A 288,358-nucleotide genomic window follows, 5' to 3' on the forward strand; every position below is an offset into this window, starting at 1 on the left:
AACCATCTCCTTTTTCAGTTAATCATTTTACATCTCAGATTGAAAATTTTTCACAAACTGATAAGTCTAGATGTTTTAATGATGCTGAGGAAAATGTAAATATTTTTGTTAATACTCCTTTATTTTGGTCTTTATATTTTGATGGCTCTAAGTCCAGCGAGGTCTCAGGAGTAGGTTGCATTTTGGTTAGTCCACAAGGAGAAAAGACAATGATGTCTTGTAGGTTAGAATTTGACTACACTAACAACACAGCCGAATATGAAGCTTTAGTCCAGGGATTATATAAAGCAATCGGCCTTAAAGTGCAATATCTAAAAGTATTCGGCGATTCGGAAATTATTGTTAAACAGGTGAGGAATGCAATTCATTGTCTTTCAAATCACCTCAAGCATTATCAATCGCTAGTACAGGATCTTACCTCACACTTTTTAGCATTTAACATTTCCTCCATTCCTAGGTCGCAAAACTCGGCAGCCGACCTACTAGCCAATGTAGCTTCCAAGCTTCTACCTTCTGAAGACTACAGCCTTGATAGATTTTCCGTAGAATTGCTTTTTAGGCCTTCAATTCCCGACAATGTCACTAATTGGAGAGTATTTAACCATGATGAAGATATCTTGCAATTTCTGACTTCTGAAAAGTCCTATGACAATCAAATTATTGAGGAAAATGACCATGATCTACAGATGAAAGAAACACCTCAGGAAAATTCAATTCCTAAACCAGTGGTAAAGCTCGAAGATCTTTATGATATCAAAGACAGGTTTAAACCTGTAATTAATGCAAAGCTTCAAAGTTCTACCCTTAGGTTTGAATTAATAAATCTAGGTACTGACCATACTCCTCAAAACATCAATTTAGGATTAGGACTTTCCTTAGAAGAGAAGGAGGCATTCATCAAACTGTTAAGAAAAAACAAACAGGTCTTTGCTTGGAAGTATGATGATTTGAAGACATATGATACATCTATTATCCAGCATACCATTCCTATGCTTCCTGATCAGAAACCGATTCAGCAGAAGTTAAGAAAGATACATCCAAATGTAGAGAGCCAGATAAAGTCGGAACTTAACAAGCTCTTGAAAGCCAAGATCATTTTTCCTGTCCGACACTCAAACTGGGTCTCTAATATGGTGCCAGTCAGAAAGAAAAATGGCGACATTCGAATTTGTATTGATTTCAGGAACCTGAACAAAGCGAGCTTGAAGGATAACTTCCCATTACCTACTATGGAGCAAATACTCCAATCAGTAGCAGGCTCTGAATTGATGTCCTTTCTTGATGGATTCTCAGGATATAACCAAGTTCTGGTTCATCCTGATGACCAACTTAAAACCACATTCAGAACAAAATGGGGAACATATGCATATCAGAAAATTCCTTTCGGACTTATAAATGCAGGAGCGACATTCCAGAGAGCTATGGATACAGCCTTTAGAGGGTTGATTAATCGAACAGTAGTCGTCTACCTAGACGATATTACTATATTTTCTAAGAAGAGGTATAATCATTTGCATGATTTAAATCAAATATTTCAGCGATGCAAAATATATGGTATTTCTCTGAACCCAAAAAAGTCTTTCTTTGCTCTTGATCAAGGAAAACTCTTAGGTTTTATTGTGTCCAAAGATGGCATTTATATCGATCCTGATCGGATCAAGGAAATTTCTGAAATCCCTTTCCCGCACAATAAAAAGTCGATGCAGTCATTTTTAGGCCAGATCAATTTTGTTAAACGATTTGTTCCAGATTTTTCTCAAATTATATTACCACTTCAGACAATGATCAAGAAGAATTCAGTCTTCAAGTGGGGATCAGCAGAAAAGCAAGCTTTTGATGTAATCAAGCAATCAATAATCAATGCCCCAGCCTTGAATACTCCAAATTTTTCTAATCATTTTACATTGTAAACCATTGCATCCGATGTGTCTTATGCTGCAGTTCTCACGCAGCCAAATGCTCACAATTTGGAAGCACCCATATCATTCTTCAGCTCAAATCTTCAGGGTGCCGAATTAAATTACTCCGATGTAGAAAAACAAGCCTTTGTTGTATTTAAAGCGGTCAAACATTATAGACCCTTCCTTTTGAAAACCCATACAAAAGTAATAGTTCCTTTCCCGGCAGTTAGGCAACTATTAATCCAAAAAGAGCTGGGTGAAAAAAGGGCAAATTGGGTCACAGCGCTTCAAGAATATGACTTAGAAATTAGGCCAACAAAGATTGTTAGGGGCCAAGGTTTTTGCAGGATATTGGCAGGAGCATCCAACATTCCAGAATCAAGCGATACAGATCAAACTCAAGAAATTAATCAGATAAGTGTTACTGATTCTGGATCTCAATATGCAGATTTAATCTTTTATTTAAAGAATGGTTATGCACCTCTGAATTTGTCTTACAAAAACAAAAGGGCCATTAGGTTAAAAGTGAAGAATTTTACAATCATTGATGACGTGCTTTTTAGGCAGAATTATGATTCTATCTTGTTAAGATGCCTTGAGAAACCTGAAGCCCAAAAGGTTTTGCAGGAGTTACATGATGGACCAGCAGGAGGACATTTCGGAGCTGACACAACAGCTCACAAAATTATTCATGCTGGTTACTATTGGCCTACTCTGTTCAAAGATTCCCATGAGCATGTAAGGAAATGTCTCAATTGTCAAACTGCTAGTGGAAGACAACGTAAACCAGCTTTCCCTCTGCAACCAGTCAACATTGAACAACCATTTGAGCAATGGGGATTGGATATCATTGGGGAGATTACTCCAGCATCTTCCAAACAGCATAAGTATATCCTTACTGCTACCGATTACTTTACTAAGTGGGTTGAGGCAATCCCTTTAAAGACAGCAAATTCTGAAGCAATCATTGAATTCATAGACCAATTCATTGTTACCAGGTTTGGTGTCCCAAATGCTCTTGTTTTTGATAATGCATCTTACTTTTCAGGCAATGCTATGTTTGATTTCGCTATTAAAAGAGGATTTAAGTTAAAATATTCTGCTAATTACTATCCCCAAGGAAATGGTTTAGCGGAATCTACTAATAAGAATCTGATTAAAATCATTAAGCGAACTATCGAACAAAATCAGAGAAATTGGCACAAATCCTTAGTGTTTGCATTATGGGCTGATAGGATAACACAGAAAGCTTCTATTGGAACTTCTCCATTTAATCTTGTATATGGAAAAGAAGCAATCTTACCCACAAATCTTGTTCTTCCTTCTTTAGCCCTAGTGCAGTTTATTGAGGAAACTCCTTCCTCTTCTATTCAGTTTAGACATGACCAGATTCTAAAATTAGAGGAGGAAAGAGAAGAAGCCAAGGTTACCCATGCCAAACATCAGCAAGTCATCAAAGCAGCTTTTGATTCAGTCTCATCCGGTTCAAAACAATTCCAAGTCGGTGATTTAGTTCTGAAGTGGGACAAAGCCCATGAGGACAAGGGTAAACACTCCAAGTTCCAGAAGTTGTGGCTTGGACCATTTCAGATCTGTGAGAAGATAGGCCATTCAACCTTTATATTGCAAGATTTATCAGGTTTTAGAGACTCTCTCCCTGTTAATGGCCTTGTCTTGAAGAAATTCTTTAACTGAGGAGGTAACCCCTTCTCTTTTCATTTCAGTAGGATTTTATAGTTTGTAGGATTTTTAGAAAATAAGGTTGTGAGATATCTTCCATTGACCTTTTGCTGTGTTTGAAAAGTTGTCCCACAGAACTAGTATGAACATTTGCTTTTAAAATGATAGAACTTCTAACCAAAAAGGATAATTTCTAGGAAATTAGATATCTTTGTATTCTAAAATCACAATTCAAGTTTTGTCAACTCCTCTCAAAGCATAGAAATATTGTAAATCATTTTCTATTTTTGAATTGGTCTCTAAAGGTTATCCATACTAAGATAGAAGCTAATCCAATTTCAGCACCTTCAACTCTTGACCTGTCATCCATTCACTCTTAAGGAGAAATTGGTTCACCCCATTCACTAAAGTTTATGATTATTCAGAGTGTAATTCTAAAATATAAGATATTAAAGATAAGAGGTCTTATTACAAGCCTGCTTACCATGTTCATAGGGAAATAGTTTATCTGACATTACCAATACTGCAAACCAAAACAGGGTAATGGCTTGAAATTACAAGACAAGGGGTCTCATCACGAGCTAGCTTGTTCAGTTAGACTACTATCAGTGAGTGGCATTGTCAACAGCTGGCCACCAAACCAGGACAATGGCTTTTTATCTTATCAATAACAAAGAAGAAAAAGGAAATGAAGTACAAAATATGAAAAAATATTTTGAATTCATTCTGTTAATCACACTCTTAATTGGATGGGACAATGGACAATCACATGGTTAATAGGTATCCCTGTCGAAACTATAGATGTTTGCTGGCAGCAGAGGCTCTACCTATGACAGATGAGTTTACTATAAAGGCTGATTTGGAAAGGTATTCTATTTTATCATTATAAACCAATAAAGGCCTATTTTAAAAGCTTAGAATGTTTTTATTTTCTTAAAAAAGAGGAAGTCAACAAAATAGTTTCATTTTTCTTAGAATATATAGAAATCTAGTTATATTAGAAATTTCCCCATTGATTGAAACTCTATTTTTGAAAAAGCTTAAATGTTTCTATTTTTTTTTTAAAGAGATAACTGGTTCTTCCAGCGAATCGCCAATTGTTGTGCTCTACAACAACCCCCCATTTCATATCATCTTTACTTATAAATATTAACGTATGAAATGAGTCCCTTCAAAGTTTAATTGGTATCAATACTTTTATTGTTCAAAAGAGGACCGATAATCAAATGAATTCATTTCATAAAACCCTTTTTGAAAAAACCCTTTAAAGAAATAAGGCAAATCTTTGTCATTGCGATAAAGCGATCGCAAGATCGCATATCGCAATGACATAAGAAATATAAATAAGCGGCACATTGATTACCCCCGATGCGATATCGCAATCGGCGATCGGCAACACTTCATACACATCTTAAAAATGCACATAACATAAGCTCCGACGCGACGCGATATCGGCGATCGGCTATCGGCGATACTCCATATGCGGTCAAAGCATCTTAAGTCATTTACTCCGATCCGATGCAATTGCGCAATCGGCAGTCGGCAACATCCCATGCACATTAATAAGGCGCCCAGGTCTTACCCCCGATGCGATGCGATATCGGCGATCGGGGAATCGGCAATTCACTCTAAATGCACCTTGTCATATTTCTTCGCACTAATCCGATGCGACGTCGCAATCGGCGTTCGGGAGGATCCTATGCTTATGATTATACAATACCTATTCTCCTAAAGCGATGCGATATCGCTATCGGCGATCGGAATTTCAAAAGGCATAGCTTGAAGATCTAAAGTATTATTGATATCTGATCGATAGAACGCGGATTTCGAAAAAAGCCGTTAAATGGAGGGATAAGGTGATGTATTCATATTTAAAGTTTTGCCCCTTCGATTAACGATCACCTGCGCTCAACCGCCAAAATATCCATTGCACGCTTAAGGGAGTCATTCAACCGGATAATGGTGTAATAAGCATTTAAGGAGTAGCAGGCCTTAAACGGCCATTTAATATATCTGTAATATCTTCTCATTGATTGGATCCGCAACCATTTTTGAGAGTTAATCTCTCAGCACGCTTCGATTGATATATCTCTCCCACCATAAGTCCTCATTATTATATTTCTATGTTACGGTTTTTCTTGCCTTTGTGCAGGATTCATCTTCCAACAGAAGCCTGAGCATGATGGGAAAGAAATCTAAGAAGACCGCGGGTTCCGCTACTACATCAGTTGCAGGACAAGCTTCCACAGATAAAAAGAAGGGCTTAATATCAGATACTACATGCACAGGTCTTACTAGAGCTACATGGCAAGGCATGTATAATTTGATTGAAGCCGAACAACCAGAAAAGGCAGTGACAGAAGCTACTGCGGATCCTACTCACAAGTCTGATTGCACTCTCAAAGACTTAGCCGACTCTTTCCTTCACAGGATAGCGGCCAGAGAAAAGATTCTCCCCTACACAGACGTTGTGCGATGGGCAATTGACGAAATTCCAATCCTCGACAGAACTTTTAGCACCAGAGATGGGAGGATTTTTGGATCGTTCAAGCCAGAGCATCTAAGGAAAATGTATCATTTGCCTGAGCCAGAGAAAGTGTATAACAAGACGTTCCTGGAGAAATTTGCAAGTGATAATTAAGTGGAATCCGAACCCATCCGGGATTGGAGGCAGAATCCAGCCAAACACAAGCACGAGTCTTCCGGTAAGTACTCAGTCGATTCTTTGGCTTCTCCCTATTGTTATGCGGGGATAATGATGTGTAGGCTATGGGGATTACATGACTCTGCTAATTTTACCATAGAGATGGTTCCTCTAATGGAAGCAGCAGTAAACAGCATAATTATGGATTGGGCTACTATTCTCTCTGATAAGCTAGCCGTAGCTGTTCGTGATTTTAGAAAAAAAATTGTTGTTACTGAAAGGAAAATTCCACCGTTTCATTACAGTGCATATATTTTAGATACATTATGTTTCAATTCTGAGTTTCCCGTCCTCGGTTGGAGGTGGACTGCCCAAGACCCCTCACCCATTCATATATACCACCAGAAATTGTGGAAATCCTCTTACAAACACCATTTGTACCAAATCTGCAATGGCTTTATGGTTCCCATTCATTATTCTATTTTTGATAAGCCCATTCCCAGAATCTCCTATCTAGCTTCCTTTGATTTACCGGCGGTAGCGAGTTGGTTTGGAGAAGAAAGATTTACCTACATTAGGGTTTTCGGCAGCCAAGCCAATCCGCATGTTCTCCCTCTGTATATTCCAGATAAACTGCTAGCAAGAGAAATCTCCTATCAAATTATGGCAGAGAGTACTACACAGACTCTCAAGAAAGAAAAGAAGAGGGGCTGGCCCTCTTTTCCCTTGAGAATTGGTGTCTATACTCTGCATGATCTCAAACATGCAGAAAAGGAAGCCACAAAGATTCAGTCCTTAACCCTGGCCACTATCCCAAATAGGCTATATGATCCAAAGCAAACTGCCTATGCTACATTGGAACAGGCCAAATTAACAAAATTTGACCATCAAGAGGATTGGTTTGACGACCTATTCGTTTCAATCGAAACAATAGGTCAAGCTAAAGAACTTGCTCGATTGAAATATAATGATGAAGAGTTAACTGAGTTCAATAAACTTAGGGAGCAGAGGTTGCAAACTCTGCCTCTAGATTTACTGGCAACAACCCCAGCGACGTCTTCAAGCGAGCCTGGTCGGCAACAGTCAAGCCAGCCTCCTGTTATAACAGAAAATCAGAAGAAGCAACAGGAGGAAAATCAGAAGAAGCAACAGGCAGAAAGGCAGAGAAAAGAACAAGTGGAAAGGCAAAGGAAAGAACAAGCAGAGGAACAGCAGAAGAGGGAACAAGAGGAGAAACAGAGAAAAGAACTGGCAGATAGGCAGAAAAGGGAACAAGAAGAAAAACAGAGGAGAGAGCAAGAGGAGCAGCAGAGGAAAGAGCAGGAAAAAGAGCGGAGCGAATCCCAAACCGAGAAGCAGAAACAAACCACCGATGTCAATATCGATACTACCATAGACCCCAAACTATTTCAAGAATGGCAGCAATTTCATTCCATCATCAGTGGATTGGAATGTTCAAAAGATGGGGACACTTCCAAGACAAATGATACACAGGACATCACTTCTCCTCAGGTTCTAAGTGGAACCAGCGGCCCACCCATTTCCAAGGACGTTGAGGTAATTCCTAAAGACCCTTCCGATCAAATCGTTCTCCAAGTGGAAGATATTCCTCCCTTGGATGTTTTCTACAGCCCAAGGCATAAAGCAGTTGTAAAGCGATCAAGGAAAAGACGAAGGATTGATCAACCTTCTATCTTTCCAGAGCAAACAGTCACGGGTAATGTAGTATGGAAGGAGGAATTGGACCCCTCTGATGACCTAACAAAGCTGTCACAGTATGCAGGTGCCTATTCTGCAGCGACTATCGACAAGGCATCGGAGGTAAGTCTTCTATTGAAGACTAAAGATCAAGAAATTTTTGCACTACAGGCAGAATTGACCGAGACAAAGCAGAAGGCAGCGCAAGCAGAGGAGCAGTTGCTGGTACAACAACAAATGAATGATCAATTAACCCAGCAATTGCAGGAAGAAAGGCAGAGGATCGACCAGAGCGCGATCCAGAAACAAAAAGAATTATCGGAGGCATTGGCACAGTTGAGAACAGCAAATGAGCTGATGATGAAAACGAAGGACGAGCAAATAGCTCAATTATCATCACGGCTCGAAGTCATAAAAGGCACCCAAAAAGTGGAGGATTTCAGAGCAGAGGCATCGCAAATAAAAAGTGCTTTAATATCACAGATTAGACTCCTGTGTAATCAACTCACTGAGGCAGAACCATTGTGCGAGCTAACTACATCAGTATGTCAGCAGGTAGATAAGGCCAGGTATGAGTTAGACCAAGCTGAAGAAACCATAATCGGATATCTTGATTGGCAAGATTCTGATGTGGGAAAAGCAGCGAATTTGCCTAGAATCCAAGAAACATACAAGGACATACTCTTTACAGAATGGCACACTCAAGTGATGAAAGCAGAAACGGCGGCTTCAAGATGTAAATTAACTGCCAGCAATATGATTGATCTTATCAACAACACCCTCTACTTGGAAAACATGATCTCCCAGTGTACACCTGGAAGAATAACAACAACAAATGTGATTGAGCCGACCAGTTATCCTGACTTAGAGGAGAAGGGGAGATTAATCGCTGGGGTTAACACTTTGACTTTCGATGCATATTGGCTCTTTCTGATCAAGCCACACACACAAAGGTCTGCCCTCAAGTGTTTAACTGATGCACTCAGGTGTATAATTCCCGATATTCAAGATGCCACATACGCTGCTCATCTTAGTTCGCGCCTCAACAAACCGCCTGAAGTAAAGCCAATGCTAGCGATAAGTCAGCTCAGGTTTAAAGGCAAAGAGCCTACCTGATGAATCATTGCTGCCCATTGCCAGATCACTCCAGGAAATAGGATCAATATTTATTGATGCCAATTATGTAGGATTTCTGTTTATTAGATATTTAGATTAGCTTAGCATTTATAGACCCTTTCATTGTTTTGGAAAGGGTCGTAAAATTTTGTAATAGACTTAAAGACTGAAGTTTGCACTACTGTGCTTCAGCCTATATTCTTTTATGAAACTCGACCAATCGTTCTTAATTTGACAAGGAAGTTTCTTTATGCAATTGCGCACTACTGTCTTTTGTTGAGAATGTTTTCTGAGTTGAAGGAAGAACTGCGACATAGCGATTGATATATGGGATTGCTAAGCAGCTTATATGGTACTTTTATCTGCATCTGTATTCATTCCTTTTATATGAATTGTTGTGTAATTATTCTTGCTATTGTTGAATACATGTATGTGCTGTAACAGCAAATCTCTATCTCATTCCACTATTGGATGTTTTGCGATATGCCTTTTCCTTTAATCATGCATGTAACAATGATATAAATGATAAAGTGTGGTAATTTCGCTGTTATCGCTTTGCGTAACTATTTATGCATAGCAGTCTTGAATGATTTAATATCTATGTTTTAGAGATGGAGTCATCTATATGCCTGTCTTAAAGCACAGATCATCAAATGCTACGCTTTAGAAATCAATAAGTCCCCGGGGTAGATCATAGTTATTATATTTTGTTGATAGTTTTAGTTATTCGCTTATCGCCAGCATATTCTATAAGTCATTCATCCATCCCGTTTACCTATAATTTCTGGGAAACTGGTCCCATTACCCCCAGTCGGAGCCACTATTCCAAACGGAAAAGGAGCTGTATCAAGGTCCGGACCGAGTGGTTTCCCCAATGTTGTTGCAGCGATTTTCGAGGCATCAACACGATGGCAAGGTACGTATATGGAAAAATAATGTTAAAGATGCCTTTACCCTTGGGTTTCGTGTTGATTCATTATATGAGGTCGATGGAAGTCCACTAAGTGTCATATCTTATGACACATCTCTTCAGTCCGAACTTTGGCATCGGAGGTTTGCCCACCTTCATTATAAAGCTCTACTCGGTGTAAGACAAATGGTGACAGGGATGCCCGAATTCCGAGTAGAGAAAGAAGGTGTATGTCCAAGATGTGCCAAAGGAAAGCTCAAAAAGGGGACCATTCCCCTCAAGCCAGCAAGACCTCCAATATATTACTGTTGGTTCACTCAGGCATATCTGAGGCTGGCATTAAGAGGGAGACTACTACACCACATACTCCTTAGCAAAATGGTGTGGCGGAAAGGAAGAACCGTACGATTGTGGAAGATGTCTATGGGTAGATGATGTAACAATGCCTGATGTGGAGGAACCCATGGATATTATTTATCCACCTAAGTCTCCCTCTTCTAGGATGAGGCCTTCATGGCTTAGGGGGATACTTGATGATGCTGAAGGACATGCTGCACCTCGAGGAACCTTCCGTGAAAGTAAGAAACCTAACAGGTATCAGGGATACCTAACCATCATGAGCACGATCATACAAAATGAGCCTTCATCATTCTCAGATGCTGTCAAGCCTCAAGTATGGAAGGATGCTATGACCATTATGGAGAATGATGTCTGGGAAGTAGTTGCCAGACCCAGGACAAGACAATTGTTACTTCAAAATGGATTCACAAGATAAATTTGTAGCAGATGGAAGTACGGAATAGTATAAGGCTCATTTTGTTGCTCGTGGTTTCTCCTAGAAGGAAGGTATAGACCATGATGTGATATTTGCACCTCTTGCCAGATATACGATCATCCACTTAATCATAGCCCTTGTGGCTTCACAAGGATGGAACCTACATCAGATGGATGTCAAGACTGTGTTCTTGCATGGTTCGATCAAAGAAGAGGTCTATGTGGAGCAACCCAATGGATTTGAGATTTAGGATTGAAAATCTCATGTATGTAGGTTGAAGAAGGCTCTCTATGGGCTGAAGCAAGCACCTCGAGCATGGTATGAGAGGATCAATAGCTACTTGATGAATCTAAGATTCACTAGGAGTAAAGCCGATCCCAACCTTTACTTTAAGGTTGAAGATGATAATCCTCTCATACTGGTGTTGTATGTGGATGACCTCTTTCTAACAAGTGCATACCCTCTCATTCACAAATGTAAGAGGGAGTTGGCTTCTGAATTTGAAATGAATGACCAAGGACTTGAAGTGTGGCAGAAGCTAAGGGAAATTTTCCTATCTCAAGGAATTCTGAAAATATTTGGTATGATGGACTGCAAGCCTGTGACTACCTCAAGGATCTTAACTTTCAGAAGTTATATGGTAGTGATGTCGGACCAGATTTAGGAAAGGCCTATGAGTTTCAAAAACTCATTCGCGTTGATGTTCATGGTGAACCTCCGTCCGAACATATGTTTTGCAGTTAGCATTGTGAGCTCATATTTGGTTGAGCCTCACTAGATTGGTGCCAAGAATCTATTGAGATGTCTTCGTGGCACTATCGCTTATGGGTTAAGATACACTGCCAGAGATGTGAGACTATTTGGATACATAGATGCTGATTGGGCAAGAAATGTGGAGGACCGTAAGAACACTTCCAGGTGTTGTTTCTCTTTGGATTCTGCTTCGATATAATGGATGAGCAAGAAGCAGAAGTTGGTTTCCATAAGCACCGCCGAGACCAGATACATATCTATGAGTATGATCTCGTTTGAAGCTGCCTAGTTGGGGAAGCTCTTCAGTGAGCTGTTTGAACACATACCACTATGATTCTCTGTAACAACCAGAGGTGGGATTCGATTATTGAGGAATCCCGTATTCGTCGATTGCTCCAGCAGATAGACATCATCTGGGATATGGTAAGTCAATGAGAAAGGAGGCTCCATCACATTAAGATGATGTACAGGTCAATACACCTTGTCAAAGCCCCGAGGAAAGATCTAATCTATGATTTTCCCAAACAACTTGGAGTCGTTAAGAAACCCTTGTACAAGGGTCCTGCATGTTGCATACATTAAGCTCTAGGAGCTCTTAGGGCTTGCAATTCTTACTGGAGCAACATACAACCACAAGGTGACTCACCCTCCCCTAGTGGTGTGCACTGGAACAAGATGATTTGCTCTCTTGTGGGACAAGACGATTCGCTCTCTTGTGGAACAAGATGATTCGCTTTCCTGTGTAGCAGGACGATTAGTTCTCCTGATGATTCGCTCTCCTATGTAGCAGGATGATTAGTTCTCTTGTGAGGCCTGGATTGATGTGTTCTCCATGGCGATTGTAGCTGGATTGATGTGTTCTCCATGGCGATTGTAGCAGGATTGATGTGTTCTCCTGTGAGGCCTAGATTGGTGTGTTCTCCATGGCAGCCTGGATTGATGTGTTCTCCATGGCGATTGTAGCAGGATTGATGTGTTCTCCTATGAGGATAGGATTGATTAGTTCCCTTGTCGAGGCATCCTGCCCATGCAGTCTAGGACTCATGGGAAGTACCTCTCATCTGATCAATGAGCAGGGAAATGAAGTTAGGGACCATAGTAGTACCGATGGACACATCGTTGTATCTACCATACTCCCTACGCTAGGATGACCTCCATTGATCTCGAATCAATGATACTGGTCTGGGACCAGTGGTAGGAGTTGTACCATACTATGACACTGACTTCGGGTCAATTGAGACTGGTCTGGGACCAGTGGTACATACTCTGAGACTGACTTCATGTTAGTGCAATACTGGTCTAGGACCAGTGAGAGTGACACATACTATGATGCTAACTTTGGGTCGGTTGAGACTAGTCTGGGACCAGTGGTACACTCTCTGAGACTGTGATACTAGTCTAGGACTAGTAGTAGGAGTGGTACTTACTATGAAGCTGACTTCGGGTCAGTTGAGACTGGTCTGGGACTAGTGGTACGCACTCTGAGACTGACTTTGAGTCAGTGGAGGATGATACTGGTCTAGGACCAGTGGAGTTGTACTCACTATGACGCTAACTTTGGGTTGGTTGAGACTGGTTTAGGACCAGTGGTACATACTCTGAGACTGACTTTAAGTCAGTATGATACATCCTCGATCATTTCTTCTTCTTCATAATTCGGACAAAAGCAGAGCAGAACATAACAAAGCAGAGCAACGCATAACAGAGCAGAGCCGTACACATCAGTACAGGGCAGAACAAGACAAAGCAGAACAAGTAGAATAGAGCAGAGCAAGGCAAGGGTTAGGCTATACAGGGCAGTACATTTGATGGATGAATAGTAGTGACCGACAGACAGATTGAAAATGAAGTTCTCCCTAGTTGAGAGGGAGTGTTAAAATTGGCAACTAGGGAAAAACTTCATGTGGGTCATCTTATTCATGGCTGATAATATTTTTATTAGATTCCTATTGTCGAGAGATGTAGGATTGATATAAAGATCATCTGATTCCGATAAGTATTCATGGAGATATGAATTTATTTTGATTATGGAATTATTATCAAGACGACCTAAAACTCATGTAGGCTCAGAAGCCCAACAGTCGCATCTATTCAAACACCAACGTTGTGTATAAATACAGGAGGACTTTTTCTCATTTGGACTCACTCATCTCATCACATCTCTCTCTCTCTCTCTACTGCGCAAAAAAGGGTCTCTCCCTCACACATGTGAAGCCCAAAGCTGCTGACACTGAAGCTGCAACTGCAGAAGTAAAGATTGACCTACATGGACTAGAAGATATCCTCATCTGAAATATGCTATAAGTTCATCTGAACCTCCTCTGAAAGCTGCAACTTTTGGTGGTGGAATCAAGTCAATCCGACGGACGGTTTGCAAGATATCGACTGCCCTAGTTTGAAGCTGGAAGCTGCCAAAATTGAAACTGCAACTGTAGAAGTAAATATTGACATGCGTGGACTAGAAGATCTCCTCATCTGAACTATGTTGTAGGTTCATCTGAACCTCCTCTGAAAGCCGCAACTTTTGGTGGTGGAATCAAGTCAATCCAACGGACAGTTTGCAAGATATCGACTGCCCTAGTTTGAAGTCGGAAGCTGCCAAAACTGAAACTGCAACTGCAGAAGTAAAGTTTGACCTACGTGGACTAGTAGATCTCCTCATCTAAATAGAGCTGTAGGTTCATCTGAACCTCCTCTAGAAGCCGCAACTTTTGGTGGTGGAATCAAGTCGATCCGACGGTCGGTTTGTGAGATATCGTCTACCCTAGTTTGATGATGAAGCTGCTAATGCTGATGTTGTTGATCTAGGGTTTTCTACTGCTGATATGAATCAGATTTATTGTACTCTTTCTCTATGTTGAATTATTGAAGATCAAAGAAGATTTGATCAAAGGGTTTCCCCACACATTGTGGGGTTTTTCCCTGGTTAGCCGCCACATCTTGTGTCTCTTGTCTTGGCTTGTTTTATGTCGATCATTTAATGTTTTATCTACACTTTAATTTATGTACATGTGATTTCTAATCTGTGGAATATAATAAGGAAAAGAAGTAAATTGTTATAAGCATAGAACATACCGTAACTTAACAGGAATTTGCACATATTACAAATGATGTTATCAACATTTTACTATAGCACTTGGAGGCCACTTGGGAGGAAAATCTCAAGGGCATTTTAGTCTTACCTCTTTGGGCTAAGTGTCATGCCCTTGCGTGTGAATTTGGCCTGCGAATATCCCCCTAGGACGTGTTATTGTTAGTGGTAACCATAGTGGCCAATATTTTTAGGGCTCATACATAGGTGCAAGGTCAAGTTCGTCTTCTTTGTACTTGGGAAGGATATTAGTCATACTCTCTCAGTCCTCTTAGAGGGTGCCCAGTGGCTAATAAGGGCACTTGTACCGAGTTCACAGTTAAAAGGACTAGGAAGCAAGTCGCTAGTATAATTGTTCCACTACCATCTTCTATGTATTTTCTTTGCTTATGTGACTACCTATTAGGACTTTTTTAGTGTGATATTTTTGGTCTGAGTCAGTATTTTTGGCCTTAAGGTGTTTTCACTAACATAATTGTGTTAAATTATAAATTTTCACCTTATCTGAATATAGTCGCCATCAGTCACGTCGTCTTCACGGTTTACCTTGTGAACTAGGTGGACTTGTCACTCCTGCAGGGAGAGTTCTTGTTAGTGCTCAGGGCTTAGACCAACACATATTTTCGAATCTATACATGGTCCTTCTTGTAGTGATCTAATTTCCATCGAAACTTTGGCAAACGATTTTGTTGCTTCTACCAATCCACCTTTGACGGGTCCACTAGGACCTGAGTTGTTGCCGCTAAATCCTAACAGTTACACACCTGCTTATACCCTTTTACCATTGTCTTTTGTTTAACATGTGGCAGATTTTGAGACATATTTACCTTCTCCATTGATAGTGCCACTTGCCATGTCCTCCTTGCCAACTCTTAGTGTGGTCATTTCTACTCCTCCTCCATCTACGCCTCTCACATATTCTTGGGTAATTCCACCAATTTCCTCTATTGCTCCTACAAATTTTGTGTTTTTTTCCATGCCTACTCTGGTATCTACACCGACCATGGTTATTAACCCTAATCAGCTGATAGGGTGAGGAATATTTTCACCTAGTTTTTCTCAACCAACAATTCTTGTTCCTCAATTAGTTTTGGTTACTTCTGAAAATGTGTGTGGGAGGTCATCAGTTGTTCCCATTTGTCCTTGGGGAAACATTGCTTCTAGCTTCTCACAAGCCTGGTATAGTTCTTTGTTTGGAAGGACGCCACTTACCAGTACTTTTCCTAGAGGGGCTAGTTTACCTGTGGGAAACCCTGGTTTTAGTGTCATCGCCAATATAGGATATTCTCCTTATGTTGGTGTTACTACGCAGGTTATTCCATCTTATCCTCATGGGTACAACTTCGTGCGAATTCATTCTCTTGGGGGTATTGTTCTCTCTAGGGGTACATTCCCTTGGGGGCAGAATCTTTTCACCAATCATCATGGCCCGCAGTAGTGATATGTTTAGGTGAACCCATACCTGAACCAAAAAACCATGCATCATTATCCTTCTCTGAGGGGACCTCAAGGTTGGTCGAGTAGTTCTCCTACCTATGACCCATTCAGTCAACTTCATAATCCATTTCTATATTCTCTTGATTTACCATATTTGTCTAAGTTGACCAACGTTCCCATTAGACATGATCCCTAGTGGCCACCTATGCCCGCAAAATTGCCTTCCAACATACCCAAATTTGAAAGAAAGACAGGGTAGAATCTGTCTACTCACATTACCACTTATCACATATGCTATTCATCCAACTCTTTAGTAGACAATTCAATTAAACTTCGCTTGTTCCAACATACTTTGACTCGGGATGTTGCCAAATAGTACATAGAATTGGATACAACATCCTACAATGACTTTTCCTCTTTAGCTCAAACATTCTTGACACACTTCCAGCTACCCACAAGGTATGATATCCATTCTGACCTCTTGTCAAAATTTAAGCAAGACAATGTCACCCTAATTTCTAATCATATTCACGAGTGGCTTCGTCGCAAGAGGTTGGTGAGAACCAAGATTCTTGATGAAATTTTGTGTAAATGGTTCAATATGACCTCATATGTCCAAATATGTGTCCATGCTTAGGGGTTTCGCTAAGGAGCAATCTATCCTAGATGCATAACAACTAGATTTGATTTATTCACGGTCGGGCATGCTTTATGAAGTACTGCCTAATTCTCCTAAGCCTTCCATTGACCTACAAAAATATACTCCTAACCCACATGTTGATGGTCTGATTAGGTTTGTTTCTGATTCTGTAAGCCAACTTGTTGCTCAACTTGGGCACTTGATTGTTACATCGCAAGCCTTGGAAAGTGCATCTGACTCTACTAAAGCACTTTCTTCTAAGCAATCCACCAATGTTCTCATGGTGAAGTCCACACAACCTAAGAACAACCAACAAACTAGTGGTAAAAATAATAATAATAAGAATAAATAGAAAAAAAAATTGTTCAGGATTCTCAATCAAATCCCCAGAATCAAGGAGGGGGCACTAGTGAGCGACATCAAAAAATTAATTTCCCTTGTAAAATTTGTCAAGGTGAACATCTTACTCATAAATTCCCTTGGATGGATAAAGTTCATAGGTTCCTTGCACCAGCGCAATCTACCCACCAGCCTATTGCTTTAACTCATCCATTTCCTACACAACCGTAATAACAAATGGTTGCCCAGCCTCCTCCACCTCTACAAGGGGGAAACGAGGGGTCATTTTTCAACCCCACCAATAGTTCATCCATCTTTATGTGCAAATAAGACATTAATGTGACCATGTATCCAAGTCGTATGATGTTCCTGAGTCAAGTTCTTCTCCAAAGGACTCACCTGCTCCACCTACTTCCACCAAACCTCTCATGTTAGATAAGCCTTTTGAACCTATTTATCGCCCCCAAAAGGGTGTCACTTGTAAGACAACATACAATTGCTCTACCCAAGATGCTTAGCATTATAGTATTGTTGAATACCTTGCCCAGGGTCCCTATTCCATGTCTTCCCTAAAGGTTTTGCAAAGTTGTCCCCAACAACGTAAGGCCTTGTTTTATGCAATTGGTCAAGTTTATCCTTCTGACTTAAACCTCATCATGTTCAATGTTGACTAGGCTTCCTTTCAACTTTCCCACCATATCACCTTTCATATCACTGTGTGTATTTTCCATAAAAATATTCATTGCTCTTTGGTGGATGAAGGTTCTTCCACTTGTTTCATGTCAGCATCATGTTGGAAGGCTCTCATCTTTCCTAGGCTTGCCACATCGAATACTACTCTTCAATCCTTTGATGGAAACAACTTTGTGCTGAAGGGGGTTCTTCCCAAGTTTTCCATTGATCTAGGAGGTAAAACCGTTTATGTTGGTGTTGAAGTTGTTGACGCTACTTTAGATTATAACTTGCTCCTTAGCCATAGTTGGTTTTATGCCATGATCGTAGTTTCCTCGTCTATATTATGTGTACTTTGCTTTCCTCATGAAGGCAAGATTATTACCATCAACCAACTTGACTATTATGTGCCATCGGCCCAAATTTCCACTATGGGGAACTTAGTTCCACTTATTGGAAATGACCATGGTCAATATGAGAGTGTTGGCATGGGATTTTTTAAAATCTCATCTCTTATTGGTGTTTTTCCTCAATTACCCTTGCTTAGCACTCCATCCTTTTCTAAATATCCTATGCATATGATCTCTTCTAGAACCTGTGGACCCCATAAAGCTCATAATCCTTGGGTGGTGTCACCGTTTATTATGGAATTTGATCAAACTAGTGAGACTCCTTCGCCACCTTTAGTGGAATAGATTTCCTCCTTGGCAGTCCCATCAATACCTTCTGACGTTGGTCAAAAACTCCTTCCCAATATGGAATATGACCATGTTCCTTTGCCCACACGGACCACCACTCCACATGTTCCACCTAACTCTCTCATTGACAAACCCCTTCGTCCAGTCAACTTGGAGGTCATGGATCTTCCTATTGATAATCCTAGGGAGATTATGCCTCTTGATGCCCCTAGTCTCCCCGAATTGGAAAAGGTAGAGGTTGGCAACCAAAATATTGAATCGACCCTAGAGGCATCTCCTCAGCCTTCCTTGGATGTGCCACCCATGGACTAAGTCAAGTCTTGGGCTTCTACTACCTAACTTGCTAATGAATTATCACCTGTTGATGAGCATATTGTACCCCCTTTATGTCTTGATCCTCCCTTATGTCCTCAGGTTAATTTTAAGAGCACGACTATGTTAGAATGTCCCTGGCATGGTCAACCTTTCAGGATTGGAAAGTTTTACTTCCTTTGGCATGGCCCCGCATTGGTGAGCCATATGGTTCCCTTACCCTCCATGAGTTCACGTATAGAAACCCTTGGCTTGTTCTCAATTGTGGGCCCACCTTAGCGTGACCTACTGGATTGTGTTTTGCTTATATATGTTGTACATAAGAGTGTGTCATTTCTACCCTTTTTTGGTTTGATGTGTGATGTGAGTATTTGTCATACCTTATTTATTCCAAATCCAAAAAATTTATAAAATTCAAAGAACCAAAAAATATGTGGTCTTGTTTTTACCTCCTCCATGTTTACCTCATTCATTATGTTATTTAGCCATGGGTCTGGTATTTCTCAATTGTTTTTACAGGATTAGGTGGTGTTTTTATTGTGACATCTAATGGGTCTGAGGTATGCTTCCTCTTACTTTCATATAGGGGTAGGTCATTTTTGTCATCCTCATTGAATTATTGACTCCCAGTGCCTTATTTATGCCTCAAGTCTGACCCCATCAAGTTGCGACTTTAGCCACTTTCCTTTATGCATGTCGACACTTGGAGGTAGAGCTTACCTAATCATGGATACCATAGTATAGCACCTCTTTGTCATAGTGGTTTCCATGAAGAAAATTTTATTCCCTTTTCGAAATCCCTACATCTGACCTGCCATGACTTAGAATCTAAGCCTCATATCCTCTTCTTCATCTCTTTTATGGCTATACCCCAGGAGGATTCCACCTTTTTTGTCCCTTGTGATTATCACTCTTTATCAATCTACTTTCTGTAGATTGACCCTTATTTTCTCTCTTCCATCGTCATCATATACTTGCGTTACTATCCGCTTTCACTTGGTTTTCTTCCCTTTCTTGGAGGAACCACTGCGATGAGTGGTCCTATTAGCTAGCCTCTTGTCTTCATTATGTCATGAGCAGTTCCATCATTACTAGAACTAGTTGTTATCCTCTATACCACTCGTTCCTCCAAGAGGAGTTTCCTTTAAGCTCTTTTCGGACTCCTTAATTTAGAAAAGATTGTCAATGAACCTTCACACTCATAAAAGTACTTAAAGGGTCGTCTACTCAATATAAGTTTAACCCTTTTCTAGACTGGGATAGACTAGTAACGAAAAAGGAATAACCTAGTCTACTTTGGCTAAGAGGATCTCCCTTGTATACTTTTATCTTTTTTCATACTTGGAGGACAAATTTAAAAAAAAGAAACTTATAAAAGAGAAGGGAGGGAACATTTATTTCCATTAGTCATCAAACAGAAGCATCCTTTGCATTGCCCTTGAACATGGCACCTATCTATTTCATTATCTCATGGTTGGGTTTTAGCTTGCCTTGGAGTCGTACCTTACATATGAGTCCATCTACTCCTTCGGTTGGTTACTCTTTCAGTCATATAGAGCATGCCTCAATGCCTCCTACGTCCTTGCATGATATCACATGGTGCTCATTAGTCATGTTGCTAAGTCACTCTTGTGTCATGTCATTATGTGCTCAAGGGAAGTCCCAGCCTATGTCGGTCATCTACAGTAGCCTATTGACCCTTTTGAGTTGTCCATCCCTATGTCAATTGTACTTCATGACTTCATCCATACATCACATTATCCTAGTATGTTCCTTGTCGATTGATGGGGGATACATCAAGGCCCTTCTTCAATGAATCTTCTCATGTTGACTTTAGCTCATTATCTAGGAGTTTGATCTAAGAACTAGTAGTACCTTGGATCTTTCAAACCTCAGTGGAAAGCTACCTCGTGATTGGCAGTGGGTTTACATCATTAGCTCCTGATTGGTTGATTTCACTGGTGTTCGACGTCAACTCATTTATTCACACTTCGTGGATTTTACGAGGTAGCTTGGGATCCATTTTTCTCATTGGTGGATTGCCTCGTGTATGTTACTGGTTCACCTCGTTGGATGGTAATCAGGTGATTTCTACCATGTTTGACCCTAGGTTAGGGACATCTCACTCAGTATCCCTCCTAGACTGCAATGGAGTTATGTATCATTTATGTACTTTGAGGACTATCCTGAGACACTTCTTTATCTGTCATGTTTCGATAGTCCTACTGATGTACACTATGACATAGATCTACATTTTATTTACTAGTGGCTATGCTCTATCTATTGAGTCACATGGATCCATTGTGTAGGTCTTCATGGCCATGTTCTAGCATTTCATGCCATAGATTTGTAGTGTATGTTTGGCGGCCATGTTCAGTATCTTCTTATGACCGAGCATGGGTATGCCAGCCTCAAGGATGTAATCAACAGAGTCAACACTTCATCATTGAGTTCCTTTGATCAATATTTATAGTCTTATCTTCGTCCTCCCATTTTGAGATTTGAGTATTATTGTAATGCATTTTAGCCATCAGTTTCTCTTCTGGCCTCATGCATTAGGGAGCCTCTGTTATAACCCTATTTGTCAGTTCATTATAGTAAGAGAGACCCAAGGCCAACTTACCACAGTTGCTGGCTAGAATGCATCCCCTTTTACCTTTTCTTTTACTTATGTGAGATTTATCCCATGATCAAAGGGCAGAATTACAAGATTAAGTTATTTCTCATCATTATTTTTCCAAAATATTATAATTGTACGATAATTGAGAAAAAGATCATAATTGTGAAAAAGGTTTCTAGAGTTTCTTATTCCCAAGGAGATCAACTTGACCCACTTGTGTAAAAGTTAGCTAGGGGTCCATTATTATAGAATTTTCCTAACTTCTCAAGCCCCTAGGTGTCTAGATACATTCTCCCAAAGGATAGAATGAGCCTATATAATCTCACCAAGAGGAAAGGGGGTTAGATCAAGTATCCAAACTATAGCGCGAGAGCTCTACTATATTGGGAGAGGAGACCATACTACAAGCTTGAGGAGAGGATCTCCTTTGTTGGAAGGTATACATTTGTTGTACTTTCATTTTGGATTAATAGATACATGTTCCTTCCCTATATTTACATGTTTGCAACAGTTACATATATTGATTCTATGATGTTTTGAGTTGACAATCTTTTGAGGAAGATCACTTGTCGTCCTTGAGTGTTTGTGGTTATGTGTAGGTGTTGAGATCAAGTGCAGATGAAGCAAATCACTTGAGTGGAGCATGAGGATTCTACTACGAATTCAAAACCCTTCACCGACCTGCGAGGAGGCTAGGTGCACACTCTTTCCTTTATAGCATCTAGAACCGTTTGCTTGCTACATGTTTGAGCATTGGGTTGGGATTTGATTGTCTATCTATTGGCCATTTTTTCTCTTGTTGTCTGGTGATCTTATTCGGGCACAAGATCACAGAGCAATAGCTCCTTGCATGTAAATTTCATTGCAATGCCAAAGCATATTCAAAATATTAGAAATCATCAATTGCGTAATTAGTTTCTATGAGGGTCTAATATTTGTAGATATGGAGCTTGTTTCACTCACGATAGACATAAAAAATTTAATATAGTAGACTTTTTCCATAGGTACTTCTAATATAGTAGACTTTTTCTATAGGCTTTTGGATAGACATCACACTCAAAACATTTTTCTACTAACCCTAAGCTATCAATTTTTTACTTTTACTCTTACTATATTGTTGTGACCCAAAGATATATAAAATATTTCTCTCTTTTCACATAATAAGGAAAAAATTGTTAGATATTTCCATAGTTTTACCAATTTTTTTTTAAATTAAAAAAAATTTAAAAAAAAAAAAAAATATATCCACTTTGACCGTAAAGAGTGGCTCAAGAGATTGGGACTCACAATGATAAAGCTCCTAATTCTATTCAAATCTTATATAATCTTGCTTGATATGATTTGTGGATTATCATATTTAATTGGGGGATTCATTATGATATCTTGTTAAGTGAAACAGGGACTGCTCCTATTGAAGCAATTGGTATGATGCGAGGCATAAGGTATTTAAAAAAAATTGAGCAAATGGAAAAGGGTAGATGGCCTAAGGTTGTCTTTAATGATAGATTGTGCAAGAGCAAAAAACTTGGATGCAGCAAAATAACAAATGGTTTAGTAAATGGGGTATTTGCTTAAATGCGTATCCCATAAACAGCAAAGAGATAAAAGCTTTTGTTATGGAAAAGTTCCACAAACGTACTTGGGATAAGGAGCTAGGAAGAAAGAAAAATTATTATATTGAAGTGTTTAATCCCACTCATAATCATCAACCAAAAGCATACATAGAGGCCAATATCTCTTGGAGAGCCAAAATTCTTATTGCTCAGTTAAGGACTAATTCTCATCAACTCTGTTGTGAAACAGGGCACTGGAAAAGGCCAAAGGAAGTGTGGGAGGAAAGGGTATGCATTTTTTGTTCTTCTGGAAAAGTGGAAACAGAAAAACATTTCATTTTAGAATGTGAGGCCTTCAATGACATCAGAGAAAGTTATGCAGATATGCTGGCAGCTAACTCTTGGGATAATCTATTTAGCGAGGGGTTTGTCGAGAAGCTGGGAACACTTCACAGAAAAATGGCCGAATACATTAAGCAGATGAAGAAGCAATCTGTCCCATAAGCTATCGTTAGTCTAATGGACATTAAAATAATTTCTTTCTTTCTAAAGACAATAATAATTTTATGTTTCTTTAAATAATGTTTCATTATATTCCAAAAAACAAAAATACACAAAAACAAAAACAAATAAAAATAATAAAATTTAAAATTACAATTTCATAAGTAAAACTCAAAATAATTAACCATTTATCTACTAAATTAACGATGAAATTTAAATGTTTATGTTTTGATAATATGCTTACGATGGGAAACGAACTTTTACATATTTTTATTGTAAACCATATTGAGGAAGTGGCTTAAAGGAAAGACACCGTACCGTTGTTCTTTGACAACTTCTGTGATTCTTTTCGAAGGAATTCGTAATATTTTCGGGGATTCAGGAAAATGCGCGATATGGAAGCATGCTGCAGGGCAAAGTTCTGGATTTATATTGCCATAATTTTCCTGCTGGTTCTCTTCTATGGTCTCATGTCTGGGTTGACCCTTGGCCTCATGTCGCTCAGCTCCATGGATTGGGAGGTTTTATCCATATCCGGAACGCCGCTGGATCGCAAGCACGCAGGTGTGAAATTTTGGCCATCCTTGTGCGAACGTAGATTTTGGAATATTTCATAAATATAGAAAAGTTTCTGGAGTTGTGAATATTTCATATATATGGAATTGATGTCAAATGAATTTTTTTTTAAGAAATGGTGTATCTTGATGGAAAGGATCAATATTTTGGATGGATATTCTGTTTATTTATACATAAATTATTTTTGAACATATGCCATTAATATAATTTCAAAAATATAATTTAGTTTTTATACCAATCGGCTGTGATGTTGACTCATCATTGTTATTTAAGAAAAACCACATTATCTATTATTGCTTTTTAATGTTCTATAAAAAGATTGACTTTTACATATTTTCATTCAAAAAAGACAAACTCTTAATCAAACAAAAACATTTTTGGGACATCTATAACTTTACTTAGTTATTATTAGAATGATCTCAAATTATTATTTTCCTTAGTAATTTTTTAAATAAGATTATTTCAATTTTTTTTCTTAAATTTTTTAATAACCAGCATAGATCCATTTTAAATATGGATCTAATATAAGTTGGGAGAGATCCATTTTTTTCAACTTTGATGATTCACTGACAAAATTACACATCAAACTAGGTTGTAGAATGAACTTTTAGACTCAATAATTTTTATATTTTTCACAAAACTACTTACAAACAAAATCATTACACATCAAACTAGGCTGTCGAATGAACTTTTGGACTCAATAATTTTTACATTTTTCACAAAACTACTTACAAACAAAATCTTTGAATCTCAAATTGTTATTTTGTAATAAGTTTTTTGAATGAAATTATTTCAAATTTTCCCCATTTTTTTTAAAATTCCTACACTTCTTGAGAACGTTGGTCACAAACACATCTTTGAACAGGCTTTTACATTGATACTATTTTGATTTTGTCGTTGTTAAGAGGGACGTGAACCTCATTTGTTTTCAAAGTAATACTCTATTTTTTAAGCTTAAGAAATTATAAACGATTAACAGATATATAAACGAGGATCCAACCAATATAATAGTCGATGCCATGACAATATAACCGTTTTCCGGTGTTATTAATAACCCAGACCTCATGCACACCTCTACGAAAGGCACACCCAAATCCGAACTCGTATGCCATTAATCAAATGACACTTCCTGATTTGGAACACTTAATATCGGTTTTACAGTTTGTATTTGTTCTTCCTTTGTTTTTTTATTTTTGTTTTTCCCATACTTCCTCCTCCCGTCCTATCTTTTTCCCATACTTTCTCCTCCTCTCCCAGAGGAATACTAGTCTATCTTTTTCCCATACTTTCTCCTCCTCTCCCATAGGAATACTTCCTCCTCCAGTCCTATCTTTTTCCCATAATTTCTCCTCCTCTCCCAGAGGAATACTAGTCTATCTTTTTCCCATACTTTCTCCTCCTCTCCCATAGGAATACTAGTCTATGGATCTACATGGATCATAATCCTTTAAATTCACATCTTCTCCATCTTCAATATCCATAAAAATTAATTTTAGATGGTTTTATCTAGGTATTTTCCTTGTCGGCTTGTTTTAAAGCTTCAAGGGCCTCTATTTATTATTGTTCATGTTCATAGATGGTGGAGATATTTTTGAAATTTTTTTCATGGCTACAGTTCCTTGAAGTTTGGGAAATCTAGTACCTTAGCTTGTTGTTTCTTATATTTACTAGTCATTGTGTTAAATTGAACTTGGGCTTATTGGGAGGATCATTACATGATTGGCAAGATAGTTGGTTTTTTTTGTTGGAAACTTTTAGCAAAAGTCTTTATACTCATGGAAACATTTGCACTTAAAAGGGATATATATATTGATTTGTAACATCTCTAATAGGTCCTTTTCCAAGTCCATTTCCGCACATACTCTAGCATAGATGATCAACAGGAAAAAAATGTTTCAGCCCAACTTATCCCCAATATTTCTAAAGGTTTTTAGATCTAAAAATATGAGAGAAAGGTGGGGCAACCCTAGCCAAATATGGGATGAATATGCCTCTTCTTCTATGTTGAAGTGTGTGGGCTATGTGACAAAAACATGTCACAAGGTTTCATGAAATAAAGGCCTCGTTGAAATATCAAGTTTTGATCTTCTTTTCCTATAAAAACAAGACCCTTGACCACAAACAAACGAAGTTATCTATCCTTCTGTTTTTTACATTCAATACCTTTCTATTCATGCTTTTGTACTCTTTGGGCTAGGAGAGTGGAACGTGAACTTCCCAATCAATGCTTATTTTGATAGAATGAGGACATTCTTCCTTCAATTTGGACATTAGAACTCTTGTTGGGGAATGTGTTAGTGTCAATGTGACTGCTAACATATCCTCAATGACATGGCATGCCTACATAAAATGTTGACTTATAAAGCTAGAATCAGATGACATGGTGTGCTAACATAGCATGCTAATATGGCATGTTGATGTGGCATCAGGGCATGATCATGTTGATATGGCAACCAAGGTGTTGTCCCTTATGATTGATGATGTGGCCTTTAGGAATCTAAAAGTCTATCTTTTATTAAAAACGAGCGTTAAAGGATTCGTAGATCCAAATGATATAATTTTATTGATATCTTTATCAATATTTGATACTCACTGCCTATAGTGGTGACTATTATTAACAGGCATATTCCCCATTGTACTTTTTCATTAAGAGGAGGCTAATAATATCTCTCACTTACACTCAAGTTATGATTAAAGGGGGGATGTTAATGTTAAAAAAGAAACTTGACTTGGTGTTCAAGCCATTAATAAATTATCATTAATATTCTTATTAATAATTGATAGGAACTACCAATAATTGTAACTATTATTAAGAGGTATATAAATTTTATTGATATGCCTAGTGATCTACATGTATTTTACCACATTGAACACTTATTGAACATGTTTTGTATATTTATGTGGAATGTTACTAAATAGCTTTTTTGATGCACTTCGATGAAGAACACACTTATTTGGAGGAGCACAAGAAATGTTGACATGGTCAATATTCACTTCACTCACAAGATTAATTGAACAAAATTCATGATAACACTTCTATAAATTGATCGTTCATATTTGAAGAAGGTAAAACCCTCCATTGATGGTCATATCCAATGATGGAAGGAGAAGCTCTAATTGCAAAAATGGGCAAATAATTAATACACTTAAGTTTAGTGATATTCGCCCTAGCCTATTTTTTAAAATTAATGATAAGCTCACACTCAATGAAGTATGTTGGCTGCAGTATATGTTGATTATTGAGCCAACACTATCTTTTCAATCTAGTGTATGAATTATTGGAGGTGCAACATTGTATATGTCTGTAGAAGACTCTAGGATCATGCAAAACAAATCCTTATTTTAACCTATCTATTAGCACACCTCAAGTTCCTGCAAAACATTGATCAAACTCCTTGTCATATTTCTACAATCAATTGGAAATTATTGATGAACAAACCCTATCTACCAATCAATTGGAAATATGAGCATTGACTTTTAACTAAACTGAGAAACTTCAATATAAAGACTATCTCAATAAGATAAGGAGAAAAAGAGTTAAAATCCTAGACAATCCACACACTTCTCATGCGTTACAAAACACCCAAATCCAACAAAAACAATAAAACTTCTATTGTGAATCTACACTTGGTTCTATTCACAAATACTTTTGAGTAAAATCAAAGCAATAAGAGAAGGGTTTAAAAATTGTTCATGGCACTACCAATCCAACCAAATGTACTAGTTGTGCAAACAAACACTATATGCATAAATGAAAATATATCCACTCAGATATAATACTCTCACTCTCTCTTCAAACTTATATGCACACTTCAATCATTCATAAACAAATACCTCACTTTCTTAATTAAATAGGAATTCTGGAAATGTTGTCTTGATACTACTCATATGAAAGGACACCAGAAAAAGTTATCAAAAGGAGTGCTTTGTAACACTTAAAGCGTAAACCAATAATATGTTGACAATTTTTTTTTTTTGTAAGCTCAGGTATTACTCATTCTATTACTGAAAATTTTTCAAAAAGATACATCGTCCAAACCATAGAAGCCCGCCCTCAAGGGGAAACCGGGTCAAAACCATCTGTAATTTTTCAGTCCAGCCCAGAAGTAATAGGCTCTCAGTCTAACCAAAGTAGCTAACACAGCATAGCAGTTTTGAAACTTACAGCAAACCCTATTCATGACTATATTTCTGTTCCTACTATTCATCTATAAAGACACGAAACAAAATCAGAACAAAACAGAGAAACAGTATTCAACATATCTCCCGTCATGCATTTTCCTTTTCCACTGGCCGGCTGGCTCCTTGCGCAGGATTCGGCTGGGTGTCTCCTTGAACAGGATCCTGACGTTCACTCTTCAGAAGGTGAAGAATCTCATCCATTTTATCTCCCTGTCTTGACAAGGCTGTACGAATATAGCCTAGCTCCTTGCTCATATCCGGTTTCTTCTAAAGTAAATCAGCCATTTCTTTGGCAACCTGTTCCAAGGCCTTCGCCATCAAGCCTTTCATTACCCAATACATGTGAAGGGACTGCTTGAACAGAGTCCTGCGACCACGAGTGTGGCCCGGGTCGTGGAGGATTGTTGCCCATTCTTCCATCTCGTCTGACGATTGCTCCTGAATGGCCTCCTCTTCAAGATATTGCATTATCCTACGAATATCAGGGTCAGCATTGTTTTGAAAGGCCTTTTCCGCCTCTCGAATTTGGTGCATCACTGTTCTTTTAGGCTTCGCAGATTGCTGCTGTCGCTTTCTAGAATTTTCCCCTTCCTCGTGCTCTGTCGTGCTCTGGTTCCTATCCCCCTTCTGCGTTTTGCTTTGACCACTGCTCAGTGGACGACCCCTCTTGCGAAGCCCCGAACGTCTATCATCAGAGGCATTCAGCATAGGCGAATTTGTCTCCGGCTGGGGCGTGCTACCTTTCGAGCTCCTCTTTTGCATTTCCTTAAATCTTTTCCCAGAGACTCCAACGTCTTCCTCTTCTGAATCATCATCTATATCCCAAATTATGAATGGGGAGTCTCGTTCTATGGGGCTTTTTCCCTTCCCTTGCTCCCGATCTTCATCAATTGCATTCCGCTCCCCTACACCACGGCCTCTCTGTCGAGTTTCCATACCACCTGCAGTCCTGTCGCTCTTCCTTCTCTGATTATTTCCCCCCTTTGAATGCCTCTGCTGGAGACTATGGAAATGTTTCTGAATTATCCCGCAAGGGTAGTTGTTTCTCGGTCTCTGTTTCTCTTGACTTCGGAGATTTATAATATGGTGAACATAGGATGAGGCCCGAATTTTAATTCCCGGCTGCTTCCCATCCGGATCCGGTACCCCACTACCGTCGGCCGTTCCATCCGTAATCACGTCCACTGCAATGTATCCTGACGCCTCGTTAATCTCCCCTCTCAGCTGATGCCTATTAATTATCGCATCAAATGTGTAATCTTTGGTACTCATCCCCTCTGCCGCCATAATACCTCCTTTTAATTCCTGCTTCATCATTGTGTGGATTTGCATGCCACTTAGCACCTTATTCAATCGAACCTTGGCCATGGTTCGATCGTGCCTCTGCCAATTAATAATCCCTTTCATTGATCGAAGTGTGATCCCCGATAACACCATCATGATCAACCTTAATGAGCGTAATCAGATCTTTCCACTCTCTATTTGCCTCCGCATTCCTCCACTGACTATCTATCCTGCTTTGTTGGCCTCGGCTGCCCCAGTTGGCAAGCCAGTCCGTAGTTTTATTTCCATTTCTTCTAACATGATTAAAGATACAGTAGTCTATTCTTTTAATCATATCCGCTATCTCCTGTACGATACCTGCTGTGCGCCAGCTCTTAGTCACCTTTTCCCACCCCTTGCCATTCCTGAGTTTCTTTACCATTTCAATGGCAATTTGGGAGTCGCCCGTAATTTCCAAGTTGGAGTACCCATTTCTGATAGCAATTCTCAATCCAGTATGGAGAGCCCAGAACTCGGCCTCATTGTTGGTCATCTTCCCTCCCCAGTCGGCATATATCCATCTTACTTGTCTGTTGCTGTCACGGAATATACCCCCGAACCCTGCATCCCCAGGGTTGCCCTTAGAGGCCCCATCGAAATTTAGTTTTATAAATTGTCCCCTAGGATAGGTAAACTTGTCTGGGCTTTTAATCCTCATGTCCTGCTCTCTCCTTAATTGATAATGCACCATCTCAAATTTAAGGTTGAGTCTGTTCAAAATTTCTTGCTCCCTTGGATCTGCTTTCCAATCCTCGTCCTGCCATCTCTCTACCAGAATGGTTTCTCTCATCGCCTCTACCACCCGCTCCCAGATTACCTCAGGCTCCTTATTGACACTTTTGAAAATTCTAGCATTGCGTTCCTTCCATGCCATCCATATTACAAAACCTGATACAAGATTCCAGGCTCGCTGTATGACTTTGCAGTGGAAAGTTTCTTCCCTCCAATGGAAAACCATTTCGAGAAAATCTCTAACCTCCACCCCAGGTTTATTAAAGGTGCGCTTGGTATTAGACCAGAGTTGATTAATGAACGGGCAGTGGATCATGATATGATCTCTGTTTTCTTCGTGTTTTCTACACAGATAGCAGCTCGAAGGTCCCGAGAAACCCCGTTTCTGGATGCGGTCCCAAGTTAAGATTTTGTTTTTCGAAGCTAACCAAGTGAAAGTGGTCACTTTGGGCCACCAATTTAGATCCCAAATTTTCCTCCAATCCTGCTGGCCATCATTGTTATTGTGAGAATTTACCAAATAATAAGCTTCCTTAGCTGAGAAAAGGCCTCTCATGGTATTTCCCCAGCGTAGGATATCTTTTCCGTCTCTTACTCTGATTTTCCTTGAGTTCATTTCCTTTTTGAAAGCCGTCTGCATGTCAGGACTAAGATTCTGATCCCACTCTAACGGGTCCTTCCAGGATCTCCAACAGTCATCCATGCTGGCAGGTTTCCAATAATCCTTGACACTTGTTCTATTCCCCTCAATTCTTCTTCTGATTTGATGAAGATTCTGCATATTGTTCAGTCTTTCTCTTTGCTGCCATTTGTCGTCCCAGAAGTGAGCCTCATTCCCTCCTCTGATTTCCCAGAACGCATGCTGCTCGACAATGTTTCTATTTTGGCTGGCCAATTCCCATACAGCGGATCCGCGAGGCGTTTCTTCTTGTCTTAGAATGTCTACCTGTGAGTCTGGCATTCGATATTTTGTTCTCCATATTGATTTCCAGAGGTCATTTCCCCCTTGCAACCACCTCCACCAAAGTTTAGCTCCCATTGTTTGATTGAGCAGTTCTGGGTCTCTTAATCCTAACCCACCTCTCTCTTTCCTCTCTGTAAGCTGATTCCAGGCCACTAAGGCCCATTTCTTCTTTTCCTCCGACCCTCTCCAAATGAAATTTCTGATAATTTCTCTAATCTTCCCATAAACTCCTCTCGGGGCCGCCATAATTGAAAGGGGATAAATAGGTATAGCCTGAAGAACCGATTTGGCTAAAACAATTCTGCCAGCAATATTCAGGACCCTAAAGGCCCAGCTCGAGACTTTTTTCCTCATTCTATCTAAGATTCCCTGCCAATTCTTTAATCTTTTTGACGTGAAGTCCAGCATGTTACCCAGATACTTGGTAGGTAGTTCACCCGTTTTGAAGCCCAGAATTCTAATAAGGTGAGTCTTCACTTGATCCGCCGTGTTGAAGATAAAAACACACGATTTATCCCGGTTAATTTCAAGTCCCGATGCCTCAGCAAACAGGTCTAGAATTTTCTTAAGATGTTTGACTTCCTTAACAGTTGGCTCTCCAAAGAGCATTATATCATCAACAAATTGTTGATGCGTTAGAGGAAGTCTGTCTCCCCATAAGCGAAGTCCTTTTAATCTGTGAGCTGCTCTTTCCTGAGTAATATACCTTCCTAGACCCTCTGCTGCTAAGATAAACAAGAAAGGGGACAACGGATCACCCTGACGGATACCTCTGGAGGCATTAAACGTGTTCGAAGGGTTTCCATTGACTAAGATTGAAAAGTTAGGGGAAGAAATGAGATTGTGGATCCATGTAATCCATCTCTTGTGAAAACCGAAACATTCCAGAACTCTTTCCAGGTACCTCCAGTTAAGCCTATCGTAAGCCTTGGATAAATCAAGCTTGATCATCATTCCCTTTCGTTTTTTATCTTTGAGTGAGTGAATAACTTCTTGAGAGACAACTAAGCCATCCAAGATCTGCCTCCCCTCCACAAAACCAGTTTGCTCCGCCGATATTAAACTTTCCAGCAAGGGTTTTAATCTTCTAGCAATTAGAGAGGTTATGATCTTATACACTACATTACAGAGAGCTATCGGCCTAAAGCCATTAGCATCCTCCATATTTTCTCCTTTAGGAATTAGAGTAAAGAAGGTTGAGTTAAGAGCCGGCCATACCTTCTGCTGCACCCTTGACTCTTCTACCAAATCCAGTATGTCTTTTCCAAGAAAATGACAGCCAGCCTGGTAGAAATCTACTGTAAAGCCGTCCGGGCCCGGTGCTGTGCCCTTCCTCATTGCTTTCACTGTATCTTCCAGCTCTTCCAAAGTAACCGCCCTCATTAAGGCTTTGTTCTGGTCCTCCGTAACTAGTCTAGGTATAGCAGTACAGATCTCCTGGATAGCTCTCACTCGATCTACTTGAGGTTCAGAAAGGATTCCTCTATGATGATCCACTAGTGTTTGCTCAATTTCCTTTTGCTCCACCAACCTTATACCATTATTCCCTTTAATGGAAAGAGTTCTGTTTCCCTGTCTATGCTTAACCATTGCCTGATGAAAAAATTTTGTATTTCTTTCCCCTTCCCGAAGCCATTTAATTCTAGATTTTTGTCGCCATAGAATTTCCTCTTGCTTTCGTCTTTCTTCCATTCTTCCCAGCAGAATCCCTTCTTTGGTGATGCTTTCCTCAGCCCTGCCTTCCAAAATTATTTTCTGTTGGAGATCCTCCATTTCCTTTTCTAGTTTTTGCTTATCTTCCAAGATGTTGCCAAATTCCTCTTTGTTCCACTTCTTAATCTTCATCTTCAATTCTTTCAATTTTAAATGAAACGTGTGCATCTTTCCTCTACCCTGCACTCTACTTTGATTCCACCATTCTTCTACCTTTTTTATGAAATTCGGATCCCGTAACCAGAATGCTTCAAAACGAAATGGCTTCTTACCCTGGATTTTTTTAATGTCGATTTCCAATCGGATTGGCCAATGGTCCGAGCCCAAGGAGGGGATAATCTTGGCCTCGACAAAGATATCCTTGTTCAAGATGTCTTCAGATATTAAAAATCTGTCCAGTTTTGAGGCAATTTGGTTCTTGCCTCCTCTTCGATTATTCCATGTATAGACTCCATTGATGGTTTTAAGATCTACTACTCTTAGGTCCTCTATCATCTCATTAAATTTATCCATGAACTGATCCAGCCTTCTAACCCCACCTTTTTTCTCTTCCAGGGATCTGATTAAGTTGAAGTCTCCTCCAATGATCCAAGGTTGCCCAGAAAAAAGTTGTCGGATAGTTCTTAAACTTCTGATGAAGTTTTCTTTTTCTCCAGGGTTTGTGGGTCCATAAACACCTGTAATGACCACCTTTTCCTTGGTCCCCACTATCCTGCCCAGCCCGGTCAAGATTCCATGCATGCTAGTCCAATTATCTAGAAGGATTTCATTCGGGTTCCACAATATTGCTATTCCCCCAGCAACTCCTATGGCATCCTGTCCCATAACTTTATAATTCAATCTATTTTTTTCAATGATTTCTTCTAACTGGTGTACCCCAATTTTAGTCTCCTGCAGTATCAAAATGCTAGGTTTTTCTTTTTTGAGTTTATCTCTCAAATATCTTTGCTTTCCCTTACTATGCAAGCCCCTAATATTCCAGCTGACAATAATCATTTAAAACTTTTGGAAGGAAGGAAAAAATACCTCTGACAGAGGTATCACTTTACCAGAGTTGATCAATGTTTCGCCCACCGATTGGATAGTTTCATTTAACGTTCTCCGACCTCTTTTTCTGCTACTTTTGCCAGCATTGCCCATTTCCAGCATTTCTTTCTGCTGCTCACCAACCTCCGTTAGTTGTTTTTCCAGGTTTTCCCCTTTCCGTTCCTTGTATTTCTGGAAAGCTTCCTTGAATAACTGTTTTTGTTTTTCTGGTATAAATCTATTATCCAGATACTTCCACTCCTGGAGTAGTCTCTTCATTAACTTTTCCTCTTCGGCCTCATTTTCCATTTGGTTTTCAATTTCCATATGCGATTCCACTGTTTCTTCCGCCTCTTTTTCCTCTGTTTGTTCCTTGTTTGGTTTGTTTGGGCTTTTTGCTTTCTCTTTCTCTTCTCGGGAAATCTCCATGGGCGAGTTCTCTGGATCTTCATCATCATTCAAATTTATTTCATACCCTTCCGCGTCATCTTGCAGCGCCTGGAACTTATTTTGACTTTTTATTGTATTGGATGTTTCTTGCGATTTGGGTTTCAGGTTTTCCTTATTTTGCCGTTTCTTTCTATAGACTTGCTGGAAGCCTTCCTCTTTGTCTGTTGCCCTATCTTTATCTGACTTCCCCCCTTCCTCCTTATTCAATGGGCATTGCCTATATAGGTGGCCGTACTCATGACATTTCCGGCATCGAAAGGGGATGTGTTCATAATCAATCGGCTGCGTCCAGACTTCATCATGGTATTCCAATTCGATATTTTCCGGGAGTGGTTCAGCCAAGTTCATGAAAACACAAATTCTGGCAAAGGCATTATACTTTCCTCTTCTAGTGGCCTCTGCAGTCTTGACAAAGCTACCTATTGAGTTTCCTATTCCTTCCAAGATTTCCGGATCCCAAAACTCATCGGGTAACCAAAACAGCCTAACCCACACCGGGGCATCCATTAGTTTTTCTTTGTCAGGGTTATACCGCTCTTCCCAATGCTTCATAAACAGACCTGCATTGTTCAGGAAGTACGGCCCTTCCTCAAAAATTCTGTTCTTGTCTTCCAGGTTCGTAAAGATAGCAGTGAAGAAACCCTGCGCTCCCAGTTTAAGATCTATATGACCCCGGGGTTTCCATCGCTGTTCTATCCATCTATTTAACTCCTTTTCTGAAGGCCAATAGCCGATAAATTTGCAGATTAATGCATGATCCTTCATATAGCTATTGTATTCCTCCAGTTTATTGAAGGGAATGACATACCTGGGTTTTTTCTGAGCTCGAGGAAGGCATTTTCCTTTCATTCGCTTCTGCCATAAGTTGCCCATTACCGGGGCCAGGTTTTCCTTGTTTCCGTTTGGAATCCCTTCTGAACTGGTTTCTCCCATCACTATATTTTTGAAGGAGGGGTTTGCACCCCCCCCCCTTGTCTCGTCCATCCCGTTCAGTACTGTCGGCTAGGTTTTAACCCTAGTTCTCGTATTAAAAAACAACGAAGCTGCAAAAAAATCGTTTCAGCCGAAAGAACCGCAGACCCTGTCTGAGGATTCCGTCCCCCGACTGAGGAACCGTCCCCTGGCTGCGGATTCCTCTGTCAATCCTGCGCACCTGCGTAAACCCTAACCAGAGGCGCCCGCCTCATGCTCCATCTCCAAAATTTTTGCTATAATTACTAATAACATGTTCTCAAAATTTCAATAATATGTTGACAATTACTCGAAAAATATATAGGACAATATCTTAATGATTAAATTATTTTAATAATATAATCCCTTAACTCGAATCCTTGTGCAATCAATACCTATCAAAAGATACAAGGCAACTCATTACACATATGGAAAAATATTATGCCATGAAACCTTGAACCTCATAAGTCAAACAATATTATATTCATATGTTTTGTTTTAATGTGCATAATGGATCAAGGGACAACATTATAGGGCTTGCAATGTATGGTTTAGTTTGACCAATAACTCTAGATTACATTAGACTCACTACACCTTGTATTATCATTCAATAGCAACTTCAGATTCCAATGGATTTGATACAACTCGAGAAATAACTTAACAAAGAACTCCATATTTCAATAGACTTGTTGCACTTGTATTGTGACTCAACAAAGGAATTCAAATCTCGATGGATCTATGGTCTTGTGTCAAAACTTGGAAAGGAACTCTAGACCTCATTGGATCTAGTGTGCCTTTGTATTAGCACTCAACATAATACTACAAATTATAACCCACGAGTAAAACCCTAGGAACTAGACCTTGTGAAATAGAGTATTGATTGGTTTAATCATCACGGTATGCTATAATATATAATGTTGTAACTTATGAATAGAATTCACATAGTGATCGATTATGATAGTGATTTATGTATATAGTGTTCACCATAAAAATGCATCTCGCTTACAGTTATAATATTTTCAGATCTATGAATGTAAAACAAGTATAGAATGGAGATATGTATCAAAGAGATACAGAGTATATAACTTCTACACAAGAAACTTTCAAATCTGAGAGAATACACATGAGTTAGCACACCAAATTGTAAGATATCGCACACCAATTAGAAGATAATAACCTATTCAAGTAAATGAACAAACAAGATGGGTGATGAGCTGGATTAACAGGCCCAACCAACTAGCTCATACCTTTTGTAAACAATTTAAATCAAAGAGTACCCTTCAACATAAACTGCACAAAAAATAGGAAATAGAACCTAGAATTGAAGCTTTATATTAAATTTTTCTAATTATTTTACATCATATGTCAAAAGCTCAATATCTAATCGTCTAAAGGGAGAGACACATAAAATTTTAAAGCAATAGCATGGAGCTATAACAGTATCACTAACTAGGCGCAAGGCTCGTGGCTTGCCTTTTATAATTTTTACAATATATTATCAGGCTTCAGACCAGCCAAATCGAGTACAAAGAAAAATGAGTAAAGATCACAAAAACTTGTAATCAAAAGGGAATCTAGTGTAACCACGAACTAATCAATACGATTACATATCTGATGTAATAAGAACTTGGAGAGTAGTTCCTTCTTTCTATGCCATGAACTAATTGTAATATTTTTTAGCATGATTAACCTAACCTGTTGTTGAAGATTTTGATAGAATCATGTCCAAGTCATCCACTCAAACAGGTCCACATGGTGATCTTTATATCCATCAATCACACATATGACTTCCTCCTTTGGTTGTAGGACCTAGTAAGAGGGTACAAGACCTGCACACCATCGTAAGCAACCTTTATAATGAAAATGAAGGCTTAAATATGCATTTGAATTAAGGAGTTTGTGTTTTGTTTAGATATTTACCTTTCAACTTTTAAAAATGTTTGTTAGCACACTTTCCTAGGATTACATCAAAAGAGGGGTGATGATTGAGAGTAGATGGCTCGAAAAAGGGAAAATGGGGGAGCAAAATAAAGCATTATAATAAAAAAAGCATGAAAATTATTGGACCTAACATATCCCCCAACACGATATGTTTGTGTGTCCTCAAACAAACCAAAAATTCACAAAAAAAAGACTAACCACAATGGTCAATCCACAAAATACTTAACAAAATTGAGTCTCTCCTCTGATCATTTCTTGAATTAAATATTAATTTATGAGACAGAGCCTATCATCTCTTTTAGTTTCCTCTTCAATTTTTAGGTTTTAACCCCGTACAAAAATTACCTACATACGAATTCTAACAACAGGAAATAAACAATGCAAGAGCATAACACATAAAATACATATACACAGAGATTTTCCCCTGGATCCCAAAACTGGGACTACCAACTTGATTTTTCATTATATTCCTTTTAGTGTTACAATACATATTTATACATGTCAGAGCATCCAATACCATGGACCGAAAACCATCACGTCCAAAACCATGTGTGAAAACCATGCACAAAACCATAGGTAGGTCCGCCCAACCTAATATAGGGTCCAAAAAAAATTTCCCACGTTCTCCCAACCCAACATTCTCCCACTTGTTGTTTTCTTTCCATAGGGGGCCACAAGAGAGCTTAGTCATTTATCCAGCCCTGTAATGCCTATTGTTTCTCTACACCGAGAGAACTTCTCAGAGCTCACAGATTTTGTCAATGCATCTGCAGTATTCTTCAAAGTGTCCACCTTTACCAACAACACCTTTTTGTCTTCTATCATATCCCTCACAAAGTGATACTGAACATCAATGTGCTTTGTCTTTGAATGGTAAGAAGGGTTTTTTGCCAAGAAAATTTCACTTTGGCTTGCACGGTCTATCCTTATAACTCCCTATACTAACCCCATACTTGAACACAATCTATGCAACCAAATTTCTTCCTTGCTTGCATGAGTGGCTGCCATGTATTCTGCTTTTATAGTTGATAATGCCACTGTAGATTATTTCTTACTCATCCAACTGATTGCACCTCCAAATAGGTTAAACACATACCCACTTGTAGATCTTCTCTGATCCAGATCTCCAGCCCAGTCTGCATCAACAAAGCCACGGATATCCAAAATTTTGTCCAATCCTGGTCTTCCTTGATAGCACAAACCATAATCGCTAGTGCCACGGAAATACTTGAAAACCCGCTTCATTGTTGTCTAGTGCTCCTTCCTTAGTTTTGACATAAACCTACTCAATACTCCCACTTCATGTGTAATGTCTAGTCTAGTACAGACCATTGCATACATCAGGCTACCGACTGCACTTTCATATGGAACATAGGACATTTCCTCTTCCTCTTCTTATGTCTTGGGACACTATTCAGCAGATAACTTTACACCTACAAGAATAGGAACCTTCACCGGTTTACTATCCTGCATATTAAACCTCTGCAGTATTGTCTTGACATACTTCCTCTGGTTTAACCAGAGCTTCCTCTTTGCCTGATCTCTTTTAATTTCCATGTCCAAAATATAGTTTACAGCACCGAAATATTTCATGTCGAAATTGGAGGACAATTGGGTCTTCAAATCCTGGATAATTTCTTTGTCATTCCCAATTAGCAACATATCATCCACATACAAGACCAGATAAATAACATGGTCACCAATTAATTTAAAATACACACAGTGATCTGCTTTGCTTCTGGTGAAGCTAAGTCCCCGTATAAATGTATCAAATTTTTGATACCACATCCTTGGTGACTTTTTTAACCCATACAGAGACTTCTTTAACTTGAATATCGGTTCTTTCTTACCATTCACCACAAAACCTTCAGGTTGCTTCATGCAAATCTCCTCTTCCATATCCCTGTGAATAAATGTTGTCTTCACATCCATCTGTTCTACCTCAAAATCAAAAGCAGCAGCAACAGATAAAAGTAATCTAATAGAAGCTACCTTGGCAACAGGAGAAAAAATATCACCAAAATCAATTTCTGACACCTGGGAATAGCCTTTTGCTACCAACCAAGCTTTGTATTTCTCCACCTTTCCTTCTACATTTGTCTTCTTCTTGAACACCCATTTTCTGCCAATGGGTTTCCTTCCAGCCGGCAACTCCACCAAATCCCAAGCCTCATTTTTGTGCAAAGATGCCATTTCATCAACCATGGCCTCTTTCCAGAGTTTTCCATCCTCTGAATCTACTGCTTCCTTCACAGTTCTAGGATCATCATCAGTAACAGATAAAGCAAAATTTGAACAGAAAGCAAATGGACTATACCTTTATGGTTGCCTTCTTTCTCAAACTAATCTTCCCACACCCAGAGTTTGTGGCTCTTCATCTTCTAATTCCTCCTCTAATGTAGAGTCTGATTCTTCCTCCTTAAGCTCAAACTCTATCTTCTCAGCTTCCTTTGGTTGGACTTCATCTTTAATAACATCTTTTACCTATTTGAACATCACATCTCGGCTGTACACAACCTTCCTTGTTACTCGGTTCCAAAGCTTATAACCCTTTAAACCATCCTTATACCCAATAAAGATGCACTCTTCAGATTTACTACCCAACTTGGTTCTTTTCTCCTTTGGAACATGTACATATGCATCACATCCAAATACCCTCAGATGTGAAAGAGAGTGTTTCTTACCAGTCGATACCTCTTGTGGAGTCTTATCCTCCAACGTTGATGTAGGTGATCTATTGACCAAGTAAGATGCTGTCTCCACCGCCTCTGCTTAGAATTCCTGTCCTAACTCGACATCACTGAGCATGTTTTTTTCCCTTGCCATCAACATCTTGTTCATTCTTTCTGCAACTCCATTTTTCTCAGGTGTGTATGGAGTAGTCTTCTGCCATGCTATACCACACTTCTTACAGAATTATTCAAATTCCTCACTGCAAAACTCTCCACCGTTATCTGACCTCAACACCTTTATCTTCTTCTCTGTCTGGTTTTCCACCAGAGCCTTAAATTATTTAAACCAGTTAAAGACTTTAGATTTTTTCTTAAGGAAATATATCCATGTATTCCTTGATAAGTCATATATAAATGATACATAGTACACAAACTTTCCCAGTGATGGAACCTTCACAGGTCCAAACACATCACTGTTCACAAGCTCTAATATCTGTTTCGCCCTCTTACCACCAGAGGGGAAACTCACCCAATTTTGCTTCCCATATACACAATTTTCATAGAAATAAAAATATAGAGAGCTATTACTCATACCTTCTACCATACCTTTACCATGAAGTATTTGAAGGCCCTTCTCTCCAATATGTCCAAGTCTTTGATGCCACAACATGGTCTTCTCTCCAGAGACCACTAGATTTTCTGCTCCAATTTCAGGAACCACAGAATTGTTGCACCCATCAACAAAAGTGCTACCTTGTAGCTTGTACAGGGTTCCAACCCAAACTCCCCGCATCAATACCAATGCTCCCTGAACCATCTTGCATGTATCCTTCTCGAACACTGTTTTTACACCTGCATCATCCAGCTTGCTTACAGAAATCAGATTTCTGTCCAATGCAGGAATATGTAGAACACTCGGAAGTGTTCTAACCCTTCCACCTTGCAACTTCAACTTTACTTTTTCACGACCAACGGTTCTAGCCTTCCTATCATCCCCTAAAAAGACATCACCACCATTGTATTTCTCATACTCACATAACCACTCTCTATGGGGAGTGAAGTGAAAGGATGCACCTGAGTCAATCAACCATGCCTCATGATCTACATGTGTACTTGAAGAAGCCAAGTACACATCCCTACCTTCATCTGAGGTGGTTTTTTCCTCTGCAGAAGGAGCATCATCAAATCCCTTTCCTTTGTCAGGAGCTTTAGATTCACAGTCCCTTTTGTAGTGCCCTTCCTTTCAGCATTTCCAGAAAACCGCCTTTACAAGTTTTCTTGAAGATTTAGATTTCCCTCTAGATTTAGATCTCCCACTCGACGACTTATTTTTGTTTCTGTTTTGGGACCTTCCTTGTACAGACAAGGCATCACAATTCTGTCTCTCCATATTTTCCCATCTCATCTCCTCCATCAGCAAGGATGAGACTATTTCATCAAACTGCAAGGCAATTGCATTGCTACCTATTGCAATAACCAGACTATCCCATGAATTTGGTAGAGAACACAACAAACTAATGCACTTATCTTCATTTGAAATTTTGATATCAACAGATAATAATTGACTTACCACAATATTAAATGCGTACAGATGCTCTATCACCAAGTCTCCATCTTTCATCCTCATTTTATACAGCTTTTTCTGTAGGAACAGTTTATTCACTAGAGACTTAGATTGGTACAAAGTCCCTAACTTGTCCCACAAATCCTTAGGTGTAGCTTCCCCTAATACATTCAGCAATACTGAATCTAAGACACACAATCATATTGTGTTCTTTGCCTTCCAATCCAAATTCTTCCATTCTTCATTGGACACTCCCGTTGGTTTAGTACTTGGATCTACCATGATCCACTGATCTTTATCCACCAAGAGATCCTCCATCTTGAGTTTCCACAACTCAAAACTCTGACCATTAAATTTCTCAATCTTTATCTTTCCACTGCTCACCATCTTCTTTCACCACCAGAATCGATCTCGCAGATCTCCCATTAAACAGGGTCTACCACAGGCCCGAGCGAAACCCCTCAGCAACAAAGGCATCCCCTTGAAGCCAAAACAACTCTCATACCAAATGTAGGTTTTAACCCCGTACAGAAATTACCTACATACAAATTCTAACAACATAAAATAAACAATGCGAGAGCATAACACATAAAACACATATACACAGAGATTTTCCCCTGGATCCAAAAACCGGGACTACCAGCTTGATTTTTCATTATATTCCTTTCAATGTTACAATACATATTTATACATGCCCGAAGCATCCAATACCATGGACCAAAAACCATCACGTCGAAAACCATGCACAAAACCATAGGTAGGTCCGCCCAACCTAATATAGGGTCCAAAAAAAAATTCCCCGAGGCGTTGCCTCAGACCTTATAGAGGGGGACTAACTGCCCCCCTATGACCCCCCCTGCTGTGGAGTCGGCACAACAAAGGGGGGTCTCTGCCACCTTGTAAACTACGTCGGCTATTCGTGGAAAGAATATAACACAACCCAACATAATTTCCTGTTATGATCTTGAAAATAAAAGGTGTGTATGCATCATTTTCGAAACAACCTGGTGATGTTCTTGTTCTCAGCCTTCAGTTTCTCCATCTCTTCCATAAGTTCTTCTTATTTGGTTGTTAATAGCAAATTTTGAGACTTAATATGCCTGTCAAGGATTTGAAATTCTATAATTTTTTCTTTCAACTTCCCAATTTTCTTACTACCCTTGATTTTCTACTATGAAGACTCAGCTTACGTGAGCTTCAAACCATGTCCGTTTTTATTCTCAGGGATAACAATCTCAGACGAGGACCTATCATTGTTTACATTCTTCAATGGGGTCTTAGCATGTTCAAATATTTCTAGCCCATCACCCACATTGTCTACAAAATTATGTTCTTGAAAATGAAGGTCTTCTGAGACCAGGGGTCCTTTTTCACAATCTAAATCATCGACATGAAGTGCTTCAATTTGAATTAGAACCTTTGGTTGAAGAATTGTTTAATTCATTTTATGTATGCTTCTAGTTACCCTTCTAGTGGTTACAAGAACCAATATTACCACTGTTGCATTCTCTTTTTCTTTATTTAAATTCAAATGTTACCCTCTTTCATCCTTAGAACCCAATTTCTTATTTGGTGCGGGCTTCATTTCAGAGCCTTTTTGTTTACCTGCAGAGGTTTTAGCCAGATTTCCACTAGATTTCTCTTTACGTTTAGGGCTTTGTAATCCCAGGGTTCTAAAATTTCCCTGTTGGTCACTTGTGAGGGAACTATCCCAACTAAAGTATTGCCTATGCAACTCTTCACAAATCAACATCTTAACCATCCCATGAAAATAAAACTGATATGAAATGTGTGTCAAGGGGTTCCATTGGACCCCCTATGCCATTCAAACCAAGCTTTTTAAAAGGAAATAAGGGTTAACTAACCTGATTTTAAATGAAGCAACATCTAGATATGGTATAGAAATGTCATTGAATATCGACCCTCACAGGTGAGGAAATTTTGTAACACATACAAGAGGTATCTCCATTTAAACATGATGCAGTAAGTCAAGACACCCTTCTTCCAATTAGGGTCATACCTTGGTTCTTCAATAAACCTCTGCCACACGCAAGTTTTTAAACTACTTCTTGCCTTTTCATGACATGCTTGTTGCTTGGGAGATAAACTCCTCCAAAGTTTTGATCACTAAATTCCCTGCGGTGGAAACCTTTCCATTGAAGCTTTCAGCGAATGCCCGCATGACGTTTGTTTCAAAACCCTAAAATTTTTGCAAGAAGGGAATCCATCCTACAATTGTAAGATAGGAAGACTTGCATTAAACTCGGTAAATCTCTCTATTTCTTATAAATATCATGGCTCCACCCTAACTGGGCCTAATTTTCCCATTTTATTAATGGCCAAAACTTAGAGTGTCTCAATGATCAGGAAAGGGAGATGGTTTGAAACATTGTGAATGTAATTCCCACACTCTATTGGGGGTTCAATGGATACCACCAGAGAGACTTCAACACAAAGAGGAGAATAAGGAAATAAGGACGAAAGGATTTGAGAAACAGTTAGGGAAAAATGGAATGCATAAATAATAGGAATGGGGATTAGAGTGAATGATTATAGTTGTGAAATGGTTGGGGTCAATTAAATGATGTCCCAAATTTTGGTATGATTGTGGGAATAAAGGTAAAGAGAGCCACTATTTTGCACCCTGATCCCTAAAATGATAGAAAAAATGGGTGTCTAGGACATGATAATAATAAATTGAGTTAAAAAGTTATAAATATACAAAGAATACTCCATTAAATTCGCACACACAATAAGAATTATTAAAAACAAGGTTGCCTCAGGTACCAAAATTAGAAGACCATGCATGTTGTCATGATAACTTGCCTTACAATTCTTAAAACTTTAGAGCATAATAAGATAGAATTGTCAATACATTGGTTAGACTGGTCAAAAAAATTAAACCATCAAACATGTGCACTTCACATATTTTCGAAGCCAAACAAATATAAAATCAAGAGAATATCCAATTGCAGATGGTAACAAATTGGTTTTTCATCTACAATTGATACTGCACCTGCAAGACAAATCCTACAACTCTACTATACCACATAGAAAAATAATAAAATATTTTTGTTTAGCCCAATTGTTTCAAAGCTAATAGAAGGAATGCATGTTGGTTTCGCTCTTGTGCTGGATTTAACACTATCAAGACTGGTTTTCATTATTTTCCAGAAGAAGAATTGATTCCAAGGCTGTCATAAGAGTGTTTTCATTAATTTTTACAAGAGCACTGATGTTCAAAAATTGCTGAAACTTTGAAAACATGGGGGAAACGATAGAGGGAATAAGGATATAATGAATAAAGAATAGGAGGGGTATAAATTAGGGATATATAGGGGCGAAGACAAAGTTAAGGAAAGGGGTATAATAAAATGAAGAATGGGAAAAACATAATAGGGATATATGTGTGTGTGTGTGTGTGTGTGTGTGTGTGTGTATATATATATATATATATATATATATATATATATATATATATATATATATATAAGCGAATATAGAATTAGGGACAGGGACAAAACAATGAGAATGAGGAGGATATTAACAAGGAAAATAGAGAGGGGAAGATAGAAAAAGGATAGGGGCAGAGTAATGCGAAAAAGAAGAATATTGAAAAAGGAAATAAGAGAAGTAATGTGAAAATAAGAATATTGAAAAAGGAAATAAGAGAAGGGAAGATAGAAAGAGGGACAAAATATGTTGATAAGAATGGGAAGGATATAGAGAATTGATAGTGAGAGGGGAAGAAAGAAACAGGGAATTGAACCAAATAAAGATGCTCAAGTTTGAAGAAATAATCCCTCTAAAAGGAAATAATGCTAGTGACATGTGTAGAAAAAAATAATTGCAGCTAGAGTGTGGTTCCGATTGTATGTAGATAAGGAAAATTGACTTCCCTGAACTTGGTAAGGAGACGAATTCCTAGTAAGCTTTGTATGTTTCCACCAGAACTATGTCTAGAAACCAACTTCTTCTAAGTGACAAGTCAAAATGCATAAAATCTAGTTATCTTTTCCATTATATTGAATTACTAAAGAGAAATATGCCAGCTAGTTCCCTGGTTTTCATGAAGACCTCTATCTAATCAATCCAACAAGATGGTTTTCATGACCAAGCATTATTTTTGTCTTTACTTTTTTCTATTTTATTATTTCTTTTTCTTTTTCCTTTTTCAAAATAAAAGAACATGTTAAGAAGTGCTTGCAACAGGCTAGAAGTCCTTCTTGCCTACCATCTCCAAATTTGAATGCTAATTTATCTATTGGATAAACTCCTCTTTGGTGATGGGTTGTTGATATAGTCTAAGTTTGTGCCCATTCACTAAGAAGATTGTCCCCTACTCATCAATATTTATGACTTTTACTTGTCAAAGGTTTGAACTACCTCATGTGGGCCCAACCAACGCAAATGGAATTTCCCTTTGAAGTTTTTGAACTTTGAAACATAAAGGAGGACCCAATCACCCGATTGGAACTGCTTCCTCTTTATCAATCGGTAATGATTTTTACTTCATTGTTGTAGAACTAATATGGTATTCTAAACAACAACTCTTCTCATTTCATCAAGCTCATTTAACTGTGAAATACGTATTTGTTGTGATTGTTAGAGATCATGTCCTAGCTAGACTACAATTCAAAATGTTTTAATATGGATTTCTATAGGTAACAAGACATGTTTGTCATATGTTATCTCATAAAGTGTATGCCAGATAATGTTTCTCCATGTTGTTCTATAATGCCACAAGGGTTCAAGAAGCCTCGCTTCCCAATCCTGTTGATGCATATATATAACTTTTGTAAGGATGGCTTCAATCACCTCGTTGGTGGACTCCACTTGGCCATTAGCTTGTATTAGAGAAATTTTGAGGTCTAAAATGGGCCTCCTAAGGAATATTATAAAATAGTTGTGGAAATAATAAAATAAGATTGGATTACCTCATCAAATTTTGGAGGGAAGAAAGAAAAAACTATTTTTCAACTCGTATTTTCAACTTATCTCCTTACATTTTTACTAAAATTTCAAGAAGGATCACTGATTGGATGCATAATTTAATTCCTCATTCCAATGAGTACCCATGCTGCATACTTTACAATCATGTTTCTTCATGTATTCCTCATTTTTCATGTAGCGGGGTCCATCAAAAGTATGCAAAATGGGTACTCCTTGGATGAGGAATTAAATTATGAATCTAATGAGTGCTCCCTCTTGGAATTTGAGTAAAATTGTGGGGAGATAAGTTCAAAATATAAGTTGAAAAAGTTGTTTTTTTTTTTTATTATTTTTATATTTTTACCTTTTTTACTCCAAAAATGGTGAATCATCCCCCATGGTTGACATCATCACCTTGAATCCTATTGGTTGTTATAAATTTGAATTTGGTTGTACATTTTTGTTTTGAGACCCATTTTTTACCTCAAAATTTCTCTAATGTGGATGATATGGTGAAGATTTATGGTTCCTAATCTTGTATTTTTCTATGATGCCTTTCACTAGATCTGAAGTCAGTTGTAATCCATGGTCAGTAACAAGCTCTCTAAGAACACCAAATATAGTAAAAATATCTTTAAATAGAAAATTCACAACAACCTTTTAGTGGCACAAGGAATAGCTTTAGCTTCAGCCCACTATGTTACAAAATAGTGCAAACTAAGATATACCTCTTATTAAGTGATGTCAATGCAATAGGTCCTAAAAATCAATATCCCATTTCTAAAAGGGATCTATCATTACATGTGGACACAAGGGAATTGCATCAGCTTGCACAAGTTTCCCCATTATGTTGGGCGCAACCCAACTTGGGTAGATTTTAAGCAAGAAACCAAAGTTTTGTGGAGCACGCAGTAGAAAATATGCCACGGAGTACGAAGTGGACTACACAGCAAAGAAGCAAAGCACAAGGAAGACCGCACATCAAATTCACCCCGCAACATGGGTTCTTCACTGTGAAGCCCCTCCCTTTTTGTAAAAATAATATAATATTATAAAAGTTGATGATTTTCGACCATAGTCCCTTGTATTTCAGAAACCATGGTATCAGTTCCATGGTAATGTAGCGATGTAATCCCTCATGTAATAATATATATAGGGATGAATAATAAAGCAGGGAGACATCTATTGATCCAGATCTATGTTTATGTGATATTTTTGTGATCTCTACTTCGGGGAAAGGGCAAGGCTCCGCAGCTATGTGAGCGGAGGCCTGGGTGTGCATCTTAGTGCGCATATCGTCTGCAGCTTAGTGTGCAGCGAAGCACTGTTTGTTGTACAAATTCTATATTATAAGCAACAATTCTTGCGGACGTATTCCCACATTGGGATGAACCATGGTAAAAGTTGCATCTTATATGTTTATTTTCTTAATATCTGCACTTTATTTCAGTACTATGAATTTTATGGATGATTATGTTATGTTTTAGTGATGAATGTAATTCTTTGAAGAAATTTATAGGTATTAAAACATAAAAGAAAATACAAAAGTGCCACATTGCAGCATCCCTCAAGCTACAAAAACCTGGTTTTGCAACCTCCCATAATCACTTTGGGTGAGACTGTGATCTACTTGCAAGTCATTGCCAAGAGGGCCAGTGGTTGAGGATTTTGTTGGTGTGCAGTAAACTTCGAACCTAGGTCAACCCAACCTAAGCCAACAAATGGTTCTATTGTTGGGACCAGGATATGTTTAAGGGATGTTTATGTGGCATATGTCGAGTAAATAAATCCAAGATTGGGTAGAACATATGGAACGAGAATTTGCATAAAAGAATATAGAAACCTTTTTCTGTCAACTAGGAGGTCGTTGGAGAAGTATATTTTTGAAGATCAACACGAAATCTTCTTCGGTTCATTTCATGTCGAGCTATACGAATGGCTATCAAGGTTGATTGAGAGAAAAGACTACTTTAAAGGAGACAAACCTAAGAAGTGGAATATTGAATTAATACAGAAACTCAAGAACACCGACAATAGGATCTCAAGAGTTGTTGATTTCTGTATTGATAGCATCCAAAGAGGATTCATTACTGAGTTTGTGTAGATTCGATTGTGTCCTATAGCGAAGTAGAACAAAAAAAATTCAAAATACCGCAAGGTGAGTTCTTAAAATCCCTAAACCTTTGGATTAAGATGCTTTTGTGTGAAAAGGGGATTTTACGAATGTAGTCAAACTATTAGTTACTTATGTTTGGGAGAAGATCCAAGGAAGAAACTGGAACAATGCGAAGTGGAAAAATATATAGAATAGACACTAGAAAGAGATCTTGTGGCCAAGATTCAAAGAATTTTATAGAAGATGACTATAGCCCTCTGTTAAGTGAATCTGAAAGTGAAGAAAATCATCTTGAGAACCCTAAAGTAACCCTGTAGTACTCACCCTTCCAACCTAAAAGTTTGTCGAAGCCAAAATCAAGTAATAATCAGGGTATTTCTAGTTTTCCCCATCCCCCCACCCCCCCTACCCCTCATCCCCCTCCCATTACGAATCCCCCTCCCCCTCTCCCTCCCCCACCCCCCACCGCGAAGAAATATGGTTGATGATATTAAGTTGCATTTTTTTAAAGGGAATGGATCAAAGGATCCTAAGCAATTCTAGTTCTTATGCGAAGTAGGTCCATGGTGAAAATATGAAGAAAGCTCAACTTATTACAACATTTTGGGATAGAGCGCTAACATGCTACATGAAGTATTCGAGAAATTGGAACATATCATTTTCAGACATTAAAACAGCACTGATAAAAGAATTCAAGAAGCCAAAGTTTGAGTCACAATGCATAACAGAGCTAAAAAAAATCAAAAAAATCCTACTAAGTTTGTTTGGGAATTTGATCAAAGATTCAAGATACTATTGGATCAGGTGAGCTTCAAAATAGCTCCACAGCAACATATAGTTGTGCTTCTTCGACATATAAGATTTCCTTTGTCACAACAGAAGATAGAAACTCAAGTCGAAGCCTTAGAATTTGTGAGGAAGTTAGAAGCCTCACCAATAGGGGATATCAATGCAGGTATACAAAGAATTTAGGGTCAGCTAGAAAATTTGACTCTACAAATACAAGATATGAAGAAAAGTAAAGAGTTCAAGAAGAAATATGGTGTACAAAGTGTAAAGGAGAACGCCATTCTCATGGAACAATGTCCTCTCTTCATAAACTATATGGCTAGTGGAGCACTGAATCCTTTGAATCCTGGATCTAGTTTATGGTGTGAGATATGTAAAACTAGGGGTGAACATCGCACTGAAGACTGTTACCTATTGAAAAAGTATTACAAGTTATGTAAGTGAGTGGGACATGATGAAAACAATTGACAAGCTTATGAACTAATGATGGATTAAAGCGCTGATGCATATAGGATGCAAGTCGAAGAACATGGACATGAGGAACATGGAAAACACAGTGGTCGAAGGTGGTTATCAAGGTCGAAGCTGAGCTACTGGTTGAGGTGGTGGAGCTAATCGAGGATGAGGAAAGATTATTTTCTATAACTATATTCGGGCAGGACACTTCACAAGAGACTGTCAAAATCCTACCACGACATGTAAGTATTGAAAATATTTTGATCATGTAATTGTAGAGTGTTTGGTACTTATGGGTAAAATGTAAGAAAAAAGGAACCAACAACTGACACAAAACATCCAAATGATGATTGTGAAACCAAGGACGATGAACCTCGCATAAATATTGTAACAAGAAGTTGAGTTGTGACTGGGAACGATAAAGAAGATGGGAAGAAAGAATTCGAAGCTACATGGGTAAGAAAGACGACCGAAAAAAGTCCTTATGTTTGATATTCAAAAGGAAAAATAAGTCTTTATGGAAGCGAAGCAAAGATTTGTAGATGCAGGAGCTTCGACATCCAGCGCGAAGTAGAATCAGAAGAATAGTTGTGATCTATCATCTTCGACACAAGGCCAAGCTCTGACAATACAGGAACAAGATGCAGCATATCAGGTAGATACTCTAAAATATTTTCTTCAAACTTGTATGAAATTGTTGTGAGATCAAAGAGATGTAGAAGGACTGCAAGAATTAATAACTTCTTGCACATCTAAATAAAGACCATGGAGTGAGATGAGCGAAGTTAATAATTTACATAGACAAAAGAGAACTAGAAAAGAAATGAGAATTAGTTCAGAAACAGGAGAATATGACATGGACCAAGTTATTTTAGGTTTGGGATCTGAAGCTAATGTCCTGACAAATCAAACATGGGAATTAATGGGTAAACTGAAGCTGCAATGGTCACCTATTCAGCTAAGAATAGTGAACCAACAAAAGATTGTTCCTCTAGGAAGGTTATCAAGCATTACAATAGACATTGAAGGGGTGCACACTACTATTAGCTTTGAAGTGATGCAAATTGTGGATGAAAGTAACCCCTATCCTACACTACTTGGACTGGATTAGGAATTTGCTAACATGGCTATAATCAACTTAAAGAAGAGAAAAATAATATTTGAAAGAAAAAATATGAGATTCATTGTTCCATTAGATCCATCAGAAGGAGCAAGGTATATTGAACCAGTAAGTACATCGTAGCAGACATAGAAAACATTTATTAGATAATAGTCAAAGAGGAAGAATGGATTAATCCCACTAGATATGGAAAATTGGGTTGGGAACAAGATAGTTCTTGTGCTTCAGATTCAGAAGAAGAATTGGAAAATTGGCAAAACAAGTTACATGAAGTGTCTACAAGGCGATGTGAAAAAATTACTAAAACAATTCGTTGTATGACAACTGAGGTATGTGACTTGCCTTTTTATGATGGTTTGAGTAATATAAATAATTTTCTTGAAGAATATGAAGAACAGGTACTAGAGTGTCAAAGATTGTTAGCTCTAGATCTAACATTAAGATCTACTCTTGCTAGATGGTGGGGTACACATAAGAAGAATATAGGAACTTGGCAGGAATGTCAAAGGTTGATATGGATAAGGTTTGGTTAGGTAGAAACCAAATTGGTAGATAAATATGATGGTCAAACTGACCCTAGAGAGCACATCCATCTTTGTATGACAACATGGAAGGAGATTCCACAAGAAGAATGGGTGCATGGGTTTGTATGACATTTAGCTTCGAAGATGATTGTCCATATATAGATTCATCCCTCCAGATAGTTAAAAATGAGATTTTTAAGAACGAAATTCCACTCACTTGGTAGCCTGATTGGGATTCGCAGTTACATAATGTACTAGAATGCTACAATATCACTGCAGAAGAAGATGGAGACCCTCGCAATATTAACATAGCATAATCTGAAGGCTACCACGAAGTGAATGGACCTGAAGTAGAAATGCATGATATAACAAAGCCATTAAAGACAAGGAAGGTGAATATAGGGTCAGAAGATGAGTCAAAGTTCATAACGATAGGATATTATTAGGATGAAGAAATAGTCAGCAAAGTGACATATCTTTTTCATGAATACTAGGAGTTATTCTCCACTAAGTTCTCATATATGAAGGGCATATTAGGAGACTTGGGAGTTATGAAGATTCCTTTAAAGCATGATGCGAAGCCTGTCAAGAAAAGACCCTATAGATTGAATCCAAAATATAAGGAGAAAGTAAAAGAAGAGTTAGATAAAATGATAGTGACAGGGATCATTGAATCTGTGGAGGAGTCAGAGTGGGTAAGTCCCATGGTAGTCCAGGAAAAGAAGGCTAAAGGAGAAATCATGATTTTTGTGGATCTAAGGATATTAAATGATGCATGTGTGCATGATCCATTCCCTACACCCTTTACAAATGAAGTGTTGGATAATGTAGGTGGACAAAATTCCTACTCATTCACAGATGGATTTTCAGGATACAATCAGATCATAATTGCACCAGAAGATCGACACATGACTACCTTCACTGTAGAAAGGGGATCATTTCAATACACAGTGATGCCTTTTGGACTGAAGAATGCCCTTGCCATATTTTCAAGAGTGGTAGTTGCAGCTTTCAAAGAATATATTCACAAGTGATTAGAAGTATACTTCGATGATTAGACAGTGTTTGGGTTATTGAAGAAACATGATGTGAGCTTAAGGTTGATGCTTGACACATGCAGACAATATCAGATTTCTTTGAATATTAAGAAGTGCATATTCTATGTAACTTTTGGTATATTGTTGGGACGTATTGTTTGCAAGAAAGGATTGATGGTGGACCCTACAAGGATTGACATTATTGTGAATTTACCTCCACCAAAAATAGTGAGACAACTTCGCACCACTTTGGGACATACAGGATATTATAGAAAGTTTATCAAAGGATATGCAAAGATTACTGGGCCTATGGAAAAATTGTTGAAGAAAGATGTTACTTTCCTATGGAACTAAGAATGTCAAAAGAGCCTCGACACACTAAAATAAAAGATGGTAACTGCTCCTATACTGGTATTTCTAGATTGGAATAAGGAATTTCATGTTCATGTGGATGCTTCATACATAGTTTTAGGAGCGGTGTTGGCACAGCCTGGTGCAGAGAAATCGATCACCCTATAGCTTTTGCAAGTAGGAAATTATCTAAAGTAGAAAATAACTATACAACTATAGGAAGAGAAGGACTAGCTATGGTATATGCTTTGCATAAATTTAGATATAATTTGCTGGGATCACATTTTAAGATGTTCACAGACCACTTTTCACTAAAGTAACTCGTCAATAAACATGTTTTAGGAGGACAAATTTGCAGATGGCTATTATTATTTCAGGAATATGATTTTGAAGTTGTTGTTAAGCCAGGAAGACCAAATGTTGGACCTGATCAATTGTCAAGGTTAGAAACAGGAGAAGAACCAACAAATATAGAGGATAATCTTCCCGATGCGCAGCTATTTGTAATCAGGATAGCAAATGATCACATCATTGATATTATTCATTTCTTAACCACAAGGATGGCTCCTTCAGAATACTCTAAATAGTAAAAGAAACAATTGGTTGTTAAGGCAACAGATTTTTCATTGATAGCAGGACATTTATATAAAATGGAACCAGATGAAATATTACGCAAGTATGTTCCTGAGCACGAAAGAAAGATAATTTTAACAGAAGCTCATAGTGGCGCAGTTGGTGGACATTATGTAGGGAAAGCTACTACGCAGAAAATTTTAAGAGCAAGACTATGGTGGCCTACACTACAAAAAGATGCAAAGTAGTACTATCGAGCTTGTGATATATGCCAAAGAACAGGAAAACTTTCAAGGAGAGATGAGATGCCACTAGTGCCACAAGTAACTTTGCAGGATTTTTACAAATGGGCTATTTATTTTTTCAGACCTATGAATCCACCAGGGAAAAGGACTGGTGAGGTATATAATCACTGCAATTGATTATTTGACAAGGTGGGTCGAAGCACAACCAGTGAAGGATTGCAGCGTGGAAACTGCTGTGAATTTCATCTTTGAATACATACTACAGGAAGATCCAAATGTTCATAAATTGCAGGAGGAGATGTAGCAAAAGAAACAACAGTTAGGGGAAATTCGAGCAGCTGCGAAGACACTACCTATATCACAGGAGCTCGCAAAGATCAATGAAACAAATCTGTTGCAGAAGAGGATCGAAGAGTTGAAGAGGGTAGAGCATACATTGATAGAAAGAACTCAGCCTTGGACAATCGAGGCCCTTCAGCTCTCACAAACAGTAGATGAGAAGCTTCAGGAGCTTCGACAAAAGGAGGTAGCATTGCTACAAAAGGCTGCAAAGCATGTAATAGAAGCATTGTTCGAGGAAGCACGCCGCAAGGATAAACAGATGACAGAATTTCTCCAACAGTTCAACTAGGCCTATAACAACATTGTAGGAAAAATTAGAGGCATAAAAACTAAGTGACTCAGGACGAGTCATAGGTGAGTGTTGGGGGCCTGTTGGGCGTAGCCTAACTTGACCAGATTTTGGGCAAATTTTTCGCAGGAAACCCGAGTTTTGTGGAGCGCGTAGTAGAGAATATGTCATGGAGTATGAAGGGGACCGCGTAGTAGAGAAACAGAACACAACGAAGATCACACAGTAGAGCAACAGAGCACAACGAAGACCGTGCAGTAGAGAAACGAAGCACAACGAAGACTGCACAGCAGGGGGGCTTTGTGGTGAAGCCCCTCCCTTTTTATAAAAATAATATAATATTGTAAAAGTTGATGGTTTTCGACCATAGTCCCTTGTATTTTGGAAACCATGGCATCGGGTCCATGGTAATGTAGCACTGTAATCCCTCATTTAATAGTATACATAAGGATGAATAATAAAGGAGGAAGGCATCTATTGATCCATACCTATGTTTATGTGATATTTTTGTGATTTGTACTTTAGGGAAAGGGCGAGGCTCCGCAACTGTGTGCACGGAGGCCTGGGTTTGCAGCTCAATGCACAGATCGTCTGCAGCTTAGTGCACAAACACCCTACAGATGTGTGCGTAGGGAAGAACTATTCGTTGTACAAATTATATATTATATGCAACAGTTCTTGTGGATGTAGTCCCACATTGGGATGAACCACAGTAAAATATGTGTCTCATGTGTTTATTTTCTTAATATCTACAATTTATTTCAATACTTTGAAGTTTATGGATGATTATGTTATGTTTAAGTGATGAATGTAATTCTGTGAAGCAATTTATAAGTATTAAAACATAAAATAGAATACAAAAGTGCCACATCGCAACATCCCTTAGGTTGCAGAAACCTAGTTCTGCAACCTCCCATAATGATTTCGGGTAAGACTACGATCTGCTTGCAGGTCATTGACAATAGGGCCGGTGGTTGAGGCTTTTGTTGGTGCGCAGTAAAATTTGAACCTAGGTCAGCCCAACCTATGGTAGTTGACATATGCAAAGAAATTTATAAGTATTAAAACATAAAAGAAAATACGAAAGTGCCACATCGCAACATCCCTCAGGCTATAGAAACTTGGTTCTACAACCTCCCATAATCACTTCGGATGAGACTGTGATATACTTACAGGTCGATGGCGAGAGGGCCAGTGCTTGAGGGTTTTGTTGGTGCGTAGTAAACTTCAAACCTGGGTCAGCCCAACCTAAGCCAACACATTCATTGACAGCTATCGCATTGAATGACATATTGCTTGGCATCCTTGAAAAGAGAAGGCCAAAAATAGCCCACACAAACGACTTTATATGTTGTTCTCTTATCTATGAAGTTGCCCGTATAAGGTTCATTGTGGGTTTCCTATAATATTTCAAACACGTCCTCATGCACATACCTATGGATAATCAAATTTGGCCCTTTATAGAAGATTTATCCTTGGATTCAGGAATATGAGGCATTTTTTTTAATAATTCTTTGTTTTTCACTAGCAGACAAGTGTGTTGGTGTCTTCCTTGTAACTAGATAGCTTGCTATATCTGCAAACCATCATGAGTTAGTCAAAAAAATAAGTGCTTATCAGGAAAGGATTCATCAACAAGAATCACTTAACCAGGATTATAGCTTCTAGAAAGGAAGTTAGCTACAACATTAGCCCTACAAGGTCTATCAATAATAGTAATATTAAATTCTTATAATAATAATAACCATCGAGTAACCCGACCGCTAGTTAAAGGTTTATTCATTAGATACTTTATAACAGAATGGTCAGTGTGAAAAATACCTCGTATCCCATTATGTAGTTTATGAATTTATTAATGGAAAAAACTACAACTAAGAATTCCTTTTATGTTACTGTGTAATTTAGCTCAGTCGGTGAAACATTTTTACTAGAAAAATATATGGAATAAGACAACTTATTTTCTTCCTATCCTAGTGTTGTGGCAATAGTAGTTTCTGAGGCATCAGTGGAGATGTGGAATGGAAGGGACCAATTAGGTCCCCATATGATAGGTGCCTTAACTAATTTCTCCTTTAATTCCTCGAAAGTGCATTGGAAAGAATCAGTCCAAGATAAGTCAGTGTCTTTAGATAACAAATGGAAAACAGGAGCATTTATTCTATAAAAATGTTCAATGAACCACCAGTAGTATCTCGCATGGGTCCACCTGTATACCTTCGTTGGGCATGAGGCGACTGAGGACTATTCCCGCATTAAAAATTAATCTAAGTTTTTTATTATGTAAGGTGAAGTGGGCCTCTTGGCACCTAATCAATACTTTTCCAAATTATGAAGGGCATCCTAAAAAGAATCACCATATATGAAAAAATCATCCATATATACCTCAACACACTGAATTTCAACAAAGATATATAAGACTTCCCATTGAAAGGTAAAAGGGGCAATAGACAGTCCGAAGAGGAGCACCTAATAAGGGAATGTTCCCCACATACAAGTAAAAGTGGTCTTATCATGATATTTAGGTGAGGTCTGTAATTGGTTGTAACCACTAAATTTGTCCAAAAAGGAAGAGTACTTATTACCTGCTAAGGAATCTAGTACTTGTTCGATAAAAGGAAGTGGGAATTAATCCTTAAGGGTAGATTTATTCAATTCTTGAAATTCCACACAAATATGCAACCTCCCATCTTCCTTTGGGAGTACTACCAATGGGGAGACCCATTGGTTATCGGAAATAAGGTAGATAAGGCCAACAGCTAGGAAATTTTGAAGTCATTCCTTTACAATGTCCCAGAGTGTCGGGTTCATTCATTGTTGAGGTTGTGAGACACGTCCAAACCCTTCTTGAAAATAGATATGGTGAGTACAAGTTTCAAGAGGGATTCCCTTCATGTCTTCATAGCTCTAGACAAATGCATCAAGGTGATTCTGTAACATTTTTATTAGTTGTTCTCATTGGGTTGGTTGAGTTGTGGATTAATGTATAGGGGTTTTCTTGGACTTGCCTAAACAAGTGCAGCATCAGACTCGTGAGTATCCATGGTGGTCACTAAGTTCTATAATGGTGACAAGGTTTGCAGATCATAACTTTCTTGGAAACTTGTACTAAAAATATGATGTAATAGTCTTGAATTATGCATAGTGTCCAAGTTAACGAGAAAGTTGCAAATATGAATTTCCTCAGTACATTCCATAAACTAAAGGACCTATTCTATAATAGAAATGGATTAATTCTCCTCATCACTACTACTATCATCTAACCATAATGTGTCACAAAGCTCCTAAATAGATCTAACAGGAGGATAAAGGGTGACCTTCTTCCTTGAATCCCCATGTGTGATAAACATGTCGTTGGAGTGGAAACCAATATAAGTGTCATCCATGGAAAACATGACCATCCCAAGATCAAAGGATGCCCCTTGATAGGATTTATAAGTTGTTGGACTATAAAGTCCGCAGTATACTCCCATGAGTCAATGGAGATGACCACATTATCCAGAACACCATCTAACTTGATTTTCAACCTGTCTACAAGCTCTAAGTAGGTGTAGGAAGAAGGTGAGTTATCCCAAGTTGCTTCATGGTTTGTCGGGTCATCTCATTGATGGTTGCTCCTAGGTAAATTAGAACAATGGGAACAAGGATGCCACTGATCTGGACAAAGACAACTAGGTTTCTAGGGTCTATATATTTTTCAACAAAATTACTCCATGTCATCAACTTGGCTACCTTTCCAACAAATTGGATAGTGTGAGGCTCTATTATCTTCCTTCCTGACTTCTTGATGTAGATTTCCCAAATGGTTTTAGCATAGATGGGAATCTCTTTAAGAGCTTGCAGCAGAGGAGCTTTGATGCAAATTTTCCTCAGCCTAGAATCCAGGATAAACTCAAGGGTCATGTTAGAGTCGGTCTGGTCAGTCCTTCGTCAGAGATCAAAACTATTTATGCATATCATTTTTAGGTGTCCCGCTCCATTCACTCAGCTGCATTCCGCTAGGGTCATGCCATAATCTGATGGAAAAGGTCATGCTAGTCATTTCGCCTCATGTCTGGCTCCTGCTGGCTTTGGTCTTTTGTCAATGATCACCAAAGTCCATGACAGTCAAGTTCTGGTCCTTTAATGGACAAAAGTCATTTTTGATCATTAGGTCTAGGGATTAATAAATTTGGTCTTTAAATATGTCCAGTAAAGCCATGCAGGCCAGAATGATGCCCTTACAAAGTAATGATTCAGAGAGTTTCATCGTCATACTGATAAACTGTGATTGTTCTTCAAAACTCTGTTTTGAGGAAAATTAAAATAGTGTCATTGGTGATAAAATTTCCAAAAAAGTCTTCAGTTGATTTCTTCAGGTGCAATCATGGTTTACGTGGCCAAATACCCTGTCATGCAATCCCTGCAAAGAGTGCCAAAAATTTCATCATTTGAGCTAAAATTTCAAAGGGAAAGTTAAAATCAGTGTTGCTTTAGATCAGGGAAAAAGTGTCAAAACATAACATTAGAAAAATGGGTTTTTGAAAAGCAAAGATTTAACCCATGACTTTCAAGTCTTTAAATATAATTTTCCACCAAAATTGAAGTCATTGTGCAAACCAAGTGCTTGGGGAAACATTTCAAACTGTTTGAGTGTGCATCGTGCATTTTAGAGCAAGATTGGAGGCGATTTCAGGGTGCGGTGCATATAGACAGGGGCGCGGCGCACATAGAGCCGGCCCACAGTGTATTTTTCTAATTGGCGCGGCGCACACCCAGGGCGTGGCGCACTGGGTTTTCCGCGCGGTGCACACAAACAAAGCGCTCAGAACCTTGCCAAACTTCCTCAAATATTTTGTGAAGCCCACCAAATTGCAAGGTAGGCTCTATAACATCACTTGTTTATCAAAGTTCATAAATGATATGGTGGTTTTATGCCTATGATTGGATGCAACAAAAACTCATAAAACCAACCACAAGAAAATACCAAAAATTCATTGTTGCTAGTGTTAGCTACCTATACCAATAGGTTTCATATTTCATGATTGACAAAGAAAGGTCCAAATATGCTCTGATTTGGTGATGCAAAGATCCCATATTTCCAAGAGAAGACAATGTGTGTATATAGCTTGATGTTCACAAAATCTTGGTGGATGGTCCAACAGCCTAATCTGGATCATGCCATGTTTCAATTTTCTGTTGTAGAATAGAGAAAGAAGTCTGTCCAAACTGTTTAATCTTGGCAGACCAGTAGCTTAGGTAGAGAAGTATGGTTCCCAACTGTTTAATCTGGGACCTTGGGAGCAATAAGGGTAGTTCTAGATAGGAAGTCGAAAGAAAAAAGCCAAACAAAAGAAAAGGCACAGAAGGGTCTGCTACTCTAAGTGCACCCTCCATGAAGAAACAAAAAATGCTAGGCAAATAGATGGGTAGGCAGTTGGGGTTGCAGAAATCTCATTCCTTACAATTAAATGTTTGGTAACCTGTTTGCAAAGGAATATCAGTGAATAGAGAAGCTCCTCTTCTCCATCATGTTACAGCAAAGCAAAGGAGCATGACTAACTTCCTTTTCCCCCCTTTCACATTTATTACTAGCATCCCTTCATCAGTTGTAATTCATGAAAGAATTTAAGGTGTTATGATGGTCTTTACTCCTGAAAAGAAGCCACATTTCCTGTGTAAAATTCTTTTCATTTTGATCTACTTCCTAACTAAGTTTAAGTCCCAAAAAACTTAGTAAACACCATTTCCCATTCTTATTTCCCCCCAGTACTAACTACTTGTTGTATCTACACTAAATCCCTTATGTTCCCCTTCCCCCTACTATTATAACACCATGGTGTATAAATCCCAAGCATTGTATAAATATCCTCCCTTTTTAGCACTATAGCTAAATAAGCTTGACTAAGGGAGACATTAGTCCACCAGGGACTATGGTCAACCCTGTCATGGGATTGCTCTAACCTCTGGTTGGAGTGATAACCTCCCCCTAAGCCCTCACCTCACCTCTGCTCAAGAATTCCACAAAAACCCCTTCCCTCTACTTAAAACCCACTTTTTAACCCTTCTTCCCCCCTCAGATTAACCCTTGCCTTGAAAAACCCACAAAAAGCCCTTAAACCTAAAGTTCTCCGCCCAAAATATTAATTCGAATATTTTAATATGCCGGTGGGACCCCCCCAACATGCACGATCCATTGGGAGGCCCGCCAGCCATCCATCGTCTGCCACCCCCGATCCAACCGTGGGCGAGTATTTCCAGATTTGGATCTGACGTCCTTTAACGTCCGGGGAACGGTGGTTTTCCGCCCCGTACATGGGACGCGTGGCAGGCAGCGGGGTTGTTCGGAGCCCCCTCCCCGATATCGCCTTTTCCCAAAGGTGGTGCGGGGAAACCGCTTACCACCCTCCCCGTTACCACCTTCCCTCCTACGTCACCATGACGTCGGACCATCTCCCGCCCCGCGCCGCGTGGCCCTCCACGTAGCCCTGCCACCTTATCCGCCCGCCACCGTGTCCGGCCACACTGGCCTCCACCTCAGCGCCCACGTCACCCTCCGTACCCAGGCGTACCATGACATCATGCTGACGTCATCGGCGGAAAAGCGCCAATAACCCGTTTTTGCCAAAATTGTCGTTATAAACGCCCGAAATAGCCGTTTTGTGTCATTTTCGAGCGAAATACACAGAACTCTTGTCGCTGCTTCGGTGCCAGATTGTTCCCGAACCTCCAAATTCGAATTTGCGACCGCCCGAGCTTATCAACTCAGCTACATTGAGCCTTCACAGTTCGGCCCACAGGCTTTTCAAGCGATTTTATCCAGGTATTCACCATAATTCTCCCATTTCGCCCATACATACCATTTCTCTACAAATTCACCATTAAAGCACTTGTCAAATTCCAAATTAAACTCTGTCTGCTACCTAAAAGTGAGCTAAGGTAACCTGCATTGCCCCAGCACCATAATTTAACATTAAAACAGTCAATTCGCGGACCAAAATTGTAAATTTGTCCTCGAGGTGCCCGGCATTGTTCCCTTTTGCCGGGTGTAGACCAGCTGCAGCTTTTTACCAAAGTAAATCTCACATACCCTCTGCAATTTACCCCTAGCAATTCACAATCCCTGTGAATTTACTAAAAACTGCAGAAACAAGCCTGCCAAGCCTGCCTTTTCCACTGTGAAGAAGATTTCAAACATTGTCTACAGTGAGCCTATCACTTAAGCTCTGAGGAACCTTGCAAACCATTGCACTCACCTTGTTCAAAATCAGATTATACAATGGCTGCCCCTGCACCCTCAGCCCTCAGTGTTGCTCCATTAAATCCACCAAATAAAGACCTGGAGTCCTTGCCTCTTGCTGACAAGGACTACCTCATTGAAGACTTTGTGGGTAACAGGGACTTCTTGCAGACCTTCAGGCAGTTAAGAGATGACTATCTGAATGGCAAGGACACATATGGGATATGGGAATCAAATCTGCCATACTACTGTCTCCCCTCTGTCAATGTTTTTCCTGAGATTATTCGCCTATGTGCTGAAAACTATGATGTGCAGCAAAGAGCCATTAAGTCTCCATCTGGGAGCATCCTCTTTCACATCAACCCTGAAACTATCAATAAGATGCTCCACTTTGATCAAACTGAGCTGCTGTTCCCCTTTTCCATGAATTATCTGCTGGACACTGGTGCCAAAATGACCAGTGAAGATATTCAGAAGGTCACCAGGACATTTGTGAAACCTGAATGTCAGCCTGCAGGGCCTCCTCCCTACTTGGATGTCTATTTTACTGAGGTAGGCAGAATGTTGCTAGACATGATTGCTTATGTGTTGGGATACAGAACCAGTGAGCATGTGGATGAAACAATGCTGGTATTGCTAGCTGCTTACAGCCCAGGCCAACCCCCTGCCCGCAAATATAACTTTGCCAAGTTCATAGCTAACAAGATTCATGATCAGCTGTGCAAGGTAGACAGACAGGGTGTCTTCAAGTACTCATCCTATATCTACCACCTTTTTATGTACTATCAGTCTGAGGCTTTTCCATGCTACATCAAGAAGCTGGACTATAAAGGGGAAAGAAGATCTGTTATCTTCTGGACATCTGTCTATCACCAAGTCCAAACTTCACCCTATTCCTATTGTGAGTTTGTTGACCAATTTGTATACCCTGTCTCTTGCCTATTGATGAGGTCCCCTCCTCCCAGAATATCAACTGAGATACAGAAAGCTCTGCAGCTTTCCAAAAAGTACAAAATAGGTGATTGGTACCTATATGAGAATCATACAGTCATCAGAGTCTATGGCTGTGAGCTTTGTCCATACAGGCTCCCAAAATATGTGCCTATGAGGATATTTGCCTTGGAGTATTACAGGCAGTTGATTCAGTCTGACCTCACTCACTTCCACAGCTCCAAAAAGAAAGCCCACCTCAAGTTCAAACACCAGGTGGGCCCCTTCATCATGAATAAGAAAGAAGGATGGGAAGATGCCGACCTAATCCTCAAAGATAAATACAAGCTGTCATATAGTTTTCGGTGGGTCCCTTATGACCCTGAAGGCTTCATCACTGCTAGAAGGATCAAGTACAGGCTTCTAGGTTATAGGCATTGTAAATACCCACATATTGAAAGATATGCCAACCAGCAAGAATGGCAGCAGGATACTCTAATTGAAAAACTAACTGAAGAAGAGACAATGTTAAAGAATGTCAAGGAACTAGAAAAAACTCTTGACCTAGACTCTGTGCAGCAGGTACCCTTCAAACGGCCTTATTCAGCAGGAGAAGGGACCTCGGCCTCAAGGACCGCACCAGCCACACAGGCACCTTCCACAGCAGCACCAGCTACAGACAAAGGGAAAGGCATAATGGGTGCTGAAGATGAAACCGTGAAAGAAAAGTCTGCCCCTCCAAGTGAACAGCAACAAGGGCAGCAACCAGAGTAGCCACAAGGGCAGCAACCGGAGCAGCAGCAAGAGCAGACTCCCCCTCCACAAACTGAGCCACCAACAGCTCCAATTTTGCAGACCCCAGCACAAGAGGACAGGGGTACGAAAAGAGCCAGAGAAGAGTCCACTCCTGCTAGTGGATCCTCCCAGCAACCCCAGACCAAGAGGCCAAGAGCTGATTCCCCGGAGGTAGAAGACATCACTGAAGAATTCCTTGACAGTTCAAGGAAAAACAGGGAGGGCAGCCAGCACACAGGTACAAGCTCCTTTCAGCAGGAGCAAGGATTACAACTTGGTTTGGAGGTGTCCTCCCCCTCCCAGCAGAGCAAGAAGCCCAAAGGCACTAAGGACTTCTTCAAGCAAATAAAGGCACAGAATGACCTGCTGAGGGTGGAGGTTTATAAACAATTTCTCAATGCCACACCAGCCCAAAAGGAAAGGCTAATGTCTGTATATGACATCCAAGAGGAGAAAATGATCCTCAGCCATTTCAAGCCTACAGTGCCCCATCCAAAATCAGCAGCAGACTATGTGAAGACAAGGGTGGAGGTCCTAGCCAAAGACATCCATCCCATGGACCAGATTGAACTCCACAAACAGACTGGAGAAATGGTCTATGCAACCTTGGTGGAGAGGGCAACCTTGGCCCATGAACTAAAAGAGTCACTCAAAAATACCAACACTCAGTTGGATTTTGAGAGAATGTCCTCCCTGGCCAAGGATAACAGAATAAAGTCACTGGAGGACATTATTATCGACCTGGGACATGATCCTAAGGATCCAAAGGGTGTAAAGGCCCTTATGAAGAAAAAAGAAGATGACCTCAATGCATTGAAGAAGAGGTTAAAGCTGCAGCCCACAGAGCACCCTCAAACAGCAGAGCTACAAAAGGAAAAACAGGCTGATGAGCAACTGGACCTCATAATGCAGCTAAATCAAAAGGTCCTCGATTTGGAGAAGGAGCTTGAAGGAGCATTGCAAGATAAACAGGGAGAATCTACATCCCAAGCTCCTCCAACTACTTCAACCACTGCAACAACTACAGAGCCAGCAGTGGCCCCTACAACAGAAGCAGCAGCAACAACAGCAGCTCCAGATTCCAGCGCAAGTGTGGAAGAATTAACCAAGGCCATTAAGGAAATGGAGCTCCAGGCAAATGAAATAAAGAAGGCCAAGGAAAAATTGGCAGAACTAGATGCCAAGTATGACAAATCAAAAGTGACCGTAGCAGAGCAAGGCAGAGAAATAAAGGCTCTAAAAGAAAAAATAAAAGCCTTGGAGAAAGAGCTAAATCTGGAGAGTGCCATGGCTGAGATAAAAAGAATTCTATGGGCCAAAATTGGCCAATCCATCACTCAACAATGGAGGTCAATCAAGACTATACATGAGCAGATGGATTTAATTGGCCAAGCACAAACAGAAATTCAGAGGGCCAAAGCAACACTGGGAGACAAGCCTGAACAAGCAAACAGAATGATAGATTTCCTGAACAGGCAAGAAAAGGAGGAGCTGGCAGCCATTGGCATTGTCAACAGGACAGAGGCTGTCCTCACAGCCAAGAAAGTACTCACTCTCAGGAATTATGTACAGACTGTGGAGAGAAAGTGCTTTGAAATACAGGCTGAGGTGCATGAGTACCAACACAAGATGGCAGCACTGCAAGCAAAAGGACTGCCCAGCCTACTAAGCGGTACAGGAAAGCTGATCTCCCGAGATCAATTTGCTAACAGGATGGCAGCTTATATTGAAAACCAAATCACTGCATCTGGCAGTACCTCTCAGGAAACAGGGCCTCCAACAGGACAGAGCTTATATAATAAACTTGAAGGCCTGTTTTTTATTGAGAGTGAGGTGAAGCACCTTTTTGAAATTCCTCCTAATTTTTACAGGTATACAGAGGCCGATGAAACTTTAATTAAGATTCGAAGACATCAAATGCCTAAGGAAGATTGGTGGCAGGCAATGCTTCAAATTTTGCCACGGTAGCCTCAGTTGCTCGGTCACTGCCATCTCCAGCTCACTAGAAGACAAACAGCAGGAAAAGGTTAGCATTTAAGGCAGCTGAAAAGTGACTCAGCACATGTACAACGACAGCTAGCCCAAAGGATAAGAAAAAACGCATATCTTTGACAGCTTATCCTCAGCCGACTCCAACAGCCACCAAGTCAACAGTCTCTGACCATTTTGACAGCTAAAGCACTGAAGAGTTATTACAGCATTAACTTTTTTCAGCTACAACGCTCCAGGAGTTGGCATAACATCAATGAGCCATTAACTCATTTCCTTGATATTTTTCATGTAAATTTTGTATATATACCCCCCTTAGTAATGTATAAAGGGTTGGTAATTTTCACTCTGAGGCAAATGTATTGTACACTTTCAGAATTGTCTAATACAAAGGGCTGGATCAGCTCAGTGATTTCCTAAAATTTTGATGTCTTGCTGATGACCTGCGTGCGGTTGCAGAATTCTTGTGTTGTTTGATGAAATAATAAGTTTCCCTTAATCTCTGTTTGTTTTCCTATGTTCATTAAATCATACTCATGTTTCACTGACTAGCAGTAAAGAAAAAGAATAGTGCATGAATTGTCTGGTTACACCTTGTGCTCAATTTTTACTGCTGTAAATGTTTTTCTTCAGGATTAACTATGGACATGAATTCTTAAATGCTCATGTTTTTATTAATTCTATAATGTGAATGTTGTCTAGAAATTCTTCACTGCTTCTAAATAACACTCTCACTTCTTTAGCATACCAGTTTATTGGAAGATCCTTAACTGCCTTTCATGAACTGGACACATCACACTTGATCACAATTTCAAAGTATTATTTCTCAGACAGTTATCCAGCTCTGCAGCTTCACTACTGTATCAATATAGCACACCAAACAACTAAAGGACCACTGACTCCATTGCCCAATGACCTGAAACATTCTAGTAAGAACATACATATCTTGACTGAAACATTCTCCAACCAAATACAAAAACAAATCGTGAACATCATAACTAGCCTGAAACTTCTACACAAACAGAGCTAAACCTTAAAGAGAGAGCCCTCTCTGATTACAGCCTGGCTAGAAGCTGCAATCCAAAGATTGGTTAGTGGTTACCCCGGCCGTATTCCCTTGGGAGTCAAAGGGAACAACCTGGGTGATAACATAATTGGCGACTCCACTGGGGACATCTTATTTTTCAACTGTTGTCTGTCTATAGACAGTGGTTCTAAAAGTTTAAGCAGTCCCTTGAAACAGCTCTAAAAATATCCTAAAATATCAAAAGCAAGTTCAGAAGCTGGCTCCTAAGAGGGAAACTAGACATACTAGGTCAAACCCTTACCCCAATCCACCAGCTATTTTTGAAAATCCTAATACAATCCCCAAGATCATTAGGAAGCAGCGGGAACAGGAGACCCTTGCTGACTCAAGTCCTGAGACAGCTCATCCAAACCCTGTTCCAACTCCAATCAAGGTTCTATTTCGGTCTAGCCTTGATTCCCCCAGTTCACCATCCACATCTCATAGTCCTCCTTTTACACCTTCATCCACTGCACATATTTCCTTGACCAACACTCTAGTTTCGACCTTTCCCACCACCCCTGTTGCACCAGTCATTCATGCTATCCCAGTTATCCCTTTCAACCCAATAAATCCTGCAAATATGGCTAATAGATATGCACCCCTGCAGTTACCTGCCAATGCTCCAGCTCTACCTCAGTACTATCAATCCAAGATCTCATACTTTGACTCCACTGGCCCTTTCACAGCAATTCAGCATGCCAGAAGGATGCAAGACCACTTTGAGAACTATGAGATAGATGATGACAGTGTGAGAATGAGAATCTTTGTTCAGAGCCTCACAGGGGATGTAAGAACTTGGTTTAGATCACTAGCTGCAAATACCATCACAACTCCTGATGACCTTTATCAAGCCTTTACTAATAGATGGGAGAAGAAGAAAGATCCCCTGCACATACTTGGTGAATATGACACAATCAAACGAGGTCCTCAAGAGACCGTTTTGGAGTATTGTGCAAGATTCAATAATGTATATAACGCAATACCACAGAATTTAAGACCTCCCCCTGATTTAGCCTTGTACAAATTTCCTGATGGTTTTGACCCTGATATGGCATATCAATTGAAAGAAAGGGCGCCTGAAACCCTTGAAGAAGCCCAAAAGGTTGCTGTCACAGTGGAGGCTAACCTGATTGCCAAAAGAAACAGGGCAAGATTAGAAAAGAGAACCACCTTCAAAGAAGAACCCTCAGCCTTTGATCAAAAACTGGATGCAATACTCACTGGTATGAAGAGATTGGGGGACAGAGTAGAATCAGTTGAGAGAAAGTCATCATGGGATGCACCACAAAATAACCCTAACAGGAATCCAAACTTTAGGAGAAATCAAAACCCAAATGTTGGCAAGATCGATTCTGACCCAGACATAAGGCCTCCTTTCCAAGAAAACTATACTGAGGCATCCACTTAAAATGAGCAAACAGATGACACCCACATTAACCTAATGGGCCTGAATGATGAGCAGCAAGTTTTCTTGAGTCAAGAGGATCAGAAAGATGATGACATTCAGCAATTCCAAACCAGGTCAGGTGAGTCATTTGACTTTAAACAAGGATATGACACAGCTGTTTATGAAGTTCATAAACAATATAAGCTAAGAAGCAGAACTATAAATGTGACACAGCCTGACAAGACAAAGGACACTCCGTAGCCTAAGAAAGCCATTGTCACAGAACCAAGTGACAAAACTGGCCCAATCACAGATGAGGTAATAGTTGAGGAAGTAACTGAACAACAGCCTATGGCTACATCACCCTTGCAGCCCAATCCAAGTAACACTTCTCAAGAGGTCAGTAACAAGGACAAGCTTCAAGATCAAGATAAGAATCAAGAAGAAAACCTAGTGAACAAGGAAAAGGCTGCCACCCACAACACCAAGATCCAATCTGAAAGACCCTTTGACTTAGAAGCTGAAATTGGCAAATTGAAGGTAGTTGTTCCTCTTTCAGAACTAGCCAAGCATGACATTTATAGACAACAAATCAAGAAGTCCCTTCAGCTAACTCGTAATAAAGATAATGTAAATGTGTTAGATGACACCCCAGAATTGCTTTTCGGTCCAGAAGTTGATGGAAAAACAGCCGTTGCAGGTATCTTACCTTTTTATGTCAGTTTACATGTTCATGATAAGATACTACACAATGCAATGTTTGATTCAGGTGCCTCTCACAACTTGATGCCCAAATTAGTCATGGAAAGATTGAATCTAGATATTACAAGACCATATAAGGACCTATTCTCATTTGACTCCAGCCAAGTCAAGTGTCTAGGCTTGATAAAAGACTTATGTGTGTCCCTTGTTCAGTACCCAAATAAAACAATTCTCATGGATGTTGTGGTTGCTGATATCCCACCCAAATATGGGATGCTGTTATCAAGGTCATGGGGGGCTAAACTCCAAGGTTCCCTACAACTAGACATGTCATATGCAACCATCTCAGTCTTTGGTCAACCCAAGAGGTTATATAGAGAGTCACTTATGAAATACATGGTCAGCAGTGAAGAAAAACCTCAAAATTTTCCCATATATGCTGTTCATTCTGATATAGACTCATATATTCTTTTCAATGACAATACAGGTCTTACAAATAATGATGTTGAAACTAAAACACTTGAGCAAGACCATGATATTAATGAACAAGTTGCTGCTCTAGAAATCAAGCTAATTCAATCAAGTGATCAGACTGTCCTAGAAGACAAACCAGGTGAAAAACCAGAACTTCAACTTATGATCCCAGATCACAGACAAGTTATTAAATCTCCCCTAGAAAAAGAGAACCTATGGTTTCTAGAATTTGATGGGTCAGTCAACAAGTTAGGGGCAGGAGTAGGGGTTTGGATACATAATAAACAAAATAGTCATGCAGAGGGCCGAGCCTATAGGTTAAACTTCAGATGCACCAATAACATGGCAGAATATGAAGCCCTCTTGCTAGGCCTTAAGCTAGTAAGATCCTTACAAGCCATAAAAGTTTCCATTATGGGAGACTCAGACTTGATTATCCAACAAGTAAAGGGAAATTTTGTTACTAATGATAAGAGACCGAGATCTTATAGATCTGCTGCTGCTGAACTACTACAGTCCTTCACTGAATTTCAAATTACCAAGATTCCCAGGACCCATAACCTGCATGCTTATAGTTTGGCCACATTTGCAAGCACCTACAAGTTACCTTTTGAGCCCCATCATTGCTTTACAGCTGAGGTAAAACACAGACCTTCTGTCCCAAACAATGTCAAACACTGGCAAGTATTTGAAGATGATGCACAAATAAATAATTTCTTGACCTTGAAACAAGAATTTGCAGGACTAAATATTGACACTGAGGGACCAAGTCAATCACAAATACTTAAAAGAGCAAGTCAATCACAAATACAGAGTAAACAGAATAACAAGTCAATATCACCTAAGACAGCTCACCAAATCCTACGTCCAACAATTTTCAACAAAGACAACATACAAGAAATTCAACAAATCAGTTGTGAAGAAGTGGTTGATGCTGAAGCTGAAGTGATACAATTGAAAGATAATTTTCTTCCAACAGGCCTAACTCCACTAGAGGATATTTTTGATTCAAATGATGTCCCTAGAAAACCAAAAATGCAGCCCCTTAACTCTGCCATTGAAGAATGCAACATTGGAACCATGGAAAATCCCAAGATAATAAAATTGTCTGCATCCCTACCTCCTGATCAGAAGCCCAAATACATTGACCTTTTCAAAGAGTTCCAGGATGTCTTTGCATGGAGTTATGAGGACTTAAAATCCTATGACACCTCTGTTATCCAACACACAATCCCTCTCAAGCCAAATCAAAAGCCATTTAAGCAAAAATTGAGAAGAATAAACCCTATGCTCCTCCCTGCAATTGAGAAAGAGGTACAAAAAATGTTTAAGGCTGGTATCATAGCACCAATCAGGTTTTCTGATTGGATCTCAAATTTGGTACCTACAAGAAAGAAAACTGGTGAAATAAGACTTTGTGTTGATCTTAGAAACCTAAATCAAGTGTCCCTCAAAGACAACTATCCCTTACCTAAGATGGATCACATTCTCCAAAGAGTGGTAGGAGCATCAAGGATCTCACTACTTGATGGATTCTCAGGTTTTAATCAAATCCTAGTGCACCCTGATGATCAAGACAAAACCGCATTCACAACCCCATGGGGAACTTTTAAATACGTAAAAATGCCTTTTGGATTGAAGAATGCAGGGGCAACATTTCAAAGAGCAATGGATATTGCTTTTGCCAAAGAGATTCATGACTTCCTTGTCATTTATTTGGATGACCTCACACCTTTCTCAAAATCAGACCAAGAACATTTGAAACATTTGAGACAGATCTTCCTAACATGTAGGAAATATGGAATTTCCTTGAACCCAAAGAAGTCTCTGTTTGGTTTGGAAGAAGGAAAGCTCTTAGGACATATCATTTCAAAGGACGGCATCAGAATTGACCCAGACAGGATACAAGCTATCTTGCAAATGCCCCACCCAAGAAACATCAAAGAATTGCAAGCCTTCTTAGGGAAGATTAATTTCTTAAGAAGGTTTATCCCAAACTTAGCAGAACTGATCAGATTATTGAACAACATGCTAAAAAAGGATTCAAAAGTAAAATGGACAGTAGAGGCAAATCAAGCCTTTGAAGGCATAAAATTGGCCCTTACCCAAACTCCAGTCTTAACAAATCCTCAATTTGACAGGGAATTTATCATTTTCTCTTTTGCCTCCCAGCATACTATTGCTGCTGTTTTATTACAGAAAGATGACCAAGGAAATGAGAAACCCATTGCTTTCTTTAGTAGAGCCCTTAGAGATGCACCTCTGAAATATCAGATCATGGAGAAACAAGCTTATGCTTTGGTCAAGGCCATTAAAGACTTTAGGATTTACATCCTTTATTCCCATGTTATAGCTTATGTGCCAAGTCCTATTGTAAAAGACATACTCACTCAAGAAAACTTAGAGGGCAGAAGAGGAAAATGGATTGCCAACATCTTAGAATTTGACATTGAAATAAAACCTACAAAACTAATAAAAGGGCAAGGTTTGGCCAAACTAATGACAGAAGCAAACTTCCAAGCCTTAGACATAAACCAGCTGGACAATGAACCGGAGCTGGCGACTCCAAAGATCAATGTAGCCTTTGAACAATCCCCTTGGTATTCTGATATATGTTATGTGTTACAAAACCTGTGTGCTCCACCAGGATTGTCCAGAACTAAGTGTAGGTTCCTAAAAATGAAAGCTTCAAAATTTTGTGTAATAGATGGCAATTTGCTTTGGAAAAACCATGAGGGTATACTGTTAAACTGCTTGATTGAGAATGAGACTAACAATGTCACCAAAGAATTTCATGCAGGTGACTGTGGTGGACACTTGTATTGGAAGTCCACTATGGATAAAATACTGAGGGCTGGTTACTATTGGCCCACTGTTTTCTCTGATGTCAAGAAATTCACCACCTCATGTCATAAATGTCAAGTGTTTGAGGGAAATAGAAAGTTACTACCACTTCCTTTGAGGCCTATTGCAACAGAGAGAGCTTTTCAACAATGGGGCTTGGATTTCATTGGGGAAATTCATCCCTCATCTTCAGGCCAACATAGATGGATTCTAACAGCTACAGACTACTTTAGTAAATGGATTGAAGTTGTTCCATGCAGACAAGCAAATGATTCCACTATCATTCAGTTCCTTGAGACCAATATTCTTTCTAGATTTGGCTATCCTGATAAAATAATAACAGACAATGCTGTTGCCTTCAGATCAAAGAAGATGGTCAATTTCTGCCACAAATTTCACATTACCTTGGGCCATTCTACTGCATATTATCCCCAAGGAAATGGCCTTGCTGAGTCATCAAACAAAAGCCTTGTAAACATCATAAAGAAGGTATTGGAAGAAAATAAGAAGAATTGGCATAAGAAGCTTGTGAATGCCTTGTGGGCAGATAGACTAACAACCAAGAGATCAATTGGGATCAGCCCATATGAGTTAGTTTATGGAATAGAAGCCAAATTCCCTTCATCATTAGGGGTTCCTGTTATGAAACTACTTCAAGAAAGTCAAGCTGAGCCAAATGATATGCAAAGAAGAATCAATCAAATAATATGTTTGCAGCAAACTAGAGACCAAGTTTACAGCAGAGTGCAAGTTTTACAAGAAAAGTTAAAGAAAGCTTTTGATAGAAGGACCAAGGCAGAAGATTTCAAAGTTGGTGACAAAGTCCTCAAGTGGGATTCAAGAAGGGAAGATAAAGGAAAACATGGAAAGTTTGATTCCCTTTGGAAAGGACCATTTGTTGTTCAAGCAGTACAAGGAAACAATACTTACTTCCTTAAAAGTCTTGATGAAGCTGATTTAGATGAAGGTCCTGTAAATGGCAGGATGTTGAAGCACTATTTTGACTACTATCCATAAGTGCAACCCGAGTTTCCCTTGTACATATTCAGGTGTATATATATTACTTCCTGTTAAAATGTAAAAATGCAGTTTCTCAAGTTTTATAAGTTATCAGCAAAGGGCAAATAAGTTCAGAGATTTACTAAGATGGGAAGAGCATAACTTTGGCATTTCAAAGAGGAATACTCCAAGTTTGATACAAGAAATCAAGGGCCAAGGCATTCTGACCTGCTGTTCTTGGTCTTTCAGATGGAAAAACCATCCCCATGTGGAGCCACTGTTAGCTACCTATACCAATAGGTTTCATATTTCATGATTGACAAAGAAAGGTCCAAATATGCTCTGCTTTGGTGATGCAAAGATCCCATATTTCCAAGAGAAGACAATGTGTGTATATAGCTTGATGTTCACAAAATCTTGGTGGATGGTCCAACAGCCTAATCTGGATCATGCCATGTTTCAATTTTCTGTTGTAGAATAGAGAAAGAAGTCTGTCCAAACTGTTTAATCTTGGCAGACCAGTAGCTTAGGTAGAGAAGTATGGTTCCCAACTGTTTAATCTGGGACCTTGGAAGCAATAAGGGTAGTTCTAGATAGGAAGTCGAAAGAAAAAAGCCAAACAAAAGAAAAGGCACAGAAGGGTCTGCTAGTCTAAGTGCACCCTCCATGAAGAAACAAAAAATGCTAGGCAAATAGATGGGTAGGCAGTTGGGGTTGCAGAAATCTCATTCCTTACAATTAAATGTTTGGTAACCTGTTTGCAAAGGAATATCAGTGAATAGAGAAGCTCCTCTTCTCCATCATGTTACAGCAAAGCAAAGGAGCATGACTAACTTCCTTTTCCCCCCTTTCACATTTATTACTAACATCCCTTCATCAGTTGTAATTCATGAAAGAATTTAAGGTGTTATGATGGTCTTTATTCCTGAAAAGAAGCCACATTTCCTGTGTAAAATTCTTTTCATTTTGATCTACTTCCTAACTAAGTTTAAGTCCCAAAAAACTTAGTAAACACCATTTCCCATTCTTATTTCCCCCCAGTACTAACTACTTACTGTATCTACACTAAATCCCTTATGTTCCCCTTCCCCCTACTATTATAACACCATGGTGTATAAATCCCAAGCATTGTATAAATATCCTCCCTTTTTAGCACTATAGCTAAATAAGTTTGTCTAAGGGAGACATTAGTCCACCAGGGACTATGGTCAACCCTGTCATGGGATTGCTCTAACCTCTGGTTGGAGTGATAACCTCCCCCTAAGCCCTCACCTCACCTCTGCTCAAGAATTCCACAAAAACCCCTTCCCTCTGCTTAAAACCCACTTTTTAACCCTTCTTCCCCCCTCAGATTAACCCTTGCCCCGAAAAACCCACAAAAAGCCCTTAAACCTAAAGTTCTCCGCCCAAAATATTAATTCGAATATTTTAATATGCCGGCGGGACCCCCCCAACATGCACGATCCGTCGGGAGGCCCGCCAGCCGTCCATCGTCTGCCACCCCCGATCCAACGGTGGGCGGGTATTTCCAGATTTGGATCTGTCGTCCTTTAGCGTCCGGGGAACGGTGGTTTTCCGCCCCGTACATGGGACGCGTGGCAGGCGGCGGGGTTGTTCGGAGCCCCCCTCCCCGATACCGCCTTTGCCCAAAGGTGGTGTGGGGAAACCGCTTACCACCCTCCCCGTTACCACCTTCCCTCCTACGTCACCTACACGTCACCATGACGTCGGACCATCTCCCGCCCCGCGCCGCGTGGCCCTCCACGTAGCCCTGCCACCTTATCCGCCCGCCACCGTGTCCGGCCACGCTGGCCTCCACCTCAGCGCCCACGTCACCCTCCGTACCCGGGCCCGCCATGACGTCATGCTGACGTCATCGGCGGAAAAGCGCCAATAACCCGTTTTTGCCAAAATTGTCATTATAAACGCCCGAAATAGCCGTTTTGTGTCATTTTCGAGCGAAATACACAGAACTCTTGTCGCTGCTTCGGCGCCAGATTGTTCCCGAACCTCCAAATTCGAATTTGCGACCGCCCGAGCTTATCAACTCAGCTACATTGAGCCTTCACAGTTCGGCCCGCAGGCTTTTCAAGCGATTTTATCCAGGTATTCACCATAATTCTCCCATTTCGCCCATACATACCATTTCTCTGCAAATTCACCATTAAAGCACTTGTCAAATTCCAAATTAAACTCTGTCTGCTACCTAAAAGTGAGCTAAGGTAACCTGCATTGCCCCAGCACCATAATTTAACATTAAAACAGTCAATTCGCGGACCAAAATTGTAAATTTGTCCTCGAGGTGCCCGGCATTGTTCCCTTTTGCCAGGTGTAGACCAGCTGCAGCTTTTTACCAAAGTAAATCTCACATACCCTCTGCAATTTACCCCTAGCAATTCACAATCCCTGTGAATTTACTAAAAACTGCAGAAACAAGCCTGCCAACCCTGCCTTTTCCATTGTGAAGAAGATTTCAAACATTGTCTACAATGAGCCTATCACTTAAGCTCTGAGGAACCTTGCAAACCATTGCACTCACCTTGTTCAAAAATCAGATTATACAATGGCTGCCCCTGCACCCTCAGCCCTCAGTGTTGCTCCATTAAATCCACCAAATAAAGACTTGGAGTCCTTGCCTCTTGCTGACAAGGACTACCTCATTGAAGACTTTGTGGGTAACAGGGACTTCTTGCAGACCTTCAGGCAGTTAAGAGATGACTATCTGAATGGCAAGGACACATATGGGATATGGGAATCAAATCTGCCATACTACTGTCTCCCCTCTGTCAATGTTTTTCCTGAGATTATTCGCCTATGTGCTGAAAACTATGATGTGCAGCAAAGAGCCATTAAGTCTCCATCTGGGAGCATCCTCTTTCACATCAACCTTGAAACTATCAATAAGATGCTCCACTTTGATCAAACTGAGTTGTTGTTCCCCTTTTCCATGAATTATCTGCTGGACACTGGTGCCAAAATGACCAGTGAAGATATTCAGAAGGTCACCAGGACATTTGTGAAACCTGAATGTCAGCCTGCAAGGCCTCCTCCCTACTTGGATGTCTATTTTACTGAGGTAGGCAGAATGTTGCTAGACATGATTGCTTATGTGTTGGGATACAGAACCAGTGAGCATGTGGATGAAACAATGTTGTATTGCTAGCTGCTTACAGCCCAGGCCAACCCCCTGCCCGCAAATATAACTTTGCCAAGTTCATAGCTAACAAGATTCATGATCAGCTGTGCAAGGTAGACAGACAGGGTGTCTTCAAGTACTCATCCTATATCTACCACCTTTTTATGTACTATCAGTCTGAGGCTTTTCCATGCTACATCAAGAAGCTGGACTATAAAGGGGAAAGAAGATCTGTTATCTTCTTGACATCTGTCTATCACCAAGTCCAAACTTCACCCTATTCCTATTGTGAGTTTGTTGACCAATTTGTATACCCTGTCTCTTGCCTATTGATGAGGTCCCCTCCTCCCAGAATATCAACTGAGATACAGAAAGCTCTGAAGCTTTCCAAAAAGTACAAAATAGGTGATTGGTACCTATATGAGAATCATACAGTCATCAGAGTCTATGGCTGTGAGCTCTGTCCATACAGGCTCCCAAAATATGTGCCTATGAGGATATTTGCCTTGGAGTATTACAGGCAGTTGATTCAGTCTGATCTCACTCACTTCCACAGCTCCAAAAAGAAAGCCCACCTCAAGTTCAAACACCAGGTGGGCCCCTTCATCATGAATAAGAAAGAAGGATGGGAAGATGCCGACCTAATCCTCAAAGATAAATACAAGTTTTCATATAGTTTTCGGTGGGTCCCTTATGACCCTGAAGGCTTCATCACTGCTAGAAGGATCAAGTACAGGCTTCTAGGTTATAGGCATTGTAAATACCCACATATTGAAAGATATGCCAACTAGCAAGAATGGCAACAGGATACTCTAATTGAAAAACAAACTGAAGAAGAGACAATGTTAAAGAATGTCAAGGAACTAGAAAAAACTCTTGACCTAGACTCTGTGCAGCAGGTACCCTTCAAACGGCCTTATTCAACAGGAGAAGGGACCTCGGCCTCAAGGACCGCACCAGCCACACAGGCACCTTCCACAGCAGCACCAGCTACAGACAAAGGGAAAGGCATAATGGGTGTTGAAGATGAAACCGTGAAAGAAAAGTCTGCCCCTCCAAGTGAACAGCAACAAAGGCAGCAACCAGAGCAGCCACAAGGGCAGCAACCGGAGCAGCAGCAAGAGCAGACTCCCCCTCCACAAACTGAGCCACCGACAGCTCCAATTTTGCAGACCCCAGCACAAGAGGACAGGGGTACGAAAAGAGCCAGAGAAGAGTCCACTCCTGCTAGTGGATCCTCCCAGCAACCCCAGACTAAGAGGCCAAGAGCTGATTCCCCGAAGGTAGAAGACATCACTGAAGAATTCCTTGACAGTTCAAGGAAAAACAGGGAGGGTAGCCAGCACACAAGTACAAGCTCCTTTCATCAGGAGCAAGTATTACAACTTGGTTTGGAGGTATCCTCCCCCTCCCAGCAGAGCAAGAGGCCCAAAGGCACTGAGGACTTCTTCAACAAAATAAAGGCACAGAATGACCTGCTGAGGGTTGTCACACGGAATCTGTCAAGGGTGCGGACATGACTGACCTTCCTAGAAGTCTAAGACATTCTAATGACAAACAAGACAAAATGGAGTGATCTTTCTCTAAATACACCTTTTACAACATGAAAACTACAAGTGTTTAGGCTTACCTTATTCCAAAACGCTGTTGTTGAAGTCCGTTCTTGACGATCCGGATGAGCTCCTCCTTCAAGTCAATTCCTGCAACCACAAACAATCAAACAATTACCAAGCACTTGCATTTCATATAATAAAACATATATTCAACATGCAGACCAAGGAACACATGAAATAACTCATTAACACAAGCTATTGAGAAAAATAAACCAGTTTGTATTAATAACGAAACAAAGAAACTCTTACAACCTGGCCTTGGTGTTGTGCAAATTCCTCCCAGGGTCCATCAAGGGTTTTCCTCTACTTTGACAAAGCTCACCCTCTCCCAAGTAGAATCAAGTGAAGACAATCTCTCCTCACAAAGGCTCTAATGGAAGACCTAAATCCTGCAGCATTTACCCAAAGAAAATGTATAGCTCCAACCTCCTCTCCTTCTGGCTCAATGCCTTCATTTATAGTGCTGTAAAGAGGTTATTCAGGTCCACTATCAATGGGATCATCCCCCTCTATGGGTGGGATAGCTCCCTTATTGATGGGATAAGTTCCCCCTTAATAGAGATACATGAACCAACTGGAGGCGCATCCATTTCATCAAACCGACCTCTAGAATGTTCTAGAAGTAACCACAAGTAACTTTTTCAAGATAAAACTCGCGCATTTTGCCTTTTACAGAGGGACGCACCTGTCCCTTAACATACAGAGCGTCTATGGACGCGGATTTTGTGAACATGGTCAGCGTCCCCGCAGGTAAGGCTAGAGAGAACCTGCGACCCCAGAGATAAACATGATTTTTACAAGACTTTCTCTCTTCTTTGAGTTTGAGATGGATAACAGAGGCATGAGACTTGCCTAAGAGGGTAGCATGACTTGTTGATTGGAGCCATACTAACTGTAAGTAGTCAAGGTGACATTTTTTAGTGTAACAGATTGCCCCCTAAAGTGCGAAGCCTGGAATAGAATAGGGTTTTGTAATTCTAGGAAGGGTGAAGCGCTTTATCATTTCAAGGATTGCCTTGTGGATGGCCTGGTTGGAACCTGCAATTTTCAACACAAAATACATGGATAAGATTATATCATCACTGAGGTAGGCATTCCCATACTCAGATTCAAAACTTTAACTAATGGACTAACTATTCTGATACAGGAATGATCTTGCAGTACATCATTTTTATAGACTTTTGTAGACACAGTATGGACGCAGCCATCTGTTTATGATTAGTCTACATAGATAATGAATACAAAACTCCTCGCAGCCTGGATGGTAGAAACTAGATCCAGGGTCTTCACTTCTACTTCCCGAATTGGTACGATTCTAGCCATGTGATTAAATGATTCGATGTCGAACATGGTAGAAACCACTTGATTACCAGTCAATGATGTAAACTGTTAACAAGCGTGAGAGAAACCACCAGTAATGTCAATGGTTCTCAAAGTACCAAGCACAACCCGTGAAATGTGAATAGATGTTTTGATGTCGAACACTTCACGGAATCCTCTGATCGAAAGTCAATGATGTAAACTGACGTCAAAGGCGAGAAACCTGCCATTGATGCATGCAGACTTCAAGGTACTGTCGATTCCTAAGTCATCTTTCTAGATAATGTGTCGATGTCGATAGAAAGCGACCCGTTGCAGGCAAGCCTGCAACACGAAATCATTGTTCAAGTTGAAGAAATGTTGCTGTAAGGACTGACTCAGGGATGGTCAATGGATGACAAGTATTTTGCAGATGAAAGTTTTGCTTGCAGACCTCTTGAACACATAACGACACAACAGATGGTTTGGTGACGAATAACTCAAAGTTGATCCCTGAACCCGGTTAAAGATTTTCAAAGTGATTTAGTCAACTGTGAGGTAAAAGATTTCCCAACCCAGGTGAATGAAAAGTGTCGTGTTCAAGAGCGGTAATAAAGTTTCTTCTGAGGCAAAAGGTGACAAATAGGTTCATTCTTCTCTTTTTTCCCCCACCATTTCTGGCAAGTACCTCTTTATTTTTAACAAGCTTGAGGAGGATAACATATGCTTGATTATAAGCTCATCCTTCGGACGAGTCCAACCTAGTTTAAATGCGAACCCTAGGAAGGAGTGGTTCGTTCCTGTTTGTAATTGAACAGGTCCTTTACTGTAAAAGTTTAACGAGCCCAGTATAGGAGAAACTCGGCGTTTTTCAATTTTAGAGAGTCTGAAAAACTTAAGGAAACTCCACGTTGAACTTTTTCGTATATTTGTGTCCCTCAAGCCCGAAAAAGTATAAAATAATACCTGGGGGAACCGCTTGATCTTGCGACCAAGGAGTACTTTCATAATAGTATCGTTGACCTGAAAAGTAAAAAGCGATCAAAGACACGTCGTTTTATTTCCTTATCGAGTTTGAAACGACAAAAACCCGGCAATCTTTTCCTGATTTTACGGTCAGAAAAGAGCTAAAAGGGGACCGTCTTTTAATTCCGTTTTAACGAGTGAAAAAGAAACACTCGGCGATCTTTTCATGTTTTAGGAGTCAGAAAAGGGCTTAAAAGATGACTCTGAAATTTTGTTTGTGAAAAATTACAATTTCCCTTGAAATCCCTTCGTCCTGCACAAAAGCGACACATTACTCATACCTGTTTAAAATAGGCAAAAATACATTTGAAAACATCTTTTCATGGTAAAAAATGAACTAATTCATCCAAAAAACCTATAAAAAGACCTTTTACCATGTCATTTTTACCGTTTCACTGTTGAGGTTGAAAAAGGAGCTTTTGACAAGAAACTTCCCGTGGTTGCTGCGGAAAATCTGACCGTCGGAATCGAACGCCGCTTCACCGAGGTATTTTACACATCCCACTCTTCATTTTTATCCGTTTAGTTTTTTGTTTTTGGTCTCTGTTTCATTTTTTGGGGGGGTTTTGGGTTCAAAATGCGCCCCTCGGCGGACGCAGGTGCCCTTCGGGTGAGCCGCGTCCCCCGACTTTTTCTCACACGGGAAAAAGGTCGGGGACGCAGTCCGCCTTCAGGCGAGCTGCGTCCGGACGCCCTGTGCTAAAAAGCCGGGGTGCGTCTTCCGCAAAGGGCGCATTTCAAAACCCTAACTCTCTCAAAAAACCACCAAATTTTCTCAAATTAATTTCTAATTGACTCTTTTGATGTGCAGGGCCCAAAACATGTTAGACTGGAGAGAGAGAGAGCACGTAGAAGACGATGAAGCTGCGATTAACCACCAACCCTCTCTGGATGCCTTAAGAACATGTGGATTGTACAAATATTGGACCATACCGGGCATGAGGGGCCAGGTAAGATTTTTGGAATGGCTAGTTGAGCGATGGAACGTTCAAGATCAATGCTTTTACATTGGAGGGCACCAGCTCGAGATAGAGCCCTCGGATGTATACTTTCTCACTGGCTTGCCAAACAGAGGTGAGCAACTCAACCTTGCGGGGACCAGGCCGGGTGGCCAATCCCTTGATGATCTCCGCGAGGAGTGGTGCAGACCAGGGACTCGCCATAAAAAGGGCGTGGAGATAAAGCACATCGCTCTGGCGGAACTTAGAGTTATTGCATTTACGGTCACTAGGATTTGTGGCGCGGCCGCCTTGCACATTGCTTCCGGATCCCAAATGCGGATGGCAGTTGACTGTTACCAAGGCACCATCTTCAACTGGTGCGAAGCTGTGTCGGCTCATATGAAGAGCCAACTAACCAAGGCAAAGAACGGACGACTAAAGACTTTTGGATATGGGCCTCTAGTCGTGAGCTTTGCCTTGGAGAGAGTTCCTATGCTGATCCCTCAGCAACTCACTGTTGATGACTTGGGTCCTCGGGAGCCAAAGCTTGTTCGATGGGTTGCGGTGATGGCCCGGCATCCTGACGAGGGTGCTGCAGTGGTTCGATTCTCAGACAGTTACTTTGACTGGCTAGAGGGCCAGCTTTTTGTGATACAAGACTTTCCATATGCCGGAATGGATTTCAGAGGTGATCCGGACATGGTTCTTCCACAGGGAGAACAATGGGATGACAGAGGTACTTTCATTTTCACAAGTTTTCTAATTATGTATTTTTTATTTTTCATATATATCGTCTCAAAGTAACAGTAAAATTTTAAAAATGCAGATGTTGGACCACAGCGTCCAGCCAATCTCCGGCCTTACGACAGACGACATCCAGCTGCACCGGCACCGGCCTTACAGGATGCGACAGCAGAAGTACTAGCCGATTTGGAGCATGATCTAGAGCGTCTCACGGCAGATATACCTGAGACTACTATGGATGACATTCCAATGAGGCTTCAGCGCTTCGTGGTTGCAGTCCCTGGACCGTTTAGGAGATTTCTGCGCAAGATAGCCCGCGCAGTGGTGTCGTACAGAGAGCACCACCAGTGATTGACTAGTCACTTTTGTAGTCACATGTGACATTTTTGACTTTTTGCACTATCATTTTGCCGATCATAAGGTGTGTTAAACCTATGATCGAAGACGATGTATATATTTTTGGACACACTTCTATCTATATCTATATATCACTATTATCGGCTTATCTTGTTTAACATGTATGATGAAATGTCTTTAAATTTACTTGCATGATTATTATAAATGTCTGTCCAACACTTGAGAAGCAATTGCATCTGCTAATGTATTCAAAGACCTTGGAATATGTTGATATTCAATGTAATCAAATTCACGTTCCAAGAGACGCACTCTCAAAAACAACCTTAATAACACAGGATTTCTAATGGCATAAACTCTATTAAGCTGTAATACAACAAGTTCAGAATCTAACCTCACTATCAAACGTCGAATTCCAAATGAAATAGATTCGGATAATAATTCAACCACTGCACTGTATTCTGCAATGTTATTCGTTGTTTGACCGAGGCTTACCCCATGCATAGAAACTAACTCGTCAGAGGGCGAATAGATAACCCAAGCTGCGGAAGAGATATTCCGTGTACTACGACAAGCACCATCAGCAAATCCAATGTATGTTTGGAGAGGCGTCGACATCTACAATATCAAGAGTAAAACCAAGATGAGCCAAAATAATGACGAAAAACCACACTTGCTAAGCTAAGCACACTGACTAAACTAACACACTTGCTAGCTAGAAAGGAAATCTAACCTATCTAAAAATTTCTCCATCCATCATTTTAAGCATAATACCTCTTTAGGTAAAGTCCATTTCTGGGTTTGCCCAAAGAGTCCCCATCAAAATCAACTAACTCATAAGCCCCTTTTGCTAGCTTTCGCTTTACAATGTAGGGCCCATGCCACATGGGAACGAATTTTCCAGCACCTAGCTTATCGTTAGCTTGATCATATAATAGTACTAGGTCTCCTTCCGAAAAACTTCGAGGGGTTACATTTTTATCGTACTGAGCTTTCATTCGTTTCGCGTGAGTCTCGATAGCTAAAGTAGCGTCACGTCGAGTCTCATCTAATTTAGCTAAGTATAACAACCGTTTCTCCTCTTCGGAAGTAGCTGGAAGTAATTCGACAGCCATTTGAAGTGATGGGATTTCGCACTCAATAGGTAACACAGCTTCTAAGCCATAAACTAGCTGAAAAGGGGTGAAACCTGTTGAATTTTTCACTGAAGTTCGATATGCCCATAGCGCCGAAAATAACATGTTATGCCAATTCGTTCGATGGATACCAATGATCCGTCGAATCATGACGACTAGAACTTTGTTGATTGACTCAACCAAACCGTTGGCTTGCGGATAATAAGGTGTAGAGCTATCGTGGCGCAAACCAAGCTGGCTTGTAAGTTCAGTCATCATGACATTTCGAAAATGGCTTCCATGGTCCGTAATGATTGCTTGTGGGACACCAAACCTAGTTATGATATGATTGAATACGAAAAGTGCAGCTGTCTTGCCGCTTGCGTCGAATGTAGGCATCGCCTCGGCCCACTTAGTAAAATAATCAACCGCAAGGATGATATACGCATGCCCCCCGGCCGAGTGAGGGTTACAAGTAATAAAGTCAATGCCCCATTTGGCGAATGGACCAGCGGCAATTATAGGGTGGAGAGGAGCAGGTGGAGCGCGCATCTTGCGATCAAACACTTGACAGTTGTGGCATTTTCTGACGGCAAGGATACAATCTTTAAACATAGACGGCCAGAAATAGCCAGCGCGCAACACCTTCTGAGCTGTGGCATACCCAGACATATGACCGCCACATGCTCCAGAGTGACAATCATTCAAAACTCTCTCAGCCTCATCGTGAGTTAAACAACGTCGAAAAACTAAGTCTGCCCCCAGGCGATAAAGTGTATCTCCAATAATTCTGTATTGCTGGGATTGAAACCGAATTTTTCGACGGTTTTCCTTGGAAGCTTCAGGCCGAAAGGTTTGGGTTTGGAGATAGATGATTATATCCCCATACCACGGATCTACAGTGCTAATAAGAAACAAAGATTCGTCCGCAATGGACTCCTCTGCCACAGTCTCTGTGTCAGCACTCGGGAAATCACACATCAATTCCGCGAAGACTAAAGATTTCTTAGACTTGGACTTCTCAAACTCCAAGTCGAACTCTTGCAGGATGACGATCCATTTAGAGTACTTGCCCCCTAGCAGTTGTTTTGTCAAGATATAAATCATAGGGTTGCAATCCGAAATAACAGTAGTTTTGCGGAGAAGAATGTAGTGACGAAAACGCTGGACAGCTTGAACGGCTGCCAGGGCCAATTTCTCCACATGCGAATATTTTAACTCAGTTGGATTTAAGGTTCTGCTAAGGTAATATATCACATGCTCTGCTTGAATTCATCTTCTTGAACTAACACCATTCCAATGGTGGAATGCGAAGCTGCGAGGTATAAGAAGTAGTCCTGGTTGTAGTTGGGAGGATGCAATAACGGTGCATGGGTCAACGCGTGTTTCAGTGCATCAAAAGATTGTTGAGCAATCTCGTCCCAAAAGAATTGTACGTTCTGTTTCAACAACCGTGTAAAACCTTTAGTGACCTCGGCGTAGTTAGGGATGAATCGGCGTAAAAAGTTTGCTTTCCCTTGCAAACTTTGGAGTTGGCGCAAACTCGAAGGAGGAGGCAATTGGATGATAGCCTCGACTTTCGAGGGATCGACGCGAATGCCGGTTTTGGAAACAACAAATCCCAGCAATCGACCTGTTTCTATACAGAAAACACACTTGTGGGGATTCAACCGAATTCGATAATGCCTACACCTCATAAAGATTGCTCGTAAATGGACAAGGTGATCAGCTCGGTGTAAAGAATGAGCAGGCAAATCATCGAGATAGGGTTGCACAATGTGCTTGATGTCATGAAATGCATAAGACATGGCCCGTTGAAAAGTAGCACCGGCATTCTTAAGGCCAAAAGGTAATTTGCAATAAGCAAATGTCCCCCATGGACAAATGAATGCCGTTTTTGGTTGATCGGCAGGTAGAATATTGATTTGATTATACCCTGAGAAACCATCCATGAAGGAAAACATCTCACTTCCGGCACAATCATCAATAATTTGATCGATATAAGGCGTAGGATAGTTGTCTTTTGGACAAGCTCGATTGATATCCCTATAATCGATACAGATTCTTATTGTTCCTTGTTTTTTATTGACGGGAACAATATTCGATACCCAATCCGTTAACGGGATCGGATAAATGAAACCTGCTTTCAACAGCTTTTCGACTTCGGCTTTGATTGCAGCTGCTTTTCGAGGGTGAATCTGACGCAACCGTTGCCGAATGGGTTTAGCATCCGGGTAGGTTTTGATTTCATGAACAACAATGGCAGGATCGATTCCTGGCATTTCTTCGTAGGACCAGGCAAACACGTCGCGGAATTCTTGGAATAGGGCCTTGTAAGTTTCAATTTCTTCGTCAGTACATGCGGCACCTATATGAATGTTCTCCTTGATTCCGGGCTTCACTGAAATATCAATGGGAATAGTACGAGAAATATTCCCTAAATTCAGCTCTGAATCAGAATGTTTCGTTGGATCCTGAGCGTCTTTGACATATTCAGCGGTAAAGATAGATGAAAAATCATTTTCAAAGCATCATCCTTAGGTAAAAACGAAGATCTGTGATGGAGATCTTCCCATGGTAGATCATCTACACTTAGGATTTCGCGAAGTTGTTCGTCAGATGACACTTCTTCGGGAAACGTTATCCGTTCTAAGGGTGAGGTGAAAAGTGACTCTTCACTGACCACATTCATTTGGTCGGTTGAATGAAAGTCGGTAAAAGACATAAGAGCTTCATAAGCAATCTCATACGGACTCAACGGCATAACATCACCGAGTGAGTCTAGCTCAGAGTCAGAGGGAACATACCAAGGATCATCATAAATAATGTTTTCTGACGTGATCATATGAATTGTTGCGAACGAAGGGTCTGCATTGAGTGGAGGGAGAGGAAAAGTTCCCAGTAAACCGGAATCCTTAACTAAACCTACACCAATGTCCCTATAAGGGATTGTCGTTTTACCAACATGCTGGATAGTTTCTAAAGAGGTTGGGTCGGATGAAAAGTATGTCAGCTGATCAATAGTCACGATCTTACCGTTATGTGGAAACTTAATGACTCTGAAGACCGATGAAACGACCGCTGTCATAGCATATGACCAACTTCGACCCAAAAGAAGGTTGTAGTCTAGAGGGGCATCAACCACTTCCACATCCAGACTAACGGTTTTACCTTCGACCCCTATAGGCAATTCTTGTAGAATACCAAACGGACGGAACCCACGGCCATCAAAGGCCTTAAGGATGGTGGGGGATTGGTTCAACGAAGGAGAACCAAGCGATCTCCAACATTGAATCGACATAATACACGTAGAAGCTCCCTCATCAATCACAGTCCGATGAATAGGCCTGTTTTTGACTATCACTGGAATTTGGAAAGCCATTTGATGGGGGAGACGCGGTGTACTACTTTCTAGATCAAAGATCATTAGGTTCGGGTCCTGAACATCGACAGCTCCAATAGCCGACAAAAGCAATTTTCGTTGCGCTGGACATGATTGCAGCACTTCGAGTGCCGACATTGCTGAAGGTGAAACAGCTAAGTCTTCAACAATGTTGTAATTCTGGGCTGCTCTCGCATGTGGATTGAAAGCAGACCTTCGAAGTACACCCTTGGCGGGCGGCTTAATCACTAAGTCTGGGTTAGGTTTTTCGATCTGTAGTGGATCGGAACCAGGAGCTGAGGTTGATGGGTTAGAGTGAGAAGATTCTGCTTCTTTACCATCAACAGGAGCCTTACTACCATAATCTTGCGATCGAGTCGCAATCCTGACATGAGACATCATCAAAATGGGTTCTTCACTGGCATTCGAAGAAGAACCTATCATCTTATTTTCCTGCTCGGGGAATGGATTCTTTAACACAGCAGGAGTCGGAGAACCTTTAACTATTTTCACTACCTCGGCCCGATGAGGGCAGTCTCTCGTAAAATGATCTTCTTCACAAATGAGACAAGGATAACGAGGTTTGCGCTTTTCGTCATTGGTTTCCGACTTTTCCGTTTTCTCCTTTGGAGCCTTGTCTGCTTTAGCCTTCTTCTTTCCTTTCTTCTTTCCACCGTTTTTGGATTTGGCCGTAGATGACTCTACAGCGTGAATGTCGGCGGTAAGTTCAGGAGGAGAAGACTCTCCTGTCGGAGAATCAGGCAAAGTGATAATTGGAGTATTGGAGGTCTTGGAAGACTTCTTCTTACTCTTCGTAGTCACGATACCGATCATACCATCAGCGGCATGAGATCCCGAAGGAGCAGCAGCGATTTGGTTTGACTTTGGAAGATCCGGAATTTTCTCGTGTAACGTACCCGACTGAGTGTAAACTAAGTCAAGGTATTGTGCCTGAGCAATGACTTGCTCCTCAGTAACTACGCCGGCCTTAGCTACATCTTCAGTAATTCTTGGTAATAATGATTTTACAAACCATTCAGCTAAAATTTGGTCCGGGATAAAAACTTTCACTAATCTCCTTCGACGTCTCCACTCATGGATGTGATCAGAAATGTACGTGGATGTCGATTGTTTTAGCGAAGTTAATAATTCCGTACCATTATCGTATCTGACTGGTAACTGAAAATGAGTTAAGAATGAAGTAGCTAACTGGCTAAAGTTGTAAAAAGAAGCCCGTGGCAACTCAATGTACCACTTGGCTGCGAGACCAATGAGTGTACGCTGGAAAAGACGTAAGCGGATAGAATCATCTGAGATGGAATTTGATGCACACCAGAGGTGGTAAGTCATCACGTGATTAGACGGATCCTCTCCAGACTTACCTTCGAACTTGGGTATATCGCTGGGCAACTTATTTGGCATTGGCGGCCAGAACGGAAGATATTGAATTGGATCGTTCGTTAGGCGCGTCAAGTCGGGTAAATCTAAAGTCGCAATAAATGGTAACTGCCGGTTAGGATCTCTAAAACTCTGAGTCACAATACCAGCCCCAGGAGGAGGATATCCAGGATAACTAGGAACAGGATTCGCATTGGGGATATTATATCCTCCTGGAAAACCAGGATTAACCGGACCGTACTGGGGTTGTTGAGGTGGTTGATAATTGTACCCAGGATACGGTTGATACTGGTAAACCGGTTGTTGGGCAGCTTGCCCAGGTTGATACTGTCCCTGGTACGGAGGTTGAACAAATTGAGGTTGAGTAGTAACAACCGTACTTGTACCAGGTTGACCTGCAGGCATCTGGACTGTGGTTTGAACCGTGGGTCCAGACAACGGTACAGATGTCTGAGGAGCGGTTACAGGGACAGTAGAAACCGGAGCTGCCGATACTCCAGATGTAAGCATGGTAGATGAAGCGGTAGTTGCTGCAGCCGTGTGAGGTGGAGTACTCGGTGCAATTGGCGGCTGAGTAACTACAGAAGTTACAGGGGTCTGAACACTTGACTGGACAGGTTGCGGTTGCTGGGGTGGACCAGGAACTGCAGGTTGTCCTGCTTGAGGTACCGACTGTATACTTGGTTGCGACATCTGTTGACCCTGTGACGGATCCCATGTTAACATTCCAGGGTATTGACTCGTAACAGGTTGAGGATACTGAGATCCATAGCCGTATTGAGGATAGGGTTGATAACTGTAAGGTGTAGTCCCATATGATTGCCCTTGAGGTGGTTGATAACCTTGACCAGGGTATTGACCCGTAGGTTGATAACCTTGAGGTAAATACGAATACTGGGGTTGACCTTGACCTTGAGGTTGGTATCCTTGAGGTTGATACCCTTGGGGTTGATACCCTTGGGGTTGCCATCCTTGAGGTTGCCATCCTTGAGGTTGATACTGATACTGAGGTTGACTTTGGGGTACATATTGAGGCTGGGGTTGATACCCTTGGGGTTGATACCCTTGAGGTTGCCCCCCAGTCACAAATGAAGTACCTTGAGGTTGCCCCCCAGGCATTAACGAAGGTTGCCCCCCAGGCGGTAATTGGCCACCTTGAGGTTGGTTAATGGGAGTTGAACCTGACATCATATAAACTTCACCTATACTCAATGGTACATTACCACTGTTTCCAACTAATAACCCATGATCAACAGGTTGAGGAGATGCTCCCGCAAAGGTACCAGAAAGTGACTGATACCCAGTAGGAACAGAAGGACCGCCATGTAAAAATGATTCAGGACTTTGTGAAAACACAGATGACTGACCAGACATATTTACAGGAGAATGAATTCCTCTAGGTGGAACCGGAGTACGAGGTGTAGAAAAACCTACTGAGTTGTCTAAAAAATTGGTTAATGCAAGGTACCAAGATTCACTTCTAGGAGGACTGTAAAAGATGGATTCACGCTCCCTTAGATCAAGGGTAATTAGATCTTCAGAATCAGAAACGCCTATTTCTTCCTCTGGAACAAGTTCTTCTATAGCAATTAATCCAACAGGAAGATTTTCGGTGATAATTCTTTCTATTCTTGGTGAATCAGGAACACTAGGAGTTGGAGTAACAGGTTCTGAAATTTCAGGTTCTTCGCCTGTTTCACTGGCAGATGAAAAACTACCAGCAAGCTCGGAAACTGTAACAGCTTCGGGATTGTAACCTGTTTCTAATCTTTGGTAATCTGGATGGACTACCAAAGAAGATTCTCCTTCTTCAGGTGAACCTACTCTACTGCCACTAGGAGGAGTTACAAGGACCTTTAACCCTTCTAAATGACCCGGAATGTCTTCAGGAGATTCACCCCGCGATTTACGGAGTTTTCTTAACAAATCTATCCCGGTAACAATCTCAGGAGACTTGCCCCGAAGTCTACGGGACTGTCTCGGTAATTCCGCCACAATTAAAGATTTTAACTACAACACACGAAATCAAAGTAAAAAATTTCAAATCAAACCACCTAAAGTCTTCTAAAGAACCAATCAAATTTGAAGCACACGCCTAAATAATCTAGAGCGTCAAACCACACACAAACAGTAGTCTTCCGGACCAAAAGCGCTAGTTGGTGATTAGGCCCAACCTCGCAGGATTCAGTACAGAAATAGTGGGTGGAACAGTTACCCCGGCAACCTGCTTAATGAATAGACTGGACCAAGTTCCTCCACTTTAACCGTCTCGAAGTGAAGCGAACCCCCCAGAAAATCCAAGTGAGTATAACCGACGTCTGCTCCAGGTACAGTGGGACCTTCCCTCCACCGTCACCTTGGGTAGAATCCTAGATATTATGGCCACTAAGGTTACCAATCACAACAATTACACCTGGGGGAACAGTCTAAACTCCGACAGCACGCAAGGGCAGAGTAGCAAGCTCCAATCCCCTTACCGGCTCCTTGACAACAATCCAAGGTTTACCGATAAGTGACCCCTGGCTCCTCGACAATGGTTAATCCGAGGTTTACCGTTTGTAATACGTACTGCCTGGCGTCGTTCCCAACGAGGGAGGAATGATCCCCTCACTGGTTCGGACACGAGCTCGTGTTTCTCCTTTAAGAGGAGCTTTCCCAGAATGTAACTGAAACAATTGGATTTGTTCTACTCAAGATAGACTATCTGTTTGGTTTTGTAGTCTTGGAGAGTTAAGTACTCACCTACTCCAAGACCCTAGCCTAAGCTATGTTGGTGCTTCAGAGCCCTAGAAAAATAAAGATTACTAGATTGATTTTAATTTAAGCGTTACTTTTAAGGTTGTTTCTTAAGTCAAAAGGTGATGGAAGTGAAACTAGTGGTGTGTTGACTCGACTCGAAACCACTACAAAATGCACCTAAAATGATTTATCCACTACTTTACTTTTTCGATGAATTGCTTAACTAAAAAGTTGAGAGAATGCAATCCTTATAAAAGCAACTTCTTAATTGAAGACAATCAAAGAAACAATTCGTTTTTCTTTTCCAAGCATAAAAACATAACTTCTCTTTACATGCACGAAAAACTCTTTTCTTCTTTTGAAAACAAAAAGCTACTTGAAACAAGACTTTTAAGAAGATGTTTTTGTATTTTTCTTTTAATAAAGCAAATAAATCTAATATAACCAAAAATCAATCTTAAAAACTCTTAAAATCTATGAAAATGCACTCATAAGCAAACTAAAGGCAAATTTACTCTAAGCAATCTTAACGAGGCCAAAACTAACAATGATTATTTCTAAGGTGTTTTACTTGATCACAATCAAATCAAGGACTAGCTTATTGCAGAACCAAAAACTAGTCAAAACAAAATTCTAATCTTTTTGTCCTTTTTGAAAATGGAAATCAATACTTTAAAAACAAGCAATTCGAAATTTGACCCAAAACAACTCAAATGACAAGTTGCTCAAACAAGGAGACTTTACGGCAGGCTCAACTTCTAAGAAGGTTGACTAACCAGAGATATCTAAGGCTGGACAACTTTCTAAGCTCAAAGTCACTACAAAGCCTTTCCAAAAATCAAACCCTAGGTCTAAACTTCGTTGAAAACCACTAAAACACTCAAAGCTCACAAAACGAGTTCAGGTGAGAATTCTTGACAGGGTACTAAAGGATCTGGGCAGAAAACACTAAGAAAAACAAAATCTAAAAGTAATTTAAGGCAAAAATGGAATTTTCTTAACTTTTACAGGAAGACGCAGGCCAGCCGTTGTCACAGGTGCGGCCCCGCACTGTGCAGTCGACAACAGCGCGTCCAAGGACGCACTGTGCAGCACACAGAGACTGCGTCTTTCTGGAAAAAGGAAGAAAAACTAAAGCCAACTAAAGCTACAGCTAAGCCACCCAAATACTAATTCTCACAGTCAAAAACCAGAAAATAAAAATGATTTTCTCAAAGCAAAGTTCATATAAAGGAAAAGACTCTCTCATTAATGGATTCCCCAGTGGAGTCGCCAATTTGTCACACGGAATCTGTCAAGGGTGCGGACACGACTGACCTTCCTAGAAGTCTAAGACATTCTAATGACAAACAAGACAAAATGGAGTGATCTTTCTCTAAATACACCTTTTACAACATGAAAACTACAAGTGTTTAGGCTTACCTTATTCCAAAACGCTGTTGTTGAAGTCCGTTCTTGACGATCCGGATGAGCTCCTCCTTCAAGTCAATTCCTGCAACCACAAACAATCAAACAATTACCAAGCACTTGCATTTCATATAATAAAACATATATTCAACATGCAGACCAAGGAACACATGAAATAACTCATTAACACAAGCTATTGAGAAAAATAAACCAGTTTGTATTAATAACGAAACAAAGAAACTCTTACAACCTGGCCTTGGTGTTGTGCAAGTTCCTCCCAGGGTCCATCAAGGGTTTTCCTCTACTTTGACAAAGCTCACCCTCTCCCAAGTAGAATCAAGTGAAGACAATCTCTCCTCACAAAGGCTCTAATGGAAGACCTAAATCCTGCAGCATTTACCCAAAGAAAATGTATAGCTCCAACCTCCTCTCCTTCTGGCTCAATGCCTTCATTTATAGTGCTGTAAAGAGGTTATTCAGGTCCACTATCAATGGGATCATCCCCCTCTATGGGTGGGATAGCTCCCTTATTGATGGGATAAGTTCCCCCTTAATAGAGATACATGAACCAACTGGAGGCGCATCCATTTCATCAAACCGACCTCTAGAATGTTCTAGAAGTAACCACAAGTAACTTTTTCAAGATAAAACTCGCGCATTTTGCCTTTTACAGAGGGACGCACCTGTCCCTTAACATACAGAGCGTCTATGGACGCGGATTTTGTGAACATGGTCAGCGTCCCCGCAGGTAAGGCTAGAGAGAACCTGCGACCCCAGAGATAAACATGATTTTTACAAGACTTTCTCTCTTCTTTGAGTTTGAGATGGATAACAGAGGCATGAGACTTGCCTAAGAGGGTAGCATGACTTGTTGATTGGAGCCATACTAACTGTAAGTAGTCAAGGTGACATTTTTTAGTGTAACAAGGGTGGAGGTTTATAAACAATTTCTCAATGCCACACCAGCCCAAAAGGAAAGGCTAATGTCTGTATATGACATCCAAGAGGAGAAAATGATCCTCAGCCATTTCAAGCCTACAGTGCCCCATCCAAAATCAGCAGCAGACTATGTGAAGACAAGGGTGGAGGTCCTAGCCAAAGACATCCATCCCATGGACCAGATTGAACTCCACAAACAGACTGGAGAAATGGTCTATGCAACCTTGGTGGAGAGGGCAACCTTGGCCCATGAACTAAAAGAGTCACTCAAAAATACCAACACTCAGTTGGATTTTGAGAGAATGTCCTCCCTAGCCAAGGATAACAGAATAAAGTCACTGGAGGACATTATTATCGACCTGGGACATGATCCTAAGGATCCAAAGGGTGTAAAGGCCCTTATGAAGAAAAAAGAAGATGACCTCAATGCATTGAAGAAGAGGTTAAAGCTGCAGCCCACAGAGCACCCTCAAACAGCAGAGCTACAAAAGGAAAAACAGGCTGATGAGCAACTGGACCTCATAATGCAGCTAAATCAAAAGCTCCTCGATTTGGAGAAGGAGCTTGAAGGAGAATTGCAAGATAAACAGGGAGAATCTACATCCCAAGCTCCTCCAACTACTTCAACCACTGCAACAACTACAGAGCTAGCAGTTGCCCCTACAACAGAAGCAGCAGCAACAACAGCAGCTCCAGATTCCAGCGCAAGTGTGGAAGAATTAACCAAGGCCATTAAGGAAATGGAGCTCCAGGCAAATGAAATAAAGAAGGCCAAGGAAAAATTGGCAGAACTAGATGCCAAGTATGACAAATCAAAAGTGACCGTAGCAGAGCAAGGCAGAGAAATAAAGGCTCTAAAAGAAAAAATAAAAGCCTTGGAGAAAGAGCTAAATCTGGAGAGTGCCATGGCTGAGATAAAAAGAATTCTATGGGCCAAAATTGGCCAATCCATCACTCAACAATGGAGGTCAATCAAGACTATACATGAGCAGATGGATTTAATTGGCCAAGCACAAACAGAAATTCAGAGGGCCAAAGCAACACTGGGAGACAAGCCTGAACAAGCAAACAGAATGATAGATTTCCTGAACAGGCAAGAAAAGGAGGAGCTGGCAGCCATTGGCATTGTCAACAGGACAGAGGCTGTCCTCACAGCCAAGAAAGTACTCACTCTCAGGAATTATGTACAGACTGTGGAGAGAAAGTGCTTTGAAATACAGGCTGAGGTGCATGAGTACCAACACAAGATGGCAGCACTGCAAGAAAAAGGACTGCCCAGCCTACTAAGCGGTATAGGAAAGCTGATCTCCCGAGATCAATTTGCTAACAGGATGGCAGCTTATATTGAAAACCAAATCACTGCATCTGGCAGTACCTCTCAGGAAACAGGGCCTCCAACAGGACAGAGCTTATATAATAAACTTGAAGGCCTATTTTTTATTGAGAGTGAGGTGAAGCACCTTTTTGAAATTCCTCCCAATTTTTACAGGTATACAGAGGCCAATGAAACTTTAATTAAAATTTGAAGACATCAAATGCCTAAGGAAGATTGGTGGCAGGCAATGCTTCAAATTTTGCCACGGCAGCCTCAGTTGCTCGGTCACTGCCATCTCCAGCTCACTAGAAGACAAACAGCAGGAAAATGTTAGCATTTAAGGCAGCTGAAAAGTGACTCATCACATGTACAACGACAGCTAGCCCAAAGGATAAGAAAAAACGCATATCTTTGACAGCTTATCCTCAGCTGACTCCAACAGCCACCAAGTCAACAGTCTCTGACCATTTTGACAGCTAAAGCACTGAAGAGTTATTACAGCATTAACTTTTTTCAGCTACAACGCTCCAGGAGTTGGCATAACATCAATGAGCCATTAACTCATTTCCTTGATATTTTTCATGTAAATTTTGTATATATACCCCCCTTAGTAATGTATAAAGGGTTGGTAATTTTCACTCTGAGGCAAATGTATTGTACACTTTCAGAATTGTCTAATACAAAGGGCTGGATCAGCTCAGTGATTTCCTGAAATTTTGATGTCTTGCTGATGACCTGCGTGCGGTTGCAGAATTCTTGTGTTGTCTGATGAAATAATAAGTTTTCCTTAATCTCTGTTTGTTTTCCTATGTTCATTAAATCATACTCATGTTTCCCTGACTAGCAGTAAAGAAAAAGAATAGTGCATGAATTGTCTGGTTACACCTTGTGCTCAATTTTTACTGCTGTAAATGTTTTTCTTCGGGATTAACTATGGACATGAATTCTTAAATGCTCATGTTTTCATTAATTCTATAATGTGAATGTTGTCTAGAAATTCTTCATTGCTTCTAAATAACACTCTCACTTCTTTAGCATACCAGTTTATTGGAAGATCCTTAACTGCCTTTCATGAACTGGACACATCACACTTGATCACAATTTCAAAGTATTATTTCTCAGACAGTTATCCATCTCTGCAGCTTCACTACTGTATCAATATAGCACACCAAACAACTAAAGGACCACTGACTCCATTGCCCAATGACCTGAAACATTCTAGTAAGAACATACATATCTTGACTGAAACATTCTCCAACCAAATACAAAAACAAATCGTGAACATCATAACTAGCCTGAAACTTCTACACAAATAGAGCTAAACCTTAAAGAGAGATCCCTCTCTGATTACAGCCTGGCTAGAAGCTGCAATCCAAAGATTGGTTAGTGGTTACCCCAGCCGTATTCCCTTGGGAGTCAAAGGGAACAACTTGGGTGATAACAGCTAGGGTTGTATAAGTGTGGTGTTGATGCCAAGGTTTCATTTTCCCTCCTTACCATTTTTCCCTATCCCCCTATGCTATTGTTTCCTATTCCCACTACCCTAAAATACTACCAAACTCATATTTCTTATCCCTCCACTATTTGGTCAATACAAACACCAAACCCTACCTCATTAAAACCCCAAAAAACCTACCCTATCAAATACCAAAACCCCCTACATATCCCTAAACAAATTTCTCCCCATAACCCCTATTCCCATCACATTACTCCCCTCCTAATACTCCCTCTGTTTCATTGTTCCCCTTGGTGGAAGATATCACAAAAACAACACCCAGCTTCACCATCATCAAAGGGCAGCCTAAGTACAGTACATAAACAACAGTCATGGCATCTGAGGGTTCATCAGAGTATGAGGTGGAAACTCACAGTGATACAGCTTCAAGAGAACAGGCTCCCAGGAGACATCACAAGAGTGGAAAACATGTTAGGGATGAGCCAAACACCCTCACTGAATTGCAGGCATGCCCTCTTGCTATGTCATGTTTCCAGCACCTAGCATGTTTTGAATTTTGTCAAAGGGTGGCTAATGTTAGAGTTCATCATGAGTTGGTCCGTCTTTTTGTGCTTCACCTACATGGAGGACAATCTATCTTGGTCGGGGTCACCTTCACATTGACACCCGAAACTATCTCAGTGGCAATAGGCATACCAAATGTTGGAGAACAGTGGCATAAGAAGAAGAAGGTGGATAGGCAATACTATGAGCCTTACATTAAGGCTAGTTGTTTGAGGCAGCTCACAAGAGTCTTCCCATTCAGATATTTGAAAGATGAGTATGCTCCGCTCATGAAATTGATCATGAAGTACTTCAGTTGTGAGGGGAGGTTCTCTCGCCTATATGCCTATCACATCAGGTTGCTCATGCACTTTACCAGGGTGCGGATGATGAACCTCCCATTTTTCATTTGCAGGAACATAGAGAGATCATCCAGGAGCAGCAATCAGATATTGAGGCCTTATCCCTTGACTTGGAGAGGGCTAAGTGGAACATGAAATACCTGGAGCAGAGGAACAAACAGCTGGAGGATCAGCAGGCGATTATGGAGCTACAAAACATTCGTGAGCATCGCCAAGCTGCACAAAGGAGAAGAGTTGAGCTCACATCATTGGAGCAAGAGATCAATGAGGATCGGGAGGCCAATCTCGAGAGAGTTAACATGCACTTGGAGAGGCTGCTGGACAAGGCCGACAAGGACCATGCCTTACTGAGACACATGGCCTTCCATTACAGGGCACGAAATATGAGTGCAAAGGCCCGGATAAAGAGCTTGAAGGCAAAATTGAGCAAAGCAACAAAAGAGGCAAAAGAGGCAAAAGAGAAAGATCGGCTTCGAATCTTGGTTGAAGCTTCTTTGGCATAGCATAGCACTTCATAGAGAACCTCCAACCCAAATTTCAAGAAATTTGGGGCAATTTTGGTCACATGGTAATTTTTTGGTCAAAACACAGGTTTTTTCTCCCTGTGGCGTGGCGCGTAGGATTGGGAGCTCCAAATGAAGAATGGTTTGCATTTTTGGATTCAGCATGAAAAATCACGACTACTGGTGCTTGGAAAGGAAATTTGGGCATGATTTGGGTCTCCAGGAGGTCAAAAACACCCAAAAAATTACCTCTCTGCCCCTATTTTGACACACCAGAAGCAATCTTGGGAGAATGAAGATTTGGAGGGGCAAATGAGCACCAAATTCAGAAATTCCACCTGGGTTAGTGTCGAGCCTCAAACCTGCACTTCTTCACACATCCTCTCAGCCTCCTTTTCCTATTCATTTCCTTCTTTTGCCACTCATTCCCTCCATCAAACTGCTCAAATCATTGTATTTTAGGACTTTTTACATGGTTTGCTAATTATGCTAATGACTGTTGTTGGTTTAGAATTTTGGTTCAAAGTACTGCGTTTCCGCAGCTCACACAGGGTTTCCGCAGCTGATCCCGGTTTCCGCAGCCAACACCGGATTCCGCAGCTGTTTTATTAAATGATATGTTCCAGGTGTCCTCCAGGAAAAAGAGCCACATGGGCAAGTTCGTGGAACCAAGGACATGGTGTGTGTCCTTCCAGCTCACCCAAACCGGTCATAAAAACCCGTGGTCAACGAGGAGGCAAATACGGTCAACAGAAGTCATTGGCGGTGGCACGGCTCTGCGTGTTCTGTTTTGGAGCACGTGAAGAACAGGTGGCATCTTCCTTAGCCACGAAGACAGTGGGAAACATGAATCCAACAGCAGATTGAATGCCCACAACGACCGTTGCCTAAATCCGAGGATGCAGCAAGATTACGTGTTTTTACACAGCTGCTTGAATAGCTTAGTTTTCGTTAAGTTAGTTTGCTTTCCTCTGTTATAAATAAAGCGTCTTTGAACGCTGGATAGTTAGTCACGGTTGTAATCATTTTGTTTGAACTCCCCACTATACTTGACATTTTGATTTTTAATACATGAGAAGACTGTTTTACATCTAAGCGTATATTTGCTCATTGAATCGGCTGAAGTAGGCAGAGGGCCCCTGTTTGCTAAAGTCCTGTATAGTAATCTTTAATTTCTTGCATTTCTTTTTCTGATTTCATGTATAATAGTTGTACAGATGTCTTTTAAATTGCTGCGTTTTCAAAATGTATAATAGCTGTACATAAACTTTGAATTCTGCTGATTTACATTTCTGCACTTTTGTTCATGACTGATCAGTGTGTTATGCAGGTTTCTTAGGCAAGCCCGGGACAGTTTTCTTTCTTTTCTTTGTACAACTAGTGGCATGTGTGATCATCTTGTCTAGGCTACTGACCTTTATTTTTCTGCAGTTTGATTTTCATTAGTATCATTTCTTTAACTTGCACTTTACTTTCTGCTCAGTAGTTATCAAGTTGTTCATTTATTGATGGTTCTTTTTCTATAATCAACTAACTTTACTGGAGCCAAAATATCACTTAGTGCAGCTTGGTTTATTTTGCTTTAAGACTCACATTACTGACCTGTTCATAATTGTTCTCACATGATTAAGAAAGGTTAAAATAGTGTGATTTGTCTCACTTAAATTTCACATTGATTAGATTTAAATGAAGAGTTAAAATAGTGTAAAGTAGTTGTTCTTGCTTTTAATTGAGTTAATATAGATTTCATTTTCATTTTCATCAGCAGCAGAGATACTGGGCCGATGCCATTAGTCCTTTATTTGATTTTAAGCTTTGATTTTATTTCAGTTATTGTTCAAGTTTTCTTTTAGAATACTCTTTAAGTTTCAAGAAATCACTTAGAAATCATCACAATCACCCACATTCACTCGCTTTATTACATCTCCATCACATCACATTAGGAAAGATACAATCAAAAACAAACTAAAAAGATAAAAACGACAAAAGACTTAGAAAAGGTTATCTAAGTACATATAGTACACCTCACTTCATCAGCTTACGAGCCCCGGGTTGACATTTAAAAGTTGCAATTTAGACATCACTAAATTGACCAAACAGTTAGAAAGTAGACAGGACAGGCTTTCTAACAAGCACACTTGGGTACATCTTAGACTCCTACAAGTGCCTCAAAATAGGCTCCAAAGTGGCGCGGCGCACACAGAAAATGGCGCGACGCATACAGGAAAAAAGCCCAATTTTACCTCCGTTTCACGAAATTTCGATTCGCGACTTCTCCAAGTGGGCCCGCTCATCTACATTTCAGTTTTTTGGCACCTAAGGCAGCATTTAAAGTATTTTCACTCCAGATTGGCTTCTATCCAAGTGGCAAAGGAAGGCAAAAAGTCACCCAAGCCATTTTTCATGTTTGTAACGCTGCACCTGTAGCTAATGGTTGGCTTTCCACCTCCATTTTGTAATGATTCGAGTAACTCCCCAACCCCTAGGCGTTCTATCTCTTCATGGCACATTCTATATATTGTATGCAAACTATTTGCAAAGGGTTGGTTGGCTGGTAACTTCTGGGAGATTGTGGGAAAGAAACTATGTTTCTTCATTGTATATTTTGACAGAGGATTAATGAAAGGCAGCGGCTCTGTTTCATGAGATTCATGTGGTTGTGAGTGTAGAAAATGCGTCTCTTATGTTTCATATGTATTTCGTTGTGTTTCACATTTCATTTCCAGTGAAATTTTCTAAGTTAGATAAGGTAGAATTCATTTATATTGCTCTGCCTGTGGGAAAATTTCATGTTCAGTGTTCTTCTTCCATTGAAAAGGATTCATGTACTTATGCCCTTTTCACTCTCCTAATCAATCTCTCCACTCCACGTTATTTCGAACTAAATTGCTATACTTTCCGCCTATCTTGCCTCACGAAGTAATCTGTGCCTTTGTATTAAATTCTCTGCTCATTGTTGTCTGTTGGTCCCATACCATCCCAGAAACTCAGTCATTCATAAAAAATTGCTTCGTGTATCCATATTCACTTACTAGCCTAAGATCAATATTTCACTGTAAGTCATCTCAGACCGTTTCGTTTATCTATTCACTGAGCGTGACTCGGAGAGAGCCCTCCCCTGTTCTGGTAGGGCTAGCTACCAGACTGAGCATGGTTTGTGGTTACCCTGAATTTTGCCTTCCTTCAGCCTGGGGAAGATTTAGGTACTAACAGGTCAGAATAAATTTCTCCAAAGCTAACCTCTCTAGGTAGGGATGTAAGTTTTAACAAGAAGGTAAGGGCTTTGAGTGTGAAAGGGCAGGGTATGGTACAGTATCATTGTTTGAATGGTTAGGAGTCTCCTCCTCGTTTTTTTCCTCAATGATCACTAACGGTTGTTTTTCTTTTATATGACTCTTCCTTATCTCAGTTGAAGGTCATGGACCTCAACTGGCATGATATAATAAGTAAGGAAAGAGGTTGTTTCAACAAGAAGAATACACTTCATTACTTTATTATTGAGGTTGAGAACTGGTTGCATGGGTAACTGTGGTGGCCTAAAGGGTGGAGGCAATAGTAGCTGGGGTGGCATGGGTTACACTTGTTGTGGTAGAGTGGTTGGTTGTGAAGGTTGAGCTTGTGGGTATGATGCATATGGTGTAGGGTAAGACTGATATGGTGGCATCATGTCCAAAAAAGGAGGATATGAAGGCCCTCTCCACCCCTATTGCCAAGGGGGTTTTGACGAAACTGTTGGTGATACCCTTGCCATTGTGTAGAACAAGTCCAATTCTAAAATGAGTGTTGTTGTTGTCCATGAAAACTAGGAAAATGTTGTGCTGGCTTAGGATGCATACCCTAACTTACTTGCTTCCATGGCATTCTTGCTACCATCGTATGCAACAGTTCATGTAATTGGTTCCCCTCTTGAAATATTTCCTTCAAGCTAGGTATGGAGGGAAATTCATCCTTAAAGTGTTCACCTACACAAATAAAACACCTTTTAGTGACATCTATAGGGAAATCACGCAATGGGTGTTTTTTTTCTACATTTTGGGGAAAAATAGTAAATGTGGCTTGCTCTTCTTCTTGTTGCTTTTTAAATTTTAAAATATCTAACTGCAAATTTAAGTTTTCCAGCAAGTCAATTTTAAGATCTTCTATTAAATGCCCAATTTTAGTTCTAATAGCACCATTTGTTCCAGATTTGATATTTTTAAAAGAATTGCCCCTCAAATCCCTACCAAATCTAGATTTATTGCATGAAAATTTCCTGAAAATTTGATTGAAAGTTAGTTAAGATTTATTTACTTATACTAATAAATGAAAAACATTAATTGACTTATCCAAAAGTCCACATAATAATATAGTCCTGACAGTGCCAGGATCCAATATGTGTTTGGAACTTTGGAGGCTATACAAGAACCTTTCAAGGTAATCCTCAAAACTTTCATCTTCATGTTTTGTCATCCTAAATATTTCATCCTACAAGTCATGGGATTTACAATATTCTTGATATTTTCCAAGGAATTTTCTCTTCATTCCATCCCAGGTATGTATAGTATTTCCCCCAGCCCCATGAACCAACACAAGGTTGAGTTCTAAGGGTAGCGGGGAAAGTTTTAATTTTTTATGCATCTGAAGAATAATCATAACTCCTACATAGTACATCAAATTCAAAAAGGAAATCACTGGGATATTCATGAACCTTAACGTGAAAAAGAGGGAGAACATAAGGGGGGATGTTTTTCATTTGAACAATAAAATCGGGATCCACAATTAGAAAGCCAAAAGTGATCTCTCCCTGTGGATTTTACTCACTAGCTCCTTCACCATTGCCATCTTCATGATATACCATGTTATTACCTCCAAATGAATTGTTCTTTGAAGACTTAGTCATAGAGGTAGAATTAAATACAAAAGTCACCTTCTTTTCCCCTACTGGATGAGAGACACCTGAACTGTTGTTTCTAGAATCCAAATGCAGAGTACCATCCTTGTTGATCTGAGTATACCTGGATCGTTTACCTGTAGTAGGCCCAACTTGAGAAAAAGGACTCTCCAAATTATCATATTGTCCTTTACCCTTCCTAGGCTTAGAACCTTTATTCCTATTTATTCATATTGAAAAGAAAAATTCACAAAAATCCAAGTAAAGATTGTAAAAATTTGTTGCTAGCCTATAGTAGTTCTAACTCAATCAAAACGTTGCAGCTATTACAAAAAAATCATACCTACAGCAATCCCTTACAATGAAGAGATTTAAACCTCCTAATGAGCAACAAACAAAGGCACACCTGCTAAAAAAACAACCATATCCTTACCTCTAGTGCTAAAATAATTCACTTACATAATTTACCAATCTCTTATCATGAGCGCCTCCACGGCAATGGTGCCAAAATGTTGGTTTCATTATATGTTGATTAATGAGCCAACATTATCTTGTCAATCTAGTGTACGAATTCTTTGAAGCACAACATCATACATGCCCAAAGAATATTATGGGGACATGCAAAACAAATCCTTATTCTAACCTATCTATTAGCACACCTCAAATTATTTCAAAACATTGATCAGACTTCTTGTCCTATTTCTACAATCAAATGGAAATTATTAATGAACAAACCCTATCTACCAATCAATTGGAAATCTGAGCATTTACTTTTAACTAAACTTAGAAACTTCAATGTAAAGACTGTCTGAATAAGCTAAGGAGAAGAAGAGTTAAAATCATAGAAAATGCACACACTTCTCATGCAATGTCGAACACCCAAATCCAAAATAAACAATAAAACCTCTATTATGAACCTGCACTTGGTTCTATGCCCAACTATTTTTGTGTAAAATCAAAGCAATATGATAAGGCTTTCAAATATGTTCATGGCACTACCAATCCAACCAAATGTACTAAATGTGCAAACAAATTATATGCATAAATGAAAATATCTCCACTTAGATCTAATACTCACACTCTCTCTTCAAATTTATATGCACACTTCAATCCTTCATAAACAAATAAATCACTTTCTTAATTAAATAGAAATTCTGGAAATGTTGTGTTGATATTGTTCATATGAAAGGACACCAAAAAAATGTATCAAAAAGAGTGCTATGTAACCCTTAAAAGCATAAACCATTACTCTATTTACAATTTCTTGAAAAAACTATAGGACTATAGCTTAACGATTAAATTATTTTTATAAGACAATCCCTTAACTTGAATCACCATGCAATCAATACTTATCAAAAGATAAAAGGAAACTCATTACATATATGGAAACATATTCTATCAAGAAACCTTGAACCTCATAAGCCAAACAACTATATATCATATGATTTGTTTTAATGTGCAGAATGAATCAAGGGACAATATTACAGGGCTTGCGATGTATGGTTTAGTTTGACCAATAAATCAAGATTACATTAGACTCATTACATCTCATGTTATCATTCAACGGCAACTTTAGATTCCAATGGATTTGATACAACTCGAGTTATAACTTAACAAATAACTCTAGATTTCAGTAGCCTTGTTTCACTTGCATTGTGACTCAACAAATGACTTCAAATCTCGATGGATCTATTGTTCTTGTGTCAAAACTTGACAAGGAACTTTGGATATCATTATATATAGTGTGCCTTTGTATTACCACTCAACAAAATACTACAAATCATAACCAAGGATTGAAACCCTAGGAACTAGACCTTGTGAAATAGAGTATTGGTTTTTTTAATCACATAATATGCAATAAGAAATATTGTTTTAATTTATGAATAGAATTCACACAGTGATTAGTTATGATAGTGATTTATGTATATTGTGTTCACCATTAAAATGCACCATGCTTAAAATTATAATATTTCCAAATCTATGAATGTAAAACGAGTATAGAATGAAGAGATATATATTAGAGAGAGACGGACTATATAACTTCTACACAAGAAACTTTCATATCTGAGAGAAAACACACGAGTTAGAACACCAAATTGTAAGATATTACACACCAATTAGCATATCAATAGCCAATTCAAGTAAATGAACAAACATAATGGGTGCCAAGTTAGATTGGCGAGCCCAACCAACCAGCTCGTACCCTTTGTAAACAATTTAAATCACAAAGTAGCCTTCAACATCAAATGCAAAAAATAGGAAATAGAACCTAGCATATAAGCTTTATATTAAATCATGATCATTCTTTTACATCATATGCCAAAATCTCAAGATCCAATTGACCAAATGGAGAGACACATAAAAGTTTAAACCAACAACATGGAGCTATAACAGTATCTCTAACCGGGCACAAGGCCATGAATTTCATCTTATAAGATTTACAATACATTATCAAGCTTTGAACTATTCAATCCAAGTATATAGCAAGATGAGTAAACATCATAACAGCATGTAATCGAAAGGGAGTTAGGTGCAACCATGAAGTAATCAAGAATATTATAGATCTGGTGCAACAAGAACTAGTAGAGTAGTTCCTTCTTTCTTAGCCATGAACTAACTGCAATCTTGTTGAGCGTGCTTAATCTAACTTCTTGTTAAACAATTTGATAGATTCGTGTCCAATTCATCCACTCAAATAGGTCCACATGATGATCTTTGTATCCATCAATCACGCATATGCTTCCTCCTTTGGTTGCAAGACCTAGTAAGAGAGTATAGGACCTGTGCACCATTGTTAACAACCTTTATAATGAATATTAATCCTTAAATATGCATTTGAATGAAGGAGTTTGTGGTGTGGATAGATATTTACCTTTCAACTTTTAAAAATTTGTATACTAGCACATTTTTCCATTGTTACATCAAAAGAGGGGTGAGGATTGAGAGTAGAAGGCTCGAAAAAGGGGAAATAGGGGAGAAAAATAGGGCATTATAATGGAAAAAGCATGACAATTCTTGGGCGTGACAAAAGAATATGTAATTTTTCAAATGTTTTAATGGAATACAATGTGTTTACTACAAATGAAATAGAAGGAAAAGGAGGCTTGCTCTAGCCTAAGGAGCAATCTACTAAATACTTGTGAAACAATAAAGAGAGATTTATGTGGAAGCACCCTAGTAAGTTTTGTTCTAGTTTCAATGCATATAGATAGTAGTGCAATATTCCCAACTCCCTTTTGGGCCATGTTACCACCAAATATGACTCTAATACCAATTATAATGCACAAATGTGTATAACATGACATACATGCACTTATGTAACTAACATATTTTTTTAAATGTGAAAGAAATTGATTTAAACATGCATAGATCTATAAATGTATGGAAACAAACCTCTCAAGGAGAGCTCACCCTTCTCCAAAAATAGGAAAAATATTATACCAATAATCCTGAAGAAAGGGTGTCCAACTAAAATAGTCTTGATAACCAAGTCAACATTAAAATTTCCATGAGAAATCATACTCCAAGGATGGATGGATGGAAAACATAATAAAATAATGTTTAACTTAGGTGGATGTACTCAAGTTTCTCCTAGAAAACCTCAAAGTTTCCCTCCAAGGTGCATGAGAGACAAAATAATAAAATATTCCCCCTAGTAGAATGCTCTAGAACCAGCCTCCAAAAGTAGCAAGCATTCCACAAAATGCATGTAATAAATCCACATGTTTAAATCCCAAGGAAACCAACTCCATGGATGGAAGTGGAAGGTTCCAAATAGATGGAGCACTCCACAAGAGATAGTGTAGTCAAACCCCAAAATAGCGATTAGAAAATCTTCAATAAGACAAATCCAAGTACATAAGGATGAGTTAGGGTTTTAACCATGCCTAAAATCCATGGAATAATGAAATATATACCTCCATATACAACAAGTATCTCCAAAAGTGCACCCTGCAAGTATATGCTTCAATAATAGTAAGAATACCAAGTAAATGCATTTAATGGTACCACATGTGGCCCTCCAAATATACCATGTACCTAAAACTAAACTCCTCCATAACCACCTCTAATAAAATATTATATATATACCAAGTCATAGAAGTAAGGGCACTCTCTAATCAAGATCACAATATGGAAAGTGTAACTGAAATTTCATTATGATAAAGTTGAGAGGGCTCCTACGATAGGTGTGCCTTAAAGAACTATGTCAAGTAACTACCTCAATGACATCAATGACAATAATATTTCCAGCAAACTTGTCCATCTAGAGTGGCTAGCCTAAACATACCCTTCAACTCTCGTTAAGATACCCCGTCCCTAATATCGGCATAAAAAATCTCTAATTGTGTTCAATCCTCTTAGCTACTTGTATGTCATAGCAGAAAAATGGTCACACACAGTAACACAGATGAAAATTGGGGTCTATCCATTTTTACGTACGAATGGCTCGAATCCAGTGATCGTGTTGCCGTGTGGGTTATGAGCCCACAGTCTTGCTCCTTCCATATTATTTTCCAGTAACGAACTTAGGGTCATGATTTCCCTTCCAAACCCAAACTCCAACCATGATTATGTGTAGGCCACCATGCTCCCTGAGGCCTTGTCATCCTCAACTATTTGATCCTCCTTCAACGCCAAGTTGAGGACTAAAAAAAAACTTCGCAGTGCTCTCCTTCCTTATGGCTGACCTCATGGATCCCACACCGAGGTCAAGGTTTGTCAATTAGCTCCTCCTTTCATTTTCTGACTCCGTGATGCCGAAGTTCATCAAGTCTCAACTATTTTGAGATTTCACCAGGTCGATTAAAGGTGTCAACCCGAGTTGTAGGTTGGGTTGGCCACTCTGCTCTGTGGTTCTTTCGTTAATTGATAGGGCCACTCATCCACTCCTTAGCATACTCTAATCTCATATGACACTCTTGGGTTTCGATCATTGATCCCTACGGTGATCAATGATCGCATCATTCCTCTTGTCAACACTCAACAATGGTGGCTCTCGCATAAACACAAACACAATATTCAACACAATCTCAAAATAAAGATAATAAATTAAAACAGTGAGAGGTTTCACACACGCACTATATATATAGATATATAGATATATAGATAGATAGATATATATATATAATATATATATATATCTATATATATATATATATATATATATATATATATATATATATATTTGAAACCAAAAATATTGCATACAGCCTCTCACGCCTGAGGCCTAATGTAAACCTGGCTTGATATTGCAGTTCTAATGGTTTCCCTCTCTCACACTCGCGGGCATCCCATATAAAGAAAAGAATGCCTAATAATATCTTAATTAAAAAAAAAAAAACTTGTTTACCTACCTGCTCATGCCTTCTAGAGGCTTACAAATTTTCATTTAAAATTACAAAATTATGAGGAGTATTGTGTCCTCTTGCTTGATTTCCACATTGAGCCTTTTAAGGGCATCTAGGAATCAAAATTTGATTTGGGGTGAGTCAATACTCCTGCATTAGAGTCTTCTGTTTGAAAAATAATTCATGATATTTTGATTATGTGCTTCATTGTTGCATCTCATTCATTTCCATCTCAGTCTTCTAGTCCACATGTATGGCTGAGTGAGCTACAACCAACTCTCATTGACACATCACCAAGCTCTCTCCTTTGGCTCAGTCTTTCATCGTCACAGGTTCACCTCCTCGAGAACCTTCTTGAGCTTCCTTCATTCCTCTCCGCTCCTTTGATCCTCGAGAACCTTCCTGAACTTCCTCCCCTCATGTGATTGTTGCACACTTTCTCACCTCTCTCAACAATTCTACCCAAAACCATAGATAAAAAAAATTTACCCAATCGCAGCTAGAAGTTATTATCCTTCAACCTGCATGGAACCTTTCCCTGCTCTAACGCCACCTGACGCAGACAAAAATTGGCGTATGTGTACTTTGACCTACGAATGGCTCAAATCCAGTGAGCCTATGGGTTATGATCCCTTAATCTTGCTCCTCGCATCTTATTTTGCAACAACGAACTTAGGGTTTTGATTTCCCTTCCAAACCAAGACTCCAACCATGATTATGTGCACGTCACCATCCTCCCTATGGTCTCATCATCCTCGATTGTTTGAACCTCCTTCAATGCCAAAGTTCTGGTCTGAACAAAAAACTCCAAAGTGCTTTCCTTCCTTATGGACGACCTCATCGAACCCACATCGAGGTCAAGGTCTGATGATCATCTTCTTTTTTCATTTTTAGACTCTACCAATGCCTGACTTCATCAAGTCCCGACTACTTCAAGACCCAACCAGGCCGACTAAAGTTCCCAACTCGAGTTGGAGGTTGGGTTGGTTGCTCTCCTCTATAGTTCTTTCATTAATTGACAGGGTCACTCATCCATTCCTCAGCATCCTCTTATCTCATCCCTACAATGATCGCATCATTCATCATTCCACTTTTCAACACTCAACAATGGTTTATCTCACACAAACACAGTATTTAGCATGATCTCAAAATAAAGACAATAAATTAAAGCAGTGACAGGATATATATATATATATATATTAAAAACCAAAATGATTACATACGACCTGTCAAGCCTGAGGCATAACATAAACTCAACCTAATATTAAATTGTCAATGGTCACCCTCTCTCTCACGCCCGTAGGTGTCACGCCCCCAATTCTTTTTTCGTAAATTGGCTTTCGTGCCGCATCGGCCAAACACTTAACTTTAACATTTGTTAACATGCTTCCCGGAACTACACTTGACATTCAGTTCATTAACCATATTAAAACATTTAATGTGTGGAATACATTAAACAACATTCACTAGCAAAAGGCACTTGTAACATATGCAAGTAAGATCTTTATTATAAAATCTGTTTTTACAATCACTAGGAGGAAAACCTTCAACTGGCGTTATTCAGGTTTTCACCATTCAACTTTCTGAATGCCTTCGTTTACACTCCGAACACTACCTTCGTTCAGGCCTGCACGACTCGTTATGCAGCCTCACCCATTACAACGCTTCAACCATGCCAAAATTCATTCGGCGGGTGCTTGTTCACCAATTTTCCCTACCGCGCCTTCAAACGACTCCTTGAACAAGTCGCCCTGCCGCGCCCTTCAACGATTCTCTAAACGACCCTTTGAATGAGTCGCCCTACCACACCCTCAAAAGACCTTTCGAACGACCCTCTAAACGAGTTGTCGTGTCGCGCCCTTGAACGACCTTCTGAACGAGTCGCCCTGTCGTGCCCTCGAACGACCTTTTGAACGACCCTCTGAACAGGTCGCCCTATTGTGCCCTCGAACGACCTTCTAAACCACCTCACCATAACTGCGACTCACCCGGCAGGTGTACACACCCGTGTCGCCCTGCCCGTTGCTTCTGCACGTTTACGTTTAGTCCGCCCGTCATGTGGGCTCATCCGCTCACCTATCTCTTGTCCACCGTAGAGCTAAGTGTATGGAGCTCACACTTTTTTTGCTTGCTTCCATCCATCAACCAATCGCCAAGTTTATATAGTTCGCGCATCGTGTGGGGGCGTCTGGCCAACCCACCAAACCTACAACTCGTGTCGGTTCACTCGTCTTAACACATCAGCTCACCTGTTTGTCAATTTGGCTCGTGGGTGGGGTGCGCCCTCGCGGGACCGCTTACCCACTATAAGTTCGCTCGCCAGCTCATCATCCACACTTTGCCTTGTCAACTCGCCAAGTCACCCTCAGCTCATCGCCCGCGCCCGTGTCTCGCCCTTGCTAGCTCACCTGGTTCATCGTTTCATCGTTTAGGCACGCCCGGTGGGCGCACCCATGCCGCCCAACCATCGCAACAACCGCAGGGCATTACATTCTCCCCCACCTAAGGTCATTGCCATCCTCGGAAATCTGGCTATCCTCCATAGCTTCTTGTCGTACTTCACAATATTTTGCTTCCATCTCCAAAGTGAGTCCTCTGTTTCCCAGCTATCCTCCTTCGGTGCATCCTTCCATCTGACAAGAAATTCCCATCTTATGTGACTCCCAATTCTTATTGTCCAAAGATTCAAAATCTTCTCCATCACAAGGTTTGGCCTGTCAACAATCATGGCTGGTCCCCTCGGTGGTTCCACTCTCTGGATGTTCTGCATCAAGTCGACACTTCTTCAAATCACTGATATGGAAAACTGGATGTTTCATATGCATATGGTGCAGAAGCTCCAACTCATAGGCAACCTCCCCCACTCACTTCTTAACCCGAAATGACCCCTCATACTTCCTCGTCAAAGATCTCGTAGTCCCCATAGGTGGTTGAAACTGATCTCCGATAATCCTAAGAAACACCATGTCTCCCACACTAAAGTGTGCATTCCGTCTGTCCTTATATGCCCATTTATTCATTCTCCTTACAGCTTCATGCAAGTGCACCCATGCTAGCTCCAAGGTCTCATCCCAAGCCTTCATGAACTTATTTGCATGAGGACTTCTCAAAAACCCTCCTGTCACTAAGGTATACGGTGTGACTGGCATCTACCCACTCGCCAACTCAAATGGACTATACCCTGTCGTAGAACTATTTTCTATGTTGTAGCTAAATTGAGCTACATCCAAGAGTTCAGGCCAATTCTTCTGATCAGCCGTCATATAGTGTCTCAAGTAGTCCTCCAGTAGTGCGTTGATCCTCTCGGTCTGTCCATCTGTCCGTGGATGTTAACTCGAACTCATCAACAAATCTGTCCTAACTAGCTTGAACAATGTGGTCCAAAATCTTACTGTAAATCACAGATCTTGGTCCGATACAGTTCTCAATGGCATTCCCCAATACTTCACTATGTTCTTGAATAACAACTTTGCAGTCTTCTCGGCTCCACATGGTATCTTTGATGGAACAAAGATAGCATACTTGGAAAAATGATCAACCACGACCATGATCCCATTATACCCCTATACTTGCGGTAACTGAGTGATGAAGTCCATCGAGACACTCATCCATGGTCTCTCAGGAATCAGTAAAGGCTACAACAGACCTCCTTGCCTCTGAGTATCCGATTTGTCCTGCTGACAAATGATTCACGTATGTACATACTCTTCCACATCCTCTCTCATCTTCTCCCAAAAGAATCCTCTTTCCAATAATGCCAAAGAATGACGCTGCCCTAGGTGGCCAGCCCATGGAGAATCGTGGCATTCCTTCAAAAGGTGTCTTCTAAGCCCTGATGACTTTGGAACATAGAGTCGGTTTCCAAAGAACAAGAATCCATCTCGGAGAAAGAACTTTCGTGTCTTCCCCTCCTTTATCTGCTTCACTATATTCTGCACCTGAGTATCAGTCTCAATGCTTTCCTTGAGCTTATTCTGCATCTCTTCTGTCATCTGTACTCGACTCCTACTTCATGCTACCCGGTCTTCCTCTCCCTCCAATGCTGCTAGTTGTCCCTTCCTACTAAGGGCATCTGCCACCACATTGAGTCTTCCTAGCCTGTACTCAATAGTCATGTCGAACTCTGCCAAGAAGTCCCGCCAACAAGTTTGCTTCGCTGGTAGCTTTGGTTGTGATGAAAAATAACTTGCTACAACGTTATCAGTCTTCCCAATCAAGTAATTCCTCCATACCTGTAAACAATGAATGATCGCAGTCATCTCCTTCTCATGGACCGGGTACCTCCATTCTCTATCATGCAACTTTCGACTCTCGTACGCCATCGGATGCCCATCTTGCATAAGAACTCCTCCTATGAAAAAATTTGAAGCATTTGTGTGCACCTAAAATGGTCACTCGAAGTCTGGTAACTTTAGTATTGGTGTTGTAACCATCCTCTTCTTCAAATCATCAAATTTCATCTGACATTTGTTCGTCTCACTCCATCGCTTGTCTTTCTTCAGTAGGTCTGTCGGTGATGATGTCACCTTGGAGTACCCCTCTACAAACTTCCATTGGTAGTTGGTCATGCCCTAAAACACCCTCATATCATGGAAATTCTTCGGCTCAACCCAATCCTCGATCGCCTTCACCCTGTTCGGCTCCATCCGTATGTACCCTTGACCCACAATGTGTCCAAGGAACGGAATCTTGGTCTGGGCAAACACACACTTCGACTTCTTCAAGTACAGTTAATTCTTCTTCAGCGCCTCGAACACCAATGCCAAGTGTTTCTTATGATCCTCCATGTTATCACTGTACACTACTATATCGTCCAAGTACACTACTACGAACGAATCCAAGTATGGACGTAGTATGTCATTCATCAAGGTGCAAAGCGTAGCAGGAGCATTGCACAACCCGAATGGCATAACAAGGAATTCAAAGCTACCATACCTTGTTACTATCGTGGTCTTTCTCTCATCTCCTTTCGTTATCCACACCTGATAATACCCATGCCTCAAGTCCAACTTGGAAAACACTCGGGCTTTCGCAAGCTTATCGAAGCAATCTGCAGCTAATGGAAAAGGATACTTGTTCTTTATCGTCTGCTTGTTGAGAGCACGATAATCATAGCACATCCGTAGCTCATTCGTATCTTTCTTCCGCTGGAACAATACTGGAGCTCCATAGGGGGACCTTGAAGGTCGAATGAAACCTGCATCAGTTAACTCCTTTAACTGTCGTTTCAACTCCTCCAACTCAGGTCCTGACAACCGATAAGGAGCTTTAGCCGGAGGTTGTTTCCCTGGCTCAAGCTCGATGCTATGGTCCACTGCACACCTTGGTGGAAGCTTCTTTGGTAGCTCATCGGGCATCAAATCTGCATATTTAGCCAGCACCTCGAAAATCTCAGCTGGAACAGGCGTCCCCACTCCATCATCGCCATCAACTTCTCTGATTACAGCCACATATGTATCCACGTCTGAATCCAACATAGCCTTCTCCAAACTCAGTGCAGAAACATGTTTCACCTTGACTTCCTTCCTTTCCTTATGAGTAGGCAAAGTCCAAGTCTGTGATTTTCCAATCAGCATAACCTCATCGCAAAAGGGGACAATAATTGCTCTATTTCCCTTCAAGAAATCCTACCCCAATATCATGTCAAAATTGTTCATCTCCATTACCGTGAAGTCTAACCGACCTTGCCAGTCTTAAATCTGCACAGGCACTTCGTGTGCCAAACCCGCCACTCTAGCTCTTGAGTTCATTGCCTTGACTTCCACATTCAATGGAAAATCTTCAGTCCAACTTCCTTTTCTAGCTATGTCGTCATAAAGTTATGTGTGGCCCCCGTGTCCACCAGTGCTTGAATGGTCTTGCCATGAACCACCAAGTCTACGAAACCCAGACTATGAATCCATGATTTCTCCATAACTTCAGACTGCATACTTTCCTAGTCTCTGCAATCAGCTTTGATACCACTTGTCACGCCCCCAATTCTTTTTTCGTAAATTGGCTTTCGTGCGGCATCGGCCAAACACTTAACTTTTTCATTTGTTAACATGTTTCCCGAACTATGCCTAACATTCAATTCATTAACCATATTAAAACATTTAATGTGCGAAATACATTAAACAACATTCGCCAGCAAAAGGCACTTGAAACATATGCAAGTAAGATCTTTATTATAAAATATGTTTTTACAATCACTAGGAGGAAAACCTTTAACCGGCGTTATTCATGTTTTCACCGTTTAGCTTCCGAACGCCTTTGTTTACACTCCAAATGCTGCCTTCATTCAGGCCTACACGACTCATCGTGCAGCCTCACCTGTTACAATGCTTCAACCATGCCAAACTTCATTCGGCGGGCACTCGTTCACTAAGTCACCCTACCGCGCCTTCGAACGGTTCTTCGAATGACTCCTCGAATGAGTCGCCCTGCCACGCCCTCAAAAGATTCTCTGAACGACCCTCTAAATGAGTCACCCTACCGCGCCCTCGAACGACCTTCTGAATGACTGTCTGAATGGGTCGCCCTGCCGCACCCTTGAACGACCTTCTGAACGACCCTCTGAATGGGTTGCCCTACCGCGCCCTCGAACGACCTTCTGAACCACCCTCTGAACTAGTTGCCCTGCCACACCCTCAAACGACGTTCTGAACGACCTCACCATAACTGCGACTCACCTGGCAGGTGAATACGATCGTGTCACCCTACATATTGCTTCTGCACGTTTACGTCTAGTCCGCCTGTCGTGCGAGCTCATCTGCTCGCCTATCTCTTGTCCACTGCAGAGCTAAGTGTATGGAGCTCACACTTTTTTTGCTTTCCTCCATCCATCAACCAACCGTGAGTTTATATTGTTCACCCATCATGTGGGGGCACCTGGCCAACCCACCAAACCTACAACTCGTGTTGGTTCACCTGTCTTAACACGTCGGCTCACCCATTTGTTAAGTAAGCTCGCTCGTTAATCAAGTCAGCTCATGGGTGGGCCGCGCCCTCATGGGACCACTCACCCACTATAAATCCTCTAGCCAGCTCGTCGTCCACACTTCGCCTTGTCAACTCGTCGAGTCACCCTCAGCTCATCACCCGCGCCCGTGTCTCACCCTTGCCAGCTCGCCTCACATCAACATAAGACTAGTCATACCTCAACTATTTATATAGTGGAGTAGGATAATAAGTATATCGATCATTTTTAAGCACATTCCCTGGTGTTTCTCTCCTACCAATGAGCCTAGACAGTACCCTACGAAGTCACCTCAAGGAACCACAAGAATTTCTTCACTACCAGCAAGCCTAAACAGTACCCCGGCGAAGTTACTACTTCACCTCTTTGCGTAAGAAGCGAAGTTTCTCTTCTTCTAATTTTTATTTAGTTACTAATAGAATGTACAAAGGCACATATTTATTTTGATGTGGAAGAGGGATCCTGACTTATTTGAGAGCAGAAGAGGTTGGTTTTGAGTGTCGAATAATATTCTTGATTCGGAGATCTCAGCCATGTTGGAACCCAATTCCTACAAGGTGGAAATGCTTCTCGTATGATAGCCGACATGGGGATCTAGGGGGGGCGATGACAACTTTTAAAGAGCCCCCCCTTGGTAGGGGTTTGGGGGTAGCACAATTGAAGCTAAAAATAGATGAAAAATTGTCTTTTAAAATATTGTAATTTCATAGTCAATATGGGTTGTTCATTAGATGAATGATTTGACGATAGAAGTTATGTTAACTTAGGTTTTTTTCCCTAGAAGGCAACCCTCTGTTTATATGAGGGAATTGTAATTCGCTTGTGTATAATTATTTTGAGCGAGAGAGAGAGAGGAGGTTGTGTGAGACAAAAGAGGAAATTATAGCGGATCTGTTATAGGTTGTATCTCTTCATTTTGCTAGATAATATAAAAGGAAGGGTTGGTTGTTTCTCTGTGGACGTAGCCCAAATTGGGTGAACCATGTATATTTGTGTCTCTCTTGTGTTATGTTTTTTTGTATTTGTGTTTCCACAATATTTTATTTGTTTCGTTGCTCTATAATATATAATTTTCTAACAGTTGGTTCCTTGTTTAAGAGATTTGAAAGATGACAAAAGTTATATGCTCATTTAATTTTTTTCTCCTTTCCTGTCCCTACTTGATTTGGTTGACATGTCGAAACACTATTAAATACATGGTTGAGTCAAGAATGAAGATCCTAATAAAGATATGGGATTCATAGTTCTACCAAAGGCTTTCCATTTGGAACGAATTGTATTTTCTATCTAGACATCATTGACTTTAAAGATATGTAAACCCAATATAGAGAAGAGGATAAAAGATAAGTCAAGAATTGTTCGTCATAAAAATCTCCTTTTTCAAGTTTTTCCACATTGTCTTTTGAGCCAAGTGACAGCATCTTCATGCAGAGTCTTATTGAATACAAGAAAAAATAAAGCATAACAAGAAGATAAAAGCAATAATAGGGCAAAAGTAAACCTTAACTGCAAACAGAGCATGGAAAACAAACCACATGCAAATACTAGTGCGGGATCATGAAATGCAACTAGAAATCTAAATGCACCTAAACCTACTCCTATCCCAATAAGATAGAAGTTCAGGGCTAAGTGTAATGGAATTTCCAGTGTATTCATCATAACCGCTCCCGACTACAATCATGACGATACAAGCAATTAAAAGCAATACAAAGCATTATGTAAGAGTAAAGATAACAACTTGAAAGGCTTTCACAATGAACTAAAGGTCTTGTTTATCAATAGAAATATGTGCCATAATAACTTTTTTTAATGAGTCTTGAGCTTTACCTTGTCGATCGAAATGATGATCATACAAACATTTAAGGACACTCATGGAAGTACGTTCATTCGTGTTTTCCACCTTTGAAGGCATCAGGAAAGATTGAAAATTATTATTTGTGATGGAGCTTTCTAGGTAAGATTGCTCTAACCATTTAGAGATTGGATATTTATATTCAAAACAACCAATTTGAAAAACTTGAGACCCATGAAAACATGAATTTCCAATTAACTTATTTGAATCACAAAGAGAATCTTCTAAGGGGAATTCAATATGATCTCGTCCAGAAACTTTGTCAAGATAGTGAGAACTTTACATAATCATCAGCTCATGTTGAAGTGTCTCAACTATCTGACAAGCATATAAATAGTGAAATGATGAACCATGAATATCATTGGGTTCAACAAAATCAATCAATGTAAGACAAGTATCATCATATATGCTAATGGGATATTGATTGATTCAGAGGTAGTTGTTAGAACCAGCATCATGATCAGATTGGTGACTATAAGATCCTCGATTCTCCATTGGTTCTATTTGTATTTGATTATACATCATTCCAACAATATGAAAGTTTAGATATTTAAAACGATCAATGACATCACAAATTTAGGAAACGAATTAGGATACCAGGATGGTGAAATATTTGAAGCAAGGGTCAAATCAATCCAGGTATTCATATCAATAGATGGGATTCGATTCACTAAATGACTCAAGCATTTTTATCATTCAATAATAAGGATTGTGTGAAAAAATATGATTATATCCATGACATGCACAAAAGTGATAGGAAGGTGACCGATCTCATAAGCATTTGATATGAAGGAATATTCCAACCGAAAATGACTTTTGTCTTGATAATGAAGATGGCAAGATTTTAAATTGTGTGTATCTGTAAAAGATATGCTCCCCAATCCTAGGTGTGATGCAAGGGATTCACATGATGAAGGATTAACCAAAAAAGAACCTTTCATTTGATCAAAAACTCTATCTTGAGGGTTTATAAAATTTAATTGAAAATGATGAAAGTCCTCAAGAATGAACTCACTTCCAATGGATAAATGTTAAGGAAATAATTATGCGTGAAAATATGGAGCCTATTAGTGTCAGTCTTTCCAGCCTTCCTCCAGTGATCAAATATGCTCTTACAAAGTGGTCTCAGAGTGTCAAGGTCAAATCTTGTCATTTCAAAGAGTTTTCAAGAAAAATTTGGTCACTAGGCATTAGGTCTAGGATTTGCTTTCACTCCTTTCAAAATTGCCCAAACGCCAATCTATTTTACTATTCAGCTGAGTTTATCATCATTCATAGGTTTTTCATTATCATGTCAGTGTCTAATGAGTCATTTTACACCTTGTTCATGCTTCAGTTGCGCCTAGGTAAGGTCATTTCCCTCTCCTAGGGTTTTGAAGGCGATTTCTCGTGGACGGTCAAATCATTGGCAAAACTTGTATACAGATGTTCATACACCTTCCCCTGTCCTTCATGTACCTTATCAAATGCTTCCCATCACTGAGATCCCCCAAATTCCTCATTTTCGCACAAACCCTAGTTTCTAGCTACAACCTGGCAATTTTCTAGGTTTGGCCTGTGTTTTGCCCTTTTGGACCCCTTCCCCTCGCTCAATCTCTAAGATTCCACTTTCCCCTACTTCCTAACATCCCTCCCCACTCCCAAAAATTTTCCCAAGAATTTAGAAGCCCCCTATCCCCTTCATTTCGCTCCATTTCGACAAAATTCCTTGTTTCACACATCGGGACAAGTCGCACTCAAATGATGTTCCAGAGCAATAAAAGATGAATTTTGGAAAACTGAGAGAGGTTTTTGTCCATAAAATGCCAAAGAAGAAAAACCACCTTCACTTTTTGCACAGGTGTCATGGTTTTAGAGAAATGTCAAAATTGCAATCGCCAGATCCAAGGAGGTTGGCCAAGGCACTAAAACGACGGAAAAGGCCCGATCCACTCCAAATTTTGTCCAAAGCCTCTTTTACTGAGCATGTTACTTTATTGAGGACTCGCAGCCCAAATTTCAAGAAATTTGGAGAAAATTTTGTCAATTGTGAGTTTTTTGTGCCAAACACAGGTTTTCTCCACCAATGGGTCACGCGCCGCGCGCAACCCTTTCGTTGGGCAACTCCTTTTTGGGAAAACTCAGCATTTTTGGATTTTTCATGCAAATATACACTTTCTCAGCCATTGCCAAGAAATTTCACCAAGTTTTGGGCCTCCAGAAAGTCAAAAAAACAAGCAAAAAATGACTTTCTGCCACCTTTTTGACACACAGGAAGCAGTCTTGGGCGATTGAAATTTTGGAGCGGCAAATGACCACCAAATTCCGAAATTCCACTTGGGTTGGAAAGTAGACATCCAGACCTTTCCAACAAGCCCACTTTTGCCTCATTTGGACACCTGGAAGTGCCTCCAAAGGCGCGCGACCCATTTAGGAATTGCGCGCGACCCATCAGGCAGTTTGCACAGGAATTCAACCTACAGCTCAGCAAAACACATTTTTGACTGGATTTGACTTTTTGGAGTTGATTTTCATCCTCCTTGTTGTAAATGATGTAATTTTATGATATTTTGACACTTATTTATCTCTTCTAGAAGATTCATTCATAAGATAGGCAAAAATTTAATGAATGAATTGGTTTCCTAGCTTATAGAGGCAAGTTGTTTTGATTGCCTAGTTTTCAGTGCTTAGTTTAGAATTGGTTGAAACAGCTCCTAGAAGGATGAGCTCGACCCCTAGAGGCAAGGAAAGGTGTTAGCTTGCCTATATTATGTATTTTCTTAGTCATTTTCAGAGGTTGGAGAGGTTGGACTCTTGAGGGATAAGCTCTATTGTATTACTCATTGTATCTCTGCAATTTTTGGCAAAGGAAGACCAGGGTTTTGCAGTCCTTTCTGGGATTCTTGTGGTCACATGTATTGATGGTGTGTTTCTCTTTGTACTTGTAAGTGTGTTATGTGAATCATTTCCTTACTTTTCCTTCTGCAAATTAGGCAAATGAAGTGTTAAAGTAGAATTCATGACTGTCATGCTCTGCTTTTAAGTTTGCTTAATATCAATGTTTTCAACTGTTTAAGGGGAATTCAAGGTTATTTCTTGCTCTCCTTAACTCCTCACCGGTCATTCTCATCCATCCACCTCTATCAAAGTCATCAATACTGTCTCCTACCTTGCCCCAAAGAACCCCCTGCAAAAACTGTGTCCAATCCCCGCACCCAAAATTGCCTTTCCCCAACTTTCCACCAAAATCTTAAAATTTCCAATTCAAACCTTTTTTATCAGTTTACTAGCCTAAAATCAGTGTTTCCTTATTGGTTATCTCACCCGTTGAAGGTATTTACCGAGATATACTGGAGAGAGCCCTCTCCTGCCCCGTAGGGCTAGCTACGAGGCTAAGTGGTTTGATGTTGCCTTGGAGTTGCCTTTCTCAACCTGAGGTGAAATTTCAAGCGCTAACATATTGGCGACCATACTGGGGAGAAAAAACTTGTTTGTGGGTTGATGTGTTTGTTTCATAAGTCTTAGACGGAGCCTGAAGTTATGCCAGGTAGCCTTCGAAATGCTTTTGCTTTGCATAAGCGCAAGTAGATAAACGCTGCTTCAGTCAATCTCCGTGAGCTTGTGAATACGACCACTTCATTTGCATTTCACCCCAGTACATGTATCAAGTTCAGATCTGATTGTTGATGGTGAACAACGATCAGACACTGACAAGGCTGAAATCATTCACTGGCGACTCCTTCACTGAAAACTCCAAAGATCAATGCTTCATGGTGACTTCACTGCAGAGAGATCAGTAGCTTTGAGCTTTTCAAGATGGATCGGATTGCAAGAAGATACGCTCCCCTGAGCCGAGATCACATCCCTGGTTTTCCAAATAAAATTCCGAAGGTAGATTGGTCAAGGAATCTGCCTATATTTAATGATGATGGTAAGAAGGATGCTGCTTTACATCTAGTTAGATTTCATATGCATATTCGCAAGTTGAAGGTGGATTTTCCTGAAGATTGCTTGATGAAGATATTCCTGGCCACTCTGGAAGGTAAAGCCCAATCATGGTATGAAAGTTTGCCGCATGCTTGTATTTACTGTTTAAAGAATTTTCATGCTATGTTCATTGAAAGATATCAAGCAACTTATCCATCATTAAATTTGGTTCATGACTGTTGCAAGCATGCTTATAGTTTTATTGAAAACCTTGAGAAATATTATGAAGATGATAATTTTATGGATGTTGAGATCATGGAGGCTCTATATGAGAATCCATTTCAGCAGCACACATAAATCTTAGAGGATACTTGTCAAAATCAGCAGGCTGAAGATTTCCATATGGTTGAAAATGAGGAAACAGCAAATGTTGTTTCAGATCTGTCCATAGAAGAAGACAGCATGCAAGTAACGCAGGAAAGTAATGTTCCAATCTCAGAAAGTGATGATGATAAATCAGATCGAGAGATAAATTGTGATGAGGCAAAACATGTTGTTCCGGATCTCATAAAAGAGAGTTGTATTGTCGCGGCTGCCTCAAATGAAGAAAATGGAGTAGCAGACCTAAATGCTCTCATCTCACCAGCACTAGATCTTCATGAGGAGGTAGTTCATTGCCTCTGTGAAAAACAAGACAAGATCTTCGTTCAAGTAAGTGAAAAGGTTTCTCTGGATGAATCTATGATAGCTGATAGAAATGTTAGTGTTGGGTTTCACGAAACATCTGAAATTTCTTTTCTCATGATTGATGAATGTAATGAGAATCTGGCTATCATATCATATGAGGATGACTTACCATATTGTCAGACTACAGAAGATCATAGCATACAGGATTACCTTTCAGATTCTTCATATGTTTCATGTGCTGAAATGTTTTTCCAAGAAGAGATCTGCTCATCCATTTGTTCAGAGTTTTTTGAAGCCCATGAGCATACTTTTACCGAAGCACATGATGAAGGCAGATTAGGGATTGAAACAAAGGACACCTTGATCTTTCAGCAGGAGGTGGCAATGTCAAAACTTCATGTTTTTCAAGATCCAATGGCAGATCTCTTGCAGTCAACAATGGAGGTGATTATTGCAGTATTCAGTGATGAAGGAGAATATGGTCAACTATGTTTTTGGATGCCCAGTGATAGGTTTGTATTGTTGACCAGAAGATCTAATCAGGAGAATCAATCAAGAAGGCATCTGCTTGATTGGTTGCATTGGCATTTTGATATAGTTTGACGTATATTGTCTTGTAAGAAACACAGGTGGTTGTCATCATGATTTCAAATCTTGATGGACTGCTGCCCTTCAATAAGCTTTGTAAGTTTTTGTTTTAGTTAAGTCAGTCATGAGTCATTTGTGAGTCAGTTTTCAGTCATGTAGGTTTCATAATTGTGTCGGCTCGAGTCAGGTTTCAGTCAATAAATGAGTCAAATTCTTGTATTGTTTGTCAAATAATGACTCCATTGCCCAATGGTTGAAAGCACTGGTCTACTCTCCCAGAGGTCTGCGGTTCTTGGCACCTCCAAGGAGCTACCATCCCCATTGGAGCCAATGTTAGTGTCAGTCTTTCCAGCCTTCCTCCAGTGATCAAATATGCTCTTACAAAGTGGTCTCAGAGTGTCAAGGTCAAATTTTGTCATTTCAAAGAGTTTTCAAGCAAAATTTGGTCACTAGGCATTAGGTCTAGGGTTTGCTTTCACTCCTTTCAAAATTGCCCAAACGCCAATCTATGTTACTATTCAGCTGAGTTTATCATCATTCATAGGGTTGTCATTATCATGTCAGTGTCTAATGAGTCATTTTACACCTTGTTCATGCTTCAGTTGCGCCTAGGTAAGGTCATTTCCCTCTCCTAGGGTTTTGAAGGCGATTTCTCGTGGACGGTCAAATCATTGGAAAAACTTGTATCCAGATGTTCATACACCTTCCCCTATCCTTCATGTACCTTATCAAATGCTTCCCATCACTGAGATCCCCCAAATTCCTCATTTTCGCACAAACCCTAGTTTCTAGCTACAACCTGGCAATTTTCTAGGTTTGGCCTGTGTTTTGCCCTTTTGGACCCCTTCCCCTCGCTCAATCTCTGAGATTCCACTTTCCCCTACTTCCTAACATCCCTCCCCACTCCCAAAAATTTCCCCAAGAATTTAGAAGCCCCCTATCCCCTTCATTTCGCTCCATTTCGACAAAATTCCTTGTTTCACACATCGGGACAAGTCGCAATCAAATGATGTTCTAGAGCAATAAAAGATGAATTTTGGAAACCTGAGAGAGGTTTTTGTCCATAACATGCCAAAGAAGAAAAACCTCCTTCACGTTTTGCACAGGTGTCATGGTTTTAGAGAAATGTCAAAATTGCAATCGCCAGATCCAAGGAGGTTGGCCAAGGCACTAAAATGACGAAAAAGGCCCGATCCACTCCAAATTTTGGCCAAAGCCTCTTTGACTGAGCATGGTACTTTATTGGGGACTCCCAGCCCAAATTTCAAGAAATTTGGAGAAAATTTTGTCAATTGTGAATTTTTTGTGCCAAACACAGGTTTTCTCCACCAATAGGTCGCGCGCCGCGCGCGACCCTTTCGTTGGGCAACTCCTTTTTGGGAAAACTCAGCATTTTTGGATTTTTAATGCAAATATACACTTTCTCAGCCATTGCCAAGAAATTTCACCAAGTTTTGGGCCTCCAGAAAGTCAAAAAAACAAGCAAAAAATGACTTTCTACCACCTTTTTGACACACAGGAAGCAGTCTTGGGAGATTGCAATTTTGGAGGGGCAAATGACCACCAAATTCAGAAATTCCACTTGGGTTGGAAATTAGACATCCAGACCTTTCCAACAAGACCACTTTTGCCTCATTTGGACACCTGGAAGCGCCTCAAAAGTGCCTCCAAAGGTGCGCGACCCATTCAGGAATTGCGCGCGACCCATCAGGCAGTTTGCACAGGAATTCAACCTACAGCTCAGCAAAACGCAGTTTTGACTGGATTTGACTTTTTGGAGTTGATTTTCATCCTCCTTGTTGTAAATGATGTAATTTTATGATATTTTGACACTTATTTATCTCTTCTAGAAGATGCATTCATAAGATAGGCAAAAATTTAATAAATGAATTGGTTTCCTAGCTTATAGAGGCAAGTTGTTTTGATTGCCTAGTTTTCAGTGCTTAGTTTAGAATTGGTTGAAATAGCTCCTAGAAGGATGAGCTCGACCCCTAGAGGCAAGGAAAGGTGTTATCTTGCCTATATTATGCATTTTCTTAGTCATTTTCAGAGGTTGGAGAGGTTGGACTCTTGAGGGATAAGCTCTATTGTATTACTCATTGTATCTCTGCAATTTTTGGCAAAGGAAGACCAGGGTTTTGCAGTCCTTTCTGGGATTCTTGTGGTCACATGTATTGATGGTGTGTTTCTCTTTGTACTTGTAAGTGTGTTATGTGAATCATTTCCTTACTTTTCCTTCTGCAAATTAGGCAAATGAAGTGTTAAAGTAGAATTCATGACTGTCGTGCTCTGCTTTTAAGTTTGCTTAATATCAATGTTTTCAACTGTTTAAGGGGAATTCAAGGTTATTGCTTGCTCTCCTTAACTCCTCACCGGTCATTCTCATCCATCCACCTCTATCAAAGGCATCAATATTGTCTCCTACCTTGCCCCAAAGAACCCCCTGCAAAAACTGTGTCCAATCCCCGCACCCAAAATTGCCTTTCCCCAACTTTCCACCAAAATCTTAAAATTTCCAATTCAAACCTTTTTTATCAGTTTACTAGCCTAAAATCAGTGTTTCCTTATTGGTTATCTCGCCTGTTGAAGGTCTTTACCGAGATATACCGGAGAGAGCCCTCTCCTGCCCCGTAGGGCTAGCTACGAGGCTAAGTGGTTTGATGTTGCCTTGGAGTTTTCCTTTCTCAGCCTGAGGTGAAATTTCAAGCGCTAACAGAGCCAACTCAGTTTGAATATCTCAATGAGATTGCGAGAATTTGACATAACCATCAGCAGGGGCTGAAGTGTCTCGACTTCCTAATAGGTCTCTAAACTTTATGTTGGTGGATCATCAAATTTGGGTGGCTTATAAAAATCAACGGGTAAAGTTTCACAGCTGCCATCAGATGTATCAATGAAAGCACTGTTAATATCACTGGCTTGATTAGACTAAAGGTTAAACATATCAAATTCTTGATGGATAGAGAATTGAGATACATCAATCAGAAAAATCCATTGATCATTTAGAGTTATAACATCTTCCTCCTGACTGATAAAAGATTTATAATTGAAGAGATAATGAATAATAGATTAGAGCTTTTCATCCTCTAATTGTAGGATTACACCATCCTATACCTAATTGGAGTCACAACCATCCAGATAAGGATCTAAAGAATTAAGAAAAGTTGTTGGTCTTACGAACTTATCCAACATATTCAGGTACAATGAATAATGTGGTAGAGGTTAGGAAAGATGAAAAGACTCAGGAGGAGAAACACCAGTTGTAACTAAATCAGATTGAGTTGGTAAGAAAAACAAATCAATATGCATATTATGCTCCATGAGATTATCTTCATCATCATAATGATCAAAGACAGGCATATTGATGTAACATTCAGATTGATCCTGCTTTTCTTTAATAGGGGATATTAAAGATTCAACTACTTTACAACTTACCTTTTAGCTTTTTCATTTGAAGATGCATGGATCAAAGGAAGTCCATAATCATTTTGAATTAAAATAGCATCCCATTGCATAAATATAGATTGCAAGCTATGAGAAGAAGATTCTGAATCGATACCTTGTGAATCTAAGCCTTCAATAGAAGAAAGTATATCATTTGATGAACTTAGATATCCATCACCACATGTGTTAATGGAAACAAGGATGTCATGGGGATGGTTTTCCAAAGTCTCAACTTGAATGAAGGATTTGAAATCATTTAATGAAAACATATCTTCACCACTACGTTCCTCTACATGTGTGATGCAACTGTCTTGTTCTTGATTACTGCTTGAAACTACAGTATGAACATAACTAAGAGTTGAATTAGATTGTTCAAGTGTATCGTGAAACAAGGAATCATGAGATAGATGGTAGAGGTTGAAATATATCCCTTGAGGAAAGTTTGTTTTCAATTGGATTAAATTCAATATTATGATTATGTACATTAATGCAATCTTGAAAAAGTAAGGGATCATCGTTTACTTCAAGCTTTGTGCAATTTCTAAACAATTCTAAGTTCTCCTCAATAGGATCCAAATCATCGGAAATGGATGGAAGTTTAATGGATGGATCAATAATTAAATTTTCCGATTTCCCAACTTTAACACCTTCACTAAGAGTCCCCCAAATTGGTACTGGAAATGGATAAGGACAAAGAACAAATGGAATGGTAGGTTCCTCCTCACAAATTTGGAGTGTCCCATGATCAGCATAAGTTGGGAGAGTATCATTGTCAAGGGGTTCAAATTCAAAATATTTCAAGGAGAGAAGAATCAAGATCTGAAACTTTTCACTGATAAAATATGAATCAATCACTCCCTCGATAAATTCATAGCGAAGGTGAAAAAACCAATTAATAAAATCCCCTACAAATTCATCAGATTTCATTCTGAGTAGATCAATCTTATTACATACATCTTGATAATGATACATGTCAAAGGCTTGATGAAGCTCCTTAAGGAAATGATTAAATGAATGAATGGAAGCGGATGGTAAAGTCTGACACCACTTCTTAACTCGACCTTCAAGAGGGAGGGTGAATAATATACAAACAACATCTTCATTATCGATTTCATTAGATTTACAAAAGCCAAGAAAATCATATATATGTTTGTCTATGAATGTAACACCCTCGCCATCAAACCTAAATTGAGACAAGTCATGAAACTATTCTGCAGAGATGAAAATTTTACTAGGGGATAGGTTAGAAAACCACTTCAGATTATGAGTTGGGAAAGAGCCATTTAATATCATAGATTCAAAATAGACTCAATGAGCATAGCTTTTCATTTGGACCTCCTTCTAGCACTATTTGTTGATGGCGATGGAAATCCGTCAACCAAGGGGGTCTCCCCAATGTGAAGTCCCAACTACACCTCACACCATTTAGAGTAGGACCCCCGACTGGAAATATGGTTGGTTGCCATTGTCCTTATGGATTTTCCTTGGCTTCCATTATTAGCATAAGAGGTTGTACAACATTCTATGAAAGAAGCAAGTAAGCTAACATTGTGAGGCATATAATTGCAATATATACAAGGTACTTTCACGGTAGCAAGAAAGAGAGTGAGCCTCTAAAATAAAAGTAATAGTATTATCCTAAGAGAGACAAACAAGAGAATAATAAGATCATTAGTTAACCTAAAAAGTAGTTCACAATACAACCATGATTATAAAACCAAATACAACACACCTTCAACAAGATAAGTACCAAAGCCACCAAAATAGTTCAATCTCCTTAGTGTATGCGAACAAAACACATACCACAAACATATAAAAAATAGTCTTTCTATATTCACGATAGATGCATGAAAATGTGTTGGCTCATCAAGCTTCATATATTAAGTGGAAGTGCCAAGATATGCAAGTAAAATGTTGCCACATTAGCCCCAATAATGGAACATTAAGTCACCACTTGCTCCTCCAAAGAAATAACTTCTCTCATATGCCAAGCTTGAGAATCCAAGGTGAAAGTTCAAGTCCCAAAATTCCCTTTGCTTGAGTTATGAGGATGTATTTATAAAAAATGAGGTGACTCTTCACCTCCCATGTGAATCTTGACCTCCCTCATGACTTTTCAAATTCTTATATGACATTTGAGCTTCCATATGACTCTAGAACTCAATAGTGACTCTTCATATTCCATGTGGGACCCTTGGTCTTCCACATATTTAGCATTTTTTCATTTTGGGAAATTACACAAATGCATTCCACAAATGATGTGGTAGGACACTAGGACACATGTGACTCTTGAGATGACTCTTGACAATGATGACATCGAACTTCATGATGATGTGGCATTTCTAAGCTCCTCCTTTTTTTGCTTTCTTTGCATCTTCATGATGGATCTTACATGTGCTTTGTATTCATCCTCCAAGGGGCTGATTAATGTGGAGTCCTCATACAATCTTGATTTTTGATCTCTTGTCAAAAGCTAGTGTCTCTTCATCTTCTTGCTCGATGACTTCTTCATAGTTCCAGCTTCACAAGTGTCTTTCAACATAGACTCCTTCTTTCCCTCTCCAATCAACATCCTGTTTGGTTAATATATAGTACCTTCAAGTGAAATCCACTCATGATAATACGACATCATTCTGGAAATATTCTAGTCTAACTTGCTTCATAAAATGACTGATTGAGTTGGGACTGGGCACTAGGCAGGGGGAAGGCTTAGGGATTGCGCAATGCATAATTCTAGGGGCCCATAAGAGATGGACTAAAGCTTGAGACTACGCAATGCAAATTTATAGAGGTAGGAAAGGTGATTGTGCAGTAGAGGAGCTCAATGAAGCAATCTTGAGCCTTGAAGTTTCCGAATGCATAGTACAAGAGAGAGAGAGAGACTTAGGGATTGCACAATTGCATAGTTCAGGGAGGCAGGGAGATAACTTGAGGCTTGCAACTGTGAAATTCATAGAAGGAGACTCATTGGAAGGGTAAAATGTTCAGTTGTGGAGGTCAGGGACCAATGTTGAGTACTGAGACTACACAATGTGCAGTTCTGGAGGGAGACTGGTTAGTGGATTGTATAGTTGCATAGTTCAAGGACTCAAGGAGGAATCTTGATGACTGAGATTGTACAATGCGCAACAAGAGACTGGCTGGGAGGCAGGATTGTGTAGTTTCTGAGGGCGGGGATGCAATCCTTGATCACTATGACTCTGCAATGCACATTACTTAGAAGCAAGAACTACGCATTGTACAATTCCAGGAGGAAAGGGAGGAGCTTGAGCCTTGCCACTGCACAATGCGTAGTTCAAGGAGGTTGAATTGGGTCAAGTTGGTTATGTGTGGGATCAGTAAGGTGGAAGTGAGACCAAGATTGAACTTATGAATGATCACAGACACAAAAAAATTGATGACACAACACTGAGTACTTAGTACATAAGAACAACACAATCCCCTCAATGTGACAGCAATACAACAACCTCCTCCAAGTGTGACACTTAGGGTACACTTTGCAATGAGAGTGTTCGACACTTTTACAATGATGTTCAAGACTTGGGGAAAATGTTTGACGTATTTCCTTATGATGAATAGGACACGATAGTGTAGGAGAATGCATTAGAACTTCCTTTTAAGAATGTAAAATTGACTCCCTTCAACTATGTGCGACACTTAAGATACATTTTGCGACGATAGTGATGACACTAGTATGATAATGCATAAAACTTTGGGAATGGGTCTAGTACATGTCTACATGATAAATAGGACCCATTTACACCAAATATTCCTCGTCAAATGAACCATAACTCTGATTTTGCATCGTGTGAAACTTCCCATGCCCACGAGATGACACTTGAAACAATAAGAGAAAACTACAAACGACACTTGTAAATGTGAACTCAATTAAAAGAAACACATGATCAATAGAAAATAACATGAAAATGACACTTATTAAAGTGAAGGCAAGCAAAATCGAGAGTCATAAACATGAAAGCGACACTTGCAAAAGCAAAGGTGCATAAAAGCGAAAGTTGGAAAAACTCACTGAAATAGAAGTACAATCGCAACCAAAAGTGAGAGGCAGCCAATTGAAATTGTGGACTGATTGTTAACATAGGTTGGACATTGCAAAGGAAATATCTTGATGGATTTTGTTATGCATGTTCAAGCTTGCGTAAAATAATTCGTTGATGAACTTATTACGGACTGAACATGTGTGAGCAAGTGAATTTGATAGTCAGAAACTGAGAAGAAGAATTAAGCACTTAGTGTAACATTAATCGATCATGAAGTGACTATGGAATTACAAATTGTTAGATCCTCAATAGGATCCAAAATTCACGTGTAAACAAAATTTTGGAGGGTGTTGATCGCAGCATCAAAATTATCCTATATATTTTTATATACTAAGGAGACATAGTTTTGGAATTATCTCATCTCATTTTTATATAGTTGTACTATCGTAAAAGAGTTACCTCCTTGAAGAGGCTTAAATTTCATTCTTATATCAATTTCTCAATCTGTGGAGGTTCTTCTCTTTATATTTTTAGGATATTTTGGTATTTGGTGCCTAACATTTGGTATTTGGTGCCTACAATCCTATGGTTTTTCTCCTTCAATCAAGTCATCTTGGTATTTTCACTATAACATCGTTCATGTGAATTTTCAAACAGTAAATTTTTAGGAGACAAGAGAAATATCATAGTACAAGTGGTAAAAAATTCAATTTCCATTTTGTTATAATTTTGGAGATATATCCTATGGAAAATAAGGTTTGTGACTAATCTTGAAATGATTTTTAAATGAGTAAGAAAGGAAATTTTCCAATAAGTTTTTTCTAGGAAGTTTTGAATAATGAAATTTTGAAGAGACTAAGGAGAAATATCAAGGTACAAGTGATCAAAATTTTAGGTTCTATTTATTTACACTTTAAAATATGTATTCTTTGGAACATAGTGTTTGTTATAGTTCTTGAAATATATCTCAAAATACTCATCTTGTAATTTTCATTATAACTTTTTGCAGTGAAGTTTCAAAATCTGAAATTTTTAGAATCTTGCGGAGACAACGAATTATGAGTGGAAAATTATTCATATTTTGAATCCTTATATTTTATAAGATATATCTTGTGGAATTTGAGTTTTTGAACTATTTCTAAAATCAGTCTCAAAGCCTTGAATTGTTGATATTCTAAAACTTGGGCCCCTTTTATGCAAAGAAAACAAGTGGGAGAGTGTTGGGTATGTGTTATATTCTTTGCATATTTAGTGACATGCATTGTACATTTTTCCAAGTGCACTAGGGGGCTCATATCAGGTAGCTTTCCCACACCCCCATCCCCCCACCTGATGGTTTAGGGGTAACAACCTCGAGAAAAAAAATATGGGTTGTTTTGATTCATGTTTGCCTTGCTTTTAATGTTTTTTAGCTAATGGTATTTTGGACCATTGTAATGTAATTATGATTAACGAATCTATTTTGGGTTAATGGATTAGGGTTTTGGATGTCACGGAATCCTATATATTGTATTGCAAATGGTGTACTTAATACAATGAGAGTTAGAGGTGTATCTTTAAACATTTGTTGGTTTTTCCAACTAAGGTTTTCAAGGTATATTTCTTAATACTATGTGTGAATTCTATTGTTTACTTTTCTATTTTATAAATAATTTGTTTGTCCATTCCTTTAATATAAAGGCTTAAAACTTACATCTCTCTCAAGTAAGAGATGTCCTCCCACAACTGTGTATGATGCAAATGAATGCATACATTCTTTGTGAAGATTAGAGGGAATATAAATGGCTCAAAATGTGCGTACAACCTCTTGGAAAACCAAGGTTAACCTCAAATTCACTCAATAAGTAAGAGCAATGCTTAGGGGAGAGAGGTGTCATCGAGGCAAAGTGAAAATGCCCAACAATCCACCAAACTTAAATATACCAATTTATAAACCTCAAACAGAAGAACAATGGCTTGGAAATGCATCCTACATTGGTAGTAATAGAGGTTGTATACTCTATTAGTCAAGTATAATCAATAATGTAGTAAATCCACAAGTTTGATTACATATCCCTCTCATTTAGACTCACATTATTCGGTGACTACAATTTATATCAAATAGAAGCTCTATTATCATCATAGAAACAAGTTGAGATGGTAAGACAATATCACACAAAGAAAACATTGCACACAGAGACAATGTTTACCTTGAAAACCTAAAGGGGAAAACCAACAATTCATGGTTAATTAGTGCTCTTATTATAACAATCATTGATACAACGCAATTCGTGGCTCTATGGTTGTTCAAAAATTCACACAAGTTCTCTGTTGCATTATCTACTTATGGAAAAAAAAGACCTTTTGAGTGTGAAGTACCAAAAAAGAATAGGGAGAGCTTGGGAAATTGGAAGGCCAATAAGCCTAATCTTTCATTTCCCATTCTTCAATATTTTCTCTCATATTTTCATTTTCTATTTTATTTAATTATTGTTCTATTCTCTTTTCTTATTCCATTTTAGTTTGCATTTCCATTTACACAGTTACTAACATTCCTTAATTCTTGAACACCTTAGATATCCAAGCTTACAAACACTACTTGTGTTCAAATCCATTTCAAAATTTACAACTTAGTTGGAATCCCTATTCTTCTTCGATGCTTCTCTAATGCTTATTAGATTGGTGATCAAGGTCCCTATTTATTATCAATACAAGACCAATGTCTTTGGTGTTCCAAAAGTATAGTGTTGTGCATCTCTCCTCCACAAATATTAAATACGCTAGCATCATTCATGTTAAGAAGAACCTTGCATGGATGTAGAATATTCTTGAACAATTTGATCTTCCTCAAGAATAAGCAACAACTATAATGTGTGACAATCAAATAACCATTCAATGTGATCATAATCTTGTGGATCATCAAAAAACTAAACACGTTGAAATCTAGATGCATTACATTCAACATTTCCAGTCTTAAGGACCATGTGTGTAAACATGGGTACCATTAGCAAACCAACTTGCTAACATCTTCACAAAACCTCTACTAGAGGTGACCTTCACTAACTTGCAAAATCACATTGGTGTGGGACATTTTCCATTAAGAGGGGATGTTATGTAATATATTTTCTCAGCGATGATGCAGGACCAACTTGCAATACCCAGGATCTTCAAATAACCATGCATAAAAGAATGCATACTCATCAAATTCCCAAATTAAAACATCAATCACTGGCAAATTCACTCTTTCCCATTTCAACATGCGGAAGCTTTCCATCATTTAACACCATCTCATATAATATCAATCTGCATCCACTCACCTTCAAGCAATTTCATTACTTTTGAAACCTTTAAATAATATTCAAATGATTTTGAAAAAAAACCATATCAATGCCAACATTCACATGGGCTTATACCCATCATCCCATAACCTGAATCTGCATTTCAATTCAAGCTTACACGTTTTCAACCAAATCTTGTACATGCGCCTTTTCAAATTTCATATCAGAACCAAATTTCAACCAAACAAATGCACTCATGGACAAATGATACTACGTCTAAATAAGACTCGGACTTGACCGTTTTTATACCAGCGTTCTAACTCATATTCAAGACATCCAGAGTTCAGTTTCGTTGCATAATGGTCTTCATTCTGTATATGAATTCTTGAGATTAGGAATTAACTCAATACACTGCAATTTCTCATGTTTACAAAAGTCATTGGCATTATGGCTGGATTCAATTGAAGAGTACGCCCTTACCTTTTAAACCCCAATGCTTAATTCTCATATGTTTGCTATATCAAACAACAAACTGCTCGAAGTTTTCATTTCATCCAACTCGTTCTGGACTGCGCCTTTAGATTCTGGGTTTCAGCAATCGAACTATTTGAATAACATCGCTCAAAGAACTTACATCAACGTGCTTACCGTTATAACATTCCGCACTTTCAATTGCGCCATCACTTTAAACATTCAGTCAGGATTAGATTGTTTCTGCTCAGGTCAATTTCAAATCGATTTCTTGTTGGTTCTTTTGCGCTACCACTGATTTCTATATCTGTAAATACATCTCAGCGCCTCCCCTCAGCCACTGCTTCAGTACAATTCAGGTCATAATACCAGCAATACTACGGATCTGCTCAATTACTTATTGGTATATATGTAGTCAACTTAAAATATGACTCTGGACGCCTATCAACACAACCATCATGATACAAATAACCACGTAATTAACATACCTTCCCAATCGACCATCGCAACGTGGTTCTGACCAAATTATGGAATGCGCTTTCACAAATTGCATTCACCTTCGCTGAGAATCTTACTTTGTTGTGTAATGACCTCCGCATTTTTAGAGCAATTCCATTTTTCCTACACATTCTGAATGCCGCTGACGTTGAATTGTGCGTTTTTCCCCAACTCTGCTCCTCGTTGAAACTTCCCAGCGTTGAAATGGAACTTACTATTCGATCAATTTATGTGAACAGCATTCTGTCAGTGCTGTCAAACTGTACATTTCCTTCCGGCATGTGTTGATCGATGCACAATTCCCTTGCACGCTTTCTCATACACTGCTGTTGCATATAACCGGCCATTCATTCACCTAGCTATGCAATAGTGAAATCGACTTTTTCAAAGTCGATATAAAAACATCAATTTACCTGATATTCGATCCAGCCTTCACAAGACTGATCGATCTTTTCTTTCCTGCGTTTTCTTCAACAATACAATTTTAGTTTCATTCCAGCATGAATCGATTTAACTAAATTCTGTTTTCTTTCTATATGCTTATAAAAATCCAAACATTCTTTCAGCACAAAGCATGACTTAAAATCGATTCTTTATTCAATTAATTTCTGCAATATCGATGTCGATTTATTCACCCATGAACAGAATCACCTTACCAAGTTTTTACAAAAATCAAACCAATTCAACCAAAAGCGAATTCAACAATGTACATAAGCTCAAAGTCAAATTCTATACTGATATATATGAAACCAACAATTTCAAAAAAACCTCATTCATGGCCAGATATTAAAATTTCGTGGCCCTTTCAGCTGTACATAGATATATAGGAAAACCCTGTCTCCTACTTCTCTCCCTATTCTATTCTATCTCAATGTCTTTTTCTCTCAAAACCCCTTCCTATTTATACAATTTTTAAAAATGAACTAATTAAATGCTCAATCCCCTTAATATCTCAACACCACTAGAATATCTCAACAAACCCTATTATCTAGAATCTTATCCCTTCATATCCTTAACCAAATTCTCTCATATCCTCTTAATTAATAAAAGGATATTTACAAAATCCTCACCTTCTCCTATTTTAATAACAAATTAACTAATAAAATATTAAAATTGTCACACCCCCTTTATCACATATTTACAAATGAAAAGATGGTCTTCATGCTCCTGCATCATGCGACCCCTATTCAACTTAAGGTGGGATGTTGGAAAAAGTGTAATCTTCACTTTTGGTAATTACTAATTGTTGTAGCAGCTACAACCACCCTCCAAAATTTTGTCCTGCACCTAATTTCGGAGCCTCCCTTGGGAGTTTCACTTGATGATTGCGCACCCTTAGGTTCACTCTGTGAACTCGTAGGAGTCTTTGCATCTGCCTTGCTTTTCCATTCCACCCAAGTTTCTGCATGTTGGTGTCTCAGTCATGCTTGTGACCATGTTCTGGTTAAGGTCTTCGTTCGATGTGTACTTGTTGTTTTTTTTATGAAAGCATCTGTCACACTCACACACCAATTCACATTCATTGTCGCACAAATGTCACCACGGTCGATCAACAATCAAACACGAGTGTCGTGCTTATTTCTTGCACCATCAGCCAGTCATGTTGAACATGTGTGTCTAGATGTTTTGAGTCATTTCATCATCGAGTCATGTGAGTGTGTGTTTGCATGATCACTTATTCATCTTTCAATCATTATTTTGTTGAAGCTCTGACGACTGGACTCCCCAATGATAGTCATACCATCACCCTGCCATCGACTCGATCGGCTGTCACCCAAAACATCGCAGAAGCACCAAGCAAGTCTTTCCCAGTTGCGCTTATCGCAAGCAATCCAATCAGCTTTCGCGTTGGCCACACAAGCAGTCAGACCGACAGCCACCCCAAGACTGACTCCCCTCAAGAATTGCGCAGGGGCTACTGACCTTGCCCGCTCTACTGACAAAGGAAATTGCACAAACAGGTTGGATAGACATCAAGTGCCTGTCCTTGTCTCCCTCGAAAATTTGCGCAGTTTTCCCGGTCATTCCTCCCGATAGTCGACCGGCTGCGCATCCAGGAAATTGCGCAATTTTCATGAGCAGGCCTTCTGCTAGACAGTAGTCCATTCGGCCCAAAAACTGTGTAGAGATGATCAGCGAACCAACCTGTCAGCCTTAGTGCAGTTTTCCTTACTAGAAGCTCCTAACAACAAACTGCCAGTTCCCTCCAGGTATTGCACAGTTTCTGATGCCGAGCACCCAACAGCTAACTGCCTGTTCCCCTTGGGAATTATGTAGTTTCTACTGCCAGTGACCAAGCAACCAACTGCCTATTCCATCTAGGAATTGCGCAATTTTGACTGCTAGGATCACAGCCAATTCCGCCCAAAAACTATGTAATTCCTACCTGTTGATCCTCCTTGCAGCCGGTCTTGTTCCTTGAGGTAGGGTTTGACAACGTAGCATGTAGATTGTTCCCATGTACCCTGGATGGTCGCGCAGCTGCATGGTATCATAGTCTTCCACCAAACTCTATACAAAACTGGGGTGCATTCAAACACATGTTCCTTGAGAAGTTCGCTGACAACAAAACCCCAGTCATGCTACTCAAAGAGTTGGGAAGCCTTAAGATGGAGGGAAAATAAAAAGTAAAAGACTTCAATCAGAGGTTTACACATATTCTGAACAAGTTTGCAGCAGACACTAAACCTCATGACTCCATCACTGTTGATTACTACACATCCGCACTACCAACCAGCATTGCACAGTTCATCAAGTGAGCTGCAAAACCAACACTCTTGGAAAGTTGCGAAGAGGCTATTGTTGTTGAGAAATACCGACACGCAATCAGAGTCATCAAGGATGACAAATCAATGAATGACTCCAAGGATGTAGTCAGGGAGCCCCAAGCAATTTCGCCTTGTCAATAACTTGACCACGGAAGTGTCCGAGCTCAATAAATGGAAAGCAGACACATTTGCAAGTAGCCATCTGCCTAGACAGAGACAAGAAAACAACTCATTGAACGGCTCATCAAGCAGCAACCGATTCACTTAAAAACTGCGTAGAAGCCTGTGTTCCAACTTGAATAGTGCGCAAATCCTAAGTTTTGTTCCTTCCACAAATAAAATCACCCTGAGAACTCTTGTTCGAATTGGAAGTGATTCGTTATCTCTATCTGCAGTCATATACTCGATGTGGAAAGCAATATGCAGGAGCAGTCATAAGACACTGACGATGACAAAGAGGTTTCACCTGATGAAACATCAAGTTCTGGGCATGCGGTGAACGCATATTATTTCTCACAAGTAATGTCAAAGACGAACACCGAGAAGCAGCCCCAAAAGAAAAATGATCATTACAATCTTAGGAGTAAAGGGGCTCCCCCTACACTTGGGGAAATGAAAGAGAAGGTGAGACTGCTGATGAAGAAGGTCGATCCATCGGCCACCCCAAAGCAGAAAACACATAGAAAGTCTAGGAATATAATGGTGGATAAGAGTACATCCATGAGGAGAAAGTTGCAAAACACTCCACTGGAAAACACGAACATCCATTCCACCCTGGACACCTCGGTGAGTCTACCACCTCTGGACTATAACATTGTTGATGACATGAAGAAAACTTGAGCGAACATCAGTTTGTTCGAGTTAGTCAAGGTCTAGAGTTAGTGAGATATCCTGTTGTGTGCATTAGGACAGACAGCGATGGACAGTGCAACCTCTACCGACAAGGGAGCAAGCACACCTCCCGGATCACTTTCCACTGTGCTCAATACACTCCAAATGGAGGAAGAAAACTCAGGTTTCCCCCCATTCCTACTTTCATTTGAAGTTTTTAACTACAATGTTCACAACTGATTAGTTGATTCTGGCACAGCAACCAACGTCATGCCTCTCTCCATTACTAGGAAGATCAATGCTCAATGGAGCGAGACGTCTGCGTGAATCATCCAACTTGATTGGACATTAGTACCAGCCATTGGTGAACTGCGATACGTGATCATCTGAATATCTCATGAAAGTTGAGTCCACCAATGCATCAACATACTTGTTGTGGACATACCATAAGCATATGGTCTATTATTCAGTAGAGACTAGTCCAACAAGCTAGATGGATACTTTGCTACATATTGGGCTCACATGTGGCTTTCGTACAAGGGAAAATGCAACCAAATCTGAGTGTTATCCGAGAGTTATATGAAACACAATGTCCCTCCCCTTAATGGTGAGAACAAACCGTTGGCCTTCATAGAACTCATGTTTGGCAACTTCCTTCTGGAAACAAAATTGGAGTGTTATCCTGCATGGCTAGCTCTAGCCTCATCAAACACATTGTTGGGACTCCTTCCTTGCCCAACTGATGGTAATGAAACTTGTACAGATCATTGTACCAATAGTAGCAGCAGTACAAGCATGTCAAACAGTCCGCACGTGTATAAACAAGTTGTGGGCCATGGAGTTTGACGAATCAAAACCACAAATTCCACAAGTAGAAACATAAGAAAAACTTCAATTGTACATGAAAATAGAACAAGCATAAATTTATATGGCTTGTATTCTTTCAACCATGACTTTTAGTTTCCCAGAGGATCAATGAGATCTCCGCACCATCTATTTTTCTAATCCATATAACAGATATGGTCATATCCACCTCTCAGCCTTCAGTTTATTTTCCTGGCTAGTTGATTTGTTGAGATCACATGCTTCCTTGCATTTTTGTAAGCCCCTCAATGCCATTTTAAGTTGCATGCTTGTTGTTTCTATCTGATTTTACAATCTGTTGTCTTTAAAATCAATACCCCTAGAGTCATTGTTGCTTATGCTGCATCTGTGCAACATGAACTTGGGCACATAGTCATTTAGGCTGTTAGATAACCAAAATCTACAATCAGGATAATTAGGATAAGCTTTCATGCAATTTGATATGGTGCTCACTGATTTTTTGTGGGGATGTCAATTCCACAATGTTAGTTTGTGGGTATGCTTTCTCTATAATGTATTTCTTCCACAACTTTCACTTAAGAATATTCTCTATTTTATTTGATTGATCTGGAATTTATTTTTGAAATTATATAGGAAGGTAAATGCCATTATGAGTGTAGAAAACATTTTAAAAGCCTCCTTATTTTTTGTTTTCTTGAGATATGTTATATTTAGCATTTAGATTGTCGTCTTTTAATACTTCAATGGATGAAATCATGTTTGTAGACAATATATTTGTGCAACTAAGCTAAATAGTGAACTTTTAGTTAAAAATTTGCAGCCAAAATAATGCCAGTGGTGAAAAAACAACATTTATTGTTGTGTACACTTCTAATATGCAATGCTCTTGCCATGGAGGTATGTAGATTTTTTCCAGAATACTCTACAAGTTCACAAGTAGGTTGTGAGTGGTGAATAAACACAAGATGCACCATTTAATTACATACTAATGAATTCCAAAAAAATATTAATAATTAATGCTCGTGACTCATGCTAACTTAGCAATTCTCTATAGGCACTTCCTATTTTCCTAGATTCACTGGTAACAGCATTTGGTGCTATATTAATATATGTGACTCTGATACTCTTGTTTGGAGAGGTAAGCATAATTTGATTGTCTCATTTAGCCAAAAAGTTGTCCCTTTTTCAATTTTTTTATATATTTAATCTTGGTAAGCTCTCTAATTTCCTTCGTATATGTTACATGCCTTTAACTTTGCATGCATTCCAACATAAACATAGGTGAAAACCCTCCTCAAGAAGGTGAATATATGGCTAATGTTTGGTTTCCCTTTTGATCAACAGATTATACCCCAATCTATCTGTTCTAGATATGGTTTAGCAATTGGGGTTGCAATGTCACCAATGGTTCGTGTACTTGTTTGGATCTGATTTCCTATTACATGGCCAATAAGTAAGGTATTACATCAATATTTCCCACTTACAATCTATGTGAAACATTCTAGTTCCACTTTACTTTCCACTATGAATTAATTAACTATATACTTTAATGTTTGGAGATCCATTGTGTATTATCATGAAAATATTTCATTGTGAATGCCTTAAAATTCTATCATCATTAATTTCTAAGAGCTCATTTCTTCTCCCTAACATTTGATATTTTATCATAACATGTAGCTCATGGATTTCTTTTTGGGCGAGGGACATGTTGCTCTTTTTCGCAGAGCTGAGTTGAAAACACTTGTGTATTTGCATGGAAATGAGGTATGATTCAGCTACCTTCTACCACTTATTGATTAACATTGTTGAAGCATGACATTTTTTACTTAAACACATTGTCTAGTTGAATAACATGCTTGAGTTCCAATTGCAACTAATCAAAATATCAGGAATCAGAACTATGTTGGTTATTTTTATACTTTTTGTGATTTATGTGCCTCATAGATAATTTGATGTGGTAATGGTTTTTTAAGGTCAAACTTAGAAATTGTCCCACATATATATACATCTAGAATAATGAACATATTGCAATAAGATTTATTTTAACCATAGTTAATATGTGATTGTTTTCTATAAGAAATATCTTTACTATTTGGCATCTGTGAAAACAACTTGTTATTCCTTAATGGTTGTTACTTGCTTGAATTAAGGCAGTAAAAGGTGGAGAACTAACATATGATGAAACAACGATCGTTTTTGGGGCTTTGGGGTTATCTGAGAAAGTTGCAAAAGATTCAATGACCCCAATTTCAGAAACATTTGCTATTGATGTTAATGAAAAACTTGATAGGTATATTTATATCACTTATTTACCCTCTTATCCATTTTTAAGCAACAAATCTATTTATTATTCATACCGGTTTCTTGTCTCATATTAATTGGTGCTCAAAAAATTCTCACATTTATTTTGTGCTCTTATTTAGGGACATGATAAATTTGATATTAGAAAAGGGGAATAGCAGAATCCCTGTATATTATGAACAACCTACAAATATAATTGGACTAGTTTTGGTAAGTATTCCCTTTCCTTAATGGACAAAGCATCAATGAAAGAAATTAGTGCTTTTGAACTTCAAATGTATGCAATAAAAGTAAGGATTTAGTCCATTATTTTGTAAAATCTGTATGAGAATTCTATCATTTCAAAGAAAGTGGGAATCATCTAGTATTAAATAGATCAAGAAATTGATTCTAAAATCCTTATATCTTTGAAATTATATGTTTTTCTTATTTCTCAGTAAACTAAACTTGCAACTTTGGCCTTGTATTTTTAGAGATGGCATTTCATTATGTGTGAAACATCTTTGGTTGCTCGTTCAGTAAACTATAGAAGCTCCCAATATTTATTTAATCATTACAAAGGCTTATTTTGTAAGCAATTTTACAAATGTGTCTTTTATTTATGTAGAAATCGCTTAATCGTTGTTTTTGTTACACATCTACTAGTGGAAATTTCGTTCTTCCTCGACATCAATTTATATGTTTATCCCTTTCGTCTTATTTGGCTATGTTTGTCACTAAAATATTACATGATATAGTTAAATATGCCATCCTATGAGTTATCCACTTAAATGGATCTAGAGCATCTTTCTTTTATCCAATTTATCGAGTATTTTCAATACAAGTCACAATATGTTTACATCTTGTATCTTAAAAGCAATTTTATTTTTATTTTTATTTTTCAACATTAGTATGTACACTAACCTTTTTTGCATTTTGATTGTTTTCCGGGTGAAGAATTTTTGGTCCATACACCCTGGAGATGAAGTAATTGTAAAGAATGTGGCCATCTGAAGGATTCCTCAGTATGATTTCATTATTAGAAGAGTATTAGTTTCCTTGCTTTTAAAGTAGTTTAATTGATTTAAAGTGTTTAATTAAATGTTGTTGTGCATGGCATGTGTTTGCATGGTATGAAGATTTTGATATGGAAATTAAGGAACACAACTTTTATAAAACTATATTGGGTATTTTGAGTGTAAATAGGGAAAAAGTCCAATGTAGGCAACACGAGTCTAATAATCTGCAATGTTTCTTTGTTAAACTATAGGCTAAGATAGATATGAAAATGAGTATTGGAAAACAAATTGGGGCTAGACTTGCCATTCTCATGATTAAATAGAGATCAACAACTATTAACAAAAGGTTTGATGCATTCAAACATTCCAACTAATGTCTAACAATTTCTTGACCATTAATGTCAAAACCACAACTAACAAATCAACTAATCACTGGAATACGATCAAACAGGGGAGATTACATTTAGAACTCCCCCTTAATCTCAATTAACACTCCCCCTTAATCTAAATTGTTGCATTATTTAGCATTGACTATGCCTAAGTGTTATCTTTGAAACTCAACAATTATTTGCAATGGTTTTCTGAGGATATCTGTTAGTTAACCTCTCTATTCATAAAATTGAAGGGAAATGTCACCATTGTTGACAAACTCACCATTGAAGTGATAATGAGTGCAATGTGCTTTCATTTTTTATGAAACACATGGTTTTTAACTCTACAATTGCTAAATTTTTGTCAAAAAATATAGAAATTGACCCATTCTCCACATGTGCAAGATCTTTCTAGAATCATTTCAACCATATAGCATGGCATGGTGTTGTAGTAGTTGCTACATATTTCGCTTCTATAGAAGATATTGAGACAATTGGCTACTTCTTAGATACCCATAAGATAAATTTTGTGCCCAAATGAAAAACGTATCCTCAGAAGTTTTTGTTATGATCAATACTTCTAGCAAAGCCACTATTTGTGTATCCTATCATTGTGTTATCTTCAAAACTCGTGTACCATAGTTGATAATTATTTGTACACGCAATATAACTTAAAATTATTTGTCCAACTTTCCTATGTGAGTCCTTGGGAGACTCCACAAATATAGAAATGTAACTAATTACATACATAGCATCAGGTCTAGTTGTGGTAGGGTATTGTAGACACCCTTACTATGGAAACTTTTTAGGCAGTTATCAATGGGAGAGAAAACTTGATCACAAGCCCCAACTAGACCTGCTCTCATTTGGTATGGTAGTCTCTAATTGGAATGTGGTCCTAGTTGCCACTGTTGGGTAGGGATTATTTCGTTTAGTTGGGGATTATATCTAATTGTTAATGCTACTCATTTTCTTACTTAGATTTCTATCCTTACCCCTGTTCCTACTTATACTATTTTCTCTATGTTGAATATTAATCCTTTAGGATTAGGGAAGTCGATTCATAGACTAGATGATTTCAAAATTCCATATAGAGAGTTATTTTCTTGAGTTACAGTAAGGCATTTAAAGATTGCATATTCATCAACATATTGAAATATATTATACAACCATCATAAGCATATTCCGCATTAAAAATTATCGATTGATTAGAAAAGAATAAGATTTATTCTTTTGATTCTTATTCTTATTCTTATATAGAGTTTGATTCATCATCCTTTATCTCAAACTCTATATTTTCTGGTTCTTTTTCCCTTAGCAGGACATCATGTTTAACAATATATTTGACTTCACTAAATACCATCTATCAACTATACACAACCTTCTTAGCTTATGGTTTCCAAATATTATAACATTTGAGACCATCCTTATATCCAGTAAAGATACACTTTTCATTTTTCTTATCCAGCTTACTCCTATTCTCCTTTGGAATGTCCACATAAGCATCACAGAAAAATAACCTAAGATGTTTAAGTGGAGGTTTCTTACCATCCCATACTTCATTTAGATTCTTTTCATCCAACGCAGATGAGGATGATCTATTTACTAAATAACACATATTGTCCACTGCCTCTACCTAGAATTCCTTCCTAACTCAGCACCATTGAGCATGTTTCTTGGTTTCTCCATCATTGTCCACCCATTTTGCAACTCCATTCTAGTGTAGTGTGTATGATATTCTTCTACCTTTTTATACCCCACTTCTTATAGAATTCTTTCAATTCATGGGACATAGAATTATCCACCATTATCTATCGTCACGACCTTAATTTTCTTCTCTAATTTATTTTCCACAAGATCAATAAACTCTTTGAACTTTCCAAAGGCTTCAGATTTATTCTTAAGGAAACATATCCATGTATTCCTCAAGAATTCATCTATAAATGAGACATAGTACATTGATTTACCTAGTGATGGAACCAGCATAGGTCCAAACACATCATTCTTCACCAATTGTAATATTCCCTCTAACCTCGTAGAACTGTAAGAGAATCTTATTCGATTATGGTTCTCATATAAACAATATTAGCATAAATCAAAATCCAAAGAGAAATTAGAAAAACCTTCTACCATACCACTTTTCTCTAATATGCCCCAGCCTTTGATTCCACAACATAGTATTTATTCAAAAGTTGCATGGGTGTTTCCTTCTTCTAGTCCACTCTTAGGACCAATATAACTATTGTGCCCATCAATAATAGTGACTTCCAATAGCTTATACATAATTTCAATCCGAACTCCCCTTAGCAACATCATTTCTCCTCAAACCATCCTACATGTATCCTTTTCAAACACTATTTTAACACATGCATCGGTCATATTTCTTATAGAACATAAATTCCTTGCCAATCATGAGATGTGAAGAACATCAGGGAGTATTCTAATCCTTCCACCATTAAGCTTCAAGTTGAATTTTCCTCATGCTATTATTATGGTTGTTGAATCACCTCCTAAGAAACATCACCGCCATTGAATCCTTCATACTCACAAAACAACTCCCTGTGAGGATCCATATGAAACGATGTGCCTAAGTTGACCAGTCATGCCTCATGATCTACATGTGCACTTGAAGAAACCAAATACACATCACCTCCTTGATCTAAGGAGGTTTTTTTCTTCTGTGGAAAAAGCATATCTAGATCCCTTCCCTTTCTCCGGAATTTTAAATCTACAATATTTCTTGTAATGAACTTCTTTTCCATGTCTCTAACATACATTTATGAACTTTAATGGAGATTTAGATCTCCCATTTGAGGAATTATTTTTATTTTTATTTTGGGAGCATCTTGCTATAGACAAGGCATCTTTATCTTGGATTTCCATTTTTTCTCATCTCCTCTTATAACAAGGATGAGACTATTTCATTAAAATTTAAAGTAGTTGCATTACTACCTATGGAACAACTAGAATATCCCACGAGTTTGGTAGAGAACATAACAAATTTATGCACTTATCTTTATTTGAAATTTTAATATCAAGAGATGTTAGTTGACTTATGTTTATAGATTCTCTATCACTAAGTCTATATCATTCATCCTTAGGTTATATAACTTCTTCCACATGAATATTTTTTTCAAGGGACTTTGACTAATACAAATCCCCTAACGTGTCCCACAAAGACTTTGTTGTAACTTCTCTTGAAACATTTAGTAATACTAAATCTAAGAGATAAAATTGTATTGTGCTCTTTTCCTTTTGATCCAACTTGGTGCAGTCTTATATTGATATCCCTATATTCAACTCCACATCAATCCACTAATCTTTTTCCACCAACAAATATTCCATTTTGAATTTCCATAGCTCAAAACTATGCCCATTGAATTTCTCGATCTCTATATTTGAACTGCTCATTATTTCCTTTCCCCCACAAGAATAACTTCTACAGATCTTCCACTATAACAGGGTCTACCATATGCCTTATCCAAACCCCTTAGCCACAAAGGAATCCCTTGAAGCCAAAACAACTTTGACACCAAATGTAGGTTCTAACCCTGTACAATTAACTATTGGAAACAAATTCTTAGTAAAATGAAAAACGTGCAATGGACAACACAAAGACTTTATTCCAGAACCCAAAATCGGGAAAACCAACAATATTTTTTTTAAATATATATATCTTGTACAATATTACACTACAATATATATCCATCAACATCCATGAACCGCCAATCCATCCAGCCTAGATTAGAATACAACCATAATTCCTTAACTAAAAATACAAAACCATGGAAAAACCCACCATGTGCTACAAAACTACTTTTAAAAAAAAACATGTGTCGAAAACTGCTAAAAACAAACACAAACAACCCATTGAATGTGGGGGATGCCACCCCCCTCTGACCAATCTATTGTGCATCGTTTATTTTATAATGTGTGGGGATAATTGTGCAAAGAATAAACACATGCCCAATAGTCATGTCATATAGAGTTTCTTTATCAGGCTTTGAGAACCCTTTCTCCAATGGTTCCCAACATTCCTGGACTTATAGGAAGTTCTTCATCCATGAAGACCAAAACTCATAGTTCTTGCCAATAAGAACCAGTTTATGTTTCTCTAGATGACTTGTATTTAAAAGACTCATAATTCCAAAAAAATCTCTAATATTACTTGAAAATATTTTAAAAATAACCACTTATTTTTTTTAATCCTTAATCACTCCTTTTATATTTTTTATTATATTTTCAAACAAATAACTTTTTCCTTAACTTAAATTAAAATTCTTTTTAGGGTAAGGGGTGGTAGAAGGGGTAGGGATTCTCTCTAATATCGAAGGAAAAATTGTAACCAAATATTTATGGTGCCCTAGGTAGGAAAACCAACAACCAATCTGAGATGTATGGATTGTTATTAGGATTAACGTTGGCTCACAATATGGGCATTTCATACCTCACAATCCTGTGAGACTCTATGATCACTATTCAACACCTAGTCAATGGATCATATCCTAAGGAAAATATCTTTAATCTTCTCCTCAAAATAATTAACCATGCTCTTGGGATCATGTCCTCCTTTTCTCTGTTCCACATCCTCCGGAATCAAAATTTATAGGTTGACTATCAAGCCAACTTAGCATGTATCTTAGAAGAAAGAAAAAATAAATCAATGGCACTAGGGAGTGGCATGAAATCCCATAGTTATCTAATTTTAATTTCTAGCCCTATGTTCCCCCCTTTATCTTCCCCCAAATGAACATTTCATGGAACATAAGAATCAAAAAGAAATAAAATCTCTAGGGCCACGAAGGTCGGTGTTGTGGCACGCGAGGAGAGTTAGTTTAATATGTGGGAATTTATAATATCCCCTCACCTCATGCTCCTCACTGCAAGGTACCTAGGATGGTTTATTCCTTTGCATCACCAGCCTGCAAATTTATGACCCCAAAATGCTTAAGCATATTGTGTTTTAATTATGATGTGATTGGCATCGCATGGGAGGGTAGTATCCACTCCATTAAACTTATGGTATGGTTTGGCCCCTCTCATTCTTCTAATTAGCCAATCCCTATGTAGAAGAATCATCTTCCTCACCTTTATTGGTTTCTTGAACTCCTCCCCTTTGTCAGACCGCTTGTTTTAGCTCTAGGTAGCTCTGTAATGAACCCCACTTGATTTCCAGAGCCAATATTTATGGTGAGAAGAGAATTGGGCTCCTCCACCCCTTCTACAACAACCAAAAACAATGCTAGTGTGTGAAACAGCTTCAATTATCACTGGTTTGATGGAAATGGGCATCATAATGTCTATTCTTGGTGCCTACACTATGTTTTTTCTGGTCCACTTATCCTTCAATGTTGAATTTTTCAATATTGAATTTCCTTCATCATTCTTCTTCACTCTGGAATTAATTTTATCTCTTTGCTCTACTTTGGTCCACCCTCTCTTCTCCCTCTCCCTGACAACTCTAGCACCCCCTGCATTCACTTTGACTCTCAGCTTAGGACATATTTGAACTCATTTTAACCCTTATCCCTTAGCTCCATCAAGTTCATCTTAGTCCCTTGAATCCTTCTCATTGTTGCCTACAATTACTTGAGGTGCATAGTCAGTACTTCCTATTAGACCCCTCTCAGCTGCATCTTAGACTTTCAATCCATGTCTACCAGCCTTAGCACTTCAAGCACTTCTGGAAACTCTAACTATAAGGCATGCAATAGGCAATTGGTGATTCTTCAAGAGGAGAATATGGACCTAAAGTGGGAAACTCACCAGTAGGATAACCTTCTACTCTTCGTCCTTGAAGAACTCTAGTCTCTTAAAGTCAAAATCCCTCGCCAGGATGATGAGCTTAATGCCATTAGAAGGCAGCTTGACGATCTTAAAATGAATGGAAACGTTGTAGTTTATGAGGATTCTGAGCTCATTTCCAGGCCCAGCATATGGAAATTTACATCTTCATTTGAACTAGCTCGCAAATGAAGATGCCTACTTTCCTCTATAATGGGAGCCTACTATAAATTTGCACTCTTGTTGTTCTAATTTTGTCGAATCTATGTATGTCAACCTAATATTACAATATTCTTAGTTAGTAGTTTTTTTTTATCTTGATAGGCAACTCCTCTCTTAAGGATCCTTTGAAAATGAAGTATTGTAATGATTTATCAAGTATTTACTATGACTAGGTTCAAATTTAATACAATACCTACTCTGGATTTAAGACATCTGTGGTATATATCTTTAGACATAGTTACCGGAGAATCCACAGTAAAACTGATTTTCCATCAACGTTTCAAATCCCAACTGGGATCCATATGTTTTAAAAAAATATTGTGTTTAGGGTAAAATCATAGTCACAAGCATGTCAACTCAAATGTGAGGATCCCACCATAAATTATTGATTTGAAAAAAAATAAAATCCAAAATCATACCTATTCACTTTCACCAAAAAAATATTTAAAAGAAAACAAATCAAAAAATCAAATCCTACATTCATTCTGTAAATGGCTGTAAAACAAATTGCAAATATTTTTATACCCAATAAGTACCTTTCTCCCTTCAAAATCAGATCATGGCTCACAACAGTTATGGTCTCTAAAGAAAGTCTCCTTATTTAACGCTAATCTCCCTCTCTTCTCTAAAGAAAGTCTCCTTATTTAACCCTAATCTCCCTCTCTTCTTGTTGATCACATGGCTAGGGATCTCTTTGTAGTGTCTTAATTGGAAAAGAGAGTATCCCTCCTTCAGAATCAATGGCTAGACTAGTGACTCACCTGATATCTCTAATCTAACATCCTCTAAATTTCTTGATCCAAGATCTCACAGTAGATCTCACACTTTCCATCTCTACTCTCCACTTTGTGAATAGGCTTAAGCTACTCTAATACCATATTAAAATATATGTAGCGATAGGTATGAAAATGATCGCTAGAAAATTACTTTGATCTAGACTCACCCTTCTCATGATTAAATAAAGATCAACAACCATTAACAAAAGGGTTGGTGTGATAAAACATTCCAGCTAGCGTCCAAAAAATTCCTAACTAACCACTAATACCAAAAACCCAAATAACTAATCAACTAATCATGTCAGCATGGTCAAACAGACGAGATTACATTTAACAATTTTATTGTTTAAAATTTATCTTTGTACCATGTATGCTTCAAAGTTGACAAGGGAGAAAAAATATACAACTTTTTGCATGTAAGTTGTAATGAAGGTTCTTATTCTTATATGTTTGGCGAGGAACTACAAATAATATTTTGTGTGCATAACCTTTATAAATGGTAAATCCCTTCACTTCTAGACTTTTTTCCTAAATTTTATACAAAACAAGGTGATTGTCTCTCTGAAATCATTTAGGTCTAATAACTAAATGTGTAACTATGTGCCTTTCTACATTATTCATGGTTTGAAACTTAGTTTTCTTCAAGAGGATGATTATCTATATGTAATTCCACTATGGAGTTGAAAGTTAATTAAATATGAGGATTTTAATTATTTGCATAATTCTTTGAAACTCCTACATACGAAATTGATTTTCATATGGATGTGTTTTAACTATGACATGAAACCCTCCAAAATTAAATATTATAAGCCATTGTGTGAAGGTATAGAGTTTATTATTTCATAGAGGACCCATGTTTAAGATGTGTGGGATGAAGAAGTTGATGAAGAAGTAGATAAAATCGAGCGTTGGTAGAAGTTTCGTAAATGGACAATGACATTCATCAAGAATTCATTTGTAGTTAAGAATAAAATATCATGAAACCATCCAAGGTGTATAAGGTAAATTTTTGGGTTTTATTATACACCAATATTTGCAAACACATCAATGGGATACGAAACGATGGATTAGAGAATATTTCTTTATTGGTGATTCAATCATATGGTTATGCTTGATGATGATTATGATATATAAGTGATAGTTATATGCAAGTAAATAGTTGGCAATGTTTTTATTTACAACCATCTAATTGTATCATGCATCAAAAATATATAAAAGAATAGATGGATTATAACACTTTGATAACTAATTAATCTATATTAATCTATATGGAAATTAGAGTTGTCTTGTCAATACTCAATGGGATGAATCTTAGGGTGAATATATGAAAATTTATTGGCCCAAAAGGATTGATATTTCCCAATTTAGCTTCTAATGTATGAATGTCTCTAAATTCTTCTCTTAAGGTTATGTTTTTCCTGGTTAGTCTCTAATATGTGGGTGCATTCTTGAATGTTTTGTGATCCTTATTATAATTCTAGATAAAATTGTAGAGTATATATATATATATATATATATATATATATATATATATATATATATATATATATATATATATATATATATATATATATATATATATATATATGTAGAAGATGTCATTAAGTTTATTACATTATTGCAGAAGGTGTGCAAATCAAAATCTGGAATTTTTTTATTAGTTTTGAAAAACTTGGAATTCTTTTGTGAATTTTTTGAAACATAGCCAAATCTTGATATGCTACAAACAAGAACTCAATAACCCAAGAAATCATTGAAACTGAATAGAATCAAATTCAAATCTATAAACCCAATACTAATGAACTAATAAATGGACTCCAAAATTGTAGAGAGTAAAAGTTAATCCCTAGACAAGGCCCCATTTAAAGCCCTAGATAGTGAGTTATATTTCCATTGTTATATTAGTGTTGTCAGCTAGACACTTTAATTATAATTGTACCCATTGTCTATATTGACAATGTTGGAAATTCGTCAACCAAGGGGGTCTCGCCAATGTGAAGTCCCAATTAGACCACACAGTGTTTCGAGTAGGAGCCTCAATAGAAAACACAGCTGATTTCCATTGTCCCTAGGGATTTTCCTTGGCTATCATTATTAACATAAGAGGTTGTACAAAATTCTTTGAAACAAGAAAGTAAGTTGACACTATGAGACATACAATTTCAATATATACAAGGTAATTTCATGGCAAGGAGAAAGAGAGTAAGCCTCTATAAGAAAATTAATAGTATTATCCTAAGATAGACAAACAAGAGAATAAGAGGATCATTAGTTAACCTGCAAAGTAGTTCACAAGACAACCACGATCATAAGACCAAATACAACATGCCTTCAACAAGATAAGTACCAAAGCCACTGAAATAGTTCAATTTCCTTAGTATATGTAAACAAAATACATATCGCAAACATATAAAGAATAGTCTTACTATATTCACAATAGATGCATGATATTGTGTTGCCTCATCAAGCTTCATATATTAAGTGGAAGTTCCAAGATATGCAAGTACATTGTTGCCACACTAGCCCCAATAGTGGAATAATAAGTCACCACTTGCTCCTCCAAAGAGATCTTCTCTCCTATGCTAAGCTAAAGAATCCAAGGTGAAAGTTCAAGTCCCAAAAGTCCCTTTGCTTGATTTATGAGGGTGTATTTATAACAAATGATATGACTCTTCGCCTCCCATGTGACTCTTGACCTCCCTCATGACTTTCCGGAGTTCTTACATGACCTTTGAGCTTCTATATGACTCTAGAACTCAATAGTGACTCTTCATATTCCATGTGGGACCCTTGTATTTTACATTTTTCTCATTTTGGGAAATTACACAATTACATTCCACAAATGATGTGGAAAGACACTAGGACTCATGTGACTCTTGAGATGACTCTTGACAATGATGACATGGAATTTCATCACAATGTGGCATTGCCAATTCTCTCCTTTTGCCACTTTCTTTGCATCTTCATGATGGATCTTGCATGTAATTTGTATTCATCCTCCAAGGGGATAATTGATATCGAGTATTCATGTGATCCTAATCTTTGATCTTCTATCGAAAGCTAGTGTCTCTTCATCTTCTTTCCTAGTGACTTATTCATGGTTCTAGCTTCACAAGTGTCTTTTAGCATAGTCTCGTTCTTTTCCTCTCCAAGCTTCATCCTATCAGGTTAATATATAGTACCTTCAAGTGAAATCCACTCATGGCAAGACGACATCAGTCCGGAAATCTCCTAGTTTAAATTTCTTCATGAAAATGACTGATTGAGTTTTCACTAGGCATTGGACAAGGGGAAGATTTAGGGATTGCGCAGTGCACAATTATAGGGGCCAAGAGAGATGGACTAAATCTTGAGATTACGTAATGCACAGTTCTGGAGGCCTAGGAAAGATGACTACGTAGCTGAGGAACTCAGTGATGAAGTCTTGAGCCTTAAAGTTTCCCAATGTGCAGTACGGGAGAGAGAGAGGCCTAGGGATTGTGCAATTGTGTAGTTCAAGGAGGCAGGGAGACAACTTGAGGCTTGTCATTGCGCAATGTGAAAAAGGAGACTCAGTGGAAGGGTAAAATACGTAGTTGTGGAGGTCAAGGGACTAGATTGGATCATTGAGACTATACAATGTGTATTTTTGGAGGGAGTAGTGTTAGTGAATTGCATAGTTGCGCAGTTCAAGGACTCAAGGAGGCAGCTTGATGACTAAGACTACACAATTTGCAGTAAGAGACTAGATGGGAGGAAGGATTGTGAAATTTCTAAGGGGAGGCAGGGAATCCTTGAGCATTGCGACTATGTAATTTGCAGTCTTTTGAGGCAGGAACTGTGCATTGTGCAGTTCCAGGAGGAAAGGGGGGAGATTGATCCTTGTCACTATACAATACGTACTTCAAGGAGGCTGAGTTGGGTTAAGTTAGTCAGGAAGAAAGATTTTCAAGATTTGGCTAAGTTTGGGATTAGTAAGGTAGAAGTGAGACCAGGATTGAACTTATGAATTATCACACACACTTAGAACATTTGATGACATAACATTGATCATTCAATACACAAGAACAACATGATCCCCTCAATGCGATATCAATACAACAACCTCCTCCAATTGTGACACTTAGGGTACACTTTGCGACGACAATGATGACACTTGTACGACAGTGAAAAAGACTTGGAGAATATGTCTAATGTATTTCCTTATGATGAATATTACATAGTAGTACATGAGAATGCATCATAACTTCCTTTTAAGAATGTACAATTGACTCCCTTTGAATAGGTGGGACATTTAAGATACATTTTGCAATGGCAGTGACAACACTAGTACGACAATGCATAAAAATTTGGGAATGGGTCTAGTACATGTCTACGTGATAAATTGGACCGATTAATACCAAAATTTCCCCCTAAAATGAACCATAACTCTTCTTTTGCATCATGCAACACTTCCCATGTCTATGAGACGACACTTGTAAATGCGAACAAAATTGAAAGCAACACATTCCCGAGCCAAGATAGCATGAAAATGACACTTATTAAAGTGAAGGAAATAAAAAACAACAATTGTAAACATAAAAGTGACACTTGCGAAAGTGAAGGTGTGCAAAAGCGACAGTTTGAAAAACTCACTAAAATAGACGTACAATCGCAACCATAAGTGAGAGATTGTAAATTGAAAGTGTGCATTGACTGTTGACATAGGTTGCACATTGCACATGCATTATCTTGATGGACTTTGTTATTCCGGTTGAAGCTTTAAAAGAATGTGCTCATGAACTAATTACAGACTGAACATGTGTGAGCAAGTGAATTCAACACTTAGAAACTGAGAAGAAGAGTTAAGAACTTAGTGTAACATTAATCGATCATGAAGTAACCATGGAATGACATATTTTTATATCCTTAGTAGACTCCAAAATTCACATGTAGGAAAAATTTTGGAGGGTGTTGATCGTAGGGGAAACACTTGGTGACACACAGGTGGAACTCTAGCTTCTTAGTTCAAGTTTTATCCTTAAGTGCTAGATCACAATCTTTCAAGAAGTATTGATTTTCCATACAGATTACCCTGGCTTTTCTACTTGTCCCTAATTAGAGATATAGTTCCCTCTAATCCTTTCTCAACTTCAAACACATCAACATAAGACTAGTCATACCTCAACTATTTATATAGTGGAGTAGGATAATAAGTATATCAATCATTTTTAAGCACATTCCCTGGTGTTTCCCTCCTACCAATGAGCCTAGACAATACCCTACGAAGTCACCTCAAGGAACCACAAGAATTTCTTCACTACCAGCAAGCCTAAACAGTACCCCGGCTAAGTTACTACTTCACCTCTTTGCGTAAAGAAGCGAAGTTTCTCTTCTTCTAATTTTTATTTAGTTACTAATAGAATGTACAAAGGCACATATTTATTTTGATGTGGAAGAGGGATCCTGACTTTTTTGAGAGCAGAAGAGGTTAGTGTTGGGTGTGGAGCCTAATAATATTCTTGATTCAGAGATCTCAGCCATGTTGGAACCCAATTCCTACAAGGTGGAAACGCTTCTCGTATGATAGCCGACATGGGGATATAGGGGGGGCGATGACAACTTTTAAAGAGCCCCCCCTTTGGTAGGGGTTTGGGGGTAGCACAATTGAAGCTAAAAATAGATGAAAAATTGTCTTGTAAAATATTTTAATTTCATAGTCAATATGGGTTGTTCATTAGATGAATGATTTGAAGATAGAAGTTATGTTAACTTAGGTTTTTTTTCCCTAGAAGGCAACCCTCTGTTTATATGAGGGAATTGTAATTCGCTTGTGTATAATTATTATGAGCGAGAGAGAGAGGAGGTTGTGTGAGACAAAAGAGGAAATTATAGCAGATCTGTTATAGGTTGTATCTCTTCATTTTGCTGGATAATATAAAAGGAAGGGTTGGTTGTTTCTTTGTGGACGTAGCCCAAATTGGGTGAACCATGTATATTTGTGTCTCTCTTGTGTTATGTTTTTGTATTTGTGTTTCCACAATATTTTATGTGTTTCGTTGCTCTATAATATATAATTTTCTAACAGTTGGTTCCTTGTTTAAGAGATTTGAAAGATAACCAAAGTTATATGCTCATTCAAATTTTTTCTCCTTTCCTGTCCCTACTTGATTTGGTTGACATGTTGAAACGCTATTAAATACATGGTTGAGTCAAGAATGAAGATCCTAATAAAGATATGGGCTTCATAGTTCTACCAAAGTCTTTCCATTTGGAACGAATTGTATTTTCTATCTAGACATCATTGACTTTAAAGATATGTAAACCCAATATAGAGAAGAGGATAAAAGATAAGTCAAGAATTGTTCGTCATAAAAATTTCCTTTTTCAAGTTTTTCCACATTGTCTTTTGAGCCAAGTGAGGGCATCTTCATGCTGAGTCTTATTAATACAAGGAATAAAAATAAAGCATAACAAGAAGATAAAAGCAATAATAGGGCAAAAGTAAACCTTAACTGCAAACAGAGCATGGAAAACAAACCACATGCAAATACTAGTGCGAGATCATGAAATGCAACTAGAAATCTAAATGCACCTAAACCTACTCCTATCCCAATAAGATAGAAGTTCAGGGCTAAGTATAATGGAGTTTCCAGTGTATCCATCACAACCTCTCCCGACCTACAATCACAACGATACAAGCAATTAAAAGCAATACAAAGAATTGTGTAAGAGTAAAGATAACAACTTGAAAGGCTTTCACAATGAACTAAAGGTCTTGTTTATCAATAGAAATATGTGCCATAATAACTTTTTTTAATGAGTCTTGAGCTTTACCTTGTCGATCGAAATTATGATCATACAAACCTTTAAGGCCACTCATGGAAGTACGTTCATTCGTGTTTTCCACCTTTGAAGACATCAGGAAAGATTGAAAATTATTATTTGTGATGGAGCTTTCTAGGTAAGATTGCTCTAACCATTTAGAGATTGGATATTTATATTCAAAACAACCAATTTGAAAAACTTGAGACCCATGAAAACATGAATTTCCAATTAACGTATTTGAATCACAAAGAGAATCTTCTAAGGGGAATTCAATATGATCTCGTCCAGAAACTTTGTCAAGATAGTGAGAACTTGACATAATCATCAGCTCATGTTGAAGTGTCTCAACTATCTGACAAGCATATAAATAGTGAAATGATGAACCATGAATATCATTGGGTTCAACAAAATCAATCAATGTAAGACAAGTATCATCATATATGCTAATGGGACATTAATTGATTCAGAGGTAGTTGTTAGAACCAGTATCATGATCAGATTGGTGACTATAAGATCCTCGATTCTCCATTGGTTCTATTTGTATTTGATTATACATCATTCCAACAATATGAAAGTTTAGATATTTAAAACGATCAATGACATCGCAAATTTAGGAAACGAATTAGGATACCAGGCTGGTGAAATATTTGAAGCAAGGGTCAAATCAAACCAGGTATTCATATCAATAGATGGGTTTCGATTCACTGAATGACTCAAGCATTTTTATCATTCAATAATAAGGATTGTGTGAAAAAATATGATTATATCCATGACATGCACAAAAGTGATAGGAAGGTGACCGATCTCATAAGCATTTGATATGGAGGAATATTCCAACCGAAAATGACTTTTGTCTTGATAATGAAGATGGCAAGATTTTAAATTGTGTGTAGCTGTAAAAGATATGCTCCCCAATCCTGGGTGTGATGCAAGGGATTCACATGATGAAGGATTAACCAAAAAAGAACCTTTCATTTGATCAAAAACTCTATCTTGAGGGTTTATAAAATTTAATTGAAAATGATGAAAGTCCTCAAGAATGAACTCACTTCCAATGGATAAATGTTAAGGAAATAATTATGCATGAAAATATGGAGCCAACTCAGTTTGAATATCTCAATGAGATTGCGAGAAACTGACATAACCATTAGCAGGGGTTGAAGTGTCTCGACTTCCTAATAGGTCTCTAAACTTTATGTTGGTGGATCATCGAATTTGGGTGGCTTATAAAAATCAACGAGTAAAGTTTCACAGCTGTCATCGGATGTATCAATGAAAGCACTGTTAATATCACTAGCTTGATTAGACTAAAGGTTAAACATATAAAATTCTTGATGGATAGAGAATTGAGATACATCAATCAGAAAAATCCATTGATCATTTAGAGTTATAACATCTTCCTCTTGACTGATAAAAGATTTATAATTGAAGAGATAATAAATAATAGATTAGAGCTTTTCATCCTCTAATTGTAGGATTACACCATCCTATACCTAATTGGAGTCACAACCATCTAGATAAGGATCTAAAGAATTAAGAAAAGTTGTTGGTCTTACGAACTTATCCAACATATTAAGGTACAATGAATAATGTGGTAGAGGTTAGGAAAGATGAAAAGACTCAGGAGGAGAAACACCAGTTGTAACTAAATCAGATTGAGTTGGTAAGAAAAACATATCAATATGCATATTATGCTCCATGAGATTATCTTCATCATCATAATGATCAAAGACAGGAATATTGATGTAACATTCAAATTGATCCTGCTTTTCTTTAATAGGGCATATTAAAGATTCAACTACTTTACAACTTACTTTTTTAGCTTTTTCATCTGAATATGCATGGATCAAATGAAATACATAATCATTTTGAATTAAAATAGCATCCCACTACATAAATATAGATTGCAAGCTATGAGAAGAAGATTCTGAATCGATACCTTGTGAATCTAAGCCTTCAATAGAAGAAAGTATATCATTTGATGTACTTAGATATCCATCACCACATGTGTTAATGGAAACAAGGATGTCATGGGGATGGTTTTCCAAAGTCTCAACTTGAATGAAGGATTTGAAATCATTTAATAAAAACATATCTTCACCACTATGTTCCTCTACATGTGTGATGCAAATACCTTGTTCTTGATTACTGCTTGAAACAATAGTATGAACATAACTAAGAGTTGAAGTAGATTGATCAAGTGTATCGTGAAACAAGGAATCATGAGATATAGATGGTAGAGGTTGAAATATATCCCTTGAGGAAAGTATGTTTTCAATTGGATTAAATTCAATATTATGATTATGTACATTAATGCAATCTTGAAAAAGTAAGGGATCATCTTTTACTTCAAGCTTTGTGCAATTTCTAAACAATTCTAAGCTCTCCTCAATAGGATCCAAATCATGGGAAATGGATGGAAGTTTAATGGATGGATCAATAATTAAATTTTCTGATTTCCCAACTTTAACACCTTCACCAAGAGGCACCCAAATTGGTACTGGAAATGGATAAGGACAAAGAACAAATGGAATGGTAGGTTCCTCCTCACAAATTTGGAGTGTCCCATGATCAGCATAAGTTGGGAGAGTATCATTGTCAAGGGGTTCAAATTCAAAATATTTCAAGGAGAGAAGAATCAAGATCTGAAACTTTTCACTGATAAAATATGAATCAATCACTCCCTCGATAAATTCATAGCGAAGGTGAAAAAACCAATTAATAAAATCCCCTACAAATTCATCAGATTTCATTCTGAGTAGATCAATATTGTTACATACATCTTGATAATCATACATGTCAAAGGCTTGATGAAGCTCCTTAAGGAATTGATTAAATGAATGAATGGAAGCAGATGGTAAAGTCTGACACCACTTCTTAACTCGACCTTCAAGAGGGAGGGTGAATAATATACAAACAACATCTTCATTATCGATTTCATTAGATTTACAAAAGCCAAGAAAATCATATATATGTTTGTCTATGAATGTAACACCCTCGCCATCAAACCTAAATTGAGACAAGTCATGAAACTATTCCGCAGAGATGAAAATTTTACTAAGGGATAGGTTAGAAAACCACTTCAGATTATGAGTTGGGAAAGAGCCATTTAATATCATAGATTCAAAATAGACTCAATGAGCATATCTTTTCATTTGGACCTCCTTCTAGCACTAGTTGTTGATGGCGATGGAAATCCATCAACCAAGGGGGTCTCCCCAATGTAAAGTCCCAACTACACCTCACACCATTTAGAGTAGGACCCCCGACTGGAAATATGGTTGGTTGCCATTGTCCTTATGGATTTCCCTTTGCTTCCATTATTAACATAAGAGGTTGTACAACATTATTTGAAAGAAGCAAGTAAGCTAACATTGTGAGGCATATAATTGCAATATATACAAGGTACTTTCACGGTAGCAAGAAAGAGAGTGAGTCTCTAAAATAAAAGTAATAGTATTATCCTAAGAGAGACAAACAAGAGAATAATAAGATCATTAGTTAACCTAAAAAGTAGTTCACAATACAACCATGATCATAAAACCAAATACAACACACCTTCAACAAGATAAGTACCAAAGCCACCAAAATAGTTCAATCTCCTTAGTGCATGCGAACAAAACACATACCACAAACATATAAAAAATAGTCTTGCTATATTCATGATAGATGCATCAAAATGTGTTGGCTCATCAAGCTTCATATATTAAGTGGAAGTGCCAAGATATGTAAGTAAAATGTTGCCACATTAGCCCCAATAATGGAACATTAAGTCACCACTTGCTCCTCCAAATAAATAACTTCTCTCATATGCCAAGCTTGAGAATCCAAGGTGAAAGTTCAAGTCCCAAAATTCCCTTTGCTTGAGTTATGAGGATGTATTTATAACAAAGAGGTGACTCTTCACCTCCCATATGAATCTTGACCTCCCTCATGACTTTTCAAATTCTTATATGACATTTGAGATTCTATATGACTCTAGAACTCAATAGTGACTCTTCATATTCCATGTGGGACCCTTGGTCTTCCACATATTTAGCATTTTTTCGTTTTGGGAAATTACACCAATGCATTCCACAAATGATGTGGTAGGACACTAGGACACATGTGACTCTTGAGATGACTCTTGACAATGATGACATGGAACTTCATGATGATGTGGCATTTCTAAGCTCCTCCTTTTGTTGCTTTCTTTGCATCTTCATGATGGATCTTACATGTGCTTTGTATTCATCCTCCAAGGGGCTGATTAATATGGAGTCTTCATACAATCTTGATTTTTGATCTCTTGTCAAAAGCTAGTGTCTCTTCATCTTCTTGCTCGATGACTTCTTCATAGTTCCAGCTTCACAAGTGTCTTTCAGCATAGACTCCTTCTTTTCCTCTCCAATCAACATCCTGTTAGGTAAATATATATTACCTTCAAGTGAAATCCACTCGTGATAATACGACATCATTCTGGAAATATTCTAGTCTTACTTGCTTCATAAAATGACAGATTGAGTTGGGACTGGGCACTAGGCAGGGGGAAGGCTTAGGGATTGTGCAATGCATAATTCTAGGGGCCCAGGAGAGATGGACTAAAGTTTGAGACTACGCAATGCGAAGTTATAGAGGCCTAGGAAAGGTGATTGTGCAGTTGAGGAGCTCAATGAAGCAATCTTGAGCCTTGAAGTTTTTGAATGCATAGTACAAGAGAGAGAGAGAGACTTAGGGATTGCACAATTGCATAGTTCAGGGAGGTAGGGAGACAACTTGAGGCTTGCAACTGTGAAATTCATAGAAGGAGACTCATTGGAAGGGTAAAATGTTTAGTTGTGGAGGTCAGGGACCAATGTTGAGTACTGAGACTACACAATGTGCAGTTCTGGAGGGACACTGGTTAGTGGATTGTACAGTTGCATAGTTCAAGGACTCAAGGAGGAAGCTTGATGACTGAGATTGTAAAATGCGCAACAAGAGACTGGTTGGGAGGCAGGATTGTGTAGTTTCTGAGGGCGAGGATGAAATCCTTGATCACTATGACTCTGAAATGCACATTACTTGGAAGCAAGAACTACGCATTGTACAATTCCAAGAGGAAAGGGAGGAGCTTGAGCCTTGCCACTGCACAATGCGTAGTTCAAGGAGGTTGAATTGGGTCAAGTTGGTTATGTGTGGGATCAGTAAGGTAGAAGTGAGACCAAGATTGAACTTATGAATGATCACACACACAGAAAAATTGACAACACAACACTGAGTACTTAGTACATAAGAACAACATAATAACCTCAATGTGACAGCAATACAACAACCTCCTCCAAGTGCGACACTTAGGGTACACTTTGAAATGAGAGTGTTCTACACTTTTACGATGACGTTCAAGACTTGGGGAAAATGTTTGATGTATTTCGTTATGATGAATAGGGCACGATAGTGTAGGAGAATGCATTAGAACTTCCTTTTAAGAATGTACAATTGACTCCCTTCAACTAGGTGCGACACTTAAGATACATTTTGCGACGATAGTGATGACACTAGTATGATAATGCATAAAACTTTGGGAATGGGTCTAGTACCTGTCTACATGATAAATAGGACCCATTTACACCAAATATTCCTCGTCAAATGAACCATAACTCTGGCATCGTGTGAAACTTCCCATGCCCACGAGATGACACTTGAAACAATAAGAGAAAACTACAAACGACACTTGTAAATGTGAACTCAATTAAAAGAAACACATGATCAATAGAAAATAACATGAATACGACACTTATTAAAGTGAAGGCAAGAAAAATCGACAGTCATAAACATGAAAGCGACACTTGCAAAAGCAAAGGTGCATAAAAGCGCAAGTTGGAAAAACTCACTGAAATAGAAGTACAATCGCAACCAAAAGTGAGAGACAGCCAATTGAAATTGTGGACTGATTGTTAACATAGGTTGAACATTGCAAAGGAAATATCTTGATGGATTGTGCTATGCATGTTCAAGCTTGCGTAAAATAATTCACTGATGAACTTATTACGGACTAAACATGTGTGAGCAAGTGAATTTGATAGTCAGAAACCGAGAAGAAGAATTAAGCACTTAGTGTAACATTAATCGATCATGAAGTGACTATGGAATTACAAATTGTTAGATCCTCAATAGGCTCTAAAATTCACGTGTAGACAAAATTTGGGAGGGTGTTGATCGTGGCGTCAAAAGTATCCTATATATTTTTATATACTAAGGAGACGTAGTTTTGGAATTATCTCATCTCATTTTTATATAGTTGTACTATCGTAAAAGAGTTGCCTCCTTGAAGAGGCTTAAATTTCATTCTTATATCAATTTCTCAATCTGTGGAGGTTCTTCTCTTTATATTTTTAGGATATTTTGGTATTTGGTGCCTAACATTTGGTATTAGATACTACAATCCTATGGTTTTTCTCCTTCAATCAAGTCATCTTGGTATTTTCACTATAACATCGTTCATGTGAATTTTCAAACAATAAAATTTTTAGGAGACGAGAGAAATATCATAGTACAAGTGGTCAAAAATTCAATTTTCATTTTGTTATAATTTTGGAGATATATCCTATGGAAAATAAGGTTTGTGACTAATCTTGAAATGATTTTTAAATGAGTAAGAAAGGAAATTTCCCAATAAGTTTTTTCTAGGAAGTTTTGAATAATGAAATTTTGAAGAGACTGAGGAGAAATATCAAGGTACAAGTGATCAAAATTTTAGGTTCTATTATTTACACTTTAAAATATGTATTCTTTGGAACATATTGTTTGTGATAGTTCTTGAAATATATCTCAAAATACTCATCTTGTAATTTTCATTATAACTTTTTGCAGTGAAGTTTCAAAATCTGAAATTTTTAGAATCTTGCGGAGACAATGAATTATGAGGGGAAAATTATTCATATTTTGAATCCTTATATTTTATAAGATATATCTTGTGGAATTTGAGTTTTTTAACTATTTCTAAAATCAGTCTCAAAGCCTTGAATTGTTGATATTCTAAAACTTGGGCCCCTTTTATGCAAAGATAACAAGTGGGAGAGTGTTGGGTATGTGTTATATTCTTTGCATAGTTAGTGACATGCATTGTACATTTTTCCAAGTGCACTAGGGGGCTCATAGTAGGTAGCTTTCCCACACCCCCATCCCCCCACCTGATGGTTTAGGGGTAACAACCTCGAGAAAAAAAAAAAAAAAAATATGGGTTGTTTTGATTCATGTTTGCCTTGTTTTTAATGTTTTTTAGCTAATGGTATTTTGGACCATTGTAATGTAATTATGATTAACGAATCTATTTTGGGTTAATGGATTAGGGTTTTGGATGTCACGGAATCCTATATATTGTATTGCAAATGGTGTACTTAATACAATGAGAGTTAGAGGTGTATCTTTAAACATTTGTTGGTTTTTCCAACTAAGGTTTTCAAGGTATATTTCTTAATACTATGTGTGAATTCTATTGTTTACTTTTCTATTTTATAAATAGTTTGTTTGTTCATTCCTTTAATATAAAGACTTAAAACTTACATCTCTCTCAAGTAAGAGATGTCCTCCCACAACTGTGTATTATGCAAATGAATGCATACATTCTTTGTGAAGATTAGAGGGAATATAAATGGCTCAAAATGTGCGTACAACCTCTTGGAAAACCAAGGTTAACCTCAAATTCACTCAATAAGTAAGAGCAATGCTTAGGGGAGAGAGGTGTCATCGAGGCAAAGTGAAAATGCCCAACAATCCACCAAACTTAAATATACCAATTTATAAACCTCAAACAGAAGAACAATGGCTTGGAAATGCATCCTACATTGGTAATAATAGAGGTTGTATACTCTATTAGTCAAGTATAATCAATAATGTAGTAAATCCACAAGTTTGATTGCATATCCCTCTCATTTAGACTCACATTATTCGATGACTACAATTTATATCAAATAGAAGCTCTATTATCATCATAGAAACAAGTTGAGATGGTAATACAATATCACACAAAGAAAACATTGCACATAGAGACAATGTTACCTTGAAAACCTAAATGGGAAAACCAACAATTCATGGTTAATTAGTGCTCTTATTATAAAAATCATTGATACAATGCAATTAGTGGCTCTATGGTTGTTCAAAAATTCGCACAAGTTCTTTGTTGCATTACCTACTTATGGAAAAAAAAAAGACCTTTTGAGTGTGAAGTACCAAAAAAGAATAGGGAGAGCTTGGGAAATTGGAAGGCCAATAAGCCTAATCTTTCATTTCCCATTCTTCAATCTTTTCTCTCATATTTTCATTTTCTATTTTATTTAATTATTGTTCTATTCTCTTTTCGTATTCCATTTTAGTTTGCATTTCCATTTACATAGTTACTAACATTCCTTAATTCTTGAACACCTTAGATATCCAGGCTTACAAACACTGCTTGTGTTCAAATCCATTTCAAAATTTACAACTTAGTTGGAATCCCTATTCTTCTTCGATGCTTCTCTAATTTTTATTAGATTGGTGATCAAGGTCCCTATTTATTATCAATACAAGACCAATGTCTTTGGTGTTCCAAAAGTATAGTGTTGTGCATCTCACCTCCACAAATATTAAATACGCTAGCATCATTCATGTTAGGAAGAACCTTGCATGGATGTAGAATATTCTTGAACAATTTGATCTTCCTCAAGAATAAGCAACAACTATAATGTGTGACAATCAAATAACCATTCAATGTGATCATAATCTTGTGGATCATCAAAAAACTAAACACGTTGAAATCTAGATGCATTATATTCAACATTTCCAGTCTTAAGGACCATGTGTGTAAACATGGGTACCATTAGCAAACCAACTTGCTAACATCTTCACAAAACCTATACTAGAGGTGACCTTCACTAACTTGCAAAATCACATTGGTGTGGGACATTTTCCATTAAGAGGGGAGGTTATGTAATATATTTTCTCTACGACCCCTATTCAACTTAAGGTGGGATGTTTGAAAAAGTGTAATCTTCAGTTTTGGTAATTACTAACTGTTGTAGCAGCTACAACCACCCTCCAAAATTTTGTCCTGCACCTAATTTCGGAGCCTCCCTCGGGAGTTTCGCTTGATGATTGCGCACCCTTAGGTTCACTCTGTGAGCTCGTAGGAGTCTTTGCATCTGCCTTGCTTTTCCATTCCACCCAAGTTTTTGCATGTTGGTGTCTCAGCCATGCTTGTGACCATGTTCTGGTTAAGGTCTTTGCTCGATGTGTACTTGTTGTTTTTTCTATGAAAGCATCTGTCGCACTCACACACCAATTCACATTCACTGTCGCACAAATTTCACCACGGTCGATCAACGATCAAGCACGAGTGTCGTGCTTATTTCTTGCACCATCAGCCAGTCATGTTGAACATGTGTGTCTAGATGTTTTGAGTCGTTTCATCATCGAGTCATGTGAGTGTGTGTTTGCATGATCACTTATTCATCTTTCAATCATTCACACACTTAGTCATTTTTTTGAAGCTCTTACGACTGGACTCCCCAATGATAGTCGTACCATCACCCCGCCATCAACTCGATCGGCTGTCACCCAAAACATCGCGGAAGTAGCAAGCAAGTCTTTCCAAGTTGCGCTTATCGCAAGCAATCCAATCAGCTTTCGTGCTGACCACACGAGCAGTCAGACAGACAGCCACCCCAAGACTGACTCCCCTCAAAAATTGCACAGGGGCTACTGACCTTGCCCGCTCTGCTGACAAAGGAAATTGCACAGACAGGTCAGATAGACATCAAGTGCCCGTCCTTGTCTCCCTCAGAAAATTGCGCAGTTTTCCCGGTCATTCCTCCCGATAGTCGACCAGTTGCGCATCCAGTAAATTGCGTAATTTTCATGAGTAGGCCTTATGCTAGACAATAGTCCATTTGGCCCAAAAACTGTGTAGAGATGATCAGCGGGCCAACCTGTCAGCCTTAGTGCAGTTTTCCTTACTAGCAGCTCCTAACAACAAACTGCCAGTTCCCTCCATGTATTGCATAGTTTCTGATGCCGAGCACCCAACGTCTAACTACCTGTTCCCCTTGGGAATTGCGTAGTTTCTGCTGCCAGTGACCAAGCAACCAACTGCCTGTTCCATCTAGGAATTGCACAATTTTGACTGCTAGGATCACAGCCAGTTCCTCCCAAAAACTATGTAATTCCTACCTGTTGATCCTCCTTGCAGCTGGTCTTGTTCCTTGAGGTAGGGTTTGACAACGTAGCATGTAGATTGTTCCCATGTACCTTGGATGGTCGCGTAGCTGCATGGTATCATAGCCTTCCACCGAACTCTATACAAAACTGGGGTGCATTCAAACACATGTTCCTTGAGAAGTTCGCTGACGACAAAACCCCAGCCATGCTACTCAAAGAGTTGGGAAGCCTCAAGATGGAGGGAAAATAAAAAGTAAAAGACTTCAATCAGAGGTTTACACATATTCTGAACAAGTTTGCAGTAGACACTAAACCTCATGACTCCATCACTGTTGATTACTACACATCCGCACTGCCAACCAACATTACACAGTTCATCAAGTGAGCTGCAAAACCAACACTCTTAGAAAGTTACGAAGAGGCTATTGTTGTTGAGAAATACCTACACGCAATCGGAGTCATCAAGGATGAAAAATCAACGAATGACTCCAAGGATGCGAGCAGGAAGCCCCAAGCAATTTCGCCTTGTCAATAACTTGACCACGGAAGTGTCCGAGCTCAAGAAATGGAAAACAGACACATTTGCAAGTAGCCATCTGCCTAGACAGAGACAAGAAAACAACTCATTGAACGGCTCATCAAGCAGCAACCGGTTCACTTAAAAAACTGCGTAGAAGCCTGTGTTCCAACTCGAATAGTGCGCAAATCCTAAGTTTTGTTCCTTCCACAAAGAAAATCACCCTGAGAACTCTTGTTCGAATTGGAAGTGATTCGTTATCTCTATCTGCAGTCATACACTCGATGCGGAAAGAAATATGCAGGAGTAGTCAGAAGACACTGACGATGACAAAGAGGTTTCACCTGATGAAACATCAAGTTCTGGGCATGCAGTGAACGCATATTATTTCTCACAAGTAATGTCAAAGACAAACACCGAGAAGTAGCCCCAAAAGAAAAATGATCATTACAATCTTAGGAGTAAAGGGGCTCCCCCTACACTTGGGGAAATGCAAGAGAAGGTGAGACTGCTAATGAAGAAGGTTGATCCATCGGCCACCCCAAAGCAGAAAACACAAAGAAAGTCTAGGAATATAATGGTGGATAAGAGTACATCCATGAGCAGCAAGTTGCAAAACACTCCACCGGAAAACACGAACATCCATTCCACCCTGGACACCTCGGTGAGTCTACCACCTCTGGACTATAACATTATTGATGACATGAAGAAAACTTGAGCGAACATTAGTTTGTTCGAGTTAGTCAATGTCTAGAGTTAGTGAGATATCCTGTTGTGCGCATTAGGACAGACAGCAATGGACAGTGTAACCTCTACCGCCAAGGGAGCAAGCACACCTCCCGGATCACTTTCCACTGTGCTCAATACACTCCAAATGGAAGAAGAAAACTCAGGTTTCCCCCCATTCCTACTTTCATTTGAAGTTTTTAACTACAATGTTCACAACTGATTAGTTGATTATGGCACAAAAACCAACGTCATGCCGCTCTCCATTACTAGGAAGATCAATGCTCAATGGAGCGAGACATCTACGTGAATCATCCAACTTGATTGGACATTAGTACCAGCCATTGGTGAACTGCGATACGTGATCATCTGAATATCTCATGACAGTTGAGTCCACCAATGCATCAACATACTTGTTGTGGACATACCATAAGCATATGGTCTATTATTCAGTAGAGACTAGTCCAGCAAGCTAGATGGATACTTTGCTACATATTGGGCTCACATGTGGCTTTTGTACAAGGGAAAATGCAACCAAATCTTAGTGTTATCCGAGAGGTATATGAAACACAACGTCCCTCCCCTTAACGGTGAGAACGAACCGTTGGCCTTCATAGAACTCATGTTTGGCAACTTCCTTCTGGAAACAAAATTGGAGTGTTATCCTGCATGGCTAGCTCTAGCCTCATCAAACACATAGTTGGGACCCCTTCCTTGCCCAACTGATGGTAATGAAACTTGTACAGATCATTGTACCAATAGTAGCAGTAGTACAAGCATGTTAAACAGTCCGTGTATAAACAAGTTGTGGGCCATGGAGTTTGACGAATCAAAGATGTTTGATGGCTCAAGTACCAGGTATAGCTCAGGCGCCCAAAATAATAGAAAATACATTATTTCAATCTTCTTGAGGTTTGAAAGCACAAACAACATCGTTGAGCACAAAGCACTCTTGTTGGGATTACCAAGAACCCTCAACCTCAACATTGTCACACTCATAGTAGTACTACACTCTGCGAAAATTGTTGATACTTTCAAAAACATAACAATTAATGAAGGTAAGCACGAGTAATCTTTGAAAATTGTAGCTGAGGGCAAGAAAGGAAAGCCAGTCCACGACGGGTTGGGTTCTATCAACAGGCTCTATGATTTTCAAAACTTTGGTCAAGGACCAAGAAACAATAGAATCCACAAGCCCACCATTACGAACGAACAAAGCAACTTGGGGACCAATCATAATCCGAAGATGGTCAATCTTGGTACAAACTGCGCATCGCAATAGTGGTCAGTTTTTGATTGCCTGATCAAATAGTACCAGGATGTGTTCATGCGGGTAGATAACGACTTGAGTACATACGACACGTGAATTACCCAACATGGGATTCCAGGTAAAGGAGGAGCAAAACCATTGCAGCAAAATTCAGGTAAAACACGTATGTCATTTGGACTCCTTATACAAAAAGAATTGACTAAATTGTTGGATGTTTAGGTTACTTGCAAGTTTCGTTATCATACTTGGGTTTCTAATTTAAATTCCATAAATAAGAAATCTGGGAAAATCCACTTATGCATTGATTTCAAGAACTTGAACCGTTCTCGGAATAAAAAAAAAAACTACACCGTCCCATCGTCTGAGCCTATGTTGCATGCAATACCTGAAGAAGTGGTGTTGTCTTCGCTTAAAGGTTTTTTCAAATGCTACCAGGTTCTGGTAGTGGAGCCCGGTGGACTTACACTAGTCCACGAGAAGCTTGGCCCACACATGTATCATCTGCAATCACTTGATATGAGGATTGACAACCTTCCAGTCAATGGCCAAGATTTCAAGCATTACTTTCAGTAGGTTGGGTCGCGCCTGTGCCATGTACATATTTTGCTTACTGCTTATTGCTTTCATCTTGTTTTCTTTGCTTATTATCTTTGTTTTTACTTTGTTTGATTCTACTTACTATTTTTGTTTATGTTTTTTTTGTTTTCTTGGTATATTACTATTTTTTTTCCGAAAATAAGTGTTGCCAACTACTACATTCTAGATTTTTAATAGAGTATGTGGCTGAAATTTGAAGAGACTTGTGACACTGCATCACTTGGCTAGTCTTGTGTCTGTCTTATCTTTGCTTGGATATAAGCTTCGGCCGATGACATCTTGATGGAAAATACAAGCCATCTGCAAGGGAAGTTTTGGTCTAACCATGAACCTGTGTCCACATTGGGAAGCCCCATGCCTATACTCGACCTCCTTCTCTGTGTGTTCAAAGCTCATCCAACTAGTAAAAACGGAAAAGGGGAAAATTCAAACGAGAAAACCTATGTCAGAGGTCTTACATGCTTCTCTAAAGGAACAACCTCTTTCGCTCCCAATAAGTTGGGATCCCTCTTCTTCCCCAAAAATAAATAAGTGCCTGTGCACAATCCTCTTGAAAAAGACAAAGGCAAAAGAAGAGAAAGGCTTCCTGTGTAGAGAGGTGAAGCATGCGACTCCACCGGGGTACTAACTAGGCTCGCTAGCAGTGGAGAAATGTGTGTGTTCCTACGTGACTCTGCTAGGGTACTGTCCAGGCCTGCTGGCAGCAAAGCAACACCAGAGATGAAAAATTATACTCTGAGGATATTCAACTCACGAGCTAAAATACCCTTCCCAGATTCAAAACATTGAGATCTCAGCAGAACTGTTGATTGTGTTTTACTGATTTCGCAAAGGGTGAAATATGTGTGTCCAAGGGGTAAGTGGGGAAGTCGAAGTAACCTGCACAGTGATTCAATACTCCCCAAAACACTAATGCCTAGTTCTAGCACTAAACCAAAACAGAGGAGCTAGAGTTCTACCAGTGTGTCGCCGAGTGTTGTAGCCGCTACAACCACCCTCCAAAATTTTGGCCGGCACTTAATTTTGGAGCCTCCCTTGGGAGTTTCGCTTGATGACTACGCACCCTCAGGTTCACTCCATGAGCCCATGGGATTCTTTGCATCCACCTTGCTTGTCCATTCCACCCAAGTTTCTGCATGTTGGTGTCTAAGTCATGCTTGTGACCATGTTCCGGTTATGCTCAAGGCCTTCACTTCGTGTGTACTTGTTGTGTTTTCTATGAAAGCATCTGTTGCACTCACACACAGAGTCACATTCACTGTTGCACAATCTTCGTCACGATCGATCAATGGTCAAGCACGAGTGTCACGCTTGTTGCTTGCACCGTCGATCAGTCATGTTGAACATGTGTGTCTGGATGTTTTGAGTCGTTTCATCGTTGAGTCATGTGAGTGTGTGTTTGCATGATCACCTATGCATCTTTTGATCATTCACACACTTAGTCATTTTTCTGATGCTCTATGGACTGGACTCCCCTCTGATAGCCAGACCATAACATCACTATCGACTCGATCGACTGTCACCCAAAATAGTGCAGAAGCACCAAGAAAGTCTTTCCAAGCTACGTTGATCACAAGCAATCCAATCAACTTTCATGTTGACCACCCAGACAATCAGACCCGACAACCACCCTAGGACTGACTCCCCTCAAAAATTGCACAGAGGCTACTAACCTTGCCCATGCTGCTGACTGAGGAAATTGCACAAATAGGTTGGACAAACACCAAGTAAACATCCCTGTCTCCCTAAGAAAATTGTGCAGTTTTCCCAATTAGTCCTCCCGATAGTTGACCGGTTGCTCATCCAGGAAATTGTGCAGTTTTCATGAGTAGGCCTTATGCTAGACATCAGTCTGCTCAACTCAGAAACTGAGAAGATATGATCAGCGGGCCATCTTGTCAACCTCAGTGTAGTTTTCCTCACTAGCAACTCCTAGCAGCAGACTGCCAATTCTCTCCAGGAATTGCGTAGTTTCTGCTACCAAGCACCTAACAGCTGACTACCTGTTCCCCTTGGGAATTTTGCATTTTCTAATGCCAGTGAGCAAGAAGCCAACTGCCAGTTCCCTCTGGGAATTACGTAGTTTTGACTGCCAAGCTTCCGGCTAGTTCCTCCCAAAAACTGTGGAATTCCTACCTGTTGATCCTCCTTGCAGCCCCCCTTGTTACTCCAGAAAATTGCACAAATTTTTCCTCCAAGCCCCTGATGCCCATTCCTTCCAGAAAATGCATAGATCCTACCTACCTTGCCTTCCTGCAGCCCAGACTGTCTCTCCCAAAATTTGCGCAATTTTTCCTTCTAGTCGAGCCGGACCTCACAACAGTCACTGTCGACTTGGATTGCCCATCTTCATCACTCAGTGACTTGCGAAGTTTTCATCAGCAGTGCCTAGAGCCATCATCCCATTTGAAAACTTTGTTTACTCTCCCGATCACCTTCATATGAAATGATCATGTGTCATGGTAGACTAGGAGGTTTTTGGATTTGATGTCATCTCACCATGAGTGACTACAGGCACAGGTACACAAACAAACATGGCACAACAATGAAAGGGATGAATGAAGGGAGCACATGCAGAAGGACAGGTTAACCAACGGATGAATGAATGATGCATGCGAAGAGATGTACTCATGAATAGGTAATCATGCAAAGATGTTTTCACGGATGAACGGACAAACATGCACCTTTCGTGAACAGATGAGCCTGTCAAGCCTTCCAACATGCAAGCAAGGAACAACGTGCCAAAGCATCATCAAGCAAACCAAAGACCATCAAAGACTTCACACACTTTGTCATGCAGAGGTAAAGCTATGCTACACCATGAAGACATCCATCACCTAGCAGCATTGTAGCTCGACATGCACTCCAATAGCAGCACGAATGTACCAACACTGTCATTTCGAGTCATGTCATGAGTCATGTCGCCCACATCTCTACTATGGGCTATGTTGTCAATCAATGTAATGTAATGTGGAAGTCCAAGAGACCCACTTGTTGTACAAAGATCCATGCAAAGTTGAAAGGTCCTGGAAGTCAAACAGTCATGAGGGTAGTCGAACATCCACAAGGGTTAGTTTCACCCTTGGCTATAAATACCCCCCTCATTTGTACATGAAAGGAATTTTAACCTCAGCTCCTCCCACATAGCCAAGAGAGTCTTTAATCTTTTCTTTGAGGAGTAAGTAGTGGCTCCAATGCGCTGCTCACGGGGTTAGTGATGTATGGTGTAACGATGTGTCTTAGAACTTTCACTTAATTCAGAAGCCTGCTAACAGGCCAACACGTTTTCACACATGTATTGTAACTATTGTAAGACTAATCTTGAACACTTGTAATGCATGTTTCTTTAACCTGTGTTGAACACTTGAACTATTTCACTTGTTGTAATACATAATCTATTAATGGAAATGTGTTGTATATGCTGTTAACATTGTCTCGCCCATGGTGGCTATCTCCCCAGACATCAGACAGACCTTTCACATAAATCTTGTTGTAACAACCATTGCACTCGTTTGGACTCATCTGTTGAGTGTTGTATGTGTTATCTTACCTTGTGTGTTGTGACTACCGCATCTCTGTAGACTGCTCCACCGAAAGCTGTGCACATCTTGTTGTGTTGTGTGTTCCTAGCTAAGTTGGGACAACCAACTTGGGACTCACTCTCACCCTTCCCGCTACAGTGAAAGAACCATTGACACAAGTACACTAGCATTCACCACACATGTGAACCTCACTTCTTGAAGGCAAAGCGGACCACTCTCATGTGCTAACAAGCAAGAGTTGAGGAATATCCTTAAGACAATGGCAATTGGGCCATCATACCAGATGGGACTCCCACACCAAATGATGTGAGATCTAGTTGGGACTTCATACTGGGGAAATCCCCTGAAAGTTAGCAGGTCCATCACAGTCAACACTAACCTTATATTGTATCATTGTTATATTTGTAGGTTTGGCTATGGCCAACCTTGTATAGAGAAGTTTAAAACCTTATTGCGAAGAGCACCCTATCTTGAGTTGTGTATAAATACCAACTCTCATTTGTATTTTATCATTCAAGTGATCCATTCATTCTTAATAAAAAGTGATTTTCCTAAGGGAATCACCAAGAGTGGTGTTATATATTGTGCTTGAGTTTCTCTCTCTCTCTCTCTAAAACATCTCTTGTTCTTAGGTTATTTTCTCTCACTAGGGTTGTATTCCTCTTATGTGAACAATGGAATCTCTTCAACTATCATGTTTCCCTAATGTTGGTTTATGTTTATCCTTATTTAAAATTTTGTGTTGTGATGATTCTGTTCAATTATCTTGTTATCTCTTCTAAATCTCCACATCTCCAAGGACTCTCCAAGAGGAGACCTTGATTGAAAATCAAAGATGCTTCAAATGCTTGTTGATCCTTTATTTCAAACTTGATGAATAATATGTAGAGTTTAAGAAACATGAAGTTAAATTTAGGCCCTCAAAGTTTCCCTTCTACTTTTCTCCCTGACAATGTATGTTCTTACAACAACAAAGAGAGTTCAAATATGGAAAAATTCAGTACATTGAATCTCTTATTTCCTACAGTGTTTTAAGAAATCTTTGTATGTCTTTAAGAGACACTCCATTGAGCCTCAAATATAGGCCATGATGGAAGTAATGTTAAAGTGTTTGCAATATTTTTTTATTATTCACACTTCATATCTCCACACAAGGATGTGTATTACTATGTGAACAAGATTAAGTGATCTCAGATATTTTGTTGTAGTGCACTCATGTTTGTTCATTCCATTCCTTGATATATTCCTTTTGATGTTGTATGTACCTTAAATCCTTTGCAAAGTTTGATCCTTTATTGCATCACATCGCTTCTACCTCAGATATTCATTACAAATAATGGAAAATTAATTGCATGTCATAGCTAAGTGCACTACATGTAAGACAACTTACATATGGGAACCAAATGTAATAATGCATGGAACTAAACCTACAATAGCCAAATTATTAGCAACGAACACAATAATGGTTCCCTTCAACTAAATAGAAATGTTTTCCTAAGGTGACTATTTGGTACATCATTCTCATGCATTTATAGTGAATGTTGAGAAGTGCAGCAAGAAAGTCTTAATTTGACTTTGCCTTGATTAAGTTGAGAAAATTTGAATTTCCACATCAGCAGACAACTTGGATGCAATTAACTTGTGTGACATGGCTCTTTTCACTCAGTTAGTTTAGTAAATTCGAGTTAGAGGGCTTGGAGTTCAGTTAAGCATGTGAGATTGCTAAATTTTAGTAATCCAGTTCAATTATATCCAGCTGTGTTCAGTTAAACTACTTATAACAGTTGGACACCTAGTGGAAGGTCAGTTGTGCAGTGGAACAACAGTCTAACTCAGTGATCATCCAGTTAATTGATCAATCAACCTAAAATAACTAGTGCATGCAGAGAATTCGAGTTCCTAGTTGTGGTGGATATTCCAAGGTAGTGTAACAAGCAGTTGTAAACTAGTTTGAGTGTACAGGTGTTGCATGCAGTCAGATGATCACTCGTTGGGAATTACGCAATCAATTGGAGGAAAATTCCTAAAAAATAGGGGATAATTCTTACAGCTTCTCATTGAGCAGAGAGATAGGATCTTCACTTGCAGGTTATGCTCAATGCGGGAAAGCAATTGTAATACATCTCTATTCATCTTATTAATGCAAAGAGGCTTGAGGTGTTTTTCCCAGTTTGGTTCCCATAGAAAAAATAGTGTGCATGTCTGTTATTTCTTATCGCATGCCTGATATTGTTGTTCTACATTGTGAATTGAATTCCATAGATTAGTAGAGTAAAATTATGTCTCTTGATTTAGATTAAAATTTCTCAAGTAGTTTCAATTCTGTCACAAAATTTCTACATGGTATCAGAGCATGATTCACACTAGAGCAGGAATTTCGAAGTTGTTTCTCAAGAGGTTCAAATTTGCAGCTTCAGTGTAGCAGGATCTCTTCAGAGTTGGGAGAGTGGCCTTCAATGGACTGATATTAGAGTATGCCTTGGAAGGAAGCTAGAATTTCATTGCATGGAAGGATCACATGGAGGTGGTGCTTGATGACAATGGCTTTCTACAATACATTAAGAGAGATTTTGCAAAACCAGTGGAATCTGATGCACATAACCTAGCTCAATGGAAGAAAGATGTATCCAAGATGAGGAGAATAATATTGGAGGGAGTGTGAGACCAGATTGTCTTAAATATCCATGGGAAAGAAACTCCTTTCACAATGTTGAAGGTACTAACAGAGTTGTTTGAGAATGGCAGTGATCATATAAAATTGGCCCTCAAAGACAAACTTAAAAACATCAAGATGCAGAAGAATTATATTATTTTGTAGTATCTCAACAAATTTACCCCAAGTTCATGATGCGCTTGGAGGGGTTGGTGTGAATGTTGCAGAAGATGACCTGGTGAGCCTAGATCTTATAGGCCTTCCCAAAAGTTGGCATAACTACTAGGACTCGATGAATGGGAGGGATAAATTACTGAATTAGGAATGCTTCTAGTCCTATTTGGTACAAGAAGGGATCAAGTGGAATACCAGATATGGAACCTCATCCAAGGGAGAGGATGAAAAAAAATTTACATTGGTTAGAAAGGGAAAGAAGGGAAAAGGGAAGAAATCTCAAACCAAACTAGAATCTAGCCAAGGAAGCAAGAAGAAAGACTTGTCCAAAAAAAAAATGCTTCAATTGTCGTGAATTTGGGCACTATGCTACAAAGTGTCCACACAAAATTTCTAGTAAGAAGAACTTAGGAGGAGCAGTAGGTGAGGCATTGGATTCACAGTTTGAGCTAGACTTCACCCTTATCACATACATGGCCAACGATGTGATGGGGAGTGTGTGGTACTTGGACTTTGGTGCTCCGTTCCACATGATAGGGTGTAGATATTTTCTTAGTGACCTGGAGGAGAAAGATATCCATATGAATATTGAGCTCGGGGATGAAAGAAGGTACAGTGTTACTAGGATTGGTACAGTAACCTTTAAGAGGGATTCAGGATCCCCTCTTCGCCTTAAAGATGTCATGTTTGTTTCAGGCCTAAAGAAGAATCTCATCTTTGTAACAATTTTTGAAGACTGTAGTTATGATGTGATATTTAGTAAATGGAAAGCATTCTTGAGACACATAGCCACTGGACAGGTGAAGCAGAATTGGGTTCGGGTGAAGAAACTATATAAGTTGGATGTGGAAGATTGTGTTGCATTAAACAGTAAGGCAGAGAAAGTGCAGAGTCATGATGTTTGTGAACTTTGAGACAAATATTGGGCCATTTGCATCATGGTTCCCTTAAAATTATGCAACAAATAACCACTAGCCTCCTCAAAGGAGCACTTGAGCAACAAGATGTATGCAAAGATTGTGCCTTGGGGAAGTATGTGAAATTCACACTCCATGAACGAGACAGCAAAGCACATGTATTATTGGAAAGAGTCCATTTTTATGCTTATGGACCTTTCTCGACGACCTCCAATTCCAGACACAAATATTTTTTTTATTTTAATAGATGATTTCTCAAGGAAGTGTTGGATCTTCTTCATGCAGAAGAAGCATGAGACATTCTCAAATTTTGTATAATTCAAGGCACTGGTTGAGAAGGAGACTGGAAATAAGGTGAAGGCTATCAGGAGTGACAGTGGAGGTGAGTATGTTTTGAATGAATTCAAGGAGTTGTGTGTGAAAGAAGGCATTCAAAGAGAGTTGACAGCAACCCACAACCCACAACAGAATGGGGTAACTGAGAGAAAGAACTGGAGCATTGTTGGAGCTACGAGAGCTATGCTACATGAACAAGGATTACCACTGCATTTGTGGGTAGAGGCATGTAACACGATAGTCTACTTGCAGAACCAAAGTCTTCGTCAGATTAATTGTATGATTACACTAGAGGAGGGCTTCTAGGGGAGAATGTTGGATGTGTATAACTTCATGATTTTTAGAGCCTCTATTTACTACCGTATCTCCAAATATTTGAGGAAGAAGCTTGAGTCAATAACAGAGTTGGGAGTTTTATGGGTTACACCGAAAATTTACACAATTACCGTGTGTACTTACCTTTCCTCAGAATGAAATTTGTGAGAAGGGATGTAAATTTTGATGAGGAGAAAGTGATGTGGTGCTCTCTTGAGACGGAGCTTTTAGCTCCAAAGGTGATCTGAATCTTGGGGGGAGGCCCCCAAGATCTGAAAATCTGAAATTCCAGAAGAAAAAGAGGAGAATGCCCAATAAACAAAACCACAAAGAATTTTTTTATTAAAACAAAGAATAACTGTAAAAGTTACATTGTGGCGGACAAACTGTCCTTTTACAAAATGCAATTTGTTACTTATAGTATTTTTCAGTTACAATACCACGGGTCAATTCCGTGGGTGAATGAATACCATGGGTGGATATCACAATACTACAGGTCAATTCCATGGGTAAATGAATACCATGGGCGGATATCACAATACCATGGGTGAATGAATACCATAGGTGGATGCCACTTACAATACCATGGGTAAATTCCATGGGTGGATGAATAACATAGGTGGATGAATACCATGGGTTGATGTCATTTTCTATTCAGATCAAACGAAGGAGCCTCAAGAAGTTTTGGAGCAGCCACAAATCATAGAAGTAGAGAGTGGAGACATCCACTCAAGCAAAACCATCCAGAGAAGGAAAAAAAAGAACCAGGGAAGTTGATATATTAGTGTAGGATGTGAGGGGGAATATGGCAGATCCTTCAAATTTGCACAGGAAAAGGAGGTCACCTGAGAGGTACACTGGCTACATGGCTCTAATGACTGAGCTAGTAGAGACTGAGCCATCTTATTTTGGGGAAATATTTGAGCAACCAATTTGGGTTGATGCAATGGTGGAAGAATATGAATCCATCATGAAGAACAATGTTTGGGAAGTAGTCCCAAGACTGGCAGATAAATCATTTGTGGGTTTGAGATGGATCTCCAAAGTTAAGCATGCAGCAGATGGAAGCATAGAGAAGTATAAGGCCAGATTTTTGGCAAAAGGATTCTCTCAAGTTGAGGCAATTGACTATGAGGAAACATTCACTCTTGTATCAAAGTATTCATCCATTAGATCAATTATTGCACTGGCTATGCAGATGGGGTGGAATATCTACCAAATGGAAGTAAAAACAACATTTCTCAATGGTGTTTTTAAGGAGGAGGTGCACATCAAGAAACCAGAAGGTTTTGAGACATTTGATCAGGAGTCTCATGCATGTAGACTCAAGCGATAAATGTACGGTCTCAAACAGGCACCCTGTGCTTGGTACACCAAGATTGATAGTTATCTCATTGGTTTGGAATTTACCAAAAGTGAAGCAGATGTGAACCTATATCATATTTTGGTAGAAGGTAAAGACATGGGTCTCATGCACTACTTCCTCGAGCTGGAAGTATGGCAAGGTGATGGGGAATTTTTTGTGTCTCAAGACAAGTATGCCATTGAGGTACTATAGAGATTCTGCATGGAGAGTTGTAAGCCCATGGAGACACATATATTGACCAAATAGAGGAAGGAGAATGCCGCTTTAGGTGAAGAGGTGGATGCTACCATTTACCGACAATTAGTGGGTTCACTAGTGTATCTTGTGAACACACAACCAGATATGTGTTATGTAGTAAACCAACTAAGTCAAGTTATGGTTAGGCCGACCAAATTTTATTGGAAGGAAGCTAAGTATGTCTTACGGTACCTATGAAGCACTACCTAGTATGGATTATGGTACAAACAGACAGAGGGAGTGAAGTTGTGTGGCTTCACAAACACAGATTGGGTAGGGATTCCATCTGACCAAAAGAGTAAATCAGCTGGAATTTTTAGTATTGGGTCTGTCATGGTTTTCTGGTATAGCAGGAAGCAAAGATCTGTGGCACTCAACTCAGCAGAAGCAGAATACATAGCTACAAGTAAAGCAACATCTAAAGCAATCTAGATGAGAAAGGTACTTGTGGGACTGTTTGGTCAGATGATGGATTCAACTATGATCTATTATGATAATCAGAGTTGCATTAAACTCTGAGAATCTAGTATTTCAGGATCGATACAAGCATATAGATATTTGGTATTATCATTTACAGGACTGTGTGTAGAGGCGGATAATGTCGCTACAATACATTTCAACATAGGAACAAGATGTTGACATATTGAAAAAGGCATTGTCAAGAGGGAAGTTTGAGTTCCACAGGGGCAGGATGGGGTGGCTGATAATACCTTTCTTGTTGAGAAGGAGTGTTGAGAAGTGAAGCAAGAAAGTCTTAATTTGACTTTGCCTTGGTCAATTTGAGAAAAGATGAATTTCCACATCATCAAACAACTTGGATGTAGTTAACCTGTGTGACATGGCTCTTGTCACTTAGTTAGTTCAGTAAATTCGAGTTAGAGGGCATGGAGTTCAGTTAAACATGTGTGATTGCTAAATTTTAGTAATCCAGCTCAGTTTTTTTTCCCAAGGAAAAATCGTAACTTTCATTATATAAAATATTGAAAATTACATGTTGTAGATGCTGCAAAAGGAGCATATGTCAGAACTGGTGGCGTCGCCACACGCTATGTAGATTCTAGGTGTAGGAATTTACAGGGTAAGTTCCTCAGACAGAACACCAAAGGACACCGCTCACAACCAGATCGCAGATCAATACACCAGTATTTTTGACGTGGTTAAAACCCTCAAAGAGGGAAACAGTCCACGGCCTGAGCCAATGCGGCCACTTCAGGCAATTTATTAATAAAAGAATGAAAATTTACATATGTTTCTCTCATGCACGATTACCCTACAAATGACCCTCCATGCGCTTTAAATAGAAATCATGGACCAATCGGGTGTCAAGCCACGGATCAAGTGTCAGTAATACCGAGGTCCGCCGGACTAGGCTCGCAGGCCGATATATTTTCATCAAATTTTACATCTCTTCTAATGATAACATTTTTGGACTTAAATGGAATAAGTCTATAGCCTTTGACATCTTCAGAATATCCAACAAAAGTACATTTTTCACTCTTAGGTTCTAAAGCTTTATGCTTTTCATCTGGAATATGGGCCCACGCTTCACTTCCAAAAACACGATTCAAGTGACTTACATCTGGTTTGATTGAGCTCCATGCTTCTTCTGGAGTGATATTCTTTAAATCCTTAGTAGGAGTGCGATTTATTATGTAATTTGCACAGTTAATTGCTTCTGCCCAAAAACTAAGACCAAGTCCTTTAGATTGTAGCATACAATTAGCCATTTCCTTTAAGGTGCGATTCTTCCTTTCAGCTACACCATTTTGTTGTAGAGTATATGGAACAGTATGTTGCATTTGAATTCCATTCTCAGTGCAATAGTTGATGAATGTGTTTTTAACATATTCTCCGCCATTATCAGATCTTAGCTTAAGAATTTGATGTCCATATTGTTTTTCAACAAAGGCCTTGAAGGCCAAAAAAGTGTTAAATACTTCACTCTTGAGTTTTAAGAAGTATACCCAAGTGCGTCTGGAGAAATCATCAATGAAAGTTAAGAAATACTTGCAGCCAGAGAATGACACAACTGGAAGTGGACCACATAAATCACTATGCACAAGCTGTAAAGGGGTTGAGGCGTGCCAAGAGGCACGTTTTTCAAAACTGTCCCGATGATGTTTTCCGAGTACACATCCGGAACAAACACCATCTCTGCAAGATACCATAGGAAGACCTGTCACCATATTTTATTTACATAGATGTTGAAGGGAGCGATAGTTTAAGTGACCAAATCGCTCATGCCAAAGTTTGCTCACTTCATCATTATGAGAAACAAATACTGAGGGAAGATTTGATGACCCAAAGTTGTGAAACTTATACAACCTTGTAGAATCATCAGCAATGCCAGTAGCTAAAATATTTTTAGGATCTCTTCGGTCCTTGATTACAACATCATGAGGTGAAAATTCAACGATTTTACCTTCACCTGAGTGAGTTATCTGATATACAGATAGAAGGTTGCAGGATAAGGTTGGAACACATAATACATCATTAAACTGACCATTGTCTAGATGAACAGTTCCAGTCCCTACAACACTAAGAGATCTATCATCACCAACATATATATTTTTGGTGTTACAATAATTTAAAGAAGAAAACATGACTTTGTTTTTGGCCATGTGATAAGAAGCTCCAGAATCAATGAGCCATTCATGAGAATGAGAAGAAGAAGATACATTTAATGCATAGCCAGACCGAGATGCTTGACAACCACATGCAGAAAGTGTCATTCCTGAAGATGAAGTTGAAGTTGAAGATTGCCCCAAATGGATGTTATGCTTCTTCATTGTTGCTTCCAAGGCTTCCATCTTCTTAAAGCATTTTGATTCTAAGTGGCCATCTCGATTACAAAAGTTGCAATGTCTATCAGTCTTCTTCCATTTGTTTTTATTTGTCTTATCATTTTGTTGAAATGATTTTTCATTTTGAGGCTAAGATTGCTTAGGACCCTTGTTTGGTTTAGGACCATTCTTTTTAGGATATGACTTCTTAGGATTCTTTGAATTTGGTTGTTGTTGGGTGGCTAACGCTTTCTTGGAAGAGTTTCCAAGATTAAGAAGACCAAGGTGTAAGAGTTTTTCTTGTTCTCTTATTAAAGAATCACAAAAAGAGTCAAAGGAAGGGGACTTGTAGTCTGTTCCTTGAGAAATGAAGGCTTCTCTTGTAGAATGGAAGGTGGAAACAAACACAGAGTAGGCTGGTCCCAACTTTGTAAGAATGGAATAGATAAGGTTACTATCTTCTTTCTTAACTTTAACACCTTCCAAAAGATATCTAAGGGTCTTGAACTTGGACAAGAAATCTTCAATGCAAGAAAAATTATTAGGGTCCAATGTAAGCAACTCATTTTCAAGTTGATGGGCTCTAATTTCATTTTTAATCCCAAAAACTTTATTGATTTGTTTCATTGCTTCATCAAGAGTATCAAGTTCTGCAATATGGAATCTAAGATCTGGAGAAATAGACATCCCTATCAATCCACGTGCTTGATCTTGCCTATTTTCCCATTTAGCAGCCTTACCTTCATCCTTCGGTTTCTTTTCTTGGCCTGAGGCTATTCTGTAGAGACCTTTACTTCTAAGTAAATCCTCAATGTAGGCCAACCATTGGAAGTAGTTGGTGTTGTCAAGGGTAACTTGGTATTGACTTTCCATTTCAATGGAAACTGAAGCTAAAGATGCTGAAAATAAGTATTCCAATGGATAGATCTCGAAAAATTAGGTTGGTTTAAAAAAAACGACTCTGAAAACGGCTTCCGGATGAAGAAGTTATGGCTTTTTGAAAAAAAGTTGTTGAAGTTGCCGACGAAGTGCGGGAATGTGCGTAAATGAAAAAGTCCACCCCCACAAAATGGAGACTTGAACCCAAGACCTCTACTCTCTTAAAATAGCTTTGAACCAATTGAGCTATACAAAAAATTTGAGAGAGAGAGAGGGGGAGGGGGGGTGCTTTGGGTTGCGTGCTTGTTTTGAGAAAACTCTTTTTCCCTACAAAACAAAAAACACAAAACCCAACACGGACATGCAAAGAAAACGAACCTTACGGCTCGAAGTTAGCTTTAGCCGAAAAACTAAATATTTTCAAAAATGAACCTTGCGGCTCAAAGTTAGCTTTAGTCGGAAACTAAATATTTTCCTCAATGTTTCTGATTTTCCGAGATCACCCAAAGGTGCAGGGAAAAGAGCATACGCATGAGAAAAATCCTTCCTTTTTGTTTCTGATTTGCCCAGATCACACAAAGTCGCAGGGCAAAGAGCATACGCAGAAATGAAAGGTATAGATCCGGTAAAAAAAAGGCTAAATAAACCAAAACCGAAATAAACGGAGAGAAAATAACTGTAAACTGCAAATAAACACTGTATACCTCCATATCTTAAAAATGACGCAGCTAGGGCTACCGGAAACCTTTTCGCCTGAAACGAAAGGGGTTCCTCACTGGAACAGATGCTCCCAACACAACAGAGCAGTCCTCTCGGCCCGAAAGCAGTCAGAAATAGTAGATCTAGGAAACGGCAGTCGGATGCAGTTCTACCGGCTTCAGACTTGGATCACCAACGGACGCGGCCCTCAAATAGCTCTGATACCATGTAGGAATTTATAGGGTAAGTTCCTCAGACATAACACCAAAGGACACCGCTCACAACCAGATCGCAGATCAATACACCAGTATTTTTGACGTGGTTAAAACCCTCAAAGAGGGAAACAGTCCACGGCTTGAGCCAACGTGGCCACTTCAGGCAATTTATTAATAAAAGAATGAAAATTTACATATGTTTCTCTCATGCACGGATTACCCTACAAATGACCCTCCATGCGCTTTAAATAGAAATCATGGACCAATCGGGTGTCAAGCCACGGATCAAGTGTCGGTAATACCGAGGAGAGTTGAACCGTCGGATCACTACATATCGTGACCGTCGGATTGTAAGTTACAAAATGTACAACGGTAAAGAAACACACTTTACCTAACTCTATACTAGACCAAGTTGTACTTAACTATTTCCTATGTGTCGGAATATCCTAACACTAAGTGATTGTTACATCACTGTAACTACTATGATGAAACATAATGAATAGAAAAAATCATAGTTCTATGGACCTACATAAAAAGACAAAATGACAAAATATGGAGTTTCGTCAATGATCTGTGTAGAGTCAGGTAGTTGTTGCCCCTGGGCATGATGTTATTTTTTTCAACTGTTGTTCACAGTCACTGAGTGGCCACTACATCCATGGGAAATAATCTAGGCAGATCCACCCCAAGGGATCTATCCGCCGACCTAATATGTCAGGCCTAACCCCAAGGGCACCGAGGAGATTTGACCTTGTGACCTCGTAATTGGCAAGATACTTAGCAATGGGAACTCGACCAATTGAGTTATCCCTTGGGGCTAATCCAATTCAATTATATCCAGATGTGTTCAAATAAACTAGTTCTAACACTTGGAGGAACTAGTGGAAGGTTAGTTGTGCAGTGGGACAATAGTCTAACTCAATGATCATCTAGTTAACTAATCAATTAGCCTAAAATAACTAGTGCATGTAGAGAATTCGAGTTCCAAACCATGGTGGGGATTCCAAGGCAGTGTAACAATTAGTTGTAAATTGGTTTAAGTGTACAGGTGTTGCATGCAATCATATGATCAATCCTTGGGAATTACGTAATCATTTCAAGGAAGATTCCTAAAAAATAGGGGTTAGTTCTCTAGGAATTGTGCAAGGAAATAAGGGATCAAGTAGAGGTAGAAATTGACTAAGTTTGGGTCAGAACTTCTCATTGAGTAGAGAGATAGGCTATTCACTTGTAGGTTGTGCTCAATGCGAGCAAGCAATTGTAATACATCTCTATTCATTTGATTAATTCAAAGAGTGTTGAGGGGCTTTTCCCATTTGGATTCCCCTAGAAAAAATATTGTGCATTTGTGTTATTTATTATTGCATATATGAGATTGTTGTTCTAAGTTGTGAATTGAATTTCGCAGATCAGTAGAGTAGAACTGTCTCTTGATTTAGATTAAAATTTCTTGAATAGTTTCAATTCTATCACCAAATTTCTACAGTGAAAAAGTTGGTATAAAGACAAGAAATCTCTAAGCATGTTGTAGTAAAACATGATTATGATTTAACAAACAATTAAATGAAAATTTCAACATTTTCTTTGAAACAAATAAATAATAACATTTCCCATTTGAGTTGCATGAAATACCACCTTTTAAAGAGTAATCTAAAACTTGTAATTAATAAATAAGAGAAAACTCAAAAATACAACTAATTGGGAAGGAGAAGCACCATATGTTCCCCTCCTCTCACACATTCAACTCCCACTTACATTTCACTCTCAAACTCTCACTAATGGAAAAATAGATTCCTTTTCCATCTATGTGATCCTACACATCAAGATTATGTGCCCCTTCTTTGTGTTTTTATGTGAGGAGATGGAAGTGGTGAGTTTTTTTATTTTTGATATATCATACGTTACTATTTTTTTGAGTTGGGCATGCCCACTACATGCCAAGATATTCAATGAGTCATTGTTTTAATATTTGCATGCCCTTTTTATTTCCATAATGTCCATTTATCACAAAAAGGTTCTCATAGAAAAGCATCTTAATGTGATTGTGTACGTTGACCAAAACTTGGGTCAATGCCTCTTTAAAATGAGATAAAATAGAATGAAAAATGGGTTCCAAGAGCAATAAGAAATGAAATGACATGGCTATAGACATTTATGAAGAAAAATTATATAGAGTGAAGGAGAGCCCATTAAGAATTATATTTTTTTTAAATTTATTTGTTATAGAAGTTGTGAACTAATTACATCTATAGGTCTGTTTATTTTGGATTAACAGTTTTTAGAATTTTAATTTAATTATCAATAATTATTAGGTGGATGGTAGGGATTTCACCTTGACCAATTATTCGAGAATATTCGTTTATGGTTTTTTGGGCATGTAATATTAATAAGTCATAGTATTAACCCAAGTTTGTTGGGCATGTGATATTAATAAACCATAGTGTTAACCAATGGTATTGTAATGAAACCTATTTATGAATTAAGAAATATTCGTTTATGGTTTTTTGAGCATGTGATAATAATAAGTCATAGTATTAACCCAAATTTTTTGGGCATGTGATATTAATAAACCATAGTATTAACCCATGCTATTGTAACAAAACCTATTTATGAATTAAGATTCTCTGTAGTATAGGGTAAATCTCCATAGTTAAAAATTTGTTCCATTAAATTTTAAATATATATATATTTAATTTATATTTAATTTTTTTTTATTTAATAATATAATAAGTTATAATTTAGTTATTATTTATGTTTTTTATTTCCGGATTTTAATTTTATTTTATTAATAATAATAATAAAATATTTTAAAATAAATTTATATATTATTCTACCAACTCCTTTTAAATTCTAACAAGAGCACTTCTTTTAAATTCTTCCAATAGCACTTTCTTGACAGATTAATGAGAACTCTTTTATTTGAATAGAGTAGTTAAAATGAAATAAACACTCGTTTATAAATTATAATGTTGTAATTGTAACTTTTATGTTGCAGTGTTCCAGCTGATATGCCATTATATGATATTTTGAATGAGCTTCAGAAAGGCCACAGCCATATGGCTGTGGTAGTAAGGTATGCTGAACAAAAGGAACCAGAAATGAACCAGACAAAAAATACAGGTCACCAAAGCATCATGCTAATACTCAATGAACTTGAATCAAACAGTGGAGGTAAAGAAATTTGTGTAAGTGCAACAAACTAGAAAGTTCGTTTTCATAATATTTATTTATTATGAAAAAACTTTGGGAAATTAAATATATATTTGTAAGTTTGGCTTTACTCTCCCGGCTCATGCTATTTTTGGACTGACTTCATTTGAAATTCCTTGATATGTGGTCTGTTTGTTTACTATTAGGTGAAGATGTGAACATCATTATGGACCCAAATTCATCACATGTTGCCCAAGACAAACCCAAAAAAGGATATTTCAAAGGAAGAAAAGCTTTCCGGCTTCTCACACATATGATAAAGACAAAGGATCATCAAAATCAAGGCGGTGGTCTCGCACACCATCCACCGATATTCTTCAAATTGCTGATTATTATCCACTTCCAAAACTTGCAAGGACGAGGAGATCCTGGGCATAATAACCATGGAAGATGTTATTGAAGAGCTTTTGCAGGTTCTAATATCATGTCAAAGTATTATATTGTTAGAGATATATTTGTGTCTTCTTCACTCGGATTTGACTCCGTAATCCATGTCAACTTTGTGGGTGTGCAGGAGGAAATATTTGATGACATTGGTGTTCATGGAAATGCCAACGCAAATTAAACAGCACAAGCGTGTCTTATTTTCTGCATTTATGGGACAAATTCTCCAGCATTGTGCTCTAATAATATTAGAAATTATATTTCAATTATCATTTTAATTTACAATTATTTTATTTAGAGAAATAAAGTAATTAAAAGTAAAAATAGTTTGTTTGTTTTTTGAGAATAGGGAAAGAATGGGCTGGAGTATGCTTTAAAACTGCTTTTGCTTAGCTAAGGCTTGTCTCCGGCGTAAGGAAACAAGTTAACGGCCCAAGAGCTAGAGGCATCTAATACCACTAAAAGTTTGCCCCCTTAAGCACCACCAATAGGTTATTCAGGGGGCCTGGTTTTCCTTGCATAAGGGTGATGAGTCAGCACGCATGCATGCATTCACAGTTAGCAGTCATAGATGGTTGTCCTCACTGCGGGTTTGATAACTGAGTTATGATAGGTTTTCCCACCCTGTGAAAAAAGATGTGGGAGAGATGTAATTCCTTCACTTTTTAATATAGAGTTGACAAATGGCATGTGAAAAAAATATTATTAATATTACATGATATGTAATTCATTCTATGTTAGGTTGGCATGTAATATTTAAAACAAAAATATATTAACTACAAAAAAAAAAAAAAAAATTTGGTATCAATCAAAAAAAAAAATTGTTTCAGTGTCCATATAATAATATAATTTTATTTTTAATGGAATGGCTCAGAGAGGTTTGCGGCTGCGCTCTCTGCTGCGCTCCCCCTGCCATGATAGCCCTCTGACTTCTTTCGCTGCCCCCGCCTTGCAGCTCTGCTGCGGGGCCTCTCGTCCTCTGGCCGAGCCTCCCCGCTCTGAGGCTCCTCTTTCCCTTCTTCCGCCCGCTGCTGACCCTCTCTGTCCCGCGCCTAGCAGCGCCGCTGCTAGGCTGCTCTGCTCAGCCCCCTGATCATGGCCGCCTTGGGACCTTCTGGTCCAGATCCGGATGACCTCATGAAATCATTTGCTTCTATAACTCAGGAGAACTCCACGGAGAAGACCAGGCCGGTGACATCTCGATTCGTCAAGAAAATGGATGAAGTCCCTGAAATCCCTATTCCCCCGGCCCTTCCAAGAAAAGCGGCAGTGGCTCTTGCTGAAAGAGGTTTAGTTGGTCAGTTCACGGGCTTATGGCCCTCCCCTCGCACTGTTCAGCGATGGGTTGAAAGGAATTGGAACTCGATGGTTCAAGGCAAGATTGCGATTCGCTTTTGTGGAAGAGGTTTCTTCACTTTCCTCTTCGAATCTGTGGAAGACCGAAACTTAATATTCAGGAACGGCCCATACTTCATGGACACAAGAGGTCTATACCTGAACAAGTGGACCCCCAGCTTCGACCCAGAGATGGATGTCCCTAATGCAGTACCTGTTTGGGTCCGTCTCCCCCACCTGCCCCTGCATTGCTGGGGAGATGAGTCAGTCAGAGCTATTGGAAATGGAATAGGAAAGTACATAGACAGATCAGAGCCCAAAGAGAACATGCACGCATGTGCCAGAATCTGTGTCGAAGTAGACTTGGGGAAGGGATTGCCGGAAGCCGTCAAACTCAGAGTCGACGAATGGACTCACCTTCAGCAAGTGGACTACGAACAACTTCCTTTCAAATGCAAGGTATGTCATGAGTATGGTCATTTCGCAAATAGATGCCCTAAAGCTAACGCAAATCTTTCTGAATCTAACCCTGAGAAGGCTGATGAAGTATGGGAAACTGTAAAGAAAAAGAGGCCCAACCATCCACAAGGCAGCAACAAGAATCCCTCCTCCTCCTCCATGCCCCCTATCTTCCATGGCCCGAACATCCCTGCTTCCTCCAACCAATTCGAAACCCTCTCTGAGGTCGACCCTCCTTCCCCTCCCCAATCCCCTAGAGCCCCCCCGGTTAACCCCGCCTCCCCCCTGCCCCCCTCTCCCCCGCCCTCCTCCCCCCCCCACACGGTAGAAAGAATTCTAACAAGGAACAAATCTAAGGAAAGTAGTGCATCTGTAGATCCCCCAAGGAAGGTTGGAAGGAAATCAAATAAGGAGATAAGGGATGAGACGGCAGCAAAGGAAATGACTACAGGGATTCAACAACCAATGGACACCTATCTGGACAGGACCAAAGGAAGTGGAGAAAAGGGGAAAGAGAAGGGAGGTTCCCACACCAGAATAAGTAAATGATGAATCTGGTCTCTTGGAACTGTAGGGGGATGGGCTCCTCCCTAAAGACAAACGCAGTCCGTGACCTACTCAAATCCGAAAACCCGGACATCCTCCTCCTCCAGGAGACCAAAATCAATGAACAGGACTTCCAAAAATTCTTAAAAAACAACAAAATTTACGAAGGAATTGCAATAAGCGCTTCGGGCGCCTCAGGTGGTATAGGCACTATATGGGACAAGAGAAAATGGAACCTTCTAAACCAAAAAAACAGCAGTTGGTGGATCCGCTCAGACATCCAAAACACATCAAAGACAGCAGATTACACTATATACAATGTATATGCCCCTCCCCAAATCTATGACAAAGCAGCATGCTGGAATTCCATTAAAGAAGACCTCATGGAAATGCAGGATAGAAGCATCTTTCTCGGAGGGGACCTGAATCTGATTAGAAACGCGGAAGAAAAAATGGGAGGAAATTTTCTAGCTGACTCCTCAAGGGATTCCTTGGAGGAAATCATTCTCAACCACCATTTGGTGGATTTTCACCCTCAAAATGGGCGCTTCACCTGGTCGAATAAGAGGACAGGGAGAAACAACATTAAAGAGCGACTGGATCGCATTTTGGTGCAGGAGAAAATAGTAAGCAGTTATGCATGTGTTAAAAGTTTCATCATCCAGGGCTATCTCTCTGACCACAAGCCAGTGATTCTAAAGCTCGACAAAGGAACGAATCTAGGGCCGCTTCCGTTCAGATACAACCGAGCGTGGGAAGATCAAGAGGACTTTCGAACTATGGTAAGAGAACATTGGCTAACAGAGGTAAGAGGGTCCCCGCATTATGTCTGGGAAACCAAGGTCAAGATCCTTCGTTCGGCAATAAAGCAATGGGCAAAATCAAATGCAATCGCTGAGAGCAAAACCAAATCAGACCTCCAAGCCAAGATAGTGCAGTGGAACCATGAAAAAGAAGAGAGACAGGACACGGAAGAAGAGCTGATTACGGAAAGGGATCTCCAAAAGGAATTGTACAAGTTAAACAGAAAGGAGGAGGAAGAGCAAAGGCAGAAATCCAGGTGTCTTTGGTTAAAGTCAGGAGATAAAAACACCTCCTTCTTCCACAACAGCGTGAAAACGAGGAGAGCGGCCAATAACATAGAAAAGATTACAGTTGAAGGTACAGAAATAAGAGAGCAAAACCAAATCAAGGAGGCAGCGTCCACCCACTTCCAAAATCTCCTCACGGAGGAACAACATGAAAGATTAGGTTGGGAAATCCTCGATTCAATGGAGAACAATACCACAGCGGAACAGAACGCGGAGCTGGACAGAGAAGTCACCGAAGTAGAGATAGAGACAACAATCCGCAGCATGGCCTCAGATAAAGCGCCTGGTCCAGATGGGCTCACAATAGACTTCTACAGGACTCATTGGGACACTATTAAGAAAGACTACATCAGAGTGGTTAGGAATTTCTTCAATAAAGGAAAGATGGGCAGCGGAATAAAATCTTCCTTCTTGGCCCTCATCCCCAAAGATCCGAACCCTCTCACTTTCAATCGTTTTCGCCCGATCTCCCTTTGTAATGTGTCTTACAAAATTATAACCAAAATTCTTGCTAATAGACTCAAACCTATCCTCCCCTCTCTCATCTCTGAAAACCAAGGCGGTTTTGTGCCTAAAAGGCAAATAGCAGACAACGTTATCCTCATCCAAGAAGCCATTCACAGCAGCATCAACAGGAATGAAAAAGGTATGATTATGAAAATGGACATGGCTAATGCCTTTGACCGGGTAAGTCACTCCTTTCTCCAAGCTGTCCTCAAAAAACTCGGCTTATCTGATCTCTTCATCAGCAGGGTCCACGAATGCATCTCAGGCAATTGGACAGCCCCTCTCATCAATGGAAGACCAAGTAAAGCTTTCAAAAGCTCTAGGGGTTTGAGGCAAGGGTGCCCTCTGTCTCCCTTTCTCTACATACTCATGGCAGAGGCCTTTAGCTCTAAGCTAGAAAATATGAGGAAGAGAAAAGAAATAATGGGGATAGAGATCATAAGAGGCTCGAAAGGCATTAACCACTCTTTATTTGCTGATGACACTTTGCTCATTGGGGGTGCCTCTTGCATCATGGCTAGGAGATTCAAGAAAGCCCTAGACCTTTTCCTTCAGGCATCCGGGGGCCAACTAAGCAACAACAAGTGCATGATTTATACCTGGAATGTCCCTAATCATCTCATTCAGCGCATATCCAGAATTATGGAAATTCCAGCCCAGCTAAATTGGTCCCACTTCATGTATCTGGGGCTGCCTCTGGCCAAAGAAAAAATCAAATCTGAAAGCTGGGTCAAGATCATTGAAAAGCTCAGAGGAAAACTCCAAAATTGGGGAATGCATTGGTTAAATTTAGCAGGCCGCATGACTTTGATAAAATCCATCCTGGCCTCTCTCCCCATTTACCAGTTCGCCATCACGCTTGCCCCGGCAAGCATACATAAGCATATGGAGCTAATCATGCGCAGCTTCCTATGGCAAGGAGGTAAACAAGGCTCAAAGAAATTCAGTTTGGTTAAGTGGGAAAAAGTAATCCTTCCTATGGAGAAGGGAGGGCTTGGCATCAGGGTCCCAAGGCTTGCCAACTTAGCAATGGGATTCAAACTCATCTGGCGGATCCTCAATGAACAAGAAGCTTGGTGGGTGACGGTCCTTAAGAAGAAATATCTGCATGGCCCTACCAGCAACATCCTTATGGAAAATGCCCCTGAAAGACAAGGCACCCCGACTTGGAACCTCATTAAGAGAGCCCTTCCTCTTTGCAAATCCCTTTTCTCAAAGGCCCCTGGAAATGGTAAAGAAGTCAATATATGGAATGACAGCATCCTGGGATCTCAGGCTAGAAGCTCAATTCCCCATCTTTATCCCCTTCGCAGGTGGATGGCAGAAGCCAATCTCATCTCTCTCTTTGACATCTCAGTTTGGGAAGAGGATCGATGGGCTGGGTGGATTCCTCTCAACCTCCCTAACAATCTTGCTCAGCTTTGGGCCGACCTCAAGCGCTCCCTCAGTGGTTCTGCCCCTATAGACAGAGGGAAAGAGGACAAGTTTATATGGAATCCAAATGGTGGCAACTATTCGGTCAAAGAAGGCTACAAAGCACTCCAAGACATCTCCTCTGTAAACAACTGGCCCTTGCACAAAGCTGTCTGGAGTACCGAATGCCTACCCAAGATCAAACTCTTCAATTGGACCCTAATGCACGGCAAAATCCTCACTGCTGAAAATCTCAGAAAACGAGGCATCCAAGGTCCCTCAATCTGCTGCATGTGCAAGTCTGCGGAAGAGACTATCTCCCACCTCTTCATTGAATGCCCGATTGCCAAAGCCTGCTGGAATCTTCTCTCTGAGTCTATCTCCACTGAAGCCCTCCCTCCCAAGATCCAGAACCTTCACAAAAGCTGGGACAAGAGACTCTACCAGCCCAAAAAAGTAAACTCCATAATGCGAAGGCTCTGGAGCAGCATTCCCTCCAATGTATGCTGGCAAATTTGGAAAGCGAGAAACAATTGCATCTTCAATAATGAGAAGCCCACGATATCAAACATTGTGGCAAAATCCTCTGCCCTCATTGCAGAGTCCCTGGAAGCGACAGGGGTCCCTCAGACAGCGTTGGATGTAAAGGAGGAGAGGCACAAGTTTTGGCTGGGGAAATTCAATCTCAATCCCAACTCAAAAAATCATCTGAATCATAAGAAAGGCAATCAGAAATGGAAGCTTCGGGGTTCGGAGGATGAAGTGAACAATTGGATCAGAAATCAAAAAAGACATGTTTTGTATTTTGACGGGGCCTCCAAAAAGAATCCGGGCCAAGCTGGTGCTGGAGGGATTATAAAGGATCGCCAGGGGAATCTCATGGCCTCCTTTGAATGGGGTCTAGGCCAGATGTCAAACAATAAAGCGGAAGCTTATGGCCTACTTCTAGGCTCTCACATTGCAAAAAATCTTGGCCTCAGGAACCTGCTCATTCTTGGGGATTCAGCCATAATAATCAAAGCCATGATCTCTGGGAGAGACTATAAGCAAAGGACCTTAAACAACATAAAGAATAGAACTATGGAGAATATTAAAGAGCTGGGAGAGGTAATATTTAAACATATTCTCAGAGACAACAATAAGGAAGCTGATCGTCAAGCAAATCTCGCAGTCCGAAGAGACATTGGTCAAGTCTGTGAGAATGGAAAGGTTTATGTCAGAGATATTCCATAGCCTTCCCCTTCATCAAGTTCGAAGTCTCCTCGTGCCCCTTGAATATCTTTTCGACCCCCCTGGCAAATCCATAAGCTGTTCAGAGGAGTACGCGGGGATATCTCATCATTATCGGGATAAGAATCAAATCACGAACTTCAGAGCAGGTGTGATATTGAGCCCCAAAACCGCAGTCTTGCCATCCTCCAGTACCGCAGCCTCTGTCTTTGGCACGAGCACGCTCAGCTTCCTAATCATTCACCTTGACCGCGCCCATCCCCGGTCTCCTGTCACTAATCCCTTCATCGCCCGATTCACGAGCCTCCATCCTTCCTTAAATACTGGACAAACTCTCACCTTCTCTGCGCTCATTGCTCAAGCATTAACAGTCTCTTTCTCCATTTGGAATAGTTCGGGAATCCGCGGCAATCTCAGTTTCCACTCTCCAAGTTCCATTACAGGGGTAAGCTGTTTCCCTTTGGTTATTTTGTTTCCTCACAGTGGCTGTTTTTCATATATCAGGATCATAGACCCTCCTCCCTTCAGCTTCGTAGATTCAGCTGCTGGCTCGAGCACGTTCAGCATCTCAACCACTCTTCTGGACTGCGCCCAACCCCTGTCTCCTGTCATCAACCCCACCATCTCCCGGATCACGAGCTACCCTCCTCCTCTAAACCCTGGACAAGCTCTTATCCTCTCTGCACCTTCAGCACAAGCCTCAAGCGTCTCTGTCATCTCTTGGAGCATATTGGGAGCCCGTGACATCCACAGTACCCCGTCTTCAACACCCAATACTGTTTCCTGGGATCATCCTCCCCTCTTCTCTTCTCCCCGACTCCTTGTTATCCTGTTTTTGCTCAGCAACGCTCTCTCGGCCCCTTCTTCTCAGCCAGCGACAATGGAGAACAACCAAGGTCAGCCCTCCAATCAGGGACAGAACAACGATCCAATGGGGAAGCTCTTCAACAACAAAGAGTGCAATATGTGCTTGGCACACACCATAATGATCAACAGTATTAAAAAACAGATTAAAGACTTATCAGAGGACTATTATGCTGACCGTGAATCCAAACGAAAGAAGTTGGGGAAACGCAAGAAAGAGATTGAAGCTTTGAAGGACCGCTGCATCCATATGGAGGCGGTTATTGACCATCTTCGCACTCTCACTGAAAGCAATAAGGCAGAAGCTCCGACCAGAGAAAGTGCCCAGAAGGAAGACTCGGTCACTCCTCACTTTCCGTGATTTATGTACTGCAAATTTGCTTGGTTAGGAGGGTCCTTTGTACGGCAATATAGCCGCCTAAACTTAGTTTGGTTTTCAATCAAGAGAAGCTATGAGGAAACTGGGTCTGCGCACCCGATTTTGTACCTCTGCTCTCATGCTTTCCCTTATTATGTAATAGTTTGCTTCAGCACGTTTTTTAATATATGAGTAGCCGACTTTGTAAAAAAAAAAATATAATTTTATTTTATCTTACATAAAATAAAGTAATTTAAATAATAAAAGTTTATATTTTAACTTTTCATTGTAAGAAAGATGTGTGATTTATACCATTTTTAATAGAGTTGATATGTAATATTAAAAAAAAATGTGTTATTTTTAGTCTCTGCCATAGCAATAGATTTGCCTATTAACCTCTATTAGGTTAGTATTGAAATGTTTAACTTAGACAAACAAATATTTATTTTTCAATATTATTGAAAAAAAATCAAACATTTGATTAGATCATACTTTGAAGGTCTAATTACAGCATTTATGCTATGTAGATAACTGCCTCATATGTTTTTGCAATAATTTATGAATGCAATTGGAATATTTCTAAATATTTGTGCAATAGTTTTTCATTGTTAAGCTTCATAAGAAAACCACCTAATATTAAAATCCTTAAAAATAGTTCATACTCATGTAAATAATACATTTATCATCAATTAAGGTCCACCATAATTTAAGCAAGTATTTATGATGGAAATCAATATACTTATAGGGAGTTACTACATACATTATTTATGTTTTCCTACATGCTTTAACATGTAGGAGTAAAATAGCTACCATTATTTATGTTTTCTTCAATACTTTAACATGTAGGAGTAAAAGTGTAAACGTGCAAACATCATTATTTATGTTTTCTTCAACTTTTGTAGGAGTAAAAGTATAAATGTGCAAACTTAGTAGTGGTTATTACCCACCAAGAAGTTACGCAAATCCTTATCCCTTAATAGGGAATTAAAGGATGAAGGTTTTTCATGTTTGAACATAAACAAATTTGTTTATTTTATATAATGTTTTTAAGGGTATAAAAAATAATAATATGTTGTTCATATATTTAAAACAACATGACAAACAAAAGAATTTCCACCAAAAAATAAATTCTACACATACACTACATGGCTCATTGAGGCAGTTACCTCCAACAACCCTCACCTTACAATTTTAGAATCTAAATGGTTGCCTTAACCGTTTGGATGCAGATTTTGCTTTTGGTTTTGTCTTTCTATTTCCAACTGTTAAATTGCAGTTAATGCCATTATCACTGCAAAACATGAATTCTTCATTAAGAGTCAGTATTGATATGAGTATGCTATTATGGACTTTTGAGTTTTATTCTAAAAAGGTCTCATAAACATCTTGGGTTCTTTCATTCATCATGAAATATATGTACACAGTGTTTTATAGTATTTCTTGTGTTGTTTTAATTTGTCAATATTTCTATGTATAACAACAATTTTTTAGATTTTCTATTCCTTTATATATGGTTAAGGGTTGTTTTGGTTCTATAATCTATTTAATATTTTCAGTAGCAAGCAACATTTTATCACGGCTTTGCTTTCTATAAGCATCTGGGTACTTTGATAATTGTTGTCTTATGGTGTTTGTGACTTCAAGAGATCTGGAATATTGCAATAACTATGGATCTTGTAATTCTATCATTCTCTACAGAAGAAATTTGATAGTCACTTAGGATATTGAATAGATGTTTTAGCTAGCCTAGTAGAAGATAAAATAATTAAGGGTTTGATATTGCATTGTATGCATATATCATAACATGCTCTTGTGGACAACATGAAGATAATTTTTATTAGAAGGCAAATACTTCTCATTTTCTTTAGTTGTATTGTCTATTCAAAGAGCAGTGTTGTCTTGGATGGATTGGTACCCACACTTTTTTATCTTTGTGGCATCTCTCATAGATTTAAAAATAAATTTATCAACTTTTTTAACAGACATTGAGTGAGCACAACTATTAAATATTAGGTTCCAAATGATTCAGTTCCATGGCTATTTACAAGAATTTTCTCCATCTCAATATATTCCATTACAAATTAATTGATGTGATAGATATGTGAGCTTTAACCAAAGTAAATATTGTTATAGTATGATTACAATGGGTTTGAACCCTTATGTTTATGTGATGCGTATTAAAATTCAAATCAATCTATTTACGTGGTTCAAAGTCGAATACAGATGAGTATGGCTACTAAGTTTTTTTTCATATACACAATGATTACACTTCACTTATCTTAGTAGTAGTTCAAACCCAATGAAATATGCTTTTAATAGATTAATACAAGACCAAATTGAAATTCATAGTTGAAACAACTTTTTATTTTAAAATAGAGAACTACCAAGGCGAATAATACCAATTTATTTTGTATCAAAGCTCAAGTTGCACAGCCATGAAGTCAATCTAAGCATCCTTAGGAGATATATATTCCTGAAATGGGGCAATTGGAGTTAAGGGCAATAACCATCGAGTTAAAAAAGCATGATTTGCAAAAAATATTCTTTAATCAAAATAAAACATAAATTAGTAAAAACCAAAACTATTATTCATTTTTGTATGGAAATTTTGAAAAGCCACAATAGAGCAAGGGCAAAAATTTACCCTAAATATGTTTTTTTCCTATTTTGGTGCCAAAAAGACATATATCATATATCAATTTGCATTTTTTCTAAAAACATAATATCCACTTAAGTGGCAAGGACTATGCTGCCCTAGAGCATTTGTTCTATTAACAGGTTCTTTCTAATTCATATCTAGATGATGGAGATTTTTTATTCCTTCAATGTTTAATATGGAGTTGGCATGCAACATTTTAAGAAATATTAATAACGAAAATAATTCAATGTGTGTGTGTGTGTGTGTGTGGAGAAAAAGAGTGAGATTATATATTTTGAATATATGTTTTCTATTTTTTAATACGAGAGAGCATCTATTAACATTTTAATATGGAGAATGTGAATCATAAATAAAATATTTCAACATTAAATATGTATATATTATATAAAACAAGAGAAAATAAAAAATAAAATAAAAAAATATTATCATTATGGAAATCAAATGCCTTCATCGGCCACCTTGGTCTTGAGAGGTTTTCTGCTTCAAAATTATGTCATTTTTTACAAATATCTACTACAAATCTGATAAAGAGGGAACTTCTTTTGTTGTATGGTTTTTTCTTCATCCAGACGGAGGCCATTGCTCTAGATCTCTTGCACTGAGGCCAATCTTGGGTGTTATTTTCTTTATCCAGGTGAAATTTTGTCTTTATATCTTTATAAAAATATTAGTCAAGAGAAAAAAGTATAATTTCTCATGTTTCTTTACAAACATGGTAAAGATACATCAATATTTGAGGTATTTGTAAAACATAATGAATAGTAAAATTTTAAATATTTAGATAATTGTTTTTTTAGATGTAAAAAAAATAAGTTAATGATCCAAGGTTCAATCCCCTAGTAGTGACCTAGTCTACAGAGATAATGATAGGTCATAGACCCAAAGGTTTTTAAAAAAACAACTTTCTTTCATAATTTAATGTAATTTTTTAATTTGATGACTTGGTTCTTAATAAATATAAATGAAAAGGTGATTAATAAATGTAAAGGATTCAAAGGAGGATGAAGATAAAATCATTTTTTATTTTTTATACTTTGATTTAGTTGCACACAAACTACACATTCGAAAATGTTATCACTTTTTGACTTTGGGACAATGGATGTTATGGTATTTGTCCTTTTTATGAATGATGATGTAGGAATTTATTTTCTCACAATGAAGTGCAAGGTCTGTATGATAGATCTATATTAGGTTCATATTATTTGTCTTTCTTGCAAGTAATAATCAAATGTTTCGATATTTGAGAAGGCAATAAGTTGTATGTATTGTAAGTGAAACAGAGGCTAAACCTTCCTTGTATCTGCAGAAAACAATGTGTGTGTGTGTGTGTGTGTTCTAGTTGAAGGACTAGATAGGAAACTATAATTACTTTCCGGCATTGTATATGTAAAAAGTAAGTTGGGATTTTGTAGGGTTAAATGTAGCTAGCAATCCTGTAATGCCCTACTTAATCTTATCATGCAAATTTTACTAGTGTTTAAATTAGCTTAAAATATTGACTTGTAATTATCAAGAAATATTGGTACATACCTACATTGGTAAAACTATAAATTTATTACTGATATAAATTTTGTTATTATTCAATTCCCAACTTACCTCCTCAAATTTAAAGTTTGATAGGATATGGTCTCCTTCCATTTATTCCAATTTAAATATTCATATCTCATCCTCAAAATGTACTCTCAAATTTACTTTGGAGAAGACATGGTCCTCTCCAATTAATTACCAAATTATATATTCATATCTCATCCCCAAAATATCCTCTCAAATTTACTTGGGAGAAGACATGGTCATCTCCAATTAATTACCAAATTATATATTCATATCTCATCCCCAAAATGTCCTCTCAAATTTACTTGGCTGTTACACTAAAAAATGTCACCATGACTATTTACAGTTAGTATGGCTCAATCAACAGTCATGCTACCCTCTTAGGCAAGTCTTATGCCTCTGCTCTCCATGTCAAACTCCAAAAAAGAGAGAAAGTCTTGTATAAATGTATTTATCTCTGGGGACGCAGGTTCTCTCAACCTTACCTGTGGGGACGCTCCCAACGTTCACAAAAGCTGCGTCCAAAGACGCTCTGTATGTAAAGGGACAGGTGCGTCCCCCTGTAAAGGTTAGAATGCGCAAGTTTCATCTTTAAAAAGTTACTTGTGGTCATTTCTAGAGCATTCTAGAAGGTTGTTCGACGTGTATTGGGCGCCTCCAGATGGGTCATGCACTCCTATCAAAGAGGAACTTATCCCATCAATAAGGGAGCTATCCCACCCAAAGAGGGGATTATCCCATTGATGGTGGACCTGATTAACCTCCTCTTGAATACTATAAATACAGGCATTGGGCCAGAAGGAGGAGAGGCTGAAGCTATACATTTTCTAAGGGTAAATGCTGCAGGAATTAGGACTCCCATTTAGAAGCTTGTGAGGAGAGATTGCCATCTTTGCTTGTTCTATTTGGAAGTGGGTGAGCTTTGTCAAAGTAGAGGAAGACTCTTGTGGACCCTGGAAGGAGCTTGCACAACACCAAGGCTCAGGTTGTAATGGTTCCTTTTGATTACCTTTAATGCAAATTGGTCCATTCTTCTCAATAACTTGTTGTTTATGGGTTATTTCATGTACTCCTTGGTCTATATGTTGAATATGCTTTGTTTTATGTTATAATCAGGTGCTATTTAATTGTTTGACTGTTGGTGATTGCAGGTTTTGGAGAAAAGGAGGAGCTCATCCAGATCAACAAAGCTTGGACTTCTACAACAGCGTTTGGACAAAGGTAAGAACGAAACACTTGATTTCTCATATCATAATGCATGTTTAGAGAAGGATAGCTCCAGTTTGTTTTGTTTGTCATTAGAATGTCTTAGACTTCTAGGAAGGTCGGTTGTGTCCGCACTCTTGACTGATTCCATGTGACAAATTGGCGACTCCGCTGGGGAATCCATTGATGAGAAGAGTCTTTTCTTTTGTGTGAACTTTGCTTTGAGAAAATTGGTTTATTTTTCTGGTTTTGGCTCTGTGATTCTGTCTCTGGGTGGGTTAGCTTAGGATTAGTTTTATTTTGCTTTTTCTTGAGTTTTTCAGTAGGACGCACCCTCTGAGTGCTGCACAGTGCGTCCCTGGACGCACTTTTGCTGTGTGCATAGAGCGGGCCCGCACCTGTGCTAACGGGTTGTCTGCGTCCCCTGCCAAAATTTGAGAAAATTCCATTTTTTGCATTTTTGCTCTTAGATTTTGTTTTTTCTTAGTTTTTTCTGCCCAGATTCATTAGTCCCTTGCCAAGAATCTTCACCTGAACTTGTTTTCATAGCATTAAGTGTTTTAGTGGATTTCATTGAAATTTAAGCCTAGGGTTTGATTTTTGAGTAGATCCTGTAGTGACTTTAATGGTGGAAGTTGTCAAGCCTTAGATCTCTCTGGTTTGGTCAACCTTCTTGAGAGTCGGATCTGTCGTAAGTCTACCCGTGTGAGCAACCAACCTGTTGAGTTGTCTCTTTGGTCAAATTTCAAAGTGCTTGTTGATTAAGTCTTGAATTCCATTTTACAAAAAGATTCGAGTTTTGTTTTGATCAGCTCTTGATTCTGCAATAGCTGGTCCTTGATTTGATTTTGGTCAAGTAAAACAACCTAGAAACATCCTTGTAGGTTTTGGCCTCGTTAAGTTTGCTTAGAGTAAATTTACCTTTTAGTTTGCTTGTGAATGAATTTTCGTAGATTTTAATAGTTGTTAAGATTGATTTTTGTTAAATTAGATTTATTTGCTTTATTAAAAGAAAAATACAAAAACATCTTCTTTAAAAGTCTTGTTTCAAGTAGCTTTGAAAGTTTTGAAAGAAAAAGAGTTTTTCGTGCAAGTAAAGAGTGGTCATGTGTGTGTGCTTGAAAAGAAAAAGAGAATTTTTTCTTTGATTGTCTTTTCTAAGGAAGTTGTTTTCTCTAAAATTTGCATTCTCTCAACTCTCTTAGTTAAGAATTTCATTGAAAAAGGAAAGTAGTGTAAATCATCTTAGGTGCATCTTTGTAGTGGTTGGAGTCGAGTCTACACACCATTGGTTTCACTTCCACTACCTTGTGACTTTAAAGAACAACCATAAAAGTAACGCTTAAAGTAAAATCGAAATAGTAACTTTTATTTACTAGGGCTCTGAAGCACCAATTTAGATCAGGCTAGTGTCTTGGAGTAGGTGAGTAATTAACTCTCCAAGACAACAAAACCAAACAAGTAGCTTATCTTGTGATAGAATAAATCCAATTGTCTCACTTGTACTCTGGGAAAGCTCCTCTTAAAGGAGAAGCACGAGCTCGTGTCCGAACCAGTGAGGGGATCATTCCCCCCTCGTTGGGAACGACGCCAGACACGCACGTATTACAAACGGTAAACCTCGGATTAACCATTGTCGAGGAGCCAGGGGTCACTTGTCGGTAAACCTTGGATTATTGTCAAGGAGCCGGCAAGGGGATTGAGCTTGCTACTCTGCCCTTGCGTGCTGTCGGAGTTTAGACTGTTCCCCCAGGTGCATTTGTTGCGGTTGGTAACCTTAGTGGCCATTATCTTTAGGATTCTACCGAGGTGACGGTGGAGGGAAGGTCCCACTGTACCTGGAGCAGACGTCGGTTATACTCACTTGGATTTTCTGGGGGGTTCACTTCACTCGAGACGGTTAAAGTGGAGGAACTTGGTCCAGTCTATTCATTAAGCAGGTTGCCGGGGTAACTGTTCCACCCGCCATTTCTGTACTGAATCCAGCGAGGTTGGGCTTCATCACCAACTAGCGCTTTTGGTCCGGAAGACTACTGTTTGTGTTTGGTTTGACGCCCTAGATTCTTTAGGCGTGTGATTCAAATTTGTTTGGTTCTTTAGAGACTTTAGGTGGTTTGATTTGAAATTTTATTTTGTTTTCGTGTGTAGTAGTTAAAAGTTTTTAGCTGTGGCGGAATTACCGAGACAGTCCCGTAGACTGCGGGGCCAGTCTCCTGAAGTTGTTTCTGTGGCCGAATTGTTGAGAAGATCCCGTAGACTTAGGGGTGAACCTCCTCAAGACGAGTCCAGTCATTTAGAAGGTTTAAAGGTCCTTGTAACTCCTCCTAGTGGCAGTAGAGTAGGTTCACCTGAAGAAGGAGAATCTTCCTTGGTGGTCCATCCAGATTACCAAAGTTTAGAGACAGGTTATAATCCCGAAGCTGTTACAGTTTCTGAGCTTGTTGGTAGTTTTTCGTCTGCTAGTGATACAGGCGAAGAACCAGAAATATCCGAACCTGTTACTCCGACTCCTAGTGTTCCTGATTCACCGAGAATAGAAAGAATTATCACCGAAAATCTTCCTGTTGGTTTGATTGCTATTGAAGAACTTGTTCCAGAGGAAGAAATAGGCGTCTCTGATCCTGAAGATCAAATTACCCTTGATCTAAGGGAGCGTGAATCTATCTTTTACAGTCCTCCTAGAAGTACTACTTGGTACCTTTCGTTAACCAATTATCTAGACAACTTTGGGCTAGGTTTTTCTACACCTCGTACTCCTTTTCCACCTGGAGGTATTCATACTCCTGTAAATATGTCTGGTCAGTCGTCCGTGTTTACACAAAGTCCTGAATCTTTTTTACATGGCGGTCCTTCTGTTCCTACTGGGTATCAATCTCTTTCTGGTACCTTTGCGGGAGCATCTCCTCAACCCGTTGATCATGGGTTATTAGTTGGAAACAGTGGTAATATACCATTGGGTGTAGGAGACATTTACATGATGTCAGGTTCAGTTCCCGTTTCCCAACCTCAAGGTGGCCAATTACCGCCTGGGGGGCAGCCTCCGTTAATGCCTGGGGGGCAACCTCAAGGTACTTCATTCGTGTCTGGGGGGCAACCTCAAGGTCAGTACGCTCCTATGGGGCAATACATACCTCAAGGTCAACCCCAGCCTCAATATGTACCCCAAGGTCAACCTCAGTATCAATATCAACCTCAAGGATGGCAACCTCAAGGATGGCAACCCCAAGGGTATCAACCCCAAGGGTATCAACCTCAAGGGTACCAACCTCAAGGTCAAGGTCAACCCCAGTATCCGTATTTACCTCAAGGTCAATACTCAAATCAAGGTTATCAACCACCTCAAGGTCAATCATATGGTCAAGGTATGGGAACTGCACCTTACAATTATCAATCCTATCCTCAATCCGGCTATGGATCTCAGTATCCTCAACCTGTTATGGGTCAATACCCTGGAATGTTAGTGTGGGATCCTTCACAGGGTCAACAGATGTTGCAGCCAAGTATACAGTCGGTACCTCAAGCTGGACAACCTGTAGTTTCTGGTCAACCCCAGCAACCGCAACCTGTCCAGTCAAGTGTTCAAACCTCTGTAACTTCGGTAGTTACTCAGCCGCCAATTGCACCTAGTACTCCATCTCAAACGGCTGCTGCAACTACCGCCACATCTACCATACTTACTTCTGGAGTATCGACGGCTCCGGTTTCTACTGTCTCTGTAACCACTCCTCAGACATCTGTACCGTTGTCTGGATCTACGATTCAAACCACGGTCCAGATGCCTGTAGGCCAACCTGGTATAAGTACGGTTGTCACTACTCAACCTCAATTTGTTCAACCTCCGTACCAGGGACAGTATCAACCTGGGCAAGCTGTCCAACAACCGGTTTACCAGTATCAACCGTATCCTGGGTACACTTATCAACAACCTCAGCAACCCCAGTACGGTCCGGTTAATCCTGGTTTTCCAGGAGGATATAATATCCCAAATGCAACTCCTGTTCCTAGTTATCCTGGATATCCTCCTCCTGGGGCCGGTATTGTGACCCAGAGTTTTAGAGATCCTAACCGGCAGTTACCGTTTATCGCAACTTTGGATTTACCAGACTTGACGCGCCTAACGAACGATCCAATTCAATATCTTCCGTTCTGGCCGCCAATGCCAAATAAGTTGCCCAGTGATATACCCAAGTTCGAAGGTAAGTCTGGAGAGGATCCGTCCAATCACGTGATGACTTACCACCTCTGGTGTGCTTCAAATTCTATCTCGGATGATTCGATCCGCTTACGTCTTTTCCAGCGTACACTCATTGGTCTCGCGGCCAAGTGGTACATTGAGTTACCACGGGCCTCTTTTTACAATTTTAGCCAGTTAGCTACCTCGTTCTTAACTCACTTTCAGTTACCGGTCAGATACGATAACGGTACGGAGTTATTAACTTCACTAAAACAATCAACCTCCACGTATATTTCTGATCACATTCATGAGTGGAGACGTCGAAGAAGGCTAGTGAAAGTTTTTATCCCGGACCAAATCTTAGCTGAATGGTTTGTTAAATCATTATTACCAAGGATTACTGAAGATGTAGCTAAGGCCGGAGTAGTTACTGAGGAGCAAGTCATTGCTCAGGCGCAATACCTTGACTTAGTTTACACTCAGTCGGGTACATTACACGAGAAGATTCCGGATCTTCCAAAGTCGAATCAAATCGCTGCTGCTCCTTCGGGATCTCATGCCGCTGATGGTATGATTGGTATCGTGAATACAAAGAGCAAGAAGAAGTCTTCCAAGGCTTCAACTACTCCTATTATCACTTTGCCCGATTCCCCGACAGGAGAGTCTTCTCCTGAACTTACCGCCGATATTCACGCTGTAGAGTCATCTACGGCCAAATCAAAAAACGGTGGAAAGAAGAAAGGAAAGAAGAAGGCTAAAGCAGACAAGGCTCCGAAGGAGAAAACAGAAAAGTCGGAAACCAATGACGAAAAGCGCAAACCTCGATATCCTTGTCTTATTTGTGAAGAGGATCATTTTACGAGAGATTGCCCTCATCGGGCCGAGGTAGTGAAAATAGTCAAAGGTTCTCCCACTCCTGCTGTGTTAAAAAATCCATTTCCGGAGCAGGAGAATAAGATGATAGGTTCTTCCTCGAATGCCAGTGAAGAACCCATTTTGATGATGTCTCATGTGAGGATTGCGACTCGATCGCAAGATTATGGTAGTAAGAATCCTGTTGATGGTAAGGAAGCAGAATCTTCTCATTCTAATCCATCAACCTCAGCTCCTGGTTCCGATCCACTACAGATCGAGAAACCTAACCCAGACTTAGTAATTAAACCGCCCGCCAAGGGTGTACTTCGAAGGTCTGCTTTCAATCCACATGCGAGAGCAGCCCAGAATTACAACATTGTTGAGGACTTAGCTGTTTCACCCTCAGCAATGTCGGCGTTAGAAGTGCTGCAATCATGTCCAGCACAACGAAAATTGCTTTTGTCGGCTATAGGAGCTGTTGATGTTCAGGATCCGAATCTAATGATCTTCGATCTAGAAAATAGTACACCGCGTCTCCCCCATCAAATGGCTTTCCAAATTCCAGTGATAGTCAAAAACAGGCCTATTCATAGGACTGTGATTGATGAGGGAGCTTCTACGTGTATTATGTCGATTCAATGTTGGAGATCCCTTGGTTCTCCTTCGTTGAACCAATCCCCCACCATCCTTAAGGCCTTTGATGGCCGTGGGTTCCGTCCGTTTGGTATTCTACAGGAATTGCCTATAGGGGTAGAAGGTAAAACCGTTAGTCTGGATGTGGAAGTGGTTGATGCCCCTCTAGACTACAACCTTCTTTTGGGTCGAAGTTGGTCATATGCTATGACAGCGGTCGTTTCATCGGTCTTCAGAGTAATTAAGTTTCCACATAACGGTAAGATCGTGACTATTGATCAGCTGACATACTTTTCATCCGACCCAGCCTCTTCAGAGAGTATCCAGCATGTCGGTAAGACGACAATCCCTTATAGGGACGTTGGTGTAGGTTTAGTTAAGGATTCCGGTTTACTGGGAACTTTTCCTCTCCCTCCACTCAGCGTAGAACCTTCATTTGCAACAATTCATATGATTACATCAGAAAACATTATTTATGATGATCCTTGGTTTGTCCCATCTGACTCTGAGATAGACTCATTCGGTAATGCTATGCCCTTGAGTCCATATGAAATTGCTTATGAAGCTCTCATGTCTTTTACCGACTTTCATTCAACCGAGGTCGACCAAATGAATGTGGTCAGTGAAGAGTCACTTTTCACCTCACCTTAGAACGGATAGCGTTTCCCGAAGTCGTGTCATCTGACGAACAACTTCGCGAAATCCTAAGTGTAGACGATCTACCATGGGAGGATCTCCATCACAGATCTTCGTTTTTACCTAAGGATGATGCATTTGAAAATGATTTTTCATCTATCTTTACCGCTGAATATGTCAAAGACGCTCAGGATCCAACGAAACATTCTGATTCAGAGTTGAATTTAGGGAATATTTCTCGTACTATTCCCATTGATATTTCAGTGAAGCCCGGAATTGAGGAGAACATTCATATAGGTGCCGCATGTACAGAAGAAGAAATCCAAACTTACAAGGCCCTATTCCAAGAATTCCGCGATGTGTTTGCCTGGTCTTACGAGGAAATGCCGGGAATCGATCCTGCCATTGTTGTTCATGAAATAAAGACCTACCCGGATGCTAAACCCGTCCGGCAACGGTTGCGTCAGATTCACCCTCGAAAAGCGGCTGCGATTAAAGCAGAAGTCGAAAAGCTGTTGAAAGCAGGTTTCATTTATCCGATCCCGTTAACGGATTGGGTATCGAATATTGTTCCGGTCAACAAGAAACAAGGAACAATAAGAATCTGTATCGACTATAGGGATATAAATCGAGCTTGTCCAAAAGACAACTATCCTACGCCTTATATCGATCAAATTATTGATGATTGTGCCGGAAGTGAAATGTTTTCCTTTATGGATGGTTTTTCGGGCTATAATCAAATCAATATTCTACCTGCCGACCAACCAAAAACGGCATTCATTTGTCCATGGGGGACATTTGCTTATTGCAAATTACCTTTTGGGCTTAAGAATGCCGGGGCCACTTTTCAACGGGCGATGTCTTATGCATTTCATGACATCAAGCACATTGTGCAACCGTATCTCGATGATTTGCCTGCTCATTCTTTACATCGAGCTGATCACCTTGTCCACCTACGAGCAATCTTTATGAGGTGTAGGCATTATCGAATTCGGTTGAATCCCCACAAGTGTGTTTTCTGTATAGAAACAGGTCGATTGCTGGGATTTGTTGTTTCAAAAGCCGGCATTCGCGTCGATCCCTCGAAAGTCGAGGCTATCATCAAATTGCCTCCTCCTTCGAGTTTGCGCCAACTCCAAAGTTTGCAAGGGAAAGCGAACTTTTTACGCCGATTCATCCCAAACTACGCCGAGGTCACTAAAGGTTTTACACGGTTGTTGAAACAGAACGCACAATTCTTTTGGGACGAGATTGCCCAACAATCTTTTGATGCACTTAAACACGCGTTGACCCATGCACCGTTGTTGCATCCTCCCAACTACAACCAGGACTACTTCTTATACCTCGCAGCTTCGCATTCCACCATTGGAATGGTGTTAGTTCAAGAAGATGAATTCGGAGCGGAGCATGTGATATATTATCTTAGTAGGACCTTAAATCCCACTGAGCTAAAATATTCGCATGTGGAGAAATTGGCCCTGGCAGCCGTTCAAGCTGTCCAGCGTTTTCGTCACTACATTCTTCTCCGTAAAACTACAGTTATTTCGGATTGCAACCCTATGATTTATATTTTGACAAAACAACTGCTAGGGGGCAAGTACTCTAAATGGATCGTCATCCTGCAAGAGTTCGACTTGGAGTTCGAGAAGTCCAAGTCTAAGAAATCCTTAGTTTTTGCGGAATTGATGTGTGATTTCCCGAGTACTGACAGAAGAGTCCATTGCGGACGAATCTTTGTTTCTTATCAGTACTGTAGATCCGTGGTACGGGGATATAATCATCTATCTCCAAACCCAAACCTTTCGGCCTGAAGCTTCAAAGGCGGAACGTCGAAAAATTCGGTTTCAATCCCAGCCATACAAAATTATTGGAGATACACTTTATCGCCGGGGGCAGACTTAGTTTTTCGACGTTGTCTAACTCACGAAGAGGCTGAGAGAGTTTTGAATGACTGTCACTCTGGAGCATGTGGCGGTCATATGTCTGGGTATGCCACAGCTCAGAAGGTGTTGCGCGCTGGTTACTTCTGGCCATCTATGTTTAAAGATTGTATCATTGCAGTCCGGAAGTGCCACAACTGCCAAGTGTTTGATCGAAAGATGCGCGCACCACCTGCTCCTCTCCACCCTATAATTGCCGTTGGTCCATTCGCCAAATGGGGTATCGACTTTATTACTTGTAACCCTCACTCGGCCGGGGGGCATGCGTATATCATCCTCGCGGTTGATTATTTCACTAAATGGGCCGAGGCGATGCCTACATTCGACGCAAGCGGCAAAACAGCTGCAGTTTTCATATTCAATCATATAATAACTAGGTTTGGTGTCCCACAAGCAATCATTACTGACCATGGGAGCCATTTTCGAAACACCATGATGACTGAACTTACAAGCCAGCTTGGTTTGCGCCACGACAGCTCTACTCCTTATTATCCGCAAGCCAACGGTTTGGTTGAGTCTATCAACAAAGTTCTGGTTATCATGATCCGACGAACCATTGGTATTCATCGGTCGAATTGGCACAACATGTTATTTTCGGCGCTATGGGCATACCGAACCTCAGTGAAAACCTCAACAGGGTTCACTCCTTTCCAGCTAGTTTATGGCTTGGAAGCAGTGTTACCCATTGAATGTGAAATCCCATCACTTCAAATGGCTGTCGAATTACTCCCAGCTACTTCCGAAGAGGAGAAACGTTTATTGTACTTAGCTAAATTAGATGAGACTCGACGTGACGCTGCATTGGCAATCGAGACTCACGCGAAGCGAATGAAAGCTCAGTATGATAGAAATGTGACCCCTCGAAGTTTTTCGGAGGGAGACCTAGTGCTTTTATATGATCAAGCTAACGATAAGCTAGGTGCTGGAAAATTCGTTCCTATGTGGCATGGACCCTATATTGTAAAGCGAAAGCTAGCAAAAGGGGCTTATGAGCTGGTAGATTTTGATGGGGACTCTTTGGGTAAACCCAGAAATGGACTTTACCTAAAGAGGTATTATGCTTAAATGGTGGGTATGGAGAATTTTTAGTTAGGTTAGGTTTTCTTTCTAGCTAGTATGATTGTTAGTTAGTCAGTGTGCTTAGCTTAGTGAGTGTGTTTTTCGTCGTTATTCTGGCTTATCTTGGTTTTACTCTTGATATTACAGATGTCGACGCCTCTCCAAACATACATTGGATTTGCTGATGGTGCTTGTCGTAGTACACGGAATATCTCTTCCGCAGCTTGGGTTATCTATTCACCCTCTGACGAGTTAGTTTCTATGCATGGGGTAAGCCTCGGTCAAACAACGAATAACATTGCAGAATACAGTGCAGTGGTTGAATTATTATCCGAATCTATTTCATTTGGAATTCGACGTTTGATAGTGAGGTTAGATTCTGAACTTGTTGTATTACAGCTTAATAGAGTTTATGCCATTAGAAATCCTGTGTTATTAAGGTTGTTTTTGAGAGTGCGTCTCTTGGAACGTGAATTTGATTACATTGAATATCAGCATATTCCAAGGTCCTTAAATACATTAGCAGATGCAATTGCTTCTCGAGTGTTGGACAGACATTTACGATAATCATGCAAGTAAATTTAAAAACATTTCATCATACATGTTAAACAAGATAAGCCGGTAATAGTGATATATATATAGATAGGAGTGTGTCAAAAAATATACATCGTCTTCGATCATAGGTTGAAAAACACCTTATGATCGGCAAAAATGATAGAGTACAAAAAGTCAAAAATGTCACATGTGTCTACAAAGTGACTAGCCAATCACTGGTGGTGCTCCCTATACGACACCACTGCACGGGCTACCTTACGCAAAAATCTCCTAAACGGTCCAGGGACTGCGACTACAAAGCGCTGAAGCCTGATAGGAATGTCATCCATAGTAGTCTCAGGCATATCTGCCGTCAGACGCTCTAGATCATGCTCCAACTCAGCTAGTACTTCTGCAGCCGCGTCCTGTGGGGCCGGTACCGGTGCAGCTGGATGTCTCCTCTCAAAAGGCCGGAGGTTGGCTGGACGCTGTGGACCAACATCTGCATTTTGAAAATTTTACTGTCAGTTTTGAGACGATATATATAAAAAACAAAAAAATACATAATTTGAAAACTTGTGAAAAATAAAGTACCTCTGTCATCCCATTGTTCTCCCTGTGGAAGAACCATGTCCGGATCATGTCGAAAATCTACTCCGGCGTACGGAAAGTCCTGGATCGAGAAAACCTGGTCCTCCAACCAGTGAAAGTAACTATCAAAAAATCGAACAACTGCCGCGCCCTCGTCAGGATGCCGGGCCATCACCGCAACCCATCGTACCAGCTTTGGCTCCCGAGGACCCAAGATATCAACAGTGAGTTGCTGAGGGATCAGCATCGGAACTCTCTCTAAGGCAAAGCTCACGACTAAAGGCCCATATCCAAAAGTTTTCAGTCGTCCGTTCTTTGCCTTAGTCAGTTGGCTCTTCATATTAGCCGACACAGCATCACACCAGTTGAAAATGGTGCCTTGGTAACAGTCAATTGCCATCCGCATTTGGGACCCAGAAGCAATGTGTAAAGCGGCTGCGCTGCAAATTCTGGTAACCATGAACGCTATAACTTTGAGTTCACGCAGAGAGATGTGTTTGATCTCCACGCCTTTCGAATGGTGTGCCCCAGGTGTGCACCAATCTTCCCGGAGACTAACAAGGGATTGGCCACCCGGCCTAGTCCCGGCTAGATTGAGTTGCTCGCCTCTGTTTGGCAAGCCAGTGAGAAAGTATACATCCGAGGGCTCTATCTCGAGCTGGTGCCCTCCTATGTAAAAGCATTGCTCTTGAACGTTCCATCTCTCAACCAGCCATTCTAAGAATCTTACCTGAGCCCTCATGCCCGGTATGGCCCAGTATTTGTATAACCCGCATGCTTTTAGGGCATCCAGGGAAGGTTGGTGTTCTATTGCAGCTTCATCAACCTCTTCGTGCTCTCTTTCTCTCCAATCCAACATGGTGAGTGCCCTACACACCAAGAAATGATGATTAGAATTAATTTGGGGAATTTTGAATGGTTATTTGTGAGGATTGGGGTTTCAATTTCCGCGTTCCACGGAGGACGCACCCCGCGTTTGGAACACAGGGCGTCGGGACGCAGCTGGCCTGAAGGTGGGCTGCGTCCCCCGACCATTTTCCTGTATAGGAAAAAGTCGGGGGACGCAGGTCACCCGAAGGGCACCTGCGTCCACCGAGGAGCGCATTTTGAAACCTAAACCCTCCCAAAAAACAAAACTAAAACCTAAAAAACAATTTTAATCGGATAGAAATGAAGAGTAGGATGTTGTAAAATACCTGGAAGAGACGGCGTTCGATTCTGACGGTCGGATTTTCCGCAGCGACCACGGGAAGTTTCTTGTCAAAAGCTCCTTTTTCAACCTCAACAGTCAAACGGTAAAAATGACATGGTAAAAAGTCTTTTTATAGGTTTTTTGGATGAATTTGTTCATTTTTCACCATGGAAAGATATTTTTCGATGTATTTTTGCCTATCTTAAACAGGTATGAGTAATGTGTCGCTTTTGTGCAGGACAAAGGGACTTAGAGGGAAAATTGTCATTTTTTCACGAACAAAATATCAGAGTCATCTTTTAAGCCCTTTTCTGACTCCTAAAATATGAAAAGATTGCCGAGCGTTTCTTTTACACTCGTTAAAACGGAATTAAAAGACGGTCCCCTTATAGCTCTTTTCTGACCGTAAAATCAGGAAAAGATTGCCGGGTTTTTGTCGTTTCAAACTCGATACGGAAATAAAACGACGTGTCCTTGATCGCTTTTTACTTTTCAGGTCAGTGGCACTAATTATGAAAGTACTCCTTGGTCGCAAGATCAAGCGGTTCCCCCAGGTATTATTTTATACTTTTTCGGGCTTGAGGGACACAAATCTACGAAAAAGTTCAACTTGGAGTTTTCTTAAGTTTTTCAGACTCTCTAAAATTGAAAAACACCGAGTTTCTCCTATACTGGGCTCGTTAAACATTTCACAGTAAAGGACCTGTTCAATTACAAACAGGAACGAACCACTCCTTCCTAGGGTTCGAATCAAAACTAGGTTGGACTCATCCGAAGGATGAGCTTATAATCAAGCACATGTTATCCTCCTCAAGCTTGTTAAAAATAAAGAGGTACTTGCCAGAAATGGTGGGGGAAAAGAGAGAAGAATGAACTTGTTTGTTACCTTTTGTCTCAAAAGAAACTTTATTACCACTCTTGAACACGACACTTTTCATTCACCTGGGTTGGGAAATCTTTTACCTCACAGTTGATCAAACCACTTTGAAAGTCTTTAACCGGGTTCCGGGGATTAACTTTGAGTTATTCGTCACCAAGCCATCTGTCGTGTCGTTATGTGTTCAAGAGGTCTGCAAGCAAAACTTTCATCTGCAAAATACTTGTCATCCATTTGACCATCCCTGAGTCAGTCCTTACAGCAACATTTCTTCAACTTGAACAATGATTTCGTGTTGCGGTCTTGCCTGCAACGGGTCGCTTTCTATCGACATCAGCACATTATCTAGAGAGATGACTTAGAAATCGTCAGTACCTTGAAGTTTGCATGCATCAATGGCAGGTTTCTCGCCTTTGACGTCAGTTTACATCATTGACTTTCGATCGAAGGATTCCGTGAAATGTTCGACATCAACTCATTCATTCACATCTCATGGATTGTACTGGGTACTTTGAGAACCATTGACATTACTGGTGGTCTCTCTCACACTTGTTAACAGTTTACATCATTGACTGGTAATCAAGTGGTTTCTACCATGTTCGACATCAACTCATTTATTCGCATGGCTAGAATCGTACCAATTCGGGAAGTAGAAATGAAGACCCTGGATCTAGTTTCCACCATCCAGGCTGCGAGGAGTTTTGTATTCATTATCTAAGTAGACTAATCATAAACAGATGGCTGCGTCCATACTGTGTCTACAAAAGTCTATGATTGTGATGTACTGCAAAATCATTCCTGTATCAGAGTAGTTAGTCTGTTAGTTAAAGTTTTGATCTGAGTATGGGAATGCCTACCTCAGTGATGATATAATCTTATACATGTATTTTGTGTTGAAAATTGCAGGTTCTGACCAGGCTCTCCACGGGATAATCCTTGAAATGATAAAGCGCTTCACCCTTCCTAGATATTACAAACCCTAATCTATTCCAGGCTTCGCACTTTAGGGGGCAATCTGTTACACTAAAAAATGTCACCATGACTATTTACAGTTAGTATGGCTCAATCAACAGTCATGCTACCCTCTTAGGCAAGTCTTATGCCTCTGCTCTCCATGTCAAACTCCAAAAAAGAGAGAAAGTCTTGTATAAATGTATTTATCTCTGGGGACGCAGGTTCTCTCAACTTTACCTGTGAGGACGCTCCCAACGTTCACAAAAGCTGCGTCCAAAGACGCTCTGTATGTAAAGGGACAGGTGCGTCCCCCTGTAAAGGTTAGAATGCGCAAGTTTCATCTTTAAAAAGTTACTTGTGGTCATTTCTAGAGCATTCTAGAAGGTTGTTCGACGTGTATTGGGCGCCTCCAGATGGTTCATGCACTCCTATCAAAGAGGAACTTATCCCATCAATAAGGGAGCTATCCCACCCAAAGAGGGGATTATCCCATTGATGGTGGACCTAATTAACCTCCTCTTGAGTACTATAAATACAGGCATTGGGCCAGAAGGAGGAGAGGCTGAAGCTATACATTTTCTAAGGGTAAATGTTGCAGGAATTAGGACTCCCATTTAGAAGCTTGTGAGGAGAGATTGCCATCTTTGCTTGTTCTATTTGGAAGTGGGTGAGCTTTGTCAAAGTAGAGGAAGACTCTTGTGGACCCTGGAAGGAGCTTGCACAACACCAAGGCTCAGGTTGTAATGGTTCCTTTTGATTACCTTTAATGCAAATTGGTCCATTCTTCTCAATAACTTGTTGTTTATGGGTTATTTCATGTACTCCTTGGTCTATATGTTGAATATGCTTTGTTTTATGTTATAATCAGGTGCTATTTAATTGTTTGACTATTGGTGATTGCAGGTTTTGGAGAAAAGGAGGAGCTCATCCAGATCAACAAAGCTTGGAATTCTACAACAGCGTTTGGACAAAGGTAAGAACGAAACACTTGATTTCTCATATCATAATGCATGTTTAGAGAAGGATAGCTCCAGTTTGTTTTGTTTGTCATTAGAATGTCTTAGACTTCTAGGAAGGTCGGTTGTGTCCGCACTCTTGACTGATTCCGTGTGACATTGGCAGAAGACATGGTCCTCTCCAATTAATTACCAAATTATATATTCATATCTCATCCCCAAAATGTCCTCTCAAATTTACCTCAGAGAATATAAGTCAAATGTAAGGATGAGGGGGTAGTTATGACATTAATGAGAGGTGGTTGAGGTGGAGAAGATAAGGGGGCATAAAATGGGAAGGATGAGGGGAGGTGAGAGGATCCTTGGTGTTGCTTTTGGTTGTGGTTTTGGAGGATTTGTTTTGAGAGGAAGGTGGAGAAGAGAGGAGGGAGAGAATGAGAGTATTGTTTATCTTGGACACACTACATCTGGTTGGACTTGGGCTCGAAGGGCTATGGAACCTGTGGAGGTTTCCTGGGCTAGGAAATACTTCCTATTTGGCTGGGAGGTAAATCCAGTCGGTAGTTAAGAGGAGCATCCCAGCAGAATCAGGAGCTCAGGGGCATCTCAACCACGCTATTGAAACAGGGATTCCTCTATTTATAGATTACTCATGTAAGTGATTGAAATGAAATGCTTACTATTTAATTGTGGGAAATAAATTTTAATGGTAAATTATCATCAATTAAATGTTTAGTTAGAAATAAGTTATTTCCCGTTTTATTGTATTTAAAATTAGAGAAATTTAGTTTTTGTTAGAGGACCCTAGGATGGAGCCTCACACGTGGTATTAAAGAAGGTTTCAACTCTTCGAGACTTTATAGGCCCTATGCACTTGCTTCAACATACTAAAATTCTTTGCTAGTAGATATTAAGCACCAACTCATGGGTAGATGCTTGTATAACGTATCTATGTATCCAATAGAATTTTTTGTGTTATTTTTCCTTTTGGATAACTCAAACAATAGATACACACTTTCTGGGTTCACTAACTGCGCGCATTCTCTAAATTCCCTAATTTTAGCAGTTTCTATCAATGCGTCATCAATAATAAAGCCATTCAACCTCCACGAGGAATCCTTTACACAAACTCTATCATGAAGTGTTCTCATCTTCTTGTGAACATCAAGGCTTCAAAAACATGCAGAAAGGATCCATGCTTAAATTTTTTAACCCCAAAACTTGAATCCACCACTAATAGATTATTATTTCCAAAGCGAATCATTTGTTGTAGTTTCCACTCTGTTTGAATTCCAAAAATGAAAGCATCAGTATCAGACGAACCCTGGTAATAGAATACCTTGTTTCGATGATTTTCAACCCATTTTTTTAACACTCACTGCATCATCCGAGTCCAGTTCATATGTCGACCGTCTAATATCCCTCTCTAATTTCCGTACATAATTGTGAGAGAGGAGATCATCACGATTACTAGGACCACCATGTCTCTAAATAGCTTTCATATGCTTTTGCATTATGCTCTCTACAGAAAATCCCGCATATAGCATCGATGTCATCCATAATCGAAGCTCCTCTGAGATGTAGGGAGCATACATGAACCGTGTTCCAATGGCCTTGTCATCAAGCGGTCTGTGGCAAGGAGAACCAAACTTATCGACATGCTTTCATTGGTTGTATATGATAAGGGTAACAGACGACTGAGCATATAAGCGTTTCACAATGAAATAGCACAAATAGTCTCTCTTGTATGTGGTCGTCCTGTTGACACCTAATCCGAAACGGATGAGGTGAAGCCGGACAGTCATCTAGAAGATGAACTGATCTGTTTTGTATTTGTATAAATAAAGTGCTAGCTAATGAATAAAAAATCAATCAGTGTTTTCTCTCGTTCAATTGCTGGAGTTACCCTGGCCTGACATGGTATCAGAGCACAGGTCCCAAATTGGTTGTAACTCCTGGTCTGTTCTGTCCTGAACGCCTCTGAGACTGACACTACCCTCTCATGAGACTGCGCCCTCTGTTCTGTCATGAGACTTCGCCCTCTGTTCTGACATGAAGACTGCGCCCTCTGTTCTGACATGAAGACTGTTGATGCGTTTCTGCTCAAACCTATCTCATTCCAGCAAAATGGCATATGCGTTTCCACTGTTAGGTAAAACCTATCTCACTCCAAAATTTCGCTGGTGTCTGAGTTTGTTATGACTGTAATTTCGCTGCGTCATTGCTCTTCTGAAATCTGGAGCTGCGTTTTTTTTTTGTAAGACTGAGACTGAGACTGCGTTTTTTTGAGAAATACATTGGGAGACTTTGTTTTTAAAGAACTGTGGTTTGAAGTATGGTGACTGCGTCTTCTTATTAACGCTGTGGGTATATGGTGACTGGTATATGGTGAATGGTGATTTGCTATCAACGCTGTGGGTATATTCATTGAAATATTCGCTATTCAATGATGAATGGAATATGGCCAACCTTCTGGCTCTTTAGCATTCCAGTGAAAGCCTGTAATGTATCGTATTGTAATGGTCACTGCTTTTTGTAATGGTCATCGAAGACTGCGTATTGTAATGGTCATCGTTCTTGAAATATCTATTGAAGACTGTGTTGATAAGACTGCGTTGTATTAATTGAAGACTGCGTTTTGTAATGGTCATCGAAGACTGCGTATTGTAATGGTCATCGTTCTTGAAATATCTATTGAAGACTGTGTTGATAAGACTGCGTTGTATTAATTGAAGACTGCGTATTGTAATGGTCACTGCTTTTTTAAAAATGCGACTGCGTTTTTTTTATTATTGAAGACTGACATTTTTTGCCAGAAACTAAGATGCCATGCGAAGGAAGGAAAGCTTGTAAAGTGATGCATAAGAATTCTTAAGGTAACCAAGCAGCGGAGTTTAAAATACAAATGCCATCTGACAGTGATGTAAACTTGGAGCGGAGTTTTATTACAAATGCCATCTGATAGTATACTTGGAGCAGAGTTTTATTACGTTGTTTTCTTAAACAGTCTTTTGCATTAATATATATATTGAAATGATATATGAGATCCCTTGAGCGCCTTCTTTTTTCAAACATAATGTTGTGGCATAAGATTTTTTTTCCAGCAGAAGACTTGCTGTGACATAAGGATCTTTTTCTCAGCAGAAATTTTTTTTCTATCAACAGAAGTGTTTTTGGCAGAGATTTTTTTACAGAATGCATTCAATCATTTCTATGGTCTGAATAGTTCTCACTGGCAAGGAGAACTATTCTGAATGGTCTCGGATGGTGAAACACGCCCTTATCTACAATGAACTGTGGAAAGGAGTGTGTGTTGGAGAAGAAGACAGAGACCCTGTGCAGCCCACATCAGACAAAGAACTCGCCATTTGGGAAAACAAGAACAGCAAAGCCTTTGCATTGATCGCAGCATCTGTAAATGAGGATGTAAGTCGTCATATTTCATCCTATTCCACTGCCTTTGAAGCTTTACAAAAGCTGAAAGAACTCTATGATACACATTCTGCACTTGAAGTTGTTCAGCTCATGATTAAACTCTTCACCCTTGAACTGAAAAATAATGATCCTCTTACTCTTGCTTCTGAAATAAAGTCTATAGTGCATGATATTAAATCCACTAAGGTTGAGCTGGATATCTCTCTTATTGCCTTTCTCAAAGCACTCTATCCTACCTACTCTAACTATCTTGAGTCTTTACAAGCAAATGGAAATCTTAAAGATATAACCTTTGACACTCTTGTGAAAAATTTTGTTGAAAGAGAGAAAGCCTTTGGAAAGAAAACAGTCCCTGAATCTTCTGAAGAGACTGTTTGCCTTGCTCATAAAGAAAAGCAGCCTGCTCAAGATTCTACAAGAGGAAGAGGTGGACGAAGAGGAAGAGGAAGATACTTCAGAGGCAGGGGGGGCAGACATCCTCAAGCAGAAAAGTCAGATCTGCATTGCATTCGCTGCAAACGAAATGGATCACATGATGCTTCTACATGCAAGCTACCATGGGACAAGGTTGAGCAGAGAAGAAACCAGCAGAAAGGTAAAACTGATGACACAGACAAAGGTAAAGCACCTGAATCCGCTCACTATATTGAGGCACAATGTAACATTGTAGTAAATGAAGACTTGTTTAATGCTTCACTTGCTTCTTCGAAAAATGACTGGTTGCTTGATTCAGGAGCAACCTGTCATATGACTTATAGGAAAGAATTTTTTGAAGATTTCACTGACAATGTTGATGGAGCAGTATACTTTGCAGATCAGTCAAAAATCAAGCCATCAGGGCTTGGCACAATTAGGCTTAAACTGCCTGGTCTTCCAGACTTTCTTCTGGATCATGTTCTATATCTCCCACAGCTGAAGAGAAACTTGCTGTCCCTGGTCCACATCCGCCAGCAAGGTCACTCCATTCACATGTTTGATGGCAAGCTTGAGGTAAGAAAGGCATCTGACCACTCACTTGTCATGAGGGGTATAGAAGAAGAAAGACTCCTTAAACTGCAAGGAACCTCTGCTCATGCACAACATTTCTCATATATTTCTCATCATGAAGAAGGTGCACTTCCATCAAGTTTATTATGGCATGCTAGATTTGGACATTTAAACTATGATAGTCTCCGCTTGTTGAAGAAAAATGGTGTTGCTGGTTTGCCTACAATTCCTAGAAAACATAAACAATGTGATGCTTGCATTCTAGGAAAGCACAGCAAACAGTCTTTTCATGATTCACATTCAAGAGCACATAGGAAGCTTGAACTTATTCATTCAGATTTATGTGGTCCAATGCCTGTTTCTTCTGCAAATGGAAATAAATATATCATGACATTTATTGATGATTACACCAGAATGTGTTGGGTTTACTTATTGAAGAACAAATCTGATGCTTTTCAAACATTCAAGAATTTTCATAAATGGATTGAAAATGATGCACAATCTCATATTGGGTCTATTCGCACTGATAATGGAAAAGAATATACATCAAATGAATTTGAACACTATCTTCGCCAACATGGGATTAAACATCAAACAACTGTGCCTTATAATCCTCAACAGAATGGTGTAGCTGAAAGAATGAACAGAACAATTTTGAATATGGTACGATCCATGCTTTTCTTCAAAAATGTAAAGACAATGTTTTGGGCTGATGTTGTTCTATGTGCTGCATATATAAAGAATAGATGTCCATCTAGTGCTATAAGAAACAAGACTCCTTATGAATTGTGGTATGGACATGTTCCTTCAGTAAAACATCTCAGGATATTTGGTTCCACCTGTTATGCTTTAATACCAAAGTTACATAGAAACAAACTTGGTGCTAGAAGTCGTAAGTGTATCTTCCTGGGGTATTCAAACACATCTAAAGCATACCGCCTTTATGATGAAGTAAATAAAAAGTTTGTTTGATCTAGAGATGTCATTTTTCTTGAATCATCCAAATCTGACAGTGTTGTTGAGCGGCAACTTGATCGCTTGGATAGATTCACAAAACCGAAATCATTTCAAGAGTTTGATAATCAGATTCCACATCTTGAAGGGGGGATTCCTATACTAGATCAACATGTGGAATCTTCTTCTGAAGAACAATCTCCCCTGCATGACACTCCAACAACGGATGATGCTTTAAGTGATGTAATTGATAGAATTGGGAGACTCAATCTTGATTCAGACCCAACTCAATCAACAGAACAGCCTGGACCATCTCAGAAAGGTCCCCCAAAGTGGCTGACAAAGACACTTGAAAGTGCTCATCCTGATGAAATTGGAAAAACAGGAACCAGAAATTCAAACCGACAAGATGGAGGTGATGTAGATAACTCTAATTCACCTATTGATATGGATGTTACTTATTATTGTGAATTGAACTTGTCTACAGATTTTGAACCAACTTCCTTCAAAGAAGTTGCTTCTCATGATGAATGGAAAGAAGCGATGCAGAAGGAGTATGATGCCCTCATAAAGAATGGCACTTGGAAGCTGGTTGATCCTCCATTTGGAACCAAACCAATTGGCTGCAAGTGGGTCTACAAGAACAAGTACAAAGCTGATGGCTCACTTGACAAGCACAAAGCTAGGCTTGTGGCAAAAGGTTTTGCATAGAAGGAAGGGGTCGATTATGAGGAAACTTTTGCTCCCACAGCAAAATGGGCCACCATCCGGACACTCTTTGCACTATTTGCTCAGAACGGTTGGAAAGTCCATCAAATGGATGTAAAAACTGCATTCTTGAATGGAGATCTAAAAGAGAATGTTTTTATGTCCCAGCCTGAAGGATTTGCTGTGAAAGGACATGAACACAAAGTATGCAAACTGGTGAAGTCCTTGTATGGCCTCAAACAAGCACCACGAGCCTGGTATGAAAAACTAACTGAGCATCTTCTGAAACTCAACTTCAATCATTTTGATCTTGATGATGCAACTTTATTTGTCAAGAAAGTTGGCAAAACAGTTGTATATCTTGTGGTATATGTAGATGATCTTTTAATGACAGGGAACAATGAAAGCTATATTGCATCCACAAAGAAAGAATTAGGAAAAAATTTTGAAATGACTGATTTGGGCTATGTTCATTACTATCTTGGCATTGAAGTAACCCAACATCCAAAGTCCATATTTCTTTCTCAAAAGAAATACATTGGAGATTTGTTATACAGATTTGGCATGACAGAGTGCAATCCCCTTTCTACTCCAATGGAACAAAACTTGAAGCTCACATCTACTGAAGGAAAGGAATTTGAGGATGCAACAAAGTATAGACAGCTTGTAGGAAGTCTCATCTACCTCACTACTACCAGACCAGACATTTCATTTGCTGTTGGAATCCTCTCCAGGTTTATGCAAAGGCCTTGTGAGGGACATTGGTCTGCTGCAAAAAGAGTTCTAAGGTACTTGAAGGGAACTCAAGACCTTGGAATCAAGTATACACAGGTGGACGACTTCAACTTGATTGGATACTCTGATTCAGACTTCGATGGAGACAAAGAAACTGGGGTATCTACTTCAGGATATGCTATGAGTCTTGGATCGGGAGTTGTCTCCTGGAGATCACGCAAACAATCAGTACCAGCAGATTCCACAACAGAAGCAGAATATGTGGCAGCAGCTGAAGCAACGAAAGAAATTGTGTGGCTCAGGAAAATTCTTGAAGATTTGTAGGTAAAACAAACACAATCAACTCCACTCATGATTGATAACACATCTGCAATAAAGTTGGCCAAGAACCCAAAGTTCCATGATAGTAATAAGCACATCAATACTAAATATCATCTGATCCGACATCATGTTGAGGCCAAAACAATCCATCTTCGTCATTGTTCCACAAACGAGCAAATTGCAGACATCTTCACCAAAGCGCTTGGAAGAGAAAAACTTGAAAGATTCAGAATGATGCTTGGACTCACCAACATCCCTTCAGATTAAGGGGGGGAATGTTGACACCTAATCCGAAACGGATGAGGTGAAGCCGGACAGTCATCTAGAAGATGAACTGATCCATTTTGTATTTGTATAAATAAAGTGCTAGCTAATGAATAAAAAATCAATCAGTGTTTTCTCTCGTTCAATTGCTGGAGTTACCCTGGCCTGACACGTCCAACACTTTTTCTTTGATGGTTTAATACACTTTCTACTAGGCCGAAACATTTATGTTTCCAGTTGCTTTCGAAGCTCTAATGAACTCTTTCACACTACCACTCACAAATTTGCATCATAGTTTACCCCAGCCACTTTCTCTTGCTAGAAGGTGTGTTTCAGCTCCAGAATCTGATATTGAAAATGGTGACAGAACCCCTCCTATAACTGCTCTCCTGAACAGCTCAAAATCTATATCATATGGTTCTACTCTCTTGTTTCCAACACCCACCATGCGTGCTACCTCAACCTCCTCTTTGCCAGAGTTGAAGCTTGCCAGAGTTGAAGGGCCATTAGTATTTAAATTTTCATTTCCAACAATATCCATTGGTTCAGCCTCTGGAACCAATAGTTTGGTTCTCTTCACACACTCGTTCGACCTTCTATGACTATACATCAACATTTATGCATCTGCAAAAGAAAATATGTTCAGATTATTAGTATCATGGTCATCTTATATTATTTTTTGACCTAAAACAGAGGGATCTGTGTTGACATTCAAACCCGATGAGTTGGTATCAGATTCCTGCAAAGAATTTCCACCTTTACCTTGTGTAGACGATCTTTCCCCAAATGGATGAGATCCTAACTTTGACACTTGATCATCATCAAACTCCCACCACATTCCATTGTATTCTTCTTTAATATGTGCAACATAATGACCATTGTTTACCATGGCCCCCTTGTGTATCAATATGGCTGACAAATCATATACGAGAGGCACAACCTCTTGATTCTCACTCAGTCTTGATCCCATATCCAAACTTCTTGGAAAACTGAATTTTGAATTGACCTTCTTCTTAGATGTTGTCTTGGCAAGGAAAACACATCGTTTAAGCTGAAAATTGAGAACCAGAGGAAGGTATGCAACTTAATACAATGGGCTGCATCTACACGAGCTTTACAAGATTCACAGAAGTATTGATTTTCACCTTGCAGATACTCAATACTCAGGTAATCATCCAAACCCTCTTGCAGATTATTTAAACCTTTAACATTCCATTCCAATTCATAGAAGTCTTCAAGTTTACCAGAAGCCTCAGATTATTTCCCACACGTTGAGCACCTAATAACATGTGGCAGGCTTCCATGAAACAAATCCTGAACCACAATCCTTGCTTGAGGATTTTTGGAGTGACTAAGAAATCGCTCCAATAAGGAAAGAAGTAATGTGAGGAACTCGTGGATATCTTGTTGCATGCTATTATCTATCTCCAATGTCCTTGTAAAGGAATTTGAATCTACAACAGCCATTTTTCCTGAGTGTAATTGCACAAACAACCGTGAAAGTTGGTACAAAACAGGTTGTTGTTGCAAAAGTTCTGGCTCGGCAGAAGAAAAGAAAAAACATGTCTTAAATGATGTATTCATGTAAAGGCATTGAAGTATGTTGTTTGCATAACATGTTGCACCCAAGTTTGTGAGACCTGAAGGAAAATCCAAGCTGGAACGTAATGAATCATCTGGATCTGGACCAAGTGCTACTATGGTGTCTACAACTTTTTTCCACAAGCCCTACTTTCTGACTCCATTAGGAGGAGGAATCAATCCACAAAAGCAATTAGGTGAGTCTTTAGAAGTGACTCGACAGCCATGGAAAATAGGTTTTCCAATGTTGTATAACTGAAAAATATCATCCTTAGTTATGTGACCCATTACATTGATTTTCCTTAATGTCTCTGAGTGGGCATCCTCAATATTACTCAACCGTTGTTTCTTGCTTTTGCCTCTTGCATTTGTCCTGCTCATTTTGCTGCTAGAAATGTTTCTACCTTGTTAACTTGACTTTCCTTCACCTTAATAGCATGTATCAAGTTCCTACCACCTCTCTTACAAATAGTTAACAAAGGAATACCAATTAATGATAGTAATTACTCTTTAATTATACAGATAAGTCTATTTACTGAAAGTCGTGTTGATCCATGAAGGTACTTCAAAGCTAGAATATTTGGATTTCCAAATTATGATCAAGGGACTCTCATTAATGTGAAATTAGTTCAAAGTGAACAAATTACTGATATTGTGGGAGACAAATGAAGTCGTTTCACCCTGTTTCCTTGTTGTTAATCCTTGTCTTTCTCAACAAAATTCTCTCTAGCATTCATAAAAGAGATTCAGAGCTTCCTTCATATCCCGGTTCTGAGGGTGCCCTGTAATCATTTCATTCCATGTTGGAGTACTTCGTTCACACATTTTGTTAGGTCTCCACGGCCAAGTTCTCTTTTTCAATGCAGCCCGTATATAATATAATAGGCTAGAACCGATCAAGAAAAAAAAATCAATTAAATTAGCACATCATTCAAGAAACTTCGTTCTGAATCTACAACAGGGCCTTCCAACTGAAATTAGCAATCGAGTTCCCACCGATTCAAATGAACAGTTAAAAAAAAAATCCCAATTTTCCACATATTAATGTTTTTGTAATTTTTGTAATTTTTTTTAACATTTAAAAAGTGTCAGCTTTTTAAAAGGAAATAGAAATTGTGATTTTAATAGAGGAAAGGCATATTTATTATTATACAAGTGAGAGATATGCTAAATCCATGTGAGACCCCTTAAATTTGGGACAAGGGATATTATCCATATAACCATTACAATGTGAGGGATGTGTTAAATTGGTGTTAGAAACTTTTTTATTTTGGGATAAGGGATTTCATTTATATAATTATTTTAATATATAATTCATAAAAATATATATGTCTAAGTTTTTATAATTTATAATCTATAATATTTAAACTCAAAATTATTTTGATTTTAGTTTTTCTAGGCGTAATAGTTAAGAATATGTGTTTTCGGTTACAGATTTGAATACAGAAGATATTAGAGTATGTACACATCATTGCTTGATAAATTATTCAATAAAATGCATCTCTTTAGAACCTTGTCATACGCATTTGGATCCAATAGGAGTCCTCATTCATAAAAGACGCCCATGGCTTCCTCCAAGCGTTAGGTTCATTATAAATTATACATTTTCTGAGTTTCAATTAGTTAGAGTTGAGGATAAACAGTACAGAATGCAATGGCATTGACATGGTAATGGAGTTTGATTTTGGGATGTTAATGTTTTCCTCTTTGTATCTAGAGGAATTTGGTAATTGGTCTCATTCATACTCTAAAATATACTCATATAATATGGAGTCCATTGCATTGCACAAAACATATTTCTCTTTTCTCTTAGTAGATTTTAATACATTAAAGTTGTCAAATGTGAACAACAATAGATTTGTATGTTAGAATCACATACAATATACAATACTATTATCTTAAAGCATGTAGCACTAGCCATTCTATATACATCAATTGGATAGTATACATCTAACAATAGTGTCAATATGGAGTCGACTGAGATAGCTAGGCATCCACTTTGAAAACTAATCTAACATTGTTGATGGAATTTCTAGAGGACACCTAGTATAATAATGTGATTAAAATGGTAAGATAATGTTTATGTGAATGCTCAAAATATATAAGATGGATTTAGGATGGTTGTATAGGGATATCTAAAGATATTTGAGGGTGACTAGCAGTGCGTGGTAGCACTTTCTTAGATAGTAATGGGAGAGGATTTAGTAGACCCACAGTTATCATCTCAATATTAGAAATTGTCGTTTACAAGTATAAAAAAACGGAAAACTTGCATCTATCATTATGCAAAACATGTGTGATCCGAGTAAGAATTGCCAAGGCCCTAAGTTGTGCTAATAAGTCTTACATATCATATAGATATTTGAACAAATCAAAATGGTGAGGACGCGAAGAAATAAAGGTGAATGAGGGTCATCATAAGGACCTCCTACAAATGACCCATTACCTTCACCGGAGTTGACTTTCATCTTGCGTTCCCTAGAAGCAATTAATGAGACCTTAAAAGGGCGCCAAACAAATGAAGTGGAAGTGGAGCACCCTCCATCAGGGTTAGGAAATCTCGACGGATCAAGAGACTCCGATAGAGGACCTCTAATCGAGGACATCACTAGGGAGCTCCAAAATATTAAGCTCCCAGAGTTTGCTGGAGGTCGTGCCAGCGAACGTGCAGAAGCCTAGTTACAAGGAATGAGAAGGTGCTTCACACTAAGGGATTATAATTCCAATTCAAAAGCTAAAATAGCAATATTCCAACTCAGAAATAGTGCTCTAAATTGATGGGGTAAATTAGAGTGTTAGCTACACCTCACTCCGGACACAGTTACTTGGGATTTATTTGAGGAGAGATTCAGGAAAAAGTACCTACCAGCATATTATGAAGAACAACAGGTAGGATCCTTCCATGCCATGGTATAGGGAAATCGTACGGTAGAAGAATATGAAATTAGATTCATGGAATTGGTCAGGTATGTCTCCTACATGGATATTGACCAACGCTAAGCAGATCGTTTTATTTATGGATTGAAATCTAATATTAGAGCAATGGTGCGGATGTGGAAACCATCCTCCGTTGCAAAAGTTGTGGAACAAGATCGTTATGTCGAAGAAAACTTAGAATTAAAGGGTGGAAACAAAACCATTTTTCCATGCCAACCAAGGTTTATGGGGAAGGCCCCTCGTACCTTTCCCAAGGGAGGAGGTTTGAGGCCACCACCATATGGAAACAGGGTTGTACCCAGAGCACCGTCAGTGGGGATTTCAATGGTTACTAGTGCAACTTCACCCGCAGCTTCAAGGGTGCGTGAAAATCAAGGTCATACGTGAGGAACAAAAAGTAGGGGCAGGGGCCCAAGGGAAGGAACTCTTTCCAAAGAACTCCAAAACATTCGGTTCAAGGTCTACCGCGCATCACTTGTTGGGGATGCAGGGGACCTCAATACCAGCGTGACTGCCCTGAGTTACAAACTGGTAACAACTATAGAGAACGAAAAGCACCAATGGGGAGGGAAATTAGCCACCATCGAATCTATGCAGTAGTTGATAACCAACAAGTTGAACACCAGTCTGCCGTGGTAGAAACCTCAGGTATGATAAACAAAGTAAAAGTTAAAATTTTGTTTGATTCAGGTGCTACAGATAGTTTCATTTCACTAGTTGCATTAGAAAAATGTGGGTTGGCAGCCTATGAGCACGATGACTTTAAGCAAGTTGAGATGGATTCTGGGATAAAACAAGCAATACAACCTAGTGTTGGCCAATGTCAGGTAAAACTTGGGGTGTGTATGACTAAGTTGAAGGCATACGTCACAACATTGTGGATGTATGATGTAATTATTCGAATGGACTGGCTAGAAGCTCATCGAGCTTTGGTAGACTGTTTCAAGAAGAAGGTGATTTGTTTAGATGATGAAGGTAGTCCAGTTGATATTTTTGGAATCAAGAGAGGAGTGTCACTACGATTCATATCCATGATGAAGGTAAAACTTTGTCTCTGACAAGGTTGCAAGCTATATGTGGTCGAGGCTATAAGTCACTAGAAAGGACCCTCCCTAGATCAACACCCAATTTTGTCGGAATTCAAGGATGTTTTTCCTAAGGAATTTCTTGGATTACCTCCTGTAAGGGAGATTGATTTCGCAATCGACCTAAAACCTGGTCCAGAACCAATATCTAAGACACCCTATAGGATGACAACTCTGAAAATTTGTGAGTTACAGATGCAGTTAAAATAGCTCTTAGACTTGGGACTTATCAGACCTAGTATTTCACCTTGGGGTGCACGAGTGATTTTTGTCAAGAAGAAGGATGGTTCCTTATGGCTATGCATAGATTATAGGGACTTGAATAGAGCCATAATAAAGAATAGGTACCCGATACCTAGAATAGATGACCTATTTGATCAAATGAAGGGAGCAACGATTTTCTCAAAGATCAATCTACGATCTGGATACCACCAATTGAGGATTAAGGAAGAGGACATCTCAAAAACTGCATTTCGAACTCGATTTGGGCACTACGAGTTCGTAGTTGTTCCATTTGGTTTGACCAATGCACCAGCAGTATTCATGAGCCTCATGAATGGTGTGTTCGGGAAGTATTTGGACCAATTTGTGCAAGTCTTTCTGGACGACATTCTTGTGTATTCCATGACTGAAAAGGAGCATGAAAAGCACCTAAGGGTTGTATTGAATTGCTTAAGGGAAAATCAATTGCATGGAAAATTGTCAAAATATTCCTTCTTTTAGAAGAAATTTCATTACCTTGGGCACATCATTTCAGGAGAAGGGATTTCAGTTGACCCAGAAAAGGTGAAGGCCATAATGGATTGGCCTATACCGAAAAGTGCTCATGAAGTGCATAGTTTTATGGGACTAGCAGGGTATTATCACAGGTTTGTGGAAGGGTTTTCAAGGATTACAAAACCCATCACCACATTACAGCAAAACGGGATCAAGTATGAATGGGCATATGAATGTGACACTGCATTCACAGAACTAAAGAGGTTACTAACTAGTTCACCAATCCTTCTAGTACCAAACATGGAAAAAGATTTTATTGTCTGCACCGATGCTTCGAAGCAAGGATTGGGTGCAATATTGATGCAATAAGGCGGAGTAATAGCTTACACATCTAGAAAATTGAAGAAACATGAAGAGTTGTATGCTACCCATGACTTAGAATTAGCAGCAGTGATGTTAGCTTTGAAACTGTGGAGACACTACCTCGTTGGGAGAAGATTTGAGTTAAGAACAGATCATCAAATCCTAAATCATCTCTTCACTCAAAGGGATTTGAATGCTAGACAAAGGCGGTGGAGCGAATTCATGAGTGAGTATGATTTTGAGATCTCATACATCAAGGGAAAGGAGAATGTGGTGGCTGATGCACTAAGCAGGAGACCACAAACCTTCTCCCTAGTAGCCTTAAAGGTAAATTTGAGGGAACGTGTGTTGGAGAAACTCTTTGAAGATAGTTGGTATCTAAAGGTTATCTCAACACTCCAGAGTGGGAAGCAAATAGAACCAAAGTTTGAGGGATATGTCCTTGAACCAGATGGACTATTGAGATTTCAAGGGAGAATGTACATACCTAAGGAAGGGGGTATAAGAAGGACCATCCTCGAAGAGTCACATAGAGCACTCTATTGTGCACATCCTGGAGTGAAGAAGATGTACACAGACATGAAGAAACTCTTCTTTTGGGTAGGCATGAACCACGAAATAGTCCACTTTGTCGTCAAATGTCTTGAATGTCAATGAGTGAAGGATGGTCATCGCCATCCAGCGGGACTCCTACAACCACATGACATCCCTATGTCTAAATGGTAGGTAATTTCTATGGATTTTGTTGTGGGTTTGACACTCATGTCCTAGAGGCACAATGCTATATTGGTTATAGTTGATAAATTGACCAAAAGTTCCCATTTCGTTCCAGTAAGAGACACTTATGATGTTACTGATGTGGCATGAGTCTTTATAAGTGAAGTAATTCGACTACATGGGTTACCCACAAAGATCATTTCTGATGGAGACTCTTGATTCACAAGTTTGCAGTCAACACTAGGGAATCAGTTGAACCTGAGCATAGCATATCATCCACAAACAAATGGGTAGACCGAAAGAGTAAATCAGATTATGGAAGACATGCTTCGAATATACGTCATGGATAATCAGACTCGGTGGGAAAGATACTTACCATTGGTAGAGTTTTCCTATAATAACAGTTACCACAGTTCAATCGAGATGCCTCCTTATCAAGCTCTATATGGAAGGCCATGTAGGACATCATTGAGTTGGGAAAAGTTGGAGGACCAAGTAATAGTTGGGCCATAATTAGTTCAAGAAATGGAGGAACGGGTAAAATAGATTCGACAAAGGTTAAAGGAAGCACAAGATAGAAATAAAAGTTATGCTAATTCACATAGGATTGATCGCAGTTATGAAGTAGGGGACCAAGTTTTTATTCGTATCCGACCCAACAAAAGCACCATTAGGTTTGGGAAAGGGACGAAGTTGTCACCTCAGTTTGTAGGACCTTTTAATATCAAGGAGAAGATTGGACTAGTTTCCTATCGTCTTGTACTGCTTCCCCAAAACTCATGGTATTTTTCATGTATCTATTTTACGACATTATGTTTCTAATGAATCTCACACAGTGGATTGGAGGGAATTGCGGGCCTTGGACATGGGAACTGATGAGCCCCAATTTTTGGTAACAATTTGGGCTCATTTGGCCTACTGACCTTGCTCAACCCTTCATCTTTTATCACTTATGCATTCATTTCTTGGTATATTCGTGTTATTTGTAGGAAGAAGGGCAGGCATTATATCTATGTGGCTAATACATGATGATTTCAGGTTTTTTGGCATTAAAGGGAGCAAAGACCACGCAGAAGGAGACAAGGAGACAGCAAAGGTGGCATTGCAGGTTTATAGGGAGGTTGTCTACAGCCTTAAATGACCTCCCTCGTGATCTCCACCCTAACTCCGAGCTCCAACAGCTTTCCCCACCGAGCTTAAAGGCAGCCAACGGGTTCTACAGGAACAGCAGTTTACTTTTAGTTGGACAGCCGAGCTCCACTAATTGAGGAAGCCAGCTTGATCCTCATCATGTATAAATATTAAGGTCGTGGCCTTTGATAGGAGCTTTTTGAACTTTTGAACTACTGTTGCAATTTCTAAGCATGAGCTACAGCTCGGTTTTTGCTTTTTGTAAGCCAGTTTTGGCATGATGTTAGACTCATGATTATTCAATAAAGGCAGGCAGCTTTGGATTCAATTCTGAGTTTTTAAGGGAGCTATAGCTCTCAGGTTAGGGCCCAACCTGAGAGCAATAGACCTCCTTTTCCTTGTATTGTTACTTGTCTTTCCTTTCAGCACTTTATTCCTCTGTTTTGACATGCATTTAGAAATTACAGTCTGCTGATTTGATTTCTTTTATGTGATCTAGTAGGATTAGTTTATGGTTCAAGTGCTTTTAGTTGCTTAGATTAGAGTAGGAGGATCAGCATTCATTAGAGCTCCAAGAAAAGGTTGACAGTGCACTCACTGCCATCTCTGTTTAGAGATTAGGGGTGAAGACCGTACCAACCACCAAAAAAACGTAGTCTTATACTTTCATTCAAGCTGCAACACAGTCATCTCAATTGTAGATCCATCCATGCATTCTGATCTTGAGCAGTACTTCTTCATTCCAACTCCATGCACGATTTTTCTCTGAAGTTTACATTGTTGTTCGTTGATTTAATAACACAGTTAGGATAGGTTGATGAATTCTCGGTTTTGTGCATATTTTTTTCCTTTACACTGCATTGCATCACTCTGTTATCTTCTTCTTCTTCTCAACCGCGCCTAAAGCCACCTACCCAACCTCTGTTCAGCTCGTTTGCCTTCCAACACTTCTACTGTTCACGTAGCTCCATCTCTTTGGACTTTCCATTGCTTCCACCCTTCCATTCACCAACCAACTGCAAGCACTCTTTCCTCATCTCATATCTCTGTCCCTGAGCCATCATAAGATCCCTTTCCATCCTACCTATCCACCCATACAACTCCTCCATCACCCAAAACTCCAACCGCAGAACATCCTGTAGAAGTTAGCAGACTTCCTGTAGAAATCCCGAGCTTCCTGTAGGATCCCCTGCAGACATCCTGTAGAAACCTGTAACCTCGGTTGCCAAGCACCTGAACGTTGTGGACTTCTGTGGAATGATGTTTTGGATCCCCTGGAACCTCTCCTAGCCCTCCTGACCTTTCCCAAGCTTTCTTTCCCTTCGAACTACCCCTGCACAGTCAAACCCTAATAAGAAACAAAATCATAATAACTCCAACCACTTAAGCAAAAATACAAAAACAATGTTCTTTTCAGTAGAAGTAGCTTAAATTCATGCATCTCATATCACTAGAAGTAATGGCATCATTTCTAGAAGTTTGCACTCCCACCATTGCATCATAGAGATTAGACTAGTCAGATTAGGGTTTACTAGGGTTTCCCTGTTTTGTTGGCTTTCAGTTCATTATTGCGAAGTAGGTCAATTTCCTTTGAGATAGCCTTCGTCCATCATTTAGAAAGCTTCTTCTGAGAACATATAGAAGTTGGCTTGAGCCCTAGCGGACTTGTGCCAGCTGACCAAGTGACAGCTGCGACAAGAGCTAGTACTTGTGCATACAGCACCGTCGCTTCCAAGTTTGTTACGAACTACCGGGTTGATAAAATTAGAGATAGGAAGCTCCAGGAGTTGTAGCATTATTGCTACAATACTGGAGCCCACCAGGAACCATAGTGGTCGAACCATTACGCATATTGGACCGTAGGGTTCGACAACTCAGACGTCGCATGGTGGACCAAGTTAAGGTCCAGTGGGACAAGTATATCCCAGGATCTACTACCTGGGAGGATGCAGAGACTATACATCGTGACTACCCCTCACTTTTTGAGCATCTGTGATGCCCATTTTTACTTAGACAGCTACCTATGCTACGGTTCTATTTTGCAGTTCCATGCTATTTATTTATGAACGTTATGTAATATTGATGCATTTAGTTGGACACATGAAACTACTTATATAAATCATTTGATGGATTTGGTACTGATGATGGAAATGTTTGATGTATGGCCTAATGCATGACTTACTCAGTGATGAATTATCTAGTGCATGACTTATCAGAATTATTGTTGTTTCATGTATGGCTCAAGTGGATATGATTTATTTAATGAATGACTTAGTGAAATTATGATTTATTTCCAGTTTGAACTACAAGATTGACACGTGGATACTAGACTTAATAACATGATGTATAAGATCACTTGTCTATATCTATATCTTGTTGTTATATAAATGCATGAATGAGAGCTAACTCGCAGATTGGAAAGAACTATATGATAGCCAAGATCTACTCTTCCATTGGGGGAAGGTCGAGAAATCTCATGAGGAAAGGTATAATTTACATTGTTCTATTACATTTTGTATCTACTAGATATGAACTCTTATGACATGGGTAAAATGTGAATGACAGGTGACAAGTATCCAACCAGCGTTGTAGTGTGGTCCATATTAGGGTGTTGACCCTAGTTGTGAGGAGGGGTGGAGGTATTTCCCACCATGTAACCTCCAAACCTGGAATCGTGGGAGGGTAGTGGTGGACATGCTCCCCTAGACGTGTGATGACGATTGCCAGTTGCTTACTGGGGAAGTTAGGTCGATATAGTCGACGCTTCCGCCATATTGGTTTTATCAGTGGTTAGATTGGTATAGTCGATGCCAATGTATATAGCAGCAGAGGATGGATAGGGTGGGAATGGAAGTAGGTTTAGGAAGGATAGGATGATATAGATCAGTTGGAGACTCTTGATGGAACACGATGTCATTGTCTGACTTATCAAATTTTACTACTATAACTCTCTCTCTATTTCATTATGCCTTATTGCCAAAGTGCTTCGAACTCCTTGTATCTTTTATGCTCTAACTTCGGGACAAAGTTTTCTAAAAGAGGAGTGTATGTAATGCCCTACTTAATCTTATCATGCAAATTTTACTAGTGTTTAAATTACCTTAAAATGTTGACTTATAATTATCAATAAATATTGATATATACCTACATTGGTAAAACTGTAAATTTATTACTGATATAAATTTTGTTCCCAACTTACCTCCTCAAATTTAAATTTTGATAGGATATGGTCTCCTTCCATTTATTCCAATTTAAATATTCATATCTCATCCCCAAAATGTCCTCTCAAATTTACTTGGGAGAAGACATGGTCCTCTCCAATTAATTACCAAATTATATATTCATATCTCATCCCCAAAATGTCCTTTCAAATTTACTTGGAAGAAGACATGGTCCTCTCCAATTAATTACCAAATTATATATTCATATCTCATCCCCAAAATTTCCTCTCAAATTTACTTGGGAGAAGATAAGTCAAATGTAAGGATGAGGGGGTAGTTATGACATTAATGAGAGGTGGTTGAGGTGGAGAAGAGAAGGGGGCATAAAAGGGGAAGGATGAGGGGAGGAGAAAGGATCCTTGGTCTTGCTTTTGGTTTTGGTTTTGGTTTGGTTGTGGTATTGGAGGATTTTTTTTAGAGGAAGGTGGAGAAGAGAGAAGGGAGAGAAGGAGAGCATTGTTTATCTTGGACACACTACATCTGGTTGGACTTGGGCTCGGAGGGCTAGGGAACTTGTGGAGGTTTCCTGGGCTAGGAAATACTTCCTAGTTGGCTGGGAGGTAAATCCAATCGGTAGTCAAGAGGAGCATCCCAATAGGATCAAGAACTCATGGGCATCTCAACCAAGCTATTGGAATAGGTATTCCTCTATTTATAGATTACTCATGTAAGTGATTGAAATGAAATTCTTACTATTTAATTGTGGGAAATAAATTTTAAAGGTAAATTATCATCGATTAAATGTTTAGTTAGAAATAAGTTATTTCCCGTTTTATTGTATTTAAAAATAGAGAAATTTATTTTTTGTTAGAGGACCCTAGGATGGAGCCTCACAAATCCCCTCATCATGTTCGATTGGATGCTCCTAATGGTGATGTAACTATGTTGATAGTTGTGTAGTATAAAGCTAATCACATAATAAGTTATTAATCCATCTCCTAAACAAAAGAAACTTTTCAATTTAAATGAAGTTGTTACGTTCATCTTTAGTGTAGAGTTATTTATGTAGGGTTTTCATTTCTAGCTCCAATTTATTCAAATATCAATTGCAACAATTTGGTGGTTTAATGGAGACTTCTCCCCCATTATTCTCATTTCAAATGTCTCCTTGGAGAAGTACCCATTTGAGCTTTGAATTAATCCTTGATTTTCAATTTTCCCTAGTTACATTTGCCAATATTCCTAGAGAGGTGAGAATTCTACCTAGACACCAATCACATCAAGCATCTTGTGGACCATATGAACATCACCATTTCTTGCCTAAATGTCTAGCAACAAATTTCACTTCCCATTACATGTTGGTTTTCCTATTGATGTATGTTGCTATTGTGTCTTTTCTTAATTGTGGTTTTATGTTTTACTATGGTCTCTTAATTCCAATTATACTCTTCTTGGAAATACATTTTCACATGTTCTACAATGTTACTACCCAATTAGAAGGCATTGTAATCCAACAATAACAAGGTGGGGCATAAGAGACATTGGCAATTGAGTAGGTGTTATGAAAACTAAATGTAATATCAACAAAGATGGAATCGCACTAGTATGTAGTTTGACGCTATTAATTATTTATTAGGGCATATATAATAACCCAAGCCCTTGTCACTAATCTCTCTACAGTTATGTTTCTTTTGTACAATTTCATTGTTGTTATATTTGTTGGCTTTTTCCTCAAATGCTATATCCTAAACATATGGAATTATTGTTCCAAAGGATCATGATTAAACTTGGTTTCTAGTTCCAACATTCATGTATGTTTAATTAGAACATATAGTGTAAATACTATAAATTGAGGTCTAAGGTTTTTTAAAGGACAATCTTTAGATAAATTGAGCTAGAAACAAGAAAAAATCTCCCATATGATCCACCTACTTTCTTGATATCACTTCCTCATATTCTACTCTTCTAGAAATATTTAGTTCTTAACTTTATTTTTTATTCATGGGATCATGCATGATTAATGAATATCATCATTTTTATATTTTTCGATTTGATTATAGAAATCCCAAGTAGAGGGTATTGTTGTGAAGGAAGAAGCAAAACTAGAAGTAAGAGTAGTTTGGGGAAACAAATAAAGGAATATTATCCAAAAGAAGGATCAATATGCCACTTGTATGGAGAAGGATATTGTCATTTCTGGCAATGACAACATATATTGTATTGTTGAAGATGGTCAAAACACTAAACTAAATTAAAGTAAGCAAATCCAAAGCATAATCACTAACTACAATGCTTACAACTTGAAGTAAGGTTTATCTTATTGCTCATTTTTAAGTTTTATTAGTTCTTTGATATTGATTTTATCTAGCAAAGGTTCAAATATAAATATATACTAAACAAAGGTGTACATATAGACCACACCCACAAAAAATAATAGGCAAGTTGAATAGCCTCGATACATATTTGTGGCTATGTGTGATGTAAGTTGGATGAAAATGGTCACTAATATTGATAAGGATTTTTGAGGATGTATGCCAAGGACTTTTACAAGTTTCTCCATAACTTTGACGTTGGAGGTCTTGAAAACAAATTAGAAGTTGTTGAATACGTTGAATATATATATAAATTCTACTAGAAGCCTGGGTTATGCCTCCTTATCAAGGAATGCAATGTTTTGTGAATGTAAAGGTAAACTTTTGTTTTATTTTGATGGCGTCCAAACTCACATCGGAGCAGATATAACCAATGTACTCAATCCAAGTAACAATGGGTTTGACCTTTTAACATATTCAATTCCATACAATATAAAATACCCATACATTTCTCTGTGTTGTTAAAAGGGGGACTCTCTTTTGCACTTAGAAATATTAACACAAATCCCAACACAATTATGTGAATTCTATATGGTTTGCGCATCTGCAACTTTCTCCAATGATTCCTTGCAAATTGGTATTCCACCATTCGTTGATTCATTGTTCTTCAACAGGTATTAATTAACAATTTCGTCCTCTAAACTAGGTAATACGAAGGTAGTCCAAAAGTGAATTTCAAACCAAAATGCAGTCCTCCAAAAATCAAATTATTTTTCTCACAATCACACAAAATGGTTTGGTAGCGTCTATTTCTAATTAATTGTGAAGTTGCTACAAAATGATTTGGTAGCGTTCTCTGCTACAAAATGATTTCGCAATGCACTGTCAAATTTGGTAAGATATTTAGTGGAAGATGAACCAACTCAGCTCTTTCCAAATCCAACTCTCGACATCCCAGGCCTGCTACTCAACACACTTCCTGATATATTTCTTCTTTCTTCACTAGATTTGCAAATTATTACAAATTTGGCAATTGAAAACCAGTCTAAGAGGGTTTTCGCAGCATTGCAAAAGAGGGGTACTATGTCTCGTTGTTGTAACGTCACTCCAATCACTAAAAGAAAACCACACAACCACTATTATGTTGATTTTTCTTAGCAATATATTGTTCTTTGTTTTAGATAATTACATTTCATTATTCACACATTGAAATCACCCCACAACATTATAACATTCTTCAACAACATATGCAATTATGTATAAAGAATATTATCATCAACAATGGAGCAGAACATAAAGGAACAATAGAAGAAAATAATTCACGCATAGTCACACCAGTATTTGTCAGAGACCAGAGCAAAACCCCATAAGGGGGAAAACCCTTTCAAATTATTCTTCTTATTAGATTGTCATTGAATGTTTCAGCAAAGAGAGAGTACAATTATCCATATATTCAACCACTAAACTATCCATCAAAATAAACTAAACTACATCCAATAGATGAACCCAATAATGTTAATAATCAAAATCCTGATTCAGAAGCATGTGAACAACTGTCATTGTCTGCGGTCAACTGTCGAATTCTGCAATCGACTAGAAAATCAAATCATAGGTTCCAACTGCATGCATAGAGAGATGGGTGTGCAGATGAAACACTCCAACTACATAGATTTGCATGCCTGCGGTTGCAACTAAAAATATCCTTAAGCATGACTGCGGCTAGGAACCAAAAGCCCTAATCAGATGTGCGAACTTCAAACCTTGTAATTTCGAACTTGTGTGAACCAAATTCTGCAAACCAACCTCAGACTTGTGTGAGCCAAAACAAAGAAAGAAGAATGATAAATGATCTCCAAATGAGGTTCACTTGAATTGTATTTATAGCCATCCATGGGTGTCCAATTTCTCTTCTGGGTTTACCACTCATTTTCTGCACATGTGGCTTTCCATAATAAAAATATATTTTCCCTTAACAAATTTAATTTCTTCCTAGGGCTAGTATGGGTCTTCCTTGATGAGGAAGATTGTCCAAAGGAGGGAATTTGTCCCTAAGATTCCAAAATTAACACTACCTCTTAGCTAGGGAGAAATTAATGACTGCTACATATTTCTCATCACAAATATTTCATCATCATCTAATGGTGTCTTTGTTCATCTCTACTCATTTATGCTCATCCCTTCTCATATCTGCTCTGCTCATTTTTTGAACACTCTCAAACCTAAAAGAATAAGTTTTTGATATTGGCGGGGAGCCCAATCTACCACTCTCTATTCATCAGGAAGCCACTGCTACCACCCAAAATCACTGCTAGTAAGGAGCCCAATGCTACCACCCGAGAAACATCAAAGAGTTTATCATCGGAGAGACCTGCTCAAGCTGGAACCACATCATGGAGAACATCTCAACCCAGAATCCAATGACAATGAGTAAGGTCCTATGGGACACTCTCACCTCAAGTCATCTCATAGGAGAGTATATGTCTTCCACCCTATGTCAAGCAATAGGCAAGATACAATATATCATCCATCCTATTACTTCCTGATCTACCCAACAATGACCTTCAAGATTCATGTTGTAGAACACTTGAATCATACTCCAGCTTAGGTGAGATACCCTACTTATTAAAGGTAAGGATCACACATCCCCAATCTCTCTCAACCCACTGGCCAGATAGGAAGCACAATCCCAACAAGCCTAGCTTGTGGGTATGATTCCAAATGGGGTATACTCTGCTATACCAAGATAGGGGAGAAACATCTTCCACCCTATGGGTGATAGATAGGGGTGATACCCTATTGTCCAAAGATCCCTCAACCCTAGGAGCCCTACATCTCAATTCCTCACCCTGGTAGCTCAAACAGGGGTGAATAGTTAGCTTAGTGTCCTCAATTAGCCCTGCTCTTTGTAGATAAAAAAAACATATCAATGTCCTCATAACTGATACCAGCTTAAACGTCTCATTGAATAGCTCCATCATACTGCTCATATATTACCAAGAGCAACAGTCCTCTGATTTCCTATTCATGCAATTCATTACATAAAATATAATGTTAGAATAAATACATGTAACAAAAGGATACCTTATTCATAATCCCTCTCATGGAGGCAGTAACCACAAGCCTAAGCTTGTCTCATATAGCGCCACTGTCTCAATACAAGGAAATATCTCATACCCAACAATCTACATGATTCTCTGCCAATCAAATCCCACTCTTTATTGTTGCAATGTATCATTTTCGTATCGAGAACCTGCTCAAACAACTCTTCAGAAAGATTCGTTAACCAAACATCCCCACAACTAGCCATGTTAGTAACCATGTACTCAACCTCGACTGTTCCTAAAGCTATGGACTTCTATTTCCTTCTCATAAAAAATGTTATGGAATATCCTAATTTAAAGTATCACCCAAATGTGCTCTTTTTGTCCATAATGCTTTCTATCCCAATCAATCATTAGTGTATTTGTGCATTCATATATCCCTGGAAGTACATTTCAAATCAATATTGATCGTGCCATGAAAATATCTCAAAAATGTGCTTGGCGGAAACCCAATGTGTATGAAGCGGCTCAATCATGAATTGACTCAGATTTTTCTCTACAGAACATATATCTAAATGGGTGTTCACACGAAACATAAATGCATCAATCATCTATCGATTTCCAAGTCAGGTTCAGCAAAATATCTACATAATTTAATTCCATCCGGGTGTCAAATGATTTTCATTCCATCATGCCAATCAACTTCACGACATCCATTTTTAAACTTTTAATCCCTGAAAGTAGTGTATCATGCCACGGTATTCTATTTCGATCTTAGAGGCCAATTCCCTCTTACTTTGATCATCAGAGGATTGTTACATGCCAAGAATAGATCATCAACATATGAAACCAAAATCAAAGGCATACCTTGGACCACCTTTGAAGTAGAGGTTTGAATTGGCACATATTCCAAGGTTCACTAGGATGTCAAGCTCAGAAATCTTGCTTCAAACCATATAATTCATTTTGCAATCATATACTGACCAAACCAATCTGCTCATCCTCAAACAATTTAATTTTGTTTAATCAAATCAACTAAGTCTATTTATCAAGCCTTAAATTCCAAACCAAATCTAATATTATAGCCATTAATTTTTTTTGCCAATATTGTTGACAAACTCTTCGGATCAGATGTCAAGAAGATCTCACACCCAAATACCAAGTTACAACAACCTTTTGTTTACCACTAAATATCCAACCAAACTCTATCAATTTGTCCTCATGATCATCATCTATGTCCCTGTTGGCCGCTCTAATTGTTTTCACAATTCGAGCTCCACATAAATTGTCAACCCGAGAAGGTCTTTTTATTCCAAAGGTAATAGCGCACTGGATATGCTCAATTTCAAAAGCAGCTCAATGTTGTAGTAAAAGAAAGACACACATTCATCAACCTATCAATTTACACTCTACTTAATTAAAGCCGAAGTCAATTAAATTATAGCAGAAACGATTTCTCTGTTACAGCAAAGGAAAATAAATCTATAAGGAAAGAAATCATTCAACCATAGCAGGAACAGGACCCTATTCCTTGGTGGGAACTTCAGCACCTGCTGCCTGGCACTAATCACACTGTAAAAGAAGTAGCCTCAAGAGGTCAAGACCCTATTCCCAGGAACAGGAACCTTCAGCACTTGTCCTCTTGTTTCTAATCACACTGCAGGTAAAAGAAAGCAATCAATGGGAGCAAGACCCTATCCCTTCGTGCAGGGATCTTCAGCACATGCTCTCATCATCCACTCGTGCATTCAATACGTGTAGCGCTAAGAAACAGAGTATCGCAAACCATGTAACTAGTGTTTCAGAAACAGAATTAAAGAAAATACAAATACATAAAGAAATAAACAACTACAGAAACAAAAGGGGTGGATCTTGTGAGGAAGGCGGGCCCTTTCCTTCTCACAAGATTCCCCAGGAGAAAGAATTAAACTGGAACGCTCAAAACAAGTCTTTATTCATCTGTCAAGAAACTGATACATTACAAAAAGGAGACTAGCTCCTGTCTCACACAATGCTGTTCTATGAATTACAGTTCGATCCCCCTCTAATGATGATGTCTCCTCTTTTTAAAGAGGAGACATCATTTACAATTTACACAAGAGCGAATATCTCGATTCTGTTCAAAACAAGACTATTCTGTTCTTTCTTAAAAAGAGATACTGTTACAACCGAGACAACAGAAGTGCTATCTTCAAGGTAATCCAGGTAACCGTATCTTCGGCCTGCTGCTATTATCCACAAAAAGTTCTTCCAGAATCGCAAATTACGCATAACGGGATTTGCGTGCTTGACGGCTGTTTCAGCAACTGAGTTAGCTGTTTCAGCATCGGGACCAGCTGTTTCAGCAACGGGACCAGCTGTTTCAGCAACGGAGTCGGCTGTTTCAGCAACGAAGTTAGCTGTTTCAGCAACGGCCGCTCGTTCCCAACAAGGCATATAACTTATCTGCGATCTTTGACTTGTGTTAGCAACAATACACTTCAATAATTGATAAAATATAAGAGTATTATGGAATTAAATGTAAGACAGATTAACCATATAATAAAGAAGAGGTTTCTATATACCTTGGGATAAAGTGAATGATAAAGACATTGAGGTTCATGGTTTTAAGAGTAAAGTGATGTCGAAATATATAGCAAAAATGGTACATAGTGGAGTCCTAACAGTCCCTATATGTGAATGCATACACCAAGGATAAGTCATATAAGTTATATCCATTCATTATTAGATCATTGCATATTGAATCATATTTTTTTATACTTCAACCAATGTTCCAATTCCAATGATTTCAATACAAAATCAATTACTGAATACTAAATTTAATCGTTGAGAGTCATTATGCTTATATTATCATGCTTCATCAAGGCAAATCACCTTTATCAAGTACCAAATATGATCAAAACCCTAACTTGTTATCACTGTGAATTCAATCAAGAAATAAGCCCAAACATATCTATGAAATTTCAAGCTTCATGTGAAAATATTAAGACATTATCAATTATGCAAGCCAATATTTCTCATCTATATTAATTCAAGTCAATAAGTGAAATCTTATCAAGCCCTTGCAACTGTTACCAAATCCTCTCATTCACTAGCCCAAATGATCAAGTCAAGGCAAACAACATACATATTTTCAAACACAAGATTAGCCAATACATTCACAGTCTCTATAATAAGTCAAACATTATGTTGATATAAAAAAAACTTCCTTCTCATAGAACTCCCCCATCATCTACTCCATGACAGTAGGTCTGTCATACTCCATGTGTGCTCCTAATCTCGTGCATAATACTTCAGTTTGTATCCTATAGGCTCAATCACACCCATAGGCCTTCTCCATGTAGTTGTGAGGCCTATAACCACACTCTTAAGCCTTTCTCCCAATGGATGGGGCTTGAACTAGGAGAAATATTCTCTTCTCAGATCAGAATTTATAAAATTCATTCAACAAGATCAAATGGTTATTTATGACTAGAAACCTTGCTCCAACAATCAAGAGTCATCAAAAAATAATAGTAGGTGTTAAAATCTCATGAAAATTTTATCCCTGTAAAGGGGAAACCACTTCAGTCATCATTATTCAAAACATCAACTTGTTTATCATAATATTGCCATGCATTAGTAGAACTGCTAGATCATGAAATCAGATTCTTAGACATATATGCATCATATTCATAACATATTAACATTAGTTACATCATCACATATGAAAATGACATCAAAATTTCATCAAGGGTTAGAGTCATATAGTTAGGGCAACTGACAGGTGTATCATCATACTTCAAGGATAAAATTCACTACATCACTTCCTTATCACATTACTTAATCATCAAGTAAGGGCATCCAATTTTTTCATATTGTCAAATTTACTAAAGTTAGAAAAACCTAATCAAGGTCAACAAGGAGATCCTAAGCATCAATCTTATTGTTACACTTTTATAATCAAGATTACCATGCTTATCACAAGCAGTATCAAGTCACAATATATCAAAAACAATGCATCTAGGAAATTCATCATGTCTAAAATGTAAGATACTTGCCAATATCAAGTGCGCCAATATATCACATGTGTCAGAAATCAAACTTACTTTCATATGCATGAATGATTCATTTATGAAGGCGATATTCAACATACCTCAAGGCTTAACTAGCAATCCAACATTGCAAAACAATACATTATACATAGTTTGAAGTATTCAGATACCTTTGCATCTTATAGCTCTTATTTTTCATTGGTAGTTGTAGTACTTGTAGTTTTTGGATGCTCCTTCAGAAACTTTGAAAAAATTCCCTTAGGTACTTCCTTCATTTTTTAGCACCATCTCTTGCACTAGCTTTCTTTTCCTACACCTTATATGATCCTCAAGAAGGATTTTCTTATCACATCTCATCTACAGGTTATAAGTACTCAAATATTCATGATGAAAGTATAAGAAATAATCAAAACAACAAGAATATTGTCATAAATAAATAACATAAATATAAAAGGTACTTATCTTTTAAATGAGAAGTGATCATCTCCCTCTTGAGCCAATCTTCAAGAGTTAGTAATGACCATTATCCATGTAACAATTTTTCCTTCCATATTTCTATCAACTTCATCAACAGCCAAGGCCTAATTGAGACTATCCCATCTAGGGCTACATCAAACCTGTCGTAAGTGCTATAACATCTTCACATTGATCATTACCCATGGTATCTAGATTGCATATGTCAAACATTTGTCATAATCAAGGGTTTCTTCCAAACCCTAACCTCATAATATCCATCAAACCCTAATAACCAGACTGTCTATGGTTTTCTCCAAATGCTAGCCATATTTTAGGTCTCCTCCATATTCTCTTGCTTCCATCAATGGTGTCTTCATAGGGGTGATCTTCAATGAATTTTCTTTAGCCCAGCTCTAATACCTTGTTAATTTTTCTTAAGGTTATATTGTTACTTTCTTTAGATAATTGCATTTCATTATTTACGCATCAAATTCTCCCCACAACATTATAACATTATTTAGAAACATATGCAATTATGTAGAAAGAACAATATCATCAACAATGCAGCGGAATATAAAGGAACAATAGAACAAAAACATTCACACATAGAGACACTAGTATTGGTCGGAGACTAGGGAAAAACCCCACAAGGGGGAAAATCATTTCAAATTTTTCTTCTTATTAGATTTTCATTGAATGTTTCAGTAAAGAGAAGAGTACAATGATTCATATCCTCAACCATAAAACTATCTAGCAAAATCAACTAAACTACATCCAAGAGATGAACCCAATAATGTTAATAACCAAAACCTTGATTCATAAGCATGTGGTCAATTGTCACTGTCTACGGTCTACTGTCAAAAACTGAGATCAACTGCATTCAATTGAAAAATCAAACCCTAGGTTCCAACTGAATGCAGAGAGAGATGTGTGTGACATTGAAATGCTCTAACTGCACACATAGGCTTGCCTATCTATGGTTGCAACCAAAAATATCCTGAAGCATGCCTACGGATGGGAACCAAAAACCCTAATCACACTTGTGAGCTTCAGACCCTATGTGAACCAACTTTCGTGAACTAACCTCAGACCCATGCAAGACAAAACAAAGAAAGAAGAATGATGGATGATCTCCAAATGAGGGTCACTTGACTTGTATTTATAGCCCTCCATGGATGTCCAATTTCTCTTTTGGGTCAACTTGTCCTTTTGTGCACATGTGAGTTTCCATAATAAAACTATAATTTTCCTTAAACAAATTAATTTCTTCGAAGGGCTAGTATGGGTCTTCCTTGATGAAGAAGATTGTCCAAAGAAGGGAATTTGTCCCTAATCTGCAAAAACTAACATATTCCAGGACATCTTCAGATCTGTGCGAACCAACCTTAGACCTGTGCGAGACAAAACAAAGAAATAAGAATGATAGATGATCTCCAAATGAGAGTCACTTGACTTGTATTTATAGCCATCCATGGATGTCCAATATCTCTTTTGGGCCAACCTGTCCTTTTGTGCACATGTGGGTTTCCATAATAAAAATATATTTTCCTTAAACAAATTAATTCCTTCCAAGGGCTAGTATGGGTCTTCCTTGATGAGGAAGATTGTCCAAAGGAGGGAATTCATCCCTAATCTGCCCAAACTAACATATTCCAGGACACAACAACACATTCCTCCTATAGACTTTAAGATTGATACAACATGAATCCCAAAATACAAACGGACAAATCACAAAGCGATTAAAGCTACAATGTACAAATTCTTAATGTAAACCAATTCAACAAGTTACAAGTTCTCAAAATGACCAATGCAGTGTAGAAATTTTGAATAATTTAACACATATTCAATGGAGATTATCCTGATCATGTACTAATGCGGAAAACATACACAATACATAAGCTCCTCTACATTGATCAAGAATATAGCAGCATCAATAACAATAAAACATCAAGAGCATTCACACATTAACACAGTATGTATCACGGGGAAAGCATCTCGCTAAAAACCCCACACTATCTGTATATTAATGATTGAGTCATGTAACATTACACAGCATAATACTTCTCACAAGTATCTCCACCTCTGTTACACACAATACAGCTCAGATTTGATCTCCAAATCTCTCCCGTTGCTTGCCTGCCTCCACTGCTCAATACCTGCTCAAGAACTGATGAGAATTGCTTCCAAAACTCGATTTTCACCTGCAAAATAGTCACTCACTCTTTGTGGACGTGAGCAAAGGCTAAAATGTGGGCCAAATACGTGAGCAAACTCATTGGCATACTCAATCCTTTGATTGTGCAAGATCTGGTGCACAACTATAGTCACAACTGATAGCAATCTGATTCTCTACCACCTGTCCCTGTTGAACTGAACATGCACTGACATGCAACTGAGTTAACTGATGTATTCTTTAGTTGTATTATGAGTTAATAATTAGTTTAACAACTCATCATTAGTCTATCTGTAGTTAGACTAACTACAACCAATTTAACTAAGTTAAACTGAACACAACTCCATCAACTGTACCTCCAGTCCACTAAACTCAACTCACTTGAGTTCTAACTGAAGTCATGCATGCAACAACTCAACTGACTCATAAGAAAAACGAATTTCCTTCTGACAGCTGCATGTGCCACTTCCGTAGCTCAAACTGAAGTGCTCCAAGAGAATAAGATTAAGTTTATAGTCCAAATATTATTGTGAGATAATAATATTTGACTTTTCTATTTTTGACAGCTAGTCTAAAAATAGACTTGATCACTCACACTGTGATCACTCACACTTTCATCAAAAATAGAAGTCCATCTATTTTCCCAACTTGATCAATCATCCATAAACATAGACATGATCCATATGTCTAAAAATAGACATAGTCTAAAAATAGACTTGCGCCAAAAATAGCCTGCGGGCCCACTTAGTGAAGGCGACTCTTTTCACTAAGCTCCATCATCTTGTTGCAATCTCAACACTCCCTCTCGACAAGATATGGATTATCAGCAACCCCTATCCTGCCTCGGTGGTACTCGAATTTGCCCCTGGTGAGAGCCTTCGTCAGAATATCAGCATCCTGATCCTCCGTTGGAATGTACAAAAGTAACATGATCCTCCGCTGCACACAATCTCTGATATGATGGTACCTGATGTCAATATGTTTAGATCTATCATGAAATACAGGATTAGCCGAGAGTTTAATGCAACTCTGGTTATCACAGTAAATCACAGTAGGATCCAAATGAGAACCGAACAAACCAACCAGGATCTTCCTCATCCATATAGCCTCGCATGCAGCCAAACTTGCTGCCATATACTCGGCCTCCGCTGAACTGAGTACCACGGATCTCTGCTTCCTGCTGTACCAAGAAACTGTTGTCGATCCGATACTGAAGACCCCTCCTGATGTGCTCTTTCTGTCTGTTGGGCTCCCTGCCCAATCTGCATCCGTGAAGCCACATAGCTTCACCTCATCCTCCTGTCTGTACCACAAACCATATCCCGATGTGCCTCTCAAGTAGCGCAATACATGCTTGCCCGCCTTCCAGAAGAGCTTGGTAGGCTTAACCATAGCTTGTGAAAGCTGGTTAACTGCATAGCATATATCAGGTCGTGTATTGACCAAATACATCAGCGACCCCACCAACTGTCGATAAACAGTGGCATCCACTTCTTCTCCCGAAGTGGCATCCTCCTTCCTCCAACCTCCAGGAAGAGGAGTATCAACAGGCTTGCAGCCATGCATGTTGAACTTCTCCAGTATCTCCCGAGCATACTTGCCCTGAGAAACAAACAGTCCACCACTGCGCTGCCATATTTCCAATCCTAGGAAATAGTGAAGGAGGCCCAAATCCTTCATCTAAAACTCTGTAGCAAGATCCTTCTTGCATGACAGTATCAACAGCTCATCACCCGTTAGAATCAAATCATCAACATACAGTACAATGATAAGCAACTTACCCTCCACCACAATCTGGTATAGGTTCGGATCCGCCTCGCTCTTGGAGAATCCAAGTCCTGTGAAATAGCTGTCTATCCGTGTGTACCAAGCACGTGGTGCTTGCTTCAACCCATACAGCGCTCTCTTGAGCCTGCACACATGTGACTCGCTGCTGAAGACTTCAAAGCCTTCGGGTTGCTCAATGTACACCTCCTCCTCAATGACTCCGTTGAGGAATGCAGTCTTCACATCCATCTGATGAATGTGCCATCCCATCTGCGCTGAGAGAGCAAGAATCGTCCGTATGGAAGAATACCTTGCGATAGGTGCAAAGGTCTCCTCATAATCGATCCCCTCAATCTGTGAAAAGCCTCGGGCAACAAATCTTGCCTTGTACTTCTCCACACTCCCGTCAGCTGCCTGCTTAACTTTGTAGATCCATCTCGAACCTACCACTGATTTCCCTTCCGGTCTAGGAACAATCTCCCATGCACTGTTTCTGACAATAGAATCATACTCTTCCACCATGGCGTCTACCCATGCGGGATCCTCCACAGCTTCCTCGAAAGAGGATGGCTCAGTCACAACACACTTGCTCATAAGAGCCATGTATCCAGTGTACCGATCAGGTGACTGTCTCTGCCTGCGTTGGGCTGTAGGTGGTCCTACAACTTTCTCTGCATCTTGAGCCAGTCGCTCAGCTTCTGTCAAGCGCTTTCGCCCTCTGATGGTTGGCACTGCATGAGTGGTCTCTTCCACTCCATGAACCTCGTCCTGTGGCTGATCCACGTCCTGAAGCTCATCCTTAGGAACTAATAGCTCCTCATCTGCATGCAAGTGTAGCTCCCTCTCAAGCGAACACTTCATGGCTTTCTCCTCCTGAAATTTTATATCCCGTCGCACAACAGTTTTACCACTGTCTGGCAAATACACACGATAGTTGTGGGGCGTATCAGTGTACCCCACAAATATCCCAACCTCTGCAGTCGGTTCCAACTTCTTTCTGGCATCCTTCGTCACATGCATGTAAACGTTAGCACCAAAAATCCTCAAATGAGAAAGATCAGGCTTCTTACCAGAATAAGCCTCCTCGGGTGTACTCATGCCAAGTATCCTATGAGGACAACGGTTCTGCACATAAATTGTTGTATTGCATGCTTCCGCCCACAAGTGAAGGGGTAGGCCCTGATCATGCAACATTGCCCGTGCAGCACCCACAATCGTTCTGTTCTTCCGCTCAGCTACCCCGTTCTGCTGTGGGTTATGGGGAGCTATGAGCTCTCTACGAATCCCTTCTGCCTTGCAGAAATCCTTGAACTCGTCCGAGATGTATTCACCACCATTATCGCTCCTAAGAGCCTTCACCTTCTTCCCCGACTCCTTCTCGACCAGTGCTTTGAATTCACAGAACTTTGAATATGTCTCGCTCTTCTTCTGCATGAAGAAGATCCAGCACTTACGAGAGAAATCATCAACAAAAATCACATAATACCTGTGTTTTGCTGTCGAAGCAACTGAGAAAGGTCCACACACGTCTGTGTGAATTCTCTCAAGGATCGTCGTGGCGTGACTATCCTTCTCGTGAAAGGTGGCTTTCACAAACTTCCCCAAAGTACACCCCTTGCATTGATCTGACTGCGCAAGTGTGCCTTTAGGAAGCCCTGTAGTGATCTGCTGCAGTATCTTCAAGGCTCCATGGTGAAGGTGACCCAATCTCCTGTGCCACAACTCGCCATCATCCCGGCTCACCAATCCTTCTGCCTTGCCTGCCATTGCTGCGCATCCATCTACATGCAACTGATAAAGGTTCCTCACTCGAACCCCTATCTTCCGGGTCTCACCAGTTGTCTTGCTGCGCAGGAAGGCCTTTCCCTCGCTGAAAACAACATCATACCCCTTGTCTTCTAACATCGCCACTGAGATGAGATTCTTCTTCAATCCTGGAACATGCATGACTTCCTTCAATACAAAGGGTTTACCAGACTCCCTCTCAAAGGAAATGGTACCGATACCGGTCGCACTGTATCTACCATCATCACCCATCTCGATGTGCACTCCAAGATCTTTGTCCTCCAGATCAGAGAACAAATCTCTATCTCCCGTCATGTGAAAAGACGCACCACTGTCCAGAAACCACACTGATCCCATCACACTTGAAACCAAGCATGCGATCAATGAAAAATCAAGCTCAAACTGAGAAGCTAAAGCCTCTCCCCCTGCAGATCCAGCAGCTTGCTTGTTCTTCTTCTTCTGCGGACAATTTGTGGCATAGTGTCCATGCTGGTGACAGTGAAAACACTTCACCTTGGACATATCCTGCTTCTTGCCTTTCGCACCAGACTGAGAAGCTTTCTTGCTCTTCCCTTTCTTTGCTTTGGCAGCCAAAGCACAATTCTCTTCATCAGCTCCCTTTGACGAAGATCCGTCCCTGGTACTCCGCCTGATCTCCTCCTGCACAAGATCTGACCATAGTCTTTCCCATCCTGGAAACTTCTCCCGACCATTGACAGAGTCCTGATAGGAATGCCAACTCTTCGGAAGACCAAGGAGAGCCAAGCTCACCAAGTCCTCATCATCGACAGTAACCCCCACACTTCCCAGCTCATCTCGACACTGAGTGAACTTCGTGAGATACTTGGGAATACTGTCTCCCTTCTCGCATTTGATGTTTCTGAGTTTATCTTTGAGCGCCAGCTTCCTCTGATCGCTCTTGCTTTGGAATAATTCTGTTAATGATTTCCACATCAAATATGGAGTAGCCTTTCCATGGAGGCTGGACACAATGTGATCCTTCACGCCCTCCAACAGAATTCTTCGACATTTTGCGATCTTCTTTTGCCAAGCATCAGCTTGAGTAGCATCAGTAGGCTTTGGGATATCCGTATCTATGAATTGCTTCAGCCCGTTATCATCCAATACTGCCTCCATCCTGTCCTTCCATGCAATATAGTTTGAGCTGCCCTCAAGAGCATACTCCAATCGCAATCCGTTGAAAGACATTGCTGCGTTGTCACCAAGAAAACATTGCTGCAAATTCGAATTCCACCAGCAACCAACTCAACTGCTTCCGATCAACCCTCGCTTGATATCCTGTAAAAATCTCTTCTACAAATCAAGCTGCTCTGATACCATGTAGAAACTTTTTCTACAATTATCTAGCTCTGATACCATGTAGAAATTTTGAATAATTTAACACATATTCAATGGAGATTATCCTGATCATGTACTAATGCGGAAAACATACACAATACATAAGCTCCTCTACGTTGATCAAGAATATAGCAGCATCAATAACAATAAAACATCAAGAGCATTCACACATTAACACAGTATGTATCACGGGGAAAGCATCTCACTAAAAACCCCACACTATCTGTATATTAATGATTGAGTCATGTAACATTACACAGCATAATACTTCTCACAAGTATCTCCACCTCTGTTACACACAATACAGCTCAGATTTGATCTCCAAATCTCTCCCGCTGCTTGCCTGCCTCCACTGCTCAATACCTGCTCAAGAACTGATGAGAATTTCTTCCCAAACTCGATTTTCACCTGCAAAATAGTCACTCACTCTTTGTGGACGTGAGCAAAGGCTAAAATGCGGGCCAAATACGTGAGCAAACTCATTGGCATACTCAATCCTTTGATTGTGCAAGATCTGGTGCACAACTATAGTCACAACTGATAGCAATCTGATTCTCTACCACCTGTCCCTGTTGAACTGAACATGCACTGACATGCAACTGAGTTAACTGATGTATTCTTTAGTTGTATTATGAGTTAATAATTAGTTTAACAACTCATCATTAGTCTATCTGCAGTTAGACTAACTACAACCAGTTTAACTAAGTTAAACTGAACACAACTCCATCAACTGTACCTCTAGTCCACTAAACTCAACTCACTTGAGTTCTAACTGAAGTCATGCATGCAACAACTCAACTGACTCATAAGAAAAACGAATTTCCTTCTGACAGCTGCATGTGCCACTTCCGTAGCTCAAACTGAAGTGCTCCAAGAGAATAAGATTAAGTTTATAGTCCAAATATTATTGTGAGATAATAATAGACTTTTCTATTTTTGACAGCCAGTCTAAAAATAGACTTGATCACTCACACTGTGATCACTCACACTTTCATCAAAAATAGAAGTCCATCTATTTTCCCAACTTGATCAATCATCCATAAACATAGACATGATCCATATGTCTAAAAATAGACTTGCACCAAAAATAGCCTGCGGGCCCACTTAGTGAAGGCGACTCTTTTCACTAAGCTCCATCATCTTGTTGCAATCTCAACATGCAGAAGAATAAATTATGAATTAATAATAGTTCACATCAGAAATTGATTCAGTGTAACCACGGGGTTTCAATTCATTAACAATTACACAACTTATGTTTGTTGTTCATTGCGCCATTCATACAAAAATATCTTCCAATTCACACAGATTCGAAGGTAGATGCATGCTTTTCCTTAAAAACTATAGTTACATAGAGAAACAATGATTTCCTCTTTTATCTCCCTCTCCCTTTTCCTCCCCCACCGCCAACCCCCACCCCGCCCAGCCCCCAAGAACATCCCAAACACTATTTTCTTATTATTTCCCAAAAGAAACTGACCATGAAAACCAAGAGTCACAAAAATGTGAATCATTTCCCTTCTCCACAAAATAAGTGAAACTGAAAAATATATTTATAATAGAAAAATAATTTCTCCACCAAAGTCACTCCTAAATTAAATATTCAAACTTTCGTAATAAAACATTATAAAAAAATCTCCAGCATTACCATGTTACCATCACATCACATTAGTAAGCTATTTCCCATTCTTCGAAATTTTTTGTGCTTGACCTATGCACATGCATCAAACTCCCAAGGTGAAAAAATATTCATGGTCTCCAGACCATGTGTTGATGATGTGAATCTTCCTTGATCCCAAGCTTTATGTTTTCGTTGGTCCTTCTCCTTGTCAAGCTTTTGCTCTATTGTTTTCTTATTCATCCTTCCAGGTTTCCATAATTTATGTTGTAGTCTTCATCCTTCTTTGCTGATAAAAAATTTCTCTACTATCTACAATATGTTGTCCTTTATTCTCCTCTGCCTTGCATACCTCTTCTATTGATATTTCTTCAACATAAACTTCCTTAATTTGTCTATTTCCACATCCAACATGAGTATGATGTGGGAATTAGGGAAAGAGGTGTTGGAAGCTCAAGGCATTCTAGAAGTGCTTCCCAACAACATTATCACCCAACAAGGAGGTTCACTACCTCAAAATTAGGAAGCAGCTCAAGTGTACCGCCAATCAAAAAGTAAAAGATAAGATCAGACAGGGATAATTTACAGGGGGATATTAGAAAAATTAAACCTCCCACATCCAATGGGGAACATAATAAAGGAGAAGAAGTTGAGGCTTATTGGAGATGAGGAAGTACCTATAATTGTACAATTATTCCTCAAATCTGGAAGCCATAATTTCCATTTACCACTTAAAGGGAAAGGCTAATTTATTGTGGGAACATCTCGAGGTAGTGAAGCACCTGGATGAAAGGAAAATTACGTGGAGTAAATTCAAGGAATATTTCCAAAAGAAATATTTGTCATAACACTAATATAAGAGAAAAATGCAAGAATTCTTCGAGATCCAATTGGGGAACATGACCATGGAGGAGTATGGTCGAAATTTCATTGAGTTGTTGAGGTATGTGAGATTTATTAAAGATGGAAAAGTTAAAATTCAGATATATGTCAGTGGGTTTCCATCTTTTCATGGTGTCAGGCTTAAATTTGATTATCCAAAAACCCTAGATGTTGCCATGAGAAATGCGGAACAATTTTATGAGTAGGCCAAGAATAAATTAGTCCTTGAAATGACTTTGGACAACAAGAAAAATAATTTCAAGGAACAGATGAAGAAAGGGTTTAATCCCTCACCTTTCAAGAATAGTTCCCAGGTAAATTTGTAGACATCGCCGGCCCTTAATGAGTCAAGAGGGGGTGATTTTTCAAATATCAAACCTCAATTCTATCCCATTAAATGTTGGGGTTGTGAAGGAGATCATAGATACAGGGATTGTCCATGCAAATATGGAAAGTTGAAGGTTGTACATAACATACAAATATTTGATACAAAAATTTATGCAATGTTGGATAACAGGTAGGCTAAGCACCAGGCACGCATGATTGAAATTAAAGGTAAGCTAAAAAAACTCCCATTGCCATTTTAACTGACTTAGGATATATTCATAATTACATTGATCCAAAATTGGTTGAGAAAATTAATTTAAATAAAACTAAGCATGGTTAGTTCAATTGACTACAAGTGCAAAGAGTAAAATCATAAAGTTGGTTTAGGAATGTCCCATTTACATGAATGGGTTGAATACCATTGAAAAATTGAATTTAATTTCTTCGGGTTTTGATGATTTTCTAATTGGCATGGACTGGCTGGAGGAGCACCATGCAGTTTTAGACTATTACAACAAATCTTTTATTTGTCATGATGATGAGGAACGTTAGAGACAAGTTCATGGGTTACCAACACCGATATCCATCAAGAAGATATTAGTTATGCAGCTAAAGAATAACTTTAGAAAAGGGTGTCAAATCCTTGCAAATTACTTTGAGGAAGCAAATATGGATCAACAATCTAGGTTGGAAGATTACTCAGTGTTAAAAGAATTTATATTTGTGTTTGCTGAGATTTTGAGACCTCCAAGGAGAGATATAGATTTATACATTGATTTGGTACCATGAGTTGCTTTAGTATCTAAATCACTTTACAGAATGAGTACTCCAGAAGTCAAGTAACTACAAATGTAGTTGGAGTTGTTAAATATAGGATACATACCCCCTAGTGTGTCACCTTGTAGCGCTTCGATTCTTTTTGTAAAAAATAAATATGGTACATTACAGATGTGTGTTTATTTTTTTCAAAATGAATAAAGCTACAATAAAAAATGAATACCCTTTCCTGAGGATAGATGATTTATTTGATAAGATTTTTGGAGCTAAAGTATTTTCCAAATTGACTTGAGGGCGGGGTATCACCAAGTATGAATTAAAGAGTAGTGTTGGAGAGGTAAATCCCCTCTGCGGACAGAGGCGATCCCACTAGCCCGAAATGGGTATAGCAACAATCAAACAATGCTATCACGCAAGTTCCTAATTGCAAATCAAAGGTGGATTATGAGAACCTACTTGGATTCCAACGCTTAGTGTTGTAGAAGAGTTGACACTCCCGTTCCTTTGCTCCGACCGGTCACGATCCTCACGATCTCCGTGAATGGACACCTGCACATGCAAAGAACGATACGAATACAAGCATAAAATCCAATAGATGCAATTATATATCGATCAGAAAAGATATAATTCAAACATCATCATAATGAACAGCTAGAATGGAACCATAATGATAGTCATCTATTATTGATAATCAACAAAGGAGTATACAACCAAAGTTCTGACGTCAAATCCTCCTTTGGCTGGGTGATCAGCTACACATGTCTTGCAAAGTTTGTTGGGATCAGGAACAAGCCTCTCTCTCTCTTTGACTATGAATGCAAAGAAGACTCAACAACAATCTCTCAGACTTCTGACAGTATCATTCTCCCTATACTCAAAACTAGCTTGTCAAATACACCAGAACAAGCTTTTATAGATGGAGGAGGAAGAGATACAATGAATCCAGACATTCATGGGATAAGCATTATCCTCGAAAAGCTATTGTGGATGATGGTTCTCGACATCCATGAGATTGACATTATCCCTGAAAAGCCACATGAGTCGAAAGGAAAAAACTCTCGGGCGTGCGTTTGTGAACAAACGTTTCCAAACTTGGTTGGCGCGGGTAAGACTCTGAGACAGAGCTAGAATAAGCGCGCCTTCTTTGGAGAATTTCCTTCATTGGCGCGGGTGATACACTGTGGATCCGCGCTAATGGAAAAAGGGAACTTTTTAAGGATATTTTGTAGGAGATGTCTTCAAGGCATATGAAGTCCATACTTAGGGGAACATAATGCAAGTGTTTTCAAGTTATGTCACTGCTCACAAGTCCCGGAATGAGTCCTCCAAAGTGCGGGAAAGGGGTAACAGGGACGGTGACCAATGGTGACAAATTACTGTGTAACAAGGAGTATATCAGAAAAGCAACATTTCAAACTCGTTATGGGAATTATGAGTTCATAGTGGTTCTTTTGGATTATACAATGCACTAGGATTTTGTGTGTGTTTTAATGAATGGGATCTTCAAAAATTATTTATACAAATTTGTCATTGTTTTCCTGGATGATTTTTTGGAATACTCGAAGTCTACAAAGGAGCATGAGCATCATTTGAGGTCAGTTCTACAAGTACTTAGGCAAGATTAGTAGTATGCTAAGTTGAGTAAATGCTTGTTTTACCATAGGTGGATACATTACCTGGGTCATATTATTTCCAAGGATAGAATAACAGTGGACTCAGAGAATATTAAGGCCATCGGAGAATGGCCAGTATTTAAAAGTGTAATCGAGGTGAGGTCTTTTATGTGCCTAGCTAGTTATTATAGAAGATTTATTAAAGGGTTTTCCAGGATAGCCCATCCCATCACTTCATTGCAGAGGAAGGGTGTAAATTTCAAATGGTCACCTAAGAGTGAATAACCCTTTCAACATTTAAATTCCTTGTTGAATAGGGCTCTAGTATTAAAAATTGCAAACCAAAATGAGCATTTCTTGGCATGCACAGACACTTGTAAGGAAGGATGGGAAGAGTCTTTATGCAAAATGGGCATGTAATTTGCTACGAGTCGAGAAAATTAAAGGAGCGTGAGAAGAATTATGTTTCCCATGATTTGGAGGTAGTAGTTATAATTCATTCTCTTAAAATGTGGAGACATTGCCTTATGGGAAGAAGGTTTAATTTGTATACACATCATTATAGGTTAGACATTTATTTAAGCAACAAAATTTAAATTCCCAATAAATTAGATGGCTAGAATTGTTGGTTGTATATGACTTGGAAATCAAGAATATCAAGCGAATAGAAAATAAGTTAATCTATGCACTCAACTAGAGGGTGCATATTATGCATGCTAGAATAGTGAGCATTTGCAGGGATGATATAGTAAACAAAATTCTAGAAGTTGGGAATTCAAACCAATTGTATGTTGAGATAAAAGGTAATATACATCAAGAGAATGTACAGTCGAGATACCGAGATTATGAGATGGGAGAAGATGGGATTCTTCTCTATAAAGGACGAGTTTATGTGCCAAATGTACTGGAAGTGAAAGAATTAATTTTAAGTGAAATAAACACAGTGCCTTATGTTGGGCACCTAGGTTATCAGAAGACTATTGCAACAGTTAAAAATAAATATTTTTGGCGAGCCTTGAAGAAGAAAGTGGCTAGTCAAAGAGTTAAGGCAGAGCATAAGCACCTAGTTGGCTTGCTATAGCCAATACCAATTCTAAGTGGAAATGGGATGTGGTATCAATTGATTTCTTACCAGCTTAACCAAAACAATAAATGGGCATGATTCTATAATGGTGGTGGAGGATAAACTCGCCAAGGCTACCCATTTTATTCTGGTAAAGTTAGTGCACAAGGCAATGAATAAATCCAAAATTTATATGCGTGAAATTACTAGACTAGATGGTGTCCCTAAGGTAATTATTTCAAACAAAGATCCAAAATTTACATCTGATTTTTGGATGGGTTTATTTAAAGGAATGGGTACTAATGTGAATTTAGTACAACATATCATCCAGACTTTGATGGGAAGATAAAGCAAGTTAATCAGGTGATCAAGGATATGCTACGCATGTATGTGATGGATAAGCCGTCTAGATGGGAAGATTGTCTGCATTTGATAGAATTTACATATAACCACGTGTATCAAGCATCATTGAAGATGAGTCTGTTTAAAGCCTTGTATGGCAGGAGGTGTAATATACCCGTGATTTCGAGTAATCTAGTGGATAGGATTATGGTTGGTCTGGAATTGCTAAGATTTATGGTAGAGTAGGTGGTGAAAATTAAGAAAAAATTGAAAGCTTCCCGGGATAGGCAGAAAATTTATGCTAACAAGAACAGGACAAACAAGGAATTTAAAATTTTGGAACGTGTATTCTTAAAAGTAAAATCAAAGAAGAGTTTACTAAGATTAAGTAGTTCTGCCAAGTTGGCATCGAGATACTGTGGGTCATTCAAGGTCCTAGAGAGGATCGGTCTAGTTTCATATAGGCTTGCATTTCCTACATCTATTCATGTTCATGATGTGTTTCATGTTTCTTTGATTAAAATGGATGTTCTTGGTACTAATCATGTAATTAATTGGCATATGATTCAAGTGGAGCTTGAGGGAGAATTCCAGGTCCAACTAATGAAGATTTTATATGAGAAGTTTAAAGTGCTCTAGAATCGATCCATCAGTATGGTAAAGGTGCAATGGACCATGCTCTCTCCTAAGGATGCTACCTGAGAGCAGAAGGACACAATGAGGGAGGAATACCCTCATCTTTTTTACTAAACATAATGTATATGCATGTATATATGATGCATTAAAGACTGTGCATAAATAATGGGGGGAGGAATGCAATACCTCTACCTGATCTGAGTGATATAATCATATGTACATATGATACTTAGTCCAGTCAGTCAAATACATGTGATTAATAAGTTGGCGATTCTAGGTTTATTTTTGGGGCCTACTTTCCCATGTAATATATACACGTGTGTTTTAGGGCCAACGTGCATGGACATATTCCTTTAGAAGTTTTGAGGCTGGAGAGCATGAAATTGTAATCATGATGTAAACCTTGTACATATATTAATAAAATAAAATGCCTAGTTGTAGACTAACTCCACAAAAAAGAGTATGGGGGATATTCAACTCCAGGGAAAGAGGGAAACAATTATGATGTGATGTTTCTAGTGAAAAGGGAACAAATGCCCATTTGGCTTTAGAGGGTGCCACATGGAAAGAGAGAGTCGTGCATATATAAAGGCTAATGCTTTGCCTATAAAGGTATTCATTTAGTCAGTTATTCAGTTATGGATTTTTTGGTGATTGGTTAGTGAGTGAGTCTTGGGATCAAAATCTATAATTGATTAAGGTATGTTTATTCAATTAATCATGTCGTAGAGGATACATCTTGGTGTGAGATTTGGTGGCTTTGGTTTATGGCTCTAACATACATGGAGTTCTGGTGTAACTCAGTTTGGTGACTATTTAGTAAGTCTTGAGTGTGGGATCTATAACTAATTGGGTGTTATTCAGTATGGCCTAGAAGGGTGTCTGGAAGCCCTGGAGAAAAACAAAGCTCATAGAACGATAGGTTGAGACCATCATTGGCTAGCTGTAAGGAATCCTAGAAGGTGGTTGCACCATCGAGGGATTGTTGGGTATAGAGAAGGGTTACATCACTTGGATATAGGGCAGGAGGAGCGTAATCATGTGGTTGGAGGATGAGGCTATTAGGGTTTGTACCTTGGATGATGTTTGATGTATGGTACTTAGTGTACATATTATTTCCCATGGAGTAAGGCCCCAGCTCAAGGGTTACTCGTGGTTCATAGTTTATGAACTGCTTGCTCTATGGTTGGGTGGAACATGGAAGGCTTGTAACCAGTTGGACTTCTATTTCAGATAAGTGTCCATGTGAAATGAATTATGTTTATCTGCTACAAATTTTAAAACCAAGTTTGGGTTATGTTAATTGAATGTTAATTATATTTATTCCACTATGAATAATTAATATGAATAATGACTAATGGCTAACTTAATATATGTTGTTGGGTATTGCATGGAATGTGCATGTATAAATTCATTGCATTCTTATAGGTTAATTCCAGGTACAAGTATAGACCATGGAAATATTGTTGCAACTAAATTGGCTTATACACAGGGTTTTATTTGGACACAAAATACCAATCATGGGTTGGTGATGTCACATGGGCTTGGCAAAGGAGCCAAGGTTGTGAACATACTAGGGTTTATAACTTCTGCCAAGAGAAACTTGTAGTACCCAGGTGGTGGTTGTTTGTAGTGTTGCTTGGCTAGGGGTCGCGGATGTTACATGTTGAGTAGACAACATAATTGTAATTGGTCGGTATGGCTACATATCTATATTAATTTTATAATATTAATTTTAAGTTAGGATTAGAAGGATCAATAATTAATAATTATTTAAAAAATTGTGGTGGGGGAGGTAGGATGGGAGGAAGGTGGAAAGGTTATGGATGGTGAAGATTTAAAATATAATTATGAGAAAGGATAGGGATTTGAACAATAAATAACTTTGGAGATTGTAAGATTGGCATAATATATTCAAAGAAAGCAAGGAGATAGTCACAATAAATTTAAAGAAGAAACGAAAAGGGGAAGGGAGGAACTCAAAAGGAGAGGCGAGGGGGAGAGTTTAACTTTAGGAATTAGAATTTTTATGAATAGAAAAGAAATAATGGATAGCATTTTTCCAAGAGTGACTTACTTTTATTTCATCTTCACAATTGAATTTTTTTGGGTTTTTTATTTCCAAGGCTTCCCTAATCATGGAAAATTTTTGGGGCTAATATTCTCAAGTGGGCTAATTTTCCATGTTTTTTCAACAAAAATATTATTCACCAATTTCCTTTTTTATAAAAATGATTCGCCCAAATTTTACAATATAAACTCATTTTACCTTAAAATTTGCCAACATTATATAGAGAGTATATATAAAATCATTATAAATATGAATAGTTTTACAAATACAACATTAAATATTTTTATAGTTTGTGTTAGACTCCGTCTTATATGTCAGTGTGAGATTGATTCTTCTTCAAAACCCTGTTTTGAAGAAGAAATCATTAAATGTGTTTTTTGAGAATATGTTATTTGTCAAAATGTTTCAAAATTCTTCAGCTCTTCAAATGGCAGCGACTTCAAGCTCCTATCCCTGCAAAAGCACAAAAAGAAAGAACATCATCAACAATCAAAGACAGAGCGAACAGAACAGAGTGTTGCATCCAAATGCCAAAATGATGGAACTGGTTTGGGTCTTGGCATCGATGGGAAGATCTTGTTCCGATGCTTGAAAACTTAGGACATGATATTTTCTTCAACAGTTGTAGATTTTCCAGTTCTTTTGAGTTGGTTTCCCCAGAGTATCACTTTAGTGATACATGCCTTGATTATGGTGTTGAGCAACCTCCTACAGCTGGTTGAGGTACTTATCTTTAGTTTTGTTGGACATCAACATGATTGTTGGACCTATGGAACAAATGTCAATGCTTTTTAGTAAGGTTTATGGAGGTGGACAGATTCCTAACTACAAGGTAGTCTGGTTAGCTACTACAAATATTTCAAGTATGGATTTAGAGAAGTTGAAGAGTGGAATGGTTCCATGCGACCTAATAATACATAAACCGATTCATGGCTCCCGCCTTCATGCTGTTTGGGAACTTTTACAGGACCTTATTATGAAAAGAAAGCCACAGCCTTCAGACAGAAGTTAAAGCATAGTCTGTTTTGGAGCAGAAGCAAACAAGTGATGAACCTGGCAGAATTGAATCTGTTTATAGAAATGGAATGGGTTTGGGCAATAGACAAGATCAAAACCAGTTGCAGTTAGTATTCACAAAATTTGACAAGAAATATAAAGACCACAACAGTAGTCAATAATGGAATTGGATGTTTGGCAAATTGCGCAATCTCTGAAGAATTGGAGCTGGCAGAGATTCTGTAAGGAGCAAAGTGCTGGACAAATCATCCATCTATATGGAGACCAATATATAATTGATGCCATGGATTGTTTGTGGTAGCACCGTATTAGTGGGGTTCCAGTCATTGATCGCCACAGTAAAAGAATTGCAGAGAGGATCGGTGCGCGACCCGTCCACAGCTGTGCGCGACCTGTTGGGTGCGCGCGACCCGTCCAGGGGGTCCCAACAGTTGCAAAATAACACGGGCGCGACCCGTCCAGGGGGTATAACACGGGCGCGACCCGTCCAGTCCTGCACGCGACCTGTCAGGAGCTCACCTACAGCAAATACTTATAAACTTCAAAAAGACCCCAGGTAGTGTCAGGAACACAGATGTAGGGCTTCTGCTGGATAATCATAAGCTTTTCAGCGAAAGGAGGACGTTGACCATTAACGGATTTCTCAATTCAGAAGTTCAACATAATGATACAGTGCTGATCTTCGGGTTAATGGAGTAAATGTGCGCGTGACAAATAGGCCAGGGCCTCGGTTGTTAGGATTCAATGGGCGTGATGACGGTGCAGGGATCATAGCTTGCAGCAGGGAAGGAACCGACAAAGTGTCATTGTCAGCTTATGATGCTCGGCAATTTTGTCTGGGTGTGAGGATTGTTAAACGTCGAACTTCTGAACAGGTTTTGCGTTTAGTGCCTCATGAGACAGAAGGTGAACCTTTAGAAGAGGCTCTTGCTCGTGTTCGGCGTTGTATTGGTGGTGGTGGCTCTCTGGAAAACAGTCATATGACAATAACGATGCAATTAGCCACGTTGGTAATTCTATGGAGATGGATTGTTCAAATAGTGCTTCCAGAGTTCGTATTATATATATTAATTCCGCTATATTGGCTAAAAGAGTCCTTTTTTCAAGACACTTTCCTCAAATGGAATGAGGGAATCAATAAAGAGAATGCCACTATTTATTTAAGTCATGCAGAGGAAGCGGCATTCATGGATTTATTACAGTTCATATACAGGGGAACACTAGAGCCGCGTTCTGCAACTGAGCTGCTAGATTTGTTAATGGTTGCTGACAAATTCGGTGTAAAATCATGTGTCAATCATTGCACGCATGCCTTGCAGAACTCATCACCTTTCACAATAGAGTCTGCATTGTTTTTTCTACAGCTTCGTCCCACCATGCTTACAAACACTGTACTTCTGCAACTAACAGACGCGGCAAACCGGTTTATTATTCAATGTTTTAAACACACTTACAAAGATAAACTCGTGTTCCAAGACGAGCTTCTAAACCTTCCCTTAAACTGTCATAGGGATGATTTTATCAAGGGAGAATTACTGCAACAAATAAAGGAAACAGAAATTTACAAGGTTGCGGATAAGTGGTCTTCATCTGCAACCTCGTGTTGTACTTTATCATGGTCTACTGAAGATAATTCGTTGGAGATAATTGAAAATGTTTGCTGCCAAAGGGAAGCCACCCAATGTGAACTGATTGGTGTATCGAAAGAGTGTTTTTGTAATAAGGCTTGTATGCTAATGAGCAAGTATAATGCAGTGGATGTATGTATATTGTTATTGAGATATCATGCAAGGAGTGTCTGCGCACAAGACATATGGCATATCTTTTCTCGGGTTTGATGCATTGACTTGACAACAAAGATATGGAGTATGAAAGCAACATACGTGTCTACATGATCTCAAGGAGCACACGAAGGAAATCTATGCCGTCAAGTGGAGCCCCACTGGTCCGTGTACAAATAATCCTAATGAACTCATTTGACTCAGCAATCAAATTATGGGATGTCGAGCAAGGAAGACAATTGTTCAAATTGACTACTCACAGTGAACCTATATATTCAATTGCTTTCAAGTGGGTTGTGCGACGGGTGTCTGCATATATGGTCTGCGAAGGAAGGAAGCGGTGGAATTTACGATGTCTGCTGGAATAGAGAAGAAAGCGAAGGTGAAAAGTAAAGGACCAAACACCACGAAGACATCTGTCACAGCAGAAAAACAGGGTCAATTCGCCTATTTTTATCCTCAGTCCCGATTCAAAAGGATCAGCGCTCCGGTTTATTAGCCATCAGAGGATTTCAAGAGAAACGAATTTGCCTATTTCGATCCTCAGTCATGATTTCATGAGAACTTTGCTCCAGATTTTGTCTCTTAATAAACCAATCGTAGAAGATTTAGAGGAACGTTGTTCTATTTGTAGAATGGATGAAACGCTTTTTTGTTAATTTTTGTAATGTCAGTTTAAACAGCGCCCTGTTTTGGGTCGATCTTTTTTCTACAGACAGTCCTATTTATTATTGTAAATTCTTTGTGAAGAGAAGGGGGGAGAGTTCTGAGTGCTGAGAGCTGGTGGAGAACAGAGCTTACCATGTACAGTTTTTGGCAGAGAGTTTAATGAAATTACACAGCTCTGACTTCTGAGATTCCTGTGGTATGAAAGTTAGCATAAGTTTTTCTTGTGTTTCATATGTGATCTGTTATGTTTCATTCACTTCATGATCATTTCTAATTGAACAAATGAAGTGTTTAGGTAGAATTCATAGTATTATATGCTATGCCTATAAGTTTGTTCATATTTAATGTTTTCTTCTATTTGACAAGGATTCATCTCCTATGCCCTTGTCAGCTCCTCACCAGTCTTGCCATCCCATTTAAAATCTAGATTTGGTGTTAAATTTCTTGCCTACCTTGCCTCAGTCGATAATCTGTGTTGTTCATTATATTTCTCTGTTCAAGCTGTGATTTTACCCATGCAGCCCAGAAAAACCCCGTCATTTAATTAAAAAACCCCAAATCAACCTTTCTAATCAGTTTACTAGCCTAATATCAGAGTTACCCTATTGGTCATCTCATCCATTGAATATTTCACGAGACAGACCGGAGAGAGCCTTCTCCTGCCCCGTAGGGCTAGCTACGAGGCTAAATGGTTTGATGTTGCCTTGAGGTTTACCTTTCTCAGCTTGAGGTGAAATTTCAAGCGTTAACAGTTTGCATATTAGGAAGTAGTGAGATTCGCGAATGTTTTTAAACTTCAAGATAATTTTCCATTCTTAAAATTGTTCATGTCCCTCATGATGTGTTAGCTATAGAAAGGGAAACAAGTCATACTTTTGAAATCATCAAGTTAATTAGGTGTTTGGTATTGTTGGAGTATCCCAAAATGGAAAATTTGGAGATTCTATTGTGATGGATACCTATTATGTGCTCTTTTAGATGAGCTTTAAAGGATCTTCTTGTTTGGCTGATGTAGGTTTCCTCGTAGGAACAAGAAATTTGATAAACCCTAGGTGAAGAATTATAATGGAGTGATCCTTAATATAATTGAATAATTGATTAATGTTAGTGTGAGGTTTGAATATAATCTTAATGTTCATTTTCGAAATCATTTTTTAGATTCGATTGTTCGTTCATTAGATGAAGGGAAGAGTAAATTTGGCAATAGGGATGGATAAGGTTTTGGAGGGTTTGGGGTTAATAGTAGATCAAAAGGCGTTATTGATTTGAGGGAGGGTATAACCATTGGATAAGATGGATTTAGAAACATGGGATTTTTCTATTACAAAAAAATCAGAGTAGAATTTTGCACAACCCTAGTGGCTAAGGTGTTAAGAACAACAGTTTCTTGGGGTTCGTGTTGGGGAGAGTTAGCATGTAAATATCTAAAAGTATGGGTATTTTTTCAATAAAATTGGTGACCTAACGATCCATCAGGTTGTCGAGAGACAAGGAGATCAAGGAAGGGAAGCGAGTTAGATTGTTGAATTTCCATAGTGAACTAGATTTTAGGGGTAATTCTATTTAAGTGGTTCAAAAAGGAGTTAAGGGTATTGAGATCATGGGGCCAAACTACAAAGTTATCATCAACTAACCTAAACAATCATTTTGGGTTTAATATGGAAAACGTTACAAGATTTGGATTCATAATGTTCCATGTAAATGTTAGCGACTGTTCAGGATAATGAGGAGCCCATGGAAGTGCCTTTAGTTTGCTCGCAACGTGTCCTTTTATAGGATAAGAACCGAGAGGAAAGAAAAAGGTTAATGAGGTTAAGGGTCTTAGGGTCAACTAAAATGGAAATGAGTCTAATGACATCAAGATTAGGGATTTTGGTGAAATGGGATACAACATCAAAAGTAACCATAATGTCATGATCATCAAGGTGAAGAAGCTTGGTTTTTTTTATAAAGTTGAAGGATTCGTTGATAAAGGAAGTGGTGAGGCCAATGAAGAGTCAGAGTTTAACGGCTCAAAATCAAGATATATCATAGGTGGGTGAGTCAATGGCACTCATGATGGGTCTAAGGGGAAAATATTTTTTATGAATCTCGGGTTGTCGATAGATTCTCAGAGTTGGGGGTTTGGGGGAAGAAGTTCTTTCTAAATGGTTGGGGAAAGGGAAGTGTTACACAGTATTTTGTCAATGTCCCTGTACTCCCCATTCCTTGATCCAAGAGGACCTCTACAGTGAACCCCGCATGCTTTTCCTTCATGAAGAAACTCCCATTGTGTCCCTCTTCTGAGCAGATAAATTCCCTTTTGCATCATTTCCCTGAAACTTCTGTTTTGCCCAGTTTACAAGACCGACGCTAATGGCCTTAGTCTCCCCCGTACCGATGTGAAAAGATTAGCACTATTCCATGCGTCGACCGAAGCGACCGAGTTGTGTTCGAGTCACGTCGGTCCTGTTATGGAAAGTTTTTTAAATTAGAGCCAAATCTTCCATCTCTAGAAGCTTCGTAACGGAAGTCTGGTAAATGGTTTGGTCGGATGGGGTCGAGGGTGACAGTTTGGGCTCCTTTCCCTTATAATGATGGAACTACCTCAAGGGTTAAGACTTTATCCCATGTGAGGGAGGATACATATCCCATCCATATTTCCTATATAAACCTCCCTTATTCCCAAGCACAAGCTAGTTAGAGTGTTCATATTAGTGTGCTTATGTTATTTTCGTTTGGAGTAGACAAGCAAGCTATTACCAGTTGTAGCTATCTAGTTGTGTGAGGGAAAAGGGTGATTTGGTTTGGAGTGAAGCCTAAAGGGAAGAGCTTTAAAACTATTTTTTGTTGAGGCCATCATGGAATGCTAGTAGAAGTGTGTGGGAACCTGGTCTTGTCAGAGGAGGACTGCAACGTCAAGATGAATGGTTGTAATCTCTCTTTGATATTAATATATGCAACTATCGATTGATTTTGTGCATGTTTTGTAATGTTACATATTCATGGCTTAATGTTTCTTGACTTGTTAAGTAGGCTGAATTGCAATTTGTTTATTATCATGTGTGTTATCTGTTGTTGTTTACTTGTTTCAGGTGCTTGAAGAAGGAAGCGAGAGATAGTTGGAGTGAGCAAGTGAGGACATCATCAAGCAAGATAAGTGGACCAAGAGGTAGGCCCTCTTGATTGATTCTAACCTAAGGAAATATTCCATAGAATGTAACTGTTGTGGCTAGACCCATTATCGGGCTAGAGGAATTTGTTCGTGTCCGCACTTATAATTTTACTTCACCACAAATTGGCGACTCCGCTAGGGATCCCAATCCTTTTGTTTGTCTTGGATTTCATGATTTCATGAGAACTTTTCTAGTTCCACGTTTTCCCTTTGGTTTTGTTTCTTTTCTCCTACTTACTGGTTTGAGTCTAAAAATCATAGTAGCAGATATGTTCCCTATTTCAAAAAAAAAAAAAAAATTTCCTTAGCTCCCTCAATCAGCGTGCTTAATTCACTAACAGTTGCATCAATCGACGCGATTTGCAGAGAAACAGTCGTGCCGACCAACCTCTGGCGCTTGTTGTCAGTTAGGCAGTTGTGTCAATGCCTATAAGTGGATATTAGGGCTTGACCCCAATCTTGGCTAGTGTCTTATGCGCTTGTGGTTTTGACCCTGTAAGCCTTTTGGACCGTTTTCTCCCTGACTAGAAAGATTCTTTTCATTTGGTTTTGTTTGCTTGTTAGCTTATCATCTTTCTGCTTGATTGATTGATTCATTGAGTGGTCAGCGACACTAGGGCATCTACTTGGTCATTCATTCAGTAGTTTGTGAACTCACTAAGTCAGGTTGTAAGTGTGCTTATTCCTTGCATTTTGTTTTGGTCCTTTTTACGACTTTGACCTCTTTTTGCACAAGTTTGAAAAGTTTTCATGTTATTGCCTAAACATTTCTTTTCCGGTGTTTCATTGATCTGAATGAACTTCTCTTTTCATGTTTTCATCTGCTTGGAGAGCTTATTGTCTTGAGAACTTTTCATTGAAAGATTAGATGCGAAAAGTTTGTTTCGTTGCTTCATGAAAAGTATGAAATTCTAGCTTGTTGCATCATTGTGCTATGATAATTTGCATCATTGAAAAGACTAGAATTGCATCGACATTTGAAAAAAGGAAGACAATTTTTTGTTTTTGAAAGGACTAATAGATAAGTTCAAGTCAGGAAATTAGGAATTGGAATGCATTTTTCATTAGTTTATTTCTTGGAAAAGTAAGGTAGTGAAAGATCATTTCGTTTTCAGTTACTTGATTGTTTGCATTTGATTGAGTAGTTTCTATCCTCTCTAGTGTAGGCATTTCATCAAATTGAAAGGGTCTTGTCTCATTGCATTTAAGGTTTTTCGAGTAGCATCACTAAGACCTGAAAACTGAAACATAACTCAAGATCAACTTTAAAATGAATTGAATTAACCTAAGGCACATTTGACATTAATGATCATATCTAGAAATTCTAGGCTAGAGACATGTTCCGACGTCTTTAAACCTAGCAGTTTTCGTTAGTTTCGGCATTAGACAGTGCTAGTACGGATTTTTGCTCCCTGTATCGTCGAATATATAACGGGAGACCCCACTAGGCTGCAATCCTTTTATCCTTAGGAAGCCGAGTCGGCCGCCTTGCAAACGTGATACACCGAACACGGCATTCGGGGAGATTTCCTACTCGTACTTCTCAGTTCACCAGGAAGTATTCTACAGTTCACGGTTGCCTAGTAATCCTGTTTACCTAGATCATCTAGAGCAGTCATTTGATCTTTTTGACTCATTAAACTTAAAATGTCATTCGAGCACTTGTCCTTTCCAACTCGTTTCCAATCGAAAGCGATAGAGTCATCTTTGTTTCTTTCTCGACTCTTAAAAAATGAAAGAGAATCAGTCTTTTATGTGTCTTAATAATTGATTGCCTGCAATCCAAAACACCCTGTTAGCCTATTTCTGAGACCAAATCATGAGTTTCCTTAAAAGAACATTTTAAAGCCTTGAAGTTATTTGTTCAGTCAACTAAGACAAGGTCATCGTGGCTGAACCATCTGGTTCACCCAATTCCTCTTCCTCTCCTTTGTCTGAAATATTTTCTGAGGAGCCGTATCCTGAGTTACCAAAGTCACTCGAGGACTAAGATGTTGAACTCGCGATTGTTTTGAGTATTCAACCATTTTCATCTCGTCCTCCTCCTATTTTCGATACTGGGTCATCTACTAATCTTGGCTCGGAATCTCCGGACAACCCTGTTCGAACTCCAGAGAACTCGCCTACCACTGACGGTCAACTTGGACTAGTTATCTACCCTCTGAACCCTCTGTTTGACCCTGTTGTGATATCACCGCAACGTCCTTACAGTCTGTATGACCAGCTAGGTGTTTCTTTGGAACTATCCCCTCGTACTCATTCGGCCATTCGCTATCCCTTGTTTTCAGACATGGAACCCAAAGGCGATGCTCCAGTCACATCTCCGGGTGAGTCTGAAGTTTCTACTCCACACACTCTTGAGGGGGAAGAATTGAAATTGCAATTTCCTCCCAAGGGTTTCCCTTTTTCAGAAGGTATTCCCGCCATTTTGCCACCCAACTATGTGTCTTTGGCGCAGTTGGTTTTAGGTACACCTAGTGCCTCATCACTTTACCATAATCTTGTATGGACCTCAAGCGCCAAGCCTACTTCGGGTCCGTTCGTTACAAACATGACTTCCAAACAAGTTGTTACTTCAGTCCTGATGCAACCTCCCATTTTGAATACTCTTGTATCATCAATCCCAATTACCCGTCAGGCACAACCGACAATTTCAAAGATTGTCTCTATCAGTTCCTCCATCTCGCTAGTCAGTGGCTAGATTGTGCCACCGCCTGGGAGGAAGAACTTGAATATTTCTGTGGTGTTAGGTGCCACTAATGTGAGCGGTTCACAAGCTCACATGCTTGGTATGAACCAGCCTTCTTCTAGTATTATTTATAACCCTGCTGATCCTACTAGATCAAGCAATGTCCAGTACCAATAGGTTCAGAATCTCGTTGATTCGTCTGCGTTGAGCAATGTTCGATATCAGCAGCCCTATGGGGCTCAGGTCCAATGCCAAAATCCTTATGTTACATATGATTCTCAAGGAATGGTTAATCAACCTTACACCCTTCAATCTGGCTAGTACATCCAACCTGGCTATGGCCAGATTTAGTTTGGTAATTTCCCGGGCACTATTCAAGTACACTTGCAACCTCAAGGATAGCCTCTACAACAACAAGGGTAGCCTTTGTTACTGCGAGGGAAACCTTTGTTGCATAAAGGGCTCTCCGCGCAACAGCAAGGGAAAATTATCCAGCACTAAGGTCAACTGCAACAACCGCAAGGTCAATCCTTACAACAACTGCAGCAAGCCACACAGCAACAGATGCAATATGCTCCACACACCTCTCAACCCATGTCCTCGCAGGGCCAACCTCTGCATCCCCAGGGACAAATTTTGCAACAGCAAGGTCAACCCTTGCAACAACAAAACCAACCAGGGCAGCACCCTCGTATACATATCAACAAGGTCAACCCTTGAAGGGGCAGGGCCAAGGTCAAGTCTTGTATAAGTAGGCTCAAAATCCTCATATCCTAGGTCAACAAGTCCTGAATCGTGTCAACCAAGGGCATCAAGTAAAATCCCTACGTCCAAGGGAAACAAGTGCATCAACCTTATGCCCAAGGACTGCAGGTCCAAAATCCTCTTGTTCAAGGACAACAATTTCATCAGCCGTATGTTCAAGGAAAACATGTCCCATATCCATATGACCAAGGTCAACAGGCTCAACAGCCTTTTAACCCGTACGTTGCTTATCTACAACCTATGGTTGGACAGTTCCAAGGTGTCCAAGGTCAAAATCCTCCCTATGGTCAAGGTAATCCGCAATGGGGGCAGCCTCAGATGCCATATGGCAAAAATCCCCCACTGTGGGGCCAAAATCCTTACTAGCAAGGATGGGCTCATCCCTATGGACCCACTTATCGACCTCCCATGCCTTCTAACACCCAGTTACCTTTCTTGGCTACACTTGATTTGTCAGATGTCTCACGCCTTACGAATGATCTGATCCTTCATTCGTCGTACTGGCCTCCAGTGCCATCCAAGATAATAAGTGATTGCCCAAAGTTCGATGGGGAAGCTAAAGAAGATCCTCAGGCCCATGTGAGGACATATCACCTATCGTGCTCATCGAACTCATATGTGGAAGATTCCATTCATCTCTGTCTTTTCCATTGAACCCTCATAGGTGCTGCAGCGAAATGGTACATCGAACTACCTCGAAGTACATACCATGACTTTAACTCTTTAGCCATGGCTTTTCTCATGCATTTTCAGCTGTCGGTTCGCTATGAAACCGACGCCTATTTGCTCACATTGCTTAAGTAAGATACTGTGATGCACATCTCTGATCAAATCCATGAATGGAGACGTAGACGTCGCCTGATCAAATTCAATATTGTTATTCAGTTTCTCACTGAATGGTTTACCAAATCATTTGTGGCCCCAATTTCTCGCGATATAGCTATGGGTGGGTGCGTCACTAAAGAGCATGCCATTGCTCATGCCCAGTACTTGGATCTCATTTACTATCAATTTGGCACTTTATACAAGTTATTACCCAATGCTCCGTGGCCATCATCCGATCTTGCAGCATCAAAGTCACCAGTTGTTCCTCCTGTTCATGTTTTTATTGGTTCAGTATCCCAGACCCCTGCTAAAACTTCTTCCAAACAGAAGTCAGTCTCAAATGTTGTACATAATAATTCATCCTAGAATCCACCTGGCCCTGGTAAAAACTCAGAGGTCCACGCTGTCCATTCTACCACAGTGAACAAATCCTCGAAAGGGAAAAAGAAGTCAAAGGAAAAGCTAAAGTCGATGCCCTGAAAGAGGGTCCTCCCAAATCATCTGCTAGCGAATCTTTGCAATGAAAACCCAAGTATCCCTGCCTCATTTGCGAGGAATATCACTACACTAAGGATTTTCCCTGACGATCCAAAGTTAGTCGCCTGCTCAAAGGGACCCCTGCTATCCTCAAAGAGTCGTTTCCGTCTCAGCAGATCCAAATGGTAGACCAACCCCAATCTGCTTCCTCCAGATCTCAAGTGTTCATGATGAGCATGCCTATTAATGTGCCTACCCAATCAAAATACTATCAAACTCTGGCTCTAGCAGCTGGGAAAGAGAAAGAAGCTACACCTTCTTCTTCTACCCTGAGTTCTGGCCCTCTGAATATTGAGCGCCCTAACCCTGATTCCGATATGCGGCCACCCTCTTGAGATGTACTACAGAAATCCTCGTATAATCCCAATGCCCAAGCTGCTCAGCACTACAATATTGTTGAGGAGCTGGCTCAGGCGTCATCAGCCATGTTGACTCTCAAGGTACTCCAAAGCTGCCCATCGCAATGGAAATATTTGTTGTCAGCTATCAGGGGCATCGATCCCACTGATTCCAATTTGACATGTTTTGATCTAAAGAACCATGTTCCACATCTCCCTCATCAGATTGCCTTTCTTATTCAGGTAATCATAAACGATAATACCATCCATCGCACTGTCATTGATGAAGGTGCTTCCACCTGCATCATGTCAACCACATGTTGGAAGGAAATTGGTTCCCCTGCACTTAACCAATCTTCAAAAACTTTGGAAGCTTTCTATGGGCGCAATTCATGACCCTTCGATGTCTTACCTAACCTTGCCATCACCCTAGAAGGCAAGACAGTTCAAGTCAAAGTAGAAATTATTGCGCCAATCTCAATTATAATCTTCTACTCAGCCGAAGTTGGACTCATGTCATGCATGCCGTAGCCTCCTCTTTATTTCGCGTGATCCGTCCCCATCAATGGAATATTGTCACCATCAACCAACTTTCTTTCTTTGCTTCTTCCTCCTTGGATGGCAACGTTCCATACGTCAAGCACACTGGTGCTCCCTATGAGAGTGTGGGGGTAGGTCTCTTCAACTGCCTTAATGGGAATTTTTCCACTCCCACCTCCTCATGTTTCCTCTATCAACATGATCTCGGTCAAATCTAATCTCTGGGTCATACCTACACCAAATCTTGTTGATACTTGGGGCGAGGTTATGCCACTCAGTCCCACCAAAGTAAATTACGTGGAAATTGTTTCAGCTTCGAACTCTCAATCCTCTGATTCTCATATGTCGAAGACCTCTTTTGATATGTACTCTCAATCCCCTTGGCTTGGCACTTTGGAATCACCTAATCCCTTAGCCGAGACCCTCCTTGCCGATGAAGGTATCATTGAAATCATGTCTCTCGAGGAACCGCCATGGATTGATACTCATCATCACTCCTCATTCTTGCTTCCCCGACGGTCATGCCTGCCGCTTTCGAAGAGTCCTCTTCTCTGTTTCCCCCACTGATTGTTACTCATGAAGTATGGTCGGAAGGAAATTTGGGTAATATTACCCAAACGATGTCAATTGACATTTCTATCAAACCCGGTATCGTTGAACACATTCATATTAGGTTATCTTGTTCTCCGAATGAGATCAAGACATATACTCATCTATTTCAAGAATTCCATGATGTGTTTGCATGGTCTTACAAAGAAATGTCTGGCATTGATCCCAGCATTATAGTGCACTAAATACCTTTGTATCTGCACGCAAATACCGTTCGCCAACGGCTTCGCCCATTGCACCCTAGGAAGGTCGATTCTATTAAGGGTGAAGTTGAATAGCTTCTCAAGGCTGAGTTCATCTATCGCATCCCCCTTATAGACTGGGTGTCAAATATTGTCCCGGTGACTAAAAAACAAGGCACGATCCGCATTTGCATGGATTATCAAGATCTTAATCGTGCTTGTCCTAAAGAAAACTATCTTATTCCCTTCATTGATCAAATCACTGATGAATGTGCCGAGAGTGAGATATTTTCCTTTATGGACAGTTTTTCTAGTTATAACCAGATTAACATTGCACCAACTGATCAAGAAAAGACAACCTTTATCTACCCATGGGGTATGTTCGCGTACAAGAAGCTCCCTTTCGACCTCAAAAATGTTGGAGCCACGTTTCAATGGGAAATGTCCTATGCATTTCATGATATTCGCAACATTGTCCAGCCTTACTTGGATGACCTTCCCACTCATTCTCATAAGCGCCAAGATCACCTAGACCATCTTTGGCAGATTTTTCTACACTGCAGACACTATAACATTCGGTTAAATCTGCACAAATTTGTTTTCTGCGTGGAATCAAGATGACTCCTTAGCTTCATCGTTTCCAAGGATGGTATTCACCTGGATCCACTAAAAGTTGAGGCCATTGTAAATTTACCCCTTCCATCCTCACTGCACCAACTCTAGAGCCTACAAGGAAAGGCCAACTTTCTTTGTCATTTTATACCCAACTATGCTGGACTAGCCACAAGATTTACCTAGTTGCTCAAACAAGGAACACCCTCTGTATGGGACGAGTTGGCCCAAAAATATATTGATGAACTCAAGACCGTCCTCGTAAATGCTCCTTTGTTGCATCCTCCGGACTATTATCAAGATTACTTCCTTTACCTAGTCGAGGCCCCTAGCACTATTGCTATGGTCTTGGTCCAAGATGACAACGAAGGCAGCGAACATGTAATCTACTACCTTAGTCGGAATCTCCTCGACACTGAAACACATTATGCATGTCATGTCGAGAAGTTGGCTTTGGTAGTAGTTCAGGCTATTCAACGCTTTCGGCACTATATCCTTTTTCACACGACTACAATGATTTCTGAATGTAACCCTATGACCTATATCCTCACTCATCAGTTGTTGGGGGGCAAATATTCTAAATGGATCATCATCCTGCAAGAATTTGATTTAGTCTTCACTACAGCCAAATCTAAGAAGTCACTTGTTTTAGTCGAATTGATTTGTTCCCTTCCCTCCAAGGCTCTCCCTGCTGGTGCAGATGAACAACTTCCAGATGAGACCCTTTGCCTGATTAGCACCCTTGATCCATGGTATGGTGATATCATCGTGTATCTCCAAACTTCCATGTTTCAGTCCGTGTTGACCAAGGATGATCACCGAAGGATTCAGAATCACTCCAAACCCTGCCATATTATTGGTAATAATTTATGCCGTGTCTGTGTCGATTCAGTTCTTCATCGACGCCTTATGATCAAGGAAGCTGAAAGAGTTCTCAATGGTTGCCACTCCGGGACATGTGGTGGTCATATGTCTGGTTACGCTACAGCTCAAAAAAATCCTTCGTGCTAGTTATTTCTAGCCATCTATCTTCAAGGACTGCATTCTTGGTGTTCGTAAGTGCCATGAATGCCAAATTTACCAACGCAATATGCGCGCCCCATCCACTCACCTACACCCCATCATTACAGTTGGTCCCTTCACCAAATGGGGCATCGATTATATGACATGTAACCCTCGTTTGGCTGGGGGGCATGACTATATTATCGTTGTTGTGGATTATTTTACCAAATGGGTCGAAGTGATGCCTACATATTCTGTAGATGGTAAGACGGCAGCTCAATTCCTTTTCAACCATGTTATTTCTAGGTTTGGCGTACCCCAAGCCATTGTCACAAACCATGGCTCCCATTTCAGAGATTACATGATGGCTGATCTGACATCTGCATTGGGCTTGCCCCACGATGGCTTGACCCCATATTACCCTCAGACCAATGGCCAAGTTGAAGTCGTTAACAAGGTCTTGGTCACAATGCTTCAGCGTACTATTGGGATGCACAAGTCAGGTTGGCATCTCGTGCTATTTTCAACTCTGTGGGCCTACAAAACCTCAACCAAAGACGCAACTGGTTTCACACCATTCCAGCTAGTCTATGGTTTGGAAGCAACATTGTCGATTGAATGCGAGATTCCTTCACTCAAGTTAGCTGTTGAACTCCTCCCCAAAATGTCACCTCAAGAGGAACACCTCTTATATTTAGAATGACTGGATGAAACTCGATCTCTTGCTACCTTGGTCATCAAAGCACAAAAGAAATGGGTCAAATCCCATTTCAATCAGTCAGTCTCCCCTCACGCATTCTCTAAGGGTGATTTGGTCTTATTATACGACCAAGCTAACGATAAGCTGGGGGTAGGCAAGTTCGAACCTATGTGGCATGGGCCCTATGTCATGAAACGTGTTTTGCCGAAAGGAGCCTTTGAGCTTATTGATTATGAAGGAAATCCTCTCGATAAGCCCTAAAACGGGCTTTACCTCAAAAAGTGCTATGCCTAGGTCATCTTGCATGGTTACTTATGTACATTAGTGTGTGATTCATTTTTGTACAATGTGGTTTCGTATGATAGTTTTCAAACAACTTGCCTGTTTACTATGCTTTTCTTGCTTTGGAGATGTCTGCGACTCCCCACGTTGGTTTCACTAATGGTGCTTATCGTAGTACCTGGAACTTATCATCCGCGGCATGGGCTATTTATGACCCTAACGATGAGTTGATTGACCTTCAAGGTATCTGTCTGGGTCGCACAACCAACAACATTGTTGAATACAGTGTGGTCATCAAACTGTTGTTAGAAGCCATCACTCTAGGCATCAGAGAATTGGTTTTCAACCTAGATTCATAGCTTGTCGTCCTTCAACTCAAGGCAATATTCCGTCAAGAACACTCAAATATTGAGAATGTATCTCTGTATCTGTCTATTGGAGAGGCATTTTGATTATATTACATATCATCATATTCCTAGACGCATGAATACATTGACATATGCATTAGCTAATTACGTGTTGGATAGACATTTATGAAACATGTAAAAGATAAAACAAACCATTTGTACCATAATAGATAGGAAAATACAACATATATATATGGTGAGAATGTTTGATATATCAGAACCCCAAAAAATAATATGAGTGTCTAAAATAACATCGGCGGCTCACAAGCCTCATACATCAGTGGCACGCAGACCTCAAAAAATATGTAAGTGTTGGACCTAGGAACTAATCAGCATGGTGATCATGATAACACAATACGGCTCGTACAACACAAGTCAGCAATCGATGGATCCGATCTGAGACTCCCACCGTGTGTCTTTGGTACTGACGGGGAATTTCTCCTACCCGAGCATACTCTGGGATACCACGAGTTAACCCCTCAAGGTTCCTCACTATCTCCTCCTCATTGTCACTCCCTTCCTAATAAGGGGCGACAGCGTCGATAGGGCAGGGAACGTGCATGGCTATCGGGGACATCCCATTTGGTCACTCTGGTCCAACGTCTGCATTAACAAGAGAAATATTATAGGCACATATATACCAAAAACAATTTTAAAAATCTCAAAATTAAAAAATTTGATTTTTTACCTTCGTCATCGAATTCCTCTCCATCTGGTAAGGGCATGTCTGGATCTCCATGGAAATCAGTGCCACTGTATGGCCAGTCCTCCACGACGATCTTCTGTCGTCGTAGCCATGAAAAGAATACAAGTCGGTATGACATATGTTGACCCCCAGTGATCCTGGGCATCAAACGGCTCCAGCAGGCCATCCGCGGATTGCGTGGCATAGGAGGATCTACCTCAGTCAGCTGATACTGGAACAACGGTACTCGTTCCAGGAAGAAGGTCACAAGTACAAATCTAAAGAAAAATTGCTTCAGATTCCCCGCCTTGGCTTTGGACAGCTAGCGCTTGATGTTCATCTTCATGGTCCCTGCCCAATTGAAGATCGTAGGAGTTATGCAGTCAATAGCATAAAGGAACTTCAACTTGTTAGTCTCATGTTCCGCCTGGGACCCCGCCACTTTCTTGATTGTCAACAGAAGCACCCTCAGTGTTAGATCCCACACACTGGAAATCTCTATCTTCCCACTCTTGGATTTCAGGGCCTCGGGGCAGTGTTCGGTAAGTAAGGAAGATATACTTGCCCCAATCGAACGTGACCCATACAATTTCACTGGCTCCCCTCTACAGGACAGTTTAGTGATGAAGTATATATCTGAAGTTTCCAACTCTAGCTCCTGGTCTCCAATGACAAAAAGCTCCTGATTAATGTCCCAAAGACTAATCAGGTATCAAAGCAACTCAGGTTGGGCCTGCATCCCTGGAGTAAGAAAGAATTTGAGGAGCCCACAAGCCCTGAAAGCCTCCAGGCAATTTGGGTCACTCATTTCCTGGGTGTCAACATCTGCATGTTCCCATTCTTTCCAATCCACCATTTTTAGCGATTTTCTCCTGCAAAAGCCATTAATTTGAGTCAATAATCATCCTTGGCACATAAAATTTAAGTTAAAACAGTCAGTTTTTGAGAAAATAGGGTTTTTTCCCTATCCACGGCTCCGACGCGCCTGTTTTAAAAATAGTTACGCCGATCAACGTGGATGGCTTTGTTAATCACCCTCGGCCGGCGCGATTCATTGCCTAGAAATCACGCCGACCAAGGGCGAAAAATATTTTCAAAAACCTCCTCAAAAATATAAAAATGCGGCTAAAAGCATAAATAAAGAACATAAAAATGGCGCTCAGGGCTTCAGCTGTTATCTAGAACTAGCGGCTTGTCAATTGACCTCCCGGATCTCCCGCAATCTGCTCTGGAACAATTAGGGCAAAAGCGAGTAAAAAGTCTTCATAGCAAAGGTAAAATGGTAAATGGTGAAAATTTATTTACTTTTCCCCTTTTTATTCATTTTTCATGAAAATATCAGGTTTTTGTAAATATTTTGAACTATTTTGCGTCAAGGACTCGATAATACACTTTGCCTTACTTATGCAGTGATAGGTGGTGGATGTTCGACAATGATGATGATTCACATTTCAGCTCTTTTCTCGACTCGTTAAGCTCATATGAAAATATTGCCGAGTATTTTTTCCCTTTTTGACTCATTAAAGAGAATAAAAACGGGGGGTCCGCTTTTAGCTCTTTTCCTACTCTTTAAAAGTGAAAATATGGTCGAGCCCTTATCATTTCTAACTCATTAATGGATTCAAAACATCGTATGCCCAGTGTAAGTTTACCCCATTTCTGGGCTGGGAGGCACTATTTATGAAAAAGGTACTCCTTGACTGAAATGGTCAAGTGGTTCTCTCAAGTATTATTTTTTACCTTTTAACTCATTAACGGATTCAAAACATCGTGTGCCCAGTGTAAGTTTACCCCATTTCCGGGCTAGGAGGCACTATTTATGAAAAAGGTACTCCTTGACTGAAATGGTCAAGTGGTTCTCTCAAGTATTCTTTTTTACCTTTTTGGGCTCGAGAGACACAAATGTACGAAAAGGGACCATGCGAAGTTTTCTTTTACGTTCATTTTTTGAACTCTCTAAACGTGAAAAAGATACCAAGTTACACATTTATCGGACTCATTAAACTATTAAATGACATCGGATTCGTCACCATGACAAACATGAGCTTCTCCTTCCTAGGGCTCGTTAAACGTACTAGGTCAGATTCGTCTGAAGGATGAACTTATAGTGCAAGCATATGTTGTCCCCTTCAAGCTTGCGATTAAAAAATAATTAGGGTACCTACTAGAAATGGTGGGGGGAAAACTGGAAATCTATCAGTCGCGTCGGCAGTTCGCTCTTAAACATGACGCTCTTTCCTTCGTGTCAGGTTGGGACATCCTCCTTTGCATAGTTGACCTTCCTAGGTTTGGGCCATTTATTTTTTCCTTCCATTTGATCTCTGCCCCATCATCACGAACAGCGATCCCATGGATCCAAAAGCTGCCAAACTTCCAGTTGTGTCGCTGATATGTTCAAGAGTTGTCCTTATGTAGTTACACTTGCCTCTGATTCTCTGTATCATCCAAAATCATTTTGCATCCTCTCGTCTCGCGTCGATGATGTGGGATTCATTATGGCCTCCTTCGACACGGTCGCTTTCCATTGACTTCAACTCATTATCCGGGAAGTTGACCGAGAGACTCCCTTCCAGTACCTTAGAGCTTGCATGCCCTAATGGCAAGTTCTTCGCACTCGATGACAAGTTCACATCATTGGCTTTCGATCGAGTGATTTCACGGATGTTCAACTTTAGTCCCTGTATTCACATTCCGTGAATTGTGTTGATAGTACCTTGAGGACCATTGTCATTATTGGTGGTTTCTCTCACGCTTGTTAACAATTTACATCATTGACTGGCAATCAAGTGACTTTCTAGCATGTTCGATGTCAACACATCTATTCACATGCTAGAATTTGTACTTTGATCAGGTCATGTTGGAGCGCAAGACCCTGGACTCAGATCACAAAATCCCAGGATGCAAAGTGATGTGACATGGTTACGATGATATGCATGTCTCTCCTAGATGGTTGATTGTGACCATACCTTGGTTTCGTTATGATTCTCCTTGAAGGATGGATGCGTCCATACTTGAATCCATTTACATGATCATTCTCTGGATGATTGCTTCCATGCCATGATTCATGTATCATTTGACAGAGATCTCAGTCTATGTATATTTATTTGTGCTTGCTTGCAAGTTTTCCGACGACAGACCGGTTCCCCACACTGATTTATAAAGCATTTCATCCCTCACTCTAGCTCGGCCTTCACACTTTAGGGGGCATCTGCTACACTGCATTTTGTCACTATCCCTATACTCCCCGTTCCTTGATCCTGGAGGACCTCTACAGTGAAACCCGCATGCTTTGCCTTCATGAAGAAACTCCCATTATGTCCCTCTTCATGAGAAGATAAATTCCCTTTTGCATCATTTCCCCTGAAACTTCTGTTTTGCGCAGTTTACAAGACCGACGTTAATGGCCTTTGTCTCCCGAGCACCGATGTGCAGAGATTAGCACTATTCCCCATGCCGACCAGAGTGACTTAGTTGTGTTCCAGTGGTGCCAGTCCTGTTATGGAAAGTTTTTTAAATTAGAGTCGAAGCTTCTAGCTCTAGAAGCTTCATAATAGAAGTCTGGTAAATGGTTTGCCCAGATGGGGTCGAGGATGACAGTTTGGGCTCCTTTTCCCTATAATGATGGAACTACCTCAAGGGATAAGACCTTCTCCCATGAGAAGAGGATCCATTTCCCATCCATATTTCCTATATAAACCTCCCTTCATCCCAAGCACAAGCTAGTTAGAGTGTTGATATTAGTGTGCTTATGCTATTTTGGTTTGGAGTAGACAAGAAAGTTATTACTAGTTGTAGCTATCTAGTTGTGTGAGGGAGAAGTTTGATTTGGTTTGGAGTGAAACCTAAAGGGAAGAGCTTTAAAACTATTTTTTATTGAGGCCATCGTGGAATGCTAGCAGAAGTGTGTGGGAACTTGGTCTCGTCAGAGGAGGACTGCAACGTCAAGATGAATGGTTGTAATCTCTCTTTGATATTAATATATGCAACTATTGATTGATTTCCTACATGTTTTGTAATATTACATATTCATGGCTTAATGTTTCTTGACTTGTTAAGTAGTTTGAATTGCAATTTGTCTATTATCATGTTTGTTGTCTGTTGTTGTTTACTCGTTTTAGGTGCTTGAAGAAGGAAGCGAGAGATAGCTGGAGTGAGCAAGTGAGGACACCATCAAGTAGGATAAGCGAACCAAGAGGTAGGCCCTCTTGATTGATTCTAACCTAAGGAAATCTTCCATAGAATGTAACTGTTGTGGCTAGACCCATTATTGGGCTAGAGGAATTCGTTCGTGTCTGCACTTATAATTTTACTTCACCATTGGAATAGGCTTTAATAACATTAGAAACCTGGGAGGCAATGGAGTTAAGAGGGTTTTTGGTAAGGGGCTTATAGGAGGAAGAGGAGAGAAGGTTAAGCATATTAACATCATAGTCAAAAGAATTCACTACAACAATGGAATTTCCTTTGTTAGCTTTTAAAATGACAATGTCAAGATTTTTCTTCAAGTTTTGAATATTCAAGAGTTTTGGGCGAGAAATGTTATGCTCGAGATGGGTGGGGATGCTATAAGTAGGGTTAAGTTTAGGGTTTGGTTTAGATTGGAAAAGGGAGAGATTCAGTTTAGAATGGATAAGGGAGGGCGTTAGTTTAGAATGGTTAAGGGAGGGGATCGAGGGAAGGGAGGGAGAGCTTGGGGGAGTGGCGTTAGACATGAGATAGGGAGAAGAGGGATTATGTTGGAAAACGTAGGGGTAGATAAAGGAGTAATGGTTGATGGGTAAGCCACATCTTGAGAAGTGTTATCAAGAAGATAAATGGAGTGTGGGGGAGGTTTGATGGAAATGTGGAGGATGGGCAACAAACCTAAACATTTGGATGCATGACCAATGAGGGAGTTATCAGGAGTGGAAATGTGAAACCCAGGATGTTGGTTAAGAGAAACAAAGGAAGTTAGGGAGGAGGAGGAGGGTTGGCATGGATAGCAACTTGGGTCGAAGGTAAGAGATAATGGGGTAGAGAACGAAGATCCAGCTCATAGGTGAGTCATTCCATACAAGGCGATATCAAGAGGAGTTATAGATTAAGGGGAGGTGTTATTGAATTAAGGGAAAGAAAGTGTGGTAGCGTGAAGGAGGGGTGTCATGGTAATCTGAAGGAGGGGGGTTGGATGAGAAGAAGGCATCATCGAGGTTAGTTGAATACAAGTATTTTCCGGGATGTTAAGACTACCATACACTGATTCAAGTAGAGAGCATGTGGGGTGTCTGGGAAGTAATCTTTGAGAGGAGGGCAAAGTTAGGGAGTAGGAGGGGGAGGTAGAGCACAACGGTAGCCTAGTTGAGTAGCAGGGTGTAGAGCCAGAGATGAGGATGCGAAGAGTATTTTCTTCTGTGTGGAGGTTTGTTGGTTGTGCTGGAGATTGAGAAGAGCTCAAATCACGTGAGGGATAGATTCAAGAAAAGAAGGGTCAAGGAGAGATGATTTAGAAATGGTGGAGGAGGGATGATGGAGAATAAAGATCGGTGTAACGAAAGGAGAAATAGTTCTTGAAGTTTGAGAGGAGGGGGGATTTAAGTTGATCTTTCTTGAGATCATACAAGGAGGGAAGGCATGTGGCTAGGTTGGGGAGGTTATAGAATTAAGAGAAGAAGAGGGGCATTAGCAAGGGAGAAATGTTAAGGCGAGGAAGGAATATCATTTCTTCTTGGAGGAATAATGTAAGAAGAAAAATGTTTAATGTTAGAGGAGGGGCTAGGGGGGAAGGAGGAAAAGGATTGAGGGGTAAGGTGAGAGTTAGATCAAAGATTAGAAAATTTCTTAAATTAGTTAGGTTTGGATATGTTGCATAATTTTTTAGTATAAATAAATGTTATTTTATCAAATAAATTCTAAATATCAAAAGGACTACAAGAAGTTTTAGAAGAAGAGAGTAAACTTTAAGGGATAGATGAGATAATTCAAACTTAATGAAGTGGATCTTAGCCCATATAATAGTTTTAATAGTGTTTGTCAAAATCTGATTGAGATCAATTCTTTGATGATAATCATCGAACCGAGTGAAATGGGTAAGAACGGGGGAGTCCCAACATCCCTTCAGGAAGGTAATATTGACAACACTTTTGGTAATATTTTGGTGAAGACTCCCAAAAATCCTAGTCTCTTTAAGACATACCTCTCCATAGAAGTTTAGAATTTGTGAGTGGGGGATTTCATAGTTTGAATTCATATATGTTTGTTGCTTCTAGGAAAACTATTGCAAATGTGTGAAATGTCCAACGTTTCAAGTGGATGCTCCCCTCATCATCATGGACAAATAAAGCTCTTGAGTGAATGTAAAGAGTGTCAGACCAAATTAGGGTAGCGATTAGATTAAAATTCCCATAAAATAAGAGGAAGAATGGATCAAGGGGGTAAGAAATTAGTGTTTATAAAACCCAAAATATTAGAAAGAGGAATAAATTCAAAAAGAGACCAGAGAATTTTACAAAAAAGATTTCTTAGAATAATGAAGATGACTAGAAATTTTGAAATAAAAATATAAATAATGAATAATGAATTAAAACTAAAACTAAAATTATATTACTTTAGTTATATAAAGTTAATTTAAATTATATTACTTTGTTTTATAAATTTAATTTAAATTATATTAATATTAGTTACAATTAATAATGCCATAATCGTATTTATTAAATTATTATTAAAACAATTATTATTTATTATAAATTATAAATCTAAAGTATTATAGTTATTAATTATTGTTATTATAATTAGAATGTATATAATATATCTTTGTCATCCTATACCTTTACTTGTTTCTTCATAGTTAAACAAAGTTACTTGTATATCTTTTTTATTGTCGTAAAACTCTTCCTTTAATTAGGCCGATAGGCCTTCCTATGCATCAACAATTGTCAACACTTTTAACCTGAACCGTTTGATCAAGTTTGACAGTTTCAACCGTTGATTTGAAGTTGACTGCTTTTTCCAAATATTTGAGTTGCCTTTTTTTCACCTCCAGTTCTGTTGTGCATTGAACCTGGCCCTTTGAGTTGCATTGCTGTTTTTTCCAATTCTTTTGTCACTCTCGCAGATATGCATTACTGCTTTTTCCAATTCTTTTGTCACTCTCGAAGATATTTTCACTGCCCTCCCCCACATAGACCACATCCACATTTTGATTTTGGGTTGGAAGCGGATTGAATTTTGCCATGGCGATCTTCTTACCATCCAAAGCTTCTAAGTTGTGTCTGAATCTGCTTCGCCCAGGTTGTTTGTTACAGAGAGCGCCCTGTAGTCTTGATGGCTCTGTATATGGTAATAATGATTCTAGCTTTTGGGGTTCATCTGGTTTTCACTGTCGAGAGTTTGGACATCACAAGCAAAATTCCTTGCAGGAATGTGGCTTAGAACATGGCTGGAGGCTTTTAAGCCTTCGTGGGCTTACCACTGAAAAGGGTTTTGATGAGTATTCTGACAAACAGTTGGAGGATGATGCTGAAAGACGGGTTTGTTTCTGAACAAAAACAATAATGGAAGTTATGTCTTATGCATGTTAGGAAGTGAAGTCAGGAATCAGTATACAGTTGCTATATAGTATCAAAATCTAGCGGTCTTAGATTTGGTCAATGGGATCTGTATCAACACAAAACAATAGAGTAGCTGTATCATTGCTATTGCAAGGTTCTTGGATGAATTTGGTTTTGTTTGTTTATGTTTATGGTTTAGCGCCCTTCGAGACCTACACGGTCTCTAGGACCTCTTCTAAGAATAAAAATGGGAAAATTGGAATTGAGTTTAATTATAAGATACCAGAAATTTTATCAAGAATGTTGCCTTTTTAAAATAGATCTAATGTTAGATCAGTGTTTAAAATAGATCTAATGTTAGATCCGTGTTTAAAATAAATCAATGCTGGTAGGTAATGATATGCTTCTAAGTCGTGATACATCTCACATCTGAGATATGCTGCTCATCATTGAACAAAAGTATTTTATAAAAAAAAATTCTTTTGTAGTCATCTCCAATGGGTTCCTTGGCCGGAGAGCCTAGGAGGAGGTGTTTTCTGTTTGAGATGACTTGAGGTATACAATTTGTACAGGTTTGTTCTTCTCCATGGGTTTTAGGACACAATTTCCAAATAGGGTCATGATTTCAACAGCCATGAAGTCTTTTCATTAGGATAAATGACACATCCCCTATAACAGAGTTTAATGCAAAGCCCTAGAAGTGCACAGCCAAATTTTCTGTTAAGGAGCTTTTAAGAATCATAAGCACTAGAAAATTATATTTTCCCCATTTAGCTGTGAAAGTATTCATTTAAATTTTATTTGTATTCTTTATCGTCCTCCTTGTTATTGAGTAATGTCCATTTCGATGCTTGTAGAGAGTTTGGACTGAATTAGTTTCATTGCTTATCAATGATAATCAATTGATAAAATTTCTGGCAAGTCCTTGTTATTGAGTTGTGTCCATTTGGAGGTTTGTCGAGAGTTTGGACTGAATTAGTTTCATTGCTTATCAATGACCATCAGTTGATCAAAATTCTGGCCACTAGTGGTGATACTCGTCAAAATTGGACTGGTTATAACCAATTTAGTGAAACTTACCCTCTATCTGGTTTGAGAGGTTAAGTTCGCGGTGATTCCCTTTCCAGGCATTTCAAGAGGTATTGAGATATTCCAAATTGCATATAGGGGTAACCTTTAAAATACAGGCCTGCATATATTTGACATCTGAAACCTGAATCTGTGTCAAGATTATTTAATTTTCATTTATAGACTACCATTTATAATTTGAGATCTTCATGATGGCTGTTGAATCTCATTCAAATTGAAGCTTGGTTGTACATGACCTTATTTAGAATCAGCGCTTCTGTTATCTATTGCAATGTGAGCCTGAGCATATTTTCGTTTGGAAGTAGTTCGGTAAAAAAGCTCTTCCATGTGATGCCCCTGCTGCAGTTTGACTGAGACTTCAAAAATGCATTTCGAAAGCTCAATATACAACCAATTTATTCAAAATTAGTTATTAATTCAACATAGTTAAGACCTGCTTGAAAACTAGGAAGAATCAAAGCCATGTAGAGTAGAGATTGTTATTGTGAACTGCAGATTTAAATGCTAGAAAATGAATGATTACTCTTACAATTCTGATTTTAAATTCTATTTTTGAATTGACAGTTTCTGGATGTTCCAGGCGGGAAAGTTGAGCTCACTTGTGAAATGAACTTCATATCCGAGTCTTCGAATAAACGTGTACCTTGCTACAAGGTTCTGAATTAGGTTGGGTGTCAGATTTCCACTGATGCAAGGGCTAACCAGCCTGCCATACGGCATTAAATGCCCGGGTACATGCATGCTCTATAACAAAATAGCACACCGCCCTTATTTTTAATTTATGTAGCCACCGCGTGCGCGTTATATTTTGTTATAGAGCATGCATGTACCCGGGCATTTAATGCCCTATGGCAGGCTGGTTAGCCCTTGCCTCCACTGATAGCTTCAGTCAGGTGATCTATGTACTTATTAATATTTGATGAGTTCCCTTGCTGTGACGTGGACTTCTCTGATGTATATTTAATCACGAGTTTATCTGTGACATCAATATCCATAATTTTGATGTCTGACAGATTAGCAAAGACTTGGCATTGAAAATGTATGAGAGTATGGTAACTCTTCAAGTTGTGGACACCATATTTTATGAAGCACAGAGGCAAGGCAGAATTTCTTTCTATCTTACATGTAATGGAGAAGAGGCCATCAATATTTCATCAGCAGCAGCTTTGACTATTGATGATGTGGTCTTTGCCCAGGTATATAGTTTGATCAAGATGTGTTAGTTTAGAAATTTAAAATGAAAGTGTTTTCGAAAAATTATCTTAATCGGCTTGTTCAGTGCTAAAGACCTTGGCTAAGAATGGAATTTTAACTTGTATGGTTGTTCTGAAGCAAGAGATAGTCTCCCAAATTCATATACACCATGGTTTTGCAACCTTTCCATATAGATAATATCACTTTTAAAGCATCCCATCATCCCACCAGGTTTATGAATTGTTTCATTAATAAGCACCTCAGGTCTATATTATTATTCTAGAAGCCTTTTATAGATGGTTGAATGTACTGCCAAAATACTTAAGAACTATAGTAAGCTTAACCGAAAGGGCTTATGTTATTAATGTGTGCAGTATCGAGAACCAGGGTCCTTATTTGGCGTGGTTTCACAATGCAAGAATTTGCAAACCAGTGCTTTGGGAACTGTGCTGATTATGGCAAGGGGCGCCAGATGCCTATCCATTATGGATTTAATGCATTGAATTACTTCACAATATCATCGCCTATAGCGTAAGGGTCTCCTTCACTTGAATGGTAGTTATCTTTATAAATTTAGATATCAGGTACATTATGTATTAGTTTTATTTTGTAAACAATCTTTTGGGCTGATTGGGAGTTCTTACTGCATTCCATGTATCATGTGTATTTTCCAGGACACAACTTCCTCATTCAGTAGGTGCAGCGTATTCCCTAAAAATGGACAAGAAGCAAGCTTGTACAGTAACTTTTTTGGTGATGGTGCCACGAGTGAGGTCAGTCTCCGCTCTCAACCATCACATTTTTTACTGACCCAGTTATCCTTCCAAAGAAAGATGTTATCTTAATCTGTGCTCCTAATGTCAGTTCAAAATCTCTATTGCTTTTAACTGATGCATTTCTCCTTTTTGCCTCAGGGAGATTGTCATGCTGCCTTAAACTTTGCAGCAGTTCTAGAAGTTCCAGTTGTATTTATTTACCGAAACAATGGATGGGCAATCAGTACCCCATCGTCAGAACGGTTCAAAAGTACTCTGCATATTTAATAAGTTTGTATGCCTATTTGTTACTAAAAATGACTCTTCTGGAAGGGCACTCTAATTTGATTGTCTATTTGTTCCCTATCTTTTGGCAAATTCGAGGTGATTGTGTAGTTGTTAGAGGGCAAGATTATGGGATAAGAAGCATTCGTGTCGACGGGAATGATGCACTTGCTATGTACTTTGCAGTTAGCAAGGCACGACAGATGGCAATTGATGAGTTTAAACCAATCTTGATAGAGGTATACTTTCAGTGTTTTTCACATAGTTCAGATTCCATTATTTCTTTAAGAAAACTTTACAAGAAACCAAAGGGATGCTTCCCCACATTAGTGAATAATATCCTTAATAAAACTATTAGTATAAACTAATACATGTAACCCAGTGGGATTCAAACTAGGGACCCTGCTGATTTTTAATCAGCAAAATTCCCAACAATATTCATGACAACCCATTGAGTTAACTCCTTACACTTCACATGCTGTTTTATTGTATTCACTTTGTTAAAGTCCAACCATTTCTTGAATCCTAATACTTTGTTGGGACAAATAGTAACAGAAGAGTTGTGATCTTTTATGGATTTTAATTTATGGTTTTAATGTTTCATCTTCACTTTCGGTACATGAACAACATATTTGTCCAAACGAATCTGGATTTGTATTTATGTTTTTTCTTGGATGTTGACAAATCACTAATACTTGGCTGTTTGTAAGGGGATCTAGCAATGCTTGTAATGTATATCTTTATATAGTACATTTATGATGAAGATGAAGATGGTCCATTCTGATTATTATATTGGCAGGCACTTACATACTGAGTAGGTCACCATTCAACATCAGATGACTCAACGAAATATCAAAGAATAGATGAAATTGAACATTGGAGGTTGAAGCATGACCCTGTGTCAAGGTTTAGAAATTGGCTGACTCAAAATAACTGGTGGACTGAGAAGGCTGAATCGAACCTTCGGACTGAAATACGAAACGAGATATACTTGAAATCCAAAGCCTCGTTTTGCACAGAAAAGTGTTTTATGGCATTCACTATCACAGCTTTGATTTAGATTATGTCATTTGTAAACAACTTTGAGCTGTTGATAATCCACATGAACCATGTTCGGGAAATTAACTTTCCTTTTGGTCTGTATATATTTCACAGGCAATACAAATTGCTGAACGCATGGAAAAACCAAGCATTGAAAATCTCTTCTTACCCTGTTCAGTTCGATCAGGTGAGACACTTTCAACTGTTGATTTGAAGTGTGACTACTTTTTCCAAATATCGGTTGAGTTGCCTTTTTTTCATGGCAAGTTATTTTTATTGTTTTTTCCCATTCTTTTATCTCATTCTTGAAGATATTTTTACTGCTTTTTCCCATTCTTTTATGTCACTCTTGGCCTCAGAGTTAATTGTTTCTTTGGTCTGCCAATTATTGTTGTTGTTCTTCTTCCCTGGCTTTTGGCAAGCACTATTCTTATTCCCTGGCTTTTGGCAAGCACTGATTAGTATTAAATTATATGCCCCATACGCCAATTAAAACTAATTGCGGCCAACTCTTTAGCTTTCCTCATTCCAACGGGGAAAGCTGCAAAAGAAGGAACGAAATGCTTTAATGCCGGCTGCCAGTGGTGGAATGTGCCACAAAGAAGTGTTGTATTTTTGTTTTTGTTGTTGCAGACCACATCTTTAGCCCTTAAAGTTCAGCAGAGGTGCGTGTTGCGAGTATTTTAGTGACCGTCAGATACTGTTGGCAATTTACAGAATTTTATCTGATTTTGAAAGGCTGTTTGTGTGAAACACATGCGGATCTTCCAGAGGCGTTGATTTGGCCTAAGAAAAAAGATTATTTACGGTATGTGATGTCTTTCTGATTACGAATGCACGCAGGCAAGCTAAATTCAATGCATCTGGACTTTGCATTATTTTATAAGAATTTTAAAGCATCTTCTTGCAATTTTGGAAGGATCAGCAGATTTAATCATTTAATTTTCCTGTTTAAAAGTCTGAAAGATTTCAAGATGAGAGGGGACAGGTAAATTAAAGTTCTAAAAGTTTCCTATAGTTAACTTTAGTTGACTTTGGCATAAGCTTGATCAGGGTATTAGATCTGTGTCACCTCTGTAATTTCCTGCCCGGATTTTTCCAGGGAGAGTATCTGGTGCATCTTGAAGTAATTTTGACTCCTATATATTATAGGAGATTCCCAAGAGGCCACCCGGTTCGTTCAATCAGCCCATTCAATGGTCGTCATGGGCTTACTGATCCCACATAAACTTTGGGACACTGTGATTTAACAATTTAATCACTTATGGACACTAATGGCTCATAAACAATCTGTTTGGTAATTTTC

General features: G+C 39.3%; 2 pseudogenes; one reads left to right on the top strand and one right to left on the bottom strand.

Moving 5' to 3' along the window:
• Positions 1 to 23,750: 23,750 nt before the first annotated feature.
• Positions 23,751 to 185,580, top strand: LOC149224846 (DUF21 domain-containing protein At2g14520-like; annotated as a pseudogene).
• A 35,510-nt stretch (positions 185,581 to 221,090) lies between these two features.
• LOC149224847 (ubiquitin carboxyl-terminal hydrolase 26 pseudogene) lies at positions 221,091 to 222,385 on the bottom strand (annotated as a pseudogene).
• Between the last annotated feature and the right edge of the window lie 65,973 nt (positions 222,386 to 288,358).

Source organism: Pinus tabuliformis, chromosome Q, assembly GCF_031772625.1.
Source record: "Pinus tabuliformis cultivar Carrire ecotype Pingquan chromosome Q, CPIR1, whole genome shotgun sequence".
NCBI classification, from domain to species: Eukaryota; Viridiplantae; Streptophyta; class Pinopsida; order Pinales; family Pinaceae; genus Pinus; species Pinus tabuliformis.